The sequence below is a fragment of the Echeneis naucrates genome, chromosome 13 (genome assembly GCF_900963305.1).
Source record: "Echeneis naucrates chromosome 13, fEcheNa1.1, whole genome shotgun sequence".
NCBI lineage: Eukaryota > Metazoa > Chordata > Actinopteri > Carangiformes > Echeneidae > Echeneis > Echeneis naucrates.
The window spans coordinates 6,566,810-6,823,336 of NC_042523.1; the positions used below are offsets into that span (position 1 = coordinate 6,566,810).

At 41.4% G+C, this 256,527-nt stretch overlaps 15 protein-coding genes, 1 long non-coding RNA gene and 1 other non-coding gene across 22 annotated transcripts; 6 read left to right on the forward strand and 11 right to left on the reverse strand.

Annotated features, from left to right (window-relative positions):
- Window positions 1–11,144: 11,144 nt before the first annotated feature.
- fam181b (family with sequence similarity 181 member B) lies at window positions 11,145–12,107 on the reverse strand. Its single transcript, XM_029518403.1, has one exon. It carries the CDS (start codon window positions 12,105–12,107, stop codon window positions 11,145–11,147), a length of 963 nt encoding a protein of 320 aa, XP_029374263.1.
- A 3,322-nt stretch (window positions 12,108–15,429) lies between these two features.
- Window positions 15,430–27,605, reverse strand: prcp (prolylcarboxypeptidase (angiotensinase C)). Its single transcript, XM_029517602.1, has 9 exons — window positions 27,289–27,605; window positions 23,510–23,650; window positions 23,325–23,426; window positions 22,906–23,087; window positions 22,332–22,489; window positions 20,512–20,684; window positions 17,185–17,352; window positions 16,897–17,084; window positions 15,430–16,475 (listed from the first exon to the last, which is right to left on the reverse strand). Exons 1-9 carry the CDS (start codon window positions 27,463–27,465, stop codon window positions 16,250–16,252), a joined length of 1,515 nt encoding a protein of 504 aa, XP_029373462.1. The 5' UTR covers window positions 27,466–27,605; the 3' UTR covers window positions 15,430–16,249.
- Window positions 27,606–29,921: 2,316 nt separating this feature from the next.
- Window positions 29,922–33,054, reverse strand: rab30 (RAB30, member RAS oncogene family). Its single transcript, XM_029516929.1, has 5 exons — window positions 32,923–33,054; window positions 31,668–31,766; window positions 31,494–31,577; window positions 31,215–31,398; window positions 29,922–30,743 (listed from the first exon to the last, which is right to left on the reverse strand). The coding sequence occupies exons 2-5, from the start codon at window positions 31,758–31,760 to the stop codon at window positions 30,493–30,495; spliced, it is 612 nt and encodes a 203-aa protein (XP_029372789.1). The 5' UTR covers window positions 31,761–31,766; window positions 32,923–33,054; the 3' UTR covers window positions 29,922–30,492.
- A 1,147-nt stretch (window positions 33,055–34,201) lies between these two features.
- On the forward strand, window positions 34,202–35,882 carry ndufc2 (NADH:ubiquinone oxidoreductase subunit C2). Its single transcript, XM_029517974.1, has 3 exons — window positions 34,202–34,439; window positions 34,942–35,085; window positions 35,573–35,882. Exons 1-3 carry the CDS (start codon window positions 34,304–34,306, stop codon window positions 35,620–35,622), a joined length of 330 nt encoding a protein of 109 aa, XP_029373834.1. The 5' UTR covers window positions 34,202–34,303; the 3' UTR covers window positions 35,623–35,882.
- A 195-nt stretch (window positions 35,883–36,077) lies between these two features.
- On the reverse strand, window positions 36,078–36,497 carry thrsp (thyroid hormone responsive). Its single transcript, XM_029518346.1, has one exon. The coding sequence runs from the start codon at window positions 36,495–36,497 to the stop codon at window positions 36,078–36,080; it is 420 nt and encodes a 139-aa protein (XP_029374206.1).
- A 2,863-nt stretch (window positions 36,498–39,360) lies between these two features.
- Window positions 39,361–41,457, reverse strand: guca1c (guanylate cyclase activator 1C). The gene is made up of 4 exons (XM_029518031.1): window positions 41,131–41,457; window positions 40,424–40,573; window positions 39,821–39,908; window positions 39,361–39,497 (listed from the first exon to the last, which is right to left on the reverse strand). Exons 1-4 carry the CDS (start codon window positions 41,323–41,325, stop codon window positions 39,361–39,363), a joined length of 570 nt encoding a protein of 189 aa, XP_029373891.1. The 5' UTR covers window positions 41,326–41,457.
- A 5,331-nt stretch (window positions 41,458–46,788) lies between these two features.
- On the reverse strand, window positions 46,789–52,961 carry c15h3orf52 (chromosome 15 C3orf52 homolog). Its single transcript, XM_029517091.1, has 7 exons — window positions 52,012–52,961; window positions 51,536–51,613; window positions 51,204–51,278; window positions 49,493–49,625; window positions 49,010–49,167; window positions 48,400–48,470; window positions 46,789–48,257 (listed from the first exon to the last, which is right to left on the reverse strand). Exons 1-7 carry the CDS (start codon window positions 52,078–52,080, stop codon window positions 48,071–48,073), a joined length of 771 nt encoding a protein of 256 aa, XP_029372951.1. The 5' UTR covers window positions 52,081–52,961; the 3' UTR covers window positions 46,789–48,070.
- On the forward strand, window positions 52,165–54,161 carry LOC115052769 (uncharacterized). Its single transcript, XR_003841392.1, has 3 exons — window positions 52,165–52,351; window positions 52,455–52,596; window positions 53,953–54,161. It is a non-coding gene; the product is annotated as an uncharacterized LOC115052769 (long non-coding RNA).
- Window positions 53,119–67,490, reverse strand: LOC115052767 (capZ-interacting protein). 4 transcript variants are annotated; one of them, XM_029517086.1, is made up of 7 exons: window positions 67,366–67,490; window positions 57,162–57,248; window positions 56,975–57,046; window positions 56,409–56,477; window positions 55,309–55,521; window positions 54,225–54,641; window positions 53,119–54,075 (listed from the first exon to the last, which is right to left on the reverse strand). In XM_029517086.1, exons 1-7 carry the CDS (start codon window positions 67,369–67,371, stop codon window positions 54,037–54,039), a joined length of 903 nt encoding a protein of 300 aa, XP_029372946.1. In that variant the 5' UTR covers window positions 67,372–67,490; the 3' UTR covers window positions 53,119–54,036. The 4 variants fall into 4 exon arrangements, with proteins under 4 accessions (XP_029372946.1, XP_029372948.1, XP_029372949.1 ...); XM_029517088.1 differs by having other exon boundaries at window positions 57,162–57,245; window positions 67,366–67,480; XM_029517089.1 differs by having other exon boundaries at window positions 53,119–54,641.
- A 4,141-nt stretch (window positions 67,491–71,631) lies between these two features.
- Window positions 71,632–74,629, reverse strand: mlnr (motilin receptor). Its single transcript, XM_029517085.1, has 2 exons — window positions 73,846–74,629; window positions 71,632–71,939 (listed from the first exon to the last, which is right to left on the reverse strand). The coding sequence occupies exons 1-2, from the start codon at window positions 74,627–74,629 to the stop codon at window positions 71,632–71,634; spliced, it is 1,092 nt and encodes a 363-aa protein (XP_029372945.1).
- Window positions 74,630–78,341: 3,712 nt separating this feature from the next.
- Window positions 78,342–122,253, reverse strand: fndc3a (fibronectin type III domain containing 3A). The gene is made up of 26 exons (XM_029517157.1): window positions 121,826–122,253; window positions 118,223–118,366; window positions 106,593–106,668; window positions 96,658–96,734; window positions 96,303–96,549; window positions 95,781–96,065; window positions 94,621–94,679; window positions 93,297–93,463; window positions 93,124–93,183; window positions 92,891–93,029; window positions 92,178–92,231; window positions 91,959–92,083; window positions 91,548–91,722; window positions 90,907–90,993; window positions 88,443–88,581; window positions 87,933–88,001; window positions 87,632–87,750; window positions 86,499–86,604; window positions 86,118–86,293; window positions 85,835–85,948; window positions 85,530–85,679; window positions 83,704–84,080; window positions 82,749–82,961; window positions 82,289–82,455; window positions 81,174–81,298; window positions 78,342–80,061 (listed from the first exon to the last, which is right to left on the reverse strand). Exons 2-26 carry the CDS (start codon window positions 118,331–118,333, stop codon window positions 79,738–79,740), a joined length of 3,741 nt encoding a protein of 1,246 aa, XP_029373017.1. The 5' UTR covers window positions 118,334–118,366; window positions 121,826–122,253; the 3' UTR covers window positions 78,342–79,737.
- A 1,388-nt stretch (window positions 122,254–123,641) lies between these two features.
- On the forward strand, window positions 123,642–133,938 carry rcbtb2 (regulator of chromosome condensation (RCC1) and BTB (POZ) domain containing protein 2). Of its 3 annotated transcripts, XM_029517356.1 has the most exons (12): window positions 123,642–123,835; window positions 124,924–125,058; window positions 125,827–125,977; window positions 127,729–127,895; window positions 127,979–128,137; window positions 128,559–128,666; window positions 128,797–128,939; window positions 129,221–129,411; window positions 130,177–130,303; window positions 131,971–132,110; window positions 132,205–132,335; window positions 132,453–133,938. In XM_029517356.1, the coding sequence occupies exons 2-12, from the start codon at window positions 124,933–124,935 to the stop codon at window positions 132,591–132,593; spliced, it is 1,584 nt and encodes a 527-aa protein (XP_029373216.1). In that variant the 5' UTR covers window positions 123,642–123,835; window positions 124,924–124,932; the 3' UTR covers window positions 132,594–133,938. The 3 variants fall into 3 exon arrangements, 2 of the variants coding, with proteins under 2 accessions (XP_029373216.1, XP_029373217.1); XM_029517357.1 differs by lacking the exons at window positions 123,642–123,835; window positions 124,924–125,058 and adding an exon at window positions 126,778–126,812 and having other exon boundaries at window positions 125,929–125,977; XR_003841405.1 differs by lacking the exons at window positions 132,205–132,335; window positions 132,453–133,938 and having other exon boundaries at window positions 130,181–130,303; window positions 131,971–132,106.
- Window positions 133,939–139,081: 5,143 nt separating this feature from the next.
- lpar6a (lysophosphatidic acid receptor 6a) lies at window positions 139,082–141,596 on the forward strand. The gene has a single exon (XM_029517559.1). The coding sequence runs from the start codon at window positions 139,889–139,891 to the stop codon at window positions 140,981–140,983; it is 1,095 nt and encodes a 364-aa protein (XP_029373419.1). The 5' UTR covers window positions 139,082–139,888; the 3' UTR covers window positions 140,984–141,596.
- A 7,358-nt stretch (window positions 141,597–148,954) lies between these two features.
- On the reverse strand, window positions 148,955–155,295 carry nek3 (NIMA related kinase 3). Its single transcript, XM_029517292.1, has 13 exons — window positions 155,021–155,295; window positions 154,514–154,607; window positions 154,300–154,397; window positions 154,129–154,212; window positions 153,755–153,822; window positions 153,560–153,646; window positions 152,962–153,016; window positions 152,505–152,705; window positions 152,133–152,247; window positions 151,821–151,973; window positions 151,572–151,703; window positions 151,301–151,418; window positions 148,955–151,010 (listed from the first exon to the last, which is right to left on the reverse strand). Exons 1-13 carry the CDS (start codon window positions 155,135–155,137, stop codon window positions 150,944–150,946), a joined length of 1,389 nt encoding a protein of 462 aa, XP_029373152.1. The 5' UTR covers window positions 155,138–155,295; the 3' UTR covers window positions 148,955–150,943.
- Window positions 155,296–155,823: 528 nt separating this feature from the next.
- Window positions 155,824–155,896, forward strand: trnak-uuu (transfer RNA lysine (anticodon UUU)). Its single transcript has one exon. It is a non-coding gene; the product is annotated as a tRNA-Lys (tRNA).
- Window positions 155,897–168,991: 13,095 nt separating this feature from the next.
- Window positions 168,992–209,402, reverse strand: LOC115053134 (LHFPL tetraspan subfamily member 6 protein). Its single transcript, XM_029517700.1, has 4 exons — window positions 209,249–209,402; window positions 207,893–208,410; window positions 173,166–173,264; window positions 168,992–169,871 (listed from the first exon to the last, which is right to left on the reverse strand). The coding sequence occupies exons 2-4, from the start codon at window positions 208,275–208,277 to the stop codon at window positions 169,753–169,755; spliced, it is 603 nt and encodes a 200-aa protein (XP_029373560.1). The 5' UTR covers window positions 208,278–208,410; window positions 209,249–209,402; the 3' UTR covers window positions 168,992–169,752.
- A 1,908-nt stretch (window positions 209,403–211,310) lies between these two features.
- Window positions 211,311–234,826, forward strand: cog6 (component of oligomeric golgi complex 6). The gene is made up of 19 exons (XM_029518180.1): window positions 211,311–211,478; window positions 211,729–211,872; window positions 213,146–213,217; window positions 213,408–213,466; window positions 221,307–221,418; window positions 222,190–222,272; window positions 222,527–222,597; window positions 223,645–223,738; window positions 224,851–224,979; window positions 226,128–226,219; window positions 227,019–227,083; window positions 227,169–227,260; window positions 227,647–227,764; window positions 229,047–229,178; window positions 229,313–229,480; window positions 229,974–230,081; window positions 231,682–231,735; window positions 231,820–231,899; window positions 234,302–234,826. The coding sequence occupies exons 1-19, from the start codon at window positions 211,347–211,349 to the stop codon at window positions 234,447–234,449; spliced, it is 1,953 nt and encodes a 650-aa protein (XP_029374040.1). The 5' UTR covers window positions 211,311–211,346; the 3' UTR covers window positions 234,450–234,826.
- The last annotated feature ends 21,701 nt before the right edge of the window (window positions 234,827–256,527 follow it).

The following is a 256,527-nucleotide window of genomic DNA, read 5'->3' on the forward strand; positions in this document are numbered from 1 at the left end:
AAGCCAGAAAGTGATAATAATGGAAATTCAATGAAGTTTCCTTCTGGAGTGGTTCACTCTCAAGTATTGGACACAACCATAAATAGACAGCATTATAAACTAAAAAGTGAAAGTGGCTCCAGGGTATGAGTTTACTGAATAAGTGTCACTGCTAAATGACTTAATTTCATTATGAGCGTTTCTTTTTTCATTATGCGAAGGCTAACAAGATTAATAACAAGGATACAGATGCAGAGTTGGAGAATTACCCATCCATGTGTATACTGCTTATGGGGGGGATTTCAGCTGACATTGGCTGTGAGTGTGTGTGTGTTGGTGGGGGGGGGGGGTATCCTGGAAAGGTTGCCAGTGTATGAGCAGCGCCATGGGGTATATGCAGAAACAACCATTCACAAACACAAATATACTCTGGTGGGAACACCAGTTAACCTAACCTGCATGTCTTTAGTCTGTGTGAGGATGCCTGAGCATCCTGAGGGATCCCACACAGGCACAGAGTGAACAAAAACTCTGTATAAAAAGGTCACAGTCCTGGGGTTCAAACTCAGAATCGCCCTGCTATCCTGTTAGAAATCTTCTAATTGAAACAATAGTGTATCTTAAAGTATACGCATTGCGTTGCCAATATCTATGAGGACACCTAAGGGGGCAAGGCTTTATTTCAAGATACACCAAAGAGGAAGGTTTCCTAACTCCTTCTTGTAATATATATTAAATGTTTGTAATAGCTTTTTTTTTTCCTTTATTGGATGTTAAACGATGTGTAACAGGGGCATGCAGAAAATGCCAAGTAAACATTGTCAGTGCAGTCAGTTGCAAAGCTGATGTTGGAACTATCTGCAGGGAACTGGGTTCACTGAGCCACTGGACATCAACTGCAAACCAAATGCATTTTCATGCAGTTAACAGCAGCTATTGCCACACAGTTCTGGAGCACAGCAGAGAAACAAAACAGACAAGAAAATAAATAACCAGTCTGAGTTTGTTTTATCAGTGAGCAGCCGTGCGAGGCATCAGGCATCAGACTGCATTGTTATAAAGAGACTCTGTTAATTGCTGATATGTTAGAAGCGATCATGCAAGTGGCTGGTACCAGTTGTCCTGCCTTCTGTATGTCTATCTGCATGTTAGTTCTAAGAGATTGTAAAGATGAAAATAAATATTTGCCATGCGTTAAAATACAATATGTCGTTGCGTAGTTGCTCATAGCAACACACCCTCAGACAGGATGGACCCCCATGTGGGCACGCAGAGGCAAATGCAATGAGGTACTTTAATCAAAGAACAAAAGCTGGCTTACAGGTGGATGAGTGGGAAAAGTAAAGTTCAAGCAGGCAGGCAAACATGAAGCAAAAGTCAGAATATCCAGACTCAGGCAATCCAAACTCAGGCTACAAAAACAAACAGAAAAAGCCAAGGAACGTGAACAGGGACATAAACAAGATACTTCACTGAAGAAACTCAGGGGAACACAACTAGGGATGGAAACATAAAAACTGGCAAGCAGTTTGGGGAACACAAACCCTAAATAAAAATAAACTTATTGAGCCTCTCTGGGGAAGGGGTTAGCCAACAGGCCAGGCAGACAGACTGAGCTCCTCCAGAGAGAGTTGACTAAAGCAGCGCTCCTCTGGCGCGCAGGAGGTTCATGATGAGTATGGGTTCTCTATAAAGGAAAAGCAGGAGGGCACAGGTGGAGGCGGTGAAGGTGGATCCCTTTGAGAACTTGGGAAGGAGGAGCTGGAGGTCAGGGAAAGCAGGTGGCTCCGAAAGGTTCTGACAGACAGACTGCTTGAGTACAGACCCGGGGGGCAGCTGCAATCAGGCTGGATGTCGAAGCAGGAGCAGGTGGTTGCTGAGCCTCAGACTTGAGAGCTACACTGGGGATCACACATCAGCTGGGCTACTCTTTGGAGATCCAGAGCTGGTGTTGGCTGGACCAATGCCTGATCAGGAGCTTGTATTGATGCCACCAAAAATGAGGAGATAGTATCAATGGGGGTCACCGACCGGGGCCCTTAAGCTGTTTTTTGCCGACCTGCTGACAATGGCCAACACTGTTGAGAGTTCATTAGGCGTCAGTCGCCACTCAAGAACAGATAAGATTTCATTTGGGACTTCACTCAGGACCAGACTCAGGAAGAAAGGTGACATCAACTTGGACCCCCGGATGCCTGAATAGATGGAACGTCAGCCAGAATCTTTGCCACAGGGACAGATGAAGTGTTGGCTGGGACCAGTGACTCAGAACAGGTTCAGGAACAGAGGAAATATTGGTCTGGACCCCTGACACAGGAATAGACAGAACATTGGCAGGACCAACAAATCCGACTTGGGGTTTTGCCGGGCCTTAATTGTGGCACTGAACGGAGAGTGAACACTTAATTGAAGGGAAAACAGTGAAATACAGCTGAAGAGAATCAGGGCGTGGCAGTTATAGCTATGAAAAAGGTCAGTTTAGGCAAAAGAGCACCAAACAAAGATTTAAAAATAAAACAGGAAGCTCTAAAAAAGCCCTGATCCTGAACAATGTGCAGGTCTGATTTAGTTTTTAAGAATCCTCCTCTAAAAAAATTGCAGCAGTTGCAGTTGCTGCAGACAGATTTCCTGTTCACATGACTATATGATGTATAATTCAAATTTCATGAGCATATATCAAATATGCAGAGTTTTTAATCTGGTATTAATGTATTTTTTCGATATATGTTAATGATATTTTATCTGTAAATGTAAAATAGAACAACGTAGACATAAAATGTTTCTTTAGTTAGTAATACTAATAATCTCTATTCTATAGGAACAGCATGTGCTTAGTTTTGTGTCACTTGAGATCAGATTTCTCAGGTAGTAGACCTGTGCCAGCCAAAGGTCACTGGGCCATTCCAGGTGAAAGAAGCTACAAGAAGACAAAAAGGGTTTTGGCTGCCAGTTAGGAGCGCCATTGATGTGGTGGCTGCATTGTCAAAACAGTGAAGAAGCACAATGTAAAGCACTTGTCTTGCCAACTGATCTTCTGTCTGACCTTCAACTGCGTTAACATGCTTTGGATACTGACCGAGTGGCAGTGACAAATGGCAGAAATTGACAGGATGAGAGGGGTCATCAATATGAGTTGACCTCAGTTGGAAGCCAAAGTCACTTCCCTTTACAGAACACAGAAAAGGTATCTGTTGTGGGAAACTGAATTATTCAGGGGTGCAGAGGCACAAAAATTTCTAGCTGTGGCTCTGGCAGAGCATCACCAACTCTGAGGAGAGGAATCAGATAATGCTCCTTTGATAAAATGTCCTTCAGATATGTAACTCCTCCATGCATGACCCTGATTTGAATAAGCAGCAAACGGTAGATTCAAAATTGTTTTTTTTATTTTTTTTTATTTTACTCCATGCATTAGAAACTGATCAGAAATGTTAATAAATCAAAATTATGGTTCATTTAAAAGTGTACTTGATTCAATTCCAAGTAATTAAATACTCAATTTGACTAACAGGAGCAAATGTGGATGTTATAATCTGTCTTCTGAGTAAAGGATGACTTTTACGCTGATCTTTATTAATGTTAGTATGTGAGAGTTGGATCTTTCAATATGGGTAGCATCTGTTGGAGATGAAAAATCTGAAGCAGCGTTGTTTAGAATCTAACCAACACTTTTGTCAGCTGCACAGCTTGCAATTGTTTTCACACTGACAAAAGCACACAGATGTAAGCAAGCATACTCACAACACCCCGAGGAGGAATACAGTGCATCATAGCTGCTGAAAATGAATGCAAACTTGAATAGAAAGCAGCAATACATGAAACGCATATGTAAAAGAAAAAGAAAGAAAAAATACTGTACCGTAAGCATATCATCTCTTCTTTGTTTACCTCTCTGCCCTGACACTGGAAATTGCAGGAGGTCCGTGAGAGGTGGGAAGCACAATAGCCGGCAAAATGAAACTTTTCGGAAGTTTAGGATTTAAAGTTGATTTTGGTGTTGACAAAGTTCTACCTGAAAACTTTGCAAGGTCAAGGGAATACATTAGCTGTATTGGACGCAATTTGGACATGCATTACTGACTTCCGAAAGATTTATGAATCTTTATTTGCAAATTTGAAAAAATAAAAGTCAACTTTAAAAGCTTAATGTAATTGCTACAAAAAATACATTTAGGTTTATATAGAAATTCACATCTTATTTGATTAAACTCAGTATGAGCCTGTGTAATTTTCCAACAAAGCAATTAGTCTAAGATAACGGTAATGTTATGCTTCAATAGCTTACATCTGAATTCTTGTCATCACATTATTTGCCCTCCATAAAAAACAAAACATGCAAACAATATTTTTTTTTTAACTCAGACAAAAGTAGCAGGTTGCTGAGAGATGCTTAAAAGTTTGTGAGTATCCCTTGTGGCTGCTGTTGCTACCAAGATGTGTGGATTAGCTGTTGAAGGTCAGTGATAGGACCAGTGTGGATGGATTCCAACTATAGTTCAAAGAAGTAAATATCTGTAGTGTATTTCTGTCCTAGTTGTATATATATATATTTTTTTTTTTTTTAACAAGCTGCTGTGTTTGCATTCAATTTGAGCCTACTAATACCATATGCCATCTGTGTAAACACATTCTCATAGACATCTCATAACATACCAGAGAAACTCTGCTGTGAAACACTTGAAGGTCCAATTATCATTAAAGCAAATATCATGTAAGAGGGCCAAATGCAAACAAATGTATTGATCAAAGTTGTCATATTGATATTTAAGGTGTGCTGATTGAGTCCTAACATTAACTCAAGGATTGTGCAACATCAATGAAGAATTTCCACTTTGTAACGGATATATATATATATATATTAATGATTGTTAGCATTATTTAGTTTGCCGGGTTTTCTTTCAGTCTTGCTGAGTATAGGACATCAACATCCATACTAATAGTAGTTTGAAACTCATTTAATTATACCTCATTCTTGAAGTTTGGATCTTTAGGGTTAGGCTTTTACAGATAAGGGTAGGTGTCATGATTCATGTCATATTTTATTGTCATTAGTGTGTGCACATGAGGTGTAATGCATATTGTTTTCATCAAGTGCAGTGTTATGCCTGTCAAGCGACAACATCTTCTTCCTGTTAGGGCTATACGATTTGGAAAATAATTGAATTGCAATTTTTTTCTCCAATATTGTGATTGCAATTTAATATGCAATTTAAAAAGATATATTATTTTATCCTATTTTTTCCCCAACAAAACATTACGAATTATCTTAATATGGCCAACACAATATTAGATACATTTAGTATAGAATTTTCTTTCCATAGTCTTTGTTAGAATTCAAAGGTGGCACAGTAAGATGCAAGAGTTGAAATAAATAATTTTTATTTAACTGCTCATTACAGAAACATAAGAGCAACAAATCTTTGGCTTTTGGCTTTGGCGTTGTATTTAACTTACAAAGTCATTGAAAGAAAAAAAAAAAAGCTTCTGTTTAATAGCATGCACTTTTTAAACAGGCTCGGTCACCGTGCTGAGAGGCACCACATCTTTAGCAATGGACTCGGTTATTGTCTGAGTGATTTCCCCATGCCATTTAGAACTATGCTCATACAGAGTGACACTTTCAAACATATCAGGCAAATATGCTTGTCTTGGGTTTAGTGTGTGTGGTTTTCGGCATTGTTTGTTTGTTTGTGTTGTTTTTTTTTTTTAGTGCTGGAAGAGCCCTGTGAAGTAGCAACAGTAGCATGGAATGTTTTGCACAACACCTGACGCTGTGCAGCATCTTCCTTTTGACAACCGAAAAAATACCACACTGCTGATGTGCTGTTCCTCTTCGAGACTAAAGTTTCAGTGGAGTCAGTTTCTGACTGTTCCGTCCAGCCAGAGGCCATTGCGCAAGAAGTTGTTGATGCAGTTGAGTGGGCCGTTCTCGCTGTCTCTCTCACGCTTTTGTGTCATGTGACCACTTTTTTTTTTTTTTAATGTGGCCAAATCTTAATCACACGTTAATATCGCGATATTACTGCAAACACAATTAATCGTTCAGCCCTACTTCCTGTTGCAGGTTTTAGTCTTCCTGGTACTTTTTCCGTAGCTCATTTTGGACCCTCTGCAAGTCCTGTTTGTTCCCTTAGCTAAAGGACCTCTTCTTTTCACTGCAGATCTGGAGTAACCGGGGAAACCGCATTGCCTTGGTGGATAGTCTTCTCTACACAGATGTCAATAAAGCCCATGATACAATGTGAGACTGTGACTGTCCTCACATTGATGCTCCTAGAAAATGGTTAGTTGGGTCAAAATAGTCCTTTGGTGTCTTGTTATGCTCATTAGACCCATCACGAGGCACAATGTGTTCCAGTCTGTGGTCAAAGCTGCCCAGTGGAGGGAGAGGTGATGAGTTGCGCGGTCCTTTGGCATTAGTGTAAAACAAGTCCAGTTTCCTATGACTCTGGTTTGGAGTGTGACATGTTAACAAAATGATGGCAAGGTGGAGGACAGGGAGGCTTGATTAAAGACTCCAGGGATAAATAGAAGGGGATCAGGGTCTGGGTGTGTGGTGATAGTATGGTGGAGTTGGTAATATTACATAATGCAACTAATTCCTAGCAGTTCAGTGTTCTTACTGTGGATATTTTCTGCAGATGTACCCTGTTCTTCATTAGCAAGCCCCAGTAGCATACTCTTTATGTCTTGCCACTCTGATTTGTCCGGTCTGCACATATTATCTGGAAATCACACAGGGGAACAAGGCAGTCTGGTGTTAGCTTGTCTCTGCTACACTCCCAGTAATCCCTCTAATGTTGGGTTAGTGCCACCAACTCATCCGGATCCACGGTGTAAACAATGGCAGCACGGCTGAGCACAAGCTTCCCTATCCAGAGTGCAAACAGTCCAAACAGTAGTGAGAAAACTGTGAGCTAGAGGCCATTTTGTTGTAACACAGTCACAAAAGCATACACACAAGAAATGCACAAGAGCTTCAGAGAAAGTTAAAAAAAAAAAAAAAAAAAAAAAAAAGAAAGAAAGAAAGAAAGAAAGAGGACAGAAGCTCAGTATCAAGTTGGAGTGGCCATTAATAGCTGCCACCTGGGTAATTGGCTCTTGTCACAGGCCTTAAGTTCCACAAGCAAATTTAATGCTGTTAAAGCTTTACTGATGCAGGCATACTAGAAAATTTCTATTTGTTAAAAGCAGAAGATTGTTTCATGTTACCTTAAGACAGCAAAAGATTTTTTTGCATAACATCACCATATATTTTTATATATAGAAAGAGATACAACATTTATGTACCTTTTTCATTGAAATAGTTATGATTCTGGAGAATTAGGTGATCTTTTAATGCTGAAATAAAAAGTATTTTAATATTTTGTTGTTCAAAACATGCGCCGCACGTTGTTTGCGTCACCTGTTGCCGACAAGCTTATGACTTTGAGTTCTCGGTCCCGAAAAAAAAAAGAGAGAGAGAAAGAGAGAGAAGTTTCTAAAGCAAATACAACGTAGTTGTTTTATTTCACAAATACAACAAACTGCAGTTATTATATCAACAGCATAAGTGTAATGAATCTACATATCCAGTGTTATCTTCATTATGGCTGTCAAATATTTTTGCGGGTCGCCTTTCATTACGTCACCGCGTATGTTACCTTCAAACATACGTCAACCCAGTCACTTACCTATGCAGGTACATTTTCTATAAATGCGACCCCCGAAGAGAATATATTCATTTATCTTCTACCAGCTCATCGGAGGCACATTAGAATAATTATACAGGACAGCCGGGCTTCCGCTAGCTAGCAGGCTAAGGTAAGCTAACCTTACGAGGCGGCGTAGCTAGCTGGCGCGTTATAACCTTCTCCTCACATAACAAACCTGGAAGGTTTGGAGGAGAGGAAAAGGCCGATGGTATAAAAATGGTTTATACAGTTTTATAATTCTGCCATTGTTACTTGCGAAGATGTACGTTTTAATTACGTGACGTTATTATTGGTTGCTAGGGAAACCGTATCAGTTCGAAAAGCATTCTGGGTTTGCATTTGAATGTTTTCTTTGTCAGTCAAACTGAATAAGGACATTTATTTTCAGTCAGTTCTTTGCAGTATCTAATAGTTCCTGTATGAATTTTATATACTCAAAGAAATAGAACTGCTCCCTTTTAAATGTCTAATTTACATGGATATCTGGCTCTTGTTATTCCAGTCTGTGCCAACACAGATCTTTTTAATCGCTTCGACAAACATTGCAACTCTTTCGTACCATGAATCAAAGCAGGATACAGTTGTTGCTCCATCAGTAGGGTCTAATCTGAATGTATCAGCTGGTGTCAACTCAGCGACAGAAAATCCATAAACTCTCTGTGTCCATAGCTTGCTGTATTGCAGGTTGCCAGATATTGTTTTCTCCTGAAAATGGCATAGGGTCATGTTGACCAACCTGCAAACAAAGGCGGCCCGTAGGAGGTAAGAAAAAAGCCTTGGCAGACAATATTAGCTTCAAAATAGAGCACATATTACAATGAATATGTGTCTCTTTGTATGATACATATACAGGAGTATGAAGTTAGTGGGAAGCCAATTCTGAAAAAGACAAAGATTGAAAATTGTAGTTTATTATTAATTCCAACTAATTAACTAAATTCAGTGTAATTCATTGTATAGAAAAACAACTACTGAAGAGCTTACCACACAAAGCTTAATTTCATAAATAATCTTGTTCATAAGAAACAAATGCCTGTCTGTGTAGATGGGAGTGGTACACATTGGGTTTTCAGTGGAGCATTACTGCCATCTAGTGTGTTTGTTGAGCACCTGTTTATGGACCTTTGGAGATTATGTGGACAGGCATACTATATTTGTGGGTCCTCTGTCATTTTGTGTATTTTTCCTTGATTGAAAGTGGGAGAAAATTATAGGTCAATAAATTGTGCAAACTAGATGAAAACTGTTTTTTCCCTTTTCAAAAAAACAGCCAAGACACATCACCAGTAAAGTGCATCTGAGCTACGAAGCACAAAAGGATAAAAGAACAGCTATAGGCTGCCAAGAAGATCTACGAATGAGTGAGTATGAATGTGTTTGCATGTTTTACTCTAATGTAATAGTGACAAACATATTATGCATGTTCAGCTTCAAAAAGGATAACATTGTTGTATTTCTTTGCATAAATTTGAAATTTACCTTGGGAAGTCAGATTGAGTAAGCCTCATACCCCTAAAATCAATGTTAGGTTTCACTCATCCCCGACATTTAGGCCACGTCTCATTCAACAAACACTATGCAGACTTCACTGAAACATGAACCTGGGCAATGTTAGAAGGTCAATGAATAAACCCAGCAACCAGCAGAGGGAGATAATAATGTATACTTTTATTTGCAGCATATATTTAAAGGTCCAGGGAATGATCTCCTGTGAGAATGTGAAATTGTGGGAGGTTGAGAGTTAAAATGCCCACTCAGCTTATATTTAACACTGCAGGAAGTAAATGAATCCACAGGCTTGTTGGCACAAAGCCCATACATTTACATTCAGCCACAAAATGGACTACTACCCCTCTCACTCTGTAGTGGATATGTTTCAAAATTTGAGTCACACTTTCTCAATTTTTCATCAGAACTGTTAAAAAGTTAATCAAAACTGAAATTAAGTTTAATATTGTTAAGATGCTAAGCATTTAAATGAGCTTCTATTGTTATTATTATTATTATTCATGAGAGATGTTTATGTTGGATAGTGCTGAATTTGCTCTGTTGAGCTCATAAGAAGTGTAAAGTCAAATTAAGTGAAACCTTTGTTAAAACTAATTAATGGTGTGATGTACCTTTTACTCCTTACCTTGTTGGATTGTTTTCCAAATAGTATATTCCAAATATTTATTTCTGTATTGTTGAATTTTTTATATATATTTTTTTTTAAAAACACCTGAGCAAATTTGTTTTTCAAATTTTTTGGAAGATATCAAAGCAGTACAATGTTTATATAGCATATATCCAGTGTTGCATTTACAGCATACGGCCTTTTCAACAAACATATATGAGAACATTTGAATTTTGCTGATTACATTTTAAATACTGTCTGTGGTTAGACTTATTTGAAGCAACCATGTGATATATGTAATATGGTACAATACAATATGTTAGCTCTGCAGTAAAACTATAAATTCTTCATTCTTGTTTTGAATTTTCATATGATTTCATGAAAATTACTCAATATTACTTCATAATTATATTTCAAGGAGACACATCTCCTTCCCTGCAGTGTTTTTACTTTGTACCTGCTTGTATTATGGTCATCATAGCTCAACATCCACAACTAACATTAAAACAGACTCTGTCAGCACAGTAATAAAGACCAGCTTTATTTTGTCCTCTCACAATAGCTAGATACATTAAAGGCTTTTCCCAGAAAATAGATACAAGTGGTAATTCTGCTGGCTCAAAATCATTTCTGAGCTGGAAATGCTGTGAAACAAATATGGCATCGCACAGTGTTGTGATCATCATTTCAGCAAAATGGGTCTTTATGTCTCTGCACAGAATCATTACTAATAGGAGTGAAAAAGTGCTTCACTGAGAGATTGTTGCAGCATGTTTTTTCAAATTTAACAAACAGATCTATAATACCAATTCCTAGCAATAAGTGATGTTTAGTGGACTAAACCAACATGTATTTCTGGAGCTTCCTATTTGTAAGATATTAAAATGAGATGTCTCATTAAAGTTTCCAAATGAATAAGCTTCATTCTGATGAGCAGAGTCACATACTCTGGTGACAGAACTGAAACATACTCAACATCAGATGTATTTTCATTCAGAATGCCTTTCAAATTGCCTGAGATAAGAAATCATCATGTCTGCATGTGAAACATTTCAACGTTAAACAGAACTGTGTAGAGAATGAAACAGGCATATTGAGAAGTACATGGCATCTAGTGGTTTCAAAGAGCTTTTTATAAAAGAAAAACAGATTTTTGGGGAAAAGGCCCCGTGACACTCTGTTCTATTGAACCACAATGATAAAAATGCTTTAAAATGCCATCTGCAATATCATTTCCACAACAGATAAACAAATAAGAGACAGCAATATCAAACTCTTTGACTACTGTTAAACTTGTCATGGCAATTTTTTTTCTGCTTTTTACTGGCAACTCTAACACCAGAATTGTCAGTCTCTCATAGAGATGAATAATTAGCTCTGTTATAACCACCACTTAAATCATAAGTGACCTGAGGTATGGAGCAGTCAGTGAAGAAGTTGGGGAAGGCCAAAGTGCACAGTGTATTGTCCTCTATGGGCCCAGCAGCAGCCTCAGAATGACAGTAGACAGGAGGCTGGGCTGGGCCTGTTCGCAGACTCTCCCCTTGTTTCTTAGAGGGCCCAGAGCAGCTAGTCCACGGCTCAGAGTAGAGAAGACCACTGACTAAATGGTGAGCATCGTAGGAAGCGGGATCTGGTGCTGCCATCTCTGGCTGTACCCGCAGAGGCATGGTCTGATAAAGGTCCTGGTCACTGACCATATTGCTGTAGTCGGGCCCTAAGAGCTCAAAGAACTCTGCTGCCTCAGGATTTCCTCGTTCCAAGTCCTTCAGCGTCATCCCAGATGTGGAGCTGACTTTGGAGCAGTTGGCAGGCTCAGTGAAGAAAGAGGGGGGCAGATTGCGATGCCTCAGGGGGGGCTTCTTAGCCTTTTCACCCCTTATATCCTTCACAGGGCTGAAGAGGGCTGCCAGGCTCTTGCTCTGTAAGTTGGCCTGGACCCCATCTCGCTTAGGAAGAGTTTTGTTCTGCAAAGGGCTGGGCTGAGCTAGGGGGGACCCCTGTCTTTTTACAGGGGCCTCTGTTACATTTCCTGATGTTATGATGCCAGTGCACCTTTTGATCTGCTTCTGTAGATACTTCCGGTGGTTCACTTTCCGTTTGGATTTCACTGGTTTGTCCAGAGCCAGCTTGATATTGCTGGAGGCCGAGTCTATGAAGCTCAGCAAGTCCCGAGTGGTCTCTTTGTAGTCCTCGTCATTATCTGCCTCAACCAGGAGACTCCCATCCAGGCTTTTCTCCACATCATACTCCATCACAGAACCAGGAAAGCAGAAATTCATGAACTGAGGGTTCATGATTGCAGTCTGAACAGCCATTACTCTGTTGAGCCCAGCGGCTACACCTGTGGCACCCGCTCTGATCCCTGAACCGAAAATTTCTTCAGACCATTTTTTTCCTCTGACAAATGTTTGGTCCTGATGCTGCTCATGAAGTTCCTGTAAACATTCCAGAGTAGAAGTGACGGGCTCAGAGGAAAGCAAGGAGATCTTACAGGGGGCTGGACTAATGATGTCAGAACATCAAAGAGGAGGGGCAAAGGGACCTCAGGACTTAACTCTTTGCTTGTGCCTGACCACCTGCATCTAAGAGGGATTTGTCTGAAATTCCCCACTGAGCTGAAGACAATAACCTCTGTCAGAGCTCTCCCCCTCTAGTTTAACTGTTTGTGTGCGCTCTGAACCAAAATCGCTCTCATGAAACTGGAGGATATTACTGTAACGGTGAACAAAGCCGCCATTAAAAAGCAAAAAAGATTTGCTGCTGATATACAAAGTTCTGAATGCAAGCACTATGTCTATTTTAAATGAAAAAAATTTAAAGCAGAAAATTTGAGATATCTTCAAAGTTAAAATGGCAAAAAATCTTCAACTAATCAATACTGGTATTTTATTGGTTTATTCTTGATTTTCTATCGAAGGGTCCTAATTTTCTGTAAGTAATTTAAATCACTTTTCATTCATCTTGTATCCTCATGTGTTTGCGGTCTGGAAAACTTGCAGTCTAATTATTGTTCATTTTGACACTGAAACAAGCCCCGCTATATAAAAAAGAAGGCTATACAGTCTTTCTGTGGGAAAATCCTTGTGCCCAAACAGATGCCACTATCTGGGAGAATCTTCCCAACTGCTTGCTTGTGTCTTAATCTGCTCATGGCAAAAGTTGATTTCTAGTGCATTCCCAGGCCAGTGGGAATTTCTGCCCTGGCCTGACAACTATTATGGGCTGCCTTTGACATAAAGCCCTACAGGGTCTAAATAGCCTCTATTCTTTGCCAGGCAGTGAAAGGGAGCTTTGTGCCAGAGATTCATTAAATTGCACCTCACAGCCCCTTCGTAAAATGGGTCTCAATAATGAACAGTCGATTTAACTAGAAAAGCCGCCGGAGCTGTTAAATTAAAGGGGAATAAAGTGTAGTTCAGGCTCAGTGTGCCAGAAGAAATGTTGACCTTAAGAAATCCTGGGTATGAAACTTCTGTTGTAAACAATAACGTATTTACAGGAAGTTTCTTGGCCAGCATTGAACACAATAAGCGATGTGTCCAAGAACCAGATTGTTACGTTGCCAGCACTTATCCCAATTTAAGAGGATTTTCAATTGCATCTGAAGTGAATTTTAACTGAGTGGATGTTAGATGCAGGTTAACAATACACTCTATATACATATCCAATTCTTTGTCCCATCCTGACATCACATTCATCATTTATTATTCTTTTTTATATTTTTTTTAAAGAATTTTAAGAAGATTCTGCTTCTGCTTGGTTGAAAGTGTGTCATTTTCTTGTTGAGGTGAGGCAGTGGCTTGTTTAGAAAAAAAGCAACATGGGAGTAAGGCCTTTAAAAGAAAATTTGGCCCAACACTAGTCCATGTCTAAGAAGAAATCCAGCCATACAATGTGAGGAATGGTGACAACAGATGGTTACAAACAATCTTGCAATTAATACAGCTAGAAATCCATGTTTTTGTGATTTAACAAAATAATAATAAAATGATTCAGTTTATACTCATCTCAGTTGTCACAGAAAACATGTATTTGTCAACTCTGAATTTTTTGTTATTTGCAGTAAAGTGCTAAAAGAGGGAAATGGATGTTACAAATCAGAACAGCTCCTGGATTCAGCAGAGCAGCTTTTAACGCCTCCTCAAACCAATTCCGACTCCTTCTCTTCACAAGCGGCACCATTTTGGCAAAGTGACATCATCACAGTCGTGGCAGCAATATCGACCCCCCCCACCCTCACACACCCCTACTTTTTCCCCTAGTTAAGGGGCTTTGGCTTTTGTGCTGGTGGGTCATTCACATCACAGAGCCTGACGCAGAGATCCCGGAAACAAGTTTCTATTGTTGCACAAAGGCTGAGAAGGCGAGAGGGGATGGGCTCCGGTGGAGTAACTGGGCAAAAATATATAAACTGAGAGCACAACCAGGGAACTTTAGACTCTCTTCCACTCTTAAAACTTTAAATGTTGATTGTTATTGATTTGGAAAGTTGTTAAATGGGCAGTGTTTGTTAACACTATGGATTTTTTCTTAAAAACTCATTATATTTGGACTTCAGGCGAAGTTTAACTTGTAGAAAATCATTGGTAATCTGCTGTGCTCTGCTTTTCCCACAACCAGCAAATTACAAGTACACAGATCCATATTGTTGAGATATTGTTTAACATTATCACCACGCCCACCCTCTGTCCCTGACCATTTACTTACTCAGCAGCACCCAACCCTTTTGGTGCAGGGTGCTCCATCCAATGTGATGTGACACACACAGGCTTAATCTCTTCCTACTAGTGTGTGGTCCTTGTCTGTGCAGCGACATACTCAGAGTTTCTGGGGTCGAGCGAATACTAATAACACCTTTGATTGATGACCAGTGTCAGAGACTGAGAAAAGGCTGACGAAATTAATGACCTCTCAAAGTCCTGAGAAAAGTTTAAGGAAGGCATTTGATGGCAGAGACCCCCATCCTCCCACATGTTTAGCAGTGTTTGCTTCGACAGGGTTTACTGAAATCCAGTCAAGCCTGTGACAAAATGTTCAGAAGCCAGGCTTTGAGAAAATCAACCCACATACCAGTGTGGGACATGTTCTCCATCTGCCTCACAAAGTCATGTCATGTCAATAGAATTCTCCTCAAAAGAGGAGGGGTACAGGATTAAAAGGCCACAATTACAGAGCAACAAGATGCATTTTCACTGCCAATCAAAGTGTTTTTGTCATTTTGGGCCTTTAATCTTGACATTTGGATTATGAATAAATAAATAAATCAAGTGACTTTGTGGTGAACTACAAAAGGCTTCTTGGTCTCTGCCATTTCCTGCATCCACTCACTCTTAACCTTCCATCAACCCCGCTCAACTTCTCTGGCACCCCAGGAGTTGTATTAATAATATTGCTAGTAGGGGGGAACAAACCAGTGTCTATGGGCTGCCTTGGTGCTGCAATTTAGAGCTTTAATGGCAACCAGAGAATGAATGCGTGCCAGGGGGAATCCCACAGGTCGGTCCACAGGGGTGAGGTCAGCAGGCCTGGTTGCAATAACCTCCCACCACTCTCTTTATTGGCCTCCTCCGATTGGGTTTTTATTAAATCTCAAGCACGAGCAATTGGTCCTACAAGGCAGACGGAACTTAAAAGACTACAAACATGACAGAGCAACATTACACCCTCAGAGTAGTTAATGACGGTTGATCAAGAAGTTCAGTTGAAGACACAAGTGCAACAAATCATCTTTAATTATCATATGTTGGAAATCTTTAAAAAATGTATTTGGTGCCAAGTTTTCTCCTGAGATTTATGAAATGTTTAAAAATATGTTAAAATATGTACTTGAAAGAACAAGTCACAACGACAAAAAAGACAATTATAAATTCTAACAAGGACAAAAAATGGCAAAAAATTCGTCCAGCCCTAAGGAAAGGTTTCCTGAAGGAAACAAAGAAAACACCTGCATGGAGGCAGACAGGCGTTAAAGGGCTTTGGCAAAATTCACGTGTCAGGAAAAACTAAATGAGGGCAATCTGAGTCTTTTGATAATGAACTTGACTCAGCACAAATACTTACATTGATAGACTTACATTGTGATCAGCTGTTTTTACTTCAGTAACAGATACAGTACCTTTCTGTCACTTAGTCTTTGGAAGTTTGCACTTTGGCATAAAGAAATGAAGAAAGGAAAAGAAAAGAAGAAATGGAGCATGTCAAATCAAGTGTAGCAAATTGCAATCAGACACGCAGCAGTGAACATGAAAATGTGATTATCCAGTTTTTAAAAAGCTGCTGTTATTAACATCTTGTTAAGTGTAAACATGGATTGTTAAAAAAAAAAAAAACAACACATTTTTATTTAGTAAAAATTGACAAACTTTGGCCTGTTGAAGTGTGCACCAAGAAAAATACCGTGTCAGTCAGATTAAAGCTAAACCAAACTCATCATGGGCATCCATGCTGCTTTTCGATACTAGATGTTTGGTTCAGATGTCTGAGGTGCCTTTTTAGCCTGGCTGATCCACTTCTGGAAATACTTCACCTCTAATGCTCGGGCAGCGCGGACTGCAGGAGGGTCATGGTCGTTGCTGTATCGGAGGTCCAAGTGATGAGCCCCCTCAGGAATCACAATGGAAACCAGAGACTCTGTCATGTTGTAGTTCACTCCACCGGCCGACCACGGATCGAGCCCTCCGTTACTGAATTCCAAACAGCAGAGGCACAGACACTGAGGATATTCCCTTATGTGCATTAACATTAGTGTCTTTATATGGCTGACTTTCTTTCAGTATTTGTAGCGTTTGTTGTGTGAATTGTCATGTTTTAGTCACTGTCATATGTATTTTAAATGAGTTTTTGAAAATTCACATCACATCACCTCTTTGTTACAGCATGACAAGTGCTGCTAACTTGTATTGACCCTGGTGTGACCAACCTTAGTGTTCACGATTAAGCTGCACCAGAGTTAATGCTTTTTCATTTAAGTTTTTACAGGCTTCTGTCTACCTCCTGTGGCTACACAGATGGTTACTCTTAATTTGCCTGAAATAAAAGCCAGCCGGAATCTGCACTTTAACTGAGCTCACTGCACTCGATAAACCTGGACACCAAAGCCTGTACCTGAAGATGATGTTGCTGTGGGAGGCGATGTCCTTCCCCCCATAGACCGTGCCTGCCCAGTCGGCTCGTGGCCTGACACCGAACATCGCGTTACACTCGTCAGAGAAGGCCTGGAAGTTCCACTCCTCGGGTTCGAACATGTCCTGGATGCCATCTGTGCACATGGGCATCACCATCTCAGTGCAGGCCTGGGGATGAGTGATTGAACACATATTCATTCATACTGGTCAAGCAGCCAGCTGACACATCAGTACACCAGTTTACACTAACTGTCCCAACGCCTCACACCTGGTAAAACCAGCCGAGGTAGCCAAGGCTGCCGGTGGCTGTCTGAGACATGTTCAGGCAGGAAGAGGTTCCCGTGTAGTTGTAGTAAATCTTTGCTGCTTGGGAGACACCGTGCAGAAGCTCGTAGTCAGACACAGTGGAATCAAAACCAAGGTACTTGCACACCACCTTGAAAATATGAAGAAAAAAAACACAACACAAAGTAATGTGATTCAGAAGAGTCATCAGAAAGTATTTGAGGGGAATGCCCATCAATCAGTTGACATTCAATAAGTGATAATGGCAATTAAAAACCAGCTTTTAAACATTTTTGCTAATTTTTTGAAAATCCCAAAGCAGGACCATCTCATTTACAAAGTCTAACCTGTAATTCAGTGCTTTATGAGCCCCTTGAAAACTTTGTGGGTAAGCCCCTATAAGCCAGGCTTTGGGCAGTTTATCTCATTCTTCCTTCCGGATCCTCTGAAGCTTCATCACATTGGATAGGAAGTGTGAGCTGCCATCTTCAGGTCCCTCCTCAGATGTTCTATAGGGTTTATCTGGGCTTTGGCTGGCCCACTCAGACTTGTCCTGAAGCCTTTCCAGCTTTTTTTTTTTTTTTTTTTTTTTTGGTTGTAAGCTTTGGGTCATTATCATTCTGAAAGCTGAACTGTTGCTGCAGTCTCACGTCATGTGCACTCTGGAGCATGTTTTCTTCAAGGACCTCTCTGTATTTGACTCCCTGCCACTGAGAGGCAACCCCCACCCGCTTCCTCGATGCCACCAATACTCTCTTCTGTAACAAACGTATTAACCAGGCGATGAGCGGTGCTGTGGGTCAACAGATTTTGTGTTTGAAGTTCTGCCTGGATGGCTGTTTTTGTTTCATCCATCCAGATCTTTTTCTTTCTTAATCCAGTTGAGTCTTTTTAAAAGCTGTTTCACAAACTCCAAATGGTCAGATCATATGTATTTAACTCAAAGGGGCTCCCATTCAGCCACAAGTTTTCATCTCTGCTGAGGAAATATGAAACTGTTTGTGTGACTTGGTCACTTCCCTGACCAAAGCCTTTCTTACCCAGTTACTTGGTTTGTCAACTGTAAGAAGATTTCTAGGGATTTCAATCTTATATGTTACAGGTACAATTCTCAACGGAATGATTAAAGATTAGAAATGATATAATATCCCTTTCCGTGTAACGCATTGGACCTCATGGCTTGGTTTTTCATGCATATGAACTGTGGGACCTTCAACACATACAATGTGCTCCTCTCTAAACTATGTCTAGTTAGTTCAGCTTGGTGCAGGTGAACTCTGGTAAAGTTAGAAAATCTCAAGAGCAAAGTTTCTGCATACTGTGAAAAGAGATTTCCTTTTTTTTTTTTGATTCTAAGAAATATTTCTTAAAAGCATGTTTTCTCTTTTAAATAAGGTGTTATTGAGTGAGGTCAGCAGAAACTGCTATTGCATCCATGGACAGGAAAAAGTCTGTAAAAAGTCAAGGCGTCTGAATGCCTTCTAAAGCCAGTTTATATCTAAGTTGTTTACAGGACTGAAGATTGCTTTCTTGTAGCCCATAAAGTGTTTTTCCACATAAAAAGTGGTGGCGCCTGATTTGCATATGAAATTCCTTGGAATGAACTTGAATTTATTGCTCTGATCTTGGCACAGGAGGGAAAAGACGTCCATTTACTTTAAGCCAACCATCTAAATGACTGAAAATTTAAAGGGTTTGCTCTCATTACTACTGCTTTCTCTGACCATGGTTGATTTCTCAGAATTAATAGCGTGGATGATAAATATTTGCGTTTCAGCTTTTGTTAGATTTGGCCGTGTGTTGTTATGGTTGCAGTGGCAGAGTTGGCCGTGGCTGTTGTTCTGCACTCTTTGTGGGGCAGGGGAAACTGAGCTTTCTTGTTTGGACGTTGGAGGGGAGCTGCGCTAGTGTGGAGTCTGTTACTAAGGCTTTTGTCTGTGGGCTGGGGAGGAGTTGGTGGTCGATGGATGAGGAGGGCCACAGACATGTCCAACCAAAGATTTGTACCGTGAAAAAAAAAACAAAACAAAGAAAAAAAAAAACTCCGCAATTGCTCCAAAGCATCTTCTCCTTACTTTTCAGATAGGATTAGGTTTATACATTCATCTCTGCCAACAGATTTCCCTCCTCTAAGACCTCAATACCCCGTTCTCACACTCACTCAGATAATCACATTAGCTTTGTCATTAAAAAAGCTCCTCTTTGCACCCACTGCCTAAACCGCTTAAACCACCCATAGGGGTCGCATACATTAAAAGCAAGGGGCCAAAAAAAAAAAAGAAAAAAAAACAACAAAACCCAACATGACCATTTAGTGTTTGTTTCATCTAATTCAACGTTCTCGCCATCTATTCACTGGAAAAATTTTAAACAAACAGAAAAATTGCATCATTCCAGTAAAAGTCTCAGTTTGAGAGTGCGGTATGGGGCACTCAGGGGGGTGTTGAAGTGCCAAACAGAGAGAGTCGGGGGGTCAATAGTAGAACTTGGTTTATGCACGTGAGATGCCAAGGTGACTGGTACAATACACTGCACCCAAGTCAATCAGTCCCCGGAAAACAGCCGCTATACTGTCGCAAGCTCCTTTACATAAAGACAAAGGCTACTTTGTGACACTGACAACAGGAGCCAGTTTTTTCATTTGTTTTCTTTTTTTTTTTTGTATCTTCCACATTACACAACTCCATCTTTTTGAATTTCTTTTTATTTTGGCAAGTGATTACGGTTACTTGTTCACATCACACAAGTGTAGAGTGAAGTATTTGTTACAGTCCCATTCAAACGAGAGTGGTGAACCTTTGTTTAATGGCCTCATGAGCTGCACTGGGCAAATGTCCTCTTTCTGCGGTGCCATGTGAGCGTCCTAAGAGGAACACCTCAGAGATCTGACGGAGTGTGCAAATGAAAAGACTATTGGTAAGGGGAAGAAAAGAATGGTGGCTTACTTGTAGCTGCTCATCTACAGAATACTTAAAATCTAAAAGAAGTTAGACCCTTATGAATATTAATGAAGTTAATTGACAGCTGTTGTAAACAAAAGCTTGAAGACCACAACAAACACTTGTGACACAATTGCCTGAATCGTGCATTCATTTCGAATAAGGACAAGCTGTCAGGCCAAATCAGGTGCTTAACTGAAGACAGCACTAAATTCAAAGCAGCAACAAAATAAAAAGTTTATATTGTTCATCAATTTGGAGTACACCTCACATTTTTATTTATTTGCTTTGGGTCCTGCAAGAAGGCAACAACTGTCATTCCGAATTTTCAAAACACTGTGACACAGAGTTTAACTAGTTGCTATTTGTACCTGAATTGGCCAAGGAGGCAGAGGCTGCAGGAAATTGGCCTCGTAGGGGTAGTCCACCATAGCCAGATTTACCCAGGTCTCCTGAAGCCAGTTCTTAAAGGTGACAGTATCCATTACGTTTTTAAGAGGACTGCATAAGTTGAATTCTTCAGACAGCCACTGAAGACCAGACACTTCACAAGAGACCAAAAGAAAAACAAACGGAAAAAGGTTAAATGCCATTGCATTAGCGTTTCCTTTTTTCATGTATGTTCTCAGCTGCGTATATAACACCACTGGGTTGTAAAGTTCATTTTAAGAGGTATGCAAGATCAGGATAAAACTGCAGCTCCTATGGGTCTTCACAGACGCCATATAATGTGATACCTCATGGTAGCTTTAACTGCTGCTCTACCGGCCGTGCCAAAAGGACCAATATTCCATTCTCTGTATGTCTCATATAGCTAAATTGACAATAAAGTTGAGCAGACTTGATAATTCTCTGATGGTTACAGTAACAGGGAGCTCAAACTTAATTGTACAATAAAGAAGCAAATACTGATTTAGTGTGAAAATTGCACAGAAAAACTTAGGATCATGTTTCATCACGCAGTGTGATGTGTGATGTGTGATGACAGTCAACGTCAAGACAGAAACACATTTAAGGTGTCTGGGGTGCTGTGATTGGACACTTACTCGAGGATGTTTTTCCAGTTAAACTGCATTTTGGGTAGCTGATACTGACAAAGAATAATGCTGTCTCGGTACTTGTTTACTTGTGATGCAATATTGATTAACATTGTTATTGCGAATTCTCAGTGTGGATTCTCTATGCCCTGGCTCTTATAAATACTTCGTCTGTGGGTGGAATGACATTTCCTTCACCAATAATCCTTACACCACGTGCAGTATTTCCTCTGGTGACTGTGACAGGTCTTTGTGAAACCACGCTTTATAATCTGTATCTAACAGCTTTATTAATTTGCATTAATTATTCACTATTAATCAGTTATATCATAATAGAATGTTTGGGTTGCCAGGTTGGGACTCTAAGGTTAGGGTTTGGGTTAGCATGTCGTTTTGGCTTCTTTAGGACATCCCCATACACTGACAGATTAACCCCCAAAAACAATGACAATTGTTGATGTCATTGTTCGACTGACAATTTTTTGTCATTGACCTATAAAATTAACAGAAGCCAATTTCAGGGGTTGAAGTGCTTGAGGAGGATTTACTATAACAAAATGAAGCATGAATAGTTCATACCTGTTCCATCAAACATTAATAAATTATCGAATGACAGTTGGCCAAAGCACAATTGCTAAAAGATTACTTTGTAAAGACCTTTTTTAGAGAGCGGTGCCAGTCTTTTCAAAGCATGCATTTATTTCCAGTAGTGTGGCAAGAATAAAACTCAATTCAATAAAGAATATTTCTGGATTTTAGACTTGTGGTCATGGAAAGCGTACCTGGGGATCCTGTAAAGATATGTTTTCTTCCTCAGGTCTTGGTGGAAGACATCCTGAGTTATGCAGGTTATAAATTTAATGGATCCACAGTTTCTCTCTCACAAGCCTCCCTCTGTGGAGAGGCTCCATAGTTTATACCCAGTGGCACTACAGGTTTCAGTAACAGCTGTCTGGTTTCAGGCTTTAATAGACAACTGCGCCACTTAACAAATGTGAACCATCTGGACAGAAATTCTTACAATCCAAGAGCCTTTCTCACAGATAAAATTTAACATGATTGATTTATCACCCCGAAATTTTCATATAAGCCCTTCTTCTGTAATATGACAGAATGACAGATAAGAAAAATCAACTTGTGCAATTTGGACTCACCAGTAGATGTGACATTATTAATAGCCTTCCATGATTTTCGAATGTTCGCATCACAGTTATAGCCACTTCTGGCAAAGTCCTGTGTTACAATTTTGTAGAAGTCTCCACATGGCACCATACCAGGGAACTGCCATATTGGTGCAGAGGCTGCCAGAGCTCTGAAATACAAGAAGAAGCACATTCATTTCATTTTCTCCCAGTCCCTTATCCTTGGAAATCTCTGAATGGCACTCGTGAGCTGTTTGCACTTGATTACAAAGGAAAGGGAATATAGATTCAAAGTCTAATACCTAATTTCTCCCACTCCTGCTTCATGTAGAGCAGGCTGACTCAAATGAACATCTGGTGTTTATTATGGACATTTATACAATCTTGACTTGATGAAAACAAAGCAAGACCAAAATACTGAAAGAGTATCTCTGTGAAATAAGGTGACGTTAACTGTATGTATGCATTATTACATGACTTCTTGGTGTGGGAGATTTTATTTTATTTGAATTTTTTGTTTTGTAATTAGAGACACAAACTATACAACACGGTACACTTGGTCTGCATGACTACATTGATACATTACCCAACAACTATATTAGGGTATTTCATCCTGAACCAGGCAGAGAGCATCCCTCCATAAGACCCTCCCACAGCGATGACAGGGCTGTGCTGGGCTCCAGGTAAAGTGCTCTTCAGGTTTTCAATCAGAACTGCAAAATCTGCCAAGGCCTGCTCTGAGGTCAGGTAGTTCAGGTGTTTGCTGTCCTGTAAAAACAAATGACAGGTATCGCTCCAATATTAAGAGTCTAATCACATACTAACACACGTGCACGTAAGAATTATTCAGAGAGCAACATTCATTTTGGTGGGTAATTAGTTGAACACCTTAAAAAAAATGAATTACTTGAAACAAAAATATAAGAAATTCAATGCAATCAAATATATTTAATGATATTTTAATTGGACTGAGATCTCCTTGTGTCGCACAGCATCTTCACTTACACTGTATGAGTCTTGGCCAAATGGCAGAGATTCACCATAGTAACGATGTTCTGCAAAAACCAGCATGGCGCCTAACTGGGCTGCGGTTTCCCACATGAAGCCCTGAAGAGAAAACAAAGACAGGTGTTGCTTTGGATGGAGGACCGTACGCAGTGTAAATGCAAAAGAACAGAGGGGACACTTACAGTATTGTTGCAGAACCAGGTGATGTCGCCTTCATTGCCAGTGTAGAACAAAATAGGTCCTGCAGGCTGCTTCCAGTGTTTGTCAGCCACGAGGTATCTCTGTTTGAAGGTGCCATCCTCCAGGAAACCAAAGTGATCGATCTGTAAGAGAGATTTTTTTTTTTTTCAGTTCACGAAAAGAAATACACCAGATAAACCCAATTGTGTTGCAATCCGATCACAAATGCAGTTGAACTGTGCAACTGAGAAACATCATTAAAAGAGCACCATGTGTTATTGTCGGAAATGTAATTGAATGAAAATCTAGAGACAGTTAAAGAAATGATACTATGCTTGAGATTTCTGTTTGTCATAAAGAGAACAGAATTTTAATTTGGCTACTTTTCTCAGGAACACAAACAAACCATGTGTGGGAAATAAGTGAAGTGCATTGAGCATTGAGCTTGCATTGAGATCATTATATTTTGGAATTATTGAACTTTAACAATCTTGAATAATCGGACTCTTCATATGTCATGCGTATAAATTTTTTACATAAATTTGTGTTTACATTTGTTTTTTTGGGGGGGAGCGGGCCAAAATATGTGTCATTCACTCTTCCTTTGAACACACAGTTTCTGACATTGCGTCAGTGATGGTGTTGATTCAAAGCTACTGTGGCAATCATTCACTGAAGTGAAAATCAACAAAGTGTTTTAGAGGATGCAGTCTGGTCCACATAGACTGCTCTGAGGTGGGTGTGCTGAGCCAATACCTGGACCTGTGCCAACTATGGCATTTTGCAATGACAGTCCTGAGGCTGCTTTCGAGGGTAATTAGCCCCAATTTGTATTAAAACATGTTGGAATCCAGTTTAAGGGATGCCGCATTAGTTCCACTTTTAGATGAGCTCTGAGATATCCTTTCATCAAACCTCAGGGATTCTGGGGTATCTTCCCCTTTCAACTATATTTCCTGTATTCTTTGTTAAACAAAAGCAGAAAGAAACCAACAACTTCACAGAGACGACAACCCCATGAGGCTGCTGAGTTGTCCAACTCCTGAAACAGCCCCAACACTTAATACAAAATGTTTTTGTTTTGCCCCCACCCCCACCCCCCCACCCCACCTCGCTCTCTTCCCTCCCCAGTGGATACAAAGGAGGCAGCAATTTTATGAGCCAATGACAGCAAAAAGATGCCAGGGCCTCAATGTGTTCATTCAACCCTCGACTCCTTAGCGCTTGGCAGAGCTTTGAGGTGTGAGGGGAGCATGAGACAGTTTAAAGGACAAGTTGGACAGCAAAAGAAGCGTCAGCTGTATCGGTGGTCCAAAGTGTATTGTTGAGAATTTTGTGAACAAACCGTTTAGGCTGCTTTGAATCGTTTGAAAAGTCATTTAATCTGTTTAGAGTTTGGGTGTTGTTTTTCATATTGCAACAGGGTTTTGAATGGGAAGATGTCTGATTTCGGGAGTAAATGAAAGCAGAGATCTGTTAAACGGCACAGAAAAATTAACTGTGATATAAATGCCAAAACTAAAGTAGTTGAATGCTTCGGCAAAAGGGACCCCTGGTGAGTACTTTATCACTTGCGCCCACTCAGTATGCACGACACAAAACTCGGGAGAGTGGGCTTTGTAACAGATCCACACTCTGATAAAGCAGTGCCCCCATGTGGCTACTGCAGCCACAACTTGAAACACTGTCGGCTTCAATTAAAATTCACCGCACACACTGTCCATCTACTGGACCAGTACACGCACGATTCTGCATGAAAGAAAACTGCATCTGCTGTCCAGCTATTGGGGGCGTGAGGGGAAACGACCACAGCAAGAACTCCAGTAAACTTCAGCAGTTAATTTAGGGACGCTAAAGGACACTTCCATTCATTGTGTGGTGGCAGAAAAAAAAAAAAAAAGAGGATTTCCTCTGGACAACTGCTGGATCACTTGGTGTACTCTTCCCAGCAGCTCGCGTAAGAAAACAGACTCACGATTGATGAATATTTTGTGATAACAGCAGACTTACTGCCAGCGCCGGCAAGCGATTCACAGACTTAAAACATTTTTTCTGTCACACTTCTGGAAACGAAGCATTCAGTTTCTTTTTGATGACCCAAAGAAATCCTCATGAGACAAGACAATGGGCCTCAAAAGGGAGGAAGTGCTCCATCTTCTTGTCAGCCCGGCTGATTAGGCAGGATGCCGTGGGCTGGACCAGGTGTAGAGCATTGTCCCCAAATCCAAACACTGTTTAGTGCACAAACACTATTACCAGCGTGTAAATATAGCACAGAGGGTAACTACTGTCTGTGTGGATTTATCTGCTGACTACTGATTAAATGTTCAATCCGCACACAAAAACAAACAAAAAAAAAAATCTGAAAATTACAATCTTGATGCTTAGAGCTACATGAGACGGAATAGCCCTGTTTGGTCTGAACAACTGTCAAAACCATGAAGATATTAAAGGTATTAAACAGAGGACAAAAGGAAGGAAGTCCTAATATTTCAGAATATGGATCCAGCACATATAGAGCAGTTTTCAAAGCAAAATCAACAAACCATTACAGCTCTAATTATGTGAATATCCTCTGGTTTGCCAATATGTTTTTATGATAGCCTGCGTGTTATCCTAAAACAATGAACTCCCTAATCTGCCCATGATAACTCAAAGCGTCTAGGGTCGTTTCTATACACGTTTATGTGTCTGCATTCTCTTTTCCTGATGTCTACAAATACAGAGCTGGAAAAGTTCTTTCTGAAATACTGTCCAAAGTCTAATTTAGCAGAAGAACAGGCTAAATGTTTAAATGCAGATGGATACAAGATGGCTACAGATGGTGAGATTGGACTGTTTCTCTGAGATAATTTCAACAGCAGCCTGAATTCACCACCATGGCCTGTGTTTCGTTGTGATGTGATTCCATCCTTCACACAGTCACGTTTACAGTCATGGTATGTACATTCTCGCTCTCTATTCATTCACTCAAATGTTTCTCAGTCCCTAATCGCCTTGAGGCTAGTTAACCTTTCACAGCACCTCTGTCTGCAGGAATAGAGGCGTCAGTAAGACAGAAGCACAGTCTTGTGATTGTATGACTCAGCTTCAAAGGTCATTTAACGTGACGCCGCGTTGCACACACACGTGCTCAACATGCAACCTCATTCTCCGTGAAGTAACGGTAAATGGAAAATGTAAAAAGCAGAAAGAAGATCTCTCAAATCCCCTTGAGGCTGAGTGTTTCAGATTCACTTGGCCCTGGGGACCTTTTTAGGCACAGAGCCAGGAGGGATACAGTTCTGCTGGCAGGACCGGAGCCAAATGTGATGGTTTTCCCTTCACTACAGGAAGCCTGAGGGAAACAGCTATTGTCTGCAGACACAACACATGCACAACCTCTACAATGAACACATTAGAAAGAGCAAGTGGTGCAGATTAATGTAAACTGCCAACAATAGAACCAGGTATTGGTAATGTGGCAGTAAATAAAAAGATTAGTAGACTATTATATCATCATATATGATGAAGTTTGTTTGCAGAAAATATAAGTCTTTGATGGTTTTCTCTTAAATATCACATCAGCCTGTAAAAAGCGATAATAATCTACACCCAGGGAGTTTCAGGCCAAATACGGGGATGACTTCTGTTTATTTCTACTTTTCCATTTTCACTACACCACATTAGCTATCACAGCTGCGCGGATCAACATCTAAAAGTGAAGTGAAACCTGGTGAAAGAGGAAGAAACCGGTGAAAAAACGTACTCACACAGCAAATCTGAGAAATACCGGGCTCACCTTCTGGTCAAAGTAAAATGTTTGATAGCTGATGGGGGTCTGAGCGGAGAAGGGGAGGTCACCGAGCCTGGTGAAAAGTTGCGGCTTGAGGGCGATCACGTGTAAACAGCCCAAACACAGCGTTAGGATGCAAAGGGCTGCTGCTCTGCCCGAAACACGCGTCCTTCCCCCGGCCATCGTCGCTGCTGCTGTCAAACACGGGCCAACAACAAAGCGATTCTCAGCACCGGACAGGGAGGTCCCATGATCTGAGTCCCTCTCTGTCTGGGCAGAGGAGACCTGTCCCGGCTGGTGAGAGGAAGTGAGACGCCTCTGTCAGCAAACCGGGAGAGGTGTGGGTCGGCCGCCGCCACGTGACCTACATTGAGCAGAGGCGGCCAGCTGTTGGAGCGGAAGTACACGGATCAGCATCCCCCCCTTCAACATTTATAACCAACTTTATTTCAGCCACAGATGGCTGGGCCGTCTGCAGACAGAGCAGGCAAGCCCCTTCCCCAATCCACCCACCCACCCACACACACACACACACACACACACACACACACACACACACACACACACACACACACACACACACACACACACACACACACAGACGGCGGTGGATGCTGGGAGACTGAGTTCCGTTAGGGGACAGTCACGCTGGAAATGTACTAATAAAAATCAAAGGGTGAGGATTCGATGGTTTCCTGCGAACATCCGGTGTTTTCCTTGCTAGACAAGAAAAACACCACTAAGCCACAGACAGCCCTCCTCTGTCTGATCTCCCAGCATGCACAGCTGTTCCCAGTGTCACCCCAGGGTGTCACAATGTCAGGACCGAGCTCCGGAGCGTTCACAGACCAGACAAAAGCAGGCTGCGTCTATATGGAAGCCTGTTTCTTTTGCTGGAGTGGAAAATATACTGTTGTCATTAATAGTATTATTATTGTTGGTAGTAGGAAGGGTAGAAGTAGAAGTAATAGCAATGGAAACATCAGTAATAATAATATTTGCTGTTGTTATTGTGACATTTACTGTTATTATGACAACAAAGACTCATACTGGAAGTAATTATGCTTATAAAACCATCTCCAAATCAATTGTATACTAACATGCTTTTGCTTAGCTGCAGTTTTGAGGGGCCGTGCAGCACTTTTAGGGGATTATGGAGCCTCAGCGACAAGACACCCTGCTGGAGGGAATAATCAGCAAAAAGCACAACGATGCAGCTCAATGTGTGTGTCTGTTAGGTCCATGTCCACACAGACACACACAGGCTAAGTATCAGTCATTTCCAGTAATCTCTGCAGTACTGGTATCTGTTATCTCACTTTTGAAATAGCATCTCTAAAATATCAAACTGTTGCTTGCAAGTGGATGTGAATTTTCAAACCCTCAAGCGATGACCGATGTTTTAGGGTTTCATTCAGCTGGAATCGTACATATACAAAATATCTTTCTTCAACTTTTATCTTGTTTTGCAATGATCAGAACCCTTGCAGACTTAATGTGAGTTAAAATGAAATTTCTTCCTAATAATGCCACAATTATTTGTGTAGCTTACTTTGTACATCAAAATAATAATTCAAAGTTTATTAAAATAATGAGAAACTTCATTTTTGAATGGGCAATATGTAGGCATATTCATAATAATGCACTTTTTCTGGCATTGTCTGATTGATTCTGATGGTCTGGCTCAGCATGTGTCATTAAATATAAACATAACAAATACAAAATATTTAGTGTAATTATTTAATGTTAATGTACAGAGTAATTTTTAAGGTTTATTTTGTACACATAAAGGAAGAAAAGCACAACATCCCAATAGTGTTTTCCTTTGTATTCCCCATAGTGGGTTGACAAGAGGGATGACTGGTAAGTAACTGCTGTTAAGTCTAAGGTAAAAGGCAAAACAACGCTTGCCAGTTGTACAAAGGGATTACTGAAAATAAAAAATATAAAAGCAAAGTGCCAAGATGTACTACAAGTCTGTACAACAAAAGACAAAATGTTACAATAAAAATAAGTGTGCAGTATATGGCATTGTGCAATACAGTACATTACAGTTATGGAAAATATATGAAAGATAAAGTTAGACTCTACAAATTATGGCAAAACATGCTGGACAGTAAGATTTCACAATAAAACCATAAGAAGTACACCAAGTCATATACAAAACTACATGAACAAACTGCTTCAAACGAATAAGAAGTCATACAATTTCATGGCTAGACAGCACCAACAAAGGCAGAAATATTCATGTTGTTGGGTAAAAGTAACAGCTGATGGTCACAAAGAATAAAATGTCAAGTAATTAAATTGGTCATAATCTCTACTGATGACTGACAGGCCCTTCGTTTGCTTCATACTAGACCAACTAAGCACTGCAAGTATACAAAAAAATAATAACAATTAAAAAATGGCATCACAGAAATCCAATGTAGTATTTATATGCATGATTCATCTTATGTTATCTGACATGAATTTTTTTTAGCAGCAAGTAAAAATCCTCTACTGGGAACGAATATTTCACAGTTTATAATGACAGGTGCAAATAACTACTCAAAAATGAGATAATGAAAGTTAATAATGTTCAACACAATTCTCAGAGCAGAAGTAACTGTAGTGGGAAAGACATGATTGTGCAACTGTTTTTAGGGAAACTTTAGGGGAAGTGTTTTTTTTTTTCTTTTTTCTTTTTGCAAATCAGACTGTGATCTCAAACTCGTACTTTGTGTAAACATGTTGTTACCATGGACTGATAACCTTCAATGATGATGAAGATTTTTGTCAGCTTTGTTGAATCTGTAGTAAAATACCTGGTAGAGCTTTCCACTCACATTATACTGCTGGTGAATACACTGATGTTTAATGAAAATGGTGCCTATAACCCAAACAAGAAAAATTCTGCCATTTCACCATGAAGAGGATGAAATGGAGCCCTACTCAGATTCCTGGATGCATCAGGCAGACATATACTTTACATGCCCTGTTGCATTGAGGATTATGTTCTCCATAATGGCAGCATTTTAAAATGCTTGTTCCTGGAAGGCCAAACTAAAGTTGACTATCTCCCTTGTACAGCTCAAAAAGGCATGGGACTAGAAATGACAGAACTAAGCGGCATCATGCCATCTCAGAGGGACGGAGGCATTGGGGCTCGGCCATCTGCCCTCTCCAGTCAATGGCTACTGAATTACCGTGGCCAGAAAATCAAGCTCTCTAATTTAGGCTGCAGCAGCTCAAGTAACTGATGGTTTTACCCTCACCGGGCATTGGGGCAGTGTCATTGTTATCCAGCTTGTTCTGCTTTGCCTCTCGAATGAGTTCGCAGGCCAGGTCAAGGAAAAGTTTCTCGACGTTGTCAGACTCTTTGGCTGAGGTCTCCAGATACAGCATGCTCTGGGCTTCAGCAAAGTCTTCAGCCCTCTGTCTGAGAACCTCTCTCTTCTCCGCCAGGTCTATTTTATTACCTGTAAGACATACACATTGGTCTTGGCAACACATCCAGCAAGTATGAATGTGGCTCCTTGAATCAAAATGCAAACTGTCTTTCTGAACAGTGGTGGGTATGTGTAGATGCGGCAGATGGATGTGGAGTGGGTGTGAGTGTGTGAAGGTATGAGTGGGATGGATGTAAGCAAAAGACATGTGTGAGTTATTTATTCCAGTCAAAAATGATTCGTTTGGTGAAAAGGGACAAGACAATCACACGAAAAAATGCATGTTAACAAAGAAAACTGGATATTTTTCAAATCTATCTAGAGAACGCAGCTGGTGTCAGCACAGTAATTCATGCTCACACTGAAGTGGGCTCAGAAAACCAGGTCAAGTCCAATAATATATAGTGCAGGCTATTATTCAATTCTCTCATGATGAACAATGAGTGCGTTAATAAAAGAGAAGCCCATTTGTCACCAAAGGAAAGAGTAAAAGTTTCTTACCGACTAATATAGTCACCACTTGGTTGTTGGCATACTGCTCAATCTCCCTCAGCCACTCTGGAAGGCACCTGAAGGAGTCCTCACAGGTTATGTCATATGTAAGAATGAGGGCGTTGGCACTACGGTAATAACTCTGAGTTATGGAGCGAAATCTCTCCTGTCCAGCTGTGTCCCATATCTGCAGCTGGAGAACAGATTTAAAAAGAGAAGCTGCGTGTCCAAACTATTATAGAAGAAACGTTTATATATAAAGAAAAAGAATTTTAGATCTTTGTATACCTTGACCTTCTCCCCTTTGATCTCCACAGTTTTAATCATGAAATCTACTCCGATAGTAGCCCCTTGTCCAGGTGGGAAAAGGCCCTGAAATTACAACGGTTAAAATATAATAGTGAACTGTAATAGAATACAGCTGTAATAACTCTAAGCTCATAAGCACAGCCATATACAAACCTGAGTAAAGCGCCGGACGAGACATGTCTTCCCAACTCCGGCATTTCCTATCAGAACTATTTTGAACAGGTAGTCATAATCTTCCATGCTCATGCTAAACTGTGAAAATGAAGACAAAAGAAAAAGACAGAAAAGCAGATAAGTCAGTGCTCTAAAATCAAACCACGACATTTAACTGGACCCAGGCAGGACAGTGGTGAAACTGTTGAGAAACTGGTGCATGGGCCAGCAGCGTGAGGGGACCAAAGCAGCTGGCATTTGACCTGGAAAATGTCAACTCAAGAGTTATTTAAGTCGAATAAAATCAGTCAACAGTAGATATGTGAATTTAGCCATATTGAACTGCTCATTCAGAGCAACAGTCTTTTTTATATTTATGTCTGATCCTGATGATACAAGTGATAAGATACACAACCTATCAAAGTGGATTTGGTCTGAGATGCCCATCGGGAACTGGGCATTGTTTGAACTTTGAGATCACCAGCAGTAACCCAAAGGAAATGTCTCTGTTTCACTTCTTCCACTGATGATTGCACAACCTGAGCCTCCTCATGTTTTTGCTTAGCTGCAGTTTTGAGGGGCCGTGCAGCACTTTTAGGGGATTATGGAGCCTCAGCGACAAGACACCCTGCTGGAGGGAATAATCAGCAAAAAGCACAACGATCTGTCTGTCTGTTAAATCCATGTCTGCACAGACACACACAGACACACACATGCATGTAAACAGGCAGAGTATCAAACATTTCCAGTAATCTCCGCAGTACCGTTATATCTGAGGCCAAAGGAGGAAAAAACAAGAATCTCACTTAAAAAAAAAAAAAACAGTCATGAGAAAGCAAACTGTTGCTTGCAAGACGATGTGAATCTTTCAAATCCCATACGCGATGAACAATATTTCAGGGTTAAATTCAGCTGGAATCGGATGCATTTGTATATATATACACACACAAAATGTCCCTGTGTCGCATTTCCTTGCTCGATCTTTTATGTTGTCTTGTACCGAAAAGCAACATCGCAATCCTTCGCAGACTTAACGCGAGCTAAAACGGCATTTCTTCCTAATAAAGCCTGGCGATCTGGTGGGTTGGTAGCCTGTAGGGGCGAAGCTAGCAACAGTAGCATCTAGCAGCTACCGTGTGACTCTAGCCATTTTGCCACAATCTGCAGATGCAGGGAGGGGAAATAATAACAATAATCACAAAAACCCCATGCGGCCCTGCGAAACGGGACGAGCCTGGAAACAGTTTGCACTTACCAAAAACACGGGGATGTCCCCGGACTTTGAGACTACTTGGTATGCATAGGTCAGCTCATCAAACTGGGAAAGCCAGAGCAGGGAAGGGCATAATTCCTCTGGCTGTGTATCCTCAGCAGCCTGTGAGAGGGGAAGGAGGAGGAGGGGGCCGCTCCAATGATGTCATCTGCTCACATGCGACGCACTACATCTGCCCGAGTTTCACACTCAGGATACTTCATTAATCCTCAGGAAAACTGTGCTCGATAAAGACGGCCCGGAATACAAGTACAACTGGAAATAGAAATATTACAAGGAATCAGAGCGTCGTTAGGATTATCATTATTATTGTTGTTGTTGTTGTTGTTGTTGTTGTTATCGTCATCGTTTTAGATTATATAGATAATAATAATAATAATAATAATAATAATAACAAGAAGTTAGTAAGTGATCAACACGTTGCTTTGTGAGAAGGATTAATTTTGCAGCGAGATGACGATCTAATATAACTTGAATAGGAAGTGTAAGGTTATAGCATTATAGGCGTTTCGTTGAATTAATCTTTTATAAATCTGCAACACTCCAACTATCTGCTGAAGCTGAAGCTGGGCATGAAGCGCACCACTTACTGATATCAGAGAAGAAGCCATCTATTTTCAAAATCAAATTTAAAACCATAACGAACACGTCGCTCCACATGAGCCGTGCGCTGCCCAGCACATCTTAGAAATGTTGATGGCAGGATTGATCTCTCGATGTTGATATTTTATTATTGTTTATAACTATAACGTTTGAAATATATTTTTGTGTCGTTGGTGCAGGTGAATAGTCACTTTGGCCTGCTTACATGAATGGTATGAAATGTGCTATACGAACAGGGTGAACTATCATTATTATTGTTGTAGTTGTTTTTTTGTTTTTTTTTTTTTACTGTAGGGTTTTGCTGGTGTTTTGAAGGCTTTGTAACATTATTAAGAAGGGAAAATGGAAGGAGCCCTCAAAGTGAAGCTTGTAACCTTTATGAATTACTGCTGATAGTCCTGGTCCGGTGGAAATACTTTCTTTTGCCACTTATTTACAGAGAGTTACTTATTATCACGGATGATAGTATTAAGTGTGTGCTTTCTTTTTTTTTTAAGACAAAAACAAAACAGCGTTTAAAAAAAAAAGAAAAGAGAAATGCCCTTTGTCGATACAAATGCAATGCTTTGTCCTCGGTTGCTAGGAAACAGGGTAGCCGGAACGGGGGAAAAAGTTTGTTTTCCCTTGTTTTACCCGGACAGTTCGTCGCGGTTGCACGCCATGCCCTTGACTTCCTACCGGAGGTGATTGCTGAAAGAGTCGGAGCAGGTAGCCGGGAGGTCACAAGCATAACCCCGACTGAAGGGAAATTTCGGTCGCCATGGGCCTGTCAGACGAAGGAAAGGCTCTCCCTCCTCCGGGGGTCGTGAACAGGAACTCGACGTGGCTGGCCGGGGTGGGCTGGTGCACCGCGATGCTGCACAACGCCATCAACCACAGGCCGCCGCTAAAAGCAGGTTAGCATGTTTGCTAGCTGGCGTATGGACAGCAACTCTTTTAAAAATGTCCACTAAACGTATATATATATATATATATATTTTTTTTTTTTTTTTTTAATAAAACGTCCCGGCACGGCCCATTTGGTAACAGTCAACACGTTGTGTCTCGGCAGAGCAGCAGCTTGTTCCCATAGCTGAATGTGTTGATTTAAAAAAAAAAAAGAAATTAGCTTTTAACACACTCAGTAACACTGTACAATTTCCAGAATCTGCCTGATACCGCTTTAGTTATAAACTGGACCAATTTAATGTGACTTTTAGCTTACTTAAGCTTTGTTTATGTGGTCATTTTATAACATGATAGCCCGAAATAAACCTTTTTCCTGCTTAATGTGCAAACTTTACGGTGCATGTCTGATCTGGGGCGAGCTTTTTTTTTTTTTTTGTACTTTGCAAACTTCATAGTACAACATTTTATATGACGTGTTTAAAATAACATATCACCTGTCCTACTTTGTAGGTGTTCACCGACAAGTCCTGCTGGCAACTATTGGCTGGTTCATCGGCTACCACCTTACAAAATATGAAAATTACACTTATGCCAGACTTGACCGGGATATGAATGAGTATATTAGACTCCACCCAGAGGAGTTTGCGCCAAAGGGTAAGTAAACTTTCATTTTTTTTCCACACTGACAGAAGGCACAAAAAATTATCGAGTTTTGCACAACCGTGATTCAGCAAGTTATATTGTAAATAAATGATTTATATGGTGGTTTTCTATTCAGTACACAGGAATGGTTACTCATGTATGGCACCACAATAATTTTATTCTCTGCATATCATAAAAAACCATGAAAATCATTAGCTTGTTATGACTCTTTATAATCACATTTAAATATATTTTTTTATGTCAAAAAATTGCATAAATGAATTCCTCTTTCTGTGTCTGATATTATTAGATTGCCAAATAGGCAGTTACTGCATTTTCATATATCTCAATATCAGGATAAAAAACCAACACCAAATAGTTTTTGCCATACCTTCTATACCGTCTCAAGTGCTTTAGGACATTGGTTAACCTAAAGAGAGAAACTTGAATTTCAAGATTTGTGATCAGATTTTTTTCTCTCGTTTCCTTATGTCACCAGAAAAAAAGACCTTTGCAGAGATTGTGGAGCCTTTCCATCCTGTGCGCTAAGTATCGGCAGCTGGTGAGATGGGAGGTGCAGAGTTTGAGAGGAAACATTTCCGGTCTACCATCAGTCTCCTTTGGTCTTTTTGTGAAATCTTTCTGTCATTTATTGTGTGAAATGTAACTATGTAAATAAAAAAAGTTAGAAATTTAAAACTTTCTCACTGAAATGTTCTTGATTTGAAAAATCATTAAGTACAACGCACTGGAAGGTTCGTGTGTCTGGATATAAATCCCACCTAGAAAACGCCTCTTTCAACTGTATTTTTGCCAACTCTTCAAACCAAGTGGTTCCAATAAACAAATAGAAACATAAATCACTAGCTTTGACGGTACGCTTTTATTCATATTAAAATGTTAGAAGTCCGAATGTAAAGAGTTCAGATATTTGAGATGTTGCATATATCACAGTTTTACAAACATCTGGTGTTTTTTGCTGTTCACGCAACTTTAATAGTTTTCTAATTTGCCACGCCAATGATGTCCTTATACTTTTCAGTAAGGCACTGAGTCTTCTTGGTGAGGTCGCTCATCACAGAAAATAGTCCTCTCAGGTGGAAGTGGAAGAGAGTTTCAGGATCTGTGTTCAGGAGAGGCTCCAGGGTCTTGTTGAGGGCTGTGGTTTTCTTGGTCTTGTGGTCATCCAGGGAAACCGAGCTGTTCTCCACTGTGTTTCGTATGGCTTTGAGTATCAGGTAGTTTCCGTACAGGTCGTCGCATGACTCCTCTGCTGCCCCATTGTCCCACACCTCGTCTGAGGGCACATCTCGCAGCAAGCTGGGCAGGAGAATGGTCTGCTCCATGTCACTGACGGCTGAGCTGTATCGTCTCAGAGCCAAGAGAAGGCTGTTCTTCTTGAACTTGACCTCGGCAGACTGCATGCTTTCAGTTGGATCTGGTCTGTTCCTGTGCTATGGTGTCCGACACTAGGAAGCGGTGTGCAGTGCAAAGGCATCAGAGCAGACAGTGGTGAATTTATATGATGAGCGCAGGTGGGTTGCTCACTACAGTTATGCAATTGCATCATCCGATACATTTAGAAACACTTGGAGTGTTATGTGAAGTCAAACTCTTATCTCTGTTTTATTTACACAACCTTCAGTTTTGCCGAGTTCATAATAGCGTCTGGCCAGGGTGCGCCAAAGTCAACCAATGTCAAACATTAACCATCCAGACGAGTATGTTTCAATGGTTCGCATGATTTGACGTTGATTGAATTTATAGATGAGCTGAGAGATTTAAAATTTTGACTCAAGATAAAGAAACAGTGTTTAGCCAAGGCCCTTTGTGAATTGTGGGCTATTTTAACTTCCTGATGTATAAGCGAAGAGAACTTTGATGGGCAATCTCGAGAAAATTAAGCTTTGGTCCTGATATAAAAATGAGGGAAGCACTATCGAAATATGCCTGGGTGCAAACATTTGCTTCTAGGCCTGATTCCTCTTTGAACCAATGAACAGCTGGTGCTAAGGTTCTTTCAAATGTGTGACGAGATCTGGCATTGTTTTCACAAATGAAAAAAAAAAAAGAAAAAAAAAAAAAAGAAGCTCTCCAGACAGTCTGTGCCTTGGCAGACTACATCAGAAGAGAAATCAAGCACTGTCATGAAGAAAAGGACCCAGTCTTTGTCCCTTTAAAAGGTGACGATTATTACAACAATAGGTTCTTTAAATCACATTCTCATGCACTGATATACGGTATGTTTGCAGTTTTAAACTAAATGGGCCCGTGCTGCTGAAGTGAATTTGTCAGGGTTTGTAGACCTAATTACTTATACAGCTTGTATCCTGTTGATTATGGCCCACTTAACAAAATACACAGTGCCCTAGCATGCTATTCTTCTCTTTTCATCATAAATTGATGATGTCATAAAACTGAGCAAAGAAGCCATAAAAAAGCAAGGACTGGAAATATGAGGAGATGTATGGTAGAACTTCATCCATCCATTCCCACAAGATGGTGACATTGAGCCCTTTGAGGAGTCAGGCTTTGAAACAGATAAGATAAGATGAGACTTTATTTATCTCACTTGGGGAAATTTGCTCATCAGCACAGCTCTGTACAGACAGAATACAAACAAATAACATGAAATGTAATTAAAAATCAAAGAAAGAAGACTATATAAAACATAAAAAGAAAAAGAGCAGAGATACTATATACAGAAAAATATGCAGTATGCATATAGTTCATCATAAGTTACTGATCGGCCCGCATTTAATAACTTTTTGAAATGCAGTAAATGATATTAGAGGTTTGGATAAATCAGGTACTATAACTTGCTGGAACTTTTCCACCCCGTCACAGATGGTCTAGAATACCAGTCCTCCTACACCTCATTCAGCTACTTGAACATGGCAGCCTAAATCAAATTCAAGTAACTTATAGTTATACTTCTTACCTCTTCTACCTCATCCACTCAAACTCAGTAATACAGATTAATGCTCCCTTGCAGCTTCTGTATTCCTATAATGACATCTGGCTTTGTCATCCATGCAAACAAAACAATCACAGTCCAGAGTGCTTGTTTGAGGTTCCCAAGTGGTGGGGCAAGCTTCTAAATACAGAGCTCAGGCTGCGGGGGCCCTCTCTGTCTCTGAGTAAGGATGTAAGGAATCTATCTAGGGAATGTTTTGAAGACTTATGTCTTCTGAGAGCGCCTCGTCTCCTAATACCTCTAACACCCTGACGTCCATTACTAGCGCTTACTATGCATCTTCCCTGTGCACTTGAGCTGCTTGCACTTATTGAATTGATGTGGTACTTTGTACGCCAAGGTCTCTTATTGCAATGATGTTTTAGTGCTCTTCCAGAGTGGTAAGTCACTTTGGATAAAATTTGTAAATGTATCCATAGCAGTGTAGTAAATTTTGTTTAGCATAGGAAAAGATAGCCCACACTTTCGATGAAAAATAGCTCAGTGTGTGCAATGTGGATATATTGTGTAGCAAAGCCACTACTCATCCATGGCCCTGTAGAATATGAAAGACTCATACAGTGAGTTGGGCCAGCTTCTTTGAACTAAATCATTGTATTATTTTTTAAGGCAACAATTTAACCTTAACTGCAGAAAAAATGGGGAAACATTTAGTTGCAGATACTATTACATACAACCATTCTTACTTACATTCATCCTACAGCCACTTTTTTTTTCTCAAAAGAACCAGCAGTGTACTTCTTACAAGAAGTGATCATAGTGCTTCCCAAAATAAGTTTTAATCAAAAAGCAACTGGACATTTGGCAGTTTGTCTTTTACGGGACTGATTGAGATATTAATTCAATGGGTCTTCAATTAAAAAACTTTTCAGATATGAATAAAAAATGTCCAAGACATTTTGTACCGAAGCAGCCCACTCAATTTTACAGCACTTCCTCCTAAATCAAATTGGTTTATCCATCTTACTTTGCGCCATCTACTTGGAGCGTGATGAGGACAGGCCTGCCCTCACTGAAACTCTCCAAGAACATTATCTGACAGTGTTTTAAATCTTAACAGAACTGAGGGGTCATCATTCAAGAAATGTGAGAACACAAGCAGAAGGAAGGCGACAGATTTTTCCTTTACCTCCTGGGTAACTCACAGATAGACCCTATCTGTGTGCTACTGTTGATTCATCCCATTCTGTGCAGTCTGAGATGGGAGTTGGCCTTTCATCAAGCGCTTACACTCTTGTTTCAACGCTGCTTCCTTCTCAAAGTCCACCAAAAAAAAAAAAAAAACACAGTCCAGCCAGCTGACTACCAGTTCAGTTCACAGCGTTCTTCTGTTGACCTTTGATAATGATTTCCAGGACGTTGGTAAGATCCATCATCTTGGTGAGCATGTCCATGATGTCAGGATGCTCCCTCGCTCCGCTGATGAACTCCTCCAGAGTCAGCTCACCTGAACACACAATACACAAGCAAAAGTGAACAACATTTTTAAGCATAACACTTCACTATTTCTTTTTTTTTTTTTTGGAAAGAGACAGCTTATATGTGAATGTTTAACATATAAAAATACAAAACGATAAAAATGTATCTCTGCATGCGTTCCCATTTAGGTAATATCTTTCTCAAAAAAAAACAAAAAAAACAACAAGAAACCCATATATATTAATGATTGCCATGTTGTATGAATTTGCTACCAAAAACACATTCTGGGGATTTTAGTAATCAACTATGAGAAACCATAATATTGTGGATTGATAATCCAATATTTGTTACCCTCTCCATTGACGTCAATTTTCTCATAGATGAGAGTCACGATCTCCTCTGGTGGGACATCATTATTCCTGGTGATATCTTGAATTGCCTAATAGTAGAGTTTACACACATAATTGTTAGTTTCACATAAATACTTCTAATGCTTCTATTCGGCTGCTTCATAGTGAAACTAATCATGAGACCGAACATGTTGAAAAACTGATTCAACTACAACAGCTTCTGATACTCCAGGAACTATTACTGACGGTGTAGCCATGGGATCTGTACTGCAGACTGAAGTGTAAACTGTACACAGACTTGACAGGAAATTCATCATTATTTCATTTCACTGCTCAAAACTTGTTGATATAATTCTGACAAGGTGAAACATTGTTATGTTATCTGTTGGGTTGATGACTGTATCATTTTTAACAGTGACTTAGGTCATATACAAGGCCATATTTAGATGTGGGGTGAGATAAGAAGCCCCCTGGATTATGTGTCATGTCTAGGTCACTGCCTGCTAAACCAATTTCTGCTCTTTAGCTGTAGAGCAGCAAGGCTTTACGATTCAGCGAACTGTAAGCTACCATCTTCCTTACATATGTGAAACTCACAAACTACCTTAAATATAGTCTCCAGTTCTTCTTTGTCAATTTTCCCATTGCCATCTTGATCAAAAAGCTTGAAGTACCACTTGAGCTTCTGGTTTATTTCTCCTTTCAGCAATAAACTTATTGCTGCAATATATTCAACAAAGTCTATGTAGCCATCCTGCAAAAAAAAAAAAAAAAAAAAAAAAAAACACATCAGAGAAACAGTTAGAGAAAACCACAAAACTGTATATTCTCACATTTACAAAGAAGCATAAATTCCAGATTATTTGGACGAAGAACTTTTACAATTTAACATATGATCAAGTTTTGTGGGGTGGTGCAATTCTGGAGGAAACTGTTGCAAATAGTTGCAGGTATTGTAAAACATGTTCCTCTAATGCAAATGCACATGTATCACACATGTGATGCATCACTCAGCGTGCTAGGAAGTCCAGGGCTCATTAGAATAGAGTTCATCCTGAGTGTATCCTTCTTAAAATGGCAGAAATCTCTGTAACCTCTAACCAGCTCTCTTAGAAAGTTTCCCTTTTCATATGAAAGCCATTTGACATAATGCACCAAACCTCCCAAGCAATTCAAGCACGGATCTGTTTTTAATAAAAAGGTGCATGCAACAGGAATTCACAAAATAACAAAATAATTCTCCAGTTGTCTAAATTGACTTTTCATTTTCCTGGGCAAAGAAAAATAAACGCATTTGAGGTATTCCCTTACCCCATCCATGTCAAAGGTGAAAAAGACCTGGTCCACATAACTGCTGGCCTCCTCCGTCATACCATTCATCTCCAGCATTGTCTTGAGCTCAAAGAGCGTGATGAGCCCCGAAGGAGACTCCTTCATGAATTTGGTGTACCAGTGGTGCATGTCTTCCTCCAGTATATCATCCAGGTTTGAGCAGTGGGAACCCATTATTCCCCCAGAGGTTTGACTCCTGTCCAGTAATCTGCAGAGAGCTAGTGTTGAGGCTGATGAGAGCGAGGTGGACAGGGTTCACACGGTGCGCTGGCAGCGACTGAGGTCCAGCTGAAGCCCCATACAATAACTGCCTTAATCTTTAAGTCCTGGGATGTCCAAAAGGAGACATAAACCCTTTAATGGGATAACAGAAAGGAGGTCTTCCTAGAAATCAGTACATTGCATGCTCTATGGCTGTAAGCTGCAACAGAGGAAGTTCCCTCAGGCGTGAGTTATTTGGTCTTAGAGAAATAGAATTTAATCACTGGTCTTTGCCCAGATCGTCCACGTTTGGTATGGAACTGGGGGACACACTTGCATCTCTAATTTATCTGTTAACATTTCTATTCCAGTGTTTATTTGCTTTTTTAAAATATAGATTTCTTTTTTTACAGCTTTTACAATACTACCCTCATCAAATAATTGAACTTCATTTTCACAACTAGTATTTATTTTGTATTTCCACTTCCATCAATGAATTTATTGCGGTTTGCATTTGCAATCCTCCAAACTGTTCCCACAACGCTGTGTACCCACACCTCTGGGATTCCTCAGGATTTACAGTAAGCTGGGGAATTCCTTTCATAACTGATTTATCTTCTTTACGAACATTTACAGACTAATGGATGCTTCTAAGTCAGAAAACAGACACTAAGCATATTATGAAATATTACATAAAAGTTATTTTTATCTATGAGTATAAGTATGGTCACAAATATCACATAATAAAAAAAGTTTCTAGTTTGACCGTTTTCAAAATTTGTGCAATAAGTATTATTATTAATTATTATTTCATTATTCAAGGCTTGTGTTTATCTGCTCTTTTATTTGTATGGTTTTCAAACAGAAGAACTGATATGGATGTATTCCAGTACTTTCAGTCAGTCAGAACTCTTCAAGTCTGGGTTTTTTTTAGCTTTATCAATGCGAAGTTGTGCATTGACTTGTTTTGGATGAATTAATAGGAACAGGTACATGTTTTTGTTTTTGTCAGCAAAAACGTCCTGACGGTCACGCCGCCCTGGAACCTGCCTGAAGCTGGCCCCCCACCGCACACAAAATTTCGGGGAAATAGTCTACTTCATTTGTGCTGGTTTGTGCTGTACAACCTTCTCGTCTGTGCTGCTACGGTTTTTCAGTTACTTCAGATAATTTTTTAGCTCTTCCACAGGTCACCCAGCCCCCCATCTACTCCGAATGGACCCAAAATGGTACAGTTCTTTTGTGCTGGCTTGTGCCGTCAAAACTGCCATTTAAACTTTAAGTTTTAATATCAGGAGATGACGTCAGGCGATTACCTGCCTCGACAGTCCTGTCACAGCCAGTAGATATCTTCTTATATCAGGGCATAAGAGCTGCCCCAGTGGTGCAAAATGCTGCCAGAGAAACATGATGTTAGTGCTATCACACTGTTCCAAAAGAAGTAAGTAAGTGAAGAAAGAATAAGAAGTATGTGATTTTTCTCTGGCCATTCTTGGTGCTCTGGTGAAGGCTTTTACCCCTCTTCCTGATCTGAATACCAACATCAATGAATGCTTTAAGGTCTTGCTTGGAAATCAACCTGCAAAACTGCCCCCATGTTTTGTAAAGGTAGCTGTTGCACACCGCACCAAGATGATCTGCCAGTGGGACTGCCTGAAAAATAAAACACACCGTGTTAAAGATTTCTTTTTCAGGTCAATAGCACAGCTTTTTAAGTTACAATCTGTGGAACATGCAAAACAACTTGTACGTGCCATCGCTATTATTAAGTGAATCAGAGGGTAGCAACAGTTCTGGAGCCCCTCACCGTCAGAGAGGTGCAAAAAATACCTAAAAGCTCAAATTGCAGAAGAATTTGTCAGCATTCGGGATGAAGAGGTTGAGGGACCAGAACCAGCGGATACATATAATCAGCAGATCCAGACAGTGGGTGACATGCCATGGCTGATGGGGATAGAGATAACATCCACGTCCTCCCTGAGATTATTCCCCACATCATAAGACTTGGAATTTACTTACCACTCTGGAATGGTTCCTCTCTTCCGAAGCACCAGAATCACTGCAAGTTCGACTGCTGCTGAAGCAGAGTTCAAAAACATAAAAAAATGGGCTTTTCAAGCATGAAAACCTACCCATGTGTGTCGACCAGTTTGTCGCTCGTCATCATGATGTAGCTGATGCAACGACTGCCATAGGCCCTGACCCTGTCTCCACTACTTCCCAGAGTGAAAAATACAACAGAAACATTGACGCTCACCCCGTTGAGGAGGCCGATGAAGCTCCAAACAGTCCTCCAACGGATGAGAATCCAGTTGAAAACTGGAGAGGCTTAGTAGTTCCACCAAAAAAGAGGAAGATGAGTTCTTACCTCTCCCCTTGTCCCGAACAGCTGCACGTAGATCCATCTGTGGGCCCGAAAAAAGTCATGGTGCAATTGTTAAAAAAACAAGAACCATCAACAGCCTGTTAAACTTGGCAACTCGAAAGTCTCTGTGCTCAACACTTGTGCATTTGAATCTGTTTTTCAGAGCTTATGTTGTTCTTTTTGTGACAGCTTTTTTGAAAACTCTTTTGAAAACGTTGTTAGCAGCAACGAATGTGACAACCAATTCCTCAAGCTGGTGAAAACAAGGAGGGCAGAACTTCAAACCTTTCCACCTGACCGCTGGTGCTCTCCAAATTTAAGCACAATGCCACATCTCTGCTGTGATTGAGAGAACCATGAGGAATCTTCCAAGAGTTGATTTGATTAAACAATGTCTCTCACAGTGCTGCAGTCTAAGCAAACGAGTAACAAGTGGAACTGTGGCATGGCTCATCTTCAGACTGCGGCTAAAGAAGGACTCAGCCTTCCTGAATCTCCCTGCCTCCGACCAATCCAAACTCCATCTCAGTGTCCCTCTGCATTCAAAAAGCAGGACAGCAGTCCAGGAAAGGCTCTGTGTTCAGCTGTACCCACAGCTGCAGTCTGGGAGAGGTTGTGTGGACTGACGCTGACCTTGGCCAGCAGTTGTGCAGAAGCTGCCTTGCCTGAATTTCCCCTCCAGTCTGGTGCTCCAAGAGAAGACCTTCACTTTGAGGGATGCTCCTGGGCTGCATGTGTCTGGGAGGTGTGCGATGTCCTGGGAAGTGGAGTGAGACCAGCGTCGGTTAACACAAAGATCTGCCCACATTCTGTGTTCTATACAAAGCAGTGCTTGTTTCGGTGCATTCGTTTCGATGATGTTCCTTTTGGCAAATAAAGTCATTGTTACTGTCAACTCCACACACTCCACATTAATTGAAATAATTACATGGGCTGAATGGATACTGAGAAAATAACTGAGTGAACATGGGAATAATACATTTAAAGAAATATTATGCTCATACTACAGGTCATTTACAGCGGTGAAAACGGCAACAAGGAAGCTTTTCTGTAGCCTAGCATTAAAAAAAATAAAGCTATAAAAGTGTAACATGTTTATCTAAAGGTTCGTCCTGCCACAGTGGCATTCCGGGAGCTTGAAGAATGACAAATGTGCAGAAACATACAAAGTTTCATGGAATTGGAAACAGCGTGGTGGCACGAGACGAACCTCTTAAGAAAAAAACACCAGCACGAGAGCATTTCGGGTGGTGACGTCATGAAACAGCAGCAGCACAAACCAAACGGGGGGGGGGGGGGGAGGCTCTGCACAAGTAAAACAAAACAAAAAAACAAAAAAACAAAACAGCTGCTCCTACAACGAAAACATCCGAGCTGTCAGACCACCCGACAGACGCTGTCTGATCCGTCTCCCATCCTCTGTGACAGGAGGGCTCAAACTTCTTTGGTCACTTCACCCTGTCGCCCCTACAAAAATCATGACAAACAGCATTTCATTTGATTGAAACTTTCTAGCATCAAATATATCAGCTACGCTTTTTTTTTAATATAATGAATCAAATTTAAAAATCTCAACACCAAGTTCAGAAAGAAAATAAGAGTGCAGTTGTGCCATCATAACTGATATCTTGAATCAAAAACAAAAAGTAGTCATAAAACCGCCACTCAAGTCATGCAAGCAAGAAGTCTGTCTTGTGTGTGTGTGTGTGTGTGTGTGTGATGGTGCTGGCTCTTTTGTGTGGTGTATCCATGTTGCTCACTTCTACCTGCCACCTTGTTGTCCCGCTGCAAATATCACTTCAGCAATAGCACTTCAGTCCCAGGTTACATTTTTCTCCTAAAGCTCAATCATTTTAGCCATAATTATTATACTTTGTTTGTTTGAGGGCGTCTTGTTTAGAGTGAATTATCTTGATTGCCAATCGAGAAAAGCGTTTACAGTAAGACAGGCATGAAATTGAAAATTTCCCCCACACTTTGAGAAGCACCGCTCTGTGATGAGTATGCGCTTTTACCTTCAGGAAGAAGGTACAGCAGCTCAACCAGTTTAACAGTTCTCTTGTGTCTGCCTCTCTCAGAGCACTGATTACTTTTACACTACTTACTGCTTATGCTTATATATACTATCTATATGACTGTTATGTGTGTTTATTGTGTGTGCCTTTGTTATATTGCTGACGTGTGGTTAAAGAGCTCTCTGTAACTAAGAAATCAAAAACGGTTCATATGGACTGACTTTGCAAGAGGACAAAGGATATAACAGTGTTTCTTGAGATACTGTGAATAATTATCAAACAGATTACATAATTTAAACTTTTATGACATAAATCTGTTCTTTACCTCACCTATTTGACAGCAGAATTAACTGCAGCAGAGTTTGAGTCTATGAAAAATCTCACAGTTCCTGTTCAGCCAGCACCTTTGACCCCTACGTGACCTAAGTACAGCTCTGTATGACAGATCTCAAAGGACTACGGGTATGTCAGAGGCTTGAGAGTAGTGTCTACTATTTGAACCAACCAGTCTATCAAAGCTCAAGGTGCTAATTATAGTAAATCTGGCTTTAGACGATTAACAATTCTGAAAATAGGATTGAGGGGATGGACCACCAGTGACTACACACTGAACTGGCAGCTGTTATCTGCTAGTCTATCAGGTGCGCACAGCCAGGATCCAGACTACTGCCCAGTACCATGGCACATGATCATTTACTGTTGCTAACGGTTTAATGAAAGTAGACATTTTAACCCTAAATTAAATACAGAGCAATTTAAGACAGCTGAAATTATCCAGTCCCAGTCAGTAAATTCAGTGTAAACAGAATCACGCCATCACGCCATCCCAACATTTGCAATGTTTGAGGATTTCAAAAGTGGGTGCTGTACAGTACAGTAATAAAATGTTGAAATCTCTTGGCCCTCCCTGATGTTCTGCTATTCAACTTGACCTCTCGACCAGCATGTGACTATCATGCAGCACAGACCTCTAAGAACTGCACGTGAAAATTTATTTCCCACTTCAGAAAAGAAGAACAGCTGTGGGAAAGAAAAAAAAAAAAACTGTATTTCTTTGCATCCAACATAATAACTAATTAAGGGGTCATATGAATATTAATCATATTTCTTTTCAAGTATTTCAAACAATTGCTTCTAAGAAGAGTTGATGTTGTCAGGTAGAATATTCTTTCCCCTTTTATTTGTAGCTTTATTCATCAGACAGATTATTTTTGAGTAAATGCAGCAGTATGACTGTAATAACAGACAGCAGTGATGAATCCTGAATGTGAGAAAACATTCCTTATCTGAGAAATTACAGATTTTACACATTTGATTTGAAACGTTAACATGTTCTTCACATGAATATAAGGTGAGGAAAAACATGCTGCACAGCTGTCAGTGTCTTAGATGGCACAAACAAGTTCTTTCTTCTTTGTGACCAGAAAAACTTGGCATAAGCATAAAAGGCAACTGCAATGTAAAATGTAATGTATTCTTGACGTGATAGCAGCTAAGAAGTAAACATTAATCTGACATCCTGGTGATAAATTCCTGGTGATACAGTGAGCAAGCGATGAAAAGTAAGGGAAGTAAATGCTGCGTGTGGGACATGCACTCCCTCTACTGTTCAACCGCAGAGAGACAATACTGGGCACTGTTACAGGTGTCATACTGCACATAAAACAAAAATGAACAGAAGTGTAAAACATTGTGATGCATTTGGTGATGCACTGCACAAATTCTAATTTCTGTGTAAATAGAATACACAGCTGTGTTCTCTAAAGCTTATTTTACAGCCTGCAGTGTTTGTCATTTTCTTTTCGGCAAATGTTGTGAAAGTGTCCCAACAATTTTGGTTTGCAAATCATACCAGTTGCAGAATGAAGGCACAGGTATTTAAATATAAGCAAATGTATTACCACTTAAAAATACAATCTAACTGGCTCCAGGTTTTTCTTCCACTTAAACAAGTCACAGTAAATCACAATAAAATGCCCTGGTTGGTGCTGGTATCCTCCACTGAGCGAGCATGGACGACTTGCTTTGACAGTGGGCAGATGTCCATTTTTCCCTGATAGGTGCGGCACAGTTAATTGATTTCATTAAGGACAGTCTTGAAAGCCTATTAGACAGAACACGTTCAGATGCTCTGTATGGCCTGGACATGCACACCCACTGATACCGCGCAGTAGCTCAGTGTGACTGTGGCTTCAGCTTCTTGTGCAGGTTGTGCAAGATTCTGCAGTCTCGTGGGCGGGTCACGCAAAAGTCTGACAAATCACATGAAGGAGGGTTTAGTGTTGGGAGAGCCTCATTATAATGACAAAGAAAAGAAGTCACTCTGGTTCTCCAGTCTTCAAAACATCTTTAGCGAACGGGGATTGATGTACAAAGGCTCGGAGCTGCCTGGCTCCTGGTCGTACAGAAACTGTCTGAACACGTTGTAAACCATCTCTCTGCTCAGAGTGAAGTTCCTCAATGCGTCCTGCTGCTCTTCAGGCATGAGGAATTTCAGCTGGTAGTCAGCGGTGACTGAACTGTTCCTGCAGGGAGAGGGAAAAAAAATCCTGAAGTTAAACACATATTGAATTTAAATGCACACACCAAAAAAAAAACAACAACAACAACAAACAAACAAGTGGTTCAATCTAGTTGTGTCGTGCAGAGGAGGGGTTGATTGTTTACCATAAAACGCGTATCTCGGCTTTGGAGAAGTATCGTCCCAGAGCAGGGGAGTATCTGTAGAGGTCAGCCAGCTGGGGCGTGACAGGTTGGGACACGCAACGACAAACAATTAGATAAAACAGGCTGTTACTACCCTACTTTCAATTCACCTCCAGCTCTGTTGTGCTGCAGAGGCCTTTCAATCTAAGTTCTCTCTGAGAGATAAAACCAGCTGCAGAGTGATTTCAGCTCTTGGCAAAGGCTTCATAAAAGGGGTTATGAAGTGCACAATACTAAATAAGAATGTATTTTCAACAAAACCAAATAAGACTAGGTAGACGTGTATCCAAATGGAAAAGTGAGAAAATTCCAATTTCCAGAATAACACAACTAATCACTTCTACCATTAGTATGAAGAAACAAAGCAACTGCACATAATACCTGTACCCCAGTAGTTATATCTTCAGCCATTTAATTTCAGCAATTTAATTTAATCAAGCCCATTCACTATTTATGACATGTTTAGCTGCTACATGGCAAGTGCTGCAATGTCATAAGTAAAATGGTTGTCAGCAGTTTGTATGTTGGCACCCACCATTTTTAAATTGATTATTTGAAATATAGGTCAAACCTTGTTTTGGAGGTCGGCACTAAGGGATTGATTGGAGTAATTTGAGGTGACTTGTTCCTCCTTTAAGGCCAAGTTGGGCAGTAAGAAGCTTCCATTGAAATACACAGGAACTTTAAACAACGAAGGGTCAAATGTCTCATCCGGATCCCTGTGAATCGCTGCACAGAGAGAAAACAGATTAAAGCTTCCAAACTGAAAATGTAACTGGCGCATTTTGTATAATATTATCTCACCATACAATACTATCAGTCTCTTTAAAGTGTTTATATTTCTGATATGAACACACGGTGCATATGTATTTCTTTGGTAGAGGCACATTGCTATAAATGACAACATTGTTGTGTTGCATGAACTTTACTTGTAACATGTGTGCTTCAAGACAGATTTTTTTCTTCACTTGGCTTCTTACTCCGGTTATTCACTTATTTTTGATATATGTATCAGCAAATTACAACCCTCAGCGCTCACCACTTTAAACGTTACCTGAACACAGGGCCACTGAAATGATGATCACAAGAAGGATGAGGAGGAGAATGAAGGCAATGACCATCCACATTTTGACTTTCCAGAAGACGACCTCATTCAGCTCTCTCCTTATATTAGATATGGTGCGAGGCTGGAAGCAGAATTAAATCACTTTGTCAAGATACATATAAAATCCCTGTGCATGCAAGTTTGGTATCTTTGGAGCATTATGACCCAGTCATTCATCTTCTACTGCTTATCAGTTTCCAGGTCGCAGGGGGTGCTGGAGCCAATCCCAGCTCACACTGGGCGAGGGTGGGGTCACCCTGGACAGGTCACCAGTCCATCACAGGGCCAACACACAGAGACAGACAGAGACCAACAACCACTCACACTCAGACCTACAGACAATTTAGAGTCTCCAGTTAACCCAAACATGATGTCTTTGGAAGGTGGGAGGAAACCCACTCAGGCATGGGGAGAACATGCAAACTCCACACAGAAAGGGCTCAGGGATGGGAATCAAACCTGTAAACTTCTTGTTGTGGGGATACAGCGCAAACCACTATGGCACCGCGCTAACCATCATGACCCACAATTTAAAAAATAATACAGAATGAAAGATACAAGTCAGTTTAATAACAAGCATCAAGACAGAAAAGAACACAGAAAAATACTGTGAACTTTAGTTCCCATTGAAGGTATTTATACATGCTGAAACAATGCCAGACTTCATAGTTTTCTCTGGACACCTTCCAGATATGACCACGGACAACAAAGACACCCGCAGCCAACAATGCAGCTTAGGCAAGTAACTGGAAAAGCCTCGAGAAAAAACAGGTTCACACACAGTTCACTATCTTCACTGCAGTTCAGTTAGCACAGCCATGCTCCCATAATCGTTCAAACTTGTTTTAGCTTTTATCAACAGTTCATCAGATCTGATCAGTTTGTCAGGCTACATATCTGAGCCTTTTAGGGTTGCTGTGGTTGAACTTCTATTTAAAAAGCCTTAACCCAAACGGTCAACCTGCCAGTATAAATGTGTGGCTGTCATAGGATGAATGGACTCATGATTCAGTGAGGAACGAGAGGACACAGTTCTCCAGTAACAGAGCTGGGGAAAGTTGCCGCTCATCGTGTCATGGCTCATACAATGAACTTGTTGCTTGACAAGTTTTCTTGATCTGAGAGCTGCTTTTGACACAACTGTGTCATACTGTTTTGTTTTGTTTTTTTCAACTAATGCCATCAGTATTTTTTTGGTGCTGCGATCATAACTGCTGTTAGCTGCTATTAATATCACTATTACACCTATATAGGGTCAGTATTGTAATCATCATTTAGTCAGCCTACAATGCTTGAATTCAAGTTGCTGGTTTCTTTTTTGATTTCTTTCTTCCCCATTTCTCTCCTCTCCACCCACCCGTTGGTATGGCCGGCTGCCCATCCTTGCCTACTTACATCAGAATTTCCTTCCTGTTAAAAAGGAATTTTACCTCACCCCTGAGTCCAAGTGCTTACTCACCGTGGCACTTGTTGGGGGTTTTCAATTTGGCTTCCTTGAGATGATGATGCCATCATTATTGGATAAATAAAACTGAATTGTATCATCTCCAGGGTTCAGGGAAATGATATATAAATAACTCAATGAGTTGTTACAGGACAACAGAAAAGTTACACTTCCTTTTCCCAACGTCTGAAAAAGGGTTATGCACTTTTTACTTACCTCTGTAGGAGTGTGTGCATTTTTCTGGATCCCTGTGGGACTAGAGGGGATCGACTGCCCGTTACTTGCAGAAACCTGACAAGAAAACCCCCCAAAAAACAACAGCACAATGTCACGTTCCTCATTTTATTATGAAGGAAAATAGTCATGTCAACAAAAATGTGTTGAACTGTACAATGATTCATGTATGTGAATATAGCACATGTGGCTGTCATGGACAAGAGAGCTCCTCGTTGTTTATTACAGTGACAAAAGCTACATGCAGTTCAACAGCCAGTTATCACCAAACCAAATACTATAAGAGTAAAAGCACAACCATGATGAAAGGTCACCTGCACAGTGAGCAAACTGTCCGTTTCTGTTGCCTCAGACGCCCTACACGTCACATCAGCTGTGTTACTCGCTGTCACCTGGAAGCATTCAAATAATGGAGTATTACCACAACATGACATGAACCCCGAACCCATGAACCCCCGAATGTATGATACCCCGAGCTGAGACTGCACATAATTATTATATGCATATAACACACACACACACACATACAGTGCCAGTCAGAGGTTTGCACACACCTTCCTAATGAAATTAATAGCAAAGTATGAATTTACCAAATTCATTGATTGATTGATTAATAGTTTCAGACCCAATGTTAGTTAAAAAGTAGCAATTAGCTATAAAGTAGGTCATTACAGATTAATAAACTTTTACATTTTTGATTTATTTATTTTTTTTTAGAGTTATTAATTAGTTTTAGAATTAACATAAGCCAATAAACTTAACATATTCCTTATTTATCTGACTAACTCACCGGTCCATTAGATGAATGTGGTGCCGCATCGTTCCCGTTGTGGGTGAAGGAGTTCATTTCAATGTCCATGCTCGTAGTTATTGGGAATTTTTATAAATAGATCCCAACGCGGAAGTAGCGATGCCTCCCTGTGCAACTTAAAGAAGTGATACCACGCTGCCTGTGCCGCCGTGAACGTCCCATCGACGGGTCAGAGAGGCAGGGACCTGCCAAAACAAACACGACCTCTCTCTTTTTGTCTGCTGATCGGACAGCTGCCGGGGATCGCCTCTGTCCGGGTCTCAGGAGGAGGACGTGTCCTCCCCGTCTCCGTCTCCGCAGGCTTCTTTCCTTCAGACAGGTGAGTCTCCACACGTCTTACGGACGCTGACGTCACGAAGCGTCAAGTGAAGGAGGCGACGGAGCAATTTCACGGACGTCTGAAATCCTGCGATCTTTTCCAGGTGCAGTAAGTGAAAAATCGACCATAATCGTTTACAGAAATCCGACGAAGAAGTGGCAGGCGAATAAGGAAAAAGGACTTCCAGTCCCCATGTGAAGTTATTTGAAGTATGCAGACCACGTGATCCAGATTTCTTCCGTCAGGTAAACGTCTTCAATGTTAATTTAACCAAATGATGTTACGAAAGAGCTCCACTGGATGTCAAACATATTTTCCAAAATAAAGGTTTAATGCAGAAAATTCCAACGATTGTTCTGTCGTTGTCTTTAATGACTCACAGCTTTTTCAGTAATTTCATTTACATGGACCGATCTCAAAAAAAGAAAAGAAAAAAAAAAAGATCAACAGGAATCTTTGATCAAAATATATTTTTATAGTAAGTACATATGCACATGTTTAGATGTAACCTACTGCCCCAGTTTTGATCTTATTCTGATCCAAACAGTTAAAAACATATAGGACATTTATGAGTGCATGAGAATTGAGAATTAAATGGTCAACAGCAATATATAGCATGAGATACAAGTTTAAACCAAGTTGCATTCTAGGATTAACAAACACACAGGAGGCCTTTAGCGTTATTGCAGTAATTCCTAGTCACCGCTACAAGCCGACAAAGTTTAGATGAAAGATTTAGTTGGAGTTTCAGAATTTCTTCAGAGGTGTTTTTTTTTTTTTTTTTTCCAAACCATGCTAGTGATGCCGACAAGAACGGGCACATTGTGACCTAAATCATATTGAAACTGAGAAAGTTGTGCTGTGAAGGACACCAGCAGTGATCTGACTTTAAATCACAGGTGGTTTCAGTGAGCATGCTTCAGTTATGGTGGAAGGTGTGAGCCTACACAACAGCTGCAACAGCACAGTTTGTGTTTAATTAACAGACAGAGAAAAACTGAAGCCCCGAAATCTTTGTGTTTGTTGTTTGTTTGTGTGTGCAGGGCTTTTAAAATCTGCTTTTGGATAACGGCTGGCTTTAAAATCTTTTTTTGTTGTTGTTGATCTAGTCTGATTGACGACAGCATATTCAGCGCTGTATGTAAGTAACTGAAATTTCCTCTATCAGCTTAGAAGACAAACACGTTAAAGGATTAAGATGATTTAGCAAACCCAAAAATTTGAATCAATAAATGCAACACAAGTTTTTCTTTACATAAGGTTTTTCTTATAATTGCGATGCATAATCTGAGGACCTGAGCCACTCCACAGTTAAACTGTGATTTAAATACTTTTTTGTATACAAAACAAGAGACAAGCAAAGAGGCAAACATGGAAAGAAAATAAAGCAAAGTATCCTAACCTAAAGTGACAGTAATTTACAATACCACAATGTTTATGTACAGACACACACACACACATATATACACACACACACACACAGACATTTATAAATGTGTCAAATCTAACATAATTTTTGCCTGCAGTGAAACAAAGGTTCAGTATTTTCTGTGTATGGAAGTGCACTGTTAACAAAGTCTTTGACTTGTCTGGTCATGCAGACTTGGTTCATCGTGAGGGAACTTTCCTCTGATCGCTCATTTCCATGTGGAGGAAAGCAGCTGCTTCTCACAGCTCTCCAGTGTTTATAGACCTGTACTATACGCGGCCTGGAGAGGGCGACGCTGGGATTCAAAACAGAGCAGGTACCATGAAGCTTAAAGTAGACAGACTGTGTCAGAGGAGTATTTTTCCGAGCTCTCTGAAAGCACTGAATAACGCATACATATATATGTAAATAATATATGTAAAATCATAATGTAAACATTCAGACCTTGCCATTTCCTCCTTGGTGTGCTTCCTGAGGCATCTCTACTGCCTCAACATTGCCGTGTATCTGCTCAGCAGGGCAAGGCTCTGAAGGTCTCCCTTCCACCTCCGTCCCTTTTGAACTCTGGCCTTGTTCTGCCTCCTGCTGCTCCTCTGGCTCTCCTGTAATGTCAGGATCAGGCTTCGCTGCCTCGTCCTCTGTCTCTCCAGAGTCCCTGCACTCATCTTCGGCGTCTTTCAGAATGCCCGGTTCCCTGGATTCAGCTTCCTCTACTGGGCTGTCAAAAACGGCGTCCTTGTCCCCGTTCTCGCCTGGGCTGTGCAGCTCACATGTAGACCCGAGGGCTCCGGGCTCCTCTCCGGCTGACCTCCTGTGCTGCCTTGTGGGCGGACGCCTCTTGAATGATAGCCGCACACGAGTCTTTGTGGAAGAAGCGAGGGAGAACCAAAAGGTGATTTAGAGGAATTTTTTTTCATCTGAAAACAATTCACACCTACAACACAGAAAAGCGCGCCCGGTATTTAGGAAAGGGGAAAACTATATTTAATTGCAAGTCATTTGTTTGGCTAAAAGGATTCTGACAGCTGTCCACATTTAATCAGCACCTGCGTGACAGCAGTCAACAAAACAGTACCTAGGGATTCTAACTAGGCTAAGGGGATTACATCTTCGTTCCCCCTCACTGCAGCACTCATGCACTACGGCGGCATCTTGCTCCAGCTTATCCAGGGCCTGCTTAAACATAGGAACGCAGCACACCCACTGACAACTACGTCAACAGGTACGAGGACCACGTGACCAGCTGTGACGTCACAGATCACTTGGCGAATAGTGTGAGGAACACTTCTAGGTGCTCTATGTGACCGTCGCTCACGCTGGCACAGGGGAACACACTGATGTTCTTTAATAAGTCTTTAAAAAAACCATCAGAGTAGGATTTTGGATGTCTGAAAGTCATACTGCACAGACTGATATTTGCAGTAACACGATAAAGCCTGCCATAGTGTATTATACAGAGATGCAATAACACAGCCCAGATCTATTCCTTCATATTGTCAAGCTAATGAGCACAAGCCCATGTATTTGCCTTGTTGAAGCTCGGCAGCGGGGTTCCCTCAGGAGGGCCGTCAAAGCTGACGGGATCCTCCTCCTCGCTGGACAGCTGCGAGGGCCGCAGGGCGGGACTCAGGGGGCTCACGGGGCTGCAGGGCGTGATGGGAGACAATGTTGCCGGTTGGAGCTTTGGCTCTGGACTTTTGGGTGAAGGCAACAGAGCAGTAGGTGACAGAGCCAAGTTAGCCTGCAGGGGGAAGGGGAGATGTTGAAGCACTGTAATCCCTTTAGTACATTGCGTTCTTTTAACACTGAATCATAAGACAATGGCATTCATGGCTGGAACTCAGTTTGTTTCAAAAAACACTTCACAAAACTAGCATACAACAAATCTAAGATGAGAGTGGAACTGTTTTATTCAACCGTATTAATAGTCAGAAATTATTAAGAGATGGAAAGTTTCTGTGATGTCATTTCTTTAAACATTTCTTGAAAGGTTTTTCTTAAAAGGTTTGGAATTGAAAGATTTATAAACCCAAAATGAGCAGTGTTTTTAAAATATATAGCTTTTCCTGACAAGTATAAAACATTGCTCTGTTCATGCCTGTTACCTTCCTGCTTTGAAAACTCCCTGCCAGGAGCACTGTATGTCCTGATCTTCCCTCTTTATTACAAAAGCTGTCATCTTCAGCGTGAGAAGTGGACTACATGAAATCCTGCACACTAGCCTTCAAACACTGTTCAGTTTAAAAGAGAGTTTCCTACCTGCACTGGGGAGAATAGGAACAGGGAGAAGCGGCAGCCCTTTTGTCCCATGGCTGCCCACCGTGTGAACTGCTTACTAAAGCAGCAACGGTGGTGAGTTAGAGTCTCACCGGAGGCTGGGTGGGCCATGATCCCATTAGCTCATTAATCTGAGCTGATTGTGGCGTCAGGGACAAGCCCTTCCTCCTTCCCTCAGCATGTGAACAGCTCATGCACCAGTACAGACTGAACAGCGGGAGGCAGCGACGCTTTAAATATCCCAGACAAGATAAGAGCCCTTACTACATGCTACTTCCTACAATAAGGCCTCGGCGGCTGGTGTTTCCTATTTCTGCTGCGAAATTTTCAGACGTTGCCTGATGCACCAACCTGCAGTTTCTCAATGATGGGGGAGTTCTTCATCTTGATTTTAAAGGGATTTGGGGAGACAACAGTTTTCTGCAGTAGAACACAGTTGGACCAGAGTTAATGAGAAGACAACATCAGAAGTCGTTCACAGCTGGATGGAAGTGAATTAAAATTATTTCCAATTTGTTCCAAGTTCACTATCCTTACAGTCATGGTGTTAGCACCACAGTACACATAAGCAAGCATTATACGAGTAATATATCTTACAAGGTAATGTTTCAATAGGAAATCCTCATGTTGCGTGAATGTTTCTACTTGTGCTTTTTTGTTTTCAATGGCACTAATGCAAGCATAGATTTGTGTTTTGTTTTGGCTTTTTTTTTATTGTAATTTGTAGTGGAAAAAAATTCTGTAGTTTCCCAGAATATAACTAGATTTGATTTCAGACTTGGGAAAGCACAATAGCTGCTGTGTTGACATGATGGGGTTGCAATGAAAATGTACTGTAAACAACTACAGTGTGTTTAAGAGCATCAAGGAGCCAGATCTGTAGCACATGGGTCAGCAAAAGGATTCAAACTGCTCACATCTGACTCTTCATTATCATCTTTTTGATTCGGCAGCTTCAGAGAACATGGAGGTCGTCTTTGAAATGGCAACTGCAGATAAAAAGCAGCAAGCAGGGTAAATAAAGGCACGTGGACCGTTTGGATGCTGTCCTGTATAATTTTGTTTGGATACTGTGACATGTAAGATGTGAATAAAGTACAATACCTCGTCCTTTGAGGAGGGCATCGGCAGAATATGACCTTTGAACTTTCCGGCCAGCTCAGCTACAGATGGCTTGGATGGAGAATCCTTCTGAAAAAAAAAAATAAATAAATAAATAAATAAAATAAAAAATATATATAAAACACCTGAGAAATACAGTCTTTAGTGGTGGACATTAGTGGTACATTCATATAGAAAGTAGGTGTGAACTCGTCAGTTAAAAGATTCCCTACAAGACCTTGTTTCATCCTCTTTAATGGTGCAAACTGCCCAAGTGCCTCTTCATCCTGAAAATTTGGATCTGAGCACTCTGACCTATAAACTCTAAAATGTATAGAAATTGGATGAAGCTGATGCTTTTATTGGAGGTATTTCAATCACATAAGATCAGCAATCGATCCAATAATCACACAAAACAAGCAATTAAAACATAAATATGTGGTTATAGAGGGGAGTGAAGACTGAAAATCCACAACACCACCACCACGAACTCTTCAAAATGGTGAAAGGTGAAACTGTCATATGTGTTGAGAAATGTCCCATCTCGTGATGTTAAGGAAGTGAAAACCAAATCTGAATCACAGACAAACCAGCCAGATATGGGTGGTAGCAACAAAAACAAGACGATGTGTACATGTATGTACGAGCTGCAGCTGAACAAGGAGATCCTCGAACATAAAGAACGTTTCACTTCCTACTTCTCCGCTGCAAAGCGCATCCACGCTGAAAGACGGATTGGGAAGCTCAGCGTTGCCCTTGGAGGAACTCGTCTCATCTGATCTCCTACTACAAAGTGTATTTTATGGGTTTGGACACAGGAAATGAGCCCCAGTCTGCACAGCTGTTCAACATCTCGCTGCAGCCTGTGACAGGAGGGACCTGTCCTTGCAGCCTCTCACTCTGTTATCGCCTCTTGGCTCCTTTGCTTTTCTTTTTTTTTTTCTTTTCTCTTTTCTATCTCTCTAACTATTCCCAAGTTGATTGCTAAACTTCCCTCCTCCACGCTGCCCTTTGATGACCATTAACTCACTCCAACATATCTGTGGCCTAAGTGATAAGTTGGCTGATGGCTGCAGGCTGGAATGTGCATCCTTGAAAACAACACTCCAGTTTTGCACTATTAACCGAGGTCTGCCGTATGTTTGCGCTGCCTTTGGGTCGAGATGTTTGTTTAGGTTTTGAAGCTGCGCAGACTCTCATGCATCCTGCTGTGATTTAAATAGTTGCATTACGCAGTCACTGCTCGTGGCGCTCCTCCCCCTCTCTCTCTTTTTTGGGCTTTCATGCAACACCTTATTTCCATTCTGTTTTCACTGAGCACTAAACCCTCTCTCCGCTTTCCCTCTCTTGTTTTCAGCATGATCTCACCACCTTGCACCCTCCACCCGAATCTATTACAGCATCAGCTAGCCCCTGCAGTGCCTCTGTTCAGGCTCCTCCATGCTGCCTGTGTCTTAATCCACATCCCAACCCTTTTCCTGAGCTCTCTTTTCTCATCTATGATAAACAGCAATCACCAGGGACCACCCAATCTCCACGCCATTATTTTGCAGCCTCTAATTGTTTAACTCTTTCCTGTCCTTCAAAAACAAGGGAGGCTTTAAAAGCACAAACTTGAGCTACGACTCTGTTTGCAAAGGAAGTGGGTCTTTGTTTGGTTAAATTATTGCTCAGATATTTTGGGTGGAAAAAACAAAAGAGTACATATCAAGGTTGTCCAACTTTATTAAAATAGCATAGAGACAGCCCGACGACTCAACTTCTCAAACACACAATCCATCATTTCTTTGTTCTTTTAGCTGCTTCTGGTTTCATTACAAAAAAAAAGTAATTACCAAGTACAGACATCATATTTCTGATTATGTAATTTGAAGGAGTTTAGACTTTTCTGTATTTTTATCACGTTTCATTTACTAAAATAACTAAAGTGAATGAAGTCATTTGTAATTTTTATCTGTCAGTGCGTTTATCTTCATTGAGCTTCTTCCTGCAGAATAACATCAGACTGGTAACACTGGCCATTACAGTATAGAAAATAATACATGCAGTTTTTTCATGTTGAAAGTCTAAACTTTCACTGTCCAGAACTACACTCATCTGTAATCTGCAAATCTGCAATGCTTTACCTCTTTCAAACTGTGAATTACATAAAATAATCAAATGTAGGACTAAATAAATGTTAGGTTTTTTTGTGCTTTATTTGGCAATGTTGATGCCAGCATAATTTTCTCTCAGTTAAAGGTCTGATTTCCCTGAGATGACAAACGATGTGCATTATTTCAGTGAGCCATACAAGGCCTTTGGTCGGTCATCAGGACACATACACATTAAACTCAGCTGGGACCCCCGAGCTCTCTGTAAGAGTGGGAAACTTTGATGCGCTGCAGGAAAGAGCAGGACAAACTATTTCTGGGGCTTTAGGCCTGGGAAAAAGCCCCAGAGCTGTGTAGGCAGCCTGGATCACAGCTCTGCTCTGTAACCCCTCAGCTCCTCAGAGAGGAGGACATGCTCGACCACATCTGAAACATACTGTAATCTCGTATACAGAGCAATTGAGCGTGACTAAACAAGGAAAGAAAGAAAAAAAAAAAGCTTCTTAAAGCAAAGCCATGCGACTGAAGTTTTCCAAAAGCGGGCCTGGGCCGACAAACTACCTCAGAGCTCGGACTTCCCTGCTTTAGATGTTGCTGTTTACAGTTCCATGTACAGTAAACATATAATGTATTGTTCGAAAAAAGCTTTTAATTGGAAAACCAAGAACGTGTGCTTTTAAGCATGATTTAAAAAGGCTAAAGGGAATATTAGCTAATAGAAACTGCTGTCACTCTTTCTGCTGTTAAGTTGGACATTTTAACATGGGTGTCCGAGGAAATTGACTTTTTGCCTTAAGTGGTGGTTTAGCGTTTACAGCACTAATGTATTGGCATCGTTTCTCAGCCTGCTGAGAAAATACAACATAAAGAGCTCAGTCAAGAACTGCTGTATATGAAACCTAATATAACTTCTGATTTGGTGCCGATAAAATAGAAAAGTACTTGATTTGAAAATAGCGACGTTAAATGCACTCACTCGCAGGGATGCACAACTCCTGTGTGAACATTTATACACAGAGATCTTTTCTATTCTTCTTTTCTTTCTTGTTTTTCCTCCTAAGAGGTCATCTTGAGGGGCCACAGCTAGAAACCATCCTACTGTTTAGCGACAAGCTTGACAGTGAGCACACTTGAGACATGAAATCCTCTACATAAAAGCACCATGGTTGTTGGACTGTATGCAGAATGGCGTGTGCGAACATCTTCGCTGAGCTGAGTCTGGATAAGTAAAGGTTAATCCCAACGTCTTAATTTCCTGGCGTGTGGATGGAGACACGAGGTTTACTGTATGACCGGCAGACATGGAAAGAAAACATGGAGGCAAACAGATCACACAAAGTCTGCTTTTGTCTGTCAGCCTGTGATTCCTCTTTCCAGAGGCAGGGGAGAAGAAGCACATGATATGAGGCTCAGTAAATGGAAACATATCTGCTTGATATAACAGCAGTGGTCAGGGAACAACAGGCCATGTAATCTGCCATGTAGCTGATAAAGATGGGGTCTGGCTCAGGATATTTCACCCCTCTCTGGGAATGACTCCCCACGCTTCACTCTCAATCCTCATAAATCAGGCCGGTGCACCCCACACATGCAGTGGAAATCTATGAAAGGGAAGATAAATATGGTGCACAACAAAGCAAAAGTTCAAGATCTTGTTCAATAAACCCACCAAGCATAATGGCTTCACTTTTGAGTCTGCTGGACTTTGTTAGCACAAAGTAAAATCCTGCCTGGGGGGGAAAACCAGCAGAGTGAGCCGCTCCGCTCTGGCTACACTTGTTAAGTGGTCAGACAGCAGACAGGCACCTTCTCGCCCGCCTTTCCAGGAAAACATGATGTGCTTCTGGACCAGGCCTCGCTTGAATATCTCACTTTTCCACTACCCTCACTGGCACCGTGTGTGTTTTCCTGTGTTTTGTGTGAGTGTGTATGTGTGCAGAGGTGCAGAGGTGGACTAGGAAAAGGCCTTAATCAGAGTGATGAGGTAAACGGACGCACTCATCTACAAGCCATTGCTGCCGCTGCCTCACCGGAAACGAGAGGTGCTGCAGACGTAAGCACTAGCCCTGCAGGGTGGAGGAACAAGTATAAAACAAAATAATCACTCATAGAAAAGAAAAATAAATCCAGATGGCCCAAGAACAGAAAGCTGCCAATACTGTCTGAAAGTTTCAATATGGGCTCTTCTTCCACGTGAACGATAAAACAAATCACTCAAGACTCCAGCAGGCTTTTGAGGATTTGTTATTGGTACTGAAGTTTGACAAATCATGAAGATGCGAGAAAAGCTGACAGAGCCAGGCCTGTTTATGGAGTACCGCTGTGAGAGAAGTAATAAAATACATAAACTGCAGAGTACTCCCTCCAAATGTTTGAAACTATTGGCAAGAACACTCTCACACAAGCGTACATGTTATCATCTGTTCCAGAAATCACAAAGAGAAAGGCAAAAAACCCCTCAAACATCTGGACGGTGGATCAGATGGTTGACGAGCATCATGCTGACGCTGGTTGACATCATTCAGTGAAGCCTTGCACCTTACCGACTACAAGTACTGTGCAGTCGTCCCTGAGGCTGAGCGTCACGAGGTTTGGCTATGTGTTCATTCATTACAGATTTTAACATCCAATATTTTACAATCGTATTCATACTCTGCTGCATTATGGGAATGGAGGGTCATGATACCCCCCGGGGGGGGCACAGACCTTGTGAATACAGCAATGAAGTACACTCACTGTATGTAGCAGTATAGCAGTGGGTTAGAGCCCATTATACGGATGGACTGTTGTATACATTTTCTGCATTCATTCAGCTCTTTATCACTGCTTCCATATTCTTATCTGTTTGCTTCTGCTCTCATTTCAGTGTTTTCTATTTTTGTTGTCAGACAATGGAAGTGTGGAACGCAGTCAGTTAAGTCTAAACATTAACTTCCAAACCATTTCCAAAGACTGTGCGGTGATTTTGGATGTATTTACTTGTAAAATAATCAGTCAGAGACTAATTTATAAGCAACAGAATAATAATATGGTTTACACATAGAGCCTTTTTTAAACATTCTGCTCTTTCTAGTCACATCATAGTTCGTCTGGAGCCCTCGGCCCTTTACTATATGGAATTTCTGTACTCTGTAAACAGCTGCCATTTAATAAGTTACCTCCTTGGAAAAACCCACTCTACATCCATCCACCTCTCTGTCCTCCCCAGCGGCCACACTCTGTGTTCATAATGCGTACCAAAGTGGAATCTATAGTTTCAAATACACAGTGTCGGCCCCAGCGCAGGCTGTTAATGCCAGCCTATTAGAAAGCATTTTGAAAAAGCCACAGCCAACCGGGAAAAGCCAACTCAATCATGTCAATGAGCGGCCAGGAAAACAGAAACACCTGAAAATATAACACACTGCGTCATAAAGTGCAGCCAGAATGGCCACTGCTGCTTATTTCAGGACTGTGTTTTAGGTCAGAGTGACGAGAATGAAACTTCCAACTGAGTGTAAAGTCAAATAAAATCATATTTTACTTTCAATCTTTACTTCACTTCACTGATAATTTTTTTACGTCATGTCTCTAACGATTCTCTCTCAGTTTCATCCTGCAGTCTATGTTAACTCATCATATGCTCAGTACAGCCAGGCGAATAATTCACTAACATGCAACATTATATCATAACTTGCAGCACCCTGTTTCTAACGAACAAAACACTAAAACTCTCAACAGGTATTTTGAATTGCCAGTGTCACACTGCACACATCAAACAATCACACACCAATGAGGAAATCACAAGTCATTGTAATCTTGATTAGGGAGAGACAATTCTCCACACGCAGTCTTTGGAGAAAATGCAAAAGCTCTCATTGTTAAAAAAAATAAATGCACTTGCTAAACTGAAGCTGCTTGCAGCACCTAATGTGTCTTTTCTGCCAAAAAATGAACTAAAGAGTCTGGCAGGATGCCAAATTTAGAAGACGGTGGTTGAAGAGGTGGTGGATTAACTGTTCAGCAGGGAGGCTGAACATGATGTAATCATATATATATATATATATATTTCATTTTTTTCTTCTTGACTTCTTCTGTTTGGCTCAAGCCCTCATCTCCATGTATCTCATACTTGTACTCTTCATGCTCACAATATGTTTGACAATGTGCAGATGCCTGAGGCAGCTTGCAGCCTGACCTAGCCTGACCCGCTAAAAGCAAACCAAGTAACGCTTTTCGAGTAATTCCTCTCAGTTTATGGGCATCCATTCATGATGCAACTTCCCCAGCCAATAACTCATGTTTTCGCTGTACGGAGCAGTGTTTTCCTTGGTATCTCCGCTGCCCAACGCAGTGCTTTGTGCTGAACCTCTCTGGGCAGGATCTGACCCCCCACCCGCCTCTGAAGCAGTAAAAAAAATAAAAAATAAAATGCGTCCCTCAAATGTAGTTTGTGCAGCGATCAGAGCAGAATATAATAACAAGGTTTGAGAAAAGCTCAACCAGAGCCATTCTGCAATAAGAAGCCAGAAAATCAGTAAGGGATTGTGAGGCTTTATGGACCGTTTGATTGGCCGTAAAGGTGCAAATATCCTCAGATGAACCAGAGCTCCCACAAAACTACTATAAGGAGTTTAAGACAGCAAGGAAATTGAGGCAATCACTCATCCACTGCAAAGAAGTGTGCAAGTCTGTGCATGCTGCAGTCTTCAAAGATAGCGATGCTCGATTAAAGCTCGTAGATTTTCATCCTGCTGTCTAAACAGTTTTCTTTCCATTTGATGTGAACACGCTACGTCACTTCACACCTGCCGATCTGGCTGATAGCATTTCCTGCCTCATGAAACATCTGTAAAACCTAACTTTGAATGTTTTGTTTACATCAGCTGCAGCTTCTCTCCTCATCTTTTATCAGTTCTTTGCACATTTCAGGACACTTTATCGCTGCCAGTGTTTGTTATGCGTTCACTCCCTCCGCAGTCAACAGAAGCTGATAGCACCTCACTCCTTTTTCGACAGCATTTCCTTCTTCATCTGGGTGCCGGTAGAACAGGAGGCACACACTGTATTCAACTAATCAAAAAGCATGTTTTAAACAAGTGGTCAGACTGTGTTGTGAAAGAGAAGACAAAATGCAGTCACTACAGATTCTTCAGAAGGGAACTATGCACTTCCTGCTGTGTGCTTCTGTTTTTCATATGATTTTGCCATTACAGCATTTCTGGAAGTGCACAGAGCTCGTCTCAAAAGGGTGGACAGACTGCAGAGAACATAAAATGAGCTATAGAATACCAAGAGAAAGCTGATGTGGTTTCAGGATGTTATATGAAAAAACCACCACAGGAAGCATTAGTGGAATTAGTAGAAGTTTTTAAAGTCACATGACACGTTGGTTGGTTCATCCTGTTTAGTCGCGCACCGTTAATAAGATATAACTTCAGGACACATTTATTCGTTTTATGCACGCTCCACTGTGTCATCTCAACAGAGATCGGACCGTGACAGAGCTCTGAAGTTTCCTAGATGCTGATGCTTTACATTCCTCTGAGCTTCATGGTCAGTGCTGAGTCTGTTTTATGTTCAGGACAGAGCGAACCATTCATTCTTGACTGAAACACATGAAGCTTAAAATAACAGCCTCAGCAAACACTTCAGACGGCATCAGCAATGATAATGTGGAGTACAGACAAGCTGTGAATGAAACGCCAGTGGATGTTTTTACTCTGCGTCATAATCCCGGAAAGTTTCAAAGGATGCTCTAAGACTCTTGCCACTAGTGAAAGAAATTGTAGTGGGCCCAGTAGGACATAGTGGGGTGGAAATATTGGTTAATAAATGTTCTAAAACTCCAATGACAGTGTGAAACCCTTTAAAAAACCTTCTGTTGTAGAGCAAAAGGGGGGAACCTCACTCCTTAGCAGATGTCAGGGTGGTACAGGCCCGTCTCTTAACTTTACTATGGATTACATAATAAATGTGCTCACCATATGCTTGGCAAGCCAACCCCAGATACACACTCCTCTGGCTGTGCGGTTGTTTTTCCACCGAGGGAACCCCCACCCTCCACCCCACAAGGTCAAAACATGCATAACAGTGCAAAGCCTCAGGTGCACGCACACACACACTTATCATTCCAACAGAGTTTTAAAGTTTTGCCTGATGTGGCTCAGACAAATCGATGTTTGCGACACAAATAATTTCTCTCCTGAAGCAAGAAGCACACACAGCATCGCTAAAATCTGATGTCTTACGAGAGTAAAGCTGGACCGGTTTAAAAATCGACAACATGCAACCGAGGGAACGACTTCACGGGCGAGTTTAACACTTTTGTTTACAGGTCAGGTGCTTTAAAATGTGGCCTGTTATGTGATGACAATCAAACGCTGTATCACACAGGAATTTATTCCTGGGGCAACCAGCTGACAAAGTACTGATGTAGCGACACTCAATAAACACTGCTTTGGTGTTATTAAGGTTGGTTGATTGGTCGGTTGGTTGGTTGGTTGGTTGGTTGATTGGCTGGTCGGTTGTTTGATTGGTTGGTTGGTTGGTTGGTTGATTGGCTGGTCGGTTGTTAGTTGGCTGGTCGAATGAAACATTAATTTTGATGACAGGTTTTACTTCACATTTAATCAAAACTGTCAATAGAAGTCTGTCTCAAATTAAACCTGAGGTTAGAAATGAACATGACTATGAACACTACTTCCTTACGTTAGATCGGAGAGGTAAGAAGCGTCTAGTAAGTGAAGTACCGCATTGCTCAGTGTCATCATCCTCAAATTCACCAGACAGACAAACAGCTGGTGGTGAAAAGTGAGCTTGAGAGATTTGCGCTGGCTTTACGAGGTTCAGCTGGACTCACCAAATAATAGCTGAACCCGCGTTCACCCTTTTACATGCAGGATCGGGGTGTTCTCTCAAAACAGCTTTACCTCACAGAAACTAACTGCTCCCTACCAGAAAAAAAAAGGTTTGCAGAAGAAAAAATAAATCTTTCCATCTTTCTTTGTAACATTCTTTCATGTTTACCAGATTTGGTGGGTGAGTCCAAATTCTTTCTTTCAGGGAAAGAATGAGCTGACCGGGCCGAAAGCAGGTCTGAGGCCTGGAGTCGGATGGTAGGAGTATGTGAGAGTAGTTTTGTGGCGGATTACTAATGTGCTCCCTCACATGCTGTGGGAAAAAAAATGGGCGTTTCTCTTCCTATGCGCCGCATGACATTAAATACTAGAGAATGACGTTAAACGTCAGAGGGAACAGCTTGTTTTTCAAGGAGGAGACCTCAAAACTTGCGAGCAAATCCTGCCGAGAGGAAAAAAGAAAGGAAAAAAAGAAAACATGTGGAAGGGCTGAGACCGGCCTCCTATAACATAAAGAGCATGCCTTTTCTGCCGCTTGGTTTTCAGCTCCTCTGTTCATCTTGGCTTCTCTTTGAGAGGAGAAAAGAGATCTTGTCAGCTAAGGGGCTCCACAATTGATGATCAAGAGACTCAGGCTTAAAATGCTGATTTGCAGTGAAGATTAAAAAAAAAAAAAAAACAAACCCCAAAGAACTAACGGTATATAGTGAAGTGATACACTAGCTCGGGACAGATGTTCTCTCTTTCCTCTGTCTCTCTCACAGCGTGGTTCCTTGTTATGAATTCTCACCACAAACCTACCATGAAACCATATCAATCTGCAGCTTGAGTACAGTTGAACCAAAAACCTGTGTGTGTTGGAGCAATTGCACCTTCAGGAGATAGCCGATTACATAACTATCACATCCAGCTGGTCTGTTACATGTAATAGCTAATAACACCCATTCATGCCAAGAACAAATCACAAATAGTGCAACTGTCGCTCTGCAGTGTTTCTTCGCTTTTATCCGCAGAGCTGCATGTGTTCGTGCTGTTCTTTAAGTTTATTCAGAGCAAAGCAGTATTGACAATAATCAGTACGATTTGATAAACTGCTCCCACCCGCCAGATGTGTCACAGCAACAACACAAAGCGTTGAAATACCATAAAGTCCCTGAGCTGCTGTGATGTAATGTTTTCATTTTAACCACACCACAGCTGCATAAAAATGTCAAAGACATCTGCTGAAAGGGACCTAAAAACGTACAGAGAGGGACAGAAAAGTCCGGTCTTTACCTCCATCCTGGGGAATGTGCCACAGATCTTCTCCTTCTGCCTTTCTCTTTTTTTCGGGGGGAGGGGGAGGGGGGATGGGGGGGGGGTCAGTCTTTCTCTTGTTTTTTTTTTTTTTTTTTTTTTTTTTTTTTCGGCTGCTGGAGCAAAGGGGCTGCTGTTTGTGTGCAGAGTGAGCAGCAGCTCTGTGTTTATATCTGGAGCCAAATCAGCCTCATGGACGGGGTGGAGGAGGGAACAACTTTTACGCACATGGGGCTTCCTTCAGCAGCTGGGAAGTCAAGCTGCAAAATAAAATGCTACTTCTGATGAAGACTTTCAAAATAAACACCCTGTCTTTGAGGACTTGTTTTTTTGGGGGAGTCTTTTCCTGAACCATTAGAACTCTTGGGCACATGCCAAATTATAGTTTCATCTAGTTTGGCAGATTTGGCTTGTCCAAACAGCCATCCTGAATTACTGAAGACTTCTTCAACCAGTTTAAAGCCCTGTTAGTTTCTGAACCTCAGATGGTTTAAGTACATACAACTTTGGTTCTTTTGTTGTGGAGTTTCAGTTTTGTTGAGATGGCGCAATTATTAAAAAAGTCACTCGTACTGAAAGTGAACAGAAACAGCAGAAATGCAAGTTGCAAGAAAACCGATGTGAACTTGTTCACAAAACAAATTATTAACTAACAATATGCAGGGACTACTTTTATTTTGAAGCCTAGTGGCTGTGTTTGTCTTGACTCAGCTGTGTGAGGGCTGCTCCTTCACTTCAACAACAGTCTCTTGAATATTCTCATGGGCACTCATATGTCCATGGTAAGAGCTGATTTATTTTATTTCCATTGTCTATCACCTATGCAACAGAAAAAAATCCTCTATAAAACAGAGGCAGCTTTTTTTTCTTTTTCTTTTTCTTTTTTTTTTAAATCTCTAGACTATTAGCTTTACAGTATTTTGTGTGGCCTCTGTGGTTTTCCTGTGATGCAAAACCAGGACACGCTCACCGACGGCAAGCATGTAAATATTACCATGAGTTTCTTCTCAGTCAAGCGTTTTCATCTTGACTTTTCATGTCATGACGAACAATCTGGGAGGGGCTCTGCTGTCCTGCCTGAGGCCAGGAGGAAGGAGAGCCAGTCACTGAAGTGGCTTTTTGGTATGGAAATATTGAATATATGTCACAGAACTTCTCTTGTACTCTAAAGCACTCATTAAATGATCTCAAGGCCAGTTTATATTTTCACGCACTGCCCTTCTCAATGACAATGTCTTCTGACTATCACCAGAAGGCAAACATTTCTTTCCCCACCACTGTGATGTACTTACCTGTCAAACAGACAAAAGAAAAAAACAAAATGACCCAGTGGACAGCTTTGAATCTGCCTCGCATGCAAGTTGTGTTGACATTTGTCCCTCAGTTGACCTAATGTCAATTAATACCCAGTGAATATAAATAAGCTGCTGAACAGCAGAGAAATTCAAATTTAGAGAAGGAAAGAGGGCGTAGCCTCTTCTGTGTCTAACAAGGTTCATTAAAGAAGACAGACAGACACTAAAAGCTTCAGCAGATGAGGGGATTAGTGCGGAATTAAGCTGATTTTCATTTTTACTACCATTAAAGCCGCTTGAAAGGCTGCGGGAGAAACTAGTGAAGCCGTGTCAGGTCTGCATATCCGCACAAGACAAATCACTTCACACTTTTAGGTAAGTGGTTATCAAACTCCCTGGGCAGCTTCCCCAGCAAACATTTACAGTGTTCCAGCTGATTGACCTCACAGTCAGTTCAGGTTGGGTGCAAGAGAAAAAGAAACAAGCAGTGAAGACAGGGAGCCTCTGCAGACCCCTCCCCTAAATAACCTCCATTATGGCCCAGCTTCCTGGAGCCGCATGCATGGACCAGCATGCACAGTGAGGCAAACAGGAAGAGGGAATATGTGTTTGTGATAATTTGTGGAAATGGGCTGAAATGGGGACGCTGATAAAGGTTTCTTCCAAGGAGAAATGGAAACCAAAAGCACTTATCTAGAACAGCAGCGTTTATGCGGGTCAACGGGAATGTGCGACCCCCTCAAAATCCCATGAAATGTTTGATGCTGCTGCTTGTGCAGAGGCTGTCTGCCCCTGCTGACGGCGGTGGACTTTGACTCCCCCAGCTGGTGGAAAGGACCGACGGGCTGAAATGACGATGTAACAGCTGTAACATCAATCACAGGAAATCAACTTCAATTGCAAGAGACAATGCGAAGAGATTCGAGCAAACTAACTAACTAAAACACAAAAACACATCAAATAACAATCAAGAAGACACTGACAAGATTTTTCTCTCAAATCCGTTTAAACATGCTTGTTCATGAACTGTTAACTTAATAACACAAAATTGAAAGAATCAGGATTTTTTTTTTTTTGACAGTTTAATAGGCAGCACTACGAATTTTTGGTTGGAAGTTATTATTGTGTGCTTTTAGCACAAGCACATTTTGGATTTTACGACCAATTAATGCAGAAAATCTGATTATTCCAAAGGGATTGCAGCTGTACACTTGTTTTTTTTTTTTTTCTTTCTTTTTGTTGAACTATTTTTTTATAAGTTCTAAACCTCCCGGGAGGTACGTCATCACTTTTCACATATATTCAAAAGGCCTCCATGTTACAGAGGTGAGGAGAGTGATAGAAGTTTGCTGGTTTAGAACGATTCATGGCCTCGGAAGAGGAGGCAAAAACAAACAGAGCATCTCTGATGCTGAATGACTTGAATGTGCGAAGGCAGCGCTGACAGCTCCGGTCAAGCCACTCACAGACCCGCTCTTCATTTTCAGCAAAGAAAATAATCAACAGAGGAGCCGTGATGTTTGTTGATCTTTCCCCAGGTGATGGCAGGACGGTCTGCGGGATAAAGGCTCTTACCCCCTCCTTCACCTCCTCTGGCAGAGATGAATTGCTCAGTGGAAGGAAAAAAAAACTGTCATGGGGATGAGTCAGCCCAGAGCAACTTTGTCTCTTTGTATTTGTGCACACCGAGGCCCGATGATTCATTGGCAAAATCATGACACTTCCTTTTAAAGGCCAAGATGCATGACAGGCAGAGTCTGGAGAACTCTGGGGTTTATTTTGGGATTGGACAAAGTTCAGGTCAAAAATATACAACTTTGACGTCACCTTTCTCGCCAAAGTGCACAGGGTGCAAAAGTGTGCGATTTAGAAATCAAGCGAAACAGTAGTGTCAAGTTTATGCAGGGGGAGGCAATAAAGGCAATAAACTGTTCTGCAGATGACAACCTAATATCTTCCTCATCTTTGAAATGCACTTAGAGCAGCCATTACTTTGAATATGGTGATGCAGGGATGTTGTCTGCCAGTGGAAATCTAACTCAGAGCCCAGGTAATGTAATAACCCTATCAGATTACATGTGATGGCTGGCACGTATGCAGCCGGCCAAAAACCTCAGGGCTCAGGTGGTCTCTGCACACACACCCACACACACAGGGACAACAGCTTCCCCCTTTTTTATACTAATCTGCTTTCATCTAGTCGTGTTCCATTTATTCACAGGAGAGACAGTGCACACACACAGACACACACACACACACACCGGAATACCCAATTTCAGATCAGCACAACTAATTGCCCACAGCTAATAGGTTTACTTGTATTTGTTTTTTTCCTGATTGATGCGAACAACACGCAGTATGATAACAACTGTTCACCATACATTAAACAAATCCAATCTTACACCAGAGTGCAGCTGAGACCACAATTAATAATTACAAATGAACGGTCAAATGTAAGTCAAAATGGTCGTCCGTCATTAACGAAGAGGGATCGCTTATTAATCTGTGCAGCGCATTGATGCTAGATGTGATCTGAGATGGTTTGTGTGTGTGTGTGTGTGTGTCTGCTCTTCAACGTCTGACGCCAAACAACAGAAACAGGCAGCAGAACAAGCAATGTGGATGTGGAGACAGAAATAACATAATTGACTTTTTTTTTTTTTTTTTTTTTTCTTTGTGCTTGGATTAAAATGAATGAATATTTTCATGTCGTGGCTAAAACCATCGCTCAGTCCCTGCGGAGACACTGCCGCTGAGTCGTGATTAACTGACTCTGCAGTGAAGTGCGACGCTGTCGGCCTTTGATTCACCCATATAGTTAAACGCTCCTCTACACGTCTCCAGCAAGTTTCCTCTGCAGCTCCTGAACTGTAAAGAAAGACTCAAACTTTCTGTCTGTGCTAAAGTCAAACAGGTGGAAAAGGGAGAAAAACAACAACAACAACACACTTCAAACCCCAGTCAGGCTTTCATTCAGCGTGGAGATGTGGTCTGTCACGCAGAGCTGTCCCTGGCCTCGGCGGGCTTGCCTGGGCCTCTGGTGCAGCAGGAAGAGGCGCTTGGCTGCAGCCCTGTACTTCCGGGACATGAGGTTGTAGACAACGGGGTTGATGGAGGCGCTGAGGTAGCAGAGCACCATGGAGGCCATGTTGAACTTCTGGCTCAGCATGGCCGTTTCGTAATCATCCACCTGGGCGAACAGGTTCCTGCCGATGTGGTACGGGAGCCAGCAGATGATGAAGGCCAGCACCACCACCACTGAGAGCAAAGACAAGTCAGATGAGCGAAACACATTCAGTCATGGTGACAAAACCGGAAACCGGACATCTGAATAAGAGTTAGAGGAGAAGTTACTAAAGTAAAGCAAGGACACTCAGTCGCTGGCTAATTTAGGTTAGCATTGGGACCGGAAACTGGGGGAAAGAGCGAGCCTTGTTTTCCGCAAAAACTGTCAGCCAGCCCATTTAAACTCACTAGTTAACACCCATGTAAAGCCATAAATCAACATTATACGTTACATGGTCAGTGCAGATTAAAATGAGATAAACATCAACGACGAAGCTGCATTAATACTGTGTGAGAACAGTTTGATCAGATTTGACCGACAGCAGCATCCCTCTGGTAACAACTATCAGCAGATCAATACCAACAGACACAGAAACCTCCCTTGTAAAACTGGCTGCGTTCTAAGTATGACAGATACCAGGGTGTTCATTTATTAAGAGGACTATTAAGAGGTTTCCAGGCTCTTTAAGTAGTCTGTGATCTATGACCTATGATCACACTTGACATTTATTAATGACCGGCAGCAATTACAGTGACATCAAAAGAGCTTCTCCTTCAGGCCCAACCAAGCACACATCACAAACGCACGCTGCAAATGGCTTACTACGTGCAGCAGAAATGTCCACTGCCATGAGAAAAAATAAAACATGGCTTTATTTGAGGACAAGAAATGCTGCATTGCTGAGTGAAGGGGCTGATAAGTCACTGGTATCGACCAAAAAGCGCCTGCAGAAATATTACCATCAATATGTCTGAAGGCGGCAGTAATTTCAGGAAGGATTATTAATGGCGGTTCAATAATTAAAATACGGCTAGCCTACATGAACCCGGTGATTTAAGAATCCATGTAATATTTATGATGTACATTATGCATAATATTAACAGCACCAGCTATGTACAAGCTGTGAGCATTGTAGGTTTTTGCAGAGAGCAGATGCCACGGAATTGATGGGCGAACAGCAAACACTGAGTGACTCCTGAGCCGCGCTACACCACAGAGGCGCCCGGCTCTGCGTGCGTCACCATTAGCGCTGATTTATGAAGGCCGGTAATGGCAATCCATCTTGGGAATTTAACGAATGTGAACAAAAAACAAGTGGGCCAACATGAGCCCTGTGCAGTTTGTGTTCAGCTTCTGAACATCATTCAGGTCCTAATGTATGCATCATGAATCACAGTTGGTCAATGCGGATCAGCCTGGCCGTGGTCCTTCACTGTAAAACAGGGTTGCCAGAGCTGACAATTAAGCCAATCAGTATGTGCAGTGGCAGGACATGATTAGCCTCCCACAAAACAGAATAATTAACCAGCTGACATCAACATCAGAAAACACAGTGCCAGCTTTTTCTTTTTTTTTTGTTTTTGTCTCTCTGTCTCAACGTCAAAGTCGTAGGACAAAAGGGTCACAAAACGAGAGCAAGGTTTTTTTCTAATGCAGAGCAAATTTGCTATTTTAATATACAGGAAAACAAAAGCTCCATTTGTATGGCAAACGCACATTTGGCTGAGCCGCTGCAAAAAAAAAAAAAAAGAAAAAAAAGTGTTATTTATTTTGCTGCAGCTCCAACGAAAGGCTGACTGACATTGCGAAATCTGGGGACACGCTTTTAGCCAACAATGAAAGCTTTACAGGCTTTGTTTAAGGAAATCAAATGGAGTGATCCCATATAAAGTGAAAAGTATGGCTTATTTGGCATTATCAGCGACAATAACGCACAAAGTGAGTGCTCGTAACGGATGTGAAACTTTGCACATGCCTGTTATGAAGGTTTATGAAGCCTTACGCTCAGCTTTTCCATTTTGGAGAATGATGATTGCTGCCTGGTGTCAGCTTGATAGAAGCATGTATCTGATAATGGAGAAGAAACAACCCACTCACCCAAGATCTTCACTGTCTGCCTGTGTGACCTCTCCCGGGCCAAAGCGCAGGGGCCCTGCAGGTCATTTTTGCTTTTCCACAATTTGCACCCAATGGAGCCATAGAGGAGGATGAGGCAGAGCATTGGGCAGAAGAAGTAGGTGGTGGACACCCACAGCATGATGTGCAGCTGTCCTGAACTGATAGCGTAGCTGGTGTGCTTGCACTGCCCCGTGTTGTGGTCCGGGTGTGTGTCATTGTCGTACTCTACCCCAACCAGGAAGAGCGTGGGAGCCGCAGACACCAGGGCGAAGCCCCACAGGGCGAGGATGATGTACTGGACCCTGCGTCTGGTCAGCACCACCTTGCTCCTGAGGGGGAAGCTGATGGCCAGGTAGCGCTCGATGCTCAGGGCCGTGATGTGGAGGATGGTGGCCGAGGTGCAGCCCTCAAAGATGTAGTGGTAGAGGCGGCACACAGCTTCGCCGAACAGCCAGGGCACATACTTCCACAGGCGGTAGAGGTCAAAGGGCAGGCAGAGGAAGATGATGAGGTCGGACACCGCCATGCTGGACAGGTAGAGGTTGGTGGTGGTCTTCATGTCCTTGAAGTGCTGGATGATGAGGATGGTCATGGTGTTGCCCGTCACCCCTACAATGAAGATGAGGATACAGATGACAGTGACGGGGATGAGGGTGGAGGTGGGGAACAGGGAGCCTTCGTAGTGATGGGCATCCGCACCGTAGGGGTCCATGGCCTCTGCGCCCCCAGCATGAAGGTCCACCTGCGGTCTGGTCCAGGGCATGCCAGCTTCCACTAAGTGTTGTGGTAAAGTGTGAAATGAAGACTCAGCAGGCAGCTGGAGGAGTTCAAATAAGACGTTTAAGAACCAAAGGTGTGTTTTTTGCAAGTTTTATCACTTTAACTAGAAAGACTTTATTGGACATTTCGTATATATTTCTCAGAATTTCACTCAACAATTATTTTTCATTTGTCTATTTATAATATGAACATCCATTAGTCATATTCAAGATTGTTCAGCAATGTAAATAATGTAAACTAATCCAAGAGAAATGCACCTTATTAGTGTTCAATGTCTAATAAATTCAGTGAAATTAAATCAGATTGTAAAAAAAGGGCTGAAACATGCAAACTCACAGACTGTGATTTCTCTTAAGACAAAAATAACATCTAAAAGGAATTAAAAAAAAAAAAATTACCTTTAAAATCGAGCTGGATCTTTGAAACTCAGAACTTTCTCTTGGTCTCTGTGGTGTTGCTGTGTGTCGATGGAGAGCAGCAGAGGCAGCAGCAGAAGCGGCGCACACACCAAGTGGCAGTGCAGGTCCCTGATGCTGAGCAGCCAGTCGAGCTCCGGAGAGAGACGAAGAAAGGAGCACCTCCTCCTCAGCACCCTAAGGAGCCCGGGGAGTGGCAGCGAGGCGGTCTGCTGTGTGTGCTCGTGTGTTTGCGTGTTTGGGTGGGCGTGTGTGTCAAATTGACCTGTGTAATCAAATCATGGCAGGATGGATTTTTTGATGGTAAAAAGCCTAAAATGGAGGGAGGGATTAGGATTTGACCACCGACACCTCACCCGATGCCTGTTGCTCCTCTGGGAGAATAAATCCAGATTGAGGATCGTACGAATCCAGACTGATCACGAATACATGAAATGTAAATACATTATTCATACAGTGTAACTTTATCAGCGAATGCATCAGTCACTGAAGTCCCAGCATGTTTACCTAATTGTTCGTGAGCCCCATCTGGCTCTGCGCCCGCCTTCGTCACTCCACACTCCAGCTCATCTCTTCCTCCTCGACCTCCAGCTCCAGTCACACTTGTTATAACAAACTTCACTTCAACAATGCCAGGCAGAGAGGAATGCTGTTAAGTTTGGCCGGCACTTAGAGGAGGCCTGAGGAGGTCAGAAGATCACAGACATGTTTGAGTGTGAAAATGTGGCAGTGATACACAGACAGTGGAATAAATTTGATTTTTGACTTTTGCCTGATTCAGGTCCAGAGTCTGGTTTGCAGTCTTGGAATACCAGCTTTTATTTGGTGTGACCTGCAATGAGTCAGAGCACGATGATCTCGACTGTTATATCCCACTAATCCACACACTGAGGTTGTCAGTCTGATTTGGTGGTTTGGGGTGAGGGAAAGCCGCATGTGCTCCACAGATTGTAACGAAAATAGGAAACTTGCTACCTCTGCGAGTGAAGTAGAAACAAGGCAGTGAAAGATTCACATCAGGAACATGGACGGAGTTTCAGTTCCTGATCTGTATTGTTCCAAAGCCTGGTTGACCTGCTGGATGACCAGCAGCGTGCTCTGCTGGTTCAGAGCCACCATATCCATTAAATGCCAATGAACCTTTGTAAAGAGACAAACACTGACATCAGGAGTGTATTTTTGTGTGTTTACACTGAGCTGACCCACGGCCGGGTGTACCACTTCAACCTGAGAGGGGGCAGGCGGGGGGTTGGCAAGAACGTCTCTCCTCTGTTACTGTTTAAAACTGTCCAAGCAACAAGACCAGCGAAGCTTGTTTGCCCATTTGTCTGCGTGTGTGTTTTAAAGGGTTTGTCTCTCAACACGAGCCAATGTTGCTCACAGACTGGTGAATGAACGGCTTTCACCCTCATTAATCACATTGTCTTGCTTACACCACTTAGATGTGCTTGTTCTGCTCTTATATTTACCTATTCAGCAGTGCTCTCTCTCTCTCTCGCTCACATACACGCACACGCACACAAAACTGTGCAACTGTGTGTGAAGTGTTGAAGTCACAGCAAACGAAGTTCAGGTACAAGTATCCTTATACAAAGATTTAACTAATAGATTTTGTCAACTTTTTGTTGACAGCATTGATACAAATTTACGATCTCAATTCATAGACTGGAAGGAGGAGGATAAGGAGGGAAAGATGATCAGAAGCGTCCTTGTAGATGTCCACTTGTCTGTCGCTGACCCTTAGATTAGAAAAATCATTCTGAACCCTGAACTCAGGATCAGTCGTTTTCTGAGAGGAGCCCATCTGATTCATGTTTGTCAAAGTCCTGCATTCATTCCTTGTTTTAAATGCGTTAAGGATAAATACAGTCACTTTATTCATCTTTGCCGTCCGTTCTGATTCTTTGTTGAATGTGCAGATTTTAAATACATGTCAACAGCAATTTATCTGTAGATGCATCAATACAGTTTTACATTTTTTTTTACATACAATACATTTTTTTTACTCAGAAATGATAAATTATAGCAGCTTTGTCAAAAGACTCAAAGCTTCATTTGTTGTACACAGAAGTAACATGCATGGGGAACTTTGTTGGAGTAGAGCAGGACAGTAAGCGATAGAGGTTTAAAAAAAAAAAAAAAAAAAAGCATGTAGGAGCAAAAATGATAAATGTAGCTATATCTACAATGTCAGCAGTCGGCCTTCTGAGCGAATGACTTTAATCACAGCTGTGTTTCTCTTTAGGTTTGTTTATAGTCAGAGTCACCTGAGTTACAAAAATTAAGTCAAACTTCACACACAATTAAGAATTATAAATCTTTTATTGTGCATGGATCCTTTGTAGATATCATGGCTATACAGATACACTTTAGATACATACCTATGATTATACATTTTCCCATAACGAACATTTTAAAGTGATATGTCTGGTAGTATGTATAATATAACAAATTTTCATTTTGGAATGTACGGTGTATGAGGTAACTGCAAACATTAAAATTACATAAAAATGGTCTATTTTTGTGCATATTTTACTCATTTTTGTAGCATTTTGTTAATCTCCCCAGCCAAAGGTAGTAAGCCCCGGGTGAAGAGGTGTTAAAATGGCACATGTTGCAATTAGCTATCAAAAATAGGAATTTGAATTCTTTAAATGACAAAGAGAAGACATTTGCAGAATGTCCCAAAGACCAAATCATGTAATTATCCAAGACGTTTTGCAAGGTACCTGCATTTCATTTTTACAGTTGCGACAGCAGTTTTCTGCCCAAAACCAAACAACACTAGACCCTACAGCCAGATTACTAGTGAAAAGTCAGCATTAGCAATCTGTTACGAATATTTAACACACAGAGTAAAGGCAAATTTAGATTCACAGGAAGTACATGATGTTTTGTATCTGTCATTTGCGTTCCATGATTCATGAGTACTTAGGATTTATTATTTTCTCTGGAGAGTATTAACTTATATTACTTCAATATTATAAAAAAATATACTTCACACATGTATGACCTGACCCAAAAAAGGGAAGGGAAAAGAAAAAAAAAAAAAAAAAATCATCACAAATCATAGGTGATACATATAACTACTTTCATTTCTCTCACGATTACGTGTATTTACTAACATCAAATAAATGTAGCAAAAATAAAAAGGAAATAAAACACATTTTAGTGTTATCTAACACTAAAAAGAAAACATCGAAACATAAGCAAAATTAAGAAAATTCTCCCGAGATTTTTTCCTCTCCAATTAAGGCCTCTGAAACAACTGGTACTCACTTTTTTCAGTGTTTTATTTTTATTTATTTTTTTAGATTTTTTTTTTTTTTTTTTTTGTTTTGTTTCTGCTGAAATAGATCAGCTGTTTCAGTGACATTATGTGGTACTACAACTTTTAAAACACCCAAAACACAAGTAGGGCTTGCACAATCTCAAAGTGTGTTCTATAAAATGCATCACAAGACCAAGACACAATCAGTCAAGGTTTTCTTTCACTAAGGTGCAAAATTAATTACTGGGGAAAAAAATTAAAACAAAAACAAAATAAAACGAAAACATACAGTTAAGCATACATTTTTTGTGCTGAACAACAATATTTCAGAGTAAAGCAGCTGCATGATTGTAAAAACAAGCTACAGTATAACTATATGATAGTAAAAATAATTAGAATTCACTGTTAGTTTGGTTTTTGTTTGTTTTCTAACTTCATACTGAGCAATTTTTTTTTCCCTCAAACTTACAGGTCCTTGTGTCTTCACTGTACAAAAATATACTAACATTTCTCCAGTCATTTTTGCATCCTTAAACATTCTGAACATCAAAAAGGTCGGAAAGTGCGAAATGAAAGTTTTCTAACGTGAGCAAGAACTTTTTAGGTTTTTTTTTTTTTTTTTTGTTTATTTGTTTCTGTTTCCATCTCTTTCACAAGACCCCTTAAAATCCAGCAGGGGCCCAAGTCCCTTCATCTGGCCCTGAAGCCCCTCCCAGCCGTGTACCTCAGTGGCACAAACTACATACAATATACACATCTGGACACACAACTCGCTGTGCAAACACTGGCCCACCAGGTCCCAGGATCATATAGCACATAGGCTTATGACACACCTACATACTATTTTTGGAACACACCTATCAGAAACATTTTCCCACTGGACACTTCAATGGAAATATATATTATCACTATTTCTATACACATTTTATATATATTTATATATACATATACATACAGACAAACACACATATATATGTATATATAATATATATATTTAAATACTGAAATCAACAGGTACATGAGTAGAATCACATCTTCCCCCAGACCTCTCCCCAAATTAATCCTTGTCTCTTCTCTTTCTGAGTTCCTTATGTACAGAAAGCTGATCTTGATAGAGCAGAAATCTGAGCTGACCAACAGATACTACAGCATTAGGGAGGGGTCACAAGGGTGAGAGTCAGGAAGGTATCATCACAGGTGCTGAATAAGGTGTTACGTCCTCAATGTTATCACTGCTACCCAGCTCTCACTCACCAGCCCGTCTTCCCTGTTACACCTCAATGCAAGTAATGCAATTACTCTACTGACAACGGGAAACAAGAAGTATAAAATGAAGAATACAAAACCACAGAGAGAGGGGGAAAGAATAAAGCTATAACCCTGCAGCTGGGTGGTGCAAACTGCTCATTTAATGACGAAGTACTGGATGACAAAAGCGATGAGGATGGCGATGATGGCGAAAACCATGAGGAGGAGGAATGCGCACTGCTCGTCTGTCAGGCTCCGTCTGGCTCGGTTGGACTCGGTGCTGGCCCTGGATCCTGAGCCGGCCGTACCGCCGCCTACTGCCACCTCACTCCTCTGAGGGGAAAGGGTCACCGTTGGGCTGTAGGGGCCGCTCAGTTCCGGGGCATCCTGGCACTGCCTGATAGCACACACCCGGAAACGGTAGTCACTGTTGGGCTGCAAGTTCTGCACATGGAAGGATGTAGACGAGCACTTGTAGGTCTGCAGACAGGACAGAAAAGGAGAATATGCCTCAATAAAGACTGAAAAACAGTTTTTGTTATGTTGAGTAAGTTCAATTTTTTTTCTGAAATTATTTATTTGTTCCTTCTCTACCGTTCTATATTTCATCACCATGTTTTTGATGATGTCACAGAGAACAGAGAAAATATTGGAATCCGGTAGCTTAAATGAATCTACCTGATCTAGAGAAGCTGGTGAGCAGCATTGCTTAAATAAGGTCAGTCTATATATCGAACTTTCATAGCCTCTAAAGCTGACATAATTCACACCCTGATACTATTTCTGACAAAATGGATGGAGTCCCCTTTTATCTCAGTGTTGGACACAAGGGAGCTTTGACTATTTTTGAACCCCAAAACTAGTTTTTGAAGTATTTGTTCGGGTTGTGCTGCTTGCTGCCTTGGATGAAGTGGGAATCCATCCAAGTTTTCAGAGCGTGGCCACCAAGACACTTTCGTCTTCACTGAGAGATCTAACTTTGCATTTAAATCATAAAAGTAGAGGTCAAAGATGACTGGAGGTGGGTGCAAACAGCTTTTACTTCATACTGGGTGTCAAATTAGCATAAATATAAAATTACCATATTGTCAGTAATGCACCAACCACACAGCAATGGCCTGGTTGTTGCAAAGAAAGTGAATAATTTCCCTTTCCTATAACATTGAGTCAGGGCCACAAAGACTGACAGTAAAGATGGAAACAGACTGATGCAAAATGGCTGCCACATATTTCAACTCCCTGATTCAATTGCCATGTATGATGTGGTGAGATTACCATAAACCCGCAGTGGTCATTATTCCATGTTAACGTGGCTAGAGGCCACTGAGAGGGATGAATGCACAGGCAAGGGGCTAGACACCTGAGATACCTTATAAATCAATGAATTTTGCATAATGGGTAATTTGAAGGCAGCGGTGACGAATGCAGGACGCTGCAACACCACACTGAACACATTACGGCCCTGAATTTGCCTGCATCCTGATCTGCTTCAAAAGGCCACTGTGATGAATGGGGGGTCACCAGCAGGTGACAAGCAGGGCACAAAACAGGAACGGTGAGCGCACAAACATTCACACAGCATCAGCCAATACCTGTTTAACCTCAGAGTTGCCCAACATGCATTGCAAGGTGTAGGTGATTGGATCCCCCTTCATGGGTGGCAAGGCCTCCCACACGACTTCGCACGAGTTGTCGTCTAGACGCTCCACTTTAGGGGCTGAGGGGTGAAGGTGGTGAGAGAGCGGAAGAAAAGGCAGAGATCAGATTTGAAACAAGGGATTCAACAGTCAGATCAAGAAAGGGGCAATTTTATAATGAAGTAGCCTCTAACTTTTGTATCAATATTAACATACAGTCACTGTCGACACCATTTGAAAAGGCTGGCACTTTCATGCTGCACTGACTAACAGAACTCTATTCAGAATAACAACATTTGAAATCTTTAGCATAATCAGGGAAAATATAACACAAAATTAACTCAAAACTTAAAAAATATATATAAATAAATTATTAATTAAAAACAAAATGTGTACAGTGACTACGTTGAATTATTAAACAAAAAAAAAAAAAAATAGCAATTACATGAAACTTTTCCCTTTCAGCACAGTGTTATAATTATGAGTCATCTTCTTTAGGTAGGTGGAATTTTAAGCAAAAACCATCCGTGGTTGTACCACATAAAAATAAATAAATAAATATTGGAGGAGGGAGGCTTTTAATCCTTTTGTGATATATAGGGTTTAAAAACAATTTTGAATTCAAACTGTTTATAGTTTTGAGTCCACTTCACTATGTGGGGAGACAAACAAACAAACGCTGAATAACACTGACAAACTGGCACATGGCAGTCTGTTTCAGAATAGATGCCACACTGTGAATAAAACCCACGTCCTCATTACTGACTTCAACACGTAGGATTAAAGGAGCTTCTGCAGGGACTGGTTGAGACCACACCATAGTGCTGAACAACTGCACTCACAATGACAGGCGGTGAGTGAAACCACTGCCTGCTGGATCATAATAAAATTGCAAGTCAAACCTGGGTCAACTGAGGTTAAAAGCCGGCCACATTGGCTGTCTGTGTGTCAGCAGAGTGTTCGTGAGGATAACAAGAGGTTATACACATTGAGTAAAATGAGAGTGAAGATGAGAGGGGGAGAGAGGGATGGAGGAAAAAAGAAATGTAGAAAAAGAGGCACAACTGTACCTTTCACAGGGGCTGGAGGAGAACGTGGGGTGGTGAATGTGTAAACATTGGAGAAGGGCCCTTCGCCCGCCTCATTAAAGGCCTGGATGCGGAACATGTAAGAGGTAGACTCATTAAGCCTCTGGACTTTGTGTGTGTGGCATGGCCCTTTATACAAGGATATAAATCTGCAATGACAGGAACATGAAAAAGAGAAAACAGAGAGAGAGAGAGAGAAAGACAACAAAGGAAGTACATGATGAGCAAAAAGGTAAAGATGTCAAAAAGCAAACAAGTCACTCTAACAGGAAATATACAGTGACATGATGCACATCATCACTTCCTGTCTCCTTATAGGGGTGGCTCTGCACAGTGTAATACTTCTTCTCTATCTCACCCTCCTTGTTACAATCATATGAAACACACATCGCATCTCTTATTGTCAGCTCCCTTCTCCACGGCTGACTAATAGGCCCCTGACCTGCCACTCTTGTCCCCCATTTGCAGCTGATACTGGAGGGCGTCTGAGGTGGCAGCTTTTGCTGGACCGTCACCCCACTTGAGCCTGAGGGTCTGGTGGCTGAAGGCAGTGCACTCCAGGCGGGGTGGCTGCGGGGGTAGGGGCTTCGTCTTCAGCTTAAAGGTGTGACTAAAGGGGCCCGCTCCCAGGCTGTTCAGGGCTTGGATTCGGATCCTGAGGATAACAAAAGGGATGACAACATCAGTAAGCCTGCAGCGAGTATCCAAGTGGTGTTAAACATATTTTATCTCATTGACAGATGTTTGTGTTCAGCCTTTGCTAATGTACAGTCTATAAGCAGTTTCCTAGTGATACATTTAGCAATATGTGGCTCTGTCTTGGATTTGCTTAGCTCAATGTTATCTCTTTAGCTGAACCTTTAGTCTTTGATTAATAAATCCAATGCGAAAAGCCAAAACAGTGAAATATGACTGACAGCTTTCGTACTTTATATATAAAAGACTTTCTTATATTATAAATCAATGAAAGAGGCCCTTTTTCCAGGTAATTGAGCATGATTTAAGTGTCCTGCAAAATTTCACTTATTCTGTTGTCTTAGGCTCAGGTTTACAAGTCTGCCTGTGTGAAGAGGTTAATCCAACCCATTTAATACAGTTTTGGAATTGCTGCTTATATTTATCATCCTGAAACAAATAGAAAGTGAGAAGTCATGGTAGATTTAAGAAAACTAAAGGCTGCTGTCTGTTGTCAATAGCCACCCAGCCCAGCCCCTCAAGACCTACAATTGTGACTAATCATAATTGGTTTCAGTCCTGCTTTGAACGAAGACAGAGTAAACGTGTAAGCGTGTAATTGATTTGAGACAGCATAAAGCTGTTCAGATGCTGACACCTGAAAGCTGCTGTGCTGTGTATTACATGTGTATTTACTTCAGAGCTCTATGAGTTGAACCCACCTGTAGCTGGTGTCAGGCTGCAGATGCTGGATGATGTGTTTGGTGACAGGACCGATGACGATTGGTTGACGCTCTCCGAGGTCAATCAGGTAGGAAGTGATCTCGGAGCCGTGATCGCAGGGGGGTTCCCAGCAAATTCCCAGGCAGGTCGATGGGGAGTAGAGCGGCAGTGCCTGAGAACGGCTTTCCTCCTCTTCCTCCTCCTCCTCCTCCTCCTCCTCCTCCTCCTCATCTTCATCAGCGTCCACTGGCGTCTCGTACCTTTGCAGCTCCGACTCCTTCAGTGTGTAGATGTTGCTGACGGCTGCAGGCACGGAGCAGGGCGTCTGACACAACACTGCTTCGCTGAAGGGCCCCACGCCAGCCACATTCACAGCCTGCACAACCACAAAACGTAGGAGTCAGCTGAGTGAGTCAACGCCAGCCCCCACCTGTGCTGTCCAATGTAATTTCCATATTTGACCACAAGGTGGAGATGCTATGTAAACATACGTAGTCATAGCCAGTGTTTGCATTTTATTTTCAAGCTAAGCCCAAAAGAGGGAAAAATTAACAAAATAACATATTTGGGGGAAAGAAATTTGGACTGGATGGTCTAGATTTTAATTAACTGTTTTATTATGAAGGCCTGGTTTTATTGACTGAAATTTTTAAAGATGGCCTGAGCGTTTGCAGAACCGATCCAAAGGACAAAGCCAATGTTTTACTGCCAGACTCTCTCTCTCCTCTCAGACAAATGCTGGTTTGAATGGTGACAGTCTAGGAATACATTCAGTGCAACAACTATGGTATCAGTCTATTCATCATGAAGAACTAACTAGTGAAGCAAAAGTATTTCAAATACAAACAGTGGTAATTGCAGCTCTTAGCAAGCATTAGTTTTCCATCTGAAAGAGCCAGGCGCAGGAAATCAAACCTGTGAAAATGAAACAGCGTTCACCCTGCACTTACTGAGCAAATTAAAACTGAGTCACAGTTTTGCGTTGATGTGAGAAGAACATTGTGTCAAAAATCAATTCGCAGTTCACAATTATTCTCCAAATAACTGAAACCAACTGAAACCACAAAGAAGGAATTTCTGAAATGTCACGACCTGTAGACGTTATATTTTCATCTATTCACAACAATCATCCTCCAAATGCAGCTGCAATCTATTGGAATTATTTACCTTAGTACTATTTCTTTGCTTTAGACAGTATTGGGGATTTGACATATTTACTAAGAAACATGTATTCAATACTCAGGATGATATCATCTCCAATCAGATACCGCTAAATTATCCACAACAATGTTAAAGTCAAGGTTCCTTTATTAAACCACAATGAAACAGATAGAAATAAATTGTGATTGTAAGGTTTAAAAATGGGTCTGCAGTAATTTTCTAATATACCATTACCAACATGTCAAAATCTGACTATTGACACATTGCTTCTCATGGGTGGATCCTGGGATAGATTTAAAAACTGATTCTTGCTTGAATATTGCTGATCTAAAAAAAGTACTGGCAGCAACAGTGGAGACGTGTTTCAGAAAAACCTCAAAGAATAAATTATATAATTCTTTCTTCCTTAAGCGGTGAGGAAAAGGAAGGGGGAGTTTGCATTTGATGTGGCTGTTTAAAATTCACCACAAATCTTGAAGGGAAACAAATCCACTCATTTGATCAGATTAACGCCAGACTGTAAATGTTTTGCTGCTTGGGTGATCTTATTGTGAAATTCCACTCCCTCTTATTGGACCCCAGTGTAGTCTTCACAAGTCTATAATGAAATTAATAACACTTAACAGACTAGGCTTCACTGAATTAAAGCTTTGTTAATGTTCACCTGCACCCGGCAGAAGTAGTTGGTTGAAGGCAGCAGCCCTTTCATTTCATGGCTGAGTCCCGGTCCGCTGTAACACACCTGCATGCTGCCCTCAGCGGCTCCCCACTCTAGTCGAAACTCTGTCACTGGGGCTCCATTGCAAGGAGGAGTCTGGAAGACAAACCCCAACAACAGCTCAACGGCCTATCAACACTTAAACACAAGGAAGATTGCGGTTGTCTTCCATGTTCATTTCAGTGAATGTAAATTCTGAAATGATGTTTGTGACATTTAAATCAATGATGTAAACGGAAACAGAGACTTACCTCCCAGGTGACAACAACGCAGCTGGGGGATTTACACGTGGTGGAAGGAGTCTTGCACTGCTCAGGAGCTCCGGGGCCAGTCGTAATGTCACAGCGCTCTGATAGAGGCCCAAACTATCCAAACAAAAGAAAGAATTCAATACTACTGAAATATATAATATTAGACTTCTCAGAGCTAATTTAGGAGGAGAGACGTGAAAGCTTGCATTAGAGGGGGGGAAGAAAAAAAAAAAAAAAAAAATCACTTCTCCTGGTATTGGTTGATTAGTTTAGTCTCTCTCACCCCAGCCTTGTTCGCTGCCTTGAGCCGGAAGCTGTAGGTTTTGCCAGGCAGCAATCCTCCTACAGAGCAGTCCAGCTCTGGGCCCTGGTAAACCTCCTTGCTCTCCTCAGACTGAGGCCCACTCACTTCTACACTATAACAGGACACCGGACTGCCTCCGTCTACCTGAGGGGGACCTGGAAAATGCGTACAACCAGTGTTTACAAAATCAATACAGTTCATGAAATAAATGAAATCAGAATATTTACACATAAATATACAAACAAGACAAACTTCATGATCAAAGCTCACTGCTTTGAGGCACTTTGCTAGACAAATAAACACATCGACAGAAGCTTGAATGCATCCCACACAGATCTGAGTTGGAGAAGAATGACTCACCCCAGCGCAGTTGCAACTCCCTGGCTTTGGGCTTGCCCACCAGCCGAGGGGGCTGGCAGGGCCCAGGGGGCACTGCAGGAGTCTGGACCTGCAGGGTCTCCGAAAGCTTTGAAAGGGAAAACAACAATTAAAGATGCAAAGAAAGTACCCAGTTGACAATATCACACCTTGCCTCCCTTTCTCTCTCGCACAGCCTGTGCACTCTGGGTGCATATTGTCATTTTCAGCAACATATCAGACTGATTCAGGCTGCAACAGAGTAAAGGGGAGACTAATGCGATGAGCCCCAACAAGTGGCAGAGAAATATTGTGTGCTCCCTTCAAAACTGTGGATAAAGTTAGACAAATTGTCTGGTGAGTGAAAAATAGATCTTTTTCCAACTCAACTTCTGTGACAAAAGGCGAACATGTGACTGTTATGTCACATTGTGCTGCACCAAAAGCCAGGGGCTCACCACTGTGACTCATGTGTCTTTACAAGCCCCATCATGAATAAATGCATGTTAGAATAGATGATGAAAAAATTAATGAAGAGCGGCTGTGAACTGAGCTAATTAAGAAACACCTCTGACACAGGCAGGGAGGGTTAATCGATTAGCAGGCTTTGCCTTGTTCTTGCACACCAGGAGGCATAGACTAATCTCCCAACATAGGAGACTGGCTGAATGACAATTTCCTATTAAAACTAACCATAAATAGAATGGGTATCTAAAATTCATTCAGTCACGTAAAATTTATCAGCTCAAGCACAGGATGTGGCAATATTCATGGCTGCCTAGATTTACAATTATTGTACATGTAACAGGCAAGAAATGCATCTGTAATAGGAAATACAGCACATCATAATCAGGTTTATAAAGCTACTTTATTGAGTGGACTGCAGGGATTCCTATGGGGAGACTGTTTAAATCTGAGATTCATTTTGCAGCTATAAGTTGGATACAGCAAATGTATTTAAATCAAATCTCATTGAAAAGTAATCTTGGCACTTTTGTCTGTGTATTAATAAGTAAAAAATATTTTGTGACAGCTTTCTACCTAAATAAAATGGGAATTGATAAGCAAACAGCTTGGAACACAATGCCATGTGCTCAGCTGTGTTTGTGCACGTGTGCTGACAGTGAATGACTCACCGGGCTCTGCCCTCCCTCGCTCATGCAGTAAACTCGCGTCTGGTAGGAGCAGCCAGGCTTCAAGCCTTCACACACATGCTCCATAGCTGGCCCCGAGTACACAAGTTCCCACGACAACCCTGAACAAAAGAGCAGGGGAAACAAAAACATATTTGGGAAAAAAATGAATAAATAAGCAAATTCATTATTCCAGTAAAAAAAAAAAAAAAAAATATTACTAATGTTTTCAACATCCTAACACATAATGCTAGGCTGAACTACAACAGTTCAACAATTTCCACCACAGCCATTTGAGACTTACCACTTAAGCCCTCAGACAGCTCCACAACATATTTAGTGACCTCTGCTCCACCGTTGTCTTTTGGGGGCTCTATATTTCAAAACAAACAAAGAAAAATCATTGTAAACCTGCATTAACCGAGATCTTCACCTTGGTAGCTCAGCTGTGGCAATAAGCTCAGCTCTCTCTGTTATGACTGGAAATCCACTGGAGACTTCACGACTTCACAAAAAGTGCACTCAAGCAAACTACCAAACAATGGAATATGGGAGAGTGGGGGTGATTTTGTGATGGTACGCCCAAAAATCTTTAATTTTATACAATTAGAAGGAAATGTACATGTAGTGCCAGTGACAAGAGAACTGTCAGTCGTCTATTCTACCAACTACTGAGAGCGTCATCTGTGGATTAATTCATGCTCAGGCAGAGCTGGATGGAAAATGTGCCATTGTAAACCCTCTTTGCCAGCTCATCAACAACAGGACGTGTCTTTTTTAGCAGAGAAAGGGGTGCCTGATGGTAAATGCTCACCCCAGGTCATCTTGAAGCTGTTGGGCAGGACTCTTCCTTTGATGAAAGGTTTGCAGGGAAAGCTGGGTCGGTCTGGGTTAGTGATGAACTCCACCACCTGGCTGGGGTTGCTCTTCCCCTCTGAGTTGTATGCCGCCACCTGCAGAAAAGTGCATGAATGCCAAAGATGAGAGGTTATATTATTCTTTGTCAGTCTGTAACGGCAAGTGTATAAACGTCATTATGTTCACTGATAACAAGCACTGACTTGAATCAGAGAGGGGTGGTGAAAGGATCTGAAAGAGATGGTGAGCGCAACAACCAAAATGGCCTCAGACAAACACCACATTATCCAAAAGATTAATCTCCTGAAAGCGGCAGATACATTTCCATAGAAACTGTTTAGGCACCACAGGCACTGCAATCAACAAAAATGAGGCAATAAGCTTTGGCAGCATTTGCATTTCAGTGTGGCACATCAGCAGTTATGACAATCTCTCTGTTGCTGCTGATGATCCACACTGTATCAAGACAAACCTGCATGACAAGCCTCCCCTCACACTGCACAGCTGGGTAATTGGAAATGAGGGTAGGGGGGAGAGTACGCACAGTGACTAATGAACATTTCATTTGGGCATATGGTGGTTTGTTTGGGTAACACAATACCCTTCAGTCAGTATCATGTTTAAGAATTGAATGGAATTTTCTTTCTCTGAGTAAAGCTTACTAATACTGTTTGCGGTCTATGCATTTCTCAACATTTTTCCACAGAAAGACCAGTTCAATCTTAATGAGAGGGTCCCTTTGAATGCCAGAATCAACTAAACCCTCATTTCAGAGTAAAGCACATTTTTTTAGGTAAGGTGACGATGACCAAGTTAGGAAAAGCAATAGTTATCCATATCTTGGGAAATGAAATAGATCTAATCTGCTCTTAGTGTAAATGACATTTTATTCTAAATCTGCATTATTATCCACATATCTCATAAAGACCCAAACCCTATAATGAATTAGACTGCCAATCAATACTCTAACTTTCCTTCGCTGAGATTAGCAATGACATGCTGTTAGCTGCTGAAGAAATTTTATGTTAAAAAGGGGATTAAAAATTCATGCTCTAAATTTTTTTTAGAAAGCTACAAAATGTCATAAAACTGTTGACACTATTTTCCACTGCTACTCCAGAGTAAAGTGTATTTTTTTGTGGACTATTTCCCTTTATATTAACACACACTAGTGTGTGTATTTATGGAAATAAGTTGGGTGGATGTAGATACGCAGTGGTAGTGTTCATGATAACAATGAAGCATGCCACGCAGGGCAGCATTGTGGCTCATTAAAATTTTTTAAATACAATACAACAGAGAAGTTGGGCACAGAAGCTACAAGCAGGCAATAATTTCATCAAGCTATTGTTTGTTTTGCTTTTTCCAGGGGAATTGCTGATCGCAATAAATAATCTACATTATTACCAACAGGCAATCATGTTTGATGTTATTTTGGCTGACTGTAGTACATAATAATGGTATTACAAGTTCTGGTATAAACAAATTGGCTATGACAATGTCAGTGTCTCTGCAGTTATAGCTAACCTCAAGATGCTTTTATCTTCATATGCATATGCATTTAGCATGAAAGGCCTGAGTGGGAGCTGAGCCACTAACCCCAGCAGAGTCACATTTCTAAGAGTAGCTCTGGAATTTCCAAGCTTCTAATATCCTTAACTGATTCACAGCTCTTCATACTCAAGTCAATTCCTGACACATGAGGCTGAGGCAGGAGAACACTGAGGCTATGTCCATCTTACAAAGCCAGATTTAAGATTTTTAGATCTGCTTGAAGCAATTCCTAATGGCTGGTTTCAGTAGAAAACCTGTCAAAAGCAGCTGATGTGTTTTTGAACATTGCTAATGACAGCATAGATGAAAATGCGATTGCTGCCAGGGGAAAAAAAAAAACAAAAAAAACCAAAAAACTAAAACACAGCTTACAAATACACTGATAAAACTGTCTCCAACAGATAGGGGCTGTTTTAAATTGACCCTGCACTTAAAGGTTTATATGGAGATTTCAATGGAAGCCTTACATTTAATATAGATAATTTATCATTATAATCTCTGTCAGTTTCTCCCATTGGAGTGCCACTTATGGGCTGTTTATTATCAAGTGCATCCCACGTCTCTCAGTGACGTGTGTATAACAGGTCAGCTGTCATTAATCACAGTCATTTAGAAAATAGCCAACAGTCAAGTCTGAGGAGAAGAGGCTGGAAACAAGATACAGGGGGGAGACAGTCCCTCCTGTTTATGCTGTCAGTTGTCCACCGCCCTGCTGGCAGAATCCTGCAAACAGATGAGTCATAGGGCCACTGTGGGCCTCTGCAGCCTCCCTGCCCCCCCCCCCCCCCCCCCCCCCAATACATGCACACTCCACTGCATCCTAAATTAAACCTGTGTGGACTAGAGACATCACAAGGTTTCCTTACTCTAAACTTGTATTTGGTACTCCTGTGGAGGTTCCTGATGGTACAGGAGAGCTCGTCCCCGTCGTAGCTCGGCTGGAAGCCATATCCCTGGGATGAAGAGAAATGACAAAGGGAGACACAAAACAACCAGGTGAGCAATGACTTACAAGACAGCCATTGTCGCACAGAAAACAAAGCGGTCTGCAGGAGACAAACGGCTACAGGGGGACTCTTTTGTGTCTTTTTCTGGCCGGCCTAAAAAACATTGAGTCTGCTGCTAGATGCTTGAGGTAGTGGTGCAGGTACACATGACAGTAGCTAAAAACGTAAGCCACAAACTATTGAAGCATTACAATAAAAAATGTAAATTTGATAAATTTTTCATTTTGAGTGAATAGAATGCCTATTAATTGGGTAATTGAAGCATATTATTCATTGATTATATCGGTGAAAACTGTAAGTGTGCTTCTTTAATGCTCAATATATTTAATGCTGTCTGAAGATTAATTAAGTACAAAGGATTAACTTGGCAGTCCTGGCTTTGAACAACTAATGGCCCTTGAACTGCAGCAAGGAATGTACATAGAAGGGAAACAACATGCAGAATTGATTGGCGATACTGCTGATACATTTATACATTCAAGTCACAATTAGAGACATACCGAGCCTTCCTCCTCCATCTCCAGAATATAGTAGATGTCATCCTCCTTTGGAGAACTAGTGGGTCGCTGCCACTTCAGACACAGCCAGTTCACCCCCGCCATCTCCAACTCTGGAGGGAAGGGTGGCAATGGCACACTGCATGAGGTGAACAGGTCCACCACTTCACTGAACTCGCTGGGGAGGACAGAGAGAAATAGAGAGAGAGAGAGAGAGAGAGAGAGAGAGAGAGAGAGAGAAAGAGACAGAGGATGGGAGAGAATGGGAGAAAGAGACAGGAGAGACAGAGTGAGAGACAAACACGTGTGTACATGGATGGAAACAGAGTATGGAAGAAACAGTGACATAAAAAGAAAAACGGACAACGGGGAGGGCGCCATCCAGCAAATAATTAAGCATGTTGAGGGGCCTACCTTATGCCCATGTCATTTTTGGCGGCAAGGCGGAAGGAGTATTTTGAAGCTGGTGAAAGCTTGGTCACTCTGTACTGCTTCTGAGATCCATAGTAGCACTGTTCATAAACTCCAGTTCCTTTCCCCTTCAGAGAACAAGGCATTTTGGGAACAAAATCACTAGAAATCGGAAATCAGCTGCACATAAAACATGAGCGTATGACATGTAAGAAAAATTACCTCATCCCATTGAAGAATGTAGTTTTGGATTTTGGAACCATTGTCACATGGCGCCTGGAAATAAATCACAGTGTTTGAGTGGTATGATAAATAGATAAAAAAAAAATAATTAAATAAATGCACCACTCTTTTCTTTATTTTTACTTCATGAGTGAGGGACAATTGCTGTAACTTTGACCAACTATGAAGATGCATCTAGAGGTGCAAACTTGTTGAAGGCGCCATTGATTCAGTGTTTGCTGAGCATGTATCGCACATTTGCACCGATACTTGGGAGGTGACCTGTGCAGCTGCTATGTCTAACTGCTTGCAATTGAGCAACTTTAATGAAGCCACGGGAGATAAAGTTCCACACTGGAGGCTATCTCTCCAGCGGTTGTTGAGGTCGAGGGAGGAGGGTTACCTCTTAATCACCCTCTGTCTTTATTTAAACTGGGTGACCTCTAAACAATTTGTCCTTTCTTTTTGTGGCAACCATCTCACAAAAAATCTGTATTAAATAAGCTATAGTTACCACTTAAATGCCCAGTAAATTAATTACAACACCTGGTAATTATTTCTGCACACACAAGCCCATGATTTAAATATTTGGTTAATTTACTGTTAATTTACTGTAATTAACTTTACTTAATTTAATTTATTGTCAAATAGATACTCTCGCCAATTTCCCCTCAACTCTGCCCTAAATATATCATTATCCTTGTATCATTTACCTTCCACTGGAGTACGAGTGTGTTCTTGGTCCCACTGGCCTTCCTGGGAGGATTGGGAGAATCTGGCTCACAGCTTAAAGTGGTGAAGCTCACGGCCTCTGAGGGGCTTCCCCGTAAACAGTTACACATGGCCTGGACCCTGTAAAGAGGAAAACAAATTGATGACAAAAAAATCTTTTCACTTTGCATTAGCGCTACGGTTAAAACAAAAGCAGCTGGATGGTTCTGCCAACCTGACGTGATAGTCTGTTGCTGGTCGTAGATCTTCTAAAGTAGCACTTAATTCTTCTCCGCTGCGTCAAAGGAAAGAAAACATCCTTGAATGTTGATTCAAATAAATGTTGATGCAGAAATGTCTAATGAAAGTTGGTGATGAGATTCATGCCACCCTGCTGCTTATACTCACCAGTACATGCTCTTGTACTTCCCATCTTTGCCGCTAAATGAGACTGACACCTCATAGTTGATGGGATCTGGAGGGTTGCACTCCTCCTCCGCACTGCTGCTGTCACTTTCCGGGCTGGTGGGTGCACTCCAGCTCACGACCACTCCTCTGGCCTGGATGTCCGACACCTATCATGGAAGTTTCATGGGTCAATATCAAGTCTACATCACACCATCAAAACACAACATGGAGAGAAAGCTTTTATTCCTACTACTCAAGCTGCCATAGCTCATTACACAGTCAATTTTTTCTAAATCCTACTGCTTTAAAACCAAGTCCAAAGAGGGACATTCAACTTGATGCAACTTTGGGAAAGGTTTTTCTGCCCTTGGTAGAAATGTGCTGTGGAACCTGAGGATTTTTCTTCCCATTGTGCAAAGGTTTAAAAATAGCTTGAGCTACACAGCCAGTGGGATTCATATGTGTAGGAACTTAGTCAGGTCAAGTTTGCTCCAAATCTGACCTCTGCCCAGGGGAGAGGGGAAAAGCTGTGGCCCCAGTGAGGTGGACCTTCCTAATTAACTTCCCACACTCAAACTTTTAACAAGTCCATGTGACAGCAAAGATGGAACAAAACCCTGAGCCGAACCTTTCTTATATTAGACATCCTCCCATAACTGGAACCATCATGTTACCAACTGACTTGTTTTGCCAATTTTACAAGGAGTTCAGACCTTAGCAACAGTGTGTGTCTGACAAAATCTCATTTTATATGAGGTCAAGGCAATCCTATTTCCTTTTCTTTTGAGTCCCACCCTGCTGCTGGTAAAACAGCACTTCTCCCCATTTACCTACAATGTGGCTGGTGCACTTGCACCATTTAACCAGGTTTTCCATTTCAAAGAATGGAAAACCGTTCACAAAGTCAAAAGCTCTGATTTTAAGCTTAAATCTGATATGTAATGATGTATTTTATGGGGAAAGAATAACTGGTTGTCCAAGTGCTGCTAAGCACAGCACTGTAATGAAAATGCTGTATATTTATTACAGTATATTTCAAAATCAGTACCGCTTTCTTAGTAAAACTCAAGCCTTTTAGTAACTGCTAACAAAGTTGTTTAGTTGCACATCTGGGAGATGAAATTCCCACATGGATGCTAGTCAGCAGGCCTGACTCCATTAGCAAGATGTCAGCAAGAATTCATCATGGATGTTAATAGAATGTTTAATGACGCAACACATTTGCATCATTACGAGTTCTCATGAACACAGCACTAATAGAGCACATAAAGTCATGCAAATTGTATAAAGAAAAAAAGAAGAAGAAAAGAGATTGAATACTAACCGCTGGTTTAGTGATGGTGCTCAGTAGTGCTTGTAGAGCCTGAGCTTCCGCGTCCAGCTCTGAGGAGAGAAGTTTAGATGAATTTGTGCAGAAAACACTGCCATGACAAATCCCATGGCAGTTGAAAGTAATACTGATTTATTCTCTGTCTGCATTTGTTTCTGTTATGTATCACTTGTACCTGTAGCATTTCTGATCATGATGTCAATATACTTGCTGCAAAGATAAAGGCTGAGCAGGCATAACTTTGCACTATTGATTGAGTATGTTATCTGGTGGTGGCCATTTTTCAGTTTACAGTGCAATGAAACTAGTGGCTTAATCTCTACCAACTAGTACAGATCATCACAGCTGAGCACCAGAAATGAGTGTCTCTGAACATTGTGGGGAAAAAAGTGAAAAAATGAAAAACAGCTTTTGTGGTTTTTGCCTTTTTTACTACAATGTCTTCATAATTTTAACATATCATTACTTTATGTGAAATGTTGGCATGGTTAGCAAATGAATCTAAAACTAATAATAAAAAAACCCCAAAATAAATAAGTTCAAGGACTGTTTGTAAAGAAACTCCCTCAAGGTGTTACTGAGAACATAAAAGCACAGCATAAAGACAGTTCAACTATCTAATGCTTCATTAGCAACTGCTAACATTTGAAATTTCCAATAAACTTAATATTTTACTGACTGTTGAGTCCATTTCAAAATAAAAGATTGAAACATGAGAACGGTGCAGTCTCGTTGTAGGTTTTGTATGCTTGTCTATATAGACTGCAACAACTTTATCCTCCTTTTTGAACAAATTTGACACAAAAGCAAAAACATCTGAAGTAGATGACTTATACTTCAATCTTCTTAGATTTCTGCAATCTTCATCAGGTCATGAGGTGAGATATTTTTTCCTCCACGTTCAAAAGTGATAATGTTTGTTTAACTGTTGTAGCCAAGAAGCAATGCTAAAATTCCATGATTAATTCACAGTCAGAGTTCATGTAATCAAGAGTAATGTTGGCTGGGTTTCTGATCCCTCACTGCCACCAGCTGCTGCAACTACTGAGGTACAATTCCCTGGACCTAAACACATGCAACACTCACATCCGGAAAATTCTGTGTATTAGCCCAACTGTAAATTTCAGCAAACTTCTACCCTTTAATCTCCTTACCTCCTGACTCTCCATTTTTTCCGCTGGCTGCCTGCTTGTCGGGACTGGCCACCGCTTGACTGAGCTCCGCCTCTGGCCCTTTCCCTCCGACGCCATTGTGAATGTCTGCCGTTGGGGGGCTACAGCAAGTCTTCTGTGGCGAAAGGGGAGGGCTGTCCTTCACCTGCCCTCCTCCTCCCTGACGCTCCTTCAGTTTCTTCTGCAGACGCTCATATGTTTTGCTCGTTCTGTCATCTCGGTGAACAAATGGCGGACGGCCGTGTTGGGAGTGGGAATCTGGAGAGACTGAAGGAAGAACAAAGGCAATGCTTGATAGTTTGTGCTGATGACAGCAAACAGGTTACTGTGAGAAGAACATACCCAAAAAAAAAACCAAACAAACAAACAAAAAAAAAAAAAAAGATTGAGACGGGGAGACCAGACAGTTTAACTCAGTCTTTGTCGGTACATCTAGACTGAACACAAGTACAGTGATAACAAATAATGTCCTAAAATAACAAAATGGACCAGACTCCTACTCACCCTGCTCCGAGTAGATATGAGCTGGATGGTACTGCGAGATATACTGAGAACTCATGTCGCCCACACCGCCCGCCATGCCAGTGTACATGTGAGGTGGGGGGGGCATCATGGCAGGGTGTGGGATGAAGGCAGGCAGGTGGGCATGGGGTGGAGGTGGAGGGTGGTGGAGAGGGGAGTGCCCCCCTGGGTGGAACTCTGGTTGTTGAGGTAAAACCAGAACCCGCCGCACTCCATTCTCCTCGATGATCTAAGAAGAACCACACAAGAGAGCAGAAAACAAAGATATCAAAGCTGCTCTGAGTTCGACAAGATGTCAATCTGAGACACTGAGACGGAAATAGCACAGGATGAATACCTGTGAAACGTATCCAGGAGGCACATAGATTGGAGGCACTGAACCATTTGGAGACATCATTGGAACCTGAGCAGGACCTGCGGATAAGGAAGGAGTAGGATCAAACACTTTCCCATGGGGCAAACAGCTGTTTCATCTGCAGTAAAAGTGTTCAGAGTATTACAGTAATGCACATGGCAGAAATTTAAGCCCCACTCTGACCAGACGCAGCCTGAACTCCACAGCTAACAAACGTTTTAAACAACCACCACAAATATCTCACATCGACACATGTATACATGTTTTAAATGAAAACTTCAATGTGGCCCAACATAGTAGTAATTGACAAGAGATTTTATGGTAAAAACATCCTTGCAAATATTTCAGAGAAAAAAGCTTTCCCTGTCATTTTGGTAAAGCAACTGACTCTCTGTAGTCAGGAGTCTCAGCGGCTGTTGCTATGCAGAAGTTGCCAACCACACGCAAATTCAGATCATATAAAAACACCACATAATGGTTTATGAACTGTTCCTACATCGACTCAGATCCCAAATGTGCAACAATTTTCTCAAGAATTTACTCTCATAATGTTTTTATGTACACAGTCTTATGATAGAACATTTTACTTTTTAATGAGATTTATTTCAGGGCAGCTGCTCACCTTCTACTGTCTATCTAAGCCTTGGTTAGACAGTCACTGTCGGTCACCGTTAACCTTCTTTGCAGATCATAAATGGACTTTTACTTCTGTAAACCAAGACAACCATAATAATGCTGTCCATTTCTACACCTATGGTGTATGAGACTTGGCAGGTTTTCATTTGAGCCACCATAAAATATGGTTCCCATAAGGAGAAATTCCCTACACAGCTCCATTTTTAATGACCACTCAATATTTTTTTTTATATTTGAGTAAGAAAAAGCAGAGAAATGCCTTTTTTTTTTATTCTGGCAAATGCAAGAAGACCACTTTACAAAAGTGCTGAGAAACAAAGTTTCCTGCGTGGCTCTGTTCTGGGCTGGTACAGTGGCTGAGCTCAGCTCAGAGAAATGACAGCTCAGCAGAAAGTTCGGGAGAGAGAAAAGGAGAGAGGGACCTCTGTGCCAAGTTTGCATATTCGTACATTTCTCTTCTTACAAACCCAATATGAAAAACTACGAGCCTAAACGCCAGATACCATTCAGGGGAGTGAAAAAAGATCCATAACATACACTGACCTCTCAGCGACCTGCTTGATGAAGCGTTTTCCTTCATTCTGTCAAGGCTGGCGGAAGCAAAAATAAGGAGCTTCTAAATGACCGGCCATAATGGGCCCACATTGGCAGAGGCTGGCCTGTGTAATGATAGGTTTAAAACCTCCCACTTCTTAGCCCCAGCAGCGCCCTTTCAGGTGCTGAAGTCCAAGCTCCACTCAGTCGAGGGCAACAGCAAGTGAGGATTGATATATATGGAGAAGTGCCAGGTTGTTATGTACACTGAACTAAAACTAATGCCGTCTCAATTGCTGTGCATTAAATCGCACCTCCGGAACGCAATAAAATTGAGTTATCATTGAAGCCATTTTAAAGAAGTGTTGATTCAACTTCATAGTCTTTCTGTTGGTGGGCTTGGTTTATTTGTATAGCTGTTGTACTGTACTGTACACAGACCCAAATATTACAGCCCATTAAATATTTGGTCCAAGCATTTACTTATGGTAGACTAAATATTAGAAACATATCTTACTGTTAAAGTTTAATTTACAACACCATTAACTACAAGCTCCTAAATGATCACCCAGCTGAATCATCTTCCTGAAACAGTTGCTTTATTATCTTCACGAAAGGAGGATTTATTGGAAAGCTGGTGGATTAGACTGTATTTGTTTTCTCTTGGTGTAATAAACAACTGAGTAGACACCTCAACAAAAAATTTACAGCTCAAAACAGAGACAAGCTATGTTTCCAAGATAACTCAGTCATAACTGTTTTGGAATTAAAGTGATACACTGCCCTGAAATTCAAGCTTGGAGCAAAATTTTTGCATATTCTGGCCTAATCATGCTGGGCCAGTGTACCATACTACCATGATGCTATGAGCTAATGGTTTGACAGTGGTCTCACAACAGGGTGTAACTGTCTTCACCAACAATACTGTTATTGCTCTATCAAGCTTTAAGTACTTTTGTATCTCCCATCTAATTCTTCCAGCCATGCGTTCCTGTTTATTCTCATCACATTGCCTGATCTATTCTTCGACTTCCTGTTGAAGCTGTATTAACTGTCCTGAAGTTCATCTCAAGACTATTATAAACTATGTAAAAATACTGTCCTGTGAGTATTTTATTATAGAGTGTTATTTAACTTGGTTTTCAAATATAAAACATGAAATAAGGATAACTCATAGCCCACTTAAGTTTACTTCCTTATTCTGTCATAATACTCCATTGGATTTGTAAGCAGCAAGGGTACTATAGTTAAATATTTATCTATTTGCTTTCGAAACAAAAAATAATAATAATCCAATAACATAGTATAAATGTGAGAAGGGTTCAGGTTGGCACAGGCTTGGTTTAGGTATTAAAAATGGGATCACGTGAAAACAATGTGTGCAATTCAACATAAACTAGCCCAAAAGATATTTGCGAGAACTGTCAGAGAGCTGTAGTTACATTTACTGTGGATGAGATGATGCACTCGTCTTCAAATTGACTAACAATATGTTGCCAGACAGTCTGAATTTATTACTTTCCATTGGGTGTAAAAAGCTTTGGGAAGATATCGCTTTAGTCTATCTGCTAATAAACTTCACTGGAAAAGACAGATGGGAGGTAGGACATATACTGAAAACAAAAGGTCAAACAGTCACCAGAGTGATAGGAAGTGAGTCATATCTCTACCATGCCATGATTTTTTTTTTTTTTTTTGGTCCTCACGTGCCCTTTATGTGAGGACAAAAATCTGAATCCAAGGAGCATGGGAAAGCTCAGTCTGAATGAAAGCAGCCACCCTGGCTAAGCCTCCATCAATTTCAGATTACAAAATAATGTGGGAGTGGGAGTTCAGAGTGTGTACTGTTAATTCCACTCACATTAAAGGCTGCTGAATTATTTGATGCTTCTGTCTGGTGCTGCTGCGCACCTGCATGATGACTTATGAAGGAAGCACCAGTTAGTGCCTCTGATTTTGGCTAGAAAATCTATTGAATCACATTAGAGGTCTACACGCCATTGTTTGTCCATTTAAAGTGAAAGTCTTGGTGTATACTGACTTGGGAGAGCGTAGAGGCGACAAAGAGCAGCAGAAAGCACAGGGTCAGATAGGTAGGATGAGGAAGCCACACAACAAAAGAGAAAAGGGGGGGGTACACCCATTCTTTTGCATCAGACTGACGCACGAGTGCTAACAGAGATCAGATGGAAAAGGCCACACCTCCTCAAACCCCCACCACCTCCCCCAAGTCAACCAGAGCATAGGTTGCGCTGACGTGGCTGTGGACTGCCAGCCTTCCAGAGGAAGCAGCCATGGGAAAAACATCAGTCCTCCTCCAGAGAACTGTTGGCTGCTACTGGGCCCAGAATAGCCACAAACAAACGGCCCATTCTAGCTGTGTAAACAGAGACATGGCAACACTTTGGGAGTGCCATCATCTCCTGTCAACATCACATAACCCAGAAGCACCTCCCTGCTTCCTGTGGCAGGCCAGCAGGGTCTTACATAGTGGCTCCTTCTGAGTCAAGAGTGGGAGGGCGGAGGTTGCAGCGGGGACACAAGGATAATTATTTAGGTCAGGTGAAAAGGCTGAGGGTGGGACAGGCTCTTGTCCACACACATCCATGTACACATGGGATGGTGAACCCACTTTGAACACCCACCTGTTTCCTCCATATGTGGATAGAGATCATAACAAAGAAACTCAAGTGGGAATTCACGCGGATCTTAAAGGCTCACCGCAAACAGAGGAAGCTTGGCAGACGTAGCTCTGAAATAACAGCAACAATCCAAGCAAACTGACAAGCATAATCGGATGTACAAATGAACCCTCAATTAGATCCGGAAAATGAAAAGAAGCAGATAATATGGCTGGCTGAGTTAAGACAAGGGACAAAAAAAAAAAAGACGAAATCTTGACAGGCACACAGTCGAAGAGGGCAAGAGAGAGAGACAGGTAGAAAGAGAGATGGCGTGGTTTCATATTGGACATCTCGATACACTCTCAATGGCAACATGATTAAAATTGAAGCTCTCAAGCAGGCTTGATTATTAATCACAGCTAACAAATTCTCTTCATCTGCAAATAAAGAGGATAGGCAAGGGAAGGCAAGCAGATTCACTGACAGGAGTTAATAATTAGAACCAAGCAAGTGAAAGAGGCTAAACGGTGAACTGTCAATACTAAAGTTTAAAAAAAAAAAAAAAAAAAAGCACTACTGACAAATTAAAACCGCCATCCTTGATTTTTAATGATGAGATTGGCAAATGGTTCCATCTTTTTGCACAGCATGGCACATTTTCCAGCACACAGGAAGGATCTTCCGTCAATTAAGATGGTAGTAATTTGCAATGATTTGCAATTAGTAGATTATGGAACCAAGGCCAGGCTGCCGCTCCACAAACATGCCTGTTAGCATCCAAACACAACCCATCCAGGCTGAGAGGAGAGGGGGGCAAGAAGGAAAAAAGGGCAGTTTCTGTTGATCAGTGTGAAATTCAGAGCCAAAGGGAGGAAGCTACACATTAAACAACAGAAGGATTTCATTGATGATTTTTTATTTTAGGTGTTAGCAAACAAACTGATTTCTTGGTATTTCAACACCTCCACATGGATCTGCAATCCCACCAGCATGAGTGACGTTTACAGGGAGGGGAGGGACTAAGTAACCTTCATGCTGGTGCTTATTACACACAACACAGCAGCTGCTGTGTCTGATGTTGCTGCAGCTCCAACTGAAACAAGAGAAGGGGCTGTGACCACAGGGGCTGGATTTTTGGTCATTCATTCACTATTTGGCTCTGTTCAGGAAATGATGATTTGACCCTAAAACCATTCTCTTCCTGTAAAAAGGAGATAACCTCACGATCCCAGTGAAGCTGATAATCTTTGACAAAAACAGCTGAGTAGACCTGAAATCACCCTTTCTTGGACATCCCGCCTCTTAGTGAACTCAGGGACAAAAAGAAGAGGGGGGGTGGAAGAGAGAGAGAGAGAGAGAGAGAGAGAGAGAGAGAGAGAGATTTCCTATCATCCTCTTCTGCCTCTCTTCCTCTCCTGAGGTATAACGCAGAGATGGGAGAATGACTCACAAGCTCAGTCATTCATAGAGCTACTCACTGCAGAAGCTGTGAATGAACTGTGCCTGTGTGTGCCTCCACACTTGCATGTTTGTGTACATGTCCTGTGAGTTAGGTGAGGGGTGGCGGTGGGGGGGTTGTGAATATAAAAATAACGTGCTAATGTGGATAATGAGTCTAATTTTTTCAGCTCAATTATGTGAACCATATGTGATAGGTTTTATTAGGGGAAGGTGCTGAGGGGATTGTGGAAACATACAGCTATAGCACTATCATCCTTGTGGTTTTAATGTTATGCTATAATGTTCATACAATCCCACGAGTCAATATAATTTCATATGCTGTATTCTCAGTCAAAAAGTAGACTGGCCACTGGTAGGCACTGGTCCCCCAGTGCAGGCTAACTGTTTAATGATGGCTATGAGACTCATCAGTTGTGGCGTTAATAAGTAAACAGAGCGATGGGAAATGAGAACAGAGACAAGGAGGGACAGACCATCAATGAGGATGAGCTGCAGGATGAATTAGGAAGGGATGTGGTTTGGGGAAACTGATCACCGGAGATTACCAGGTTTACCAAAATCCATTTAGCTAGAAATACATATAAAACTTGAAATTCAATGTGTGCAAATGATGTCCAATTATTAAGCCCTAAAAAAGTCTAACATTCAGGTAACATAGTGCCTTAGAATGGGGTGATTTTGAATCATCTAGACTTTGCCAGTTACTTCATCAGGCCAACTGAGGATTTTCAATAAGAAATTTCCATTACTGACACAGCTCTGTCCACATGATTTACTTCTAAAATGCAACAGGAAAGTCCAGTAAAACGTCTGGGTGTCTGTAACTTGCTAAAAATCGACAATGTCAGCCACTTCACATTGTGACTATTCAGCTGTGTGGAGGTGGGAATAAAAAGCTATTTGTGGTATTTTTCATGGGTGAAACCAAGTGTAATAAATGAATTAATACAGTAAAGGTACTATTCCCATAATTCAACAACAGACAATGATTGAAAAAAAATGTCTTCAATGTCAAGCTTCTTAGAATTGCAAGGGAATTTCTCTTAAGACAAATTGACAATATGGATACCCCCTCACCAGCGTGTCAGATCAGATCAACTGTGCACATCCTGGCTGCTCATTTCAGGCACAGGGGACGTGACAGCCTCAAGTCCCTCTGATAGATAATGGACAGCACACATCTGCAGCGCCATCAGGACTGATGCAAGGTGTTTCACAGCTTCAACTTCAGAGATAAGGCACAAGTGGAGACATGGGCTGGCTGACCAACCACTGTTTAACAGAGAGAAAAGGCACACCAAGCCAAACTGCGCAGATTGGCACATACACACGGATATAAACACATAGTCTCTCTCTCTCTCTTTCTCCCTCTCTCTGGAGCTCCCTGCTGAGATGTCAGAATGGTTGTCTTGTTTTTTTTTTTAGAAGGCACATCTCTATCAGGCTAAATCAGCCCAGCCGAACTAGAATGTACCTTCAGCCACCAGCCAGAGACTGAATCATCCAGTGTGATGTGAATCACAGTGAGACTAACTAAGATAAAGGCGTGAACCTAACCAACCCAATGGTACTGATGCTGCCCTGTCTTTTAAGTCACCTGGTCTGGATATGTAGCCCTCAATTCTACAGTGGCAGACACCACAAAAGGCCCATCCTGAGATATCTGGGGGTGACTGAGGTTTTGATGGCATGTAAACTCCCACAGTAATTGATCTTATGGTGAGGACGGTTGTGAGCAGGAAGATGCTGACTGGCCAGGCTAATTAGCATCCATAAAGCTAAATTAGGGAAGCTAAAGGCCCAATCTCTGAGGCAGGTATCAAAAAAAGCTAAATGCTTTCTATAAACTGCATTTTACAAGAATGTCTGTTTGTATTCAACAGGCTGTCATGCGCTAACACGTAGTAACTACGCACATTCAGCAGCTAAAAATACATACTGAATACACAAATTGGTGTGGGATGGAAAAGCACATGTAACCAGATCATCCTGGCTTTGTAACTGTGTCACACCGTTCCTGAGTACATACTAGGTTCAGAGGTGAAAGCAGACATATATCCAACAGACACTTGAGTAGGTAAGTCTGTTGTGAACACAATAAATCAAACCAACTAAGGACATGCACATACATGAGTGCTGCATGTACAAACACACGAACACACGAACATACAAACAAACACACAAACACACAAACACACAAACACACACAAACACACAAACACACACAAACACACACAAACACACACACACACACACACACACACACACACACACACACACACACACACACACACACACACACACACACACACACACACACACACACACACACACACACACACACACGCTGTTCTTTCCTCCCTGCTTGCACTGCAAGCGGTGAGTCATTCTTCTATTCACGTCACAGAGAGATGAGCGCAGCCTGTGACAGGCCAGTTAGTAGCAGTCACACTGATCTATGTGGCACCTCTCAGCTCTTTGTTTCTCCTCTGATGGAGACACTATGTATGCATGCTCCCTATTAAGGAGCTTTACTCAGCTCATAATGGGGGTCCAGTGAAGGAGCTTAATTAGACAGAAGAGCTTCCGTGTGAGAAAATTGTATGATGGTTTCCTCCCTGGGCAGCGTCACTTTCTATCACTACTTTGGTCTTTTGTCATCTAACCCTGGATGCCTAAGGCCTACTGCGCAGACCTACTGTTTCATTGTTATTCATATACGTCAAAAGGCTTTCTCAAAGGCTAAAGACAATAAAAACCTGTCAGCAGTAGTCTATGCATTGGTCATTAGATTTATACTACAATATCGAAGGCCTGCCTGCTGTGAGTGGTAGTAAACATTCACTCAACCATATCACGGTGACAGCCTTTATTTTTCTTAATAAAGTTATATTAAAAATTTAAGATGCGGCTGTGAGCTCACAGAAATGTCAATATGCAGAGGGCTGCCTGTGGAGCAAGCCAAAATAAAGAAAATAATTTTCTGATCAATATTTTCCCCCAGGCAACCAAATTTTTTCATAATCGTTTACAATTATGAACCCACAGCTCTGCCTCCTACAACTACTCCAGCTGTCTTCCGTTTACAATGTCAGCGACGTGCTGGAGCCAGACTTCATTGTTGCTGTCACAAAGCCAACGCAATCACAAACAATTGAGGAAAAGGAAATGACAGTCATCAGGACAAATAAGAATGTGTAACACATCCTACTCCAACACCGCCATCCTGCCCTTACTCTTCTACCAACACACTGTCATTACACCATATGTTTATTTTACAATTTGATAGTCTGTCGGAGCACAGTTCATTTTATCAGCTGTCAAATTAAGCATTACTTTTGAACACTTGCAGATGAAAGTATAGAGGAAAAAAGTAATAATGACACATTCTGAACTTGTGGAATTGTCATAAACCCCAATAAGAACACATGATAGTTACTGATGTTACAATGATATATTTTGGGAGCTCTATCAACATTTTGCAACCCCATTGTTATCCTCTAAATGCCCCAGCTACTTCTACTTGTGTTAGGACATATTGATTCGTTTAGATAAATTATTTCTAGCTGCAGTATTCTCTGTACGAGCTAAAATCCACAGGCCGCAATCATGTCACTGAACAACCAGGAAGCGATGAGACCATTCTGTTGTCTTCACTGCAAAAATACATCCAGTATATTTCTGGCCAACCCTTTTCTCATTTCATGCTGAAGGAAGTTGCACGAATTTTAAAAAAGGAAATAAACATCTACCTTAGTCCATCTGAGTATGCTAAGACCTTTTAGAATTTTACATTGATTGGTGTGATCAGAATCATTTAAATGCTGGCTGCGAGAGAAAAAAAAAAATGCTGGTTCATCATCATTCTCAATTACAAGTATTTTATTAATAAACTAAAAAAATGGAAAGCAAAAATCTGTTTCTGTAAATACAATTTCTTTGAAGGCTGTCTTAATGATGCAGACAGACCGTCCAAACCAATGATTCCCTGCCGACTTATTTTCTTATTCAAATCTTTGCTTGAAATGTTCTCAAATCTCATTTTTCCATTCTTCTATATTTGTATAGTATTGTGATGTACCTATGTACAGTATGTTGTGATGTTCTTTTTAACTGCATTACCCAGCTCTACATAGTTTTCACATTTGCTGAATTCATTAATTAAGAAAAGTCTCTTGGTTATCCATAGACTTCAGGGGGCAAGTAGAAATACTAAGCATTTGCATCGAACCATACATTTCCTAAACACTTTTGTGACAGCCCTGTAAACAGTGTAGCCAGGGATTTATTTGTCTGGTTGTCACAATGCCCTAAAACTCACACAGTGAAAATATTGCATGTCTGCTGTAGCTCAGGACAACTTTTTTTTTTTTTTTTTTTAAGTAGCACTTTAAATATATAATCATTCATTTTGACAGTCTTTGTGTATAGGAAATTTCATTCCTGAACTTCATTCCCCTGAACCAAGCTAGAAAAGCATGTTCTATTAAGTTGGCTGCTTTCAGGATTGCCAAACATGTAAATCACATGTTAAAGATATGATGTATAGAGTTTTATTCTTTTGCTTTTCTTCTTGCATAAATGGATGTAGATCTATACATATAACATTAACAAAATGCATCCTGAAAACTTACACATACAATGACAGAGCAGCTTCCTTACCTGTGATACACTGAAACTGACCATCCTCTCGTCGAATAGTGAAGGCCTCACCTGGGTTTACCTGCACCAGGATTACCTGTGGAAAATGAGGAGACATTTAATTAGGCTGTCGAAATTCAATTTCACACTTATTACAATTATAGCTCATTAAAACTGAAGCGCCTTTGATTTATGGAAAACTTTACAAGTTGGCATATGCAAACAGATTTTTTTTTTTTTCTTGTATAAAGCGCTGCACGATTGTATAATTCCTGAAACATTAAGCGAGCTTTCACACATGATGGTCTTAATGCCAACCGTGATTGGAGTTTGGCGTTGATTCTTAAAATTAGGTCTGTACCAGACTTGCAATTTTATCAGTCCAATCAGAGTCAGTTCAGTGAGAAGATGTGACTATTTACATTTTTTCATATAGACTATCTGGCAATGAGAAAATCTGTTGTTCCGCACTTTTTTTTTTTTTTTTAGTGACCAACCATACGCCTTGCAGCTGCTATGCTGCAACAGACCCAGTCCTTTTTTAGGGCTACTTAAATGCATAATGGCAATGTGTGGCTGGCGCACAATCCAGCTGCCCAGACCAGATCGCTGTGTAACATGTCTGAACACTGAATCATATTTGCGGTGTTGTCATTTACAACAACCACTTACGTTTCTCTTGGAATGTCATCTGTGTACATTATTATAATGCACACTGACTTTGGGGGGATTACTGCTTTACTTGAAGAATCTCCATTGACTGATTGGTGCCTGACAGATGATTTGGCTTGCTGACTTTCAGGAGGCAGCCCTACTGACGAGATAGTCAAATGAAAATCATAATAAGAATAATTCTTCATACAATTCTTGTCCATGATACTGGCAGAGCCAAAGAAATAAAACATCCAAAGCAGTCTGCTATGGTAAAAAAAAGCTCCTACTACTTACAATATTCACAACAGATTTTATTTATTTATTTTTTTTAATCACCTTTAACTTTCAGACCAATCATTTTCAGGACAAGAATGCGTCATGAGTAATTAACTGAGAGAAAGAGACTGGGGGATGTGCTCAGATGGTGGCTCAGTGCTGACTGCAGTTCAGTTTAGCTCGGGGGATAAAGAGGTATTAAACTGCAAAGGGGAAAAATATATATTTTTCAATAGATAGATATTCTACATATGAGAAAATGGGTAAATACCAATAACTGCTGCTACACCCGGAGGACTGAATCCTTAGATTGTGGAGTATATGCATCTGAGGTGGTGTTTAATATAACCCACTCAATCAATACACAAACTCTTACTCTACCCAGCTCTTATCAACTTTCAAAGCCAATTTCAGGGGGGGGGAGACAAAAAAAAAAAAAAAAAATCCTGGTTCAGAGTATGTCAGACCCTTGATAAGAGGACGTGTAATATCATAAATAAAGTTCCAATTTGGCACCAGATATGTAATATTAGTTCCTTATGATCGAACAAATCATTTTAATGGATATGTATGTGCGGTGTGTGTGAGATGAGGGAGTATGGATTAAATGTGCCAATAACTGGAATAAGACGACAAGCAGAGGACAACTTGGTATGCAACCCCTGCCGACAGCCAATTGTGATTGCAATTTAAAAAGAAGCCCATGAAATCACAGCTTGGCTGTCTTCCACGACAATATAATTCAAAAAACGGGGACCTTTTTTTTTAATTTAATCTAATAAAATGGATGCTGTTAAAACTTTCAAAGTCTGGGTTAATGTAGCACAAATGTACCTCTTTTGTAATAGGAAAAAAAAAAACTGTTTACTTAAGGAAGATGGTGGCAACAGATGAAACGAGACAGTACAGGCAGCAAAGGATGCAAGTGTTATTTCAGACTCTTTAACACGGTACAAGACAGGAAATGTCAAATAGCATTCAATCTTTACATAATTATTGTGCCAATTTTTCTGATTAAAAACTGTCAAAGATATTGACATGTTACTAAACTGTTTTCTGCCTTTACAATGAATCAGGCTTTCTTTTTTAAATCTCCAACAATGTGCAACAATTTTTTATGACTGGTCACCAAGACTGATGGAAATATGAGATACACACTGCTACCTGGCACTGAGTCATGCTTTTCCAACAGACAGGAGCATCAGAATTGAACATGAAGCAGCCTCCACAAAAAAAAAAAAAAAAAAAAAAACCCAACCCAAAATAATAATAATAGTAAAATGTTAACTTATGTCAAAAATAAACTTTTCAGATCATTTTAGCATCTCCAACACTATCACCTTCTTTTGATAACTAACAAATAAATCAAAATATAATTATTAACAAAACTCAAGACAAGCATTTTCTTTTTCCATTCAATCACCAGGTTGGATTGTAGACAGCCTAAAACTTCCCTCTCCAATCCATCACTCTCTTAACCTTATCTTTATCAACGCCACAACAAGGATTTGTTGTCCCGCACTGTGTGTGCACTCGTTACCTCACTCTTGTGGAAGTCGCTGTCATAGAATCTACACTCCCTTGGCAAAGGGCTTTGGCTCTCATCGAGCACAGAAATCATCAGCACCTCCATCTCTGACACTGCTCCCATTCATGTGCTCAGCAGGGAGAGGAAAGAGCCCTTTGACTGCCACACACAGAAGCTCATATGTTCACACACACCCACACAAGCAGCGTCAGCAGCAAGTGTGGAAGGGGGTGGTGGGGGTAGTGGGGGTGGAAGACTGGAGAAGGGAGCGGGGAGGGGGTAGCAGGGGAGGTCTGATTGAATCAAAGTCTAGGCACTTCACAGTCGGGTGCATGTATGTATTTGTTGTCCAACCCCCCCACCCCCTCCATCTACCCTCCTTGGATGATTCCTCTCTTCTGTAATCTAATATTTACATTGGAAGTTAGGTTGGAAATCTATACCATGACATTCACCACATGTTAATTAAATAAAAACAGGAGGAAATCTTGCTCTCAAAATATTTGACTGCTACTTACTGTTGCCCGCATTGCTTTTTCTCATTCAGGCGTCGCTATTCACGCAGACACAGAGAAGAAAAAGATGGTCAAGGGTCTACCAGACCCGCCACCACTTCACCCAACCCTCATGAGAAATCATCACATGACCTGCGATGCTAACACATCTGTCTGAGCAGCTCCTTTACACCCTCTACTTCCATCCAACTCCTGCACAAATATCCAGGAGTAAGCGTGGAGTGCAGCTGGGGCTATGCAAGCAGATGGGGCTGATTCTCTTGTGTTGGATGTAGCCTTCACACAAAGTGTGGTGTGAGTCTCATGTTTGCGTCGCCTGGTTCAGCCTCATCTGCTCCATAGCGGCACTCTGCAGCAGGCAGCTTGTTCACTCTCTCCTCTGGCTCCAGTGCAGCCTTCCCACCGTCAGTATCCACAGCAACCCCCTCAACAAATAAGCCACATCGATGTCCGCGCCAAACCTTTAGAGGAGGGACCGAAATCTTATCAGCAGTAGCCACTCTCCGGAAAAGGAGACAGAAGAAACCAGGAAAATTGGACCAAAAAGGAGAAAGGACTTTGGATGATGCCTCAGTTTGCTATTCAGTTTCCTCCTTGCCTCTGTCACTGACTGTGTGCCGGCTCAGTTAATGCCTTCTGAGCTCCTTGATATGGTTCATTTCAATAGCATTCCATCAGGGTGTGATCACAGCACAGCTGAGCTGGCAAGGGTATAAGGGTTCCATAGCGTGGGGAGTCCTTTGTTCTGCCTTTTTCACAACAACAACAATGGCGTGAGGGAGCTGGGCGACCCACGCAGCTTTCTGAGGCTGACATACACGACTACACTACCTTCCCTCGTCCCTCCCCCTCTCCCTCTCCCTCTCCCTGTCTCTCTCTCTCTCATTCACAGAGCGACATGCCGTACACCCTCTCTTAATACTCGGATCGATGTGAGAGGAGATGAGGTTGTGGGAGTTCAATTGCAGCGCTCCAGTGCTGGTGACAATTGCAGCCTCGAGTTCCCTCCTGTCTTCAAAGATCACTAAGCAGCCCACTGACAGTCACAACGGACACTATTTGTACGGTGACACAATAAACAAGGCTTACAAGTATTCACTGCTTCTGTAACATCTGTCCTCATTCATTCTGAATAGATATTTCCTTAAAGGGAAAGTGCTGATCACTTGAGCAGCATGTGCCAACTTGGATACCATAATTTCCAGATTATAAGACGCTACTTTTTTCACATGCATTGAACCCTGCGGCTTAAACAATTATGCGGCTAATTTATGGATTTTTACAGGTAACTGTACAATACTCTTAGCATCACATCAGACCAATGGAACTATCGAACAGGACACAGGGGACCAATGAAATTGTTCGAATTAAATTAAAACTCACCCACACTAAATTCTTCACATTAGTCATTTATTTTGCGCTTCATGCACACACCCTTATCATGGAAAACACACGGAACAATGCATAAAATGAAGCTTTCAAGTTTAAGTCAATCGATCTGGCGAAAAGGCGAAATTTTTCTGTGTAATATAATTGCCATATGCCATTTCCTCCCATATTTCCAGCACCTGCAGCTTATAAACAAGTACGGCCTATATATGTACAAAACAGTTTTTCTCTTTAAATTTAGCGGGTCGGCTTATATTCAGTTGCGCTCTATAGTCCGGAAATTACGGTACTCTGCGTCACCGATACTGCTGCACACGAGGCACATGAAACCCTCCACCAAATGAAATCCTTGGCTTCAATGAACTCTGTAAAAATTAGAGAAGCTGGATTTGAGGTATTAGATAAATATATAGCTGCAAGTAGAACTAATCAGGGACTCAAGTACAACAGGCTTATGAAGTAAGATGATTTGAAATATGAGGAGAAATTAATTTGTGAATTATGGATCAAAGCCCAAAACGAAAGCTGAATTGTCCACAGTTTGGATTTAAATGTTTTTATCTTATATTCTTCCTTCTTCTATTTTTTTTTATAAATACATCTAATATACATGTTATAATCAACCAAACAAACAAACCATGTGTTTTTGGAAAATTTTCAGGGGGCAGAAATGGCTTAATGTAGTTTGATTGTAACTGAACACCACAGTAACACTTTGGCATATCAATTCCTGAAATTATTTTAGCTGATCAGTTTGAGTAGCATCCATCTTTTTTATTTTAACAAAGTAAAATGAAATACGTATTCTGCTCCACCAGAACAAGCTATTTAATGCAGTGCCTTTGCTAGGGCAAGTACCGTTTGTTTTTAATTACTTGCTGCCATTTTCCCCCAAATTTACTGCAACAATGGAGAAACAGGTTCTCAAACTATCTGCATAAACAGCCTGGTCTTTTCCAAAAGGTTATTAGAACTTTTTTCCCCTTTCAAAGTCACAGCTACATAATATCCTGCCATATTGTAATGCAATTTGCGTTTTCGGATGAAGGACCTAAGCAGGATACTAAGGCATTTTCATTCATTTCTGCTAGTAATATTCTTCTCACTGTTTTGCTTTGTATTGAGGCATTACTTCATTTTGGAGATTCAACAGAGGCAGTTTTTCAGTTTTCAGTTTTCAGCATTGTCTAAAACTCAATTTTGAAAAAATATTTTATATATTTTTTTCTATATTATATTTATATTTTATAAAAATAAAATATACATAGAAAAATACAACTTTTTAGATTAATCAGGTTCCACCTCCCTCTGATAACTCTTCTTGCCTTGGGCAACTATCAGTCGCAGTTAGGCTGCATCAAAACAGACTCTGTATTAAACCAAAGCAAGCAGGTGATGTGTTGCATTTACTGATGAGTGAAGAAGAATCTGCTAAATCCAGTCCAAGGAAGTTCCTTGAATGCACCCCTTTTCGACATTATAACCTGAACAATGTTCAACTTCTTTGCCCTGTGATACACCATGATTTTCATCAACCTTCCCCAAAACACACACAGAGTATGTAGCTTCGATGCCTGCGCGACCACTTTCTTTGGACGAGAATAGACTGAAAGAGTGCCACAATACTGCAAAGGTTACTTTTCACGCAGATGACTAAACACTGCAATGTGCAATGGTTTCGGGGTCACATTCACAACACAGATGATCTTTTTAACAGAGCGCTGGTTGCGAGAGACCGCACATTAAAAGAACGGGAAGAGCGAAAATCTGATTTATAGAACTGTGTCCGAAAGTCAAGCAATAAATCTTGCGGCCAACGCTGTAAAAATTTCCATTCATGGTGGGGCCCTATGCAAAGAGAGGGAGGATCAATTAGCACACACTGTCACACAGGTGGCCACCGCTGTGTTTTATTACCCTAGAGAATGGTCCTGCTCTGTGCATTCATGGCTGTTAGCTCTGACGTTTCTCTGCTGTTGGTGACACAGAGTTCAGGTTTCTCATTATTTGTTCCGCTTAATTGTTTACTGTGCATTGATGTGACGTAGCAGCTGGGAGGACAGGAAACAGGAGCCAAATGACCAAAGGAAAATCCTGCTGGTGTCAAAACTAGCCAGGCACTGACATAGTCTCCCTGCAGCTGATGGCAGACGCTTACGTGTGCAATGATAATTCAAGGCAATTTGATGATCCTCTACCCTCCAGGTTCCCTGGGAAACATTGCATGACGGGATAGTAAGATAGAAAGAGACTGAAAAAAAAAAAAAGATATTCTGTGCAATGTTCATGCTGTAGCACATCTTTAGAAATATTCATTATCTTCTTAGTAATGTTCGCTCTGTTATAGGATTTATCTGCACAACCAAAAAAATTTCAAAGCACATAGGTGAGGTCTGGGTTAGATGCTTTGTCTCCAGAATATCATATCAAACCAAATAAAGATCTTTCAGGCAAGAGAAATTTACTAACAGAAAAATAAAATAGTCCTGTGTTTGGATGTCTCACAGATGATTCACATCTGTCAGACAGTTCCTGTGGTTCTGGTGTGACATGGTTGATGGGCTGCGGTGGTCCTGCTACAGTTGGACTTTTCTTTTCTTTTTGTTTTTTTTTAAATGGAACCACAGTATCTTCTGGCTCATGCCCTTCCAACTTCTACGTGGATCTCTGCAAATTCCAGACATGCATTCATGCATGTCCAGAACTTTTGTCCTCCTCAGGACTCACTTCAATCTGGCTCCTCTCCCACATAGCCCAGACCTGTGAAGTGATGCACTTAGTCTAGTCCTTCCAGAGCAATTTCTCATCACAGTAAAGACACTTCGTACCTTGTGTTGTCCTTGGGTTATGGGTCACCTTCCATATGTTTTGTACATTTTTAATTAAAAAGCATTATGCGCTCTTCTTGGATTTCCAACACTTTCTACCCTGTTAGCTATGAGACGATCACAAAACGATCTGATATCACATTTTATATTTGAAAGGAAAAATACATATTTGCTATTTTTGTGCCAAAAAAAAGAGCATTTAAGTGAATGAGTCACAAGGATTTTTATGTATTTTGTAGTGTAGTCTATTTTATACTGACAAAAAGAATTAATTTGCAAATCATGCTTATTTATTCAACGTTTTGTATTAGTATCATTATTTCTTGTTTTCAGAAAAACGCTATTGAATAAAATTGTAGAAATGAGAGGTTATTTGTAAGTTTGCTCTGCTGCTAAGGTAAATTTTCCTGTCTGAAGAAGTTGGTGGGGATTTTTGCTTCAAATAAGATTTGGTCATTAATGCATTTGTGGGATATGATCAACCTTCTGTGAAGCACTAGATCTTCAGGGCAGATTCGTGGTCACAGTGACTCTCCTTCGTTAAGTGCGCAGTTGGTTAGCATGCTAACTTCAGTAGAACACAACATGCGGCAGACAAGAACAAACACGAGTGTTGCTTTCAACCTCTGGAGATGGCTCGTGGTGAATAGAAGAGTGACGTATGATGCTGAATCTGACTTGAAATGAAACTGATGTTAACGCTGAAACTGGTTATGTCACACAAAAGCTTCAAATGGCTCTAAAACTAACAAAATATTTACACTCTGGAGTGGGCTTAAACCATTCAATGCATATATTGATCACCTGAAGTTTCTGTAACTGCTTCAAGGGGTCGATTGTATTTATAAATAAATGGTTATTGATGATGCTCAGATTGATCCACTGATTCAGTGGAGAAGACATTCAGTACTTGTATCTTCTGGGTAAATTGGTGGAGTAATAATGGCATGGGTTGTGTCAGCCGCTCAGAAGAAAGTGTCCTAGATGGCACTGAGTAATGCACTGTCCACCTCCTCACAATAGCTGACAAATAGTGTACTCACCTCCATTTTCACAGATGGTTCAGAGGCTGACCAGGAGACAGGCAGAGTAGGTTGCATTTTTGTCACAACCTCTCAGGCCCTCTGGCAACTTGTGAGGGGGCACATGTCCACGGCCTGATCTCCTGTGTCTGGCTATAACATGCAAGGCCAGCACTGAAGACGGCTGAGGCGAGAGCGAGGTCTCACTATCCCACAGTAACATTAGCCCACGCATGGCATGTTGCCATCAGCAGGCCACACACACTCATGGTTGCATTTTCACTGTTCAGTTAGTGTTGTTACTATTTAATACAGAGTCTTCACACACACGAGCAGAACAAAATGCGTTTCTGGTTTTAAAATCTCAACCCATGTCACAGACAGTAGGCTGTCCTGAAAACTCATGTAATCATATACATTTTCCCCAAAAGGTTGATTGTTTCCGAGGCAATTGTTTCTAATAGAGACAACCCAGCAAGTCTGTACTAAGAATTGATACTGTGAGAACTATCTATCCTGCATCTACACTAACAGCTTATCAGTTTTTTTCCCCCCTCAAAATTGTTTTCTTTACTTGCAATCTGTCAGTTTACAAACAGACTTGATAACCGTCAAAAGGAGAGAACCATAACAACACAAACACAAAGAGCATGAAAACATTAAATAGCAGATCTCGCAAAAGGTGAAATAATAACAATAAATCTACATACCCATCAGCACAAAAAGCTAAGTACATAAGCCATTAGCTAGGCTTATACATTGACAAAAACAAGCTGATTAATCTTTCACCAATTTAGCTTTAAACCAAATGGCAAGAGCTTGGTAAAATAAAGTTTGGGGAAAGACGGGCTTAAATGAATAGAAGCAGTGAATCATGCTGTATCCAAATCGTCTCTAAAAAGGAATCATCTCAGGTAATGACCCCGGGAGAACAGCTTCTGCTCTGACTCAGAATAATTGGTCCAACAGAGCGTTAATACTAAGGCAAGACTGGGAGAAAGAAACCAAGAACAAAGAATGAGGTACTGTTGCAGCTTCTCCAAGTAAAGGTCAGAAACAGAGGGGTCAGCTATCGCTGTGAATCCTCTTCACTGTCACCACAGTCCTGCTTCACCCTGTCAGGGCCCAGACCCCCCCGTGGTTCCTGCTCCTCATTCTGCAGCTGTCATTATATTTACACACCTCCTTAGACACAAAACACACATGAGCTAAATCTAAGTCACTGCAACACACAAACAACAATCCTTGAAAAGCTCTACATCAAAGGCTTTGAAATTTCCTGCACTTTTTACAATACACAGAAACTTCATCCGGAGCAGAAAACACTGAATGTAAGACCAGTTTACAATGAACAAACTAACACTGCTTAAAAATATAGTTTGAAAGTTAAGACAAGCATTTGGCCAAAAGATCCCATGAATCTTTTTAGTCTGAACTGTAAGCAATGGCCACCATCCTGCTTCAAATCAGATTTAATTGTTGAAGTCATGACCAGAACTTTGTCTGTTTCCATTTGCAAATGATGCCACAATCAGTCACATTATCTCAAATCGTAACTAGTCTAGAATGTGTGCCTGTGTATGACCCACCACTCTTCAGCTGAGAAGAATGTACGAGAAATCCAAAGCAGAAGCCAGACCATTTTAACATTAGAAAGTCCACAATGTTGTTAAATGTAATATAACTAACTAATAGATCTTGTCATTTGGAAGAGAATGCATCCGTGTCTTACTAATTGATTATGACACATACACAAAAACACAATAGCATTGGTTTGTAGCACCCATGATTTGAACCTCTCAGATTCTATTTAATGTAACATTTAAAAAAAATACAAAAATCAAGTGAGGGCAATGTTGGAGACCCATTGTTTTCCCATCTACCTTTGTATCATTTAAGTGGGTACTGATACATCAGAGACGACGCCCTTAATGGAAACAAAAAACAAAGTCAAAATGATGTGGCTTGAAAAACACAGATACCACAGTGTTATTTGATATATGCTATTCTTTCTCACACAAGCACATTTCAGTGTATTTCATTGATCATGAACGAACTGATCTGAGCAGCAGGGTGGTAATGATGTAAGCCAGGAAGGAACATCCACAATTTATTCCTCTAGCCCTCATAAAACAATGTAAACACTGACATGGGGCATGTTTGGATAATCAGGTGGTAAGGTAAGTGAATTCCATGAAAACAACAACCTCACAGCCCATCACAACAACCAGCAAAATTTGATCTCTATGTGAACAAAGCCTGATTCAGGTGGGGGTTTTTCCACTGTGGAAAATAGTAAAGACGAGTGGAAAGGTGGAAAGGAAAGTTACAGGGCAGTGCTAATATTAGCAAGTCTTATCTGGACAAACTGCATAAGACTGAGGAAATGAAAGGAAAGATATCACAGTGGGTTCCGTGCAGTCCCCCGGGAAGTCACGGAAACTTAACCAAATCGAATTGATGACCATCAAAATGACAGGGAAATCATCCAGGCTTGTCAGAGTTACTCAACCTCACTCTGATACTGACAAGAGTTGATTGGGGTGGAGGGGGGTATCACTCCATATCCAGAAAAGGCTGATATAAAAACTGAGAGATGTGTGGTTCATAACTAACAAGCACCTGTTGCCCATGAAGTAAATTCCATGTGCAAATGCAGCAATGATAGCAAATTTGTCTGGGTTGTTTCAATTCTTATCTGAGTAAAAACACCATCTGCATATTTTGCTTAGCATCTGAAACAAGCCAACAGTTTAGGTTTCACTAAGGTGTAAATGCTCATAGATTCATGAAAAATGTCAGTGTATCAGGAAATGGTTTTGCATTTAAAGAAACAGAATACCAGAGTGTGAGATATGTTTCTTGATGGTGCTGCAGATTATTCAATTCAAATCCTTATATTAAACAAAAAAGGAAATTCACACAGCAATGTCCAATTTTTCTACAGACGCATAGCTCAACATTGTGCAGGGTTACAGGCACCTTTTCGATTTATTATCAGCCTCTGCTGGACTACATATCAGGCTGAACAGCACATTAGTATTTCCCTGCTTGTGCTGGTCATATATTATGTCACTGCCTCTTGTGTTACTGCTACTTGTTGAGTAAGTGCTGAAGCGCACCTGCTAAAATTTCTCAAATTGGACTGATTACGTCAATGAATGTGGAAGCAACTTAAGGCACCACCATTCCAGACTTTGCAAAAACGATCTGGTGTACACAACAGTACAAATACATCAGCATTTTTTGCACAAAAAAAAAATCCCGGACACAATACAACGTCAACTGTACACTTAAGGAAGAAGAAGAAAAAGGATACACAAGTCAGAATTTCTAGAAAATATTGAAGCAAGTTGCTACAAGTCCATCTGGGCACAACTTGATGCATAAATTGAGATTGATAGGCAACAGACATCAAAAATGACAAGTCTGAGTGTACCTGCTGGGGGCCATCCCCGTTGACCATGGCTGGGGGTGGTGGTGAAGCCAGGATTGGGAGTTCAGGGCTGAGAAGCTGGCCGGACTCCAGAGGTGGGGTGTGGTCTGCCATGTCTCCCTCATTCACACCACTGAAGAGGTACTCCTGTAACAAAGACATAGTAATCAGCAGAAATAAACACACCAAATTGCATAGAAGAACTACATTTAGCAAGATTGCCCTTGGATAGGGCTTCTTTCACCATTCCGCTCGTATATATTATGAACATGACCATCTGTATTTATTATATGATATTGGGTGGGGCTGGGTGATACTGTAGAAAATCTTTTCCACCCCAATAACAATTTAAATCAAAATTTTCCTTATTAAAAAACCAGCTAAAATGGAAAAAAGTATATTGAAAGAAAGTTTTGCTTTTATTTGTTAAAATTTTTCCTCCTGGGATTTCAACAATAGTTACCGTTCGAGTTAAAGTGGAAAAATGTAAAAGCTGTTATCACTCTCACCGCGTTTTCTTACAAAGTCTAAGTAATGTAGCTGTCCAATATGCCGAATCACAGCAATCACAGCAATTGTTCGAATCAAACCAGATATCGACAAGCTCAGCCTAGTCTTAACTATGGGAGCCCGAGGGGAGCATTAGGGCAAATGCTAAAGGGAAACCCCAATTTCATAAAAAAATAAATAAATAAATAAAATAAATCACCAAAAACTGCCGATTTTAATTAACTGATTCAATCGATTAACCACGCAGCCCTAACATCAAGATTACTTCCTTATCAACTGGACAAAAGGTCATAAAAGCGTGTTAAAATTATGATTGACTATATTTACAGTTTATTCCTTAAAAAAATGGGGTATTATGAAAGACTCTTTGTTTGCTAAATTGTTCATGAGGGAGGACAAAATAAACCTTGCCAAAAAGAGGGGGCAGGTTTGCTTTAGCACAGCCACTAACATTCTGAGCTATTGCAAATCTGAGCTAACATTCATTAATGAAGGACGCTAAGTATGCTAACCGTTCCCATATGTCTGCTTCCATCTCCAGTTCTGTCCCTTTTCCCTTTTGTGTGGGGAAAAAAGTGTTAAACAATATATTAAGCATAACAAAGTAATTGTCTTAAGACTTAATCCAGTTGTGCAAATAAAAGCTAGGTGGTCGGTAGAAATATTCACATCTGTCCATCCCTTCAACTTGCAATTATTTCTATCACATATTGAGAGTGGGATTTTGATAACCACAAAATATCTATTTAGTAAATATGTGAAGAGCTTTTTTTGTTCATATTAAAATGGATTTCATTAGATGAATAAAAATGTCATTAATACTTTTAGAACAGGAGGGTTAGCAATAAAGTACAAGGATCTCTCCATTACATGGTGTAATTTTTCAAAAATGAGATTAAGATCCATTTAATTATTTAAAGTTCCAACTTCTGAGTCTAATAACCACTAAACATAGTTTTTCCTTAGTGAAGAAATAGTGACAAACTCAATCCCACTGACTAAGAACATGACGCACATCATTTATTAATTTCCAGGCACTGTGATTGTTTTCCACAACTCATCATGCAGTGGCACAGCAGTCCACTTGCTCAATCGGAAGGATATTTTCTGATGGCATCAGTGAGGTCAGGTCAGACTATCTGCTTTTTCCTCCTCCAGGTCTGATGGAAAGCCTTGTATAGACTATGTAAAATTATGCATCAGCCAAAATAGAGTCAAAAGAGTGTTGTTTTTTTGTTTTTTTTGTAAGCAGTCTACTTAAGAGGAAGAGTTTATTGATAAGCATCAGCATGTGTGTCTTCTCAGTGGTGATGCAACCCAAAATAAACTTCTTTGCATATGACAAATAACTAACCAAAAGAGGTTAGGGTGACATATCAACCTATATATATATATATATATATATATATATATCAAATCCTGCCAAATCTAACCTTATTAGAGCATCAAGGGAGGATTATTAAACAAATAAGGCTAAGAGAGCAAAGGGCCACACTCATGACCTACCACTTGTGAAAGGCATTTTAACAGTATCATATGGCAAAAAGAAATTAGAGTCAGAAAACAACAGAACACCATGAGAGAAATGCAACATGTGTCCTTGAACCTAATTACAATCTAGCACATGCGCCCTGATACCTCACAGTGATCTGGCTTATCTGTTGGCTTTAGCCCCTCCCCTCCTTAAGCTTAAACAACAAAGTCAGTTTACATTGCGATGGTCAATGAACTGGATTTGAGGGAACTACTGCTGCAGTAGAGGACTGACATGAGATTAGCGCAGTATTACTAGCAGGCTTTAGATGATGGCAGCCTCCCTCACTGGTCATTAGGCCCCCCCCGAGTCACCACTGCAACTGCTTGGTGTATTCCTCAAAAAGCCACTTCTAAGTAAATCCTTGTTTACTTTTTAAAAATGGTATGCTACTAACACACCCACAATTGCTACCTAAGAGTTCGGGTAAAGGGGTAGAAGGAAAAGTTAAGAATTCCCCCCAATCCAGGCCTTTCCCTCCTTTCCATTTATTCCTAACCACCTACCTTTCACGAATTTGAGTAAAACTCACGGTGGAGAGTACAACGTCATCCAAGAAGGGTCAATAGATAATGGATAATTTGACGGCATTTTGTATATTCTGAGTGCCATGTAACCATGACTGTGATACGAGTACACATCACTGGTACTTTGTGTCCGTCCTTACGCCTCCTCTAGGTAAACATTTGTCTTTAAAAAGATGTTGAGAAATGATCAGAAATCACCACTGTCAGGGAAAAACAACAGCTGTGGTTGCATCATTCACTGCCTCTCATGTTACAGTACAGTAAACATCACTCTGATATCGACATTCTCGCAACATCTGTTGTTGCCCTAGTTTAAATCATATTTGACTGTGGCAGGCAGAGCAGTTAACAATGACAGCTGTTTTTCAGTTACAGTTTTGGTGAAACGGGTATGGGGTTCGGGGAAACACCTGAATGGTTAAAATAACCAGCGATTCTGTCTAAACCGCACTTGTACTTATTCCTCATTGTTAGGGATCAGACAAAAGTGTAGACGAAATACCCAATACATAACATTAAAAACACAAATCTTCAGTGGTTAATGAGCTTGCTCTTCGGGTTAAGTTAATTGGTGTAATGAGAAAAATTCATCTGGTTTTACGGCCAACAGGTCAATGAGGAGGTTGAGCTGGAACACCTGGGGGAATGATTTCTTCAGTCAGCTTTACGTTGTTCAACAGCTGGCTTTTCATTTCCACCATCTTTGGAACTCAACTTGCCTGCTGTCACTGTTTCCAGCTCTGTCTATGGGGTCCAACATGTCGCAAACACAAACACCTAACTCAACGTTGGATGCTAATATTCTTTATTCGCCATCGCTGAGTGAACTCGGTTGGCTAGCTCTTAACCTGGACAACTGTTTACTTTAGCTACAGGTATTTGTGCGTGTGTTTGTGCGCGCGCTTGGCGTCATGTCATGGCTGTTGGTTACCTAACTGCAGTCAGCTCAGCCACAGACCGAAACCTCGACATTTATTCTGTTAGTGTCGGTAACAAAAGTGAGTTATTACCAACAGCGCAGCTAGCGTTACTCACTTAGTCAGTCGGCACAGCAGCAGCAGCAATCTGGACCAACACGCCGATGCACAGTGATGATTCCTCTGCGGCTCTTCCCCCAAAAAATGTACAACGTCGGCGAGCTCCAGTGGGCAGCTACTTTCTGCAACACCTGAGACGGATAACTAGCTAGCTACCCAGATAAACACAGGGCAAGGCAAAATGTGGCATGCTAGCGTTAGCTACCTAATGCTGCACCGCTAATAGTTAGCTAGAAGAAGATGCGCTTTTTTCCCGTAGTACGAACGACGATCGCTTGTATTAACTACACCTAAAACAAATAGAAGTGAGTCGAGAGCGACGGCGACGGAGCCAAGTGTCGATAATCTCAGCCGAATCGCCAATTTTATCGAGATAACTTTCCATCCAACCCTGCTCCTTGCATAAAAGGCAAGAATTTCGCCATCGCTTACGGGGCACTCTGCGCATGCGTACTACTGGAAATCATGACGAATTCCAAGATAGCCCGGAGAAATATTACAATTACAGTCACGTTCATTTAACGTGGTTCATACCACGGGAATTGTTGATTGTCAGTAAAATGATAATGAACTACACGCCTTCCCACATTTACATGTCTTTAAGGAAAACCTTAAGGTTGACGTGTCTGTGATCGGTTCGTCCACCAGGTCAGTCGCAGTGAAGTGTGTGTGAAGCGTGCGGGCCGGCGAGAAAAAGTGTTAAAATTATTTATTCTCTGAACTCGCCTGACCCAATCTTGCAATGTTGCCTTTTAAATAAACAAAGATCACGCTGAAACTGTGTAATTTTAATGAAGAAATTCGGTCCACCTTAACAGTATGGCATCGCCTTACAGGGTATTATTAGTGTGTTCATTCATTTTTACTGCAAGGAATATAATTAAAGTACCAGTACGTAAACTCTCGTTGTCTTAAAATGCACTTTTATCAATCAATCAATCAATCAGCCTATCTATCTATCTATCTATCTATCTATCTATCTATCTATCTATCTATCTATCTATCTATCTATCTATCTATGTAGTATTATTAAATTCTTAATTCATTTAATCTGTGCCACTATATAACGAATATAATATAACGAAAGTCAAATATAGCGAGTCTGGATACCAGGACGTGATACAGTAGATGTCTCTACCTACCTCTCTAAGTGTCAGGAACGTCATACTGATGTTTATCAGATAACATCACAATGACAATTAACAGTGTCTGAATTGAAGCAAACCCATTGTAATATTTTATTTTTTAAGGTATTTATATTGACACACGCTATTGATAAGGATTAAAATATTTCCTCGAAGTTTGAATTTTAAGGCACAATTTGTTCTTCTTATTATACATCTTATTTTTTTCAAAAAATTACTACATGCACACGTCAGTGTTTGCAAATTGTGACAAACAAGTGCGTGAGTGTGACGTGTAGCCACTAAAATGGGACCTTTCCACTGCTCCACCTGCTGGACTTTATGAAGGAGAACCGTGTTTCTTCCGCAAACATAGTCAACAATATTCCAGATTTATTTCTGACGAGCCTACGAGAGGGATTGAGGGATTGTTGAGAGCTGGTGTCTGAATATTACTTGACTTACTTTATTACTTATTACTTATTGAAAAACAAGAATACTAATAAATAAGCAAATAACGAAATAGGAAATCAGAAACAATAAAGCAAGTTAAGGCTTCCGACTTCCTGTGAACGCACCACGCAACTACAGGAAGTACGGAGATGGCAGGTCTGTGTGCGTGTGTGCGCGCGCGTGCGTGCTTTTTTTTTCTTTTTTTTCTTTTTTTTTTTTCTCCTTCTTCCCCACAGCCGCTGCTGTAGCGATTAAAGCTAACAACAACAAGGGGCAGCCACAGTAACAGGTGAAGTCAGAGCATGTGAGGCTGCCGGGATGATTTCACCGACTACTTGAATGGCCAGATATGTTGGCTGGCGATCTCTTCGTCCCGCCGTCGAGCAGACAAACGCCCCTGCGGACAAAACACTAGCTACAACAACCGCGAGGTAACGTCAACAGTTTGAGCCCTCGGCGGCATCGAGACTTACCCCCATAATTAGCTAGACGGCAGTTTTGTTTTGTGTGTTTTAGCCGGACAGTGTCGTTGTAGTTGATAGTTAGAGCTTATTTTAATGCTACTTCAAGTTTCATGTTGTTAGCTTGTCCTTGTTAACCTCAGACACAACGTGTCTCTTGTTTTTGGCGTTTTATCGCGTTTAGCACTTACTTCTCCGGAGTCGAACAGCTCAGTTATGCTGTGTGGATGTTGGGAGAGGTTATATAACTCAGATATAGATGTGTTGGTATGAATATATATATATATATATATATATATATATATATAGGGGGGCGTTATGACATGTTGATACGACCTGTTTTCAGTTATCCATTAATGTGGTCTGGTCCTTTAAATTTAAAAGTGCACTCTTGGCTTACGGCTTTTGTTAAGGGGATCTTATTTTACTGTTTTAGATGTTGCAGAAGAAAGAAAACACAGAGGAGGTAACAAAACCTGGAATTCACTTTTTCTGCCTGTTAACACAGGTTAACGGGTTTACCTCAGCCAACACGCATCCATGTTTTTATCTGCCCACCAAACTGGGCTCGGTGCCCGGTGCCTGTCTGTGTCCCTGAGGTCAAAAGATAGTAAAAATCTGGTGGATAATTTATCCGCTCAGCTTTCAGTCTATGTGTCTGTTACTGCAGACTGTGCAATACTCCATTTCCAACTCACAAGACATCTCTCATTTGACCGTTTGGTCCCGTTTGCACCCAATCATGGTTTTAGTAACTGGGACCAGGAATGACTTCAATGTGACAACTTCAAACATAAATGTGTGTGACTGTGACTCATATTTTTTTTCTTTTTACTTTTCCACAAAAATCATCCCTGCATTTATGAAATGTTCCTTGAGTACAATGTTCAGGGAATGTATAATAAATGCAGCTCTGGTTGGTTTTGAGCCAATATGTCTTTCCAAAAAGGCCTCCTCCCACATTTCCAGCTTTGTAATGTTATATTTTGGAACTGAAGTATCTGGATGACTCATTCACATCTGTTTGACTTATTTTTCTACTTTTTTTTTTTTAATAGCTGAGTAGTATGCTGGACGTGGGGAAGTGGCCAGTGTTTGCACTCCTTCCTCCTGAGGAACTACGGCTTATCCGGCAGGCTTGTGTCTTTGGCAGTGCCGCAAATGAAGCCCTCTATGTCACAGTTAATGATGAGGTACGACTTAGGCTTTAAGCAATGGTTCTTTAATCCCGTTGTTTACGTTAAGATGTTCCGCATGACTTAATAGACTTAATTCCTTTTTTATAATACAGATTTGTAATCACTTTTTTCCCCCATTTAGTGCTGGATAGAAAAATGCTGCAGGGCTATCCCTCTTTGGTTGATACAAAATGCAGTTCCAGACACAGGGATAAGCAGATAGAATGAAGCTATCTTTAGCTGTACAGGCCTAATACCTCAGCAAGCGCCATTTTTATCCCATGGAAAGGTGGACAGCATCCCTCATCTTTCCTCCCCTGCTCATTTGTTTGTTCCTGTTGACCAAACAGTTAAAATGCCTGAGCAGTTGATTGTGGTGTATAAAGGATAAACACAATTCAGCAGATTTCACTCCAGACGCCAGTAAATGTTTCTGGTAACGGAATCTCACAAAAGATTACATGTTGGCTGCAGATGTGGTTTAATTTGGCTGTGAATAACGCTGGAATGATTCCTGCATTAATCAATGAATCTCTCAAAACAAAGCGACTCGTCAAAGTCTGCACTAGCAAATTATGGGCTAGAAAATTAATGAGAACAATTTTAAAGTAACACATTGATGTTGAAAATAAATATTGACAACTATGTAATAGCATTTCCAACATTTTAACATGTTCTCCCAGAATATCAACTAACCAGATATCAGTTACCACCAGAAATTTGCATACATGTACCATGCAGTCATATCAGAAGCCTTTCAGCAGTGATGTTTGCTATTTGCAGGTCTTTGCTCTGGGCACAAACTGCAGTGGCTGTTTAGGGCTTGGAGACCTTCAAAGCACCATCGAGCCACGCAGGATTGATGTCTTGTGCGGAAAGAAGATTGTGTCCCTAAGCTATGGAACAGGACCACATGTGGTTATCGCCACTGCAGGTAATCCAGTTCAGAAAACTTTTTATTTTACCCCCTGGGGCGAAATATTTTCAGAATGCAGAGGAATGAAATTCCAGACAATGAAGTCACCAGATGCAGAGGTCTTAGAGCCTTGTTTTACAATGAAGCTGGGCTGTTGCTGCTCAAATGTTGTATCAAAAATGTCCTAAATTAACATATAATGTTGGAAGTTGTAAAATATTTATTAGAGTAGGAGACTTTAATTGTTGACTATGAAATTGTTGTGGCGAAAGGAGGTGGTTTAAAAGAGAAATCAGGTAATCCGGACACAGGTGTCGGATGGGGAATCTCTTTATTCACATCGGCCCTACTAACAACATAGTCAGAAACAGAACCCGCACAACAAAATGTGACATGCTTCTTATACTTTTAAAATAAAATGTTTTGAATTGTATGGTAGTATATACCTGTTCTGTATAATCTGAGTTATTTTTTAATGCTAAATCAACGGCACAATTTAGATTAAAAAAGCAGCAAGAATCTGTTTAAGGTAACCTGAAAGGACCAATAAGTACTAGACGAGCTAGACAGCCATCTCTAGAAGTCATGGCTGAGCCACACTTTTCAACGCAGTAGATGTTTTTGTAGCTTTCTCAAATTGTGCACTTTGAAACTGTCAGAGTTGTACAGGCTGTTCCTGCCACCTCACACTTAATATTTGCTCTGATATGCACTGCCATCTGTGAGTCCTTACATAGACAGATGTGTGCCTTTCCTTATGAAGTCCAAGAAAGAAACAGGTCTATGATGCTAAAACATTCTCCTCTCCTGACGTATAGTATAGACCTGTTGGAACTCCAGGCCAACTCCGAAGGTATTTTTTCCCCCTCTCTTTGGCACCCTCTACTGATGTTATACATGCTTTATAAATTGTGAGTAGCCACAGTGTTGGTGGAAAATGTGCTGGAAGAGGCTGGTCTTGTATTTTATTGGGAAGCCTGGTACCCCTATCTGTCTCAGCCATTCATCCTCCTGTTTCACTGACCTGTATGTGTCTTTTCTGTCTCTGAGTGAGGTACCTTACCACTTCTGCAGACATTTATTGGCATTTCCTCATTGGATGGTATAACTGTCACATGCATTTAAAGTCTTCTCTTTCCCATTTCTGGTTACAATGCTTCCTAAACGCTCTTGGGTTGAACCTAGCACTTGCTCATCTTTCCAAGCCACCAGTTGTCCTCAGGATCCTGTACATATATACCTTATGTATAGGGAGAAGTTGTTGGGTTAGGTCATCAATAATGCCTGATTGTGCATTATTGGCCATATGTATTCATTGTTTGCTGCTGGTATGAACAGCACTCCCATGAAATAGTGTGTGGGAGATTGGATGGATGTGATGACTTTCTTTATTCCACATTTTAACTGTTATTTCTGCTCAAAACTTCCAAAACAACAAATTTGATGCAATATTATTTAAGATAATTCAGCAAACAGATTGATAATAGAAAATACATGCTAGTTGCTGCCTTACTAATATGATTTGGCTTTCAGTCTCTTTCAGTCTCTTTCAATACCTGTGGATGTGTGCATGTTTCTGCCGATTCTCTATGAATACATTAGCTTTATCTGTTTGTAACTTCCAGTTTAAGAAAGTTTTCATTTCACATCCAATTTTAATGAGAACAGTGCTGAGTCTGTAAGGTACATAGCCTCACTGATTCTTATCTGTATATAAAATATTAACCAATGTGTCAAAAACAATAAATGTTTGCCCTGCACCTGTGTAGATGGAGAGGTGTTTGCTTGGGGCCACAACGGGTACAGTCAACTGGGCAACGGGACCACCAACCATGGATTGACCCCTGCCCTGGTGTCCACCAACCTCCTTAGCAAGAGGGTGACAGAGGTGGCCTGTGGCTCTCACCACACTATTGCCCTCACAACTGACGGAGAGGTAATTTCATCTGCCACTGCTGTCTTGCTTTCTGCTCAATCTCTGCGTTTTGCAGACAGTGATTGATTTGTCTTTGTGCTCAGGTGTATGCATGGGGTTACAACAACTCAGGCCAAGTTGGTTCAGGGTCTACTGCCAACCAGCCGACACCACGCCGGGTCAGCAGCTGCCTGCAGAACAAAGTGGTGGTTAACATAGCCTGTGGTCAGCTCTGCTCTATGGCTGTTCTGGATAATGGAGAGGTAATGGGTCACATCAATCTGCACATGTCAACATGAATAAGTGAATCAGTGCTTTCAGCAGGTTCACTTTTTGATAGTCAGTAGCAATTAAGCCATTTTTGAAGGCATGCAAATAAAATGTGTGTCACACCCAAGATATTTAGTTCATTAAAGAGTTAAGCAGGTTGTACATAGAAGGAATGTCCCACCAATTTGTGATTTACCTTATTCTTTAGAAGCAGAAAGACTACTTTTTACCCTGACATAATGCTCTCGTGCCATAGTGCTGTTATGGTAGAATGCAAATTTATGTAATATATGATAAAATATAAAAGTTTCCTCTTTTTTTTTTCATTGAAATAGACACTTTGTTTCAGTGCAGACCTCTGAATCATTGCTTTGATACAGTGCTTGCTTTGTCTGAATGTACCTCCTTTTGAAGATCTATGGTTGGGGCTACAACTGCAATGGACAGCTGGGTCTGGGCAACAATGGAAATCAACAAACACCATGTAGGATCGCTGCTCTCCAAGGAGTCAACATAATCCAGGTAAGAGCCCAGAGGGATCAGAGAGAAATTTATAAAGCTCTGTGTGTTTGTTTGTTTTTTGTTTTTTTTTATTATAATTACTTATTTTACCCTGCGTTCTACTTAATCAGAATCTTCACTCTATATGCAGGTTGCCTGTGGATATGCACATACATTGGCACTTACAGATGAGGGCTTAATTTACGCCTGGGGGGCCAACTCATATGGGCAGTTGGGAACAGGCAATAAGAGTAACCAAGCTCTCCCTACTCAAATAAACACAGACAAGGAGAGGTCAGTACCTTTTTTTTTTTTTTTTTAAATAAATGTTTTCATCCTGGCCTTTCTGTCACCACAGCAGGTCACAAATTGCTGTATGACTGCATCCTGTGAGATAAATTTCTTAGTTAATGCCTCAAAATGAATGGTAAAACATCACAGAGGGAATACAATATTGGTTGCTGACTCTTAAGAAATATCATCCGACCAATGGTCCTCACAGCCTCTTTGCCGTACACATTAGAAGGCGATACATGAGTAGAACTTCGGATTTTATATTCAGTTTCTTTCTCTAGGATGGTGGAGGTGGCTGCATGCCACACCAGCCACACGTCTGCTGCCAAGACACAAAGCGGGCAGGTTCTGATGTGGGGGCAGTGTCGAGGTCAAGCTGTGGCCAGCCCACACCTCACCCATTTCAGCACCACAGACGATGTGTTTGCTTGCTTCGCCACACCAGCAGTTACGTGGCACCTCCTCTCAGTGGGTAAGCATGGTTTTTTTAATTAAAAAATCCTACAACTAAAGGACAGCATCAGAGCTAATATCCCCAATAATCAGTGGAATTATGCGAACCATTTGACATTGTCCTATTGATCTTTTGATAGGTAAGAGGTAATCATACCATGTAGGATCTTTGTGTCGCAAGTATAAATTCCTGGAAGTCGTCTCAGAAATAAACAGGAAAGCAAAGTTTCCTGTCCTTTAAAAATAAATAAATAAATAAATAAATATTATATATATATATATATATATATATATATATATATATACACACACATATACATATACACACACACACACACACACACACAATGATGAAAAAGTGTGTCCAAACTTTGGGCCTGTACTGTATGTCTCATACATCTGCTGATTGATTTTTTTTTTTTTTTTTTTTTTTTTTATGCTTAGCTGAACCTGGTAAACATTTCACCTTCAGATCTTGTAAAAATTAATGAAATGCCTCTCTTAACTAACAACTCATTGAATTCAACAGCATTGCCATAAGCTGCACATTTTTCTGTAATGTTTGAGGAACAAGTAATTGACAATTGACAAGACAATCTATTGTTGTATCCTGTATATATGTGCTGTATCTCTAAAGTAAAATCCAACAGTCAAAGACAAACAAGGAAAAATCCATAATGTAGCACTGGTCCAATTTCAAACAGCATCATAGAAGAATGATCAGCTATTAACTATTCAATTCTATTAATTTATTTTTATCATTCATGTTGTTTATTTTTGTTAGACAGTGATGATTATCTGACTGTGGCTCAGTCTTTGAAAAAGGAGTTCGACAGTCCAGAGATTTCAGACCTGAAGTTCTTGGTTGATGGGAAGTGTATCCATGTTCACAAAGCTCTACTGAAGATCAGGTATGCCAAAAAAAACAAATCAACAACAAAAAAAAAAAAAAAAACAATTGAGGATATGTGAATATGAAAAAAAAAAAAATCACATTGTTTACAGATTGCAGTTTTTACTTACTTATATTTCAATATATTTTTGAAACTTTTTCAGTGCAACATAGAAGACTTGAAAAAGGGACCAAAAACCATCCAGTCACATAATATTTTGAGTAGCTAGTCTTTGTCTGGTGAGGTGCACAATCTGTGCAAACATTCTGAGTTGTACTTGCCTTTTTTTAGAATGTACCTCTTGTCTTATTGTGGTTTTTCTTCAGAGTAACAAAAAAACCAAAAAATTTATAGATCCAGATGGAAATAGAAAGTGAATCTCCAGGTTTTCCTCGCTGATGTTGGGCTGCCTCTTTTCATTCGTTTTGACTATGTTCTTTTCGTAAGAACTGATTTCTTTTCCTTTCTTTCTCACCAGAGCTGCTTTTCCATCCTGACTTCAATTTCTTTCACATTCAGAGGTTGTTTGGTCATGTGTAATTAACTTCAGGGGAACAGAAACACACTTTGATGTTACAGACTTTTGTGGTTTTTAAATATAGATTATAGAACAGGAATGTGTATGTTTTTATACATATATTCTCTGCCATGTTCCTTATATTTGAACACCATCTGTTAAACAGCATTTCCTCCTCTTTCCTGTTAATGTCATGTGGAAGTAAAGACAGACCCGTTGTTTCCCGTTTTTCTTTTTATAACCACAATTGGATACAAAGTATCTGCGTTCCGGTTCGTTGCTCTTTTGCACTGTCAGTAGGAAGGAGCCAGACTGTCTGCGACATCAACCGTTAGCTGAGACATTCACACGAATATGCAGCAGCAAGAAACGCTTGCTGTGGCAAGGTCACATGCAAATGATACGTTTGAGATGCACTTAATGAATGAGGCACTTGTTTGTTATTTCAGCCATGACATGAAACCAAATGATAGAGAAGCCGTGTTTTTAGCCTGTAGACATTAGCAGTGAAGCGAAATTGGTAGAAAAAAAAAAAAAAAGAGGTCAACAGTATTTAAAATGCAGACGGCCGTAAGGAGCAAACATGGAAAAACCCTGTGGGTTAAAGTTGTTGGCAGAGTGCCTTCACTTTTCCTCAGGAGCTGTGTAATGGCCTGAAGTTTGAATCATAAGTTAACAGTGGATGAATTTGTAAAATATCCATTCGATACACTCTAGCAATAACAATTATGGTATATTTAAAGACACATTGTTCCTGCCATGCTGCTTGTTATGGGTTGTTAATTTCGAAGCCAGTCATGTATTGATGGAATTCAGATTAAGAATGCATGGGAACAAAATTATGATTTTAATAAAACTCAATGAAATGGTAAACATAACATGCTAATAAACATGTCGCTACAACAACTAAACTATATAATGTGTTTAATTAATTAATAGTAACTAAGAACTATTTTAAGTTATATTTTTGTTTTTATGAGTGGTAACCATAGAAACAACGTTTTTACTTCACTGGCACCGGATTCCATTGATTCCAGTTCTTGGGAAGTTGTTTTTGAGTCACAACACTTCAGTGAGCAAAAATAACCTATCATTTAAAATAAACAACAAACAAACAGGAATTGGGCCACATTTACAACGTCACATGAAATGTTTTTTCCCACTTTAGGTGTGAGCATTTCCGTGCATTGCTGAATGAAACAGATGAGGATGCCATAGAAATCCACCAGTTCTCATACCTGGTATACAGAGCCTTCCTGGAGTACCTCTACACAGACACCATTAACCTGCCACCAGAGGATGCTATTGGTAAGCCCAGAGAAGTGCATGCACTGAGAGCACTATGAAGGGAGCCACTGTGTAGGTCTTAAAGACACTTACCTGTGTGTGTTTGTGTGTGTAGGATTACTGGATTTGGCCACATTCTACAGAGAAACGAGACTGAAAAGGCTGTGCCAGGAAACAATCAAGAGAGGCATCTCAGAGGAGAACGCCATCACTCTGCTCTCTGCTGCTGTCAAGTATGAGGCCCGGGTAAGCTCATAGCCCCTGACACACAGTCAGAAATGCTGTTGGTGGTGGTGGGTGCCTTCACAGTAGCTAGGCAGTTATCCTCCTCAGCACTGACCAGACAGCACTCTTCATTTTTAGGATCTGGAGGAGTTCTGCTTCAAGTTTTGCATCAACCACCTAACAGCTGTCACGCAGACCCAGGCCTTTGCAGACATGGACCACGACCTGCTCAAGAACTTCATTAGCAAAGCAAGCCGCTATGGGGCCTTCAAAAACTGACTAGAGTGCCCCAGTAATGACACATTCTACACTAGGGTTAAGCTCTCTGACATGTTGAGAGTGAGCCCTAGACCAAAGTAAACGAGAGGCTGGTCAGCACCTCAAAGACTTATTGCTGGTGATGTAAACACTGGAGGAGAAATTCATGTCAGGTTTCACTCACTAGCCGATGCCTCTGTGCTGCTCCTGCCATCGTAAACCTTGCCCAAACACACTGCTTGCTTGACAAGGGGAATATTGGATTACACCACTAGTCTACACCACTCCAGCCACAAGCAGACAGTGCAGTGAACAAGTAGAAAGATGCACCACAGTGGTTTGTCTGCTTGGCTAGTTCTGTTTGCTTCATTTGTCACCAGACAGATGTGCGGCATGGCAACCACCCAAGAGATGATAACTGAATATACTGAATATGGTTTAATTTTTTTCAGTAAGTAGATGAAACGGTGGGTGCATATATCACATTGTAGAGTCTTATCACTAGTGACAGGAAGCAATCAGCAACAAACAAGTCAGCCATGAATGAATATTTCACATTGTGCTGCTTTACTTTCAAGCCTTGATTCTCAAACTTTCTGGATTGAGAAATAGTATTTAATGAGAGAAATTGCACAAGCTGTTCTGTTTTTACTAAATCTGCATCTTGTTTCTTATAAATCTTGATCTGTTGATAATATCTGTGATCTTGTTACATTTTTGCCACGTTTTGTTTTATATTGAGGGTGTTCACCTTTGCCATCCAAAATTCTGGTTGCCGTTCAATGTTTGTATTGATTTAACATTTGCATTGTTTTGCTGTAGACGGTTGCCCAGGCCACCGCAACAGACTGACAAAATGGTGCAGTTGCATTACACTCTCTGAGCAATGAGGCTATCCAACTGCATGTTTACTTGTGTTCAGATTAACCCTCTATGTGCAGCTGAAAACAGTGACCTATTTGAGCATACTGAGTCATGTTAATGATGTTACCCTGTAGATGCAGGAGATTTTTTTTTTTTTTAATTGCAATTTGGTATGTTTACAAAAGTTTGATTATTAACTGTATAATTTTTTTTAATTATGAATATGTTGGCAGCAAACTTCTGCTACATTTAAAATGTCTCTCTATCTTACCCCTGGTAGCACCTCATAGTAATGAAATAGTGCTATGTTAGTGTAAAGGCCAGCTGTGGCTGTGTTGGATTTCAGGTCCAATGTAGGACGGAACAGTTTTTAAATGCAGTGAACATATTAAGTCTGTCTAAACAGATTGTAACAAAATGCTTTTATTTTAACAAGCTAATTATTGTAGTTTTTCTGGGGTTGTTTTTTTTTTTTTTTTTTTTTTTTTTTTTATATATATTTTGATAATCACTAAAAAAGCCTGTGTTCTCAGTTTGTATGGGAAATTCTGCAAAGTACTGACTTTGGCACTAAAGGTAACATCTGACAGTCTAAAATGTATTAAAATAAATAGTTTGATGGATGTGTTACTTTATTTATCGTTGCAGTGTTTGCATTCTCTGTTGTGGAATACTTGTCTTTTAAAAACAATATAATACTGAGAGGGGGGGGGGAAAGGCATCCCCTATAGAATCATGTTTGCATAAATGTCTAGCATGCAACAAGTGTTTAAAAAACACAGGCTGTGATAATTCTGTTTTTACCAATTTCAAAAGACTCCCAATATTTCTGATTGTTCTGCTGAACACCTGCTGAGCAGCCAGCCCACACATGAAGTGCTTTAACCACAAGATGAACTCTGCACGCAAATGCTACTTTAATTGAGGCCACTTTACTCTCTTGAAAAAGACATGAAAGACACTTCCTATGCTACTGACTGACTGACTCAAATGTAAGCAAATAAAAGCCTTGTGTTTTTGGATTCTCATAATCCAGCTATGTAATATTGCATTTTATCATTCCCAGAGGATATAAGGGGATTTGAACACGTGTGCGACAAGTTGTGAGATTGCAGTCAGAATGGCGGATGCCTTTCAAATCATAAGATTTTTGTGTCAAAGGAGCTGGTTTGTTTTCTTATACAGTCTCGACGGAAAACTACATATTCTGAGCCTGTCGGTGTGCTGACCCCTCAGAGACAGAAGGTTTGGGGTTATTGTGATGAAAGCCAGATCAGCAGCTCACAGATGATTCAGTTACTTGGTTTCCAGCTAATGGCCACTCTCAAAACAAATGAAGTTAAATTTATGGGCAGATGGCTTTCAGGATATGGTTCATTGTGATAAGAAAAATAATAATACAGATAACCATTAACAGCATAGTCAACAAGACTAAAGAGATAAGAATGTTACTTTGTCTTTTAGTTTACTTGGCACAAAAACAATAGAGTACAAACAACAATTACATCAGCCTATTAGATTTCTCTTTTAATAATGTATAGTAAAATTTTCAGTCAATTAAAAAAAGCCTAAGCCTTATAGATGCACGTGGTTGTTGAGAGTTGCTACAAAAGTAAAAGGAAATGAGAGATGGCATACATTCATTCATTCATTCATCTATCGTGAACTGCTGATCCATTTCTGGCACACAGCACACAGTTGGCACTCTGCTAGGCACGGACTCATTACACAAAAATAAATAAATAAACTAAAATAAAGACCTAAGTTAAAAAGTTGAGAAGTATTCACAGCAAGAAGACCTATTTCACATACAAAAGTAAAATCACAAGATCCTAAAGTGATTATAAATCCTGACTAAGCAGAATTACTAGAATTAGCACTACTTTTATTTTGCTGTAATAGACCAACCCTGATGCTTAGTGAGGCAGGATATTTTTAGCATGATAGCATAGATCTACATGTCGTGCATTTCAGTTTGCTTGCCCTCTGCTCACTCTTACTTGCTCTTACCATTCCTCGATCAGCTCAGCCTGACCAATAATATCACACCCTTCTGTCACGCGAGTTCAAGGCTGCTTGAATTTTGTTAGTTTCCTTTCCTGGTATCTGTAAAAGCTGTGGGAAAACACCTACTGACTGGTCTTTACCTCAAAGATCACTTCAGCATCTCAACACTTCACATATGGAAGAGCCTCCTTCTTAACACTCAACTAGATTGATGAGATAACAGCCAGTTCTCTCATCAGATTGAAGTCTACTGTGTAAAGCGTGGAAATGTAAATGATATCAGGAAAAGGAATTCACAACAATTTATTTGAATCTATATAAAAATAACTTTTCTCAAAAAAAAAAAAAAAAAGAGGAACTACAGACACATTAGCAAAATATGACTGCCTGTTGAATATTGATAGTCTAGGTCCCATTTTTAATTGAGATCCAAAATCATAAATATTACGACTGTGATAATTCATGAGTGTTGCACGTGAGAGTCTGAGATGCATGTACACTCACTCGCCCCTTGACACTTTTACACAACAACTCATCTGTTGTAGAAGCGAGTTAAGTGTTTAGTGGTTGATGGAAGTCACAGTTCAAAGCCTGTGATTATCTCACTCATTGGGGGAGGCAAAGTTGATAAGGTAATAATGATAATGTGGGTATGCTTCGGGGGGGTTGGTGGGGAGTGTTTGTTTTAAAAAGCAGTAGAAGGCCTCAGGTTGATAGGGCATGTGGGGGTGTACTTGAAAGATCCGTAACAGACTCTTTGCTTTCTTTCCTGTCATCTCTAAATGCCAACATTCTATTTTAGTCTATCAAATGGAACAATATTATCAATCGATGAGACAAAAATTTTTAATGTCATCCTGGTGACATTAAAGATTCCCCTTCGTGACATTTATTTTGCAACTACACACAAGATTCACATAACTTCTCTCTTTGCTCACGTTTGTGTGTGTGTGTGTGTGTTAAATTCCTGTCAGGCCTCTGGTCTACATTCACCAGAGTTTGTTGCTGTGTTGGTCCTGCAGTCCTGGAGGGGCTTCCTTGGCCACAGGGGGGAGTTTGCTTATGGTTTACTGGTTTGTTTGTCTGCGTATGCCAACACAAACGTTCTTGCCGGCCCTGTTTCCAAGGTGAAAGAAAGAGAATCAACTAAAGGCCCTTTTGAGTCACAGCGAATCCACAGATGCCCTTTTTGTTCAGATGTATTTTGGTTTTGAGATGCTTTCATTTGAGATGCTTCATTTTCATCGAATACAGTGATGGTGCACCCTGAGGGATGGAGCCATTAAGTTATTTCTAATTAGCTGTATCGGTCTCATGACCACAATGTGCCACGATGGATGTGGCCATAGCTAAGTGTTCTTAACCTGTTCTCTGCCTCTCACTCTCAGGACACACATATCCTCAGTTCATTAGAAATGGAAAGTAAGTTGATGCCCGTGTTAATAAAGCAAAGTTGGCCTGCTTCTGTCAATTCTCATGTCGTCATCTGATTTGGAGGCCCATGTCTCTCCACTAATCATCACATCGCACATCGCACAACAGCATTGTGTCACCTGCTGTCTTTCACTGGCATTTCACTCCTGCATTTGAAGGCATTCAAGTGTTAACCTTGGGGGTGCCAGACTACTTCCTGGCATTGTGAGAAATTTAACAGTCGAGGAATTTCAGGCACATGTTTTTGTTTAGCAACCGCATACTTGCATGTGAAGAGCTTGTTTTTATGTGCTGGATGGAACTATTTTGCGAGTCAAAGACAATAGTACAGGCTCTTCTATTTTCTCGAACGTTTCACTCCAGCCTTGATGGTGTTTATTTTGTGGAGGTCTGACAAAGAGAGGCACACTGGCCATAAAACAGCCTCTGTCTCTTTGATTCTCTCTTCCCTTGTTTGGCTATAGTTTGTAGTTTGTTTATTTTGTGAAGTCAAAAAAAAAAGAACCAAGAACCAAGAACCAAGAACCAAGTATGAATTTGTGTCATGTTTGTAAACTAAAGCACACATCACTATCACTGGAGCCGTTTCCACATAGGGAAGTATTATCGGAGGCAATTAAACGCAGAAGACTGAGTTATCTTTGTAAGCACGATTCTATGTAAATGTGAAGCACAGAGGATAGATCTGGCAGGAGAAAAAAGGATTGTTTGAAATGCCACTAACCATCGGTTCAGTAATGGGAAACTCGAGCATCTCCTGTACTTCCTATTTGAAACAGTAGCAACACAAATGTAAATGACTTACAATAATCACTCACCAGGCTGCCGATCAAAAGGCTCACAGCGCTTTCAAGCTGTCTGAGACTAATTATTTATAAATTATAAACTTCAGATACCTCCCTTCGAAGCTACTTCACTTGCTACAAAAGCCCCAGTGTTTCTGTAAGCAGCCAAGTTGAGATTTCCTGTTGAAGGGGAGCTTGAACGCTGTGGGCAGAGACCAACACGGGGCGGCTATAGAACCACCGCGAAGAGAAAGCGCTCTGTTCCAGTGTCCCCTGTCAGAACATAACACTGCTCTACTTCAGCCGAGACTTCCCCACGCAGGAACACACACACACACACACAAACAAAGCTCAACAAGGAGACAGTTCAGTTTTCCTGTGACCTCCAATCAGACCTGTCTAAGAAGTCACCGCCAGCAAATGCAGGGGTGTGCTGACCCCATCGCCTGGCACTTTTGACCCCCTGTCTTCACTAACAGCTCAACTGATGAGGAACAAACAAACCAAGCACCGACGTGATTGACATTTTCGTCTCTCTCAGCATTGTGACTCCTTGCTTGGAATAAAGTGTCAATCTGACAAACTGCAAATATCAGCAACTGTTATTCAGTTCTGTAATATTGCCCAGTTTAAACATTATCAGTCATCACCCCTTTTCTAAGCTTGTGCTGCATCTCCCACTGAGTTGCAGTAGTAATAATTTATTTATACAGTACCTCTAAAGGGAGCTTTAGATAAAATTTAAGAATAAAAATGATAAAAATGAACTCCAAAGTGTTACAAAACAGATCTAACAGTGGATTAAAGTAACCCTAACCATAACCCTAATAATGGGGGAGTAGAAGGGTAAATTCAGGAAATCTGTGGGGTTGTGTTCAACCAATGATACTGTGGTAGTGGTAGTATGGGGCTTGAGAAGTAACAAGAATGCGTGTTGAGGCGGAAGTAAGGCGTTTATCAAAATCAAATTCTATTGAAACACATAATTCTGGCGGAAGCACTTTCTTCTTTACTTCCCCTTTTGATTTCTTTTATAGCAAACTGTGAATCACTTTCTTTGGTCTTATAGAGGAGCATTTTGTACGTCAATATAAACAACTGCTTTAAAACAAGCCAAATTTTAATAATTATTATTTATTATACTCAACATTAAACACTTACTTTCTTTTTTACAGGGATATGTCAGCATATTTATTTCTAACATTTATTTTCACATCAATTAGCTGGTGAGCACATGATGAAGTCTTGATGAATTCCCTCACATGCCGTTGATGTGTTGTTCCTACTGAGCCTTTCACTCAGTAGTAACAGGCAGACAAAGGAGTAGGAGGATCTGAGCTGGAGGCAGTAGGAGGAGTTACTACAGCCCCCAACTACAAAACTGTCTGCCAAGCATGCACAAAGGAGAACTAAGAGATCTGTCGCAGGGTGATGTGTGTTGAGCAAAAATCCCAGACGCTGTCAGCGAGAGACACATGCACAGATAGAGAGAGGGGGAGAAGGAGGAGTAGTGGTGAGTGACTCACCCGGCTCGCAAGAGAAAGAAACAGTAGTGGACAGGAAAGGGTCCCTGAAGCCTGCTCACATTGGGACACGGACAGAAAGACAGCAGGAGTCCAACTCCTGCTTCAGTTTTGCCCCACAGGAGAAGCCTGGTGGTCTGGACCTTTGTGAGAAGTGGAAAACTGAAGACAACTGCATTGCTGTGGAGCTAAAAAAAAAAAAGAGGACTAGTTCACCATAGTGGAGGGGAATATGCCATGAGGACAACTTCTAACAGACCTGTACTTGGATATGTCCTTTCGTTTGTGGACCCAGCAGCTTACTGTGTTTGGAGACTTACCCTGAATGAGAAGGGGGGGACCCATTTGTGTGACATATTTGTCTGAGTGAGTAAAAGCTCCGTCTGCAACTTGTGGGGTGGAGAGATAAGGCAGGGGGAGGGGAGGACACTCTAGCCTGAATCTGTGCCCTCTTTGGGGGGTCTTTTCAACATGAGGTAGCCCCCAAAACAACGTCAAGAAACAGGAGGGACCCTGCTGACCATGTACGGGAGTCCTCCCTAATGTGGACAGGCATCACTGGAGGAACAGATATTTGTGTGAATGGCCCAAGTGTTCCTCAGAGCATCTTGTTCTGTGTCTTGTTCATGGCGGATTTGTTCTGTCGTTTCATTGTATAGCTATTACACAACACCCCTCATCCCACCACGCTTTGTCTCTCAGAATGAACAGCACCACCCCCTCCATTTTCACTTTAACCACATCATTGATGGACAGCAACTCAGCAAACAGCTCTACCTGCAGCAAGAACGATGGGTTCAAATACCCTTTGTACAGCACTGTCTTTAGCATTGTATTTGTGGTGGGACTCATTACCAATGTTGTGGCCATTTACATCTTCACCTGCACCCTGAAGCTGAGGAACGAAACCACAACGTACATGATAAACTTGGTGCTGTCCGACCTGCTGTTTGTCTTCACGCTGCCTCTGAGGGTCTTCTACTTCATCAACCAGAACTGGCCCTTTGGCAGCACGCTGTGCAAAGTCTCCGTCTCGTTGTTCTACACCAACATGTATGGCAGCATGCTCTTCCTCACCTGCATCAGCGTGGACCGCTTCCTGGCCATCGTGCACCCTTTTCGCTCAAGGACGCTCAGGACTAAGCGCAACGCCAAGATAGTGTGCACCGCTGTGTGGGTGCTGGTGCTGTCAGGGAGCCTCCCCACGGGGTTCATGTTGCAGACCACCTCACAAGACAACAACACGAGAAACGCTACCTTCTGTTTCGAGAACTTCTCTTCCAAGCAGTGGAAGGCTCACCTGTCGAAGGTGGTGATATTCATAGAAACAGTGGGCTTTGTCATCCCTTTGCTGCTTAACGTTTGTTGCTCCATCATGGTGTTGCAGACCCTGCGTCGCCCTCAAACCATCAGCCGTGGGGGGAAGCTGAACAAAACAAAGATCCTGCGCATGATAATTGTGCATCTCATTATTTTTTGTTTCTGCTTCATCCCCTACAATGTAAACTTGGTTTTCTACGCTCTGGTCCGCACCAAAACTCTGAAAGGCTGCTATGTGGAGTCTGTGGTCCGATCCATCTACCCAGTAGCACTCTGCATCGCTGTGTCCAACTGCTGCTTTGATCCCATTGTTTACTATTTCACCTCAGAGACCATCCAGAACTCCATCAAGAGGAAGTCCACGGTCACTTATGATGTCAAGTTCTCTGAGGCCCTGCAATCAGAAAGCAGCTCCAACCTGCAGTGCAGCCTGAGGAATCTGAAAGCTAAGGTCTTTCATAATGAGTCCTCTGTGTGACGGTGAGGCTGTATTAAAATCGAATTTTCTGAAGGCACAAACCTCCATGAGACCACAGGAACGGAGTGCTTCATGGAGCAGCTGCCACATGATAGATTCTAGTCTTCATCTCTGGGCAAATTTGTGGACCTGTCATTGAAACATCGCTCTGCAGTATTGCTGCTACATGACTCCTTGTTTTCATCTGCGGAATTATTACTTTATTTATTACTACTTATTAATTTCCCTTTCCTGTGGAAATTGTGTTAAGCACAGTTACCCTTCCAGTGACCTGGAAGGGAATGTGATCACTGAACGGCAGAACAGTTATGAAATTAAATGTTACATGTGCCTGTATATTTGAACATTTCCGTGGCAAGCTGTGGTGCTAACTTTAGAATAGTATCTATTAAATTAACGTGAAGTTATATTAAGTTGTATCATATTGTACAGGGCTTCTTTTTCATTGTGAAGTACAAATGTGTCACAGAAATGCCTTTTTTGTTGTTTTTGTCATGGCATTTCATTGTAGACTGCATTAAAAAGTGTTATTTGCCACTAAATGCACTGACTTGGAATTGTCGATACTGCACTCATGCCACAGTAATGAATAAAAGTCCCATACTGTCTTAAAGAAGTGAAACCTCTTGTCTTTTAAGGGAAGGAAATTCTATTCTAAAACTTGACACCCGTTTTAAATGTTGCACTAGGCCACAAAACTCAATATTTAGAATGTTAAAACCAAATGACAATGAGGACTATAAGACAGCATGTGACATGAATTTTGTCTCTGCTGTTTGTCCTTCAAGCAAATCTGGTCAAGTCTCTATACTCCCACTCGGCCAGCTTCATGTGTGGCAACCTGAAATGGAAGAGGAGGTCTTTATAAATGAAGGTGACACCAAAAAAACATTTTCAGACAGCAGTAAATGGGTTTGCATGTAAATGTAATGTGCCTGTGTGCCACAGTGATTTGATAGAAGCATAGTGAATGGCTCAGTGAAGTGTCTTTTATGTTTAACTTGACCTAGATAGGAATTCAATTTTATCATCCCATGAAATGCTGTTTCCCTCCCCCCCACAAGGTCGTGGTGTTTTCATTAACTGACAGGGCTGGTCTTCTGCACCAGAACAGAGGAGTCAGTACAGCTACACAATAAATCAGGATGTCTTCTATAAACAAAGTTAGACCTTTCAAACAGTCATGAGGCATAATTAGAATCGCTCCCACAGTTATGTATAGAACAATAAACAACATCAAAGTCAAATTACAGACAAAATTTACCGCTTACTGTAAAAACAGGCTGTGTAAAATGTTTGTCCTGTTGTGGACAGTTTCGCAAGTGTTATGGCATCAACAAGGAGTCAACACAGCGTGAGAGCGGATAGCAGCGAGCACATGTTGCTCTAACCTTCTTGACATAACCTGACAGTCAGTCGGCGGCGCTTTATTCACGCCCCACCTAGAACACTGAAGCTCCGAGGCCATTTGAGCCGGTCAAGGACAGAGTTAGAGATCTGAAAACAAAAAGAGGGACAAATCGACACTGAGCGAGATCACCTGATCCAAGAGCAGCATCTTCCATCAGAGCAGCTGCAGCATAACCGCAAGCACGGTGTGTGAAGTGTGAACTGGAGAGAGTTAGGCCTATTTTGCTGCTTCAGGAATCACACACTGTAATCACCCTGCACGACAGCCCTATCAGTGAGTCATTATAGATGAACATCTTCTCTTCTCATCATCTATACTGCTTATCTATCAGGGTCTGGGGGTGGGGGGGGACCCCACAGAGAAAGGAACTGCACCCAAAACATTTTTGCCGTGAGGCAACGGCACTCACCCCCATTTCATGGCTGCTATGAACTGGGCCAAGGGTCAGACAGAGAGGTCGACAAAACACAGGAAGTCACAGCTTTTGTGAGGCAAATATACTGACTGCCTCAACTTCTTGAACTATCCTTTTGCACTAAGAGTGAATAAGTAAAATAAGTTACCACAATGTCTTCATTGGAACACCATTATTTCCTCTGATACAAGCACTGATGTAACTTCTGCTAGTTTCTCAGTTGTTCCCATTGTCTCATGAACAAGTTGCTAAATGTCAAGAACATGATGTTGCATTTACAGCTCCAAGTTCTTGCACAAGCACACGTGTGTTAGGGACCAGACCCCCTTTGCGTGAGCCCAGCAGGCTCCTCTGCATACACATCAGTTATCTTATCAGCCTGACCTCTCCTTCCCAGCAGACTGGAGGGTGAGAAAACACAGACACTGCACTGGTCGTCATGGAATAAATCTGTATTCTGCATTGATGGGCCAAAGATATGCGATGTTTTGTTGCACAAGCGATAAAGCAATTTCACCGGAGTAATCTTTTCTACTTTGGCAGCAATTCTTGTATTTCATTGCTGCAAAATCAGCTTTTTAGTAATTCACAGTGTAAATAAGTAATAGCAGGAGACTGCTGGAGTGCTCCAAGGTCTCACAACACAACAACGTTTAGTCTAAGTGGTTGCCTGCATCAGGGTTGTCACAGTCAGTACCAATGTCTAAGTCTCAGTGGAGACAATAACAAGCCATGTTGTACCAGTAGCTTCCTGTTGAGTTTTTTTTTTTTTTTTTCTCAATTCAACCCTTAAATGCTGCTTTGAAGTTCTGTCAGTCCCGTATGAACAAATATCCTCGGGTGTGTTGAGAACTCGTGTCAGGAGTAATTTCTGTTGGGGCAGTGACAGGAACCTCAGTATGTGTGCACTTTTCAGGGAGGAGAAGTTGCTTTAGGGAGGTAATCTACCATTTTCCCTGCATAGCTTGCAGCATAAATTCTGGAGGAAATAGCTGCTATTACACTAATGTGCCCAGTGCTCATTTAGATATCTGCATCACTTTCCCACAGTAAAACCAGAATCTCATTCAACATCTCTGGTATTTGCAGTCCCACCTCTGTGTTTAGTGGTAAACAGGTATTATTACAGTTCTATTAAAAAGTTTGCCACCCTCCAGGGGCAAAAAAGTACTCTGTTTGTAAGACAGCCTTCGTGACTGCGAAGGGGAATACAAAAAAAAAAAAATGCAGTAGATGGAACATTGCGTTAAGTAATTGTTTTCAGGAAGTGGTTTCACAGAGGCATCTTGTCTGTCCTAGCACAACAGCCCCGCTTATTCGAAAATCAGACGCAGCACTGTGCTAATAACCTGCAGTAGACAGAGCTCAGTGTCTTCGAGGAGGGAGGTAAAATAAATAACTGAAGCAACAGTCACATGTAATCCTCCTTAACTCTCTGTCACCTCTCATCATAAACATGCCTTATCGGTTTCTTGAGCGGATTTTTGACCAGACCAGCACTTGATTGTGTCACAGCTACTAAGCAAAATAGAAAGTTGAAGCAGCATGTTGATAAAACACTCCCGTCATGGGGGTCTTGCAAGAATGAAAACAACAAGTTCCAGCAGTTAGCCCAAACTTTCCAGCCCGTCAGAAAGGCATAAGTAATTTTGACTTTTTTTTTTTTTTTTTAACAGTGTAGCCATAATGTGAAGTATGAACATTTTCAATTGCACAGTGACTGTGACTGTACAGTGCCCATCATTAATCTTCTCTTCATCAACCAGATGAGTCTTGACGTTGAGGGAGGAATTCACAGCCTATAAGTAACTTTAAATTATGGTTGGAGCATGTGCGTCATTGGCCTACCACCCAAAAATTTCCTGCAAAATATTGCACTGATGAGTCACAAGCTCCAAAACGAGGAAAGTGTGGTTAACTTTGATTTTAATCGGAAACAAAAGGTAAATTTGAGCAATTAACCTCCTTCACTTCGTGTGTGTCATGTGGATGTGTGGGCAAGCCATCACTGAATATGTTGAAATACCAAGAAAGTGCTCATGTCAAACCAGTAAGCCACAAGTCCCGGCATGAAATTAGACTTATGGGAAGAGAGGTTAGCACTTCTGACTAAATCCATTCTATGAATCCTGCAGAGAATTCCCATAAAGACTCACACGCTGTTGCACATCAACCACATTGTTGCACATGTTTTTGGGATTGACAGATTTATTTCCTGGACCCACCCCTGTCTAATAAAGCATTGTAGACTGCAAGCTGTCTTTACCTCAAGTATGTGCATGTAAATGCATGAGATATATAACAGTGCATCCGCTCATCCCTTCAGTTTGAGCACTTTGGAGATACTGAACATATTGTTGCAGTCTTTCTGATAAAAAAAAAAAAACATCAACAACCAAAAAAACAAGTGCAAATCGGTGTTTTCTACTGGATGGGATCAGCTGGGATTTCTTTAGCTGAGGGTTCTACCCTCTGAGACTTCTGGGGGCTCAAACGATGTCTCAGCAGCTAATGTGGACAAATCCTCTGTTGTAGCTACAGCTTCTAACCAGAGAGAACAGCCAAGTGGTGTGATTGACAGTCTCGTGAGAGGAAAAGGGTCAAACCTCAAAGCACCCACATGGGTGACATTGGAATAGAAACGTAGACCAGATCACATTACCAAGATATTTTTAGCTTCATAAACAAAAAATAGATAGACTTACTTTCTTTTTCACACACTGGGAAATTCATGTGTACATGTGTATGTGGATCTTTAAAGTAAATTGCGTTACTACATTAATAGTCACTACTAGGATACTACTTTTGTTAAAGAAATTAACCAATTAAAATTACAATTTGGTTAAGATGATAACAGGTTTACTTTATTTGAATTCAACAAATTCACTAACTAAAATGTCTGCTCCTTCTGAGTCATACCTGATCCTTATCTGCGTGTTTACATGCAGCAGTGAGGTGAAAGAGAAAACCCTGAAGTTGGAACTAAACTCTACAGTAACGCAAAGCTGATCAGGTCAAGTTGTACTGAAGCCTGACATTCACCGGTCAAGATTTACACAGCAGCTCCGGCAAACACATGGCAGGATTAGTGATGGCCGGGCCCCCACTAATGCTACAGCCCAGGCTCATAAACAAATGCCCATAGTAGACTCCACAGCATAGCCAAACAGAAAAGCTGACGGTTACAGGTCAGGCTTTAGGTCGGCATGTTCCCCATGAGGAATTTCCACAGACCACACAAATACTTCTAATACGTCTTTTTTCTGCTTCTCCTCCAACTACAAATACATTTTATTAGATTTGTTGTTCCTGTTCCTTGAAGAAGCTCCTCCCGAAATGAAATTGCAAGAAACTATTCGATCTCAAAGATTGGACATTTAAAATATGAGCCACACGTCCTCTTGGTACAAGGTCTTGGAGAGACAGAGACTGTGGCCCCCTCTGAGGTCACAGGCTCAATACACAAGGTGTGGGAAGGACACGGCTTATTGATACCCCAAAGGTTATCTGCATTGTCCTAAAACAAACCACACAATTAGCTCCATGTAGCCACAAGATAAGGCCAAGATAATTCCACTTCCATCAGAGACGCCATTAAGTAACAGAAGCGTGATAATAAGAGGATGCAATAACGGATCATCACAGCTCAGTTCACAACATAAGTTTTAAGAGGGGATGAACTGATTTTCATGTCCTATGGTGATGAATGGATGATTCACAAGCGGCTGCCTTGATGAAAATAGAAACACTCAAACACTGGACCGCTGTTTGCAAAATTTCTGTCAATAACAATATAAACTGTGATTTAACAAATGGATCTAAATATGAATTATAACTGGCATCTCTAAAGCCCATCTTTCTTGTCAGCAGATTCCAGCACAGAGCACTGAGTGTGCTCTGAAAGTCCAAGTGGCATGACTGATAAATTCATTAGCCATTAACTCATCATTGATCTTTCGTTCCTGTTTGAACTTGTGCTGTATGGATCAATGAATTGCAAAGTCAATCTGTGTGACTGCTGGATGATTTCATTCACACTTGGACTGTTTTCAAGCTTGAATGACTCTTTGTCAAACACATACTACAAATTCAGATTTAAAGATGAATAGTGCTGCCTTTAGCTAAACCAGCACTCAGTTTTAAGGAAACATCAAAGCCTGCATCATCAAAAGACAAATGTGGCATTTTTTCATTGCTATTCTTGTTCTAACCACAGATCTACATCTATGTGCAGTACAAGTGTGCAATGAGCCACACTCATTTGAAAAGAACTCGTATAATGAAATGGTGAGGAATTAGGCCCTGTCTTTGGTTGGTGCAGGAGGCTCCAGGTTAATGAGTACGACATGAGTTCAACCAACATTTCAAACTAAACCAACAGCAAAAAGATTCACATCACGTTTCAACACAATTCAATATGAATCACGTAGTTACTTGATCCCAAAAAACAAATTAGACGTTGTTGACATGAATCACAAATCTCTGGTAAAACTTGTCTATTGATGTAATAGGAAGGATGGTGAGGGGTCATGCTGCCCGGGCCCAGGACTCTCCCTCAAGGAGAACCATCCCATCCCATCAGGAGTCAACAGGCATGTGGACCACAAACAATGGCATCATTTAGAAGTGCTGTTGGCCCGACAACATGCGCGGGGGCACTGTCCCACATGACCTAGGATCCAAATTTAACTGCTTCTGACCTTTTTACTTTGAGCTGCTGATGAATTGCACTGCTCCTCGACAAACCTCACTTGGCCACTCCAGCTTCTATTGTCTAAAAACACTGGCAGCAGACAATGGAGGGTCACTGCAGAGGGCTTGAAATAATCATAACAATGACAGCTCCCATATTTATAGTTACAGAGAGACTCCTAACAGCAGCGCCTAAGTGCATTGTTGTTAACAGGAAGAGCTGCTCCCTGTGAAACACCTCACTTTACTGGGTGAGTCATGGTGCCAAGTTCTATTGTTTTCTTAACTGTGCGGTACACCACTGGCTATGACTGCCAACTAAAAACATACATATAGCTCAGAAACTAATAAAACGAAACATTTATAAAACACATACACACAATGGGACTGTGAAGGCTCCCTCTCTTTGCCCTGAATAAGAAAAGTAAAAGATCAGTATCATCATCAGTGGCCAGACAGAGATCACTGGGTCATCTTGCATCTGCAGAGCTCTTCCTGAGTGAAATGGGGGCAGCTGCAAAAACAGCCATTGTGACACAAAAAAGGGGAACAAAGATTAACAAGGGTCAATATTTCATCAGGGGGGTGATGAGTGAAGCTGAAGGGTTGGAGTGTGCGGACGGTCTCACCTCCAAGAAGGCAAAATGAAAGGTTTGATTAGAGGGGAAGTCACTTGATTGTTTGTTATCGGGTCACCAGGATGAGCAGGAAGAGAAGGGATTCTCTTCAGAGAATCAGTTCAGATTAGATTTTTGAGGCAGAGGCTGAAATTAACCTCACTGTGACTGAAGGCTGTACGCTGAATTACAGGATGTTTTCAGGCAATAGGTGTGAAGTAAGATACTCACTCACGCTCTGTCTACTGTGAGCTGCAGTGTGCAGCAAAGGTACAGATGCATAAAAGCGTTTTGGTTGTGCTTGCTAACCCAGTCTATGTGAAATTAACACCTTTTAAAACGGCAGAGCTCTGCATATTTCACTTCTCCCCCTCGGTCCTGTCATAGCCATGAGTCACATGATCAGCCAGAGTCAGAATAAAGGTTTGCTGCCGTTATTACACGAAAGAGATTTAGAGAAAGAGAAGTATCTTTCTTGACCCATTTATAGCCAATGAGATACAACAGGCACAACTTCACATCCTTCCTGCAACAGGAAGCCCCTGGTCATCTGTGTGTTTGCCTTTTTTTATTTTCTGAGGTACAACTTCATAAAACTGTTCAGTCAGGACCCCCCCCCCCCACACACACACACACTCCCCACCAAGTCAGGTCTTCCACCTTTCACCCAGCAGTGAGGGGAGCAACTGCATCGTTTTATCAAAACCAGGAACCATGGCACGAATCTTATCATGCCATGGTGTTTGTATGATGTTGAATCTCTGGTTCAGATTTCTTGCTTTTTGTCACTCAGGGAGCTTTATTATATGGTGTTATTTTAGTAAAAAGTGCACAAAAACAAGCAGATCCTGTATGAATAGAGAACAAGATGTTGTCACGCAATGTTTGTGTCATAACCATTTGCAAATTATTAATGGGAATTAATGGGGGAAAATTAGAACAGAAAAAATTATCATAATCTAGTTTTACCAGATCCTACATATCAGCATCGCTGGTTGGCTGTTGGTTTCATTCCCAGATAAAAAGCATAATAAAATAACATTACACAGTCCAACAGTCATTAAAAACATGACACCCACACCTGGAATTAGGGTTGGGCTAACAACATGTCTTAACACCCTTTTGTTTTAACATTCTTGAGCATCAGTTTGAAAGAAATAAGTTTCCCAAAATAAAACATGTTAATTTCAGGAAATATCAGAGTAAATAAAAAAAACAAAACAAAACAAAACAAAACAAAAAGAACTTCCATCGTATTTAGCAACTACTTTGGATGCTTAGTCCGTTTATCCCCGCAACCCGACCCCAGATGAGGATGGCTAGATGGATGGATAGTCTGTTTATTTACTGCATAATCTCCCAGTTCACACTAAATGACTGAGTTCATGGTGGGCATTCATGGGAGACCTTCCTATCACTATAGCTCAGCTCTGCTACACAACTTTATCTGTAACTTCCCTGAACATTGACATGGAGGTACTAAAAGGAAATATAATTCGTTATTTTTTTTTTAATAAGCAGGAGGCTGGAGAATGAACCCTGGAGGAGGATTCAGTGTGGCTCCGAGATAAGGGGCGAGCTGCTCCCCTCAGCTTCCTCAGTGAAGCAAATAATGGGCAGATATCTGGCAAAGAGCCTCCTGCCAGCCAATGGGAGGATTGCCATACTGAAGGACCGTTGGAAGCGGGATAATCCCTCCCTGGTGTGACTGTTGGTGAATCAGCTCCATTATGGCTTTGTTGACTCAAGGGTTTGTAGTATCCTGTTGAGCCCAAACTGTCATGGGTGAGGTCTGGGTTTCTCTGCTGTGACACACGGCTAAAGCTTCTTTTTTTTTTTGTTGTTGTTGTTTTTATTTCATAATGTTGAGGTTTTTATCTGGAAAGACATGACACAACAGGCTCTATTTTCTGTTAAATGTCTAGAGACTCTTGACGGTATCTAAGAACAAGAACAATTAAATTTTTACATATAGGGCAAGCAGTCCCAGCTATTTCTGAGTACATCAGACAATAACTATTATGGATATTCTTGTCCAGGTTCGGCTGTATCTAAACAATAGTGGAGCTTTCTCACTCCTCCCTGCTCTTAGTTCCTTCAGTGTTTTCAACTCCACCTAGTGGTATATAATTAACTCTTACTGTGGGAAAGGCCAGCACCCTCAGCTCTGTGTCTCCTCTACACTTTTGCGGTAACAGAAAATTAAAAATAACACAACAGCTGAATGATGTGAGCATACACAGTGTCTCACTAAAAGAATAAAACCGAGACAAAGAATACCAATGATTGAACATGTTTAGTCTACTTTTGATATTACACAGGAAATGGCTCAAAATGGTGCGGCCCAATGAGGACCCAGCTGCTCTGAGTCTATAATATTTCCTGCCCCCCCGACAAACCAAACAGGAGCTCACAGATGGCCACAAGCTACTGGGAATGTTATCAGTGCTAACCTGAAGAGTAGCCAGCAAGTGTTCCAGTACAATCAGAGTCAGAACACAAACACGTCAAGTGTCTTGATGTGTTAAAAAAAAAAAAAAAAGTAATTGTTTTCTTGCAACAGTGTGATCATGTTGACAAAATTGGGACCAAAATTGGGGAGAAAAAAAAAACTTAGTGTCTTACTTCTACTGTGTGAGCTTAACTGAATTCTTTTTTATCTTTGAATTATAAATAGAGGAACATTTATTCTCATTGATAAGACAATGTTTTTACAGACATCAAGTGAAACAGAATTGGCACATGAAAACCATTTTAAACAGACATATTCATTAATAATGGCTGCTTTGTGATTTTGTAGGCTGAGGAGGAAGTGTTCTGAGGCTTTAGTGTTCTGGTAATATTTTTTCAACTTCATCCATCCAGTTACATGGAAACTCTTCTTCGAAGTCTCTGTGAAGAGCGTATAGAGGACAAAGAACAGTATGTTTTTGTCTGTTATCATACCAGGGATTAGACGCATGTCACGCAATTCCAGTGTATATGCATATATGTTATGTACATTACTTTTATCCAAAGCAGCCTTCTGCATAATTAGGTTAAGAAGGATAACATAATGTAAAATCACGGAAATTGCCTTTTAAAGCTGCATTAGGAAGGACTAATCATTAGATTGTTAGTATAAAACCAGAAATATCACAGTAATATTGTCCTAAACATGGCAACGCGTCAAGGTTACTTACGTGTCCTCATCATCAGAGCGCGGCTCCAGCCGGTCTCGGTCTATGACCACTTCCATGTCAGGACCGTCGGTGTTGTCACCCTGCAGCTGGGAGAGGGGTCCAGTCAGCAGGTCGTCACCTGTAAAAGGAAGCCACAGCAACTCAGGGGGCTATTTAAATGAATCTTGGGAAATTTAATAAAACTATTGTTCATTTTCAGCTTATTTCATTTGGCCAAGCTTCTTGTGCTGGGATACGGGCACATGGGATAGTTGGTGTTATTTCAACAGACCTCCTCTGTTTATTATGAATGTGCTGAAGTCTCTGCGTAGCCGGGCCTTCTCCAGCAGACTCAGCAGCCTCTCAGGAGGATCCCTCTCCCATTGTCTCCTCTGCCTGCTGTCTTCAGGCTCCTCTGACAAACCTGAAAAAGCAGGGATGCAGCACTTTGATACTGTAATTCATTCTTCAAACGTTTTTTTAGTACATTTCAGCAAAACAAAGTTGTTGACACCGCAAATCAAACTTCCATGAGTGGAACCTGTGAGGTCTTGGCTGGCTGTTCCCATGCTTTCAGAGGAGATGAGGCTGGCGTTGGCCAGCACCTGTAGCACAGTGTCTGTAGGAGCGGCGTTCCACTGCTTTCGATGGCCGGGCTCTCTGCTTTCACAGTGACCCTCAGCAAACTCTGCGCCTGCAGTGGACACATATTTAAGTTTCTGTTAGAATTCTTGTTTACAGTCTGAATATATTAAGAAGTGTGGTAATTTGAGCACTGACATCCACACATAAGTGGTTCTTCCATTATTGCAGTTGCGTATCCTTTACTTCATGACATTAACTTTGATCTGACCTTCAATTGTTGACATTTTTATTAAACTCTTTGCTCCCAGAAGATCTGCCATCTTCTTCCCTTCCTCTCTGTTCCATCGACCTGCACGCCTCCCCTGTTCCTCTGTTCCCATCACCTGTCACAGATTCAAAGCAGTGCAGTAAATTAAACACAACATGAGCGTGGCAGCCATCTGAACTAACAGCAGCTTGTCAAAGGTCGGATTCCACATAGGGTTGTCACAGCTGGGGAAGTTGTGTAAGAGTTTAAATTCTCACTCTGACACCACGGCCTGACAGTACAGTGCTGTGATGGATGGGACAACCATAAAAATCCCTCCAGGTTCAACTGCTGGAGCGACTGTCACTGCGCAGGAAGCTGAAGTGTTTTTACCTGGGAGGGAAAATGTGAACGCAGGAGTTTGGAAACCCGGTTTGAGGTCAGGATGGTGTGTAAGGACGGCCTGTCTTTTGGGTTTGTCTTAAACATTTGCTTGATCAGATGCTGCAGCTCGTAGGGCAGGTGGCTGGGGAGGGGAGGGTACGCACCCCGGCACACCTTGAGAATCAAGCTCTTCCAGCTGGAAGCCTGGAACTGTACAGAAGATTAAAGTGTGAAGATCTCTGTGACAACAAACCGCACTGCAATGTCTGAGCCAGAAAAAATACACACGATAATCAAACTCAGCTGAATACACTAGAAGCTCTTCCACAGTAATGTAGCAATGCTGCTGCGCAGTGGGATCACAGCAGAAGGATCTCATACAATGACTACAGTATCTGACAAGAGGCCCGCATACAAATCAGTAAGACACAGAAGGGGAGCATGGTGGAGAAGGGAGGAAAAGTACCGGGTGTCGCAGGGCGCAGAGCTCGTAGAGAACGCAACCCAAAGACCACACATCGCTGCAGAACACAGAAAGATAAGACAGGGTTATTCATTCACACCAGACATTCGTCACACCATGGCATAGTCTGAGGCGTACAAGAATGGTTAACCCATGCACAAGTCATGCAATCGCTGCTGAGCTGAGAAGGCAGACTGTTTTGAAATTTCCTCATTGTGGTACAGATTGATTGGCACTCTAAAATACAGATTGAAAAACACTGTGTTGAGAGGGTGAGCTGTCTTAAAATCGGAAACTGAGAAACAGTTTAAAGGGAAACTGGGCCAACATGTTTTCTGTAGAAATTTCACAAGCATGGGAAAAAGAAATTCTGAACACTTCCATGGAATAATGCACAGAGATATGATTCTTTAGGACATGTATTCACACATGGCTGTCTGAATGCTCTCATGCATTGTTCCTGTTGCTTTATTAATTTTAACATTTCCTGATGCAGTGACCAATTTCCTGCATACAGACACTGATCCATTGTTATTAAGGTTATTGCATTTATTTTGTTCCAGTCAGAACACGGATCTTCCTTGCAGACATGACTACGTACCTCTTGTTGTTGTACGGCTTGTTGTCCCAGATTTCTGGAGCCACGTAATAAGGTGTCCCAACATAAGTACGAGCATAAGCCTTTGAGCTGCAGCTCAATAACAAAAATGAAAGGTAGTTAAAATGCAACAGAAGCAAACAATTTTTTTTTCATTATGTAAAACTATAAACTGCTATAAACACTGTCTTCCTCCACCTGTTCAAAATACATGCTGAGCCAAAGTCCCCGAGCTTGATTGTCCCATTATTTGTCAGGAAAATGTTCTGGTTGAAAGTAACGAAGGAAATGAAAGAGAAGTGACAATTTAACACGGAGCCAGAATAAGAGCAGCCAAGCACGGCAAAATGATGACATTATGCATTTAGTGGGAGATAATGTTGTGATCATATCACAACTAGCAATTTCTTCATTGCTCATTTTGCTCCATAGCGCACACAGTGATGAGATTCTATCAACACGCAACGAACCAATAAACTAAATTATTGACATAGAGTACATCACATCTCATCTGGTTGTATGTTTGAGTAGAACCTATTAACATAAATATGATAAAAATAACACAACTCTACCTTGGACTTCAGATCTCTGTGCAAAACCCGTTTATCATGGATATGCTTTGCCCCTGAACACATTTGAGCAAACCACTTCAAGATCTGTGAAGAGAAAAACTATATATTTCTTACGGCTGATGGAACAGTAGTGTTAACGTGTAGGAATAGTTGAAGGTTATTGAGGCCTACTTCATCCACGCAAAACGCTGTCGTTTTCTGTTGCCGGATCCTCTGGAGCAGGTCTCCTCCACTGCAGTACTCCATCACAATACACAGGAGGTCATCAGCTAAATAAATGCAATCACAGTGTCTATTCTGTGATCCTAATAATAACAACTGTATGTCACAAGAGCTCAAAATGTCTCATAATAATATTTGAAGGGAGGGTCACTTCTACGAATACCTTCGAAGGCCTCCCTGAAGGCCACAATATTAGGATGTTTCATTCGGGACAGCAGGACGGCTTCTCTCCTTGAATTCTCCAGTTTGGACTGATTCTATAAAAATGCAAATACAAAGATGAACTCATGGACAATGAGTATTTCTTATTACGCAAAATAAATCATCTCCAGTGTCTCTATAAAGGCAGCAATCTGGTAGGTTAGCGGTTGGGGTTCCCCCTGACAATAACACAACAGTCTGGATCTAAGATTAGGTTGCCCCAGACGCGTAGCAATGAAAATCCTGCATTTTGATGGCTTATTACTGTCATGGTTATTATTTTCCCACGGCTTGATGCACTGAGGTGGACCAGTGCTAGTCCTCCTCTATCACACAGGTAAATAGAGATTTATTTGTATCTCATTTTCAAAACAAGAGTCATTTGGTTCTCCACAATAAAAGCATGAGGACTGGGAATTGGATGAGGAAAATGAATCACGTCTTAATTACTACCCGTGTTTGCACTAACCTTTGGCAGCTGGATTTCCTTGACCACATACTTTTCCTGACTGTCTTTACATTGGACTAACAACGCCCGGCCAAAGGAGCCCTCACCGATGACTCTGAGGAGTGAATATGTCTCCATGGAGGAGCTCCTTCACCACACACCACAAATCATATAAATACCAACTTCACATCAACTCGATCCTGGTTTTAGTCTACAATGAAGCAATCAGCACGTGTGGAGGAAAAAAATATTATGCTAACGCGCCACAAAAACAACCGTGTGTTTGTGTTGACCACTACTTCCTTATTATTGCGTGATGTAATTAAGACGCGCCTGCGCTGTGCAACGTCACCGCTAGATGGCAGTATATAACAATAATCTGTAAATCCGGGATTTGTCCATTAATAATTATTGTTGAATGTGTCAGTCTAATTATTTCCTGCTTTTTGTTTGGTTGAATACTTAGTTTTTTTTAATTTATCATCGTTCTTCTTTGGACAACCCAAACTCAGCCCAATTATAAGTAATGATAACGAATATAACTTGAACAGGATCCGGTCCAGTCCACATACCACAGACACATCCGGCTCAGTTCCGCTGATCCGAATGGATCCTGACCTGGTTGGGTGCTAAGAGATGTTTTTGCTGACAGAGCTACAAATCACACACATGGGGGGGGGTTGTCTGTCCCATGGGCATGGTGGTGGGAAACGATCAGGTGTTGGCAGTATCCAGAGTACCCAGAAGAAACGGCATGTGAATCTGTCCTGAAAGACTCTCTTTTAATTAATTTGTTTATTGTCCTTGTTAAGCTGCCTTTCAGAGCCCGGATAGCTCAGTCGGTAGAGCATCAGACTTTTAATCTGAGGGTCCAGGGTTCAAGTCCCTGTTCGGGCGGAAGTTTTTTTTTTTTTTTTTTTTTCTTCAAAATGAACCAGTTCGACTCTGGTTGTCATGTTCACTGAAAATGTCCTCATTATCCACGCTGACCCAACAAAAAAAACCCGACACCGCTAATCAAGAAAAAACTTTACGTCCGATCTCTGACTGACCCATACTGCAAAATGACTCATCTGTAGCCCGACTATGCCGACGCATTTTGCGAAGATGTAAAATGTCACCCACGGCTTTTAACGCATGTAGCCGTCTGTTTGTCTTACATATCACTCAGATCAGAGGGGGGCACAGTGGATCTAAGGCTGAGGGCCGGACAGAAAGCTGTAAATTCACCTCGACAGAGAGTTATGTTTGTCTGATGACGATCATTTTCTCTAACCTTTGATATTTGCTGAAATGATAAAAAAAAAAGCACGTATCGAAATATAGAAGTATAAATTAACTGTAAATATTTATATGTATATGTATGTAATTTTTCAATTTTACTTTCATTTTATATAATAGCATTAAATGGCAGAGTTCAATTCCTGCAGAAGGAAAATGTTCCTTCTGCACCTTGCAAAGCAACTGGCAGTAGCACACATAAGTTTATGCTGTTCAACTACCAAAGAAGTGGGGGCGTCTAAAATTATATAAGAAAGTTATAAGACTAATAAAGTAACCATTATTGAAATTGAGTAACAAACTCCTTAATGCTTTGTGTCCATCACGCGCAATGTTTTAATTTCATTACTGAGCATCAATGTTTGTTAGAGTTAGAAATAAATGTATAGTGTGTAATGGATTTAGAAACTTCTGCTGTAGTGTTTCTGTTCCCTTGCTTTGTGTGCCTCTTACCGTGTGACGCAAGGAGGCCAGACTAAACCGAGGTTAAGAAATAGTGTGGTCCACTTTAGCGGTGTCAGAAATCTTATTACAAACACATTCCAGGTGCAAGGATGGGAATTATATGATAATGTTAACAATTAAAGATAAGGAGGATGCATAAATGTGGGAGGATTGCACAAGTAGTTTTTTATTTCACATCACACTAAAAAGAGACCTCTGGCTGACTGAAAAACACATGAAATAATGTAAAACATCCATTTGCAAGCGGCTCAGTATAAATGTAACAGGGCTGAGACTTGTGAGCACATTGGTATGCGCCTTTAATTTTCAGTTCAATTCCCCCATCGTCCTGTGCAGCCTAGGTCAAATGTTTCGTGGCCAAATGTCTGCATAGTGAGTCCAAAGGTCCAATATTTGCCTCATTACCTCCTGTATTTCCCTCCCTAGCAGCATTCTGCTTCCACCTTACGGCAAGTAGTATTTCCACCAGAGGAAAATGAAGGCAGTAATGAGGTAAATATTGGGTGCAGTTTGTACACAGCCCAATGGATTAACACTGCTAAAATTGCATGGGGAAATAAGATGGACGCTTTTCTTTCTTTTCCTTGGAGCTGTAAAAAGCTGTACATAGGGGTCTTAGTTTGAGAAGAATCCCCGCGCCAGCTTCAGCTAGAGTTTCTGTTGACAAACGGATATCAATGGTGAGTTATTTAATGAAGACTGGAGCATTTTAATGTGCAGTTTTTATTATTTTGTATTGTATTTATATCCATGTTCAGGTAATATAAGTTATACAAAGACAAAGAATTATAGTATGCTGGGGGGGGGGCACCTAGTTATTGAGAAGACCTACCGCTTGATTTGATCTATTCTAGTATGGATCTGAAGGTGTAACCATGTTGTTTGCATTGGTGAGTATATTTTTTTAACCCTATCAGCTCAAACCTGCTGTCAACATGAACAAGACAGAGCGTCTGGCTACAGAACAGCAGTGTCGGTTCAGGGCTGTTCTGCTCAGCTGGTAACAGGGCTATTTTCAAATGCTCAATCATTAATCACCATTTAGTAAACATGGACACCCATGGGCCATGCTGTGCAAGTATGTGTGTGTGTGTGTGTGTGTGTGTGTTGGGGGGGCAGAGAGGACAAAAATACTCAAATGTGATGAGGATGAGATCATGTTAATTTAACAATGTCTTGCTGTAGGTGGTAGTGCTGCTGGGGGAGCATTAAAATGCAGAATAATAACATGTGGTGTTAGGTACATGCTGTTGATGCATCTTTTCTAGTTTCTGCTGCTTTAAAAAAAATTGCTCATGACCTAAATGAGGCAGCTAGGTGGCAATAAAAACTCTTAATGAAAGAAAATCACCACCTCCTGCTTCTCTGCCCAGGTGTCCAGCTGATATGAGAACCTGGCTGACGTGCAGGTGGCACCATGGAAAATCTCCAAGACTTATTTCTTAACGTGTGTTTGAATTTACACATTTTTAATGAGCATATACTGTATAATGACATCTGAACTGGAGTCATGCTCTTGAAAGAGAATATAAAAGTAGGCCTATGCCTTATTCACATGGCAGCTTGCTAGCTCTCAAATGAGATGTTTGGGAGTATGAATGACCTTGTGTGATGTGCAAATGTTTTCAGAGTAAGTTCCCTATGCCATGAAATCCATTATTCCTAGTTTCACTTCATTTTTGTATGTGAGATGTTGTCAGTCAAATATATCTAAATTTATGATTAAAAGGCTGCTTCATCGGGATGGTTGGAAATTCCACTGTCTGACAGAGAGACGCCTGAGGTAGAAGTGTTATATCATAGCATGCAGATCTACGGGACACTAACAATAACTTTATTATTCAGGTTGTATAACGAGGACGGAAGTGTTAAACCTTTAAAATATACCCTGCGATAAATTTGTGGTCAGACCTACGGCACTGATGTAACAACAAGCTCGTAAAGGAAACATAAAGTTGCAGCCTCCCCCCAAACTTCTGAACCGCTGCCTACGAAATTGTTCAGTGATTCAAGTAGAACAAATGATTGAACTGCGACAAAACGACAACTCCATCTTTATTATCAGGCAGTTAAAGATGCGTATCAAAGAAACAATCAGTTGGTGGACAGTGAAGGTCACACTGTGAGAGGATCAAAAAGTTTGATCTCAACTTTAAGGTCCCTGTGCATCATAAATGAAGGTTTTATCATCAGAGCACAAGTTTATGCACAGATAATTACCTTGGACACTGTCACCTTGCCTCTGTTTTCTGGTTCATCATCCTTAGCACTGTTTATATCTTTGTCCTTCATAGGCTTTCGGGGATGGCTTTGAGAGGATAGCAAGAGAGAACTTGTACAGCACACAGTTATGGAAACCTTAAGAGTAAATACCAGACCGATAGAAAGTGGAAAAAGACCATGCAGCATTATCATCATTTACCTGATAACGTTCTTGTGCAGCAGCTTCAATTCATCCTGGAGTGAAGTCTGAATCTACTTGAGGTTCATTAAAAAGAAAGACCTGCCTTTTTGAGGCTTGCTGAGGGAAATGTGGAAAACGCAGTATGTACTGTTTGCTTTAAGGATATGATTATGTAATCGGAAGAATAAGGGTGATTTGAACAAATCCTCAACCTAATCAGAGGGTTTCAACATCCAACGATATATGACAATGACAAAACAATGAACAGTGTTGTGGATTTATCTGAGGATAAAGAAACATATTTATTATTCCATGGGTTGTAAATGAGGTGCCTTAAAGCTGCATTCACCAAATTTGCCACTTGAAGGCAGAAGAGTACAGAAGCAGACGGACAGACACTCAGTCTTGACCACTTCAGGAAGATGAAATTTGTATTATTGCAATGTTGTCATGTCTCTGGAAACACACGGTGGTCATAGCTCTCCCCTTACAAGAAAAACCCCAGTGATAAGATATCATATGAAGGTCACCCTATTTACCAGAATTCATAAATTACCTTCTGCGTTCACATTTCCAGGGCTACTATTCCTGCAACCAGAGACTTATGCAAACATGTGATAGATTACAGCAGAACCTGTGGTACAATCCTGTGGTAGAGCTCCCAGGAAATACCACACAAATCTTTTCAGTACCATAGAAATGCCAGAAGAAAATGCCACAGGAATACCAAAAGTGCCAGAGGAAGTCATCTCAAAAAACCTGTGAGAGCAGAACCACAGAACAGATGGTGCTTTACCACAAGGAATTTTTTGCATGGGTGTTTCGAACTTCGCTGGCTTATGAGAAAAAAAAGCATTTATCTTTTTAGGTGCTTGATTTTTACCAGATTTCCTGACCAGCTGAAAACTTTTTAATTCATTAAAGCGAGTGGTCAATGTAATTAGAAAACATGTTGCAGTTTAAAAACCCTTATGAATAAATGTTTGACAAAAAGTTATAAAGCAGTCTTGGTCAGCAATAAAATTACACTGCGACTTACTTTGTGATGGGCTGTCCTTCTTATTGTCAATCGGCTGGAACGTAGCCTGCAGAGGCAGCAGTTTCATCTTAAACCTACAGTTAGTGAGGATTAAGGTATAGATGTTTAAATAAGTGCTGAGCTACTGTTTTCTTGGAACTAGGTAAATACCAAATACCGGGGAGCTGTTTATGACTGATAAAATGTTGGAATTAACAACGGGTAACCCTGAAAGCCCTCCGAGTAAAGCTCAGCTGAGACAACATGTTGGTGCGGCACAAGACGGCGTTAGGGCTCATAAGCTTTTGATGGAGGATAACAGAGTCGGTGTGTTTCTCCTGGAAAGTTTCTGTAGTGCACAGGGTTGATTACACTGAACGCTACCTCTGTGCTGTGACAGGTTTTAGATAGGAGCTGCTCTTGCTCCACTACCTCTCACTGCAGCATGGGGTCCTGAAATATTTGCACTGTTGGTACCCTGGAATGCACAATCTATATCGAGGGCTCGTGATCCCACATAAAGCAAAGGCTGTGTATTTTTGTTTTTTGGGCCCAGGCTCGACAAGCCAAGAGCCCAATTGAATCTGTGGGATTTTCGTTTTTTTTATTTTTCCGCCTAGACAAACACCTTTTTGGTGGCCTACATGTGCCGCAACACTCATTAAATTTGTACGTAATGAGGTCTGGTGAAAATTAAAAAAAAATGCACGCCACAAAATGGTTCAACGGCGCCACCCTGACAATTAAGTAAGTCTGGTGTCTCACTCCAGATGGACAAAGACATGAAAATCGATACAGATACGGTATGTATTGTGGTCAGACAAGCAACAACAACAACAAAAAAAGTCCCATAGGTCCTTAACGCCAACAGGAAGTTGGACAATTTGATCTGAAGTCAAAGTCATATCACATTGTCCAATCTGCCCCAAACTCTGCATGCATGATAGGACTTCCAAGGGCAGCGCTGCAGCACAGTGGTTAGTGCTATTGCCCCACAATGAGACGGTGGTGTGTTTGATTCCCAGGCTGTTCGCATGTTCTCTCTGTGCCTAGGTGGCTTTCCTCCCACCGTCCAAAGACATCATGTTTGGGTAAACTGGTGACTCTAAACTGTCCGTAGGTCTGAGTGTGAGTGGTTGTTGGTCTCTGTGTGTTGGCCCTGTGATTGACTGGCGACCTGTCCAGGATGTACACCGCCCTCACCCAGAGTGAGCTGGGGTTGGCTCCAGCAGCCCCCACGGTACGCACCCTAAACACATCTTTGTTTCAATATTGGCTTAGACAGATCGCCATCAACTGGACACAGCAAGTCAGCCTCATTTCACCTAGATAGTCCGATTACAATGATATTTACAAGGTACATTTTGCACATCATACACTACGACGTCACATATCCATTACCGGTCAAAAGTTTTAGAACACTGCAATTTTTCCAGTTATTTATTAAAGTTCAAGTCATTCAAGTCCAATGAACAGCTTGAATAGTACAAAGGTAACAGGTGAACTGCCAGAGCTAAAAAACAAAAAGCCTTGAAAAGCCCGTGCATAAAAGCACTGTGGGAAAACACTGTGGTACCATTCCCTCCTGAGCATCAGCTGAACAGCGCTGTGCTGGAGAAAGTAGTGCGTTGAGAGTAGAGCGGTGAGAAAAAGGCAATGAACAATGGAAGAGAGACGGACCATCATAACACTTACCAATGTAGGTCTTTACTACAGAGAAATTGCAAAGAAAGTGAAGGTGTCAGTGAGTACAGTTTCCTTCACTAACAGAAGGAACTCAGAAACTGGGGCAAACTCTGACAGGAAGAAGTCAGGCAGACCCAAAGCCACAACTGAGGGACGAGTTAACAGCTTGCGTGATCGGCAGCTCACAGGACAACAGCTTCAAGCACAGCTCAATGGCTCAGTGGTCGTAGTGAGCAAGGTTTGACGTCAGAATAAGACAAAGAGGCCTGCCTGGGCCATGAAACACCAACATGGAGTGGGCAGCACAGGCTCCAGACTTAAACCCCATCCAGCTGGTTTGGGATGAACTGGACAGAAGAGTGTAAGCAAAGCAACGTACAAGTACCGCACATTTATGGGGACTTCTGCAACAGATTTGGGAAGAACTTTCTGAAGAATATTCCATGATTTCTTTAACTCAGATTGGTTATTTGTACTATGGTTTCATTTCAAAGTGCAATGAGACATTAAAATGATTCCTTTTCAATAAAGAAACTGGAAATATTGGGGTGTTGTAAAACCTTTGACCAGTAGTGTACATTATTCTAACCACAATGTTAGCGTGGCCATGTGGCAGCAGGGCTTCAAAAAGCAGGCGGCCCCTGACAGAGGTTAGATGCAGACCAACCGGGCGTTTATTTCACTGCACCGAAGACACAAACATAACAGCCACAACACACACCTGTGGCTCAAAGGCAGCATGTGGCGATAGATGGAAGCTGGCAACCTGACACGGTATACAGGACAACTGCCAGCAACACTTACACACAACATACATTTACCAACCACAACACTTTACAATCCAATGACATTTAACTGTGCTTTTATTATTTATTGATTTATTTATTATCACAAGGTGGCAAATTAGGTGAATGATGTTTGTATTTACAGAGCAGGCCTCAAACAGCACAGTGATCTGCAACAAACAAAATAATCAAATTATTCTGGTTTTATCTTATTACTCTTTTTGTACAGCAAACCCATTTCACTGCCCAAAACTAGTAACGAAGAGGACTGCTGAGGCCTCAGAAGTTACCTTCGCAATCTAAACAACAAGGGAAACCATATGTTGGTAGTTTTTTTTAATTATTACTAGACTGTAGCTGATATTTGATCTTGACAGAAACTACAGTGGGTCTCACCTGAGACTCGTAGGAGCCAACACGGCAGTAGAGCTTCAGGTCCGGCTCATATATGGGTGTCTGCGGTAGAAACAGATGTTACTCACAGAGTTTTGAGCTATACTTGAGAATGTTTAATGACTTTCTCTGTGTTATTAATTTATATGCCCTTTGCCCATGTAAAAGAAGCTGACTAAAGACTGACTGCAATGCAGAATTCATTGCTTTAAAACAAACATGAGAATAATTTGCAACAGACAAAAAACTGTTAGTTTCAAAAATAACCCAATACTGACCCAACTGCAGAGACATTACGCAACACAATGCGGGCTGGGTTGGTTTGACCCAAATGCTGGGTTCTACCATTTCTGATTCAACCCAACCTGCTGAGTGAAATCATTTCCACATTTCCAATCATTTCCACTGCTGGGTTACACACACTAGGTTATTTCTTGTCTCACTACTTTGTCACCTTTACATTTCACATTCTTTCTATCAGTTAGTATGACATCCTGGTCTACCTCTGTGAATATGTTTGGACTTTTTTGATTTCTTACTTACTTACTTTGAAATGACTTCCACAGTGTGTTTCCCAGTTGATTACCTCCCATTTATCCGCAGTGTCAGCCTCGCCCTAAAGTGTCTCACCTACGTCCATTAATATCTGGCTGCCTTATTTAGATCTTTCCTTGAGCGTTTGCATTTTTTTGTTCCTGTTGAGCTCCTCTGGTTTTAGTCCCTTGCTCTCCCATCTTGATGTATCGCCTAGAGTTTGGATTTTTTTTTTTTTTTTTTTCTCAACTGTGATCCAGTTCAAATCATCATGTTGTAAGCCTGTCTTGTTTTTGAATTAGACCTTCTGCACAGCCGCATTTTGGTGCAGAAATCCTACACTTGTGAACACTCCACAAGTCAGAGAAACTCCCAGGTGGGGGCCACTGCTTTAGGGTAACTGGTGTCAAACATCAACAATCACCGTGGAGGAGTCTGTTTACAAAATGTGGCACACAACAGCAATGAGCTGGCACTCAAACAGACAGTTTTTTGTTTTTTTTTTGTATTTTGAAAACACTAAACCACATCTTTCTCCATCTGTCAACTACACATCACTCAGTGCTTTTGCAATACATCATGTTGTCAGACTTATATTGTGAAAGAGTATTAAACACAAAAAAGGGAAGAGCACCAGAAGGCAATGATTTCAAACAAACTGTAAACATTTCAAAATATGAAACGGCAGCTATAATACAGCCAATGTAAATTTATATTTAAATCACCGTTTGTAATAAAAATATATATATAAATTATTTTGAAATGGTAGTTTGGACTGTTTTTCAATGATATTAAAATACATAAACTCAGACAGCTACCTTGGGTGACCTGAAAGGCACCACATAAATAAAATGTATTTTATTTTTGACACCACCTCCTCCTGCTATCGTCATAGCGCTCAGTGACTATAGCTCTTATTGATGAGTTCAGGCAAGCTGATGCACCTGCATGTTATTAAGTTACCTTTGGGGCTCTGAACTCTCTTCTCTCCCACTTGCAGATGGATGGGGGAAGCAGAACTTGCAGGAACATCCCAGCAAAACAATTTGAGTCTTCCATTAACATTTAAATTGTTTGTTTACATGACCAGTGATGGTCGTATTTTTCTTTTTTTGCCCTGATGTTGCTTTTCGATTTGACATTATGAATCCAAATGAAATGTACTGCCATTACACACACACACACACACACACACACACACACTATATTGCCAAAAGCATTCACTCACCTGCCTTGACTCATATATGAACTTCAGTGACATCCCATTCTTAATCCATAAGGTTTAATATGACGTCAGTCCACCCTTTGCAGCTATAACAGCGTCAACTGCTTATTTTACAAAATCCTTTGGACCCATACACCAAGTGTTTTGAGATGAATTTGCAATTTGGATGCCTTTCACCATTTGAACCTCACACTTCAACAAACTCCTCCTACAGCGTATATCCAAATGACTTCACATTCACTCAGTATCATCTCAAACTCTTCCAGATGAAAGCTTTCTTTTAGTAGTTCTCCCTTCTGGGCTCGGCGATAATCCCAGTTATAACACAGCCCCAAATTTTGTCCTAATCACGTGTAAGTGTCAACAGTGAGTCACACTCGAAGCTGCATATAACAAACACCAGCTAATTTACGTGATGTGTCCGGGGTGTGTTACTCACATCATTCAGCTCTTAATTCAATTTGATTTCATTTAATTTATTCTACCAATGCCTTTGCACTTCTGGTCGTATACTAATTGCATTATGTTGCCTGTACCTGTGACATATGCAATGACAATAAAGTGGAATCGAATCTATCTCCCTTTTCCTGTTGGCCTCTTTACCACTTAATAACTGCAATAAAGGCATAAAAAGCCCAAATAATAATAATAAATAAGCTGTAACTGGATCGAATGCAAGCAAATCCAGGGGGCTTCAAGTTGCACATGTGTACAATGGCCTGTTCACTGCTGCTTGTAGCTTTAATTTTAACTTGGAATTGTGCACCAAAAGACCATTCAAGAATTCTACGGAGAAGTCAATGGAAACTCTTCATCTTTTTTCTCTCTCTCACACTCTGTGAAACTGCGCCTAGAGGTACGATTTTAGCTCTCTAGAAACTTGTGAAGCAATATTTTTGGTCTTTAGAAACTATGAAGTCGCTGTAGCCAGGTTTCACCCAGCTCTGGAAGCAATCCTGCTGCCTGAATAGCATGAAGGACCTGCATCCCACAGACTTTCATTGATGCTAACCGCACAGAAGAAAGACATCTGTGGGAGGAAAACCAGAGCCCTCTGCCCCTTTCCAGCCATTCCTCAGTTCTGCTCTTATCTAAAGTGGAAATAACCTGGAGGAGATGATTGCATAAAGTGCTAAGGGAAGGGAAGGGAGGCGAGGAAAGGAGGAAGCCATTTAAGATTTTAATGTTTATTAATATTCTAGCCTGAAAAACTGACATTTGTTATTTATGCAATAGTTTTGACATTTACAGCAACCCTCTGGTTCATTTGGAGCAGATGTCAGGCTTCACCCTGCAGTTTTTTCCACATTGTTACAGTGTTTGAGAATCCCATTTAGTGTTTTAAGGTCCTTCTCTGCCATGTTAAACCCAGAGGGGAGAGCCGGAAACTTGGTCTTATTAGGTCTGTATAAGCATGTGCATGATTGAATCTTTTTTCTTGCTAGCTTTGTTATCCATTTCGGAAAGGAGAAACGGCTCTTTTTTGGCAGAAGATTATTGGACATGCTAAAGTGGGACAAGAAAGGGTGCAGATTGTAAAATAAATGAGTGCTGAAATTATTATTCCATGCTAAATCATATCTTCCTGGGACACTTGTGTGTTGCATGCCTGCCAGGGAAAAAGCTTATTATGAAATCAGGTGTAAGTCCAAAGATAGCTCCACTCACTCATAACCTTGACATAGGTGTGTTCAGCAAAGACCACAAACGGCTGTGTCGGACTATAAAAGGGAGACAGTAGCACTGTTAATACTGAGGAGATTATGAAATTTCTTTCTTACTCAAATATGCCCGCTCAATTTGGGGATTACGCTTACATTTTCCAGTTTAAACAAAACGCCCACTTCAAACACCCTGCTAACTGCAGCTTCTCTGTATCCCTGCAGGTGAACCGGTGAAACTCAGCCTATTTCTGTGTGCGAGTCTCTGATCCTCTCTGCTGATGCAGATTGTCTGCTGTTTGCCATTATAGATTCCCTTTATTTCCCTGTCCACACAAACCTGCTGATGGTAACAGCTCTTAAAGTTGACGGGTACGGCTGATTGGCAGCTCCTTAAGCACAGTGGGGACAACAGAACAGAAGCGGGGGCGTGGATTTTATTTCTAACTCAGTAAGAGCAGACTGTTTGTGTTTTAGTTAATGTGACACTCACTGTGCGCCGCACACATGTCATTTCCCCCCCATGTATTTTACAAGAAAATAATCACCAGTGATGATTTCTAAGTGTTACCAGGGTGATGGACTCTCATTTCACTCGACAGGTTTGATATGGCTCCTTATTATGTTATCCTGCAACAATGTCAAATATGCCACATCTTTATGGAGAGCAGCAGAAAACCCATTTTTAAGCAGAGTGGTTCTTAAGGGCAGTAATTCTCTCACTGGAGGAGTGTCAGGGAAAAAAAATAATTAGAAAGAATTAATTGATGTAGAAGGTCTCAAACTGATGACCAAGGCAGAACTTTTCAAGGTTGATTTGGTCTTTTCTCCCTTAAATAACCTCCAACCCAATAAAAAAAAAACAACCTGTTTCTCACTTGCTTGTTTCAGCAGCACTTCGTGATTTTGTTGTTTTTGTTGATTTCCCAGAATGTTTTCTTGCTCTAAGGGCATTCTCTCTCAAGGTTAAAGAAAAACAAGAAAGAAAGAAGAGAGAAGAAAAAAAAAATATTTATATATTATATTATACACATTTTTAAATTCAGGCTGAGCACTCTTGTGAAGATGTGTCTTAGCATAACTTTGGCTGACCTTCCATGATCAAAACATATACATCCCTCAGAAATTTCTCCACTGGTCCCCAGATTTTAAATGTTATGGTCATGAAAAAGAAACGTTAACCCTCATTATTCTATAGTATGTAAGCTGTGTCTTATACATATATATTTATTTATATTAAGTTTCTTTTCTCTCTTTTCTTTTCAGTAAAGTAGTAACCCACGTGAATGGTCCATCATAAATTCAACCCCTGTGGAGTTGACTGCTGCTCCTAAAGGGCCAGCTTCCCCAAACTAGAAAAAACTTGCCGTTTTGCTGTCTGACCTTGCTGACAATTTTGGATTTATCTTTCCAGATATTAGTGAAGCTGTCAAAGATTTCTGCCTCCACCTCAGCACATTCAGGTTTAGCATTAAGATTGTCATGGTTGGTGTTGCTACAGCTCTGGCCAATCTAGATTTACATTATTTGCACTCACTCAGCAGTTGATGGGAGCAGCCTAACCCCTAACCCATACCACTCATTTTGCACGTTTTAAGACTCAGCCACCCACGTGTAACATCACTTGAACTCGAGGTATGGGTACTGATGTGAAGGGGGAATGCTCTGACTTGACCTCAATGTGTCAGTGTCTGCTGATGAGGCATCGGATTGATACTGTAACAATCACAGTTGATATCAATCAGCTCAGTGGATCAGAGAGTGAGCAGAGTGCAGAGGAACCATTCCAACACATTAAACGGAGCACAAGTACTGAAAGAGATTTCTCAAGTGAGTATGGAAAGGAGATGGGGGTTGCCATTATCTGGGGGATGCCTTGCATTGTGAGAAAATGGGCATGCTAATGAGGGCCAAATACATCGAGAACAGCCGCATTGTAAATGAGCTGACTTTGTACACTTGGGCTCGGGTGGATCTCTGAAGTGTTGTTTGTTAATCAAACGGAGGAGGAACGGGTGTGGGAAAAGAAGATCTAAAAATAGTGACTGAAAAGCTGGGTGCCACTCACACCTCTGATGACACACATACAGCTTCGGTAATTGCTATGAAAAGGTTACTGTTATTGTTATTCACATTGTGATGGCAAGTTGAGGAACTCTAATATACTCTCTGACATTAAGCTGATGGATGCACAGCTGCTTGGTGTCCCGGGGTGCGATTGTCTCAGGAAAGGCTCGGAAGCTTTGATGTGAGCAACCTGATCAAAAGGCAAAATAATCTGACTAGAAGTCACAGGATTTAGCTCATCAATAATAGGAAAATGTTAAATTCACAGCACTGCCCGTCCTTATCCTCTTTATCGATTGTAGAGGGGTGGGGGGCCGGGAGGACTCCACCACATGCAGTGAACAGCACAGAGATCAAGAGGTCATGGGAAAAGCTTTTTAGGAATGCAAGTGGAGCTCTGTTCACTTCACCCCTGGCTTTGTTCTGTGACTGAAATAACTTTACATATATGTATAAATATATACATACATATATCAATTTCAAGAAACATTTATTTACAAAACAAAAAATAATGACAGAGAACAATTAACAATGAATACAAAATGTGCTAATGTGATAAAGTACATTATCATACACAACATACGTTTTATGAATGTGTTAAATAAACTAGATGCTTAGACTTCTGAGAGAATCCGAGAAGGCTGAGTTGAGGAAGCAGGCAGCCAGTGTTGGATTGCTTTACATTATAGGGATTATTGCATTTCAGTTTGGGTTTAAGGCAAGAATGAGATGTGAAGAGGAGACAGAAACACTGCACAGAACAATAAAGCAATATTACTTTTTTTTTTTTCTTAATCACAGGGCACACTATCACCTAAACATCAACGACTCAAGGAGAGGAAGACAAATGAAAAAAAAAAAACAAAAAACAAAAAAAAAAACAAAAAACAAAATACAAGCAAGACATAATATTCTTTCTTGTTTAAGAAATAGTTATGCAACAATTTTACAAATAGGATTGGTCCATATATTTATCATTTAAGAACAGGTTTTAGGAGAAGAACTTGTTTTCAAAGCCATGTGTGTGCATTATGAAACAGTCCCTGCAGTTGTCAGATGAGTAGAGTCCCGTGATGTGCAGAGCACCAGAGTGACTTGGTGTCTTTGGTGCTCGGTGTGCTGTGCTGCTGTGAGTCCACAGAGTCCTCTCCCTTTAGTTGTACCGCCTGAGGTCTCTGCCTGTCCTGGCCGCCCCCCTATCCACCTCCTCCTCCATCTCTCTGATGCACTCATCTCAGTACGGGTACTGCTTCTGCCTCTTCCCCGCGAAACAGGATAGCCAGGTGCAGAGCAGCATGGCAGCTGCCGCCCCGGCGCCCGTGCAGTAATACGCCCAGCCGATCTGGCAGGAACCTGCAGAGGAGAGCAGAGGATTCGAAGGATGATGTCTTTTCACCCTTGCGTTTATCTATCTGTCTGTCTGTTGGCAGGATATCTCCCAAAAAAGCAATGAAAGGATTTCAGTGAAATTAGGGCAGATAAGCCTCTGGCCAAGGAACAACTGATTTGGTTTGTGTGAACCAGAATATCTGAGCATCAGAAGAGACCCGCACTGTTTGCTCTACATTCACAGAACCATTTTTTCAATAAAAAGGAAAAAACTTATCTGCAAAAGTAGAATTTGACAGCAGTTTACTCCACTGAGATTAAATAAACAGCAGTGATATAAAATTGGATGCATTCATGCTCTGCTTTGTGAATATTGAGTTTATTCTGATATTACTGTAGTATATACTGAACATAAGAGCCACATTCTTCTTTTCCTGTTTGCGCCCACCATTTTAAATGAATGAATAATGAATGATGATATAAATGTGGATGTTTGTGGTCATGAGAAGGTTTGCACAATTCAATTGCACAGTTTGACTTGGTGCGGACAATCTTTCTGGTTTTATTTGAATGCTGTAGAACGAGTCAGTGTTGATACATGTTTGCAGCGTGTTACAGTTTTACGCTCACACTATATTACGAGCCTAAACAGAAGCGGCAGCATGTTGGTAATGCAACTTAAAAAAATAGATGTTCTCCTTTCAATTCACAATCTATTTGTGTACACCGCATCGTACAGACCCTTTCTTGGTTTGGAGCTAACTTTAGCATGCTTGTGCTACAAGCAGAAAATGTTGTGAGCTGTCTCCCATTTTTTTGCCACAGCCATTACATTTCACTTCCTCTAGAGAAAAAAGTTAGCGTTGCTAAAACAAATGCACTGAACATAGTTTGACTTCATTTGCAAACAGCCAGTCTGGTATGCGGCCAATGAACTCTCACGATGCAGACTGCCGGAAAGCTCAACAGTGGCCAAAAAAATAAAAAATAAAAGATTCTGAAACTGAGCCAAGTGCTGAAAGCGAACACAAATTAAAATATAAAGTGGCCCCTTAAGACACATCTTCTGTAATCCTCAAAGGAGATTATGTGCATTATTAAACAAGAATAAGACCTACATTTGATTCAAACTGTGTTGATGACCAGCGAGGCTTCTCATTATAAACATCACATTACATTTTGGGAGAATCTATGACTGAATAGATTTGATTAAAAAGGTGGTAAGGCAAGGCGGCATCTCATTAACAAATCATACCAGCCTTTTTCTCGGTGTGGAACCCTGATGATTCAACAACCAAAGCTGTACCACTGAGTACTACTGAGCATCATTATATCAACAATTAGCTCCCCCTCTCTTCATGATGTATCTGTTGTTTACCCGTTGACATGCTGCGGACATATACATGCCATGAATGCGCCCTGCAGCTAAATGCAAGGTTACCTTTGAATTTAATTACTAAAGTCCTGATTCTTCTGATTGTCTGAAGGAGAGCCTCAAATATCCTCGGCAAGCGTGTCATTTGTGTGAAAGCTGTCGTTCTCGTGGGAGAACAGCAGAGCCTTGTCATGGAGCCAGCAGGAATGAGGTGAAACTGAAATAACTGCGGTGCAGTCGTCTTCGTCAAGCACACACAACACTGAACTGATACTCAGTTTGTTTGTACACTGATGTGTAAATAATTTGTGAACAATGTACTGAGAGCCTGTTATTATAAAAAGAAAATCACACATGACTATTTTAACGTTGGCTGTACTTTCTGTTCTTTGATCTCAGTAAACTTCTCCATCCATATGGCTGTTTAAAATGTAGTAAAGGTCCTGTATTTTATCTTCCATGTTGTGATCGCTGAATAACATATATTTAAAACATCCAAATGCAATTTTACATCTCCTCTTTCTTGCTTCCCTCTTAAGTTCAAGTAACCAGCCAATCACCTGAGCTTCTTCTGATTGGCTGACCATTTGAGTAACTGCGTGAAATTACGTCATATTTCAGGGTAAAGCTCAAAGAAGCCAAATCTGGTGAGGTTGAATGCCACAAGCACAGAACAGTACTTTGATAGTTGACTGAGAGGAGTGAGTTTCTGTATGCAGGCTAAGTTTATTTCTCTGTGGACTGAGTTGTCATACTTTGATACAGAATTAATACAGAACCTACATCTGTTTTATAATCAAAGAAAACATTGAAATCTCACTTTATACAATACGGGACCTTTTACTTACACATTGCAAAACTTCAAAAGAATAGAATAGCATTTTTTTTTTTTCCTTATTGACATTGGTTTTGGAGAATGGCTGTAGATCCATCCATGTGTGCAGAATAATACAGCTCAACAGCCACTGCCTAGGTTGTCATGATATGAATATTCGTTATGAAGCGGTGCCACTGTCAGGTCAAAACCTTCCCTCGCCTTCCCTAATTATGAGGTGTAATGAAAATCACATCCTATAGGGGACTCCTGCGGGACTCGCTGTTTTGTGACACAAGACACACTTTTGGGCTCAGGAGTTAATAGATATCACTGATTCAATTTCATGGACATATCAAATCTCTGCGCTAACCCCAACATGTGAGGAAGGACGTAGGATAAAAATTAATTCCTTGTCAAAAACAATCACAAGCGACAGAGTGCAAGTGGAGTGCATGATTGGACATTGATGTAAATTAAAAGAGAGCAAAGAGTATCCGCTGTCCCCTGATTACATAGGTTATCAAAATTCTACCGGTGACATTTAATTAAAATATTCCAATCTGCTGTTCTGACCTATGGAAATAATATTAGTTTACATCCTCCAAAAACATTTTACATTCAAGTATAAAAAAATTAGATAGTGCTCGATTAGTATTAAATAAGCTGCTCCTCTACCTGCCTAGTAGTAAATACAGTACCATATTACTGTCTGTCAGGTGGTCCCAATAATGCCAGCTGAATACAGAGCAGAAATCAAGAACCTGTTTATTCTTAGCACATATTTATAGCTATAAAAACACTCGAGAAATTGACAGCAGCTGGAGGTTATTGTTGACTTTTTATTATACCTTTTAAATACCATCAAATCATGTCTCTACGGGATATGACAGTACCAGAGACTCATGTCTGTTTTTGTGGCTAAAAAAAGCAGAATGTCAAAGGGCGAAAAAACCAAACCAAAACAAAAACAAACAATAAAAGTCTTTTCTCTTTTTCCAACTTTTTATGGATTTATCTTTTCTGTTAGCAGAACATTCAGACTGACAGTCGAAGTTGGAGCATCAGTGTGTAGTCCATGTTCACACTGTCGGTGCGTGTAATGGAACCTCCCGATAAGACATCTTACCTAGTTGAAACTGGTCCGAGCTGTTGTTGCAGGTCTGCTGCACTTCCTCGCTGTCCCATCCCAGTGGATAGAGTGCGCAGCCCGACCCTATGAGCAGACCTGAGAGGAAAATGAACAGGAGGATAGTCAGTCAGTGAGAAAGAGAGAGAGAGAGAGAGAAAAAAAAAAACAAAAAAAAAACAGCTGCAAGGACAAACTCTGATAGTGAAGGTGTTCGCTCAGCCTCCATTGTCTTTGTGAGATCTCGCCACCGTGGGTTTTCATAATTTAAATATATTTTCATGAATGAAAAGGAACAATGCGAAGCTGTGTTTTTTTTTCCCCTTTCTTTGTTGCATCCAGACATCCAGTAAGGTGAAATTATGCCCAACTTTTTCGTGGATTCCATCTCATTCTTTCATTTATGTTTTAATTAAAATGGGCAAAAAAAAAAAAAAGACAAAGGGCTGCTCCTCTCCAATAGAATGATGTGTACGACCTTACCTGAGTGATTTTTTTTTCCCCACTTTATCAATCATTTGCAGGCGACTGATGGGCAGACACTCTGACCTGTTCCTGCAGTTTTACCTCTGAACTAACCTCGCGTCTCTATGTAAAATGACCGGGATTTTGACAAAAACACAGTTTTTTGTCTGAAATAGAATAAAGAGCTCCAGCAGCTCATAAAACCACGGCAAATGAACAACCAACTTATGCAAATAGCTTGGCAATTTCTCACAGAGAGCGAGAGAGAGAGAGAGAGAGAAAAAAAACAAGCATTTTTTGGTAGGAAATAATTACTGTAAAACTCTGGAAAATCCTTGAGGGACTGCTTTATGTCAGTGATTAAAGAGACTTATGACTATGCTTAAAGCTGCACAAGCAGACAAGAGTAAAATCTAGTCAAGGCCATTACATTAAGGATTAATATCCTCAATATTTGCCCTTAGCCAGGTCTTGAGAAGTTATTCCCTGGATGCCAACCTCTGTCTCTGGAAATTACCCTGTGGGGGCCCCTGGTAGGTGGCTCTGCCATCACATTAGCTTAATCCCCTCCAATGTGTCTGCCCTGCTATCAGTTTGGGAACGTGAGAATGGCTATGGAGGTAGGGCAGGCAAGGAAGTGTTGCCTTCCAACCTGATTATCCCTGCCATCCAGGACTGCCTTATTGCATCTAGGCCAGATAAAGAGCAGGAATTAATCCACATGCTAATGCAGATGGGCTACACAAACTGACTAACATCCGATGTCGAGCAGGAGGAGAGGGAACCGTGCAAGTTTGCGTGTCTTCCCAAGTTGCAGGCGAAGAGGACGGTGAATGTCATCGGCGTAGGAGAGGGCAGAAAATACACTGGCTGATTATGGCAAAGAAAATCAATTCAGTGAAACTCTGGCATGTTGATGAGAATGAAGGGATATAAAAAGGCTCTGACCAAGTCTGTGTCATTACAGCTCCGGATCAGAGGGGATCCAGGGATTTTCATACATAACAACTCAGACGTTTCTTCTGCAAACCCTTAAGAGAATTTCAGACAAGTTTCTGCTTCAGCCACACTTACTGCCTTTAAGAGAGCAGTGCAGCGAAAGAAACCTGGGAGAATTTCATGTGAATTTCTGTACAGGCAGCCACTGTGAACAAGGCACAAAAATGCATTCAGAAGCAAAGGAGCCTACCCACAGTTATATAATGTTATTAAATGTGTTTTGATTCAGATTTGTAACAGTAAAGACTGTAAAGCACGCCAGCACCATAATATATTCATGATTAATATTTAACAAAATCAGAAATTCTCTTTCAAGTGTTGTGTAATGCAGCGAGATACAGCAGCGTGTAATCAAATTGAATTTCCTTGCAGCAAAAGCGAACAAAAAAATAATAATAATACAGGAAAAAGCGTGGTTTTATTTCACACAGACATTGTTATTCTATCCAGCAAACAGTGCAATTTGGATCGAGAGAGAAAAATCAGGCACATGGGGATTCTCAATCACATTTTTTTTAAATGGACAAAACTGTAAAGAGTTGCTCCAGAAGGAAGAAAGAAAGACTTCAGTGGATAGTTTCACACATCAGGTCAGATGGTGATGATGATGAGAATAACATGACCGCTGAAAATTACTTGTGGCTGAAGGGAGGAGGGAGGTTATTGCCATGAGAAAGACAAGAACTCCGTTCCATTTCTGTAACTACAACAACAACAACGGAAAAAAAAAAAGGTTTCCAGGTGAACCATCAGTGTTTTCTGTTGGCATTGGGGATGAACTCACTGAGCCTGCAACACTGCTGCAGTGGGTGAGATCAGTCTGAGCTGAGCACTCACACAACGCAACAAACCAACACAGGAGCAGGTGAACAAAACTATCAAGGTGTAATTCAATTCCATATCATATAGCATGTGGTCCAACGCTTCTTTTTTTTCTTTTTAAACTTTTATTCATTTGATTCATTTTTTTTCCCCGGGATGTTTAATTCCATCAAATCCCATCCTCCACACTCACTATGTGGGTTACTGAGAAGCAGAAGTAGGAAAGCCGGTGACTGGGATGTGGGAGAAAGATTACCAAGAATGAAAAACGTTTCCTTTCACATAATGTTTATGAGCCAAGCTGCTTGAAATAAGTGTGGACTTTTTAGAGGAAACTACCTTGGGCTATGATTTCTCCATGTGTGCTGGTGTAGACGTACTCTCTGTCTTTCTTGTTTTCCTAAATTGTTGACGATGCTCCACAAGCTGCACAAGCGGGCAGTCTGGGATTTGAGTCAGTTAGCGTGTGGTTGTCGGCTCCAGTGGCGCCTCGACCTCTTTGGTCTCTGACCTTCTTAAATTGATACAAGACCTTCTTGTGACCTCTTATCGCCGACGGCATATTAAGATGTTCTGTTATGAGTTTTTCTAAAAGAAAAAAGAATCCTTTTGTGAATTCACCTAAATACCTCGAAATAAAGTGAACGGTTTGAGAAGAACTGAGCTGGTTGACAATCAATGCAACGATCACAAGCACTAAAGCAGATGCTTCGTTGGATGAAATAAAACTGAATTATTCCCTCAGGAGAAATTAGCTCACCGCAGCTTAATAAGAATTAATTATTGGAGCAAATATCAAATCATTAGTGCACTGCATTTTGTAGGCTGTGAATTCAATCACTTTGGTTCTAACTGATGAGGTCGTTTCATCACTTTCCCCAAACCACAAAAAGACATTTCTCTTGCAGGCAACACGATCGTCTTCAACAGGCATTATCACTTAGCTGTGAGCAGATGGCCCTCTCATGATGAAATCGTTTGTAGGACTCCACCAAGCTGCCATGAGGGGAGCTGGTGGAAGTCACCAGAAGGCTGTAACGTAGCAGCTACACGCAGCAACTGCATGGCACGCAGAAATGTGAGGAACCACATCTACAGTCTCTGTGCACCTTTTCAAAAAGGTTATTAAGAATCCAAATAACAATTTTCCCTTCAGCAGAATTAGGTCAAACCTGAAGATCTTGGGAGATCAGGAGAGGTTCTGCTCCATCAACTCGGCCCTGAGAGCTTTGTTTGTTTACCTTGCTGCTTTTTGCCAGCCACCACTGTTTGTTAAACCTCGTCCCGTTTTGGAGTCTTGTTTCAGTTGCTATGGCAGCCAGCCGATGCCTAATCGCCTCCTCTTACGGTAGAGGTGAAGAGGAAGGGGACTGGGTTGGAGAGAATGAGCAGTGCAGAATATAAGAGGCCAGACAACTTATTCACAGATCGAGTTTCAATTGATCTCCACGTGGTCGTTATCAGAATGACTATCTGAGGCCTAATGGCTTCTCTGAAAGGCCATTCTATGAACTGGGAAAGAGTTCAGTTAAAAGGGCTTAATCAAATACAATCAGTCCAACATGTCAGCGTTCAATCTATAAAATGTGCTCTAATATGGCAATCTCTCTTCTGCAAATCTTTGCCTCAGATTTCATCATCGGAGCAGAGCCCACTTTTGAAATCACATTTTCAGTTCTTTAAAAGTGCTTTATTTCATCAGAGCAGCTCTATTGTTCTCCATCCTTTTCTGTCAACGCTTTTTACCTGAAAGAAAAACTGCCCCCTTTTCATATCCTGGACGTCCTCTGATTTAGGGAGTGCTGATGTCTTTTGTCAAGCCTTCCTGCTCTCTGTCAAGAACCAAGGAATTTCTTTACCCTCCTTCATGTCCCCAGACAATACCATTCAAGGTTATCATTCAAAAGGCCAAAGAGGACAGGGAGAAAAAGGCTGCCACTAAGCTGGAGAGAGTTTTGGTGGCCAGGGAATTGGAGTGGAGATGTGCCTGAATGGGCAGGCTTAATGTAAGACATTCCCTTTTGGGCTCGAAGGATCATCTGAAAGAGGGAGGGAAGTGTAAGAGCAACCGCACCTGGGGAGTCAGGCATTTGCAGTGGCAAAAAAAAAAAAAAAAAATCTACTTCTATGCATGCTTTAATCTCATGAAATCAAAGTTTTCTGAAGAGAGCTTAAAAAAAATCCAAAGGGCTCAGGTAATTATAGTCAATGCCAATCTGGTTTTGTATGTTAAGGCAATTTTCCAGCTATGCAACGACATAATAAAGAAAGGCAGCATTGGGATCAATAAACTGCTTCACTACACCAGAAACAATCTGCAAAGAGGGGCAATTACCCTGTTGTGTATCACTTCCATTTTCAAGAAAAGTCAAGCTATTTAAGATGGAATACTAAATGGATAGTAAGCACATCACGCACTGCTGTCTTTATGTAACAAACTAGCTGTTAAAAACAGTGCACAGTTGTGCTTAGTTAAACAAAATGATATAGGACCAGATGTTCAGGCTCATTTATGTGATAGATAAACAGATTCGGCCTCATTCTAATTAAAATGAATATGTTAGCATGTTAATGTGCAGCAGTTTACTTTTCAGTCAGAGGCGGTGACAGGTTGGCAGCCACCTTCAGCCTTAACACTCTGTGTGACTAATCTGCCAACACACATATCCCGGCATGTCGAGGCATGTTATATTTTCCCCTTCACTTGAAACTCAGGGCACACCTCGCCATGTACACCTTGCACACCTGCTATTCATATGGCGTTTTGATTCCCTTGTCACTGAAGTTGGATCAACATAGCCATTTTCAGAGGAGCTTACGTTTTGCGTGAGCGTTTTCGCTGGTGAAGCTGGGGTGAGCTCTTAAAAAAAATAAATAAATAAAAAAAAAATAAATAAATATATATATATAAATATATCTGTGTGTGTGTGTGTGTGTGTGTGTGTGCGAGAGAAGGATCTGGAGATTGAGTTGAAACGTTTCGATTCTGGAGCAGTGAGAGATGGAGGATGAGGGGGATGAGGAGAAAGGAGGGATTTGTGAAGTATATGGCTGATATGTAGTGCGCACAGTGATGCATACAAATACACCAGCCATTGGCAACAGCCAATATTCAAACATTACTTAGCCAATTGCTGTTCTACTTGTTAAGAAAGCTACACCGGGCTTGTTGAGCGGCTGTCTGTGATTTTGTTAATATGCCTGAGAGAAACACAGCTGTAGCTCAACCTTGCAAAGATCAAAGATTATTTCAGTCTTTCAGTTGGACCAGAGGTGTGTTTGTGGTGAAGATGATTTTTCTCCCCACTGCTGTGTGGCAGGTGAATGCAGACGCTTTTCTAGGCTCCAGGTTTTTTGTTGATTCGGCTTCTGTGGCTTTTGACAGCTTTACAACTTGAATATCAGCCAAGTGTATTATTGACAAGACCAATAAGATCACAGGTCTGCCACGAACAAGTTCTATATTCACAGTGTAATGGTCCTTCCTTCTCTTTTTCCCCTCTGGTGCTTGGCACTGCCTGCTCAGGGAAATGCCAACACCTTGCACGTTCATACAAGGTCTTCACGTTTATGTTTTTCTGCCATCCTTTAAACTGACAAGTGTTGACGATTTTTTTAATGTACTTTTTTCTGTATTGTCTTTTTCCTGACTCATCTGCTGTAAATGGGTTTGCCCTCTGGTACTAATTAGCCTTATAGAGTAAAGCTGCTGTGCCTTAAACATCCATCACCCCACGGAGTCCGCCAAGGCCTACTGTTGATCACAAAACTGAAGTGCTGCGCTGTCGGATTCCGCTTTACTGATATTGGTCACCACGCTTGCAAATTTCGAGCTCATTCACCTTCAGCAAGGAAAAAACGTCAAGTGTGGAGAACCTGCCAATGGCAGCAATAGGCCACTTCTTCTCTTTCCCTTTTGTTCCACCAGTGGTCATGGGGCAAAGCTCCCTACTCTAGGATTCATCCATGAGTGGCTATAAACACACCAGGAGACTTGTGGCCATTGTCTTTTACCTGAAGGCTGTGACTGTGCCTCCTCCAGCAATTTAAGTTGGCGTATGCCTTTATTGTGAAGTCAATGCCGCACGTTTAATTGGACACAATCTGCTGGTACATGATAAAAACAAATATCACAGCCTTGTGATAGACTGTCCACTGTGTGCCACGCCCAATCAAAAGTGAATGTTGAAAGGTAAAGGGGAGAGGTAAGAGCGAGGTGAAAAACATAATGCAGCACAATGCGCTGGGTGCTGTTTTCAGAAACCACCTTTCCCACTGTGTGTGCAGCACAGCCTAACAAGGACATAACAAGTTCAGAGAGGCTCAGGTTGTGGTAAGACGATTCTAATCAAAAGTGGGCCTACTCTCGTTGTCAGTGTAAAACGGGTTTGTGCGTGTATGTGTGTGCGCTCCTAAGGAACAGGCCCAAGATAAACTAAACACAGTATGTGCTGGTTTGTCAGCTTGTGCCACTCTCCTGCAACTCTTTCTCATTTCTTTCCACCCATCAGTCACCGTCACTAGCCCTGGGCAAAAAGAGCAGCTTGTGTTATATTGATCTGTTTCAGTGCTTTTCTTGCAGACATTCAGTCAAGAGCCAGTCTTATCTAATCACACCATTCATTTGTCACACAGTTTCCGACTACAAAGGGATAATTAATAAACTTGTGAATTACAAGTAGAAAATGAACTTTAAGCAGTGGGCATGTATTAGAAAGTAGGAGAGGAAAAAAGCACAAAAGACTGCATAAAATGTGCCCAAGATGAAGCAGGAGTGTGTTAAACAGCAATACATTGCAAATAACTTTCAAAAGAAAACATCTTCTGGGTGTGCGGGGAGAATGAGCTTTTCACATGGAGGCCCAGTTATTTTCTGTGTGTCTCAGTCTTTCCAGCAACAGACCCACGCCTCCCCTCGACCTCAGCCATGTCTCCTCTGATCTCCAGTTACAAATTGGACATTCTTCCCCCTTTCTTTCAGGCAAGAAGAGAAGTCAAATAACGATGAGCGGGGGGGAGGGGGGCACAGGGGAAATTATTCAGCGCCATGCAAGAGAAATTCCTCCTCTAGCTTTGCCAAAATGTTGCACAATTTCAACCCGCTCTTGCAAACGTTGTCACTCCTGTGATAAACCAGCAGTGGAATCCAAATGATGACAAAAAGCAGAGACAACGACTTCAGCGTATCTTGGTGTCTGAGAAAAAAACCTGCCACTGTGCTGCTCTGGTATTTATTTGCTGCCTCAGTTTTTACACCAAAGTCAAAGGGAAGGTTTGCTTTTGCAGTATCTTGCAATATTTTAATGACTCAGTGTATCATCAATGCGGGGCTTGGTGGCAGGGCGGTGACAATAAGCTACTTTACTTGCACACGACAAAGACAGAGTCAAAGCCAGCTTACGGTTTTTCAGCCTTACTTCACTGAAATTTCAGCAAAATCAAAGTGAGAGGAAAAACATGTCAAAAGGGACGTGAGTGTCATCCAAATGTCTATTAACATGCTAGTTTGGACTTTCAATTTAAAAAGTGACGGCTCTTCCATCCATCAGAGAGGCGAGCAGAGCAAAGAAAAATGGGTGAGGGGGAACAACAAAGCCAAAGGGTAAGAAAATCCACCTCGGGGCAGGATCCACTTTATAGGGTCCTACAAGTGTAGCTCTTCTAACTGGGTCATGTCTGATGTGTCGAGCAGCGCCCTCCTCCCACTGACAGAGCCTGACAGCAGCATGACAGCAGGCCATGTGTCCAAAAGTCAGCCTATACCTACAGCAATGCATCCCTGCCTTAATTACTTTTTAAGATGAGCCGTAAATATGCTAACGCAAGGCCTTCTGGGAAGGAGGGAATGAAAGACACTGCAATCTACTTTTTAATATTTATGTTAATAGCATCCAAATATGCAATGAATGTTTTAGCATCCTCCGCACAGACAGCGCCAGACATCAAAATGCCTCAGTGACAGTACTGGGGCTCATCATGTGAGCAGCTCCATACTGCAAACACAAAAGAGCCTCCTTTCAAAAGACAATGCAACGCTTGAGGGATTGAGAAAAAACTGACTCTCGCTGCCAAGTGTACAAAGTACTCCGTATTAAAGTGCCGTCCCGCTGCATTCAAGCTGTCTTTTGGGACACACACCAAGCTAGCTTATTACTCCTGGGGATGGAGTATAAGGAGCGTTACCTAATTCGTAAAAAATAAACTATTCCCTGAACTAACAGGTCGTTTTTTCTCCTGGCCTTTCATTGTGTGGATGTGATGGGGGGAAAAAAAAAAAAACCAAACCATACAGGAAGTGTGGAAATCTGAGGAGAAAATGACGCCCAGCTTAAAGCCGAGAACGGCTGAAATAACATCAGAATTTAACTATACATGTTTGAAACAAAGAATAAAACCAAAACAAGGGGCATGAGCATATTTTACACTGATATAATTTAACTTCCATAAACAAACAAACAACTAAACACAATGTCGAGCATTTACATACATCAGAACTAGCTAGAGTAATGACAAGCTCTAAAATATTATAAATATAACTAAGACCATTTTGCTAGGTGGGTCTTCTGTCTTTATGCTAAACTAAGATAAGTAGCTGCTGGCTGTTGCATGTGCTGATGCTTTTTAAAACGATGCAGCACACGGGAGTTAAGCTTTTCTCAGAATAGGTTTTTATTACTTTTGCAAAGATTGATAGATAAAGGTTAGGCGAGGATGCATAAGTGTCTGTCCTCTTTCATCACTTACTGTTATCGTGACACTCGAGAGCCCCTCAGGAAAAGGGAAATAACAGGAATGGGGACACATGATGTAACGTGTCAAGTAATCTGTGAGCAACACAATGGGGCAACAGGACAGGAGAGGTGTGTGTTGGCCCGTGCGTGCACTTTTGACATTTTGTATGACACCAAATTGGCATTGCAAGCCTACATAATCAAATAATATCTGGTTTATCCTGTCCATTCAAGGATGAAAAGCTGTTTCTGCCCTGATGATTCCACAGATTGAAGCCACACAGATGTCAACCAAAGGCTACCAATCCCATTTCATATGATGATTTACTATTATCTGGCTTTTTATATTGCTGGGGCATCTCTGACAGGGGAAAGGGAAAATGGTACTGAGGTAAACTGAGGCAGATAGTATTATGTTGAGATAAATGTTAGTGATGAAACTGCAGCCTGCCTGTGAAGCCTTGTCTTCTTAACAATGCTATAGGGACTCCTTTAGAGCCATGGGTAATAAAATACACTTCTGTATAAACTACTCTTTCCTAACGTTGATTGTGTGAAAAGAGACATGACAGTGACATTTGCTTATTTCACTTTGGTGCTAAAATATTTCTAGTGTGGTCTAACATGATGAAATATATGGAGCGCCTGAGGGCTTTTCCCAAACCACAGCTTATTTTTTCTTCTTGGCTGAAGAGCTGCTTAAATGTGAAAACTTGGTTGTTTTGACAGGCACAGTCATTAAATCCTCATCTTCATAACCACTTCGTATTTTGTCAGATAAGCCCTGAAGCAGGCTAAATAAACAATAATAATAATAATAAAAAAAAAACATTTTACAGAAATGATATTAAACCAGCTGGATGAGCGTGAACCCAGACAAAATGAAGCCCAAAGGGCTGGGAACCAGCAGGTGGGCTAAAGATGAAACAGTTTATCTGGGTAATTATAGAGAATAATCATAATCATCCAAAATAAATCTGTTGCTCTCTTTTATTTATTCCCATGTCCATTTCTGAAAATTTGAAAAACCGTGATGTAAAACAGAATGAACAATGGAGCAGTCATTCAGCAGAATGTGTTTCTAGTAAGGTGAGAAAATTTAAAAACAGGATGGTGAAGCGGCCGGGTTTCTTTTTACTATGCTTCAGACAGTCCGGACTTAACACCTCTATTACACCACTGACTCCCACAAACATGTGGCTTCAATCAAGTTGGAGGCATTCATGTCATAAGAGTCAATGGATCACATGAATCCACAGATTATGGCAGGGGAGCAAGGACGAATGAAAATCAATAGTTCCCAGACTCAGTGGAAAGCTGCTTTTTACCAAGATGTTTCAAAAAGAAAAAAAAAAAAAAAAATCCTAAGAAAAATAGATGTAATAAGATGTGAGAACAATGCTCAGAGATTCTCCCCAACAGTTAGGGTGGTGAGAGTGAATTTCAACAGCTTATTCTCAGTTGGCCCAAAACTTATGGCACTGCATCAATTAGCTCCTTATCTCTATTTTCTGACTGCATTGGATATAATTAAATAAAGTCATAGATTGAAAAGTTTCACTGAGTAAAACTTCACTTCAGCCTTCCCCCAAAAGGATTCCTCTATGGTTTCCACTACTGCCTCCAGTTCTATAACAAATGGACTCAATTTAGGAAAGAAGACACCACTGAATGCCAAAAATAAATTCAGTTTACATAGGATTAGTAAGTATTACCCGCGGACCTCTGACTCCTCTAAGATGTGGCAGATAATTTGCTCTGGAATTTCACTTAAATCATGACCATGGCAGACTCACATCGGGATTAAAATCATCAGTGATCCCCCTCAATTATACAAATCACTACCCAACCTCAGGTTGTATTAGCTCCATGCAGATAAAGATTTCCATCAGTATTCATGAACATGAACGAGTCTCTTCAGAAGCTTAAAACACGAGATAAAACTTGAGTCTGCCGCGCCGACGACAAATTAGCAATGAACTTTGCAGGATGAAACTGTGAAACTTCACAGGGAAAATTAACTTTTGTGTCAGCACAGCGCCCTCAGTGATGAGGCAGGAAAGTTTTCCTTGGTGAAGTCACATGTCCACAAAGGCCCCCATTGATTGTAAAAAGCACTCGTCCACAATGCGTCTCCTGATTGTATCAGTCTGAGTGCCTGCAGCTCTGAGACGGGCTGCTCACAGATTCCAACTGGATGGTCCTAGATCATAGGTCACTACAGTCTGTGAACTACTTTTTTTGTAGGGATGAATCTTTTTTCCTTCCCTTCAATTTTGATTACAGTAGCACTGTTATGATAGCCTCACAGTGACTGAATACCCTGCCAAGGGCTGCTGAGAATGTACCACTGGACATTTCAGAGCTAGTCAGCCTGATTGATTGAGCCATAAAGAGGTGGTCCACGGGGCTAACAGGACTCGGGTAAAAGATTAGGAGTCTGTTGAGTCTTGATTAATGTTAGAGTATATAACCTCTGGCCAGTTGTGCTGATAGATTTATATAAACAAGGTCTCAGCAGAGAATTATAAGCGCACGCTATTAGACTGAGTTGAAGTGAGCGAGGACGAAACAATCACAGGGTATCCCCAGGACATGAGAGTAATCAAAGTGAAATTGTCACAACTCCATGATGAGACAAACAGCCGCGTTAACTGGCAGATGAAGTGGGACATCAACACGAGTGACAAAACAAGGGGGTGAGAAGCGACATCTCAAAGGCAACAACCACAATTTCATGTTTGCATTTTTCTAAATAAGAAGGAGCGTGACGACAGCAGGATGGAAAAATTCCTCTGCATATTTATAAAGGACCTTGTCTGTGTCAAGCCCTGCCCCACCCCCTGGACTTAGGTTGCCTGATTAGCATTCAGTGAATCCATTAAGACACAATCGCTGGTGTCTGGGAAACATGGGAACTCTAGATGGAGGAGAGGTTGAGCTCAGCCCACTGGGTAAGTCCCAACAGGAAAAAATGCCCCATCCCCCAAACCTGAAGGTCACCATGTCCTTACTCTGCAACTGATGTGATGATCACAGGCAAACACCAGCTGGGGGTGGGGGTGGTGGTGGGGGACTAGGGGTTTCAGTGGGCTATGATCTTTATTTGCACATGCTGTGTTTTTGCCAGCTTTGCAAAGGTCTGCACTGGCTGCTCAAAGAAAAAAAAAAAGGGAAATGTGAGACTTTTGGCTTGATTGTCCCAAAAGGCAATTGTCTGCAATTCATCACCCAGGAGGGAGTGTTGTTGTGCTGCGTTATAATATAGTGTTTCTGCTTGTAAAGCTATTAAAAAAAAAATATCAACGAGATCACACTTTGCAGCCCATGGACCATCCATCCCTCAAAAGTTCCCCCCCTTACACCCCAAAGCCCACTCCAGCACCCCCCCCCCCCCCCCCCCTCAACCACCTCTACAACTATTAAAATCAATGCTAAGATGAATGAACAGCAGACACTGAGGGGACATGGGGCAGAAAACTCCTCCAGCTGCTCCGATGGTTCATATGTTTGGGAGAAGGCAAGCTTTGGTTGCGTCCCTGCAAACCAAGCAATGAATCATTCCTCAGGAGGCACTTACACACCTCACCCATTTTAATAAAAAACACACACCGAAAACCTGTCTCGGATGAAAGCACCACGATAATACATCATAGACCGGGGTAAAAATCTTGCATACAGCCACAATACACAAATCCAACTTAGCTCTGGTCCGAATATCAGAGGGTCAGTCTTACTATCGAACCTCCAGTCCTCTGTGCTTCTTCTGTACTGCCTTCTACACAGCTTCCAGCATCTGTTTGTCGTCACCTCTGACAATGATTTTGAATTATGAGAAGATCATCAGACAAGATGTAAAAAAGATTTCCTCTGGGTTTAATATATAATATATTACGCTTCTCTAACTTGCTTCAAGTGGTCTCTTGATGGCTGAGGAAAGATCTTCAGCTGTGCTAATTTTAAACTGCTCAAAGTAAGACTAATTACCTTTAAAAAAAATATAAATAAAACAAAGGAAAAATAATAAGGAGGGCGCTCCATGTTGGCAGTCCACAGTGCGTATCCCTGAGAGAAATCCATGCCATATCCTGAAGCTTTCTTTCTGTTTTCCACCACAATGAGGAAGAAAAACTTTGATCATCTACTGTATCTTACTCACCAGGAGGAGAGGAAAACAGAGTGAGGGCATAAGAGTAAGGTTTTCCACACAGGGGAATGGAGAGTGGAAGAAAATGAGGTGAGCAGTCATGATAAGGAAAGCAGAGAACCTCCATGCAGCTGCAACGTATCTAATGGGAAACCAAGCTGCTGTAGAAACTGTCAAACAAAGAGAAATTGCCAAAACCTTTTCTGACACACTGTGCAGTGTCCAGACTGTCACAACAAGAGTGGAAATTAAGTTTCCACAGATAGACGATGCTAAGGACAGCAAGACTTTGGAGGGAGTGCTGCTCATGAGGTTTCAGGTCACATCTGAGAATTAATAAATCCTTTGGTGTGTGTGTGCGCGTTTTTTTGGGGGGTGGGGAGGTTGTATTTATTTATGCAGCATCTTTGTCCACATCCATACTAGAATACTTGTTTTTTTTGTTGTTGTTGTTGTTGTTGTTGTTGTTTGTTTTTTGCAGCGTGTTCAGATTTTGTCATCCAGCCAAAGTTAAAATAGGCTTCCTCTCAGCGAAGCCCACCATATTCAGTCTTACATGATTTATTTTTTTTCCTTTTCACATCCCATGAGGGTAAAAAGTGACAGCAGAACTGAAGTCAATAAACACATCCAGACAGCTTATCTTCATTTAGGACTACTTCAAAGTTCAGCCGATGTGGTTAAAAGAGAATATGAAAGAATAAATAGCAATCTGGGTTGGCTGAAATTGCATTTTAAGATGGAGGAAACCTGATAGGGCTTGTGCAATAACTACAATAAATACATTTGTCGTGTATTCGAGCTCAGGTCAACAGGAGAAAAATCCCATTTGATGTTTTTATAGTGTCTAAATTGAGGATCAACATTTATTAAATTTTAGTATTTTACCGTCAAAGTGATGATTTCTGGCAAATCCCCTCATACAACAAAAAAAGTATTGGTTTGATAGAATAGTCAGAGAAATGCAAAGGGTAAGCATTAATTATTAATCACAGCAGAACACAATGACACCATTGCAAGAAGAGAAGCAAAAAGATACAAAAGGAGATGCATGAGATATATTTTGATGAAAACCACAACAAAGGAAGAAGTGTGTCGCTGCAAGTGTGTGTGTGACTAATATTGGGGGCATGTTGAAAAGGTTTAGGATACACATTACTGCTGAGTGCAGCAGCAATGGGATTATTGGTACCCAGAGGGTACAGATGGCACTGAAATCCTCTTGAGTTGTTCTGAAAAGGTCAGACCAAATACAGGAGAGCCGCCCCCATCTCCTCACCCGGACATTCACCGACGCTAACTGATTCATTGGGCTGGTTTTTTAGGGCCTTTTAGTTCCTCATCAATCCTCTGAATGCTCTGAAAGCAGAACAGAGAGGCCTTTAAAATGTCAAATGGCAGCTGACTGGACTAGGAGTGTCACTGAAGAGACCGCTGCAAAGGCGAACTTTAATAAGGAACTTGTGGCGCCTTGGAGGACAGCTGATTTCCATGGAGCCCTTTTGTTCGGATGTTGAACACGACTAAAGGAAAAATGGAGATGTAGTTGCAATGCGATGCATCAAAACACATTAGTCTTCATTGCTGCGCTGAGAACAGACGAAATGCTGTAAATTTAGTTTGAAGGTCATTTTTGACCCTTTCCATTCTCATCCTGATCCTCGTTTGTCTCTGTCAGCCTGCATGTACTCATGTTCAATCTGCGGGTCGAAATGCAGCAAGACCTGCATTCCTCTCCTGTCTTGTTTTCCCATACTGCTGTGTCTGCGTATTTCCTGCCACCATACGGCTGTATCCTCCCCAGGCGCTGGCGCCTCCACCAATACCATATGGCAAAGTCCAACTAACAGGCAGTGCACCGCAAGACTCCTGCAGCGTTTCCTTTCTCCATGTTTTCTTGGAGGGATCCACTGCGGCGCTTACAGCGGGGCTTATTAATGAAAATAGTTACCTGTTATTTCTTAAACAATATGAGCACAGCAGGGCAGGGGTGTAATTATTAGAGCAGACCAGAGTATATACAGACACACTTGTTAACAGGTGGTAGATACATCTGCTGCTGAACTCCTACCAATCTCATTGGAAATTCTTTCAGCTTAGAGAATTTGATCTCTGGCCTCAGTCTTACCCCTCACTAAAAAAACCGGAATACATGAATACTCAATGCCTTACCTAATCGATGCATTTAATAAATAAGATGGAGTGAGTTGTTGAGCTCTAGAGTTGTTGGTAGGCAGAGGGCATGCTCACAATTCCTGCAAAGTATTGTGGAATGAAGAAAAACATGGAGGAGCCTGAGGGCCTGTGAAGTTGTGTCATAACTTCCTTAGTATCTGGGACATGGAACTGGAAACCAACAGACAGCAGCTAAAGAGGCCCTGAGAAAGAATAAGAGGGAAAATCTAAAACGCTAGCGAGGCCATTAAAAATTTGAGCTTTTCAAGAGGTAAAAATATTTTAGCAGGCCAATAGTCTGATCTTTCCACCAGCACGGAGACTGTACGCCCAGAAAGATCTGCTGAGAATAGGCTGAGCCTGAGAGAAGACAAAGCAGCTATAGGTGGACAAAAAGCTGAAGCTGGATTTTCCTGGTGAATACATGAGTCAGTTGACAATGATGACAATTGGCTGTTGGCTATCTTTCACAGTTTGATGTTAATATGTATGGCAGGTGGGAAGACCAATGGCAGACAAGTGAGTGATGTGCTGCCGAATCAGATGCAGAAAGAGTTTGTTTTTTTGTTTTTTGTGTTTTAAAGATGCACCAGAGAAAAACGGAGCTGTCACTCAGCTGTTGCACAGTGCAGTTAAAAATCCTGCCAGGCCAACATGAGTGAAAGCGAAATTTTAAGATTGGTTGTGCAACCGAGCTGCTTTAGTTTAAGAACAACATAGGAATTACACGGTGCAGTGCTGGAACATTTTTGGTCAGTGCACACTGACCGACCGACTGAACCGCCGGACCGCGGCTGACGCAGCACTTGAATTCGGCAAACACAGCAAGCCCATCTCGCCCAGTACAGTTAGCCTGTACGCTGATTGGCGTACAGGCGTACAGAAATGCGCACATCAAGTACATCAAACTGACTGATGGCTTTTTTTCCCCCATTTTGGCACTGGCACCGCAGTGTTACTTGCAAAGGGAAGTGTGAAACCAGTTCTCTTGAGAGAAAGCAGCAAATAGATTTAACCAACTCTGCCTGCCAGACAGACGTGTCATAAGGGTGACGATGAAGCATTCATACCCGGGATCACACTTCATGTGCAGAGTGTGCTACGCTCATCTGGAAGCTCATTTCTAACGGGAAGTCGTTACCACTGCATCCACCGCCATTTCAGTGATTGAAAAAAAAAAAAAGAAAAAAAAAAAATCCATCTATGAATCAGAGATACCATAAAAATTTCATGTTTCAATACTGCATTTTTATGACCTAATTAATTTAATCTGTTCACATGAGCTCATCACATGAATGTCTAAACGGACTCGCTAGAGAATCAACATACATTAAAGGCATGTAGAAACTGATGCCGAAGATGTGAGAAGTGATGGAGAAGTCAGCACCACCACCAGCGACATCTGTGACGGATTACAAGTTGTAATGTGCCAGTGATAAATGTGTTAACACGAGGCGGTGATGAATGCAACTCCCTCCCTAAGGAACGCCAACCTTCCATTACATGTCTTATTGTTGTCTCTCCGCCATGATGGCTTAATTGATCCACACAGGCGTCGCATTATGTTACCCGATAGGAGAGAGAGGGTGGGGCCAACCACAACCACTTTTAACCCAGCTCGCCCCATGTCCCATATTTAATTACACACTATAAGGATCCCATCTCTGGTAATATCGAGCGGTCGCTGGACCATGAAGGTGAACGCAGCGTTTTATCACTTTCGGTTCATTTTTATTGGATACGACTTGTTTTTCCTCTGTGGAGAAAACATGGAAATGGAGGGCTGGTGTGACTGGCATGTCCTGCTGCCAGGGCTTCTTCTGCCATGGTGCATGTTAAACTGAGTTCCTTCATGGATGAATTCAGGGGAGAAATGCAAAGCATGGAGGGAATAGCACTCTTTTCAACCCGAAGAGGTTGACCACGGCATATGCTGCCACTTATTATTCCCCGTGTCTGCCTGTTTTCCATTGTATTTATAGTAGGGGGAACTTGATTTAGATCTGCTCCATCTGGTGACTCGCTGTAGGGATGGCTGCCATGCACACACGCGCACACACACACACAAACATATCCTGCTTACTGGCCTTTATTTAAAGAGGATGGCAAGTGAGATAGTAGGGCGTCATCCCTCTTTCTCCATCTTTCTTTCTGACACCAGCTGCTGCCGCTGCTGTACAGTTTATGATGCTGACTGGGAGGCACTGGGAAGCGGAGTGCAAAGGGGTGGGGGGACGACTGGAGTCTGTAGAGGTGTAAAAAAAAAAAAAAAATCTCTCCCACTTTCGGTGGTGGTATGTAAAGATTCCACAGGCGGCCTCCAGAGCCCATTTCCTTCCACAACCCCTCCCCCCAACCTTCAGCAGCCGCTGAAAGCGAGGCAGTGAAAAGTGGTGGTAACAGATCTGAGGTTTGGGGGGCACAGAGGAGGAAGAGACTGATTAAAAACCGCCTGCTTCCCACATCTAAATCTCCATTTACCTCAGCATAAAGGATTTGTACCTACAAATGGACCCGGTGTAGGCTGCTGTTTCATTCAATTCATGTAAGTGCATTGTGCAGGAAATGTAGGGCAGGATTGCCGATCTGCAAAAGGATGATTTCCTAATCTAATGAAGTCTCCATATACTGGTGCACGGGCACTGACAACAAGAAAAAGAATAGCGAAATAAAATTCTCTGTATATTCCTGAACATTTCAGCAACACAGACATGAGCCCATTTCACTGTAATTACATTTTGGAGGCTTTCATAATACGTCTGAATGGGAAGGAAAGTCAGTGCAATGGACAACCGGTAATGTGATCGTCTACCCGTGACTGACACTCAATTCAAATCTTTCTTTAAATGCCCTTATTTTATTACCCCCTAATGTATTCTTTACCCAGTGTGCTGGTGCAGAGAGAAGTGGGGAGAGATGAGGGGAGGGATGGTTAAAGATGAGCTGCTATCAAAAATGCCTCATTTCATGGGTTATTTTTCTGCCCAAGGAAAAAAAAAAAAAAAGGTAAAAATTTGAAAATTTCGGATATCATGATTAATCGTCTTCTGGCTTCAACTGAAACAGGCATTTTGTCTCCTTCACATCGATGTTACGTTGAAGTTTGTCAAAGCTGTATTTGACTTCCTCTCGAAAGGAACAAATGAGGAGCTCAGGGTCCAGCTGCTTTTGTCAGGGGCAGCGTGTCATTCACTTTGCCACAATTGCAAGACTTTCTGAGTGTACTTGCCAGAGTAAACAAGTAACCAGAAGGCTGGCTGGCTGCTGCTATGTAGTGGAGCTTTAATGCTGAATTTCTGCAGGATTGTATTCAGTTTAATTCATTGAGATTTTCATACCAGGGCGATTGTAGCACGGTTTCCTCGTTCAGGATGCAAAACCTGCACTGAAGACTGAACTACAAAGCATCTGAAGTACAGTCAGATGGAGTCTTTGTGTGACAAAACACAGGCAAACAAGCGCACAAATGACGAACAAACACTTCTTAGTCCTCCTAAAATCTCAGATGGAATGGAGAGCAAACACGCCGCTGCATATCATCACTGGCTGCTTCAGCATCGTGTGCATGTGTTTGCATAAATGCGAGGCTGATTGTTTGTTTTAACGTGGTGATGTGGCAAGGCTACAACTGAAGTTTACAACAGGAAGAAAACAATAATATCATATGTTGTTTCAGCAAACATCTTGCTGCGATATGTGAGAAGCTTCCAAAACAGAACGGGGCCGGAGGAAGAAACAGGAAACTGCACAAACAGAATGGCTATTAAAACTAGCTTCCCTTGCTATTTGCTCATCGGCACCTCAGTGAGCGGGTATCGTCACGCCTGCTTGTTGCCTCTGAGAAGGATTCAGACTCCCCCGCTGGGAGAAAAAAGGGTCGTCTCCACTCCTCTTCATTTCCAGGCTCACTGACAGTGTGTGTGGGAGGGGGGTGGGGGTGAAGAGACAGACCACTGCGTCGGTGCCCGCCTGGTAACCAGATGAAGTGCTTCGGGGTTTGGCGTCCCATCGTAGCTTATGCAAGCACCACAGGAATGGCGTGAGACCTGGCTCCCGCCCGTAGTCTGTCTTAAAGACGGATGATGCAACGTTGCAGGGCCTAGGGGGGCCCCAGGCTCCCTGCAGGGCCCTCAGTATTGGGCTGGTAGATTGGGTTTGGATCACAGTTGACATGCCACAGCAGAAAGCAAAGGCAGAGAGGGGGTGGAGTATTTCCCTCCTCCAGTTCATAACTGGAGCAACCACCATGTAAACCAGTGTTTGTCACACAATCTGTGATTTCTTTTCCAGAAAATTAAAACCGCATTGCTGAATTTGCTAAACGAAAATGGCACACACACTGGTGCCAGTTTTTTGTTTGTTTGTCTGCTTTGACGTGAGTATTTTCCACTTCTCTCCGCTCTGTAAATTAAATATCCTTGGGTATTAGGCTCGTGGCTGGACAAAACGAGCAATTTGACGGTGTCACCTTGGCCCTCTGTTAAATGAGCTATGCCTCTATACATATCAATAATGATCATGAAAAACCCACGTACAGCATTTCATTTGTGTGGTCCAGACATAATAATAATAGATTGTGTTTCTAGCTGTTTAATCATCACTGGAAAGTTTCACATTAGCAGCCACTCAGGCAACTGCAGCCCATTTTCCCCGTGTTCACCTCACCACCCCCACCTATTACTGCCTCCTTCAAGATATACAACCAGCCATATGCGTGCCAATGAATCACAGTCCTGCACTGCACGCGACACGTTGCCCTTGGTTAGGTGTTACTTCTCAAGCTCAAGGTCTAACAACAGGGTAATTATCACAAAGCACTGAGATAGAGGAGGATGTTAGAGGATATGTTTAGCCAAGGTGTGAGGGTGGGGGGTTCTTTAATTGCCAGGCTCGTGGTGTGGGATCAATCATTTGGTGGGTTCTAAAGACAGAAGGCAAAGGAAGGTCAATGGCTGGATGTCAGAGAGAGTGAACGATAAAGTGCTGCATGTGAAGAATGTATATCAAGATCACAGAAACGATATAAAACGCAACTGGACAGGGGAGTCACTCAGCATCAAGTGAGTAAGTGACATACAGCGTTCTGTCGGTGGCTCGAAAAAGGATGCAGATCTCTTTTCAAAGATCAAGTTCTGCAGTCTCTCCTGTCACAAGCTCAGACCTGGTGGCTGCTTCTGTCTGCGTCTCCGCTCAGCTGCTGTCCTCAAGACGGAGACTTGGCGCCGGTGTAACTGCCTGCAGGGCTCACGGAGGGGAGGGGGGCCATAGCAGGCTCAGCTGATGGATTTGAGCTTTGATCATGATTACAGATTAATGTGGCTCAGGCCAGGTGTCTTCCTGACTAGGGACGTCCTGCTGGGAGCCCATCAACAAGTGGGAAGGATGGCTGTTTGAATACTTTGTCTCGACAAAAACACACCTTTAAATCCCTGTGATAGCTCTGTACAAGCTGCCCGCGTTGAATTGTTGCCTTCCAAGAAAGAGGATGTTTGCGAAAACCCACTGGAGCTTCTTTCTGGGTTTTAGAGGGGAAGCACCTTCTCTCCCTGAAGGAAATCATAAAGTCTTGCCCAAAGGAGTTGAGAGAATCCACTCCCCGGTTACTTCATCCCCTTTTTATATCTGTTTTTTTTTTTTTTTTCTCCATCAAACCACACAGGTTTTCAGATTTGGCTTTGTGTGTTATCCCTCTGCCCCACCTTCCAGCAGTAAAAACTCTTTCATTATGGCTATGCTGAGTGTAATTGAAAAATACCACTGCCTTTTATTTTCCAACTTTGGAATAGTATTTTTTGTTGTAAAGATTGCCACAGGAGGGGCCTTCTCACACCGGTTGCCAGTAGCTGTAGCAGCAAGACAGTAGAGTTGAATACCTCTCTGTCTCACCGTAACCAGCTCCGGAGGGGCGGAGAACAAAGTTGTGACCGGACAAAGCAACCATATACTTGCCGTTGCTCTTCAGTCTTTCATTTGGACTGAGAGCATGAAGATGAGGCAGAGCATGTGATGCTCACCCTTGAGAACACTGTCGAAATAATAAGCCGTCCCATCTCCTTTGAAACCCCAGACTTATCATTTCGGACTGTTTGTCTCTCTCTCTGACCTTAAATCATGAATTTGCGAATAAAGTCAGACTGATATCTAACTCAGTCTAATGACTGTGTCTTCAGAGAAACTGGTGTAAAACCATTCTAAAAATGACTATTTTTAGCTGACCTCAGGTGGTGTCCTTTTATTTCTGCAGATAACTAAATATCAGCATCTGGAAGCTAATTCAATACAGTAATGCTGAGGGGGTCTAGAGGAGGTCTCAGTAAACATCAGGTTTTGGTTCAGGCAAAAAAAAAAAAGAAAAGAGTGAGATCGACAATTGGTGGAATATTTAGCTCTTCTACAGATTGACAGAAATCCACCGTAAAATAGACAGATGTAGGTATTTCTCCTACAGAGCAGCTACGTGATTTCCATTAAATGTGCAGCTTGCACATTGCAGTCCAATCCAAAAGTTGATTTAATCATACTGGAAGCACTTGCCAAGATACATAATATAACTCTGCGCATATCCTGGAGGACTGTTCCAGCACAGATCTGCAGCACATTGAGTTCACATGTATTTCAGCTCTTTCTCAGCTTTTTTGACAGACAAAGTAATGGATTACTCATCTTCAACTGCATTGCCTGAGGAAGTGGAAGCTAAAAGATTGCAGAGCCCCCGACTCGGTGGAAGCTGGAGAGGAAGATGCTGGGATAATAATGGACGATTACTGTTCGGAACCCAGCATGGTAGTGCAGAGGCACCGAACAGCCACCTCTGCCTCTTACTGGCATTATGTACATTCAGCATGGGTCAGCTTACCGAATGGTTTTCAGACAAACCTTGATGTCGCTGCTGTTTATCTTTAAAGTTCACTGTGACTACTGAGTAATGGTAGCCAAACCCACCTACCTCGGTAACAGTTGTTTCTGCCACCTTGCAACCAGAGAGCTGTTACAGAGGCGGAAAAAAAAGAAAAACAACCCAATAATGGCCAACATTTCATTTCGAGGTGAGTCAACCGTGGGAGAAAGACATGAGTATAACATCGAAGCACACACCAGATATCAAGCAGGCAATCAGCATAGCACAACCCACGCTTTGTCCACTCTACTGTGTGACTGACAGTCTGCACTGGATTATCAGCAGGCCTGAGTGCCTGTGACTTCTCAGCTTCTATTATCTCCCTCTTTGCACATGAGGAGCCATACAGCAGTCATGCTTAATGTTTGAAAGTCACACACACACATACACACACACAAACGCATGCACGCCCACAGGCACACATTCTGCTAGCCATTTACTCTGTGGTTATCTTCAAATGTCAGATGGTGAAGCACATCATGGTCAGGCTAAAGCATGTCAGGCAGAACAGCTCTGGAGGACTTCAGTCTCAGATTCAGCAGCTCTCACAGATATTCAGCTATGTCGACTATCTAACCTGTTCTCACTTCGTCAGAGCAGCTCAACCAGTCAGCCACCAAAACTGTGTTGTTATGACAGGCAATCAGCCCAATCTCCCTTTTATTTGTGTAATTTTACCCTGAAATAGTCGCATCAAAATGCCGTGCCTGGTGAATCAACCAAAATCAATTTGAAAAAGTCATTCTGACAATTTTCTAATGAAAATTGAAACTTCAGCTTTCTTTGCATTTACATACTCCGACAGAGAGACAGGAGGCATCAGGAAACAGGGAGAGGAGTTTCTCTGAGGAGAATACCAACAAAGGACCAGCAACAGAGTGGCAATATCAGAGGAATCATGATAGCAACACAGTCACTAATTATCAAGTCTTAGCTGGCGGTGCAGCAGATAAGTAGATGTGAATGATATCAATAGCAGAGGAGCAATATACTTCAGCTCCTTAGGGCTTGGTTCTGCATATAAACACTGCGTTATTACAAAGCTTCCATTCTACTTCACCTTAAAAGGTAACACCGTCTCTGGTTTCTTTCCAATTTGCCCATGTAATGATGCCTACAGTCAGACTATAAAACTAGAGTGCAGACTCTGTAATGAGTTCATGTGCTTCATAGAAAAATCAATACTTTTTTTCTGATGTTAGACACTAGAACGGTTCAGACGATGCCAGGAAAAAAATAATAATTTGATCCCATTTACCCCTTCGAACGGATTCAGATTACTTTGTCTGCTGATGATTTATATAAAATGAAAACTACGACACAAAGCAGACAAATGATGGTGGTCAAGCGTTTGCATTATCTTGAAGCTATTCACTGAAGATTGGTGTTTTCATTATGTTGACGAGTCTATAAAGCCAGGGGGGTAACTCATGTTTAATCTTTTTGATTCATCCACAGCACCACCCGTTAGAGATATCAAGTCATGAGCCAGCTCATGCAAGAGCTGGAATATGTGATTACAAAGGTCTTGGTTCAGTCATAGCACGGCTCTAAATCTCAAACCCAGAGGTACTTTCGGAAATATTATGGTCTAACCAAGAGTCAGCTTGCTCCTACCGTGGGGACGTTCTTTGCAGCCCTAAGGGACCTCAAGCTGGGTGTAGCAGAGATGTCAAGCCTGGGAGGACAACAATGCGGGGCTCAGACCGGTTCAGAAACAGAAGTCACTCTGCCAGATCAATGACTACCTTTGTTCATATGCTCCCTTTGGAAACCACCAGAATTCTCAGTTTTTGCTTTTCCTTTCAACTTTTTCTGTGACATTTTATTTCCGTTTGAACAAAATAAAAAGAACATAAACATGAGTGAAGCAAGAAGTCGGTGTAAAAAGACGAGGGAATATGTGCATAATAATAATAAAGTCCATGAGAGCAGCAGAGGAAGAGGCGGCGTTGGCGTGGAGGGCAGATTGCCTCACTAATGTTCTCTAGTCTCGTAACAGGTGAGGAGGGAGATAAGGTATCACAGCCGATATCATTATCCCCACCTAACACACAGCTATTTGTAAAGCGCGCCTGACCTCTGATTTAGATTGCAACGCTATTTTACCTCCAAATATTTCATTCTAACTACTGTCTTTGCATGACATTTAATAATAGCTTCCAAATCTCTTCCACCATGTTGGATTTCCACAGAAACCTATATTTGGCTGCCAGCTCTTGCCGAACTTCATAAACATATACAAATATGGGTAGAGCTCTTCTTATGTCCTGTTTATAGCCCCTCTTCTGGGTCGAAGCTCCCTTTGTGCATTCCAGAGTCCTTGTGTTATGTTTTCAGGGGCCTGCATTTTGGACTGGCTCAAAATACATCCAGACACTCTGTCTTACATGGGACTCAAAGGGCGTCCTGTCTTAGGCCTCTTATTGCGGAGTGCCGCCGAGATCTGGCCCAAAGTCTGACTTCGAGCTCTTTCATGCTCAGGTTTTATTTATGTCTTGCAGTTGTTGCTGATTGTTTTTCTCTTTTAGGTTCATGGGAAGGTCAGTCAACAAGGTGGCATTTCACTGTTGAGTCTTCAAATCAGTCTGTTTGAGGATGGTGAAAATCACTTGTTCATCCAAAGCAAAAGACCACTGACTTTTACAAGGCTCGGAGGATTTCTCCAAATGCTGCCCCCCCCCTGCTTTCTCCTTTGGGTCCACACCCACTGCTTCTCTGGAAACCAGATCCTATAATGGGGAGAGCCCACCCTGGTGCTGTTGACCAGCTGGAATGAGAGTCTGGGAAGAAAAGCAAAACTGGACTTGCACTGCCCCGCCTTCCACCCAAACACTAAACTCTCCCCTAAGTCTCCACAAGCGAGGCCACAGGCCACAAAATGGAGATTAACATGCAGCTTGTGACAGCCTTAGAAAAACTCAGACATGGCACTTTTTTTTTCTCCATAATTTCATGCAGCCCAATTATAGGGTTGTCATTTTATGATAATGACAGGAGTGACATTTCGCTTATTATTACACCAAGGTGCCTTTGATGGTGTGTGACGCTTTAAAAGAATAATAATTAAAAAAAAAAAAAACCCACTCCACACCTTGAAATTAAGTTCCATTGGTATTAATTACTAAACACAAACTCATTGTCTCAAGAGTTTTGCCGTCTCAAATTTAAAATAAGATGGATTCATAAGACATTTCCTTGGCTCTGTTGGTGCTCAAAATTGCAAGGTCAATCTAGATTGCTGGCAAGTTTTTTTTGTTGTTGTTGTTGTTTTTTTTTTTTTCAATTAAAACTCTTTGTAATGTTCAACACTTGCTCATTAAAAGTCCCTCAAATTAATCCTGTCGTGGTGCTGGAGATGGGGAAGTTGAGAGAGGGGAGGGGATGGCAAGGGGCAAGAGAATATATTTACCCCAAATTCCCAGCATTCCTTAAAGCAGACAGTAAACACAGACTCTGCCCTCGGCACACAGGACATTAATAAACTCAGCTGCATTCAGGCTGATCTCAGAGGAGACCCACAGCCACAAGAAGTAACGAAACTCACACTTTGCCAGAGCACAAGTCCCTTTCACACATGCAGTTACTGTCACCCTGACAAATGCATGTGCACAGGTGACCCCCGTCTTCCTCTAATCTGCTCTTCAGCTGTCATTTACAGCACCATCACCTGTCCCCACCATCGGGGTGACTACATGTGTTTGAGTGACCAAATGAGGGACACAGCTTTTCTCACAGAACTGATCTCATTCTGCCACAGACAAGAGGTGACTCTTTTCCACACATTACTTCACACGGGAGCTCTGCCTCCTCATGTAGCTCTTGCTGCTATTCCCGGCCTTCAGGGGAATAGGATACAGGAGATACCTGGAGACAATGAGTTAAATTCTATGAGACATCCACGTGTCTAAATGGTGAAATGGGCAAAAATAACGATTCTTTGGAATCTGGGAAGTTTGCAACATGTTGCAGCTTTGGCTTGAGGGTGAAGCAACTAAAATGGGAAGTTATTGTGGATTCCTTACCCAAAAATAGACTCCTCTCTGGGCTACACTGCCATTTTTATTTGGAGACTGGTTTCTATACATTCAACCCATATATATAACATTCCCTTGCTGTCTTGCTATTTGACCTATGAGCAGGCAGCACAAAAGGAGTACTGACCCTACATTCCCCCTCACTAGGAAGAACAGCCTATAATTAACTGTAGCGTTAAAGGCACGGCGCCTCTGAGACTGTAAAACAGGGTATGAATACTGAGCAAACTACTTAATCCCACAGGGCTCAGACCCAATCTATCCAATCCATACTTATTTCTTTATTCAGCCCACTCATGGCCCCTGACTCTGTAAGAGATGTATAATGGGTCAAATGTGGGCTTTCTATCTTCTTCATTCCAAATTAGCCATGTGGTGAAGCTAAAGAAAATGGGTATTTTGTCTTCCCCTTGTTTTTCAATGCACTAACAGCCAAAGAAACAAGTGCTCAGACGACCCGAACTAAATGGAAGGAAGTTTATTTTGGTGTCCCTACCTGTGACTAAAGTATTGCTCACTGTAAAAACAGGCTGGGCTGCTGACATCAAACATGCCCTCCACAATGTGTGTCACCAGTGACACAGAGCAGTGGAGCCCCAACCATCTGTTAAGCATCTGTCTGTGTGGTGATTCATGCATTCACACATATTCGCTGTTTTAGATGTCAGCTGCAAAGACATGATATATGTTAACAATTACTTCTCTGTCTTCTTCGCCCCCTCTTTTAGGGCTGAAGCGAATGTCCAAGGTAATCATGTCAGAAAATAAAACTCTGTGCAAAGACATAAATGAAGTTCCAGAGGTCTAGATCTATGATTAACTATTCTTTTCATGATCAGTAAATGTGTCAGTTATGTCTAAGGTCATACTGGCAGCCTGACAACACCAGTCAGTCACACTAGTCAGCACTGATATGATCTCACCTAGCGAATAGATAGCCGTGGAATTGTACACAGACATCCACGTTACCTGGAGGCTGAAGTCTTTACCGACCGCCTGACTTTTCCTTTTGTGCAGCCAGCGGGTCTACATTTGTGATTTCTAGGTGAAATTCGACATAGCTAATGGATGGACAGCCATAAAATTTGGCTCTGGTGATGAATTGTTTTCCGCTGGAGTCATTTTCAAGTAAAAGTTTCAATTTCTTAAATATATAATCTGCAAAGTTAGTGATATTTCCCTCATTGTCAGCAGCTCTTTGTTTTGTTCTAATGAGCTGTCCGAAAGACACATTAACATCACACCTGCAGAGCATCAGCAGTGTCATTGTGCTCAGGTTAGCGTTTTTCTCTCAATGCTGCTGAGTAAAGGGCCACAGAGCAAAGAGCATGGCTGACGCTTGTTGAATAATTCCAGATTCCCAGAAGCCACAATTGGAAATTGCCTGTTCTGTCTGACCAACAGCCACCAAACCAAAAACCACTCAATTCACAATGATAAAAGACAGTGAACCCCCCAACAACACAGAATTGAATAACAGCTAATGATTGATTGAATGTGAAAATTGGTATTGTTTCATTTTCTGTGCTTCGACTAATCATAAAATGAACAATGGTTTCAGCAACACATAAATTTATTTCCCAAATTTATTCATCCCCATCAACTGCCAGACTCCCTTGCTCTGGCTGCATTATTGCCAGACACGGCTGCAGAAACACCAGACACGTTTTCTGGAACAGCTCTGTTCCCAGTGACAAAAACAACACAATATGCAGCACGCCTGCTACTATGGCAGTGAAAACAATGACTTAACAGAGGAACAGACTGAAATAACCTTTCTGTCTGTCCTTTGGTTTCCCAGACTTCCTGTTCCACAAAACTAAATCCCCGTCGATGCTGTGCTTTCCGCCCTTCTACTCTCCGTTTCTGTCTCTCTCTTTCTCATCCGTTCTTTCTTGCTGCCTTTCTGGCTGAGCCCACGTCTACTCTTTGGGTCATTGGGTGTTGGCCTCGTCCAAACTTTGCTGGTTGCAGACAGCACCACGAACAGCCACTGTGAGAAAGGGAATGATGCGAAGAGATGGAAAAGGAGAGAGTAAGGACACAGAGGGGTGCGCAGAAATCTAAATTAAGGGAAAGGTGAAACAAGACTGAAATAGAGGTAAAGACTGGGAGCCTGTAACCTATAGTAACTCGAAAGGACAAGCACTGAAAAGGAGAGTAGAGTGAAGGATGAAGGACAAAAATAGGCCAGAGTGTTGGAGAAAAAATACTGCCCATGGCGCACAGGTTACGTTTGGCTGCTCTCTGACTCCAAACTCCCTTGTGGTGGTGTAGGTAGGGGTTCAGGGAAACTGTGTATCGGGCAGAAATAGCTACCGGGCAGAATGAGCACATTACAGTGTAAGTAAGAGTGTTCTGCACTTAAGGTGATCAATCAACCCAGAGGAAGAGATGCTCACTTTATAACCATCAGTGGCCGGAAATGTAAGCAATGAAGAGCAAGACAGCGTTCTAAAAACCATTAAACAAGGCTCTTGTCCATAGTGAATTCTCCTCTCAAACATATGGGCTGGTGCTATCTCATTAGTTTTATGCAATGCCTACCTAGCAGATGAGACAGTGCAGTTCATCATCATCAAATCAACCTGGCAGGCCTACGAGGAGGAAGGAATACAGATAGGGTTATGGAAGTAAAAGAGGATAGCACGGTACGTCAGGGAATATTTACCCAGTCGTCCCGGAAATGTCTTGTGATCCGACACCATTAAACAATGACTGTCACGAGACACTGTTCCAGACAGGATACTCCCCCGGAAAGATGAGCTCTTCATCCCAAAGCCTTCCTCATATGGATGCAATTTCATTTTGTTGTACCTCTTGAAATGAGCGCTGGTGGTGAGAGGGGAGTGGAGGCGCACATTCTGGGACTGGGCAGGATCCAGCTGGCAAGAACTCACAAAGCTGACACAAGGACAAAGCTCCTGGCTGTGCTGGTATGGCTCTCGAACAGGACAACACCCTCCTGTGCCAAATGGCCCTTGGCAACATTTTGAAAGCCACAATGGTGGCCCAATTGTAATTTATTTACATGTCTTTAAATTTATTTCTCATGCTCATAGCCCTGACCTGCTCTTTTAGTTATAGAGTAAGTGTAGATGTAATAAATTGAATTCCATTTGGCCTGGACAATCAGGATACTGTATTACATGGTACAGGTCATCCCTGGGGGCAACTCCAGTTAACTCCAGGAAGAGATACATTCACCATGGAGGCATACTTTGCAGAAGTTGGCCTGGTCCGGCGTATTTTATTTGTGTCCTGTCTGCTCCTTGACATTGTTCGTTTACTGACATTGCACACCAGAGTTGGCAAACGAGATGCTGGCACAGAGGTGCAAACAGAGCCAATCAACTAGAAAACAAAATGGAGAAGGTCTCCCAGAAGGCAACAAGGCCAATTATTTGATATTTCAGATCGGCTGCAGCTTTAGCAAAGGCTGCTGTGGAAATTATTAAACCAGCGCGAGGCTGATGTGCTCCACGGAAGCTAGAGCCAATGTGTTGCATTGTTACTGACCCGCCAACACACACGTGTGCACACACACACAAACACACAATTGTTCCCTTTATTTCAGACAAAACAGCCAATGTTTTCATCTACTTCAATCCTGTTTCTGCTTTCACTGCCTTTAAAGTTCTAGCTATTTTTATATTCTGCTCTGAAGAAATAGAACCTCAACTGGTCAAAGGAAGAATGTATGCAAAATAAATTATACGTTTGTCATATCACGCTGAAAGACCTCAGAGGGGGAGCTTCATAAAGCCGAGATTCATGGGAAAACCTGTATATTTTGAAAAATGTCAGCTCCCCGGGTGATAATATTTAATCTAATAGACATAAAATGGCTTTCATCAATAATAACAGCTCTGCGATGGAATCTAGACTCCCTCCAAATACTAAAGAATTCTTGGTACTTCTCCGCAATGACACACAAAATTAGACTCCATAGATTCTTTGTTGACCACAGGCTTGTGGCTGCATTGAGTGCTTTCAAATTGTGTCTTTTTCTCTCTTCTTTTTTTTCACATCCCTTGAGGATGCCACAGAGGAAACCGTATATGCAGTCTTGGTGCTCACACCCTACATACAGTCCCAACAAACTCCATGAGTTTGGCCTATCATACATCATACTGTTAGTGTTGTTATTTAGCCTTTGGTTTCAAGGACATAGCAGTTCAACACCTTCCCAATAAAATACAGCCTATATTCCCCCGACCTTGAGCGGCTACATCTCCTGACATTTTTATCGGGTGTTAAAATTATTTCAATGTCAGCTGACATTCACTGCAGGTCAAAGCAATACTTTGAAAGATTTCTGGGTTGTTTGTGGTCTATGCTTTATCATTGCTTTTCCTAATGGTTTCAAATTCTGCAAATCAGCCTTTGTTGTTTTGCTTTGTTTTGTTTTTTACTACAATAATTCTATTTGATTGATTGTCTTGAAAGGGCACTGGGGTACAGTTGTCATTGACATAAACTGGCTCCACATTTGCAATTGAAGTTACTAAATTACTAAAAGTTTAAAAGTTTACTTTTTTACTTGCGCTTAACAATCTGATTCGACACAAACTATTTACTAGCTTTGGATTTCCCAGTTTCTATTCTACAACAAAGGTTTCTCTGAAATTCAGCCGCCCTTTTGTTGAAGAGAAAAGATTAGTCTTTTGCTGTCTTTGAAAATGGAGCACCAAGGTTTCTATCAAGCATGAGTAAAAGTAGACCACACTTCTCTACTTTTGGCATCTTCTTATTTTATTTTCAAGCCTTAACAGGTTTAATGGTTTCAACTTAAATCTATGGTTAGGCTCGGCACCTGACTATATCATAAGCCTATCAATCCCTTAAAGTCAGTCGTGCAGTTTAAATTAGACGGTCTCAGACAAGACTTTGAGATCTGAAACTAAATCCTGGTGGTGGAGCCAGCTTGCCGCTCATGGCCATCACTGAAGCCTGTAAGTTCAATCGGGCCAGTTAGACAGCCTGAGACAGGAACTGAGCCCTTTCAGACATCTGGAGATTTCAAACGTATTTGAAGTTCAGTGAAAAAAAATTCATCAGAACTTTAGTAGCATGAGCGTGAGATATAAGGCAGGTTTTGAGAACAATGAGCAAAGCCTGTGACATCTGGCAGGAAAATCAAGCAGGAAGAAAGTAAATGTTTTGAGATTCCAGTTTATATAATAGTTCTACCTTGATAATGATACCACACAATATTGGTATAGACTTTATAATTCACCTCTCTGGAGTAAACACAGTTATTTGGAACCTGTTTCCCAACTGCTCTTACTCCAAAACTTGGCAGCTAGCGGTTATTGACAAAGTCTCATTGCTGTGAGCTAGTCTGCAACCGTTGACATAAAAAAAAAAAAAAAAACCCTCAAAATGTTTCAAGTTTGTTTTCTGGGAGATATAACTAGAGATTTCCTGAACAGCCCCACAAGGACATCACTTTTATAAGCATGAGTATCACAATCTAAAAAAATGCATATTAGAAAGTGAGTTGAAGAGGCTCCAGGCTCCCATCACTTTCCCTAATATTTAACTAGTGATGGAGCAGACCAGACATCCAGTGACGGGAGCCTGTCAAGACAAATGTCAGAACATAACTGCCTGTCAGGCGCAGTGACGAAATGGATGAAATAACAAAAGGACACAAAAGCATAAATTTAAGGTAGGTTCTTGTGCTGAAGGAATCCACGTAGAAAAAAAAGAAAGTTCAAGAAGTTCTTACATCATGGCTGTCAACAGCAAATGTTACATAGCTTTTGCCCCGCTGTGTGCAGCTTCGCTTGGGGGCTCCCGAATAGAGACAAGGCAGGAGGAGGGAGGGGTGTGGTGGGAAGAGTGGGAAGGCGGTGGAGGGAGATGGGGGGTTGAAAATACCTAACAACCAAATCCAAGTCAAGAATCTTTCAATGTGTGCACCTCCCGTCTGTGCCACAGCCGTTCAGAGTCCGCACTACTGCATAACTAACACAAGGAAGTACAGCGAAGGCAGTTGTTTAATGTAAGCAGCACAGAGACCCCAGGCCTTTGATTTATGATCCAGAACAGTCTCATACTTGAACTCTAAGTCTGGAACTGAAGAGGAAAATCTGGGCCTTTGCCATTAGCAATTAACCAGATCTAGAACAACTTGCCCGCAGTGAACAGGGGAGAAAACAGCATCATAGGAGGTAAACAACAACACCAACAACAATAAAACCCTTTGTTAAAACGTATTCTTTCAGTCAGGTCTGCAGTTAATGAGATAAAGTGCGGATAAAGACTTTCAGCTCTAATTTACTTCGCGGGATGGAAATAATTTGCAGGAAGATATAAAGTGGAAGTTTTATTTGTGGCAGCTCCGAGGCGCTGGCCTCTCTGCTAAGACACTCTTCATTAGCGAACAACAATACGAGCTGGATGAATCTGGCATCAGTATGTGCACTATGAGCGCTCCTTCACATCTGGCGAATTTGCGTGTGTTGCTGTGTCGAATGTACATCTCATTTGCTCCCACTCCTTGTTCATGCTAATCACTGAGATGTGATCATATCTCTCTGCACACATTTCAGCTCTCCCCCTGCGGATCTTTAATTCTCAGCGACGTTCTCGGTTAATAAGAAGTGAATGCCAAACATTTCAATCATCAGGTACTTTTTTTTTTTTTTTTTTTATTTCTTTTCACTCCAAACTTCCCTGCCTGCCTGCACATTTCCTTTCTGGTTATAAATAATGGAAAAAGAATACATGGAGCAAGCCCACTGAACTTCCCAATTGTGTCACTTCCAATTAGCCCTTCTCTGACATCTCTGCCCTTTGGCTTGCCAGCATTCAAGTTTAAAGATCTGACTGTGCTCCTTGAATTTTGCACCCCGCCCTCCTTCCATCTGAATGCATGTGGCTGTGGATTTATGAGTCTACGAAAGAGAAGAGTTGCAAGAAAGACAGACAAGGATTTTTTTAATCCTATAACCAAAAATAGCAGCTTGCTGTAATGCTCTATGTATTTGGTTGGTGTGAGCTTAAAAGGAGATCTCCTTACATAAAAGTGCATATATCTGAATAAACCAGCCATACTTCACCTTAATCATCCTCCATATTATGCATCATTAATACTGATGTTCCTAAGTAGCTAAGCCCTTTAGAACTAGCACATGGCACATTGCGGTAGTCCTCTGAAGATTTATCCCCTCTGAAAAACCTGGCAGCTCCGTCAAATCTGCCTGCAACCTGCTTTTCTGTCACATCACTTTTTTGATTTTTTTTTCCGAGCCAAACTGAAGCAATGGGGGTGCTGGGGGGGCTGTAAATAGTAGAGTGGTGAGCCACAGTATGCAAGCAAACGTTTTTCTGTTAATGAGAGGGCTGTAGTGCGGCAGCTTCTTCAAACTGGGGCAGAGAGGCTTGGGAGATTCAGTTGACGCGCTTCCTTCAGACCTCATGCCCCAAGAGAACATATGTGCAAAAAACCAACAGGACTCATAAACGAAAGCTTGTGCCTTGCAGAGCTGCGTCCACTTGCCATGATGAAACAAACATTTCTACGGCCGCCACTGCACTGTGGACAGAACTTTATTTTTATGAAAGAAAAAGGGCGTGGGTTCCTTTTCAACTTTAAGTGCTGCATTCTGGATGAAACCCAGAGCAGAAAAATCACACTGACTGACTTTGGGCATGTTTGTAGCAGAAATAAAGGGCAATTTTCCATGATTTTCATCAGTCAAACTAAAAACAGAAGATATGGAATCGTGCCAAAAGTCTGCTGTACACAAGAAAGAGCCTTTTTAGAAGGCGGCATTAAGAAAGTTTGAAGATTTTTTTTTCCCAAAAAATTTTGCTCTAAGACTTTATAAGCTTAAATGAACAATGGCCATTCATAAAATACCAGCGCACTTAATGTGATCTCAGCCACTCAATTTGTCCCTTTTATAACCCCTTTTTATTACATGTAGGATTGTGAGCACTGCTTTAAACTGTAGTCTGGAATTACAGAGAACTAAAGAGTAAACTGACACATCAGGTAAGTAAGATGACTGATGCTTAACTGGGAGATTTTCATTTCCTGTGGTGTCTGGGCCGACAACAGAAAAGTTGGCCAGAGGTAAAATTCATCAAGATTATAAGGACTTATATGTCTCCTTATGTTCCTTTCCAGTCTGATTTTGTTTTAATGAACAACACGAACAGTCCACAAGCTTCTAGCAAATTTTATGGGAAGTTAATTACAGCCATTAAAACCTCCCGAATCTATTACAAACATGTATATCTTAGAAGTTACAGACAGTAGAGTCAGTAGTCTTTAAATCCAAAGCAAAGCATAAGCAATATGTGATCTGCCTGTTAATCAGAGTTTCTCTAAAATAATCCCTTAGGCAGATGAAAACCCACTGACCACAGTCAGAAACCAGAGTCACGGCTGGTTGGATCACAATCATTAACTGCAGAGCATAAAAACACAATCTTACCTCCAACAAACTGGATGCCGCCAGCCACGCGTCCAATAGTACGTGAGATGAGGTCAGAGATGCAGCAGCCCATTAGAGCTGTGAGCGCCACCAGCAGGAGGAGGCCACATCCCACACCTGTCACCACCGTGCAGATCCTCCACTCCAGGCTAGGGATGCCGTTGAAGGAGGCGTAGCGCCCACACTGCTCCAGCATCACCGTGGCCTGCCTCTCTTCATCCCTCACCGGGTAGGAGCACCGCCGAAACGTGCCAAAAGACACAGGTTTGTCCATCTGTGTCCCCAACAGCCAGTAGGGCATGAAGAAGCCAATGCAGGAGGCGGCAGCACACAGCAGGGACAGCAGGGCCCAGATAACACCCGTGCATGTCAGACTAGACGCCATGGTAAACAGTGTGTGAACGGTTCACACAGTCCCCAAACTAACAGCAGTTATATGAGCAGTCGCTGTGTTGTGGGAAGCCTTGCAGTGAGCATTTAACACCAGCACTCTTCACCTTCTCAGGGACTCCGGGTCCCTGTCAGGAGAGAAGAGAAACATCCTGGCTGAGCACTGACAGAGAAAAAAATGCACACTCAGAAGGTATTAGCTTTTGGAATAATGTGAGAAGAAAAAAACAGAAATCTGAAAATCTGAAATCATCCCTATAAATGTATGGTGAACACAAGAATTGCAGCTATGATAGTAATCAAGTACAAGAATATTAGTATTAGACCTTCAATAATAACCTGACCAGTCAGGTGTGACTTTTGTGACTGATAGTTGGCTTAGATCTAACTTGAAATAATAAATTACAATGAAATAAGCAGACAAACTGAACCGGTTCAGTAACCAACATTGTTATTTAAAACGGATTCTATTCATTTAAGATTAATAATTTATAAAATCCAGTAAGATACCAACTCAATCAACAAGTCTAATAAGAGGCACTTATTATAATGGTTCTGGTGCACCTGTTTATTCTCTTTATTATCATATAGCATCTTTACTGCGGCAGTGACTAAACATGTACAACAACTTGTAAGTCTTTTGAAGGCAACAACTGGTATTATTAAATATAGATGCTGACGATTCAGTGTTGACATCAGATTTAAAAAGTTCAACAAATCAGCAGTATCGACCATGTGATGAACTTTCCATTTGTCTACAAACAAATCAGCCTAAGGCCGGTTGGGAGACTATGATGAAAATGCCATGAAGTGACAGTGAAGTGGACACTTAGTTGAGGCAACACAACTAAAGATTCAACCACACAGTGATGTTTGCTTTGGGGTGACCTGAAGCAGCACGTCGTGTGATCGCAGTGATCGCACTGTAGGAAACGTTAAACGCAGTGAAACGGAAAGAAGTCTTACATGTTGGTGGATGAGGTGCGCCCGGTGCCGAACCCCGAAAGGTTATTTCCATCTGCGGACTCCAGCTCTGTTGGCTCTCCGAGCAAACTTTTTCTCCGGTCGAGGGGCAAACAGAAAAAAAATATAAATGACACGCGTTCGAGTTGAGATTGTAACCCCCCCCCCCCGCCCCCTACCAAAAAAAAAAAGAAAAGAAAAGAAAAGAAAAAAGTGACAGCACAATCTGCTCACTGATCACTTCCTCCTCGTCGATTCGTTCGACCGGGGGAGGGAATGATCAGTTGGTCAGTACCGGGCGGTGCAGGAGGAGCGCGGAGCTGCAGGACCGGAGTCCGGGATCCACATTCCTGCTCTCAGAGAGAGAGAGAGAGAGAAGAGGCGGAGAGAGGGGGCGGAGAGGGGGCGAGTCCATGAAACACTCTCGGGAGGTGACCATCAATCACACAAATCCCCACCCAGGGGCTGGACTCACCGCTGCCATCGGTCCCTCCACGCTTCCCGGTGACTTCACGGCCGCCTCGGAAACATCTGGACGCTGTTTTGGAAGAAAAACCCTGAGTCTTTGGAACCTCAAGAAAGGTGGAAGTAGGGGGCCCCCGGTTAGTGTGGTGTAATATTAGCAAATGGTAACATCAGTGTATAACATCTGTTAGGCCATTTCATGTTTTGTTTTGCTTTACAATATTTTTAAAAATGGTTATTAAAATAAACCTGACTGTGACTGATGATGAATGATGAATATTCCTGTAATTTATTATTATTATTACTATTGGTTTTGTTGTTGTTGGGTTGGTCTAATAAAATTCAGGGTTTGTACTTTTTTCCCTCAAATGTTATTTTGTGTTATGTCTGTCTTCTTGACACCCTTTTTGAGGAAATAATGCTTGAACCTTTGAACTTGGTGGATTTTTAATAGCCCAGCCATCAGTATAAACAGTCTTTGGAACATTTTTGGAAGAATTTATTGATTTTATGCAGTCCAGGCAACTGTTTGAATGATCAAAAAGAAAACAACATGATGTTTAACATTGTGTGTAATCCCAACTTCTGAACTTTTATATTTGCCGGTTTAAAGGCAAAGGTTGCTATTCTTTTCATCCTTAAAAACTTAAGCAAATGGCACAAAAACACTTAGAATTTGAGTGATGGGTGAAAATATCTCAACAGTCAAAATGTAAAACATTGATATGTTTGGATGTAAGTTTCCAAAGCTCTCATTCCCACTCTATGTTATATTTGGGTGTGCACCGTTGAGTCAGTTTCTGTTTGTTATTCATGCTCAGATTGTTTATACTTCCACTACCATAGGTGTATAACAATTTGATGAAAATATTTGGTCCAAATATGTAGACCCAATAAATATATCTACCTGAATGTAAATAATAAAAATCTATCGTAATTATAGGGGCACCCATATCATGTAATTTCCATTTTCATACAGTGGATGGACTTCCACTGCATACATTATAGCTGGATGAGTTCCTACAGTACCTGAATGCAGCATTGTTCTTTCTGTAAAATATTTCCTTGAGTGACTGTGTGGGAACTGTAGGCTGTTTATAAGGAGCTCAAGAATGAGACAGATAGAGGAAATTAGTCAACCTGTACTGGAAGTGCTGTAACACGGAGATCTCTTGACATTATTCTTTTCTATTATCTTTTAAAAGTTAATGAGTCCCATATGCAAAACCAGTCAATTGGAATTAAGTGAGCTATCTGAGGTTGAATAAAGCATATGACCTGTAAAACCATTAACATTTCATTGGACTTGTTATTCAGAACTTGGAGGAAGTCACAAGAGCTCAAGGGAACAAGGCAATGTTAATGTTTTGGTCTAATGGCTTTCCAGGTGGTTGGAGGAATGAGCAGCCTAGACAGTGAGCAATTATTATATTTGTGTCAAATCATCATCAGTCATCGGTGGCCCTTTCCCCTTCAACGTAGATTAACGTTTTACCTAAGCAGAAATAAAATAACATCGGTACCCGGAACCTTGTTTCAGTCCTCCTCTGTGATCTACGCGCTGGCCGGATGTTGAATTCAGACGGACCAAAACATTTTTTTTCCTGAAAAGTTGACGTGGAGCTGTCCGACTACAATGGCTGACAAAGTGGATATTTCTACCGACAGCTCCACTGCGATTCAAAATGCAAACCCGCCTTCTCAACCCAACAACCCGCTGTCGAGGAAGCTTAACAAAATACTGGAGACGAGACTTGACAACGACAAAGTAAGTTTAAAAAGAGGCTAGCTTCATGCTAGCTAGCTGTGAACCTGCAAGCTAGCTGCGTTTCAGCTGGAGGAAAAAAAAAACAAAAAAAAAAACCTGACAACGTTACCAAATATATTTCTGTATTTAACAGTTAATGGGTCGCTGTCGTCGCGAAGTGTAGGTTGACTCCGAGCTGGGCCTTATTAAATGAGTAATGCAGACAAAAAACAAGCGGACTGACGTCGATGTGTCCTTGTTTTGTTTTCAGGAGATGCTGGAGGCTCTCAAGGCTCTGTCCGTGTTCTTCACTGAAAACAGCCTGCGCACCAGGAGGAACCTGCGCGGTGACATAGAGAGACGAAGTTTGGCAATTAACGAGGAGTTTGCTCGAATATTTAAAGACGTAAAAGAGGTATGATATAGCGTTGGCAGAAGATGGATGAATTTTCTTTGGGAAAGAAATAAAAAGTTGGCAAATGAAATGGTAAGTTTTGCACCTCCCACAGGCGACTCTGACCGTGCAGAACCCATCCAGTAATTTAAGTTTGCTTGCAGGGAATGAGATGCAACTTTGATGAAATAGCTCTGATGGAGTGTGCATAATTACAGCAAACTCAATAGCTGTAGCAATCCCACTGCCAAAGAAAAACATGTCATTCAAGCAGGCCTATCATCTATAGAATTTGGAGCATTAGAATGCTCAACAAACAGTACCGTTGCCATCTAAATACATTAACACTCATTAGGTATACCTTGCTAGTGCCTACTTTGGCCTTTCAGAACTGCCTTATTTCTTCATGACATAAATTCAACAAGTAGCTGGAAAGATTCCTCAGAGATTTTTGATTCATATTGAAATTAAAGCAGATTTGTTGGCTGCACATCCACAATGCAAATCTCCTGATGGATTGTGATGTGGCGGCTGTGGAGGCCTATTGAGTAGAGAGATGTTCAAGAAGCTAGTTTGAACGTATTTTAATTTTTTTTAGCATGATGCATTGTCCTGCTGGATGTAGCCATCACAAAATGCTTGATACACTGGAGTAATCAATGGTCGGACTTGGCCAGCCAACATACTCGGGTGGGCTGTGGGCACTTGGAACCATTGATCCAAATGGGATGGATTCATGTTTTACCTTTAAGCCAAATTCTGACCATTATGTCCGACTGTTGCAGCAGAAATCAAGTCATCAGACCAGACTAAGTTTTTCCAAGGTTCTACGAGCCCATGCAATTTGTAACCACAGTCTTAGTTGGTTCTTCTGCATACCTCGTTTCTCTGAAACTAGTTTGGCCTTTCTCTTCTGACCTCTGGGATCAACACAACATTCTCAACTGGAGAATTTCTGCTCGCTGTGTATTTTCTCTTTTTGGACCATAAAGATGGTTGCGTGTGAAAATCCCAGTAGATCAGCCCATCTTGCTCCAATAACCATGCAACATTCAAAGTTACATAAGTCACCTTATCTGTTTTCATGTTCAACTTGAGCAGATCTTTTTGACTACGCCTACTTGCCTGAATGCACTGAGCTGCTGCCATGCGATTGCTAATTAGATATTTGCTGTGAACATGTGTATCTAATTAAGGGGCCAATACGGAGTCAATATATTTACTTTAAATATATCTTAAAATTTTAGAGGTTTGACTAAGTGCTGCTTTAACCGTAAATTCATGTTCCTCACAGGAGCTTGAAAGTGTTCATGAGGATGTTCAGGCCATGAGCACATGTTGTGAAGAAATGACCAACAGATTAAAGGTATGGTAACATATGCTCATATAATCTACGCTGCTTTCACAGCAACTATGGGGATATATATGTTTAGGTTAATAGTCAGTGTATCATTATATTTAAGTGATTTATTGATTAATTTATTTGTTTGTTTTTTTGAGAACGTGATATTTGTAATGTTTAGAAAAGGAAAAACTCAGTAACTTTTCTTCAACAGGCGGCAAAGGAACAAACTCAAGACCTCATTGTAAAAACCAACAAGCTGCAGGGAGAAAAGTGAGTTCAATCTGACATGAGGAGTGGAAAATATATGTATGTGCCTTTTTGTGATTTTTATTTTTGTAATATGACACGTGACTATTTTGTGGAAAAATAATTGCAACATAATAATCAAAACTTTAACTTCACCATTAAAACAGCTGTTTCAGTTGCGTTTGTCTCTGTAGGCCAAGAAATCTTACTAAATGTCTGACTGAGACACATCAGCGAGATTTCTAAAATAAGTCAAGCCATTTTTTTTTTTTTTTTTTTAACGATCCCCATTTCACAACAAAAGTTCTCTCAAGGCACTTTCCAAACAGATTAGGTCTAGGCCTGCTCAGTGAAATTGTTCACAGGGACACCCAAGCTGTTCCTTGCCACTTCTTTTTAAGAGGCAGAAACCTTGCACCTATTTCCACCTTACCTAATACCACCTTTTCTTGCTGACATTTGCCTCACAAATCTGGTGGCCAACATAGATAATTCTTTCACTACTCTGCCTGCAAGCTCCCGACACTTAACCATGGGCCTCACAGAATTTAGTGAGCATTGAACAACTTCAACAAAAACTTAATCTTTTATGTAAGATAGTCAGTATTGTTGGGTTATTACAATAGCTTACATCAAACAAGCATTCCACTTGTTTACTTTCATACAAGTGTTGCAGTGAACATCAATCTAGAAACTTGACTGTAAACTGCTGTTTACTGCATAAGTTTTTCCTCAACCGGACAATAACTACATTGTCACCAAACTGTAAAATAGGACCAAGTGACGAGGTTGCCACTGTGAACTTTGAAATTGCCATTGCCGAATATCATGCAGATTTTTGAGATAGGAGGGAAACTTTCTTTTGAATTATATTCAGTAATGTCCTGCTGCCATTTCTACCCTTATCTGTTCACAAGGTAGAAGTCATTTGGAAGCTTGTCACAAATGTCACTGATAGGCATCTTCATCAGTAAAACGTTAGATGCCATCAATTCACTTCCTTGGTGTTTCATTTCCACAGAGAAACTACTACTTTTGCCAAGTAAGGAAAATCCCCAACACTTCAGTAAAAGCACAAGGTGGGAACAACATAGTCCATTTTGGTGTTCAGCTCCAAGACTGGCTGAATAGTCTAACAATCCCTTGTTGCTCAGTCAAAGAAGTTTTTTCATATTAGTTAGAAATGAGCCAGTACATTAAAAATTACACACTGATAATTAGGGATACTCTGTCCCACTGTGTGCAAAGGAATTTATTTAATAATAAAGACATGGCCTGCCAAGTTAAAATGCTAATACTTTGAAGAGTTGATTTCTGTTCTGTAAAATTCAGTTTTTTTTTGGTGTCAGAAGTTTGTTGGAAAATTAGGTGCAGGGCAGGAGTAGCTGGCAAGCCTATCTCTATTTTTGATGAGGAGAGATGAATGATTCATGTTGTTGATGAATATTTCTCTTGCAGTTTTCTATTTGCATAAGGAGGGCAGCAATCATCTTTAACGCATCTTTATTTGTTTTTATTTGTCATGTCCTATGAAGTTACACATCAAAGTGTTTCCTGTTTACACTGCACTACTCCCTGATCTTATTGAGGCCAGGCTATTACAACTGGAGAGAGGCCCATCAGTGTGTGCAATGAGATTTGCTGACAACACATATTAGGAGCTTTCAGACATGCAGATCGAATACTTAGAGCTATCCATTGCATTAATTCACCGGTGGAGGCAGGTCTATCAGATGTATCCGCACTTACTCTATTCTAATTTTTGGAGTGGGTGGGTGTGATTGAAAGCCTTCTACAAACATTGATCTAGTTATCATTAATCTATCAATTTGGTGAGCAGTGATGGCAGGGAGGCCAAAGTAAAAAACGAACAGTTCCTCTTAATTAGTAGCATGGCGTGTTGGGGTGTGGGTTCATTAGCATTTGTGGCGGCTGTGACCTTAGTGCTCAGTGACCTTGTGAGTTGACATGAAGGGAAGGTGGGCGCAAAGATAATGTAGATTTCTGGCAAAAGACATTGCTGACAGCTGTGATGCACTGCCACAATTCCACACTCCACTGGCACAGCATCAGGACCTCTTTGACAAAAAGGTGACAAGAGGCAGTGAAGTTGTACAGTTTTGAATGTGGCAGCAGTGAAAGACACTAGTGGGGATAAAGACACCAGTGAGCATGTGCAGGCGATGAATTATTTAAAGTCCTATCACTTTGTGTTGGGGCCCTGTTGAAGGTAGGTGATCAGAGGTTTTGCGTCAATGCCCTCCTGAGTGGCGAGTGGCCCCGTGTCTTGTCTTTATTTGTCTTGTATACAGGTCCCATTGGGACCTGTTGTCCATCTGTGTGACATTTTCATTCGCAGAACCACAATAACCCCACAGCCAGATGGGAAAGTGTCTGCACACTGGGCTTTGACCTTGTCTATAGCAATTTTGTCTCAGAAGAGCTGCCAAGGGAAGCGTGCACGCAAGCTGTCCTGCGTCAGCCACCTACCAGTCAGCCCACTGCACCAGACCACACCACTCCAGTCTTCTCTGTTAGATCTATTTTAGGTCATGCTATCCTCTGCAGTCCCGGGCCACTGTTTTGTTTTTTTATACTTGTCTCCTGTTGACACTTATTACAGGGAAAGATTTGCAGCATAATCTCACATTTTGTGCTTATGGAGCAGCTCTGCTGAGAGAGTACAGTCATTTTCAAAGCTCTGCTGATGCTCCTGATGTGTATTTACTCAGGGTGGGAATCTTTTACTATCTCATGATTCGTTTTGAGTGTGATTTTCAGGGGCTACAATTCGATTCAAAATCGATTTTTCGACTCAAAATTATTTGATTGATAATGATATCTGCTTCAATCTCTAGGGTTGCAAAGGATCCTCATGATCTACTCCAGTTTGCTTTGCTAGACAGAATGACAAATGGAGACATTAAAGTGTCTTTTCACATTTATTAAGTTTAAAACATTTATCCATGCTTAGATGGAATTGTTGCATAAAAGCAATATCACATATTGCTTAATTAACAAAAATAAAAAGTGCAGTTAAACATTTCCTGAAGTGCTTAATCTTAATTTTGCAAACCTTGCACACTGTGACGTTCATGTCAAGCTCAGGCCCTATAAAATCTGCGATCACAAAAAATGGAATTCATTATAAACACAGAATAACAGAACTGGCTGACATTTTACAAAACTTTTTTTTCTGGAATTAAAAAAGAACGTATCTGTTGGGAAAATGCTCCAAGGGGGGGGGGGGGGGGGTCACTAAAAATGCACCGCCCAGAACCAGAAAGACTAGACTAGACCAGAGACCGGACCCCTGCAGAGAGTAGGGGAATTAGGAGAGTTAAAAGGAACATATCTGTCTGGAAAATCTCAGAGGGGGGGTCACTAATAATGCCCACTCCCTACCAGTGAAGCAGAATTTGGGAAAAAATAAAACAGATTTTATAGGGCTTTAGGTAAAAACCAAAACGAGTCCAAATCTTTGCCTTCAACGAGGACGGAGCTGGTTGAATCTCTCATTTCTCCATTTTTGTAGTTTCCTCCTTGTTTTGGTTCTTACTGTGCATGCGTATGTTCCAGAACCGGCTTCATGGTGACGTAAGGGCATCCCGCAGACAGTGTGAGAATTTGTTTTATTTTTTTTTTTTTTTTTAAATCAATTTTAGGAAATTTTAAATTGATTCTGAATCGTAGTAATTGAGAATCGCAATTTTTTTATATGAATCTTTTTTTTTTTTTTTTTGGCACACCCTTAGTATTTACCCACCAGAGTAGGCCTGTGCTGAACCGCAATGTTATCTGCCTGTGGCACTGTCATTTGTCAGTACTAATGAAACTGAAAGGAGCAGCGGATTGCTTACAGTGTGCTGAAGCAAAGGTTGAGGGCCTGAGCCAATGAGAGCAGGTGACCTGTATTTGTCCGCCGGCTTTCAGACATGCTGCTCTTTTGTTCTGGGCTGGTGCTTTTGAATGGGGCTGTCAGCAAAAACTCTAAATAGGTGTTGTGTTTTGTCCTGCAATGAAACGTAAATATCACCCACCTGCCCAGTGCTGTGTGATCTTTGTATTAGTGTGACGTGTTATCAGGCTGAACAAGTTGAGACATCGCACAAACGGATGTTTGTGTGGAATTTGACCTCATAAGCAGCTGGAGCTGAAGGGGGAAGGACTATTTAGTTCCCCAGCTAATACTGAGCCATAACAACAGGGCTACATGGCTGCACGCCACAGTTCAATTCTTTATCAGTCAGTAACCACAACTAAGATTCGGCTGTTTTCGGCTTGCGGCAGACACTTATTTCCAGGGTAATTTCCTCCAGCATGTGATGCATAATCATACACCAAGCCCTGGATTTCATTAATTTTTGTTTCTTGAAAATAAAACAAATGGTGTCAGTATGACTTCTATCCAGGTCATTAAAAAACCAAGAGCTCTGAAACCCTTGAGGGAATTATCAGGAACGTCAGGAGTGTAGATGGCAACATGAGCGAAATGACACTTGAGCCATATTAATGATCAGCTGGCTGTTTAATGGGGGTATACATGTTAGTATGCCTTTGCTTTGCCTGATGTGAGCGGCTCCAACTTGTGCTCTGTTCACTGGTACGTGGCTAACAAACAGCCTTGTGAATGCCAAATTTCCGCACGAGCCTTTGAAATGGCCTCTAATAGATTCTAATGGATAATCGACCCGCATGGTTTACAATGCAGGAGAGGGTTAGAAGTCTGCTTGTTTCAAAGAGCAGTTGATTATCTTGTCACTCATTCTGTATATTTATCAGACAGTTTTCGAAATCAAAAAACGAAAGATGCACTGTAAATCTTTTCATGAATTCTGCTGTTTTTAAGTTGGTATAGAAAACTAGATTTTAGTGATCAAGCTCAGTTTTTCTAAACATTGTGCTGCATCATTGGTTCGGCTTTGTGAGGTAATTAAGTAGGTGCTGGTAATTTCCGTGTTCCAGTTTGACAAAACTGTTTATGAGATTGGACTGTTATGTTGTTTAAACAATTTTTGTGCTTGAACAAGCAAAATCATTTCAGCCTTGTTGGGAAATCTGAGCACGCACACATAGACACATGCTCTCAGAAAGACACTGCTGACACTCTAACTTGTCTTCATCGCATCATGTAGCATTATGTTACTTGGATTTCATTTAACTTTGCACTTGTTTGGAGGTGGAAACACTTATGTCAAGTTCATTTTCCTCAGAAGTACTCACCCAGAGTCTCACCATGCTTGCCTTTACAGTGCAACGTTGACACACAATGAAACATGTTGCTTCTCTGGTATTTGGTAATTGCAGTCTTTAGAAGAATGTGTCATGTCCCAACAGTGCTGTGGACAACAAACCTGCATCTCCATTGTTCCCTTGCTTTCATTTTTGCTCTGCCGCTTCAGCTTCCAGCAAACAATACAGTGCTCATTTAGTACACGCATGTGCAGCCTGTGTTTCTTTTTTTCTTTCTTTATGATTAACATTCTGGAGGAACAAGTCTACAACTCGTGGTGTGAACATGAAAAAAATTGGAGGTCTTTCTTATCTTCTAGAGGTTAATCTGATTCAAAGTTTGCCATTTGAGAACTGCTTTCTCTCTCCTGGCAGTCTCATGTCCATAGGCAGAAACCTTAATCAGCAAAGGACTGCCTGGAAATGAAACTCATGAGCTCATACTTTTACATGGGAGGTGAGGATAAATTCTAGCTGCCAGTCAAATGGGTTAACTTTTGGACTCTCTTCATAGAGTCATGAACATATCAACAGCATGTCATTCTAGTTAACTTACTCCATTGACCACAACCTTATTTAAATCCCGAGACTGTTGATAGACATGCAGTCTTTGGCTTTAAATGCCTTATGAGTGAATTTTCCGAGATGTGGCATGTGAAATGAGACAATTAGGACCATCGAGTGGCCACTCAATTGTATGTTCCGCTAATAGTGTGTGTTTCTTCCCTATAGTTCCTCTTGTGATGATGGTAACTAACAACAATTAACATTTTAAAATTTCAGTTTCTCCCTAAGACACAGATGATCAATGGATGGATCCATTCATTCGTCTTCCACGGCTTAATCGTAGACGACTAATGAATGAATTCAGACCTACAGACAATTTAGAGGCACTAATTAACCTAAACACGCATGTCTTTGGACGGTGCAAGGAAACCCACGCAGGCACGGGGAGAACATGCATCGTCCGCACAGAAAGGCCCCAGGTCCAGGGCCCAAACCCGCAACCTTCTTGTTATGGGGCAACAGCACGAACCACTATGCCGCTGTGCTGCCCTGATCCAATTATATTTTTGTAAAAGCTTGTTGGATAGATTTGCATATAAGCGATAAAATCTTCTTTGTGAAGAAGACTCTAGCTGAATTCAGACTTCATATTAATGTTTCTGATGTTTGTGTGAATTACACAACTGTTCAAATGGAAATGGTTCATCTAATTAACGGATGACCTCATTAGCATAGCTGATTATTTTTCATATATCATTCTGATTGTGCTTGCATGTCAGGTAGCTTGAGCGCCAGCTGTTACAATTTGTTGCATGAGTTTCGTCTGTTGCTCAAACCAGTTTTCTCTATTTTTGAAGCTTTGTCTTTGTGTACAGCTGTGGATTCGGGATTTGGCAGTGACAGAATCCTTGGAATAGGAAAAAAAAAACCCAATTTCAATTGGCCTATTAGAAAAATTCACAGTTTTGCGACTGAAGATTGCGCTTGACAATGTCACAATGAAAGCACAAACTTGTGCTTGAACAAATGGTGTTGATCTGGCTGTTGTTAATGGGGACTGAAACATGTACTGTCTTTGTTGCTACTGCTTAGCGTTTTTCATGTTGTAGTACGCTACCCAAGTCTGTCCGTGTGGAATCCAAGGTTTCCGTGTGGGCAAGTAGTCCCCCTTGTGTGCCGCATCAAAATCTCACTTCACGAGACACATAAAGGGCAAAAACGCCCTGAGGTCCTGTTTGTGAGGCTCTTTACAGACAAATACTAAATCATAGAATCCAGTAACAGATTTACAGCCCTTTACTTATAGCTGACTGAGCTGCGTTAATGGCTGTGTGAGAAACAATGGTCAGATAATGTTATGTTCTCCTCCACCAAAACAACCTGGTGATTTACTGATGCTGCCTCGCCTTCACGTAGAGGGAGGGAATATAGATGAGGTGCTTTGGATGGAAATACGGGGACAGAGGGAGGACTCGCTGTTGTTCTGCTATCCCAGGACAGAGTTCTCTGTTTGACTGGTGCGGTTGCCATGGTCACTATTGTTCTGAGACATTTATAGTGACACCGATAGCGATCACCCTGCTGTTACTGATAGTGAGAAAACCTGGCCAGTATCTGGCCCTGCCTTCTCTGTGTGTCTTGTCTCTGTGTCTTTATTTACTGACTGCTGCACATGATATCTTTACTCTGTCCCACCCTGTTGTCTCACTGTCTGCAAGGGTGTGTTTGTGTGTGCGCTTGTGTGTGAGGAGTGTGACTGCCATCTGCTGTAGGACTTCAAACATTACAGCTTGTTGACAACATGCGATACTCTCGAAAGTTAAATTAGACAATATGATATTGATTGAGTGCTCAGTTCTTTTTATCTCACAGTAAGAAAACAAAGGGGATGACAAAATACAGCGATACAGCAACATGGTGAATGATGGAAAGAAAAATATGAACACAATATGAGATAAAAGTCCTCAAGGGCCTTGAACACAGATAAAACTGGAACTAACAAAATAAGTAGGCTAATTGACAAAGAATAATAAAGAGAAAACCATCCTTGTCTGTTATAGATACATCTTCTTGAGGACAACAATTACCAGTGAAGGAAATAATCATTTATCTCTTTCCCCCTCAGCCACCGCCTGGAGGTGAGATCTCAGGTTGCTCAGGCTTTTCTTGCCAAGTTCCAGCTGTCTCACGAAGAGATGGCCATGTTGCGGGGGGCTCGGGATTCGCCTATAACTGAGGTAATTCCCATTATAATCTATAGTGAATGGAAAAAAGAAAAAAAAAACCTATCCAGGCCCACAGAATGAAGGGGAATGCAGTATCTGAATACCTTCACAGATATCCCACTATACTGCCATTAAGAGGATCCTTTGTTACACCACCATATCCTCTGCAATTAGAAGTGTGTAATGTAACATGGCACTATTGGTTATGCTCTCTTACTATCTTTATTGCTGAGCAAAAGGCGATAAAGCAGAAGCCTCCTCGACTTCTGCGGTCATACCCTTCACATGAGCTTTCCAAAAGGGACAAAGTACAGGTGCTCTATGTGTCTTGCTGATCTGTAGCCTTTCTTGTCAGGCTCAATTTTCTGATTTCCTTAGTTTGACAGGTGATCGTTTTCCTCATTCTGACACAGTAACTTATAAATTGTAGGAAGTGACAATATACAGATATTTAATCCATTAGCTAAAGTTTTTATTGATTTTGACTTCAGATTTACTGTTTCTGGCTATCTATCACAACTCGCTAATGTATACTAACTATTAAAAATGCAGAAGAAAAAAATAAATGATCCAATGAAAAAAGCATCAGCTTTGATCACATGGTTATAATTTGAACATACATAAATTTGCATGTACTACTCATAACATCTGTTCAAAACAAGAGTATAGCTATATTTCATGATCACGTTTGAATGCTGTCCTTATTCATAACAAAGCTGTAAGCTGTTTTTTGTCTGCTGCCAAAGATTTACAGTGACTTTTGCAAATCTTCCCCCTTTACAGGATTTCTTCAGAGCTCTCAGCCGAGTGAAGCACATCCACGAGGATGTGAAAATCCTCCTGCGAACCAACCAGCAAACTGCAGGGTAAGGTGTTTATCTGTGTTGAGTACTAGTCAGTGCTCTACCTTCTCTTACAGGATGAAAAACAAAACTTTTTTTTTTTTTTTTGTAATTATATTTGTCAAATTTCATTGCATTTATTTTGAACCACAAAAGTGGAACAGTTAAGTTGGAGCAAAACATCCAGGTGGGGTATTTATGTCACTGTCAGGGATCTGACATTATGCTGCAGGTCATGAGTATGTAATGTGTGGTCTTGGTTTGTGTGCTTGTTCCAGGTTAGAGATCATGGAGCAGATGGCCGTGTTACAGGAGACATCATATGAGCAGCTCTACCGCTGGGCTCAGAGTGAGTACAGTACACAGAATTAATACCATGAGCACACCCAGGGATAAAAGTGAGTGACCACAAGCCTCTGCGCACATGGCTTCCATACTAAACTTTTTGTGTCGTCAAAGACAGATAATTAAGGCAGTATATTTTGTCAAGTTTACTTCCATCTGTTTCCAAATGGTTGCATTTATTTGATGGATCTTTTACTTGTGTGTTTTTTTTTAATTAGACATAATGAAATAAAAAACTGTGCTCTTTCAGCTGCCCATAAATATCCAGTAATGGCGTGTATAGGAGTCATTTTAGAATCCATGTGACTCATAACCTCTGACTGAGTTTGGTCCAACAAATGCTGGTAACCAAAGCTTTTGCCAGTGTTTTGTCACTGAAAATGAAAATGGAAAGATACTATTAAGATCAAAGAAACCTCATTTGTATAATTTTGCAGTAACAAAATATAGTGCATTTACTAAATTACGAGTTGTTCTAAAGACTCCTGTTGTGCTGCGGTTTAGATTTGCCTTAAGTCCCCATTCCATCAATTTGACAGTGAAACTTTTGTATTGTGTCAAATTAGTTCAACGTTCGATATTATAATTATTTATTTATTTATTTATTTATTATAGTTATGTTTCTTTTGTCATTTTGTACATGCAGAAGAAGTTTGTTGAGTTTGTGATATATATATATATATATATATATATATATTTATTTTTTTTCCCTCAGTTGTTTGGGGGGGCATTATTTTTACTACTTTATTATTACTTCACATTCATGTAGGATGTCATGTATTCCCAACATTAAGTAAAGTCCAATAAGAACGCAGTGTGTTCACTCCTTTTGTCCATGGTCTGGAAGATTGGCCCTCGCCTGTTCATTTCAATCATAAGTGAACTGAATGAATTGAAATAGTTCTTGGTGCACTGATTTGCTTCTCTTCCTCGGGCTTCCCATGGTCAAAAACATTCAGAACCAGTAAATGGAAAATAACAAATGAACTACTATGAAAACAGCAATTGGCTCCTATAGATATTATATACACTGTATGTCTTTCTTTCATAGATGAGTGTAGGGGACTGACCCAGGAGACGTGTGATATCAGTCCAGTGCTGACTCAAGCCATGGAGGCCTTACAGGATCGGCCTGTCCTTTACAAGTAACGTATAAGCACACACTCACAGAAACGCATTTATCTGCTGAAACTACCGCATGATCTGTCCTTTCATTATTCTGTCCTTTCTTTATTAGAGCAATAACAGCAAGAGGAATTCTGTATTGGTGGATGTTTAATATTAAATTTGTTGGAATGTAATATGATCAGGTAAGAGACACTCCTCAAGAAAAATAGGGTAAAACATTGCTTCAGGCAGCACACTCTATTGATATGCACTGTGGAAGCAGAAATAGTGGCAGTTATAAGACTTGTATGTCATTCTGCGGCAGGTAAATTGTGAGTGTTTACGGCTGGTGAGATTCTTGTGTCAGACAAAGAGCTTCTTGATGAAAAAACAACAGAAAAAACAAAACAGCCTGAAGCAACAGAAAATGTCACCACCATCCAGCCAAGAAATTACATGTCCATGTTAAGGGCTATCATGAATAATCAGCATTTTACGAAATGATGGTCAACACTTTCAAATACTAACAGCTTTTCTTTGTAAATGTAAGCATTAATTCTCACCAAGACCAATATTAACCATCATAACAAAATGAAATAAATGCATTACTTAATGTTACTGATGTAGGAGATCCATTTCCAATCAGAATTATTTCCAGTTTCTTGTGCTCTACATGTAGTTCACATGGAACAAAACATTGCAAAGGTCTCCCAGACTTCCCGAAGTTTTACTTTGTCCCAAAAACAAAAACATCACAATGGAACATTTCACACGTTACCCCAAGATATGTTTTCATGGCAAACCGTCCTCCTGTCTGTTTGGCTTCTTGGAAATGCACCTGTCTGTGTGCCCAGAAATTGTCCAAGGTCATGCACCGGCTGGGGATGTTTAGGCTGAGAGAGCGGAGACCGATGTTCCTGGAATCTTAATTCAGCACTATCTTCTGTTTAGTCTGTCACAGAGTCTGCCACCACCAAGTAATCAAAACAACCTCAAACTCTTTCCTTTTGGAAAAGCGGCCAGCATTGTTGATCCATGTCAACGAGTGACCTCCGACACAGTCTGAATGAAAAACACTGTGAGCACCATCTTTTCACATGAGATTTGGACGTAGAACGTTGTCCTCTCTCTGTCTCCTCTGTTTGGTCAGGTACACTCTGGATGAGTTTGGGACCGCTCGTAGGTGTGCAGTGGTACGAGGCTTCATTGATGCCCTGACCCGTGGCGGGCCAGGAGGAACTCCCCGCCCCATAGAGATGCATTCACATGACCCTATGAGGTAATATGATGCTTCTTCCGCTGAAACCCATTAACAAGCTCAATGGGTTGTAATTTTGTGGCATGACACCAACAAAAGAGAGAGCTTATTTCTGGTGGGAAAGTGGCTATTTTTCCATTTATGAAGAGCTGGAGAAACTCATCGATGTTCTTTTCATGTCTCATGCATTAATTTTTAAGGTGTGCTGCATAATGAGTTCAGTGTAGCTTAGCTGAATTAATGGATGTCTATGGAATCGAAGAGAATCTACGAACACATACATTTATGACTCCCAAAAGATGACTAGTTTGCTGAACTTAACCACAAGTTATAATTTATGTATTTAATTCACTTTTATCTCAAGAAATTCAATTATTTCAAACGCTCAACCTTTTTCCTGCTTGTGCCACAACCGAGCCGATGAATATTACTGCTGTATCTATATATATTGCAAAAAAATTATTTTACTTATTTTTTTTTTTCCCATGAACTTCTCCATACATTTCCAAATTTAAATCACAAATTTAAACTGTCAAAATGTTTCAAGGCTAAACTCACTACTTGAAACAACTGCATGCTACTATTGAAAAGGATTGAAAATGTACTGAATGCAAAATTCAATCTTTATTCAAGGTCTAATATGCTACAGTGTATCTATTGTAATGATTACTTTGATTGCGTTCATCCCGATTTAAGATGATGTTAAATATCTATTTTGAGCGCAAGTGTGAATGTTCTTCCTGTCGTGCTACATTCTCTTCCCTCTCCTTCCTGTGTCCTGCAGCTAAATAGAAGATTTTCTCAGAATACCAGCCGTGTGTAGAACACAAAATCACCTCCACTTCATAGGAAGCATCAGCAGTTCTGAGAACATCAAGTTCTTTCTCACCTCCCTATGTCCTAACACTCACTCACACCCTCACAAACACACACACACAAACCCATGCGCTTGCACAGGCTCCCGTAGGCTTACACATAATAATTCAAGTTTAACCTTGATGTTTTCCACCATTATGTAACACCCAAAGCTGCGTGCGTGTGCGACAGAGGAATGAAACACGATGACCTATGCCTCAATGTAGCTGTGATCATGGCGTTGCAAGATTAGCCCTTGGGTGGCCCCTCACCCAGCGCACTGGCTAATACGGACTGTTTTGACGCTATTTCAGGTACGTTGGGGACATGTTGGCCTGGCTGCACCAAGCCACCGCTTCAGAGAAAGAGCATTTGGAAGCTCTGCTGAAACAAGTCACTCTGCAAGGTAGTGATGCCTCCTAAATGCTAATGGGACAGTAAAGATCCATCATCTCTGATTCCTGTCACATCTTAAAGTTGAAAATGATGCAATCCCACAAAAATGTTTTTCTTACCACCGGTTTGCCTTTTTCTTTTTTTTTTCTTTTTTTTTTTTTGGTTGGGAATTTTAGAAATGAACGAGGGACTGGGGAAAAAAAAAAAAAAAAACGTCACACAGACTCATAAGACTTTGTTTATTAACAAATGACGTTAAAGATTTTGGCAACAGTTTGAATGTGAACAAATCAAATTCTTGCACATTTAGTTCAGCCTGATGAACTAATTCAGTTCTTGTTTCCCAATATTTAACTACTTTGGATCTTTAAGCAGTTAAGAATGACGACAGCTCAGTGGGGTGATCAGTTGAGACCGGATTTTGCTTTTGTACCTATTTGTTTGGATAAGGCTGTAAAATATCTGTCTACATTTATCCCTTGGTAGTTTTCTGTCATTTATGATTCTCATCTTATTCAGTCAGTGGTGGGTATATGGTGACTTGTGTATTTCATTTGATCATCGGCCTAAACGCAGTGAAAGGGAAAATAAATAAAAACTTCAATGAGCGTGAATCTATGAATGAATCCTAACACAGGAATGTGTGAAAGTGTTGTGTCCTTATGTTATACTTGTGTTGTATCGTTCATGCAGTTTTATCCTAATGCCATATTTATAAATGCTGTGGTTATATCACAATATCTTCAAAACATCTGGTGTAATCTCAGATGGCCCTGACTGTTTATTCGTGTCTGTTCCTGTTTTGTTAGGTGTGGACGAAAACATGCAGGAGGTGGTTGGACACATCACAGAGGGAGTCTGCAGGCCATTGAAAGTGAGCAACCAAATTAGTTCAAGATTAAAATAAAAGCACACCAACAGTCCTGTTTAACGTATTGTGTTGTGGATCTGACCACCAGGTTCGGATTGAGCAAGTCATTGTGGCTGAACCAGGTGCTGTCCTGCTTTACAAACTGTCCAACCTGCTGAAGTTTTACCACCACACCATCAGGTACCTTAGCTCACTCACAAGTCTGCAGTGGAGCAATCATTCACAATCTGTCATATCTAAAATAACTCAATAATTGATTGATCAACAAAAAAATATTGGGGGTTATTAGATAATTGAATAATTGAGTCATGAATGTAATTTGTAGAGCACAATGGGGTGTGACTCTATTTCAAGCAATTTTGAAATATTCAGCTTTTCTCTATTTCATTCTAAACTGAAAAGATTTTTGTTGTGTCTTATCTGTTGGACAAATCAAGCAATTTGAAGAGGCCATTGTTGGCTGGTGGAGCCTGTGATGAGCAGTTTCAGTTATGTTTTGATATTTTCAAATTTGATCATCAATGAATAATAAAAAAAAAAACTAACAAAAAAATTATCTTTTTCAGCTCTATCATCGGGACAAGTGTGGCTTCCCTACTGATCACAATGGAGGAAATGCACGTCCTCAGCAAAAAGATGTTTTTCAACAGCCTGAGCCTTCATGCAAGCAGGTTAATGGACAAGGTAGTGTCAGAGGATTTCTTTTCATTCATTCATTCAGTCATTCATTCACTCATCTTCAACCCGCTTATCCGTTTCCGGGTCGCAGGGGGTGCTGGAGCCAATCCCAGCTCACTCTGGGTGAGTGCATGGTACACCCCGGACAGGTCGCCAGTCCATCACAGGGCCAACACACAGAGATACAACAACAACTCACAATCACACTCAGACATTGCAGACAATTTAGAGTCACCAGTTAACCTTTGGATGGTGGGAGGAAACACACGCAGGCACATGGACAACATGAAAACTTCTCACAGAAAGGGCCCAGGCCCAGGAATTCAACTCGCAACTTCTTATTGTAGAGCAACAGCACTAACCACTGTTCCGCCGTGCTGCCCGGGAGGATTTCTTTCTTTTTTTTTTTTTTTCTTTTTTTTTTAATACTCAAGTCCGTTCAGCAATTTAAAAAATGAGAAGTCAGATCCAAGCTCAGTGGCCATTGCAAAACAAAGACAGATCACACAGTAGTAAATGAATGCATCATCACCTTAACATCACCTTATGAATGAGCTACACTAGATACAAGTTTAAAATACTTAAAAATAGAGACGGTTCGTGATGTTCTTTTTATAAAGACACTTAAATGACAGTGCCGAAATTCAATTTTGCACCCTGTGGACACATACTCTGTATTTGAGCTCTGCATCTAAACCCTCAAAGACAACAAGGCTATTTCTGAAGCACTTATGCTTGTAAACAGTTTCAGCCTGGCGGCCACAGCATCAAAATGGCGCTCTCTGCCAAAAAACACCAGACTTGTTACTGTTTAGTTAAATTGGCATCCAAATATACATCAGCACGAGCAGGAGCTCTTCCACATTACAGGCTCGCTGTTCACTGATCAATAGCAGTTACAAGAATTGTCCCTGTAGCTTGGTGTTAATCAAATTGGAGGCCTTCAGGCTTTTGGTGTCAATTCCAGCTAATGCCAGGAACATAGCCTTCTCATAATGTGCTCTATTAGGTGAACAAAGATGGTCAGGCTCAGTTCTGTGTTGTATATCCAGAGGCCAATGAAATCAAAACCCTCTTCATTATGAAGCTCTACTGACTCTGAACAAGTGGAGGCTTGGAGTAGCAGCAGGGAGCAGTTGTATATTCAGTCTCGTGTTACTCATTAAGATTTTTAAATGTGAAGACAACTTGTCTCTAAAAAAGGCTACAACTCACACATGTCAAATCTCTTTAAGAATAACTTTGCTCCTTTGCTCCATCTACTCTGCTTTGTCATCTTCCTGGACAGGTGGAGCTGCCTCCTGCTGACCTGGGACCTACAGCCTCCCTCACTCAAACACTATCCCTCCTCAGGGAGGTGCTGGCCTCCCACGACTCCTCAGTGGTACCTCTGGATGCCCGCCAGGCTGACTTTGCCCAGGTAAACACATATTTCTGTTATATCAGCTCTTATGAGATTAAGCGGAAGTAAGATCTGTTTCTGCTATAAATGTGTTAAAATTTGTTGTATGCCAAGTTATTTCTTTAGTCTCTGTCTCTTTTTGTGCCTCCCAGGTACTCTCTTGCATCTTGGATCCTCTTCTCCAGTTGTGCACCGTGTCAGCCAGTAACCTCGGTACAGCTGACATGGCCACCTACATGGTCAATTCACTGTATGTTATGAAGACGACACTGGCTCTCTTTGAGTTCACTGACAAGAGACTTGAGATGCTTGAGTTCCAGGTGGGCTTTCATTATACACAGTTATGAGTGTTAAATGATGTGGCATGTCTCAGATGTCTATTTACATTTAAAAACAAATAGTCAAAGCCATGACTGTGACAATGACAAACCACACATTTTAGTTAGTGAGTCATGAAACATTTATCCAATGTGACTGCTCAGCTACAATCATCACAGTGTCTGTGCATCAAGTTATTGTTCATTAAAAATTGTTAATTATTCTTTTTCCCTTTCATTAAAACCCACAGAGCCCATAGCTTTTGTTAAAAAGATTTAATTTGCTGTCTCATAGAAGGGTGTGCGTCATGTATTGTTGTAAAATGCACCATCTGTCCCTCTATTTTTAGCACACCTTTTGTAATTGAGCACCACAAGAGCTCCTGTGGAAGTTTCATTATCAATAGGGCAGTGATTCTCCATTAACCACAAGTACCACTGGCTGATAGTGCATGCTCCGTCTGGGTTTGAAATCACTCTCTCCCACATTTTCTAGATCGAGGCTCACCTTGACACTCTGATCAATGAGCAGGCATCCTACGTGCTGACCAGGGCCGGACTGAGTTACATCTACAACTGTGTCCAGCAGCACAGTGCTGAACAGGTCTCACATGGAGCCTTTAACCACAATTTCACAAGCACTCACTCATGAAACTGGACGAGGTTTTTTTTTTTTTCTTTTCTTTTTTTTTTTTTTTCTTATTCTCACATCCATCTTGTTAGAATCCCTAATGGCCCTGTTTTTACATCGTATTCGCCCTAGCAGTATTGTTTACACTTCCTAATTAGGCTTTACAATAGCTATCACTATGGTTACAATGACCAATGTCTTTATTAGGGTATAATAACATTTCTGTCAGATTTTCAGATGAGAAAAGGAGAGAGGGAGGCAGATTATATTATGTTCTATTAGAATATATTACCTTGTGCAGAAGTGTCCTGTGCAAATGTGAGCGCTGATCCCCTCGAGGCCTTTCTCTGTCTTTTTAACACAGTGCCACAGGGCTGACTAAGACCCATAGTTTTGGTTTAGCATGTGAGTCTTGAAACCCTGGGTCATGTCAGGACACACCACACCCTGCTGCTCAGTGTGACGCTCAATCAAGAACTGTCATACTTTTGTAGACTAGTGCTCTCTTCGGGTGGCCTGACTTGGTTTTTCCTTAAATAGTGTTCTGTTTGAAAAGATTAGGTCTGGCTGTCTGCACTCCACGGCATCCCAGATGTCAGTGCATGACAAGAATCCCCAGGTTTATTTTAGACTTTTCAGGTTTACTTTTACTATCTGTTTAACATTATATCCCTATAATTTTCTGTGATACATCAGATGTACAAGTCAGAAACTAGAAAACAGTGATTAAAACATTACTGCTCGCTGTGTAGCAGCTAGCAGACAAGCTTGCAGGCTCATGGTGTGTTGGTTAATGTGCCCACATGCCCATAAAATCACTCCAGGCACTGCAAAGTTGCTTTGACCCTTGCTCTGCCTCCTGCTTGCTGCTTTTAATGTTGGCAATTTAGGCATTTAAGCTTTGCTTAATGTTGTCATTGTGGATAATCAGTGTCCGCTAATTGCCTTAAAGGTACCAGCTTTTGTGTTCACAGTTAGTTGTGTGTTTACTCTTTCTAGTCAGGATGTCAGGATTTCTATTTCTAGGGAATTTCTCCTGTTGACAAATTAAATCTCGACTGGCCAAATTCAGTTTTTGATAAATATTTATATTACTTTTTTACTCTCCATTATGCTCCTTTAGTAGCGTCGAGATATGACATAGCAGAGATGTTAAACCGACCAATCAGCCCTTTTTGACAGTAAGCCAGCATGTGAAGGGAAGTCTCGTGTACTTATCAAGATACACGTGACATTTTATTACGATACAGATCTTAGACCATATTTTCCAGCCATAATGTAAATCATCATTTGTTTGGTTTTGTTAGCTGCACACAATGATGAGTGTGTATGTTTTGCTAAGAGGAAGGTTATGAAAAGGTTGATTTAAAAAAAAAAAAAAAAAATCTGCCTCCATCCATTTATTGCATTGGCAGAGATAAACGCACACAGACAACACAGGAAGAAACCTGCTGCATACAGACATGAATTAATGAAGGACCGCCCTCCTCTGACCTGAAATTCAACATTGCTGCTGTTCTAATACTGTGACCTTGAGTTGGAATCTAAGCTGATGGTCACTTTTCTTTCTCAGGGCGCTCTGTCCCTCCTCCCCAGCATGGACAGCTCTTCTGTTAAAGGAGCAATGGTGAGTTACAACATGTTTATTCATATAAATAATGCTCTTGCATGAATGAAGTAATTGTCTCTTATCACCTGCTTGCACAAACAGGTCCAGTTCGATCGGTACTTGTCATCGCCAGACACTCTTGTGATGCCACAGCTCAACTTCCTGCTCAGTGCGGCTGTCAAGTGAGTTGCCATCTTTAATGATGACATTAGCTCTCTCAGCGTCTTGCTTGTGTGCAACATTGAGGCTTCAAGCTAAATGTTTACCACATCACCAGCTAAAAGCATATTCACAGTGATAAAAATAGAACATGAGCGAAGCAGATGTAATATGATCATTACTGCATTCCAAACAAAACACTCGACTAAATGCACAGTGAGTTTGGATGCTGAATTGCTGAAGCCACCAACACATTGAGAGTGGTCCACAGGACTGCCTGTATTTGTCTTACTGATCAGAAAATGCACATGCTTTTAGCTCAATCCACCTGCTCCATTGCAGGGCTCGTTCTATGAATCACGTTTACTGGGAAGTGCACCAGGCTTGAGGAGCACTCTGTACCTCAGGTTAATGTTCCCTATTAATGGACATAGGAGGGCAGATGGGCAGGACGCCATTAATTAGCTTCTGGTCCATTTCTCACTCACACTCATTCCCTGAAATCATTCCTCCTCTCTGTCTTTTTCTCTCCCTGTCTCCTGCCGTCTCTCACTCTTGCTTCTTTGAGCACTTAAATACAAAATAACACCCACTAGCACTCTGAAAACACTCCTGGAGTGTACAAATAATGGGAACATACTCTTAGATTCCCTTCATTTCAAATTTTGTGTTAGTGCACTCGGTGGGGAGTTGGGTATCGTACATAGCACTGTGTCCATGTGCTCTCTGTGGGCCAATTAAAGACATAGATCTCAAGAGCCTGAGTGGGATATAACCAAGAAGCTCCCACTGTGTTGCTGAGTCCTCTCACTACGCTGCTCTGGTCTGGCTGCTGCAACCTCCATTCCTACCCCACTGCAAGAAACATAAAAAACAACTTGAGTTTCATATATTTGGTTTTCCAAGGAAAGGAAAAATAAAACTCATGCTTTAAAGCTATAGTAAAAAAAAAAAATCAAACAACCACAACAGTATATTAGCGTGCCACTATCTTTTTTTAAGATGTTGTGTTTTCAAGACATTAACATACACACTGCAGTGTGTCATCAATGAGCCTTTTCAATTGAAACTTTCATGAAACCTGGTTTGAAATGTAATTATGTTGCTGAACGGATTAATGTACGTGATGTCAAAAAGGAGCAAACATTTTGGCAACAGTTATGAGTAATACACTTCACCACTCTGCTTGTCTGCTCTGACAAAGACACACTGCTGAAAATAGGTTTCATTGTACCCCACCATTTAGGGGCAGGCTTGGTCTGAACTCTTCTAGCTGTAATAAAATACAATTCAGTCATGTTTTCATTTCAAGAAAGTTTTATCAAACTCTTTAGACCCCAGAGTGTTGAAAATGTGCAAAGATAAGAAGAGAAAGATGAAGTGGTTACCTGGATTGGATATGACTTTCTCTTCAGGGTATTTTGGCAGCTAAAGAGGAGTGTGCAAGGAACCATCACAGCAGTACGTTCATTAGAATATATGGAGGAAAGACTCTGAATTTCTGATCTTATCCCTGTTCTGGACCATTGGTACAGGGAGGTAGCGAGAATACTCCCTCTGGAAAATCAGACCTAGACACAGTGTCAAGGGATTCATTAATGTATGGCAACCGGTCCTGGTTGCGGTGGACCTTCCTGAGATACACTTCATTCTGCCTAGTCAACAGCATTGGAATTGACTACAATATAATCTAGTAATATGAAAGTAATTATGTCACCTTGGTGTTGTGTGTGAGTTGCAAGTTGCTGAGATTGCCTGATCAAGCTCCTCCCCAAAAAACAAAGGAAGAGAAAAAGGAAGGGGGAAAAACATGGTTTATTTAAAAAAAAAAAAAAAAAAGATTCCAAAAACTCACAAATATTTAGGTTTATGGAACACAAGCAAGTTCTCATATTTGAGACCTAAACACTGTCAAAATCTAATCACTGCAGCTCTTAAAGAAAACAACAATGATCCAAGTGAAAGTGGACATTTAAATAACTCCAGATTGAATCCAGAAAATAAAATGAAATCAAGACTTAACTTGTTGATGACGGTTTAAAGATGATTTCACGGTTTTAGTGGGCTTTCATTTAAAGAACCTGCTCTTTTTTCACTGTTGCTGATGCTGACACCTAAAGTTTGGCTATTAATGCTGTGATATGCATCCATAGATGGCAGTATGCACCACGTACTGCCACTCTGTTTTTACTCAGCATGGACACACAATGGTCATTGGGGGAAAAAAAAAAAAACAAAACAGTAATCAGGACAAATTGTTACTCTTGGCTGATTTATTTCAGCCCCTGAACAGTGACAGATTCAACAGGTTTAACTCTGCATGTCTGATATAGGTTGGAAATGGTGGAATTTTATAAGGCCTGTTCGCAGCTGTCACTTTGTGTTGTGAATAGAAAAATCTGAAACGTTTTATCTGTTTGTGCAGGGAGCAGATTTTCCGTCAGTCCACAGAGCTGGTGTGCAGAGCCTACGGAGAGGTTTACACAGCGCTGACCAGCCAAGCTAATGGCTACAAAGACCCTGAGAACCTGCTGCCCAGATCCCCTCAGCAGGTTCAGACCCTACTTTCCTAAGAGGCACCTTTTTTGTTGCACCTGGTTGAGCCGAAAAGCACTGGCAGCGCTGGACGGCCTGAGCTTATTTAAAGAACTGTATAATTTGTACAGTATAATAACACAAATGTATATAGTAATAGTTGTTAAGGTGGGGTTCTTTGTGGGAGATAGGTCACCGACCTCAGAAACAGAGACATGCCCGTGTATACGAAGAGGGAATAACAATATATGTATAAGATCCTATTACTCTCACTGCTGCAGGCAGTTGACTTCTCTTTTTCACACATTCATTGTCTGTTTTTATACCGTGTACTCTGTTTGTGATCGATGATTGTAAAGACAAAAATAATTTTTTGAAAACACTGACTGTTATGTAAAACAGAAATCATATACAAAATTAATAGCGCCTGTCTCTCTTTTTTTTTTTTTTTTCTCCATACTTGGAAGTGGTCAGGGAAAATTCATCCACAAGAAGAACCTCAGAGGCTTCAACACAAACATTTATTTCAATCTCAACTGTTTCGAGCTGTTGGGATGAAATGGAAAGTCTGTCTTAACATCTTGTTTGGCATTTCAAACAACGTCTGCCATGCTGACTAAAATATAAAAACAAGACTGTAATGAGACTGGATTTAGGCATTTACCATAAATTCTACCTTTTAATGAATCTGTGGCCATTTAAAAGCCATTATGGTGTGTCAGGAGGGGGAAATATTTTTCTTCACTATTACCACTCCACTAAAGTGCCTCATTTTTTATATTTTATTTATTTTTTTCCCGGAACAGCCCTTTCCCTGTGTTTGCTGTAAGTTTATACAGCCTTTCTTTATATATTGAAGTGATGATGGGATAAAGTAACATGGCGCTCGCTTGTGGCATTCCCCTTTAATATAAAAGGTAAAAATATATAAATAATTTAATCAGGGTGGTTGTATGAACAACAGTGTGTATGAATTCCGAAATGTAGAATCCAAAAGTTATTAGCGGAGTCTATCAAAAAGCACCAGTTGCACATGGATGGAAACTGGGTTTGGTGTCTTTCCTGTGGACATGGAAACCTGAGGCTGAACCACAGCTGTCCCAAACCACTGGACAGTAGAGACATCACTGATGTAAAAACTGAGGGAATATGGACACATGCTGCTGTAGTGATGTCCAGCCTGAGAGGCAGCGTTTCATTTTCCTCTGTTTGACATCAGAGTTCATGGCAGAAAGCCTGGTCTTGGCAGCACTGCCAGCACTGAGTCCCAGGATTTCCCCAGCCCACCGGATGTTACTCCGATATCGCTGTCCAGGACATTGAGTACTGGGAATAAATGGAATTCCACAAAGTTCAGCATCTGGACAGCACTCTTAAATCCTTTAAATAGGCCGACGCTCTCTCTTCCAGTTCTTCTTGGCTCTGGCCTCATACAAGCTGGAGTCTCTGGCAGAAAGTGGGATGATGTTTCAAAATCAAGATTGTTGAATAACAGCGCACAGGAGTGCACCTTCGCAAAGTCACCAGCATGTCAGTCGCACGTGGATGCACGTAGGCCAGCACAGCTCAGCATGAGGGCTCCTTCCTGCCGCATTAATGAGCTAGCAGATGTGAAAGGTGACGGAGTCGCCACTTAGAGGCAGGTAGCGGTGAGCAGGGTGGCAAACATTCGTCCCATCTATCGCGCCATATGACAGCTTTTGCTTGCTGAAGCATGGGACCAGCAGGAATCTGGGTGAAAGGATAAAAGCAATATTAAGGGCTTTTTTTTTTTTTTTTTTTGCATTTGTTTGTTTTGGTTTGTTTTGCTTTTTTGCCTCTTGCACTCCACTAACTGGTACTAAATGTCAATGTAGAGCAGAGAACTTGAAGCTTATCTATTGCCTCAGCAGAAAATTCGAAAGGAAGATGACTCAAACAATCGCACTGTGGAAATCACATGCCTTACTGCACGCTTGTTGCGCTAATTTTGCTCTTTCTCCACGTTTTTACTAAGAAGTGTCATGTTTTGCTATCTTACTTGGAAATGACTCATCGTCTGCACATGCTAGTACTAGATAACTAGTAAGAAAGGGTTTTGAGCTGTGATACTGACATCTCTTTATTGGTTTATTTGACTGTTAACCTAAATGATGAAAACTCCAAGTATGCAGTTTTTTCATCAGCGTTTTGCAGGGTGCAATAAGCGTGCATACAAATGTGTCTTTCAGTGTGAAACATTAGCGGGGTGTGTTTCTGATCAAGTCTAAATGTTGAAATCTGACATCTAACTACATTTTTAATGTTAGTCATTCACAAGACCACAAGCACAAGACTAATTGTTACTTTTAAATTGGATTTATCAGCTCTTGGCAGGCCCCCACCCGCTGGATCAAAGCATGTTTTCACAGTTATAACATCTTGTGTTGTGGTAGACATGAGTTCTTCCAGCTTTGCAGTTATTGGTTGTTGCCTCAGATGACTTGTGTGGAAACAAACAGTCCTCTGAATACATATTGAGACTGCTTCGTTCAAGAATAAATGCTTATGTCAGGTTCTTTGTTTAGATTTCTGTGGTGATCACAGGTCAGCTGTCACTGCAGTGAACTGACATTTTGGACAGCTTCCCCTCTCTGAATACTAAAGTGCATCCATAATGATGTCGGTCCACTCTTTGGAGCTATAACAGCTTCAACAATTCTGAGTGTGTATATGGGAATTTTTGTCAATTTTTTCAGAACATCACACACTGATGTTGGACGTGAAGGCCTGGCTCTTGGTCTCCGCTCTAATTCATCCCAAAGGTGTTCTATCGGGCTGAGGTCAGGACTCTGTGCAGGCCAGTCAGGTTCATCCACACCAAACGCTCATCCATGTGTTTTTGGACCTTGCTTTGTGGGAACAGGAAGGGGCCGTCCCCAAACTGGAATTGCGCAATATCTCTTGGTATGGCACCATCAGAGATTTTGACTGAGAGCCTGGCCTTATCGTCCAACATCAGTGTGTGGCCTCCCGAACGTGCTTCTGGAAGAATGGTCAAAAATTCCCGTAAACACACTCCTAAAACTCCCAGAAGAGTTGAAGCTGTTATAGCTGCAAAGGGTGGACCGGCGTCATATTAAGCCTTATGGATTAAGAATGGGATGTCACTGAAGTTCATATGTGAGTCAAGGCAGGTGAGCGAATGCTTGTTGTGTTTCTTTACCAGGAACACTGCAGCTGAGACAAAACGCCTGCTTCTTCTCTGCAGCTGTAATCTTCCCACGTAGATAACGCCCTGTCCGATAGGATGTTAGGAAATCAGTGACGGGATAATGGACTTTGTGCCACTAAAACTCCAAAATAAGGACACTGTAAGGTGTGCAGTGTTAATGTGTTATCTCTTTTGATTAGGCTCTTCATTTCACAAACTGTGCTGTGCTGTGCAGATTATGGACAGTTGTGTCACACCGTGCCTCCTATTGTTGAACATTGAACACAAGGTTTTGCACAAAACGAGATGTGTTTATCCCTGGAAATCAAGTTTTCGTTGTCATTATGCGGTCTTGGTCAATGTGGACACTTTATTTTTGTTTTGTTTTGTTGTTTGTTTTTTTTTTGTACAGCCTCAACCTTGGTTTTAATGCAGCCGCTCATCCATTTCATACCTCGTATTTCTTATAAGGCCATTCCAAAATTTCCATCTTATTATGAAGCCAAAATATCTCCTTCCTTATATCAGAGCTACTTTTAATTATTTCCCCAAACTGCTTTTGGTATTTGGAGAGGTTACCTCATGTCAAACCTTTCTCTCCCTGGCGGCCATTATGTAATTTGTCTATTAGCACCGGAAGAGAGACACTGTGAAGTACTGACCTGAAACACAGTGCACAGTAATTAATGTCCCTTTCTGTTTCTCTGCTGTTCCCAACATCCTATTCATCATTTCATTCGGTACGGCGGCCTTCAGAAACTTCTGAAGTGCTGCCAAAAATCTGCATTTACTGCTTGTGATTTTGACACGTCCTGTGAGATGCAGTTGTGGGCGCGCATCCATCTGAAACTGCTATTGACAGGCATATCCCCGGGGGCTGACCAGATGGACAATCCAGGTGGCCTGATAAACCAAGTATAGCAGAGACGCTATCAACACACTATTTGGATAGTTGTGGGATGAGAGGAGCGCACGGAGATTACTGGCTCTCTCCGGCCCAAAGATTAGCCAATGATGGAGCTGCTTTGCCCTCACGCTGTTGGAAAAGTTTTGACCCCCCGGCGGTGCCCCAGAATGCTGGGTACAATATTGCGTGTGGCTGCGATACTTCATTGTGTAAGCTTTTCCTCACAGCAGAAACATGTTTGCTTTTGCTGTTATGAACACTTTGTACAGAGGCCTGAGCCAAACACAGGCACGTTCAGTAATTTCCGAATTGTGTCACTAATGACCAGATTTATCCTGTGTTGCTGCTGGATCTTTGTCCTCCGTGTTTTTCTTTGCATAAACGTGACTTTTTTTTTTTTTTTTTTCATCATAGAGTCTGAAAGAGTCAGGGATTTATTTTTTTTTTTTTTAATCTGAACATAGTGGTGGTTCAGAGATATGTTTGTATTTCAGTATATTCATTATTTGCCATCATTCTGACCGGCTATTTTAAACTCAAGAACATTTAGATGGTTTTGGTCAAACTTCATAAAGGTTCGTCACCAGCAAACTATGAAATCTCCAAACCTGAGAGACAGACAGACCTATTCACACCAAATGAACAGAGGACAAGAACGTGTAACAAATTCTCTGTGACTAATGTCTCTGTGAGCAATCCAACATGCTGTCAATCATTACTCACACAGAGAGCACTGTCTCCCCTCTCATTGGTCTGAGTGTGGCCGTGCTCTGCGCTTCTTCAAAGCATAGTACTCCCATTCTGAGTCGAAAGAACAGGGCAGAGTTTTGTGTGTGTGTGCTTGTGTATAGGAGAGAGAGAAAGGCAGGAGTGTGGTTGCCGGGGTAACGACCAAAGACCTGGTCACCCCTCTTCCATGTGTTCCCGCTCGGGGACAGTAAATGAACACATGACTGCAGGCATAAGCTCCGGCTGCATGACACACTGCTGTGTTTTGAAGCTGCAGTGCAAGAGCAAAAGGCTGCAAAAAATCGCTGGCTGGTGGAAACTTCCTGCTTCTGCGGGCCATCACCGTCATCTTGGCGAAAAGTTGACCATCTCTTTCTCATCCTCAGTTCGGATACACAACCTCTCCGTGTTTGTGGTGAGCCCTCCAAAGCAACATGCTTTTATTTTGGATACTAGAACAAGTAGAACTCACGCACCAAATAAATACATTTGTGAGAAGGCTAAACTGTCCAAGTTGATATCCATGAGAAGCGTTGTGTGTCTATATCCATATGAAGATATGTTTGTGGTTTTAAGTAAAAAAAAACAAAACAAAACAAAACAAAACACACACACACACACAAAAAAAACCAAAAAAACAATCAGAGTAGGTACACATAGAAGCTCAGGGTTTGCTGCTTTGCCGTCACCATCTTGGCAAGCAGACGCTTGCCTGCACACTTACTGCACCTGACTGCCTCGATAAAAATAAACACCAGTTGACCCCAGTTATGCACCAGTACAGCTGCTTTGATGCTCACGCCATATTAATACAACGCCCAGATTTGCTTCATAGTGATCTGCTCGTAAACACCCAGGTTGCCAATAAGGAAATAGATATGAGACCTGGGTTTCCAGAAGGATACAGGATACAAGGAAAGAGGAGAGATGCATTCGCACTGTATATGTGTGCGTGGTGGGAGGTGTCAGGGCGGTTGCACAGAAACAGCACTAGAGGCCTCAGAGGGGAAGGAGAGAGTCCCGCTTACTGAGTAACCCAGAGCAGCAGTCCCATACTCACCTTTCCCCTAATGGCCCTTCACCTTCCGAACCACGTGAAGTGGGCCTGTATGCTGACTCCCCATAGTGTGCTAACACACACTAACACACATGCACCTAGGAAGCTTAGTGACAGAGAATCACTGCACACACACACACACACAGGCAAAATAGTGTGTGTAGCATACAATGGCCTAAAGACAACTGCATCTGGTCAGATTTGACTTCTTGGTCAGCGCTAATGACTTAATGCTAACTTGAGGCGCGTACAACCTGCTTTCATGTCAAAAGCAGGTTTTACAGGTTTTACGCCCGTCGAAATGCCAAAGCTTGGGGTGCCATTGAGGCCGTGTGATGTAGCGTTGGTTGCGTGATCAGCAGGGTCAGGGTGAGCTGGTGTTCACGTTGGGGCGAGGCGTCTCTATGTTACACCATCACCTGTCCTTTTTCCACAAGCAGAAGACCACAGGCTGTCATCACCGTTACAAAGCAGGCTTTCATGTCGCCAGATGCATCTGTTTTTCAGATGGAGTCGCAATTTGTATTCTGAACAAATGACAAAACTGTTTAGACTGTGGTTTGCTGGTTGGTTTCTACTCCTCTCAGCCATGTTTGCCGGCCGTGCTGGCTGTGAACGGCTGTGCATGTTGGCCAGCGTTTGCTGCGCCTTGAGAGCTACTTCTAACAGAACATTTGAAGTGATGGGTGATGACTTTTTTTTGTTGCTAATCACCAGTTGAGTGCCGTCACAGCTTTGGAAAAACAAAAAGGCTCAAACACTTCTCTCCACTGGCCCCCGGCCCACTTTTATATTGATTTTAAACTTCCTTTAATTGTTTTGAAAGTCCTAAACGGATTAGCCCCTTTGTATATCTCTGAGGTTCTCCTTTGCCACACCCCAACCAGAGCCCCAAGGTCCTCTGACCAACTGCTGTTAGTGGGGCCAATAATAAGGCTAAAGTCTAGAGGTAACTGGGCCTTTGTGACGGCTGCCCCTAGGCTCTGGAATAGTCTCCCCTCCGAGACCGTGGAGGTGTTTAAATCCTCCATGAAAATCCACTTTTTCTCCCCTGGCGTTTCATCCAGTCGGAGCTATTTATTGTTTTTACCATGTTTCTTATCCTTTGGACAGCACTTTGGTGGACTTCTGTCATTTTAAATGTGCTCTAAAAATAGATGTGACCTTGACCTTTACTCATCTCCAGATACTCTCATTCTCAACCTGCCAACTAATTGTGTTTATGTTCTGGGCTTCTCCTTCACTTTCTCAAGGGTTTGCGTAGTCGCCAGCTGTCTTGCAGCTGAAGTATTTGTTCCACTCACGGGCCACCGCGCGCCAGACTGAACGATGCTGCCGCACTTCATCTGTCACCAGCGGAGATCTCTGAAAGGCTCGAGCTGCTTTAAAGTAAGACCCTGTTGAACTCTTCAGAGCACAGATTGCAGTTGAATACAGCTGGATGGGGAAGCGTGTGGGAATGTTTGCACCACTGTGTCAGCACAAAGCCACTCCTTCCCATTGTAGCAGCTGAATGAGTAAGATGTCAATGGAAAGTGTGAGTCACTAGACCTACAACTCACAACAATAATATTTAGCATGAGCGGGGAACGCAGAGCTGTCTGCAGAAGGTAGATTGGTGATTAGTGGCTTTATACGCAGACTGGGAGTGGCAGGGACAAAACTGCTGGCCTGACATCATTAATCCATCCCAACCCACACACTCTCCATGCCAGACTGGTTAAGGGAGGTACTGGCTGCTAATTCAGGCTGGGGTGAGGAGCAGAACCAGAGTGATCTAGATCAGCCGCACTGAAAACTTCGCCTTCATCACATGGGTGTGACTGGAGGCTTTTCTGGTAATGCCCTGTCTCAGAGAGGGAGAATGAAAAAAAAAAAAAAAAACATAGCGTGCGTTCTCACACTACAGAGTGCATTCCTTTCGGTCATTACGTTCATATGAGTAAGAAACTATGTTGAATCAGAAAACAATTGAAGTATGTAAAAATATGGCTCCACTAAAAATTTCTGTATGATTATCATGGAGAATTAAATAAACTGGCGTAGTTAATGAACAGCATTATTGAAATAGAAATTGCTTCATCGTGTGTGTGTGTGTTTTGGAAGCTCTAAAACCTGCCAGTTGTGTTTTGGTAGTTTGGAGAAAATCTTTTTTTGCATAATTGTCTTGTCTCACCTCAAAGACGTGCATTTCTGTCAAAATGCTTGCAGTTTCACAAGAGTGTGGTGGAGGCTTTGAGGACCTGTGAGGAGTGACTATGATGAAAGAAGAAACAAAATATGACACTTTTGAAACTGCTGTCTTTTATTCTCATGCAAAAATGAAACTAAGGCAGCATACAGCATACACTTCTGTCAAAGTCAAACCACTGGGGGGAAAAAAAATCCTATAACCTTTTATATCAAGGTTGCTCCAGATCATTTCTTGCTAAGTAGATAATCCCGTTGACAATTAGACAGACAAACATGGGTGAAAACAAACCAAAAAGCTGTACACCTCACAAATGACCAGTTTATAGGTGAGCTTGAATGCATAACTATCAACTGCACAGTTCAGCCTCAGCGGCTCTTCTCTTGTTGTCACTAGAAAAGAGCAGTAATAATTGTCCACTGAATACTGCAGAAAATTCCTTATCTTAAAATCATTTGTAAAAATCAAACCCTATGACAACAAACAAGAAGTGGATTGTGTCTTGAGGGCCAGTTGGGACATGGCAGACAAGAGTGAAATATGCTTTCATTTATCAAAGCCTCGCAATGTTCTGGAGAAATTACAGCCTTTGATGAAAATTTTCAAAAATGTTAAAGCGCCACCGTTTTTGTTTCTTCTTTTGTTGGACTTTCACACACAGCACGCAGGATAAACACAAGTATTTAAGCATCACACATTAAATTGAGTAATCATTCAAATTTACAAATTCGCCTGTGAATCACGACTGCATCAAGACTGAAGATCGAGTTCATGGTGTTGACTCAGAAAATGATTCATGGAACCTGCGGAGAGCCCAGATCATCTGAGCAGCTGTCCCAACAAGCCGGAGGCCGGGGCCAGGGCCAGATCGGGCCCTGTTTTCACTGAAGAGGTATGGGGGGAGGTAGGGGTGAAGAATGAGATCTAGAAACTTTCCACACAATGCCTCTTTAAACGGTCCCTTTCAAATCAGGGAAGCAAATCGAATCCATGCAGAGAAAACAAGCTTTGGTATTTAACCTGAGCACACAGAAGCAAAGAAAGGGGTGTTATTTTGGAATGATTGGCATGGTGGGTAAGCGCTCCAGCCATTTCCTCCCATTCAAACGCTGAAAGGTCTTGACTTTCTCTTAAGTGATATCTTGGCTCAAACATGTGAAATACTGCAGACGGATCAAGACGTAGGAAGCAGTTTTTGACCTGAAATAGGAAATCACAAAAGGAAGCTAGATAAAAAATCAAGAATGGAGAATCAGGCTTTTGCAAAGCACTTTCCCGCTTGCCCTGCAGTGTGATTTATGAGGATTTGTGCTGTTTTAGCCTCTGCTTTGGAGTTCAACATCCGTAAAGGCAACATGACGAGTCATTAAAAGATCTGTAGTCAAAGATTTTATCTCAAGATCCTCACTCTCTTTTCAGTTTAGTTCCCCTAGCTGGCAAAATCTGTTCCTCTCTAAGAGAACATGGTTATGCTTGTTACACTTGCGAGGAGAAAAAAAAACCAAACAAAACAAAAAACCCCAGTATTTGATATTATGAGTCCAGAGTCCAGTTTCTAATTACATTTTTTGGTGTAACATGAAAGAAAAAGTTGTTTTGAAGGTATAAATTATGGTTGTCGTGGAAACAGTGTGTGATTTTAGCTTGGCGCTTTTGAACGTGGGTGGCCCAAGCATGTGAGTCAGCGAAACAAATCACTCGGATTGCATCTGCTGTCACGATATGAGGGAGATCGTGAACTCCGTCTATTTTTTTATTCCCTGAAGAGCCGCCATATGGTCGAGCCCTCCTCTCCGCTGGTTGCGGCCCTCAAACTGGGCTGTCTGGTTCCGTTTTGTCCAGGTTACAGCTCGAAGATGGAGAAGCACACATCCGAGTCTGGTGAATCCAGTAGCAGGACTGCACACTGCGAGAAAAGAATTATTGCAGTAATAAGTCCTAACCGAGGAGGTCCATCCCAGTCACAACTTCTGTTTCTGCAATCACATTTTTCAGCTGATGTGATTTTCTTTTCGAAACATATGCCAAAGAAAATAATTAGACATTTGAAAAATGCCAAATTAGTGGTCAGTTATAATGATGATTCAAGCTTTCGGCCTGTCAAAACGTCTGAATTAAAAGAAAAAAAAAAAAATAGACACCAAACCAACCAACCAGGAGCAGGGGTTAAAAGCCTTGGTAATCTAAAATATCTACAGCCGCTTAATGAAACATTGAAACACTGGTGGAGGCACGTGAGGATTCACTCCCTCCATTAAAAGTCGGATTTGAAATTCAGAACCTCAGGAGCAAGAGAGTCCTAACAACAGTTTTTAAAAGCAATCACTGCGTCAAGACGAGCTTCACTTTCGCCAAATATCATATCCGTATGAAGGGAGTCCCTCAGCAGGCGGAACAAGAAGGAAATAAGAACCAACTGAAAGGCGGGTCACCTTTCTTCTTTCCTCGAGACATTAAAAAGACTAAAGATGAGCTGAGGGAGGCAAGCAGGCCCTCCACCTGCTCTCCAGCGCAGCGACCCACGGGAGCAGGTCGGGATCACACCTTGCATGCAGTGCTTCGTGCCCCAGGAGATGCCAGGCAACAGGAGGCCTTGTCCAGACTTGCCATCATACACTGAAAGCGACTCCCACCGTACAGGACAGGCCTGTTTTGCTCTGTCTAGCCTGGAGCCTTGTGCGAGACAATTAGCAAACTTTCAAGGCTCAGTATAACATCGGATTAACTGTAACACCTGAGCCACCACCATACTATATCTGTTCCCATGAGAAACACTGGTGTCACATCCTTTACCTTTGAGCTTTCTATTTGCTGTAAAAAAAAAAAAAAAAGAAAAAGGCGTGCAAACCTCACAACTTTAGCCTTTAGACTTGAAGTCTAAATGGATATCAATATTCCATTTCATAGGGCAGCACGGAGGCATAGTGGTTAACACTGTTGCTTCACAACAAGAAGGTCACAGGCTCGGTTCCCGGCCTGAGTCCTTTCTGTGCGGAGCGTGGGTTTCCTCACGCTGTCCAAAGACATCATGTTTGGGCTCACTGGTGACTCTAAATTGTCCGTAGGTCTGAGTGTGAGTGGTTGTTGGTCTCTGTCTGTCTCTGTGTGTTGGTCCTGTGATGGACTGGTGACCTGTCCAAGGTGAGCTGCGATTGGATCCAACACCCGCTGTGACCCGGAAATGGATCAGCAATAGAAGATGAATGAAGGACTGAATGAATACTACATCAGGTAACAGCAAGCAAGATTTTAAGGTTTACATCTGCAGGAGATTCTGTACCAACTGCATATGAACTTTTTTTTATGGTTTATTACTAATCTATAAAACATAACCTTAAGTATCTATGAACTCTAATGAAGCAGTTTGTTGCATAACATTGAAGAGGACTTGCATGTGTCAGAAAGAGGTGTCAGTGAAATACTACGAGGTGCTCATTGAACAGGTATTCACGACCAACATGCCATAAAACAGCCTCCACATGCCCTCCTGGATCCTGCGTGTCAGTGTTCCCTCCCACGCTTTCAAAATTAGCCCGATGCTGCATTACTGTGTTGTTCTGTAGCTCCCGGGGAAACTCTCCGGCCTCTTAGGACTAATAACGTCTGTCATGCATGCTGTAATAGCCCCACAAATCCAGAGGTGAGTGGCATTAGCGAACAGGTTTGACAGATTCTCGCTCAGTTCGTGCAAAGGTGAGGCTGTGCTTCACCGGACCTGGAGGCATCAGCTGGGAGAACAAGTGAGGCCGATAACAGCTCGGGGCCCGACCGTGCTGGGGGACACAGCAGACCACCACTTCTCACAAGCAGCAATAGCACTTAGCGTGGGAGTAAGGGTGAGGCCCGACAAGGTTGGCAGCGTTCACAGAGCTCCTCTACTTTGATACGTATCTCATGTCACGACCAGGTTGCTCTGCATGAGAGAGGAAAGCAAAAACATAACTCTCAGTGGCTTTTTTTTTTTTTTTTTTTCAGTGTCAGTTTTAGACCAGTCTGTTTTTAATAATGCGAGGAACGGTTCGGCGCTGTAGGGCCCAGGTGCTGACAGACCGCCTGCCGTGCAGAACAGGCTCTCTGGGTCCACGCTGCGCAGGCCTGGCTGGGCCCGGTTGGACGGCTGAGTGCAGGTTGCCCAGCAGGCTGTGTTGTCTCAGCCTTCAGCCGGGGATGATAGATGGAGCTGGAAATGCTCCCAGAGAGGGGGTGAGCACATGTGTGGCAAGACGTGGCAGGTGGTGAGCGCTGACTTGACAGCAATTAAATGTACAAATCTTTGATTAAGCTCATGGGAAGACAGTCATTAGCAACACTGAATCGGCTCTCCCACAACTCTTACACACACTCATGCAGCCTTCCCACACACAGACACACACACACACACACGCCAGTTTTTCATCCTAAGATTGATGCTAGTTTCTAATGTGCTCACAAGCAAAGCAGTCTTATCGTAATCTTCCAACGAAAAGATTGATATTTTAATTAGCGTTTCTCAAAAAAAAAAAAAAAAATGCTCAAGAAGAACCGTCTGTAAAGAGCCTCTCTCCTCCTTATGCACATTATTATAATAGCTTTCATGCCTGCTGCCGAGGCCCCTTATTACATGTTATTATATCAGTGACATAAAAGACCTTTGGAGCAGAGTCCGATAGGGAAACCGCAGTGGCTGAACTGCCCTGTTAAAAACAAATTATCTAGGCCACTTATTTGGAACCAAATCTGGTGCATTGTAAAACATTTTTCACACCCAGCTATGATAGGTTTATTAGCTGATAAGATTTTTACGATATATTTATATATTTTTTTGCCCTTTTGTTGTTGCTGTTGTTATAACTACCAAATGAGTGTTTTTCCTTGCTAACAATGTCACCCCCTGGGCTTGTTTCAAAAATGATTGATTGCTACGTTATGTAAATTTGTGAAACTGTGTGTTAACTGCCACACCCGCCTAACTGTCTTAACTCATGTTTATGATAGCCACCAGTGTTTATTTCAAACAGATAAATAATAATAGGTTAGCGTTGCATTCACCGCTCGTGCTTCTGAGATGGTTTAATCCTCAGTGGTGAATTAACAGGAAGAACTTCAACACGATACCATAAACTAATCAGGGCTCTTCACCAGGAAATCCATAAATCTACATGGCAACATGTCATATGAGGATGAGGTGTCACCTTTGCCTACAGTATATCAGACACCCGACCGATTCCCTTTGGAGGTCTCTTCCTGTGGGACTTGTTGCTGTAATTGCAATCCTCTCTCCAGCTCATTAATGAGACAGAGGTCAGCCATATACCCTGGCTGCATATCGCCCTCTCTATATCCCATAATCTCATTGTCTAAGAAACAAAGGAATGCATCCAGCTCCACACCTGACAACCCTCCAGTGACTTCAGTCGGCTCTCAGTTGCAGCACAAAATGACTGAACATGAATCACAGCTCAGCTCATTCTTTCACAAAAGCAACACGTTTCTCGAGTTTGGTCGAAAAGTTGGTGGAAAAAAGCTAATTAGTCACCACTTTTATTTTTCTGTCTGATTCAGCTCTGAGATGACTTGCTTTGTTCTGAATCTCGTTTGAGAACAAAGCTCTTCATCTTCAGGGGCTGCTGAGTGCGCTGCTCTGCTCCTTTCATGGGAATCTGTCACCGTGGAGATGCGAAGGCGCTCCCTCGCTGCTGGAGCCGGTAGAGACAGCAGCACGTCCCACCGGGACAATCCATCCTCAGAATTATGCCAGTTGGCTCTTTGTGATGAGATAATCAGAAGCACAGAGCTTAATGCAACTCTGTTACCTGACAATTATACCACGCCTGCTTCTGATTCCGAATGAAGTCATTAAAATAATGAATGACTGCTGAAACTACTACTCTACTCTTTTCGATGAAAAACAAACTTTCTGAAAAATAATTCTTCCACACCATCCCATGAAGCATTTTATATAGATGTCCCATTATTTTTCACCATTTCCGAATGAACAGCCAATCAATTCAATGCAGATGGCAATACTGTTAACACCTGTGATAGGACCCCTCGTTCCCCAGAATATGTGCTTTCCTACAGGATGCTGGGTTTCCAGAAGCAGCAGCACGTGGCAGAGGAAACACTGTTGTGGTCTTGCGAGTAACTAATTTCAATAGGTTGGATGTGGCCCCTTTGAACATCATAAGCACAGGTTCAAATGCCCAAAGTGCCGACAACCTGTGTCGCCTAAAATATCTAATCTGGATAGAAAAGAAAAAAAAAAACAAAAAAAAACAAACCCACAGTAGATTTATTATATAAAAGGATGTATCAAATGGGAATGTGAAAATGTGAAGGGAGTCAAAATTAGCAACAAGCAGCAGCATGTCCTTTTAGCCCAGTTTTAGTTTCCATGAATTGCTGGTGGAAAATACATTCTATCTGTCCCTATAATCGCTGATGGTTTACGGCTGGTTGCTGACTTTTTGTCGTTTGGTGCTGGGCCAATAGGTCTTTGCGTGGCTGGCTGCTGGAGACAGTCTCGTGAGAGAATTTGCAGAGTGGATGACCAAAACAATGACGTTTTGAAATGAACAACATTAAAGTGTTGCGGGGAAGTTCAGAGTTGCGTTTGGCTAGGGCACATTTTGACACTATCGTCTTATTCGGCACAGCTATGCCATGTGTCTTTAATATGAAACGTTGGGAATGGAGTTTTAAATCAGGTACACTGTATTCTCAGTTAAATGGCCTCTGCTACGTGTTGGACCTCGCTGTAGGACTACATCACATTATTATGACACTATCTCTCAGGATTATATTAGCACCATCTATGTCCTGTCAAAAAATCGATAGCATTTCCTGGGTCTTGCTTTATTTCCCCATGTTTCCCTGATCCTCCCCTCTTCTAAGAATATGCGTAGCTGGCCTAATCACAGGAACCGACCCAGGCTGGAGGTGCATGCCTTTGCACATGGCAGCACAAATTAAAATGTCTCCTGCCGCCCGCCTCTCTAATTCCCTGGCACTATGCCCCGGCCTGTCCCACGAATTACAACCAGACCTCTCCATATGGTGCAGCCAGCATGGGGCAGGCCAGCTTATTGACACGAGCTCCTCCCTGAACTCTCGAAGTCAATAACAGAGTAGCTCAGAACACACACATTTGGCCAGTCTCAGAGTGCTAACTCCATAACATTATTAGGAGCAACAGTCCAAGGATTTTGTCCATCTCTCAGCTAAAGGAGCCAACGCAATCGATGCCAGCGCACGTGAGTTATATAGAGAAGGAATTAAAGGTTTATCCAATCCAAGAACGTTTAATCCCCTATGAGCTGCAGCGTGGTTCTTGAGGAAGGGTCTCTAGCTCATTCACAAGTTTAAACCGAAAGCAAAAAGAGAGACTGGACCATTTCCAACATGCTCTCTGACTTTTTAATCTCTATTTTATTGTCTTGCTCACAGTTAATGATTTCAAAGAGTTGCCCCCACTCTCGTATTAATCCTTTATTATACCAGCCAAGGGGTTCAACTGTGAACAAAGGTCATTACAGAATTAAATAAAGTATACCAACTTGATATTTTAACGAGAATGTCCCGATGTGGCCAATAAGAAACCCAGCAGCTGTGATAATGAAGACTTACACATATTCAATATTCACACTATTCTTTTTGTCTTACCGAATTGATGACAATTATTGTCTGTGACAAAAAATAGACAAATTTTATAGCCTCTTTAACCATGTAAAACCTTCAAAAATAAAAGTTTAAGCAATGAAATTCAGGATTAAAGACATGAAGGGAAGTTACATACTCAGTGTTTAAGTTCCAAATAATTGATAACTTGAAATAAAAGTGTTCACCACAACAAAGCCTGGGACAAAAACAAAAAGATTTTTTTTTTCTTTAACTGTTAAAAAGATTAAAAAAGAATCTATGCTATAAATTTGAAAAAGAGGGTTTTGGTTACCATTTCCTTTGCTTTGTTCTCCGCTGGGTGTATCGCTGTTTTTTTTTTTTTCCTACTTCTGTTTCTCAGCTGCGTGCAGATGAGGAAATGTGCAATAGTACAACCTTCTCCAAAAAACAAAGACTGTTGGGATAGTCTTTCTGTATTTACTAATCTGAGATTTTGAATGTATGTTCACCTACTCACCAATACGAAAACACAACAGCTAAACAAATAAAAGAAGAATATAATTTTCAGTCTAAATATCTGAGTTGACAATAGTAAAATTACAGCTTACCAGTAATGTTGATACTGCACTAGTGTAGAATAATATCATTTAGTTATTTACAATATTCTACATTTAGCTGTACATTTAAATCACTGTTTTGTGATTTAAATGTGTTTCCCTATGCACACTTCATGACCACAATGTAGAGGATATAGAGGAGGACCCCCCCCCTCCCCTCTAAAAATGCAGACAAGGATCTTTTTGTTGATTCTATTATCGAAACACAAATCTTTGGCCATAACAACGACGGGATAGCTCCTGTGGTCGAATCACAGAGATGGATTGGAAGAGCACGGCAGCTCTGGGTGGTGCTCTTCCAAACATACACGCTGCTTTGTTAGGATCCGCGATAACTGTTTGTCGGCTGTACTGAGTGTTGTTCATGGTGTTGTTTTCAAATGTCCTGCTGATACTTCTCGCCCACACGTGCCCTGGATGCAGCTTATTAGGCCGGGGCTCAGGTAACCGATATGTTCCTGGATAAAACGTAAACAAGCATGGAACATCTTATGACACACACGAGTAGTGAATCTAATACGCTAATGAATAATTTCACCACAGGTTGAATGACCTGCTACTGCAGCGGGATGCCGTTCCCCTTCCCCACCATTGATGAGTAACACTCTAAAACACATGATTTCTGGCAACCTGGAGCCAAGAACACTGACATGTGTGCCCTATTGCTGCACAGACAGGACTCTAAGAACACCCCTGCACTGCGTAAAACCGATGATTTCATATCTACAAACTAGCAGAGTTTTATTTTTCAGCAAACTAAGTAGGCCATTCAGCATTTTAAGATGAACAGCTTTCTCAATGGAAAACCAGAGAACCACAACCCCATAGTTCCCAGTCATAAAAATATCCTGGGGCAGCTCCATCCACAAAAGAGAGGAGACAATCTCTGTGGGGCTTAAACTTGCAAATGAGCGCCATTGTTCCAAAACCAGAAAATGTGCTTCACCACAACCCAGCGAAGTACTGCTGTTTTTGAACAGCAGACTGTGTGGAAGTGTACGGCTGCAGTCTGTTTAGAGAATTCACTTCTGAGTTGATGTACCTAAGAAACAGAACAATTTGTCCCTGCTGCTGGCCCCAAAAAGCAGTTTTAAAAGATAAAAGGGACGGAATCAGCCTTCTTCCAACTGGCTGTGAATCACTGTAATAGTGTAAAATTACTCAGAGATATGGCTTCTTCGTCTGAGAGGTGCTGAGCAAATAAACCTGCCTCACCTAAACTCTTTTTCTTTCCTCTTCAGGTTGTTGCTTTTCCCCTTCTCTCTCCTCCTCTCCCTCTTTGTCCTCCTCAGTGTTTACATCCTGTGAGCCTTTCAAGAAGACCTTGTTTATTCTTCATAGTGCCGGTGTGTGACTCTCTTACTATCATCCTGGAGGAAATACCAGGAGTCGCGTGCCAGTCACAGCTAACCGCAAACCCAAGTTGGGCGGAGAGGGGCATTTTTCATATAAATCATGGAATATGGCTGTGGGCGAGCCATTGCCAGGCTCAGTGAACGGCCATAAATAGACTCCCCATTGCATGTAGTAACAGTTTTGAGCAACACAAAGGCAGACTGTGGTATCCATTGCCTGTGGTATAGCGGGAGAAAAGAGGGCTTTTATTGTTGATTGGATAAGCATCGAATGAAACAGATGACTACATTCAGAATGTTTGAAATTCGCTGAAATCTCACTTTAGTTGTCTCCTCGCAGCACCGAAGGGTTTGACAAAATGAAAGAAAATTCTCTTAAGAAACCCCACTTGAGATGTCAGGGAGCAGTCCTGACACAATTTGGTCTTCAAAATAACTCTTACTCACACACTCTGCCCCGTCTAGCTCCTCTTCCCTCTTACATCACATGACACAAACGGAGATCGGGAGTAAAATATAGCTGGTGCTGCAGTGATGGATGCTAAAATAATGTCCGAGGGCTCCCGGAGCACGATAATGTGACAGCACAAAGGCTGGCAGCGGCAGAGACTGATGTGGAATGTAATGAACCTGAGCTTAAGTCATATGGAGGTAATCGGTTCCAGCCCTGCGTAAAATACAAAGCGAGGCTGGTCAGCAGTGCAGTCAGAAACACTAAAGATAAAACGGAGAGGGTAAGAGGGAGAATCACATCAATATGTGTGTGTCATGCCTGCTGGGTGTCTTATCAGTGCTGCTAGAGAGGTCAGGTCAGGATACAAATCACCCCCCCCCACTCCCCCCCAGGCAAGGCGGTCTCCTCTCAACTTACACAACAGTTGAGCTACATCTGTTTCTCTTTTACTCTCTCTACGTCTTCTTCTTTTTGCCCCCCCCCGCTCCTGAAGACTAGGTTTTGGACTGACGTTTGTTGCGCCCCGAAGTGGAGTTGCTTTCGTACAGCATGATGCTATGTAGCGCAAATGAGTGCAACCGATCCTCTGATCAGTAACGTCCCCAGCCTTTCTGTGGGTCTAGGAGGGGAAACATGGCCCTGTGGTGAGGGGACAAGGCCCGTGTTTAGTGTTATGATTTATTTAGGCCCATGCTGACATTAGATTAGAACTTGCGTCAACCATAAAAGCACTCTGGGTCACCAGAGGGACTCGTGCCAACTGAAGGGGTCACTTGGAGCAACTGAAAGGCCTGTTTTCCTCGAGATGCTTTTATGCCATGGGTTGTGTAGGGGCTTTTACTGCGGCAGAGGACATGGGCTAATTAAAAAGGTCCATATGACGGTCACACTGGGACTGAACCCAAACACAGAGGTGCACTGGCAGGCTGTGGGCTCATGGGCCAACTGCAAGGACAACCAAAAGGACAATTAGAATGTCAACTAGACATGCTGGGTATTCCAAGTAGAAAGCCACTTGTCCCTCACATGGCTTTGCATTCAGGTCAACCAGCAGTGCATTTATTTTGAGTGCGCTGGAGTGGGGGGCACTGAAAGGACAATCAGAGCAACTAAAAGCATTCATAAGTTCAGCAAAGTTACATTTGCAACCAGCATCTAGGTTACCTACTCAAATTTCGGAACTCGTGGGCAGAGGCTACAGCTTAGGAACAAATGCTTTTTGTTTTCAATAACATCCAGGGAATTATATGAGGTCCCTCTCATTTTGCATCATGGGTTTACCCACAAGGCTGTTCGAACAGACATTTCTGCTCATAATGATTTTAGATGGGTGAAGGAATATGGATAAAACAAGTGGAGAAAGAGTGATTCTGCTGGGTGCACCCCAGGCAGGCTCAGCTGAGGCTGGTGACCACCCACGGGTGCTGTCATCCCCACCGACCCTCCACTAGTTACATTCCCTGCTGCTTTGGGTTTAGTCTCTCTGAGACCTATTTGTGTCACCTACCAAACCCTGGAGACACACCTTCAACACACACACACACACACACACACACACACATGCACGCGCACAGTTGTGCGTGTTCAGGCTTGCATGATAGCTGGAAAAGGTAAGTGTGATAAAGTACAGTAGATAAGCAGATAAGCTGCAGAAATGACAGTTTGGCCTAGTATCATTTGAAATGAGGTCACAGATAAACCTTTGAAATGTTTCCAGCAACAAATAAAATCTGCAAGAGCTGTTATTGCACACCCAGTCCAATACTCTTTAGTGAAAATCAAAAGAATTTCTGCAGGTTAACTTTGTAGAGCTTAAAGCCAAATGACAGACTAAGAGTGTTGCTGAACCAAGACATCATTGTATTTGGTTCAAAACGTTTGGTTTGGACAAGCGATTTGATGTTTTGAATAATTAATTTCCCTTTTTTTACAGCCTCAGACTGACCCACTGTACAATGCGGAGCTACTAATTATTGTATAATTATTACTGTAATTATTATTCGAGTTATGTAATAAGACATTTGCATGACTGCAACACATTTTTCTTGTCACAATACCACAGGAGTGTTTTCCCACATTCTTTTATAAGTGAGGACGACACACCTTTTTTTTTTATTTCCCTTGAAAGAACACTTGTGGTTTAGTTGTTTATGAGTCATTCAAAAAAATACTGATAAAGGATTTTCCTGCATTCAGGTTGGACGTTTGCACGTTTGCACATTTTAAAAGTAGAAAGCAGAAAGTGCCTTTGATAGCCGATTTGACTACTGGCCACAGTATCCTAGTACTGACAGTCTTGTGTTTGCAAATATTGACTCAAGTCCCACTCAAAGAATGACAAAAATTTGGATGTCTATTTTTTTCCAACTTTAAAGTTCCTGTTGAATTTTCTTGAACTCCTTGCGTTCGGTTTAAATTAGATTCTCTAAAGAAAGCAAAACGAGAAAAACCAAAACACTTGTTAGAAATGAAAATGTGTGAAAGACTGTGAACTCTGTGGTCTCGTACTATGTCCTCACACTACATCTGTGTCCTGACATGGACCCAGCTAACCACTTTTTGCCTTCTTGCACCCAGGGGAACATAAGGATCGCATATGCCTTTGGCAGGAGTCCACGCCCACATTCCTCAGCTATGTGCTCACAAGTGTTTCTCTCTGCACGCCCCCCCCCCCCCCCAACCCTCCATTCTCTGCTCTGACACCAAAACCTTGGCCCACATTACAGTGCACTGTAAATAAATGCAAACACTCTCCAATTTTTCTCTGGACACAGCGCCAGTAAGTCAGGTCTCCCCAGCTCCCCTAACCTGGCTGAACCAAGCGCGTGTAGATGACATTGTTTTTTGTCAAATCTCTGGTATGGGGTTAACTTTAGCTACAGTAACTGGATGCTTACAATCATTTCACAGAAATCGAGCCTTGCACAGGGAGGAGAAAAAGCTGTTCAGTGAGAGATTGAGCTATGGGACAAGTCCTGACTGCAACTTCCTAGGAATCCTCCATAGCCAGAGCTTTTTTTTTTTTTTCTTTTCTTTTTTTTCTTAACAAGATTAGTCCCCAGTGGCTCGTCTGGTTAAAGGTTATCTTTTACTTACAAGTCAAAGTCAAAGACTGTGGGGTCCAGAGAGGTGGTGCAGTTTGCTGTCTGGGGTGACTGGGTTCACTGGTAGGGGGTGCATGGTGTGGAATGTGGCTGTAAGGAAAAGCCAGGAGAAATCATTATAGGGAAGAAATGAGACGCCAGAACCGAGAGTACAGCACATGGCTTAAATCTCCTGCTCTGGCATCCTTTATCCTCCTGTGACAATGTGTACTTTCCAGTTTTGAAGTGTGGAGACTGAATGGAAGAACATATCTATTTTACCCTGCAGACACTTCCATTTTTCGATAGAGTCTATGGGTATAATGCCTTCTGTCACCTAGTTTCCCACTTTTTCTGTTACAAATGCAACCATTCCTGCGTTGTGTCATTTCCTACAGCAGACTTGTTGATCACTCTTGGTTTTATAAGGCAGAGTGAGTTGCTTTGACCTGGAAATGTCACTTGTCTTTTTACTTGGGACAAATATGTGACCTCTGTCCAGATAAAGTGCGAATCATGTCTTTCCAGCACAGAGACTTTAGATATGAGGGTATTTTGTTCAGGGCTAGAGAAGTTATTTGTAATGAGTAAGACTGAAAATCAGCAACAGACTTCTCTGGAGGCAGCTCGTTGGTTAATCTGTAATTATAATCTGACACCCAGAGCTCTCTTCATCATAGATTTGGTAAAAAGGAGTAGCTGACATGTTACCTCAGTCTTCGGTTTCCTTTATTGTCTTTTTATGCAGAAATGTATTGAGACAGGAGATGAAAATATTCTACTTGAAGCAGTTCGACAGATTTTCAGTTTCAGTGGCCATGTTTTAAAACTGCCCCAAAACACTTTTTTTTTTTTTTCTGCAGGTGTGCCAACTAGCAACGTACAATCCTAAATCTATTTAGTAAACACGACTACCTGAAATAAATCTAAATATCCCTTTAAGCCACACATT

What these genes read in the sequence shown, in the direction of transcription:
- fam181b (XM_029518403.1), bottom strand. Translation starts at nt 12,107, where the DNA reads ATGGCTGTTCAGACTGCAATCATGAACCCTCAGTTCATGAATTTCTGC.
- prcp (XM_029517602.1), bottom strand. Translation starts at nt 27,465, where the DNA reads ATGGCCGGGGGAAGGACGCGTGTTTCGGGCAGAGCAGCAGCCCTTTGC. An exon ending in TTGGCCAAGACTCATACAGT is followed by an intron (nt 23,088 to 23,324) that starts GTAAGTGAAGAT and finishes TTGTTTTTACAG; the next exon opens with GACAGCAAACACCTGAACTA. An exon ending in ACCTCGGCTGGTTTTACCAG is followed by an intron (nt 17,085 to 17,184) that starts GTGTGAGGCGTT and finishes ACTCATCCCCAG; the next exon opens with GCCTGCACTGAGATGGTGAT.
- rab30 (XM_029516929.1), bottom strand. Translation starts at nt 31,760, where the DNA reads ATGAGCATGGAAGATTATGACTACCTGTTCAAAATAGTTCTGATAGGA. An exon ending in TCGTCCGGCGCTTTACTCAG is followed by an intron (nt 31,578 to 31,667) that starts GTTTGTATATGG and finishes TTGTAATTTCAG; the next exon opens with GGCCTTTTCCCACCTGGACA. An exon ending in AGTGGTGACTATATTAGTCG is followed by an intron (nt 30,744 to 31,214) that starts GTAAGAAACTTT and finishes TATGTCTTACAG; the next exon opens with GTAATAAAATAGACCTGGCG.
- ndufc2 (XM_029517974.1), top strand. Translation starts at nt 34,304, where the DNA reads ATGGGCCTGTCAGACGAAGGAAAGGCTCTCCCTCCTCCGGGGGTCGTG. An exon ending in CAGGCCGCCGCTAAAAGCAG is followed by an intron (nt 34,440 to 34,941) that starts GTTAGCATGTTT and finishes CCTACTTTGTAG; the next exon opens with GTGTTCACCGACAAGTCCTG. An exon ending in AGAGGAGTTTGCGCCAAAGG is followed by an intron (nt 35,086 to 35,572) that starts GTAAGTAAACTT and finishes TTATGTCACCAG; the next exon opens with AAAAAAAGACCTTTGCAGAG.
- thrsp (XM_029518346.1), bottom strand. Translation starts at nt 36,497, where the DNA reads ATGCAGTCTGCCGAGGTCAAGTTCAAGAAGAACAGCCTTCTCTTGGCT.
- guca1c (XM_029518031.1), bottom strand. Translation starts at nt 41,325, where the DNA reads ATGGGTTCCCACTGCTCAAACCTGGATGATATACTGGAGGAAGACATG. An exon ending in TCACCTTTGACATGGATGGG is followed by an intron (nt 40,574 to 41,130) that starts GTAAGGGAATAC and finishes TTTTTTTTGCAG; the next exon opens with GATGGCTACATAGACTTTGT. An exon ending in AATTGACGTCAATGGAGAGG is followed by an intron (nt 39,498 to 39,820) that starts GTAACAAATATT and finishes TTGTGTGTTCAG; the next exon opens with GTGAGCTGACTCTGGAGGAG.
- c15h3orf52 (XM_029517091.1), bottom strand. Translation starts at nt 52,080, where the DNA reads ATGGACATTGAAATGAACTCCTTCACCCACAACGGGAACGATGCGGCA. An exon ending in ACAGTTTGCTCACTGTGCAG is followed by an intron (nt 51,279 to 51,535) that starts GTGACCTTTCAT and finishes TTTTCTTGTCAG; the next exon opens with GTTTCTGCAAGTAACGGGCA. An exon ending in GCCGAGATACGCGTTTTATG is followed by an intron (nt 48,258 to 48,399) that starts GTAAACAATCAA and finishes CTCTCCCTGCAG; the next exon opens with GAACAGTTCAGTCACCGCTG.
- LOC115052767 (XM_029517086.1), bottom strand. An exon ending in TGCCCTCCTCAAAGGACGAG is followed by an intron (nt 57,047 to 57,161) that starts GTATTGTACTTT and finishes TTTTATCTGCAG; the next exon opens with TTGCCATTTCAAAGACGACC. An exon ending in ACCAAGGAGGAAATGGCAAG is followed by an intron (nt 54,076 to 54,224) that starts GTCTGAATGTTT and finishes TTTGAATCCCAG; the next exon opens with CGTCGCCCTCTCCAGGCCGC.
- mlnr (XM_029517085.1), bottom strand. Translation starts at nt 74,629, where the DNA reads ATGCCCTGGACCAGACCGCAGGTGGACCTTCATGCTGGGGGCGCAGAG. An exon ending in GCAGACAGTGAAGATCTTGG is followed by an intron (nt 71,940 to 73,845) that starts GTGAGTGGGTTG and finishes CTTTGCTCTCAG; the next exon opens with TGGTGGTGGTGCTGGCCTTC.
- fndc3a (XM_029517157.1), bottom strand. Translation starts at nt 118,333, where the DNA reads ATGGCAGACCACACCCCACCTCTGGAGTCCGGCCAGCTTCTCAGCCCT. An exon ending in TCATATCTACTCGGAGCAGG is followed by an intron (nt 96,066 to 96,302) that starts GTGAGTAGGAGT and finishes TTCTTCCTTCAG; the next exon opens with TCTCTCCAGATTCCCACTCC. An exon ending in GCAACAGACTATCACGTCAG is followed by an intron (nt 93,030 to 93,123) that starts GTTGGCAGAACC and finishes TCCTCTTTACAG; the next exon opens with GGTCCAGGCCATGTGTAACT.
- rcbtb2 (XM_029517356.1), top strand. Translation starts at nt 124,933, where the DNA reads ATGCTGGACGTGGGGAAGTGGCCAGTGTTTGCACTCCTTCCTCCTGAG. An exon ending in CCCTCACAACTGACGGAGAG is followed by an intron (nt 127,896 to 127,978) that starts GTAATTTCATCT and finishes CTTTGTGCTCAG; the next exon opens with GTGTATGCATGGGGTTACAA. An exon ending in AAAGCTCTACTGAAGATCAG is followed by an intron (nt 130,304 to 131,970) that starts GTATGCCAAAAA and finishes TTCCCACTTTAG; the next exon opens with GTGTGAGCATTTCCGTGCAT.
- lpar6a (XM_029517559.1), top strand. Translation starts at nt 139,889, where the DNA reads ATGAACAGCACCACCCCCTCCATTTTCACTTTAACCACATCATTGATG.
- nek3 (XM_029517292.1), bottom strand. Translation starts at nt 155,137, where the DNA reads ATGGAGACATATTCACTCCTCAGAGTCATCGGTGAGGGCTCCTTTGGC. An exon ending in CAGCGTTTTGCGTGGATGAA is followed by an intron (nt 154,213 to 154,299) that starts GTAGGCCTCAAT and finishes TTCTCTTCACAG; the next exon opens with ATCTTGAAGTGGTTTGCTCA. An exon ending in AAAAATGTCAACAATTGAAG is followed by an intron (nt 151,974 to 152,132) that starts GTCAGATCAAAG and finishes TGTCCACTGCAG; the next exon opens with GCGCAGAGTTTGCTGAGGGT.
- LOC115053134 (XM_029517700.1), bottom strand. Translation starts at nt 208,277, where the DNA reads ATGGCGTCTAGTCTGACATGCACGGGTGTTATCTGGGCCCTGCTGTCC. An exon ending in CGGCATCCAGTTTGTTGGAG is followed by an intron (nt 173,265 to 207,892) that starts GTAAGATTGTGT and finishes TTTTCCTCTCAG; the next exon opens with GTCTGCTCATAGGGTCGGGC. An exon ending in CTCGGACCAGTTTCAACTAG is followed by an intron (nt 169,872 to 173,165) that starts GTAAGATGTCTT and finishes TCTCCTCTGCAG; the next exon opens with GTTCCTGCCAGATCGGCTGG.
- cog6 (XM_029518180.1), top strand. Translation starts at nt 211,347, where the DNA reads ATGGCTGACAAAGTGGATATTTCTACCGACAGCTCCACTGCGATTCAA. An exon ending in AGCAGCACAGTGCTGAACAG is followed by an intron (nt 230,082 to 231,681) that starts GTCTCACATGGA and finishes TTTCTTTCTCAG; the next exon opens with GGCGCTCTGTCCCTCCTCCC. An exon ending in CTTCTGTTAAAGGAGCAATG is followed by an intron (nt 231,736 to 231,819) that starts GTGAGTTACAAC and finishes TTGCACAAACAG; the next exon opens with GTCCAGTTCGATCGGTACTT.